A 279,464-nucleotide genomic window follows, 5' to 3' on the forward strand; every position below is an offset into this window, starting at 1 on the left:
GGCAGTGCGGGTCCGAGGCTCGCCTCCACCGCCCCTTCCGCGGCCCCTCCGTCCATCCCTGTCCCCGGTGTCCCTCGGCCGCAACTCTCACCGGCGTAGTCGGCGAAGGCTTCACAGAGGCGCGAGGCCTCCTCGGTCACCCACTGCTCCAGCGACTTCTTGCCCAGGCCGAAGTTGCGCAGGGTGGACAGGGAGAAGCGCCGCTGCTCCCGCCACTCGCGCCCGTAGCGCGCCAGGATAACCCCTGGGGGCGGGGCGGTGGGCGGAGCTATGGAGTGCCCGCCCCGCCCTTTCACGAGGCCGCTGCCCCGTTCACAGCCCCACCCCCTTGATACAGGCCCCGCCCCCTGCCCCCCTACACCCACACTTACTCCCCACCCCCACTAAGTCGCGCCCACTTTGACACCCACTTCCTGCTGGGACAGGTCGCTCTGCTCGCCAGCTGGGGGCAGGTGCTGGCCCCACTGTGCTCTGCCCACTTGACTCCCTCGCCCCCAGGGAAAGTCCTGGCCCGCCCCCTGCCTCGCCCACGCCGATTTTGTCCTCCTCATTGCCGCCCACTCTGACCTCGTGTTCCTGTTCCCCGGAGCCGGGGTTCCACGTGGCCTCGGTCAGGCCCCGCCATTATCCTCCCACGTCCCACCCAGGCACTTCGCACCAACTCCATCCTCCACCTGCCACCCCTCCAAATTTGCTGCCTCTTCCCCGCACTGGACGTCCACGACCCTGCCCCCGCGTGGGCCTGCCGGGGTTTGAGTCACTGCTGGCTCAGTCCCGGCCAGTCCCTGTCGGCCCGCCTCCTCCGCTTGCCTTGGGAGTGCGGCTTGAACCCCAGGTGCTCATAGATGGGCATCGGCGGACGGTCGGCTGTGTCCTCGCTGTGGTACACCAGGGCCTCGCGCACGGCGTCCAGGCCATTGAGCACGACCATGGGCGTCCAGGCCAGGTGCAAGGTGAACACGTTCCCGAAGCGCTGCCGCAGCTGCAGACCAAGGGTGGAGGGCGTTGGTCAAGCCGGATGGCCACAAGGCTGCCGGCCTCAGTCTCATGGTGCCCAGGCAAGCTCGGCCTGGTGACCAGTGGGGTCACATTCTCTCTGGAGGGGGGGCTGATGCTGGATCACACCTCTTAGCTATGACTTTGCAAAGGTGACCAATATTGTCACTAGGCTGTTAGGATCCCAACCCACAGGTGAAAAAACTCAAGTTCATAGAGGTGAGCACTGAGGCCCAAGTACCCGAAGACCCAGAGCTGAACCTGTCCCTCTCCTGATGTCAGCCTGTTTCCTGATTTAAATGGGGCTCATGTCCAGATTCCTTCCCCCTGATGTAATCAGAAGAGACCAGGTCACATAATTTAAGTGCTGTCCGGCTGGATCTCAAATCTACTGCCAAGACCACACTCCCCTCTAGGCCTTTGCTCTCTCTGACCTTTGTTTGGAAAATCCAAACTGTCCTTGAGGCACCAAGGCCCTCTCCAGGTCAGCCCTTCAAACCTGCCTCCTTTTCTCAGCCCATGCCCTTGTGCAGCCCGGGGCTTCACCCACCACCTGCTGTCTGCTGCTAGGTGGGGTCCCAGGATCTCTCCTCCCCAACCCCTGCCTTTGTTACCTGGTCGAAGTAGCAGAGTGTGTTCTGGAAGTCCATCTGCAGCAGGTTGCCCAGCAGGGGCAGCGGCATGGGGCCTGGCGGGTAGCGTGCAGCCCAGCATCTGTGTCTGTGAATCAGGTCCACCAGGAGCAGGAAGATGGCCACCGCCACGGCCAGGGGCCCCAGCATAACCCCACTCAGCAGCCCCATGGGTGCCTCAGTGCCCACTGGCCTCCTCTGGCACACGGGTGTCCCTTAGCACACCAGGGACCCAGGACCAGCCAGACAGGGCGCTCTCCCACACTGAGTGAGCTCATCCAGTCTGGCCCCGCTTTCTAAAGGGAGCCGAGACTGGCCTTTGCCCTCCGCCCTGAGTCAGCATGTCAGGGCGATTGCATTGCCAGAGGGTATGGGGAGGGGCCAGGGAAGGTCAGGTGCAGGAGTGACCACAGGAGTCCGGTCCCTCCTGGCCTCTCCGGGTGCTTCCCCAGGCTAGTGAGGTGGGGGTAGGGGAGAGATGATGAAGACCCCGCTTCAGACTGACTGCAGGAAAAACCAGGGGTCTCTGGACTTGATCCTGCCACCCAGCCATCAAATGAATCACACCCTGTAATATGGTTGCAGCCTTGTCCCCAGAACATGTCCTTGCCCTCACCTGCCTCCTCCCAACTGGTTTTCGCCTCCCAAGTTTGTTACTGGCCCTTGCCCAGTGCCGTAGGGAGGTCACAATGATCAGAGGGACCATGTGCGGGGGGGTGGGGGGGTTGGGGGGGCGGCATGGAAATGAAGTTCTCGGTTTCTCCTCACTTCACACCAGTTCACTCAACACGCACAGAACCACACAATCACCAACTGCTCACACATTCACAGACACTACCCACATGTTCACACACTGACACACAATCACAGGTATGCATTACACACCCACACACATGGAAAACCACACACATGGTACATACATGCACCACTCTCTCTCTCTCTCTCACACACACACACACACACACGCACCACACACTTGGACGCAGCACCAAGTTCCCTAGTTTCCAGTGGCTGTCTGGGCTGGACCCCAGCCTCCTGCCCCAAAGCCACCCGCAATGGTACTGAAGCCCCCCACCAGGTAGGCCGCTGGCCCAGCTTCCTCAGTTCTGGCCTGACCTTGGCCTAGTGAGTCCGCATCTGGGGCTGGGGAGGCAGCTGGGTTGACAAGAGCTCCCTTGTCACCCAGACCAGCCAGTTCAATGGCCGGGACACTATTCCCTAGGTTCATTACATATTGGTCCTGGGACCTCCTAGCATCACCCGTGATGCATCTTCTTGGGTCTGTCCACTTTCCTGACTTGGAGAAATGGGGCGGGGGATGCCCTTCTGGACGGAGCTGCTGCTGAGCTCAGGCTATGAGGGTCACTTAGAGAAGATGTGTCTCTGTCCTCTGAGGAGTGGGCCTGCTTCCTCATTTGTCCTTGAACATCAGCTGCTCAAATTCATTGTGGAAGATGAGGGGATGGAAATCAAACGGGCCACAATTTCTTTACGCCCTCGCAGGCATCCCCTGCTGAGGACCACAGGGAATGAATTCTCAGGTCCCCCTGCCTGCCCCGTGTCAGCTCCTCTCTCTCCCAGACCCCGTCCCCCTGGCTCCAGCCCCGTCCCTTCCAACCCCGACTGTGGGGTTGGACTCTGGAAAAGATGCGAACCTCTGTACCACCCGCACGGGTGTCTGCCGCCTCCAAGCTGGAGTCATGCCTACCATATCCTTCCTCTTGCCCAGACTCTCTGCCCCTCCTCTGGGCGATTGACCACATGGTTCCAGACCTCAGGCTCCTTCAACAATGAGAGGGCTGATTTGAGGCTGAGTTGTTAAATCGAGGCTGAAGGGAACTGAGGCCAAAACCCTTTCAAATGAGAAGGTCCAAGAACCCAGAGAGTGGGGAAGAGCATTTCCTGGGTAGGCGTCGGGTCCCCTCCCCCATCCCAGGGGTGTACGAGGCACTCCCGTTCTGGAAACAGTTGGATTACTCTCTCCCAGGCTGACGCAGGGCCTGGAGGAGGAGGCATTCCCCACTGCCCTCCCATATCCCCCACCCTGTTCTCTCTCCCTCCCCAGCGGTAGGAGGACCAGGATCTTCCTGGGGCGCCTCCTAATACTCCTGACTCCGAGATGCCGCTCAGGCATGGCAGCCCAGGGGTATGTGGCCTCTTGGCAATGGCTTTCCAAAGTCTGCAAGTCCTGCTTGATTTGTGAGCGCTGCTCCCTTCCCGAATGCCACATCCCTACTCTCCCGCCAGACCCAGGGCCACAAGGCCTAGCGTGCTGGGGCCCAGCCGGGCCTTCCGGGCACCTTGCCTTGGCCAAGCACTGGGTGGGCTTGAACTCCGTCACCCCCCCGACACCCCCGCCAGAGGTGCCCTGTGACGGGTGTTGGGCTAAGTATGGCAACGCAGGAGGAGACCACGGTGAGACTGCTCCAGCATCCAGGGCCCAGAGGAGGTGTGGCGAGTCAGAGAGCGGCAGTATGGGGACCGCTTGCAGGGTCATGGGGACACTGCCCCTGGGCTGGGACAGGACGTGCTGGCAACACTTCATGGAGATTTTGGCTGGCTTGAACCACAAGCCAAGGTGACCTGGCAGCGGGACCAAAGCCCCACAAGGCCCCGTGTGCGGTGGGTGTGGGGCAGAGTGACGGGGCCTTTGCAAGCCAGGCTGAGGACCTGACTGGGAAACCGGGGTCTCTGGGCTTCCGGGAGGCAGAGAGCCCACTTTGGAGGCCACTCAACAGACCAGGAGGGCGAGACCCAAGGGTACACTGGGGCCTCTCATCTGTCTCAGCTGACCGTCCCGGAGAGCAGCACAGTGGGCAGGACGGCCAAGGGCGTCGTCGCCTGCCGGCCCTGGATACGCCGCCTGTATCTGCCCATCCTCTTGGCGGCCTTCCCCAAGCGGTCACCCGAATACGTCATGAAGGGCGGTGGCCTCCCCGTCCTGGGGGCCTGCTGTCCAGGATGGGGAGGCCATGAGGGAACCTGCCATCCCGAGGCCTGTGGCCTTTTGCCATCACTGGGCAATTCAGCTTCGTGATCCCCAAGCACCGAGGAGACAATCTCAGGTCATGTCAGGAGCTCAGAATCCTAGAGCGGTATCAGCGGTCACGCCAAACGCACGCTCCGAGTTATGTATACAGTTTGGATGTGAACGTCTTCAGAGGCCAGCACATTACTGAGCTTTAGAAACACACCGGGCCCACCTCCGCGGGTGGTGAAACTGCTCTGGTGAAGCGGAGGGAAGGACTCCCGGGGCCACCCCTGGTCACAGTCATGGGTGTGTTCACCTGCACAGGGGTGAGTCCTCTGCTGGGGAGGGACACCAGCAACACGGTGGGCTGGGAAGCGCTCGCCCAGGGCCGCCCCCATGTGGCCCCAGGGCTCTAGAGAGTAGGTAGGAGCCGGGCACCCAGCAGGGGGCGCTGGGCACATGCGCGGCCTGCTGCTCGCCTTGCCCCCGCCTCCTCCCGAGGCACAGCAGCGCCCAGAGTAAGCCCCCCAATTCCCGCTCCTTCCTCGGGGCAGAAAGGAAAAGCAACCGGCCTCCAGCTTGCCAGGGGTGGTGGCGGTGCCCTGGCGTGTTTTTTTTTTTTTTTTAAAGATTTTATTTATTTATTTGACAGAGATCACAAGTAGGCAGAGAGGCAGGCAGAGAGAGAGGAGGAAGCAGGCTCCTTGCCAAGCAGAGAGCCCGATGCAGGGCTCGATCCCAGGACCCTGAGATCATGACCTGAGCCGAAGGCAGCGGCTTAACCCACTGAGCCACCCAGGTGTCCCCCCCGGCGTGTTTTAAGGGTGCAGGGCTTCTGCTGGGCGCATGAAAGGTTCTAGAGATCCCGTGCACGACCATGTGAATTTAATTAACACTAATAAACCGCGCGCTGGTTAAGACGGTAATGTTATGTTTTTAACCACAACTTAAAAAGTTATATATGAAAAGCACCATTGCATACCTATTAGAACAGTCAAAATCCAGAACACTGGCACCGCCAGAGCCTGGCAAGGCTGTGGAGCGAGCACCTTTCACACACTGCCTGGCGGGGACACAAGGAACAGCCGATGCGCAAGCCAGTTCCGCGGCCCCTCACACAACAAGAGCTTCTTACCACGAGATCCAGCAAGCTCCTTGGTATTGACCCCCCAGAGCTGTGAATCAATGTCTACACAGAAACCTGCACACGGGTCTTTATAGCAGCTTTATTTGTCATTGCCCAAACTCGGAAGCAACCAAGATAGGTGGGTAAGCAGTAGCACATCCGGACAATGGAACAATCTTCAGTACTACAAAGAAATGAGCTACCAAGCCCCGAACAGACGTGGAGGAACCTTAAATGCATTATCACTGAGCGAAGGAAGCCAGTGTGACAGGGCTGCATACGGTAGGATTCCAACCACAGCACATTCTGGAAAAGGCAAAACTACAGAGACAGTAAAAAGCGCAGGGGCTGGGAGGAGGGCGGGAGGACAGGCAGAACACAGAGGACTTCTAGGGCAGTGAGACTCCTCTGGGCGACACTGAACGGTGGATACACGTCACGACTGTTTGAACCCACAGAATGTGCCACACCAAGAAGGAACCCTAATGTTAACTGTGGGCTTCGCGGGACGAGGATATGTTGGCGCAGGAGGACCAGTGGCTGCCACAAATGTAGCGGTCTGCTGGGGAAGGCCGTGTCTGGGGTGCAGGGGGTACATGGGAACATTCTGTAACTTCTGCTCCATACTGCTATGAACTTGAACTTGCTCTAAAAAAGTCTATGGAAAAAAAAAATCCATAGAACTTAAAAGCAGCGGAAGCTGAAATGCACACGAGTCGAGGCTTCCTGCAGAAGGGGAAAGCTGGAGCCAGGAGGGGCGCGTGGAGCATGGCCATGCCCATCAACGGCCGTGTCACCAGCCAGTTTGGGGAAAGACCTAGAATCATCACAAGTGCCTTGCTCAAGGATCATCAGCAAGTCAAAAGGCGACAGAAGAAAAGCAAAATGACAAAGAATCATTTGCTGTTGGGAAAATAGTTTCCTCAAGATACGTATTTTAGCCCCTGACACCTGAAATCTATCAACTTCATTTGAACTGTGTTAATGCCCGGTCAAGACTGGACGGAAGGCCACCCAGCTACTTCTACGCAGGTCCTAGGGCCCGCGCAGCACACCCGCCCACACCTCCATTCTGGTGAGCGAGATGAGAAATGGGCCGCACTGCTTGATGGAGCCATTAAAACAGAATTAATCTGCCATTTCTGCAGCCCCAAATTGATGAGCACACAAGAACTCATTTATAATTGCTTATTTCTACTTCACAACATTCCTTCCAGTATTTCTGTTCTCGAAAAAAGTCCATTAACATCGCATTATTTTTTTATAACCTTTAAAATTAATGTTGATTGGAAATATGTCCTCATACCAACTTAAGTAAATCTGACCGTCCCCACACACTGGCTGAGTTCCACCTGCCCTGAGTGGAGCTGCAGGGAGGAGCCCCAGGGTTTTGACTGGTTCCAGGCCCTGCTGAGGGGAGGGGCGGGGGGGCGCGGGAGGCTGGGCTCCGCTGGACAGTCGCAGGGCGGCCTTCTCTGCGGTGGAGCGAAGCCACCTTGGGGGGCTGGAGCGGGAGGAAGAGGCGCGTTTGCTTTACAGTAAACAAAAAAGGAAACAAGGTTAAAATGAAGTTTATTATTTTTTGATTTTTTTGTTTTTTAAATAAAACTGTTTGTGAAACAGCTATTTTATCCCCACGGCAGAGTGACCCCTGAAAGATGCACTAACCCCTTCTTAAGGCCTTAACAAGATTTTTTTTTTGTACTTTTTTCTTCTTTTTTTAAAACTCAGATATTTAAAAATTATACAATTTACAAAACAAAACAAAACAATACAACATAAAGAACCATGTAGCGTGGGGCTGCTCACCTGACAGGCCCTCTTTTCCTTTATAAAAATGAAAGCAAAAGAAAAAAGGGTTAACTGGGTGTTTCCTGGTCAGCGTAACCCACACTGATCACACTGGACAGACACAGTCCCTCCCCTGTGTCAACTCCTATAGCTCAAGATTTCCTGTCCTGTCCTTCCGTCCTGGGGTGGGGGTGGGCAGGGCACAGCTGCCAGGAACGCGCCCTGTGGTGGGCCACCCCCGACCCTGCCTGCCATGCGCACTTAGTGGGGCGCTTGAGGTTCTCACTGGCCACAGTGATCCAGGACACAGCTGTGACCTCGGGACATCTGCCAATTTCACCCCTCAAAAAGATAAAAATTTTAAAAATAATAAATAAATAGTGTTTCTGGAAATGAAAAAATTTATTTTTGTGTTTAAACATCATTCCCCCACTCTTGAAAACACGGACCGTCCCCCATATCCCCCCCTCCCCCCGCCCCAAACCTTCCCACTTTTGAGACAACTTAATGACAAAGGATGGTTCTGGTGTGGTTTGTCTGCTCTTCCAGCCCTGGGTCTGCAGCTCTCTGAACCGGTGTGAGACGGGCTAAAGATCAAAGCCACGCCCCGCCTCTTATGAGACCAGCTTGTTCAATTTCACACTTAAATTTCACTGTTATTGGAACAAATTTGGAGTTCTTTAACTAGAGAATTTTTAAAATAGAATCAAAAGGGATAGCGCACCTTTCATTTAAACAAAGTCTTTCCAGACTAAAAATAGATTTATATATATATATTTTTATCCCACCCTTTGCACCCCCCTTCCCATCATCCCACCCCTCCCCCCTCCCCCCACATTGTCACTATGGAGATTGTGGCCATGGAAACAGCCATTCCAACTTCTTGGGTCTTTCTTTCCTGTGGTGTCACGGTTTGGGTGTGATGTAAGGACTTGGGGAGGAGGTGCTGGCGGGGCGGGCGGGGCAGGGCGGGGCCGCACAGCAGGACGGTTCCTTCCATCGTGAGTGTCCACCACCTCTCATCTCCACAGTCTCACCTGCAAGACAGAACCGACACTGGGTGCTGGGAATCCTGTGTGGCCCCGTGGCTGACAGCCCCTCCTCTGGGGGTCCAGCAGCTGCAGACCCCCGGGACCAGTGGTGGAGCCACCGTGTGGCCCAGACCACGTGGCCCTGGCGCACGGTGAAGGGCGGCAGCGACGTGGCCCGCGGTGCTGCGAATGGACCCCGGGCCCCTCGCGGCATGGCGGTCTCCCCAGTGCGTGGCAGGAACGGAGACCACGAAGGAGCTCCCCGACCTTCCAGCTCTCGGGGTGACCCACCGGGGGCCTCCCGTGGGGCTCAGCACTTTGGTGGCCTGGAGCGGTCCTCACAGAGGTGGCTGAGCACGCAGGTGGCCTGTGGGAAAACCAGCTCACGGGGCGCCTGGGTGGCTCAGTGGGTTAAGCCGCTGCCTTCGGCTCAGGTCATGATCTCAGAGTCCTGGGATCGAGCCCCGCATCGGGCTCTCTGCTCGAGCCTACTTCCTCCTCTCTCTCTGCCTGCCTCTCTGCCTGCTTGTGACCTCTCTGTCAAATAAATAAATAAAATCTTTAAAAAAAAAAAAAAAACCAGCTCAGGACCTGCCACAGCTGCTTGCGGTGGGTGACAAGAGTGCATCCTTCACACTCCACAAAGAACACTCTCCAGCCGGCTCCGACTGGATGGCAGGGCCCTCCTCCAGGGCTCCCCAGGCGTCCCCTGCACTCGCTCCTCTTCCAGCCCAGGCTCTGCGCTCAGGCGATCCCGATGACCCAGTGGGGCAGTGGGGTTGGACCACGGGCCTCCTCAGAGTCCGTCATGGCTCACCACGCATGCAGGGGTCTCCGAGGGACACGGAGGTTGGCAAGGATCGGGGCAGGACAATCAGAGCAGAAGCAGGGGCGGCGGCCTCCCCAGACCTGCTCCCTGCCAGTCAGAGCGCTCCCTCCTTCCTCAGACCCCTTCTGGTGCCCTCGGGAATAATCCTGGGGGAAAACCCAGGCAGCACCATCCCTTTCCTGGGTTCACACAACTTACTAACGGCAAAATCGTTCAGAAGGCTAGTCTGTGTGCAGGGGCTACGAACCTTCTATTTGAAAGCACCCACATAGGTATACCTGCCCGGACCAAAGAGGCGCATTAACTGCTCGGGGGAAAACACAACCACATGGGGAGACCTGCAGAGACAGCAGGACACTGTCCCCATGCTCAGGATGTCCATGGTGACAGCCTGGCTTCCCTGTTCCGAAGGTGGCTCTGGACCCTGGAAGTTGCCCCAGCCCTGCTGGCCCATGCTCTGGTCTGCCTCCAGCCCAGGGAGGCTTGCCCGTCCTGCCCTCTGGTTGTCCTAGGGTTAAGGCTGCTTGCCAGGAGAGGGGACAGAAGCGGCCTCCCCATGTTGCCCCAGCAACCAAAAGCCCTCGGGAGATGTGAGAATGAGGGCGGAGCCAACAGGAAGCCTCAAGCAACAACCCGGGGGGCAACATCTTGCTGGGGATGTGGGACCACGTGAACAGAGGACAGATGTCCAGGCGCACCTTGGAAGGCTGTGCTTGTGGAGTGGGCAACAGGGCAGGGTTTGCCCTCCCCCAGGCTTGCCAGTGTTGGGCCTGTACCCCGGGCCCGCTAACCACTCAGGAGAGCAGGCCCAACCTGGCCTCAACCTGGGAACAGAGCACACTTGGCACCCCGGGCCTGCCCGGCTGGGGGCGCTCTGTGGGCTGCCAACCTCGGGCCATGGGGCGCCCGGTAGCCTGGGCAGCTCCGGTCTTGACAGCCGCCCCCCGCTGTGGCTCTTCCAGCCTTCCTAAGGGGACCTTTCCCCAGGGTCTGACGTCATACACCTTCAAGGTCAGCGGACCCTAACTTCTCAGAGTTACTTCTCAAATACTGTTCCTTCAGCAGGGAGCTTAGGAAGGAAATCCGTGTGCCAGGCTCTATGCTAGGAGTTTCAAAGAAGTTCTCTCATGATGACACCGAGGCCTGACGCTGCCCTCCCCTGCCCCTGGTCTCAGAGAGGACAAAGCTGAAGCTGAGGGACCCAAAGCCCCGGGGCTGCTGAGCGGTGGGACTGGGGCTCCCACCCAGCAAGCCCTCTGCCCGGGCCCCCAGGACTCTGCCTTCGAGCCTCAGTCACGTGTGGTCCTGTTCGACTGCGTGGGACTCGGCTGACGGGCGCGGGCCAGCTGCAGCCGGCGACAGCGCCGCGAGCGGGCAGCCGCTCTGTGCCGCCGGCTTTTCCACACTCTCTTTAAAAGGCATCTCGATGTCCAGCTGCCGGTGAGGAGAGTTTCACCTGGGGCCACAGCCTTCTAGGACTCGCCCACCTTTGTCACGCTCCCACCGTCCTTGGCTTTCAGCGGCCCCTCCACGGCCTGAACGTGGCGGGGCCTCCTCCAGCCTTCTCCCAGCGCAGCAAGAATCCACCACGTCCTCCCCGCCCGGCCGGTTCCCTCCTGCAGGGATGGGGCTGTGCCGTGGGGGGGCCGTCGTCCGTACCTATCCAGCCACAGACAGGGTGACGAGCTCTGCGGGGCACGCCCTCTCCGGCGCACTTGGCCCGCCCCGCCACGTGTGCGCTCCAGGTTAGAGCAGAGAAGCCGGAGCCACACACGGTTCCTGTCTTCACTGCGTGCACAGGCTAGTGGAGACGCACATAAGCAAACGGATGAACGATTCCAAATTGGCACAGGAGAGCTGCGGCGTGCAAAGGAGCCCGACAGGGACCCAGAAGGGAAGGCCTCTGCAGCTGAGACCCAGAGAGGAGAGGGAGCCTGTCACAGAAGATGGGGGGCAGGGGACCCAGGCCCAGGGAATGGCATGTGCCAGAGCCCACAGGGAGAAGTCCCACCTCTGAGCAGCTCGCCAGACACGCCCACAGGCCCTGGCGGAGGCATCAGCAGTCAGCACAGGGAGAAGGTGGGCGCCCACAGGCCTCCCACTGCTTCCTCACGCCCAGAAACGGGCAAGTGGCAGCCTGCTGCGTGGATGGCGGCCCAAAGACTTTTCCTCTCTGGCACGGCTGGTCTGCTGAGGGCCAAGTGCAGGGACCTCAAATGCTGCTGGAGGCTGGGGGGGGATTCAATCTCCCATCTCCCAGCCCTCAGTTTTCCACCAGACAGGGCGGCAGCAGGGTCCAGCCCGCAGCCTTGACCCCTTCGGCTCCTGCAGCGCCCCAGGACCTGCACAAGGTGCACCCCACACTAGGCCACGCGGACACCTTGGAGACGTTTCTTAACTGAATCCTCACTAGGCTGGCCACCGCTGTTCCTCTCTTTACCGAAGAAAAAGAAGTAGAAACAGGAAGTGTCCCCGGTCACACAGCTCTTACTGTATGAGAAAACAGGGCCCCAAGAAGCAGGACACAGGTACTCATGTCCCCTCCCTGCCATGTCAGGGCACCCAATGACAGTAGCTCTCTGTCCCTAGAACAGAACCCAAAATGAAATGTTCTCCGTCCTAATCCCTGGGGCTCCCGTACAGTCTGCCGAGGGCCACCACTCACAATGGACAGCTGAACTGAGAAACAGGACAAGGGTCCCGCCCTGGGGATGGCACACGGAGAAAATTCTTTCAGGTGGACACGACTGGATGCAGCCTATGTCCACCCTTTCCCTCCAAGAGGTGCACGGTCGGACCTCAACAGATGAGAAACCACCCCACACCGATGGGTTGGCCGCGTGACCGCTCGGTGAGGCAGGGTCTCCTGTCCACGCGGGGACTCCTGCCCACACTGACTGAGATCTGAACGACGAAGCTCACTGCTCCGCTTGGGGGTTGAGGGCTGGCAGCTGGCAGCACCCAAGGCTGGGTGGAGAGGAAGGAGAGGATGAATGAAATTAAAATTCCCAGCCGGAGATCTGCCCACCAGGCCCATGGCTCAGTCTCCCCCCGCCAAACACGGGCTGGAATGCCAGGACGAAAACAACGGCACGTGACAACAAATGGTTCCTTCCCTTACTGGGTCACCAGGACACTGTCAGGAATGTTCCTTGCGGCCCCCACAGCACACGGCTCTACCCATCAGCCAGAGGAATTGACGGGAAGAAGGCAGAGCCCCGGCACGGAACAAAGGCCAAGAGAAACATGCTGGAGAACCGTCCAGACTGCTGTCGTGCGCTGAGGGCTGCTCGGGGGAAAGGCATGCAGGAGCCGGCGGGCCCCGGTGTGTTCCGGAAATCCAGTGGCCGCTGCTGCTGCAAGTTCGCTCATTTGACTCCTGGGACCCGACCACCTGCCCTTCCACTCCCAACCCCTGTCTTGGAAGAGGAAGAGAGAAAAGGCACGACCGCAGAGGCCTTACTCGACAGCCCCCCTTGAGAAAGCCGGACAGGCCTCTCTACAGCCCCGCGGCCTCACACAGCAGAGCACAGGGGGCTTCTCTGGAATTGGGCACTGGGGCCCTCCGAAGAAACCGAGGACTTCTCAAAGGAGAAAAAGTGCCACCGTCTGAGAGGAATTATTTTCTCCTCAAGTGACTGGTAGGGATTGCGGAGCAAGGTGGAACCTGCCGGTTGTCACGGGGAGGGAACGTGCCGTGGACTCTAGCACATCTGCGTGTGGCTCTCGGGCGCCTGGAGTAAACACAGAAGCCCTTCATTTGAAGAGAAATAATCCCTTAATGAACGTTTCTGAGACAACTGGTCCCCCCCTCCCCATCCCTGAGGACCAAGTGCTTCAAGTTACATCTTGGCTTTTCTTTTCCTTCTCTCTTTTTTTTCCTTCTCTTTATGGTCTATTTTCTTCACCCTCATGACTCTGTTGGGCGGGGGGGGGGGGGGGGGGGGGGGAGGTGAAGAGCAAGCAGGGAGCAGGGGAGGCGCGCTGCCTCTGGGGACGTCAGTCCACTAATCCCGCTTCCACAGACGCGCGCTGCCGCCGCCCTGACCAAAAGCCCAGACACACTCACAAAAAGCACAGCTCAATCTCTTGAGGGTTTTTAAGAGTAAAATTAAATCGGATGCTAAAGTCCCCTAAATCTTTGAGGGGATTTCCCTTCCCTTTGTACTTCTGTGCAAAGGAGTCCTTCATAGTACTTGGGGGAAAAGATTTCAAAGAACAAAACTGAGGAATATTTTGTTTTTCAAAGGAAAAGCCACCACAAGCTTTACAGATAGGGAGTAAATTGGAAAGGACGGCCCACTGGCTAGAAGCATTTCTGAGCCGGGGGCAGAGGGTGGGCTGCTGGCGGGCTCTGTCCCAGAGACTTCGAGAGCGCCACACACAAGTCTGACCTCCGCTTTTTAAAGTTTTAAAGCCTCAAACATGTCTCCACGGACGTTCCAGGGAGCTAAATGACAGTCGGAGAAACACTTAATCCACCTCGTTTCGGCAATTCACGCGCTTAAAGGCGGGTGGCGCAGCCTGGCCTGGGGCGAGCAGGAGGGCAGAGGCCAGGACACCCCCTGGGACTCTGGCAGGGATGCGGCCCCGACTCACCTGTGCTTGCTGTACTTTCCATTCCCACGAGCACACTGCCCCCCTCACCCCCGCTCCGACTGCTCTGTGCTGAGGCTGCCTTTCGCTGTCTTGTTCTGCAAGGGGGGGAGGGGGAACGGGAGGGGAGGCTGCCGCCGGCAAAGCCGAGGAGACAAGGCAGGAGGGAAAGAAGAACAGTGCGGGGGTCAGGGAGGGCAGAGGCGAGGAGAGGAATGGCACACAGAAAAGGAAAGAAAAAGCAGAGAGTCAGTATTGAATGACAAACAGGAGATATTCAGACAGGGTTTTCCAAGGCAAAATGTGACCATTAAAAAAGAGAAGTTTTAAAACTAAAAACATGTAAATTGAAGGAGAATACTAGAAGATCCTGTGGCCCATCTCTGAAAATAATTTTTAAAGAAAAGCACAAGCGAGCATCCTTCCGACGCGTTTGGGGGGCAGACCCGTCAGGAGGACCGCTTTTCAGGTTCATGTCTGGCCCCAGTCAGAGCCGGGAGTCCGCGAGCGACCCGTGACCACCAGGTGTCAGTGTGACCTCAGCCAGACGAGCGCAACCGCCACAGTAAACGCCAGGTGGCGCCAGACCAGCTGGGCGGCCCCCACCCCTGGCGGGGCTTCCTTCTCGGACCCTCCCTGCCCCACGTGCTAGGTCGGCGACAGCCCAGGCGCCACTTATCTTCCATCCTTTCATAAAAAGGGTCACACCAAAAGACCACCTCTTGAATTACTGGGGAAATCAGGCGGCAGCCCCCACCAGCTGCACCACCGGTCACTTCTGCTGAGGTCAAGCCTAGAAAAGACCGAGTTTCCCCCCCCAGAACCGTGGGGTCAATTCTTATTTCTTTTAGTCGGGGAAAATGCCTCTGATTATGTATCAAGGCCTACAGGCTTACCTCGTGCCAACCTGGGAACTGGGTCCACTAAACTAAAATGGAAATCAGCATGTATTGAGTTCGCTCTTTGAATTTCTCTTAACAATCCACAAATACCTTCTGCTCCCCCACAGTTCTCCCAGCCTCCCACCACCGCACGTGGGGGCCACCGTGGGGTGCAGGGCTCCCTCCAGCACCGGGCCTCTCCACTCCCTCAGGGCCAAGGGCAGGCGGCGGCCTCCTGTGTATGGTCTGTAGACCGTGAGGAACACCCCCGCCCCAGGCCTGCGGGGGCCACATGCACTGACTCACCTTGTGCTTGGGGCACCTCACCGAGAAGTTCTCCTCATGGAGCAAACAATCTACAAGACAGAAAGGCACAGTCAGACCGAGCCGGCGGGTGGTATGGCCCGGGGTGAGGGGGGCCACACTAGCCAGGACTGACAGTGTCAGACAGGGAGGTAAGAGGCCCCCATGCTGTGATTTCTGGAACATCAGAGACGCCCCCAAAGGAACTGTGGCACTGCAACATGATGGGTCAGTCCCTCAACATTTTAATGCTTCACAACAGTTAATGGTACGGGGAAACAGGACACAGAATGGCTTGAAAACCAGTTTACGTAAATATAGAAGTACAGTCCTAATTTTACCAAATTTGTGTTATGTACACGAAAAACAAGACAAAGGAAACTTACCCAGTGGTTCTCTTTGGCTAGCAAGACTATAGGTGACTTTATTATTATTAATTTTTAATGTATTTCCACAATTATACTAACAGTCAGAAACCATCTCCAATCAATGTTATTTTTAAAATCCCTGATTCTCGGCTAAGCCCATTCCAGCAGGCCCGAGTCAAAGCTTCCTCATGGCAACACCGCACACCTGGGGGCACCTCTCTCCTCCGTCCAGAGCCCGGCTGCCACCTTTGCCGGACGACCCATGGAGACATAGGAGAAGTTCCCGACACGAGCCACATAATCCACACTAAATGCTTCAGGGGAAAATGAAATCCCACGAGGGGGTTACTAATCCTTGAAGGAAAATGATTCATTCCAACTTTTAACGTGGTGACAGCATCTTCGCTGACAGCAAGGACACGCGTCCGCCTCCAGGTGTGCTGAGCTCCGTGGCACAAGGGTGGTGTGTGGAGCAGGGCGAGGAAATCTAATTAATGAATTCACTGCGCACACCGCAGCTCCCGGAGACCGACAGCCAGGTCACTGGTGCAAGGTGCGCTGGCAGAGTGTTAATAAATATTGATCACACGTTCTCAGAGAGCTCCCGGGCACCGTGGCGGGAAGCAGCCATGGTACTTAGCCTTGTTAAATGTACGATTTAACTCCGGTTTAAACTGAGGTCCGGATTAGCAGCCTGTGTATCCGCAGATTTCACAGGATAGAGGAATAAGCAAGGGAACACACAAACGGAAACTTCTGAGGTCCTTTGTATCTTAAACAAATGGAAAAAGACCCTTTCATAACTGGGCTGGGCCTGTCCCATCACGGCCTCCCTCTGGAGCCTCTGAATACCCAGCAGTGGGAAGTCGGCCTCCAGGCACAGGAGCCCAGCAAGGCCGGCTAACCCCCGAGCCCTCCTCCCGCAAGCAAACAGCATGGCAGTAAATGAAATGTGTTAATTTAAAACCCACAAGTACACGGCGTGACCAAGGCCCCTGCTGCTCCAATCTGCCGGAGAGCTTATGATCAGCAGGGGACAGGGGACCGGAGCGCAGGAAGCGCCCGCTCCTTACCTGGGCTTTGGCGGCACGGCTTGCTGGCAGTCTCTAGTCTGGGCCAGAGAAACCGCAGCGCCCCTGTGGGGCGCGGCCACCTTTATGCCACAGGGGTTCACAGAAATGAGAAGGGGGGACCGTATTAGCTGGAAAAGGTGCCATGGGAAAGGCAGCGGCGCTTCAGTTCCCCTCCCAGCCACGGAGGAGCGGCCCGCTGTGACAGACCATTAGTGAAACACGTCTGAAGTTAGGAGACATGCTCCAAGTTAAAAAGCAGAAAAGAAATAAGACAACGTAAGTGTGCACTGAAGGCAACTGGAGCTAACGTCAGGCACTTCTGGAAAGGGGAGTCTCCTAAACAAACCTGCCAGAGACCACGTCCACCTTGGACAAGGCCTCCAGCTGAAGGCTGCAGACCAGGGCTCCATCCGTCCTCGTCACGTCCGCAGGCCATCAGGAGCTGCAGTGCGCGCTCCGGCAGGGCGAGAATCATGGCCAGAGAGCTTAGCCGCCCGCGACGGCCCAGGGAGCCCTTCTTGGCTGCCCTGACCCAGGCCTTGCTTCGAGGAGCAGAAGAGCGGTGAGAGGCTCGGTGGGGCCCCGCCCGAGGCTGCTGAACAGGCGCCTGCCCTACATGGCCGGCCAGCCTGGCGCTTGCTTTTCCTCAAGCCTCTGGCCATACCCCACACTGGCCGGAGGGCTGGTCAGCACTTCCACACAGTGAAGTCAAGGAAACGGTGTGCTGGAGCATCACACATGCTGGAAAAGACTCACAGGGTTGTCTTGTCAACAAGATGGCTCCCAGACACAAACACAGCACCCAGTGGAGGATGCCGCTTTCCTCTCTGCACTTTGCTTAAATGCACAGTGGACCTCACCACTCTCCTCACAACAAGCGACTGAGAGCTACCTGCACCCACGTGCGGCCACATCTTCCCTGGGCCGGTGGCACTAAGCTCAAGGCGGGGGAGATGGGAGAGGGGAGGGCTGCTGGCGCTCGGACCTGCCAGTCCCCAGACGCCGTCTCCAGCTCGTCTACAAACTCTCCCAGAGTTACGGTTGGTGCTTAGATTGGCCTGATGACCTTGGGATTTAGGGACCTGCCAGCCACACCCACCTTGTCGAGGGGCTCCTGGGCCCGGCAAGGGGACTATCAGAGCCGGCGAGGGGACTATCAGAGCCGGGCAAGCAGAGCGGGGGCCTCTCCGGGGAAGGGCCGGACACCAGTCCTTTTATAACCCCAGGGGGCTTGAACCCACCTCGTCCAGATCAGTCTGCGGTGAGCAGCAAGGGTGGCTGCAGAGAGGGCGTCCCCGCTGGGCCTCCTCCTGAGGGTTAAGAGAAACCCCCTCCAGGCTGCATTCCTCGTGCACAGTACTTAGTGGCTACAGCTCTTTTTTCCTTTGGTCTTAATTGCTGTGGCTCGTTGCATCAATACATCACTTTTTAAAAACCAGGGCTCACGTTCCTGTCACTGCATTTCCCCAAGCCACACAGTCTGCCCCTGCGACCTGAGCACCACGGGGCGGCTGACCGTGACGTCACAAATGCAGGAACAGGCCGGGGGTCAGGGGGCTGCAGCAGCCACAGACCCTCAGCGGAAAACAATCCCGTTTCCATGGAGCTGCCCCAGCAGTTAGAGTTCCCCCTGAGACTTGAACAGCTCCGTGAGGTTTGGGCGGTTAGCAGCAAAGCAAAGATGGACGTTTAATCTGTTCCTTACTCCACACGGAGAGGAGGAGCTCTCAAACTCAGGGACTCATTTATTTATTTAGGATGTCAATCAATGAACGCCCTTCCTGGACACACGATCCATGGTATCGAGAAGAGAACTCCCGAGAAGACCCCAAACATAAGCATCCATCCCACAGAGCAGTTCAGGCTTATCCATCCCACAGAGCAGTTCAGGCTTCTGGGTCACTGGGACTCCGGGCATCAAAAAGATTGATAAATGCCCAGGACACGGGTCACCTTGGAGTACTACTTCCTTGGTCCTGTATTTCTAGATGGAGCAGCAGAGCAGGTGGCCGCTGGGGCAGCAAAGCCGGGGGGTCAAGGGCCTGCCTGAGCCCCCACCCCTCCGACCCAGGCAGCCTTCCTCTCACTAGATACTTGGCCACCAACTCCTGCCAAATACACAGGTGACCCACCACTTGGGCAGGCCACACAAGACAGGCGCAGACAGAGAGTGGCCAACATGGCTTACTTACTAACCCTCACTGGTAAGCGGCTGACTGAGCAAGCTCTCTCTGGAGGGGAGGCAGAGCCCCGTGCATTCCCCCGAGAACCCCATCCCCACGGCCTGAGCTTGACCAAGGTGGGGCTAAGCCCGTGCTTTCCAGCTCCTAGCCACACTTGGACAGATAATTAAGTTTAAATACAATGAAGTCAAACAAAAATTCAGTCCCTCGTTCCCAAAGAGCCACACTTGAAGCACTCAGTGGTGCACAAGGCTTGTGGCGACTGTGCTGGAGAGCGCAGACCCTGAACACTCCTGTCACAGCAGAGGCTCCTCCTGAGCAGCACTGCTGAATCCCTCAAGAAACTGCCAGGAGCCTGGTTCCTAAACTGGCTGGTGCCCCATTATGCAGACAGGGGTGCACTCACACGGGGGGTAGGGGGCAGCGGACGAGACGAGGTTACCTGCCTGCAGCTCACCGGATGTTTCTGAGCAAAGCCTCAGTGCAGACCACCTCTTATCAGGCGCTGACAGAGAGAGCCAAGCCTTGCATAAAATTATAAATAACTGCTACAAACTTAATACTTAAACATCTTCATTTAAAAATCATGAAGCTTAGGGGCCCCTGGGTGGCTCAGTGGGTTAAAGCCTCTGCCTTTGGCTCAGGTCATGATCCCAGAGTCCTCGGATCGAGCCCTGCGTCGGGCTCTCTGATCAGCAGGGAGCTTGCTTCCCCCCACCCTCTGCCTGCTTCCCTGCTTACTTGTGATCTCTGTCTATCAAGTAAATAAATAAAATCTTAAAAAAAAAATCATGAAGCTTAAACTAGAGAAAAGAATTCAGGGGCAATGCCATGAAAAAGAGAAATGGCAACGGCTGGCTGTTGAGAGTGAGGAAGAGAGCATGAGAGAGAGGACAGAGCGACTGTATGATGGAATGTGCCAGACCACGACTCACGGTGAATTACAGCTCAGACGCAGCACAGAAACATGTTGGGGAAGAAAGAGAACGGAAAGGGACAGACTAAAACCCAAACTCCCTGAACTGACATTTCAAGGCTCTCTTCTTACTCCCTCTGGCCATACAGCGCCCTGGCCACTGGCCACCCTTCAGCAAGTGCAAACACACACTTTTGTGAGAATCGAACTGTGGCGTAATAAGCGTTACCTTTCTGTATTTTTCTAGTTCTTCAGCTGTGCCTCCTATGGAAACTTGGAAAGACAAAAAGAAACGGAGGGAAAGGAGAAACAAGAAGGACCAGAGGCATGTAGCTCAAATAACTTCCCGGGAAGGAAGGGTGGTCCAGATGAACTCGGACTCCCCTCCCCACACCCGTCAGATCCGACTCTGAGCTTACGCCACTGTACCTTCTTCCCACACCTGGACGGCCAAGCCCTCGCCTCCTCCCTCTCAAGCACTTAGAGATAACCGGCACCTGCCACTGGCTGGACCCTCGCTGATGTTCCCTATCCTTCTCCCCCTCCTTTCTGAATGAAAGTACTAGGAGGGCCGGTGAGGGGAGACATGTGCTCAGAAAGTAACTGGTGAAAACGTCCACTGAAAGGGTAAGACTCTAGATGGAGAGAGAGGACTTTCTCAGGCTAAAGCTCAAAGTCAAAATTTAAGGGTTCCGCATCATTCATTCACTGGATGGAACTTCATGGACAAGAGTTTCCCCTTCTTTCAACAGTCATGATACTGCGAAACACTACTCTGATCATCTCAACAGACATGGAAAAGATGGTAAGATGCAAAAGCCGTGGTTGAGAGATAAAAACACTCAACAAACCAGGAAGACAGGGAACTTCCTCGGCTGCGTCAAGAACATCTGTGAGACCCCGCCCCCCGCTAGCATCACGCTTCTGGGTCAGAAACAAGGCAAGGACGTCAGCTCTCGACGCTGCCACCCAGCATTACGTTAGAAGTTCTAGCCAAGACAATTAGGCAAGAAAAAGAAATAAAAGGCATCTAACTGGAAAAGAAGAAGGGAAACTACCCATTTGCAGATGACATATCTCGTACATAGAAATCCATTAAAAAACTATTAGAACTAATCAATGAGCTGAGCAAAGCTGCAGGATACAAGATCAATACACGAAATCCATTGCTTTTCTATATGTTCACAACAAACCATCTGAAAACTAAATTAGGAAAACAACCGCATTTACAATCACACTAAAAATAATAAAATACTTCAGAATAAATTTAATGAACAGGTGCAAAACTTACACTCTGAAAACTACGAAACACTGTTGATCGAAATTCCAGAATGAGACAAAGGCAGAGACGCTGCCTGGCCATGGGCTGGAAGACTGTTGTTACGATGGTTAAGACTGCCCAGCCGCACCTGCAGATTCAGTGCAATCGCTGGAGTTTTAATGGCTGTTTTTGTTTTTTGTTTTTTTTTTTTAAATAGAAATAGACCAGCTGATCTTAAAATTCATATGAAGTAGCCAAGGACCCAGAACAGCCAAAATAATCCTGACAAAAGGAATATTCAGAATACTCATACTTTCCAATTTCAGAATCTACTACAGAGTTCCAGTAATCAAGACAGTGTGGGGCTGGACAAAGTTCAGAAATAAGCCCACACATCTCTGGTCCACTGGTTTTCGACAAAGGTGCCGAGATCATTCAATGAGGAAAAAGTAATCTTTTTGACAAATGGCGCTAAGACACTGGAATCCACGTACAAAAGAGTGAAGTGGGTGCCTGGGAGGCTCAGCGGGTTAAGTGTCTGCCTTCAGCTCAGGTCATGATCCCAGCATCCTGGGACTGCGTCCCACATCAGGCTCCCTGCTCAGCGGGAAGCCTGCTCCTCCCTTTGCCTCTGCCTGCTGCTTCCCCTTGCTTCCGCTCTCTCTGTCTCTGTCAAATAAAGTCTTAAAAAAAAAAAAAAAGAGTGAACTGGAGTCCTATTTCATACCATATATAAAAATTAACTCAAAGTGGATCAAAGACCCATGTAAGAGACAAATTTTGAGAGGAGAAAACAGAGGCATAAATCTTTGTGATTTTCTGGATTAGGCAACAACTTCTTAGATGTAAGAGAAAGGAACAGGTCATGAAAAACAAAAACAACAAAAGAAAAAAATGGATAAACTGAACTTCACGCAGACGCCAGCCATCATCAGCCACCAGGGAAATGCTCCCATCACAATGAGATGCTGGGATGGCCGGGACACAAGAGACAGGTAACGGCAAGCGTGGTGGGGATGTGGAGAGACCGAAGCCCTCCTACACTGCTGGAAGGACGGGAAAGGACTTAGCCACGTGGCGAAAGTCTGACCGTCCTGCCACAGAGTTACCATACGACCCAGTAATTCCACTCCCAGGTTTAAACCCAAAGGAAATGAAAACATTACATCTACAGAAAGACCTGTGAGTGTGCACTGCAGCATTACTCATAATAATCGAAAAGTGGAAAACAATCTCAACGTGCATGGACTGATGAGCGGTCCGTACCATATGGCGTGTCCGAGACACTGGTGGGCAATAAAAATGAAGCCTGATGTCTGCTGCAATGTGGTAAAGCGCGACGTGAAGCCACAGATGCCGGCGTCCTAAGGAACACCTACTGTGTGATCCCACTTACACGAAGTGCCCGGAACAGGCAAATCCATCAAGATATGAAGTAAGTCCGTGGTCGCCAGAGGCTAGGGTGGGTGGAGGGGGAGTGGCCACTAATGGGTAGGAATTTACGAGGTGACGAAAATGTCCTAAAATTGACTGTGATGACGGGTGCACGACTCTGAGTGTACTAACTCAAACCCACTGGACTGTACACCTAAAGAGTGAATCACGTGTGAATTACACAAATAAAACTGTTATTAGGACCCTGTTTCACTCCTTTTTTATTATCCTCTCTGCATTCCTGTAGAATCCACAAACAGAACAGGGTCAGAAGAGACACAAAAGAATGATAAGGAAAGAAGGCAGAGAGAGTCAAAGTGACGGTCCCAGCCTTCGGACGCTCTGGACAAGGGCCGTGGTCCCATCTTACCTGCGTCAATGGCACATGGGTAGTGGTATCGGAAGGAACAGCCTTTGTTGTAACAGCCCAAGGTGGCACCTGCCTCCTGGCAGTGGGAACATTTCTGAAAAGAAAGAAGTACGGCATGTCAGCTCCCAGAATTCACCCCTCTCCTCCAGGCCCTCCCTAAGCCCCGTCTGTCACACCCCAGCTCGTCTCTGTGGTTACAGGTCGGCGGTGGGAGGCTGGGCCGGTCAGATGCTAACCGCCACTCACTGACCTCACCATGGAAAGGATCCAGCAGAGACGTGCTAGGCCAGGCCTCGTAAATGGGCACAAATAGATCAAACAGAACAAGGCAATGGGGTGGGGTGGGGCACCCAGACTGGTCCCTGGTGCTCCTGTTGTCCGCCCGCCCACACACATGCTTGCCCGTCCTTTCCTCATTCCTCCTGCTTCTTAAAATGCCAGATCTTGCCTATTTATTTCTGCTGTGGAAGTCTGGGGTGGGAGGAGAGGGTAAGATAGTAGAGTTATATATAAACCTTTTAGAATTAAAAGTGGAATTTGGTTTCTAGTTCTTGTATTTGTAAGATTTTATTTTTATTCTACTTATCCCAAATGCCCAATACAAGTATATTTCTCTCTTCAGAAAAGATGGGCTCCTGTGTGCAAATGATATTTTTATACACAAATCCTATTTTAAATGCACTAGGAAACCTGCCACAAATTTCTGGCTAAGTGAGACATTATTCCGTAATTGAGATGTTCCTCCTTATATGGGCAGGTTTTCTTAAAGTGGGGCACATCTCTATCATCCCTGTGATCGCTCAGTCCTGTCGGCATATGAAATGTGACCTAGCAACAATGATCATTATTTGTTAAATTCAGCCAAATCGGCCCCACTGAGGGAGGCTGCAAATCCTTCTGGTGGCCAAGGCACACCCAGATGAGGCCACCTGAGTGATACAGACGCTTGCTCCTGATTCTAGGAAAAATAACACGAAAATGCTCCCTCAGCCGTCGTGCTTGTGGAGAATGCCTCCCCACAGGGGCCGGCACCCTCCCGGGGGCAATAAGCCCAAAGGGTGCCCTTCTCCCCCTTTTCTCATGCGAAGGCAGAGCCCAGCTGGGGGCCCAGGAGTCAGTGTGGCTCCAGTGGGAGTAAAGCTCACCCGGACCAAGTTTCCCTAACGCAGATCGACGCTAAACCCACACCAGTGCCAGCCACGGCACCGCCTCGGGGCCTCGCCATGCCAAGCGTGTCGCCGTGTGCCAGAGGCATAAACCCAGTCATTCAGTCCTGGAAGCTTCCCCCTTCCACAGATGAGGTGCCCGAGGCACCCGGAGCGGAATTTCTTGCTCCAGGTCAGAGCCGATCCAAAATGACCAGCCCGGGCATCCTCCAAAGATAAGGGGGCAGGAAGAGGGCCGTAAGCCATGTCCTCCACGAGCTCTGCCTTCCTCTCAGAAGACCAACGTCCTGGGTGCTGAGGATCCGGAAACGTTTACTTTGCCCGGAAACAAAAGATTACTCCGTGGCTGGAGTAAACCAAGGACTGCGGGCAGCATTCTGAACAGCCCTCGACTGTACCCGTCAGTTCCACAGAGGACATTCAGAAGCGAGGTCTCCCTGCTAACTGGAGGGGACGACTGTGGCTCATCCGTCAGCCACGCCCCCCGCAGCAGTTTCCGCCGGAGGCCCTTCTGACTGAAGAAGCCGGATCAGCTCCCCACACTTCTGCTCCAGGCCCTCCCCGCCCCAAGGGACAGGGGGTGAACTCTAGTCAGTGGCGGCCATTTACGAATGGGTGTAGCAAGCGTTCCTGGTAGGGAAGCCGCAGGTTAAGGAACTTCTGGGAAAGTTTCACCTCTCTTAAACCGGGACAAGAGGCAGGAAAAGGTTGCTCACTCCGCCGGTTAGTGGGATGAAGAGATCTGTTGAAATTCCGTTATCACCATGAAGGGAGAGCTCTTAAGACAAAAGCCCAAGCTGTTGAGGACAGCAGAGCGACAGGACAGAGGGAACCTGGACCCTCTGTGACGCTGCTGACCACTCTATTAACCAGGTCCAGAACCATCCCATCTCCAGACTGCTAAAGATGACACTTAAAAAAAAAAGTCACTTTTAAATTCTGTAACGTACAGTCATCACTGATACCGGAAGGGACTAATATCTGAAGCGCAGCCGCAGAAGGTCACGTGTGCAGGCTGTGGAACCTGAGCAACCCTCCGGCAAATGCTCCCACGGCCGCCTCTATGTGCTCCTGGCCGATTCCGAACCTCCGCTTCCTTAAACCGCAAACACGAACCTACCGAACGGTACTATCCACCCCACAGAGCTGGGAGGGTTAGCGCGTGCATCCAGGCTGAAGACAGCGTCTGGATCAAAAGCATCGGTCAATGTGGGTGGCCCAGAGCACGGGTGAGCAGCCTGCAGAGCCGGCCTGGTCACCGCCCGAGCCCGGGCAGGAGGGAGAAACCAAGCTCCGGGCTGAGCAAGGGCCATCCCCTTCCTACCTCAGCTCAGCACAGGTCTCTGTCCCCTGCAGGGCCTCTCACTGCTCCCGGCCCTGAACCAGCCCACAGACCACAGTGCCCATCGTTTGCAAAATGCAAGCAAACTCACCCTCACCAAGAAATCACATCCATAAAACGGCGCTCGCTCCTTGCAGGTAAAAAGCACAACTAACCCGCCACACCGCGTCCAGAGGACGACGACCCCGTCTGGTATACTCAGGCCTTGGGGAAAGGACATTAAAGAATTGGGTTCAGTGGCTACAGTGTAAGCCTTGGATCTGCAACATCAGCATCACCCTGGAACTTGTTAGAAATGGAAACTTTGGGATTCTGGGAAGATGGGGGAGTAGGCAGCACCAGGAATCTCTCTCCCCCTCCTGGACAACAACTGCATTGGCTGAATCTGTCTGATACAACTATTCTGGAACTCTGGAGTCTGTTGTAGGCGTGCAGCTTCCGGGGGAAGACTTGGGTGGTAAACGGCAGCTAATTTTGGTCAATGTCAACTCCTAGGAGCACAGCGGCAGCTATCCATCTCCCACTCCCGGCCAAGTGGCAGGCAGCTGTGCACACGATCTCGGAGCAGCTTGCACACAGCTTGTGGGAGCGGCAGGGGGAGGGTGGGCAGAGAGAACCCTGTCTTCCAGGTATCGGGAGGGAGCCCTGCTCTGACTGCTGATGATCGCTTCTGATCACGGAGGTGCAAACACAGGAGGGCAGCTACTGCTGCAAGCCCCTCCCCCTCAAGCTGAAACGACTTCCGGGGGATTGAAAAGACTGACACCCTCTCCCCATCGTTTTTTGCTTTCTTCCCTTTCGAGAGCTAGACATTAAAGAGTAGGATATATAAAGAAACAACCACATATATGGGTACAATTAGAAAGTGACCCATGGGGAAAAGCTCAGAAAAGACCCGAGACTGTAAGTTGACACCTTAGGCTGATCCTAGGCACAGAGATAGCATAAAAAGTAAAAACAAAAACAAATCCAAAAAACACACCACCACCAAACCCAAAACAAGTAACAACCTCCCAAAAAGAGATGCTTGGGGAAGGGAGAGCATCTAACTTTCAGAGTTATCACATTCTTTTATTTATTTATTCATTCATGAGAGCGAGTGCACAGGAACAGAGGGAGGGAGAGAATCTCAGACTTCACACTGAGCCTGACATGGGACTTGATCTCAGGACCCTGAGATCATGACTTGAGCCAGAACCAAGAGTCAGACACTTAACTGACTGAGCCACCCAAGGGGTCCCCAGAGTTATCACATTATTAAATTCAAATTTCCAGTGTTTAAGAAATACTCATAAGGCATACGCAGAGACAGGAAAGTATGGCCTATTCAAAGGAAATAAACAAATCAACAGAAACCTTCCCTGAAAAAGATGCAAGGGCAGGTACACTAGACAAATACTTGGAGAGAACTGTCTTAGAAATGCTCAAAGAATTAAAGAGAGATGGTGGGGCTCCTGGGTGGCTCAGTGGGTTAAACCTCTACCTTCGGCTCAGGTCATGATCTCAGGGTCCTGGGATCGAGCCCCGCATCGGGCTCTCTGCTCGGCAGGGAGCCTGCTTCCTCCTCTCTCTCTGCCTGCCTCTCTGCCTGCTTGTGATCTGTCAAATAAATAAATAAAATCTAAAAAAAAAAAAAAAAAACTTAAAGAGAGATGGAAATAGTCAAGAACACAATGTGTGAACAAATAAAAATACCAGAAAAGAAAACCTAAAGATACCAAAATAAATTCTTCTTAAAGTTGATAACTGTAATAACTGAAATTTAAAAATTCATTAAAGGGATTCAAAGGCAGACTGGATAAGGCTGGAAAAAGAATCAATGAACCAGAAGATAGGACAATGGAAATTACTGAGTCTGAGGAACAGGGGGAGGAAGAAAAAAGGGCCAAAGAAAAGTGAACAAAACCCAAGTGAAACCATTAAGCAGACCAACATATGTACTAGGGGAGTCCCAGAAAGAGAAGACAGAGGAAGGGGCAGAGACAATTTTGGAATGACTGCAAACTTCCTGAATTTGATGAAAGGTATGAATATAAACATCCAAGAAGTTCAATGAACTCAAAGAAAGATGAACACAGAGATTTGCAGTGAGACAAATTATACTCAAATTTTCAAAAGCCAAAGAGAGAACGTTGGGAGAAGTGAACTGTTACAATCCTCTCTATAAGATTATTTGCAGGTTTCTTACCAGAAACGTTGAAGACAGCAGTGGGCTGATGTATTCAAAGGGCTAAAAGAAAAAAAAACTATCAACCAAGAATCCTATACCCGACAAAGCCGTCCTTCAAGAATGAAGGAGAAATCGGGACATTGCCAAATAAACAAAAGCCGAGGGTGTTCACGACCGCTAGCCTTCCTCTGTAAGATGTGCTCAAGGGGGTCTGCAGGTGAAGCTGTACAGAGAAATAAAAATCTTAATAAAGGTGAACACATGGGCAATTAGAAAAGCCAAGTGCTACTGCAGCAAAGGCTCATAAATGCATTTTTTTCCTACATGATTTAAGAGAGTAAAACAGTCAAATAAAAAGAAATTATCAGTGTAAAAGCTAGTATTATTGTAACTTTGGTTTGTGACTACAAATCTTGTTTTCTACATAATTTAAGAGAACACTACATTTAAAACATTATTAGTTTATGTTTTGGGGTATACAACATATAAAGATGTAATTTTGTGACATCAACATCTGAAAAGATTAGAGCTGCAGAGGAGCAGAGTTTTTGTGTGTCATTGAAATTAAGTTGGTATAAATTCAAATTAAAGTGTTAATAAGTGTTAAGATGTTACATACAACCCCCATTGTGACCTTAAAGAAAATCACTATTAAATATATACAAAAAGGGGCCCCTGGCTGGCTCAGTGGGTTAAGCCTCTGCCTTCGGCTCAGGTCATGATCTCAGGGATCGAGCCCTGCATCTGGCTCTCTGGTCAGCAGGGGGCCTGCATTTCCCCCCACCCATGCCTGTCTACTTGTGATCCTTCTCTCTGTCAAATAAATAAATAAAAATCTTTAAAAAATATATATAGAAAAAGAAATGAGAAAGAAATTTAAACTTTTCACTATAAAAACTGAACACAGAAAAAGACAGTAATGCAGGAAATGAGGGACAGAAAACTACAAGACATCTAGAAACAAAATAGCGAAATGACAGAAGGTGCCTATTATCATAATTACTTTAAATGTAAATGGATTAAACTCTCCAATCAAAAAATGGAGACTGCCAGAATGGATACAAACTTATGATTCAGCTATACGTTATATAAAAGAGAGTTACATTAGATACAAATAGACAAAGTGAAAGGACAGAAAGAGATATTCTATGCAAACAGTAATCAGAAGGGAGGAGTGGCTACTTAATATCAGACAAAATAGACTTTACGGATTAAAAAAACAAGGAAATAGGGTGCCTGGGTGGCTCAGTGGGTTAAGCCTCTGCCTTTGGCTCAGGTCATGATCTCAGGGTCCTGGGATCGAGCCCCGCATCGGGCTCTCTGCTCAGCAGGGAGCCTGCTTCCCCCCTCTCTCTGCCTGCCTCTCTGTCTACTTATGATATGTCTGTCAAATAAATAAATAAAATCTTAAAAAAAAAAAACAAAACAGAAGGAAATAGAGCTTCACACTAATAAAGCAACTCGTCTAACAGACATATACAGAACATACCACCCAGTACCAGAGTACACATTCTTTCAAGTGTACATGGAACATCTTCCAGGATACAGCACATGTTAGGCCACAATTAAGTCCCAGATGATTTAAAAAGATATCCTACAGAGTATCTTCTTTGACCACAATGAGATAAAGTTAGAAATGAGTAACCAAAGGAAAATGGAAAATTCACAAAATTGTGAAAATTAAACATCTTAAAAGAAAAAAAGATTTATTTATTTGAGAGAGTGTGTGCATGAGTGTGGGGGAGGGACAGAGGGAGAGAGAGAATCCCAAGGAGACTCTCCACCCAGCAAACGGCTGAGTCACCCAGGTGCACCTAAAAAACATACTTCTTTTTTAAAAAGATTTATTTATTTATTCATTTTAGAGAGAAAGAGAGAGAGAGCATGCACACACGCACGCATGTGCACGCAGAGGGGAAGAGAGAGAGAGATTCAAGCAGACTCTGTGCTGAGCACGGAGCCAGATGCAGGGCTCAATCTCACAACCCTGAGATCATGACCTGAGCTGAAACCAAGAGTCAGACGCTTAGCTAACAGCGCCATGCAGTGCCATGTCCCTAAACAACATACTGTGAAACAAAAAATGGATCAAAGAAGAAATCACAAGGGAAATAAAAATATTCAGAGATGAATGGAAAGAATGGAAAGAAAACCACAACCATCCAAAACTTTTGGGATGCAATAAAATTTGTGCTAAGAGGGAAATTTATAGCTATAAATGCTTATATTAGAAATATAAGCATTAGAAATAAGAAGGATCTCAAAGCAACAACCTGACTTAAATACTTAGGTAACTACAGAAAGAAGAACAAACAAAACCCAAAGCTAGAGGAAAAAGGAATAAAAAGGATCTGAGTGGAGATAACTGAAACCGAGAATAGGCGCAGAGTAGAGAAAAATCAGTGAACCCCAAAGATGCTTCTTTGCAAAGTTAACAAAATAGACAACACTTTAGCTGGATGAAAAAAAAGAAAAAAAGGAAGGAGTCTCAAATTCCTAGAACAGAAATGAAAATGGTGCATTACTACTGATTCTACAGAATAAAAAAGACTGGGACTCCTGGGAGGCTCAGTTGGTTAAATGTCTGCCTCTGGCTCAGGTCATGATCTTAGGGTCCTGGGATTGAGCCCTGCCTTGGGCTCCCTGCTCATGGGGGGGTTTGCTTCTCTGTCTCCCTCTGCCCCTCCCCCTGCTCATGCACTCATTCTCTTACTCCCTCTCTCTCAAAAATATTTTTTTTTAAAAAAGATTTTATTTATTTACTTGAGAGAGCTAGAGGAAGAGAGAGAGGGGGCAAGCAGGAGAGGAACAGAGGTACCTCTCAAATAAATAAGATCTTTTTTAAAACAAGAAAAACAAAAGGGATTATAAGAGAGTACTATGAGAAACTGTACACCAACAAATTGAATGATCTAGAGGACATGGACCAATTTGCAGAAACACAAAAACCTACCAAGATTAAATCATGAAGAAATAAAATATCTGAATACACCTATAATTACTAAGGAATTTGAATCAGTAATAAAAAAATCTGGGGCGCCTGGGTGGCTCAGTGGTTTAAAGCCTCTGCCTTCAGCTCAGGTTATGATCCCAGGGTCCTGGGATCAAGCCCCACATTGGGCTCTCTGCTCATCGGGGAGCCTGCTTCCTCCTCTCTCAGCCTGCCTCTCTGCCTACTTGTGATCTCTGTCTGTCAAATAAATAAATTTTAAAAATCTTAAAAAAAAAAAAAAGATTTTATTTATTTATTTTACAGAGATCACAAGTAGACAGAGAGACAGGCAGAGAGAGAGAGAGAGAGGAGGAAGCAGGCTCCCCGTGGAGCAGAGAGCCTGATGCAGGGCTCGATCCCAGGACCCTGGGATCACGACCCGAGCCGAAGGCAGAGGCTTTAACCCACTGAGCCAGCCAGGCGCCCCTGGTCAAATGATTTTGACAAGGATGCCAAAACCATTCTTCAATGGGGAAAAGGACAGTCTCTTCAACAAACGCCGTCAGGATAGCCAGACATCCACACGCAAAAGAATGAAGTTGAATCCTTCCTAACACCGTATACAAAAATTAACTTAAAATGGATTGAGGACCTAAACATAAGACCAAAACAACAGAACTCTTAGAAGAAAACATGGGCTTCGCAACACTGGGTATGGCAGCAATTTTTGGGTTATGACACCCAAGGCCCACAAAACAAAAGAAAAAAGAGACAAACAGGACTTCATGAAAATTAAAATATTATATACATCAGAAGATACCATCGACAGAGTAGAAGGGTGATTTACGGAATGGGAGAAGATATTTGCAAATCTTACACAGAATAAGTAAATAAATAAAACTCAACAACAAAACAACAAAACAAGTCCTGAATAGGTATTTCTCACAACATACAAACGGCCAATGAGTGCGTGAAGCGGGAAGCTCAGCGTCACTCATGATCAGGGAAATGGAAATCAAGAAGACGGAGATACCACCTCATACCCAAAAGAACACCTACTACAAAAACAAACAAACAAACAAACAAACAAACAAACACAAAACAAAACAAAAACCCACCCAAAACAAGTGTGGTAAGGATGTGGAGAAACTGGAATCCTTGGGCACTGCTGGTGTGAATGTAAAATGGAAAGCCACCGCCGGCAACAGGATGGCAGCTCCTCAGAACGTTACAGATCCCCAGAAGTGAAAGCAGGTCTCGCCTGCATACCTGTGTTCACGGCAGCATTAGTCACAAAAGCTAAAATGTGGAAGCAACTCAGATGTCCGCTGACGGATGAAGAGATGAAACGCGGTACGTATGTACATCGGACTATCATTCGACCTTTCAAAGAAGGGGATTCTGCCAGCTACTATGAGCAGGGAACCTTTGGCGGAGGCCATTGTGCTAGTGAATGAAGCCAGTACGAAAAAGACATATACTGGATGAGCCACTTACATGAGATCCTTCAAACAGTTAAAACAGAGAAAGCGGAAGGGTGGCTGCCCTGGGGCGGGGTGTAGGAAATGGGGAGCGTCTCATGGGTACAGTCTCAGTTTTGCTAGATGAAAGAGTTCTGGAGAAGGACGGTGGCTGATGGCTGAAATGCAAGTCCTCAAGGCCCATCTCAGTCCGTGCTGGGGCAGGTGTCCAGGCAATTCTGACGCAGGACACAATTTGAGAAGCCACTGGTTCAATGTCAAGTCCCCAGCTTTTTCAGTGAGGAAAACAAAGACCCAGAGAGACATGACAACTGGATGAGTAAGGATTTCAGGTGTCCTGGGGGAGATTTACTGCTTGCTTCCTCATACTTCTGCCCCTACTGACCGATGCAAACCATGGGGCATGACAGGCAGAGCGGCCCCACGACATGTCCAAGATGTCCAAGCTCATCCCCAGGACCGGCCACCGCACACGGTAAAGGGAGTCTGCAGACACGACTACGTCGAGAACCCTGGGATGGAGAGAGTACGCCAGGTTATCCGGGGGGCTCCCATCTAGTCACACGGGCCCACGCAGGCAAAGAAGCCCCCCCGGAGGCAGTGAGAATTGAGGGCTTTAGGGTGATGGGGTGATGGGAGCAGGGTCAGAGATGCTGCTGGTTCTGAGGACGGAAGAAGGGGCCATGAACCAAGAATGGGGACGGCCTTCAAAAACTGGATGAGACAAGAAAACGAATTTCTTCCTTGGAGCCTCCAGAAAGGAACTCAGTCCCGCTGACACCTCAGCCTGAGCCTAGGGAGACCTGTGCCAGACCCGAGACCGACAGAACTGGAAGGCTGAGTTTGTAGTCGTGTGTTACAGCAGCGACAGGAGACTAGTCAGGGGGGGATTTCCTGTGAAAATCTCACATTTTCCTTTTACATTCTTCAATGTAAATTATATTCTTCAACGTAACACATTTCTCCCTCACGGAAATACCCACAATTTCACTCCCCATTTTATTGGGCAAGTCCTGGCACCATTAGTGACACCAGAACTAGAAGGGACACTGGGTCTGTCGTTAGTGCCCTTGTTTCTCATTCAAGAAACAGCCAGAAGCAACGTGGCCTGCTGGAGATCAGGTGACTAGAAGTACCCACAACTTCGACACACCCCAACCTTGACCTTCTCCGTACCGTACCACGCGGCCTGCTGGTCCCCCTCATTCACACAATTATCCAACAGTCGGAAAGTACTTTCTACATGCCAGGTGCCAAAGACAGGATAGAAAAACTTATCTCTATAGTGTCCTCTGTTTCTATTCTCCCCTTCCAACCCCCAAATCAGTACCCAGGCTAATACCATTTCTAATTGTTTTTTGTTTTGTTTTACCTTTTACCGGAAGAAACTACACTACCATTCTCTTTTAATGCAAATGATAGAATAAAGTCACTGTGCAGCTTAATGTCCTTTGTTTTTGATTGCGCTGCCGTTAGTGGCGGAGAAGTCCACATAATACTGCTCCCCCCACACACGAGACACAGTGGGGCTTCAATCTCGGTTTCTAAATCAAGGTATGTTCTTCAAACAAGCAACAGCCCGGTCTTCCAAATAGCAAAATTTTCATGTATTACTGAAAGGAATATAGTTATTTTTTAGAAATCTGACATTTGGGACACTGGGTGGCTCAGTCGTTAAGCATCTGTCTTTGGGGGGCGCCTGGGTGGCTCAGTGGGTTAAGCCGCTGCCTTCGGCTCAGGTCATGATCTCAGGGTCCTGGGATTGAGCCCCGCATCGGGCTCTCTGCTCAGCAGGGAGCCTGCTTCCTCCTCTCTCTCTGCCTGCCTCTCTGCCTGTCAAATAAATAAATAAAATCTTAAAAAAAAAAAAAAAAAAAAAAGCATCTGTCTTTGGCTCGGGTCATGATCCCGGGTTTCTGGGATCGAGTCCCGCATCGGGCTCCTTGCTCAGCGGGGAGCCTGCTTCTCCCTCTGCCTGCGGCTCCTCCTGCTTATGCTCTGACAAATAAATAAAACCTTTGATAAAATAAGAAAGAAATCTTGACATTTCTGACCCTGTTATCTTGGGAAATCGGCTATAAAATGTATTCTTAGTTTTGGGACACGTTTGAACAACAAAGAGTGGCCAAACACTCACCCTCATCCCTTCACCAGCCCTTGTCACTGTCGCAGGGGTAGGGCTACCTGACTGGAGGTGACCAGATGCTAAATCACCTAAGAGCAGTTTAATCCGCATCTGACAGGAGCTCTGAGGGAGAATTTTGCTTGCCTCTTCATTCACAGAAAAGCTCCTTCCTAGGAGATGTAACAGCGACCTGAATCTTCACTCTGTTTAATGAGCATCTCGAAGCAGCCTCAGAGCGCCAAAGCATCTAGGTCAGAGTGTCGTAAGAGCTGGCGATCGGTTCTGTTCAAGGTTTGACGATCCCGCGCCTTGCCCCCGCCAGGCCCGAGGTGGCTTTCACCTAGCACCACGCACACTTCTACTCATGGTCACATTATTTACTTATTCATGTTTGTCCGCCTCCCCTGAACCGGGAGACTCACTCTTGTGTCCCCAGGGCCCAGCACCGCATAGGGACTGTAAACGTGGCCCAATGGAGTGACTGCAACGTCTAACCAATCTGAGCGCCCGAGAAGACGAACAAGGCCACTCTTCAACAGGGAGTACACAGCCGACCCTCGCAGAGCCTGGAGAATGCGGAACAAGGTATGGGCTAATTTTTGGTCAGAGCTCCCCCCCTTTTAATTACACCTCCTATATCTAGGACAGAAGCCTCTGCCACCAGAGCAACCTACACTAGCTACGTGGCAGTGACAAGGTTCCCATACAAGGAGCTACCCTCTAAGGTCCTCCAAGCATCTTTCTTTGATGCAACTCTGCATCCTACCAATTTTCTTTCAAGAGCACTTCGAGGTGTCGGCCAAAGCAATCCATATAAAACCCTATATGTTTTGGGTACTTGCTTCCTCAGAGCTAGATAATCTCCTTATGTTCCCTCGAGAAAGCCCATGAGACCAGCCAGAGCATTCTGCTGTTGCCTGCCGTGCTCAGACTCCAGAGCCGGGCTTGACAACAGACTCTGGAACCCACACCACAGCCCAGGGCACCAAGGTTTCACAGCCAACCCTGAAGGGCCAGAAAGTTCTCTGGCACTATGGGGAGGTGTAGTGAATGGGTCTGAAAGGTGCATTTGTGTCCCGTAGCTTTTCTAGGAAACTCCTCGATTTCAGAAACTGAATCCATTAAATGCACCTCTTAATAAATTACGACACCAGGGCAAATGCCCGTCCGTCAGTGTTAAAAGGATGCGTGTACAAGAAAACAAAGTTTCAGGTTGGACGTGGCTTTTTGGAAGAAATGTGGATGGCCTCATCTCAGTACTGTCCAGGTCTGGAGCAGTGCAAGGGCCAGCGGAAGAGAACCTGAGGGTGTCAGCTCTTGTATGAAGGCCAAGAAAGTCAGCACATCAATTTTATCATCTGTAAAATGGGGACAACAGTATTTGCTTTGCCTTCCTCATGAGACTGTTGTGTGAAGTAACTGCCATGTCTTACAGAGTTATGTAATTATTAGGACTTATAAAAACATATAAAACATCTCTCCATCTATAATACGTCCTACTTTTGGCAGTTACTGATGTCAAAATTAGACCAAACATAAACCAAGTAGAATCTATTAAATTAGGACGAACTGGGTTAAACAATGATCTTTTGAAACTTTCCCCCTTGGAATCCTTCCTGAAACAAGCAGCCCCCAGGGGGGCCTGAACATCTGTCACACGGTCCCACTGCAACTTCCGAGGGTGTGTGTGCTCAGCTTTTGGCTATAAATAACGGCAATTATTCTTAGGGTTCGGGGAAGCACTTTTGCACGGGAAGGTACTAAATAAACAAGGAGAAATGAAACTACGCACCGTCAAGTCCTAATTAAACACTTGCAGGAGGTCAGAAGCATTGAAAACTGTCCCAAAAGCTCCCATGAGCACAGCTGGGAGGAGGACAAGTGCCCGGCAGGCTGGTCGGCTGCGCCAGCGGCTCCTTCCCTCTTTGGCCTGTCCTGTGGATGGCAGGCTCTGGCTGCCTGCACCAGTGTCACCTGCTCCTAGCCTGGGTTCTCCCAGCCTATCCCCACCCTTGTTATGCAACCCCACTCACCCCCATTAGAATGATCTAGAATGATTTATCCCGCTGCTTCTGGATCTCCTGCTGCCACAAGGGGCTGAGGCCTAGCAGGTGGTACTGCCCCTCCCTACACTTCTAGAGCCTAATAGTTCACCTCTGTCCCCTGGGACAGTCATCTGCTTCCCACCAAAACCAGAAGAAAAAACACACATGTCCAATCTTCCCTAACCTGATCATTATCTTTCAGATACATAAAGAATTAGAAGTATCCTTTTAGAACCCCCCACTTCCATCCCATCAAAAAGTCCCCGATCAAAAAGTGATTCTGTTGCTGACCCCGAAATTATCAGTTTCTTTGGGAAAGCTTTTCAAACCACACTAAAAACCTCCACTAAGTGTCTCTGTGGCTGAGTCAGGGTTGAGGGGAGGCCGGCCCTGGAGGTGGAACAAAGCGCAGGACAGCAGCACCAAGGTCAAAGTCAACGTGCAGTTATACCCTGATCCACGAGGAGAGCCTGTTCCCTGAATACCCTTCCTACTGCCTTTGTACCCGTAGATGGATTTACAGTAAAGTTATGATGCTTTGGATTAGGCCAGAGGGCTCGCGATTAAAGGACTCTTTTCATTAACAACGTCCTTCCCTGTCTTTCTGCACTTCATCTGCCAAACAGAGGAGGCCAGAATTTAGCTACAACCTTGAGCACACGGAAAATATACTTAGCGTACACATGCCTCTATACAATGGATTTGTTCATTCTCTCATACAGCAAATGAATAATGTAAAATTAGGTCTCATATGCAACTGGGCAAGGGTGTCTTTTCTCTGGAAGACTCTGGTATCGCATAGACCTTTTTTGTGGATGCTCTTTGGTAAATCCAGATTCCCCCAGGTCTGTGTGCTGGAAACAAGGTCCATCTGTTTCTCTCCATCAGCTGGAACGGTAACTAGGGGCGAGCAGGTGAGTCAGGCTGGTGCTTCTTTACAGAATCACAAAACGCGAGTTATTCTACTGAATATGAAGAAAGGATCTGATTTCCTGACAAGCTGTTCTTGGGACTTTAATTTGCCTCATTAGCATGTGGACTCTGAGTCTGTGGCACAAAACTGCCAAGTCCAGAAACTGGAAACGAGGGCTGGAGGAAAGTGAGGAACCGCCAGATCTGCTTGGTCTCTACGCGCTGTTTTCTCTGCTCCCTACCCTCCCTCAAACATAACCATACTCGTGTCTCTAAAGGCTGAAAGAGACCCTGTGATCCAGGGGCCTCTGATTCTCAGCGGACTTTGCTTGGTATCTCTGTTTTCTTAAATGGTATCGCCTTCAGAAATGTAAAGATTGTTCCTTTTCATTGCTCACTCAACACATTTTTATGGCATGCCTATGGGCAAGGCAAAGGGGCCCCAAACTGAGGACCCAAAGTCCAGGTAGTGTCTGTCCTCAGGGAACTTCCAGAACAGTCTGTGATGGGTTATATATGACATCAGCAGGATCCTAGAGGTTAGTGGTAGCATGTCAGCCTCTTTACGGTCAGGAAAACATTTTTTTTTTTTTTTAAAGATTTTATTTATTTATTTGACGGACAGAGATCACAAGTAGGTGAGAGGCAGGCAGAGAGAGAGAGCTGAGGAAGCAGGCTCCCTGCTGAGCAGAGAGCCCGACTCGGGGCTCGATCCCAGGACCCTGGGACCATGATCTGAGCCAAAGGCAGAGGCTTTAATTCACTGAGCCACCCAGGCGCCCCTAGGAAAGTACGCTTGAGGGTGTATTGTTGAGCAGTTGTGAAGGAGTAGGAACCACTTGGGCAAGGGGGCAGGGGAGTCTTCCAGAGCAGAGAACAAACTGCCTCATAGGAAAGAGGGCTCAGGGTGTCAAGGGCGCATGTGGGGGAGCTTGAGTCTGAAGGGAGGGGCAGGGCAGGGCAGAGCAGGAAGGTGGGGCCGACAACGTCACTGCCAGCTTAGGGATGCCCTGGAAGTGTGTGTAGGAGGATGTGGAAAGGCATACAAGAGGATGCACTTAGAGACACTTTAGAAAGAAAACAGGTAGGGTGTGGTGATGAGCTACAGACAGGGGGTCTGTGAGGCGTGTCTCGGTGTGTGGTGGTGAGCACCTCACTGGTGGGCACAGCGGAAGGGGGGACCCTTCGGGCATCAGTGCGCAGCAAGATTCTGAGGAGCAGAGGACACACATGGCCCCAGGTCTAAAACCTATTTACTCTTTAAAACGTTCCATTTACAGAATAGAATGTTTTGGACCTAGAGCAAAATCTCAACTAGAATGATCAGGAATGGGTTTAATTTCAAAAGACATTTTCTGGAACCCATCAGTCTACATGTTCTGAGTTAAACTGATTATTCTCTATTGCCACAGAGTGATGATTCCATGATTAGGAATATTCTTGGAAGACACTAGGTAAAGACTAGGCTTTATCAAAGTGACCCCAAGACAGAACTTAAAACCTGCTTTTAAAAATAAGTATCTTGGGGCGCCTGGGGGCTCAGTGGGTTAAGCCTCTGCCTTCAGCTCAGGTCATGATCTCAGGGTCCTGGAATCGAGCCCCACATGGGGCTCTCTGCTCAGCAGGGAGCCTGCTTCCCCTTCTCTCTCTGCCTGCCTCTCTGCCTACTTGTGATCTCTGTCAAATAAATAAATAAAATATTTTTTAAAAAAAGTATCTTGGGGTGCTTGGGTGGCTCAGTGGGTTAAGCTCCTGCTTTTGGCTCAGGTCATGATCTCAGGGTCCTAAGATCGAGCCCCACATTGGGCTCTCTGCTTGGCAGGGAGCCTGCTTCCTCCTCTCTCTCTGCCTGCCCCTCTGCCTAATTATGATCTCTGTCTGTCAAATAAATAAAGAAAAAAATTTAAAATAAATAAATATCTGTGGGACCCTGGGTGGCTCAGTCAATAAAGGGTCTGCCTTCAGCTCAGGTCATGATCCTAGGGTCCTGGGATCGAGCCCCACGCTGGACTCCCTGCTCAGCAGACAGCCTGCCTCTCCTTCTGCCTGCCACTCTCTCTGCTTGTGCTCACGCTATCAAATAAATTAAATCTTTACAAAATAGTAAAAAACAAAACAAAACAAAACAAATAAATAAATCTCTGCTGGCAAGCTTTTCTCATCATTTTCTTGTTTATTTTAAAGTGGAGATGAGAACAAAAACAATGCAGCTGAAGGCCTGCTCAGGTTGTTAGTGCACATCTCCTCAGTCTGCCCTCCCTGTACTCAGTGGGGAATGGCGGTTCCTGCCTCAAATACGGGCAAGTCTAAAAAGAAATGAAGATGGGACATGAGAAAAATGGAGAGAAAACCGGGCTGGAGAAAAGACCCTTGGAGTTCTTCACCACGGTGGGGGCTGCACAGGACGGGAGACCAACCCCTAGCCTGGACTCTCACCGGCCAAATGAGCTTGGCCTAGATCATTCATTTAAGCCTCAATTTCACAACAGTAAATTGAGGATAAAACCCCTCATGGGAAAAGCGGAAGGGGATGGAGAATCTTTTAAGAAAACTGATGGGGGGGTGGTCCCTAAACCAAACAAAACCCTGAATGTGTTTGACAATGAAGGAAAGAGTATTTTTTTTTTTTTAAGATTTTATTTATCTGACAGAGAGAGATCACAAGTGGGCAGACAGGCAAGCAGAGAGAGAGAGAGGAGGAAGCAGGCTCCCCGCAGAGCAGAGAGCCCGATGTGGGACTCGATCCCAGGACCCTGAGATCATGACCTGAGCTGAAGGCAGAGGCTTAACCACTGAGCCACCCAGGTGCCCCAGGAAAGAGTATTTTTGAAATGACATGTAGGGTACTCCTGAGACACCCTGTAGAAAAACAGAAGGAAAAAAGTCCCAGCAGAGATCCCACATGGAGTGGCTGGCCCCCTGAGCAACCAGAGTCTCCTGGGCTCCTGTGTGTGGGAAGCTGGAGGTGGGCAGCAGCACAGACATCCAGGAAGGGCCGGCTCCTAGAACGATCCACGCCACTAGCCGTTACACTTCAAAACAGCTAAGTTGCTACTCATGTGCACTTGCTCTGAACATTCATCTTTTTATTGGAACATTTTTAACAGGTCAGGCACAGTATTTACCCCCTCTTTATTCCCACCCTCAACTATACGTCTTAATAGAAACACTCTACTGATGATACTGTTCTCTAAACACGGACTGACACCAGTACAGCCGCTCGTGATTACTTCTACCAGAAGCGCACAAAGCTGAGACTGTTTATAATGACCACATGGGGCTATGGAACTCCACCTGTGGATGTGGCAGGCGCGGACACGGGCCACCTGCTGTGGGTTTTACATGCTCTATGGTTCCCTGTCTAATTATCCTGAGTCTACAGTCTTCAGCTCCAGTAATAATATACAGGCAAAACAAAGCAATTTCCCTAATAAAATGCATCCATTTGCCACCATTTAAGTTAAAACCAACCTTCATCCCCTCCCCTTTCTAGAATACCAAAGTGTTATGGAAGAAGGTTTTGTTTTTCTCTTACACAAAATGTGTATTAATATACATTCTTCATAATGCCACTTAACAAAAAGTCTGCACAGGTTTTGCTAAGGATGTTTCTTTGGGCTAACTAGACCTTGGTTTCCCCCACTTTGCAGTCTTATCCTACACACAGTCTGAATTTTATTTTACCTGCAAGTACATTAAAATAATTCTAATCAGAGGGTTTCTTTTATAGCCAAAGAAGAAGACAGTTGTGACTTTGATAAAACATTACATATTTTGTTGAGGGGAATTTTCAGACAAATCTTTCAAAAAGATAAGAGATTTGTGCCCTTTAAGAAATCAGAAAGGAGGGGCTTAGGTTAGGGGGAGGTTTTTAAAGCAGTAATTAGCAGGCTGGCTCCGAACAGCAGCTGAGAACCTGAAAAAAGGCTGCACCCAGCAGGAGCGAGAAGAAAGAGAATAGTCTTTTCTAGAAGTACAGAGATAAATGCTTATGGACAGAGTTGGAAACACTGAAATTAAAGTTGCACAAGACTACATACTAGCTTAATTTTATTTTCCCCTTTGCTCAAACACTGGATTAGAAGGAGAAATGATTACCTTTTGAGTGTAGAAAGGCATCTTTTTAAAGAAAGTGCCCGGCAGGAAAGCAATTCTCCATATAATCCTCCTCCCCTCCATGGTTCATCACAGGAGTTGGGTCTATGCTTCCAGAAAGCCAGTTAAGGGGAGCTGCTCGTTCACAAGATGCTCACATTTAACTGTTGGAGATTTCAGTGGCAGAGATGACAAATGTGCTATCACAACAGGCCCCCCTTAACAGGATCTCAAATCCGCGCGGCCCACGCGGGAACTTCCATATTGGCAGAAGTTCCGAACTCCTGGCCCTGGAGGTCGTCTTCCTGTTCTTACTGCCTCTCTTTCCTCTTGGTTTGTCTTCTCCTTTCCTGCCCAGATCTACCTCCACCTCGCCAGTCCTCACCCGTGTCTTCTCAACTGAACTAAGCAGTTATAAGTCACAGTCCTTTCCGCAAAGCCACCCTACTCCCGACACGGCAAGTTCTTCAAAGGCAGGGATAGGGAAGGGACTTTTACACAGGATCAGAGATCCAGCAACAAGGAACCTGAACAAGCCAGGATGTCACGGCGCATTTAAACTCCCTCCAGTGCAACTCTCCACAGGGCTGCTGGTCCCCACACCCCAACGCCAGCCGCCAGATCCCGACAACCATCTCTGGGGCCTTTATGGGGCCAGTTCAGGAGGTGATCATGAGTGAGACACCTCCCTTCAGGTCTCAACTCTCATGACTCTCTTCCCAGAAACCTTACACCGGAAGGAAAAAGTTGGTCCAAACCTAGTGTGGAAACTGCTACCAGAATTAACGGACTAGCTCTCGACCTAGCTCTAGTGGACCAGTTTAAAACTCAAGAGTTCTCAGAGTCGCTTTTAGTCCAGCACCCGAAGCATGTGCTAACAACGCAGACCACAGCCGTGACCCGGAAAGACTGAATGTGCAGCATCCCAGGTGTTTAGTATCCCCAGGGAAGTTTAAGTACTACTGACTAACCCAGCTTCATGGAGATGACATTTTCTTCTTTATTTTCTAGTTTAGAAGCTTAATCCCAGAGTTTAAGATACTTGGCAAAAGGCTAATCTTAACTTCAACAGAGGAAGACAATGGAAACTTGTAACGGACATGACCAAGATCAGAGATCTTGACTAAATTCAACAAATACCTCCTCCACCTCCAATGTTTTTAATATTTTATTAATTTATCTGACTGAGAGAGAGATCACAAGTAGGCAGAGAGAGGGGGGGAAGCAGGCTCCCTGCTGAGCAGAGAGCCCGACGTGGGGCTCGATCCTAGGATCCTGAGATCACGACCTGAGCTTCACCCACTGAGCCACCCAGGCGCCCCTCCACCTCCAATTTTTAAATGACAACTGACTGTGAAGACCGATCTCATTTTATCCCTTAAGACAACCTGAAAGAGTAGTCTAGTTATTATCTCCATTTTAAGGGTTAAAAAATTGGGCCACGAGAGGCTCAATGACTTGTCTACCATTACAATTTTCCAAGTAGCCAATGTTTATGAATAATTCAAGGATAAAATGAAACCTGCAAGAGCTGGTAATCATGACCCCTTTCAGAGACCTTCTCCTGGGTAAACTCAAGAGCCCCGCTTGCTCTCCCTGCGGTCCCTCTGCCCTGGGCAGCCCGGTCAGTGCGCGGTGGTTATGCAATCAAAGGGAGCTCCAGCCCGCGGGTTCTCCTCCTTCGTGACTAAGATTACAAAGGCAACACACACAGGATGGCGTTGGCAAAATTATTTAAACTGTCTGAAAATCTATCAATGACCATGGCATTTCAGAATTCCCGAGTCAAATTAAAGAGCTAAAGGCAACAACTGGTGTTTGCTAGTGGTCTCAGAGCCTTTGAGGAACCAGGTGTGTGCGTGCGTGTGTGATTTCCTGGCGTTCCCTAGAGTTAATCTGGAAATTAATTCTGAATGTAGAGTCTCCAAAAACTCACCCACAAAATCGTATTGGCACAGTCACTATAAATGGAGCTCTTGTTTCCAAAGGAGGGTGTGGGGTGCATTGGGTCCAGGAAAATGGAATTCCCTTGCTGGAGAGAGAAGACCCCTGGAAGCGAGTCACTCTCTCGAAGAAAGGGGCCTGCAGCACTGTAAAGCCTCATCCAGGAGGCGAAGTGGAAGCAACAGCTGCCCCACACCCACATGGCTGCCTTGCACAGTGCTCCTCCACCACTACTGTGCATGCTTGACACGCGACTTGGCCTGACCTCTCCCTACGGAGGAGAAAGTCTGCTCTTGGACAGTGCCTGGCCCACAGCGAGGGTGCTAAATCCTAATGACTGCTTGCGGCCACCTGAGAGGGATGAGGGGCACGAGCACGCGGAGAGCCAGAGGTGCTCAGAGCAGAGAATGAAGTGTGCACTCCCGGTGGACCTCGGGGTTCCAAGGGCACGAGGGAAGGTCCTGGGAAAGGAGGAAGGCGTGGATCTTGCCATGTGCCTGTTTCTCTCCCACTCACTCTTCAAACTCCCCAAGTCATCTGACCTCTTGGCAGGTCTGAGCGCACCCTGAGCCTTCCTGCCCCAAGTCAGGGGCGGCTTCCTGGTGCCTGCGTGGTCCCCGCACCCACAGCCTCACAGCACGTGATGCAAGTGCTGACCTAAGCAAAGCTCGGGCCGCTCTTAGCTGCAAGAAGCCGTCCTGAGACCTTAATTCTGAAATGGTCCTACTTCACTGGGATGTCTAAGAGGCACCTCAGACTTGACGGGAACAAAACACACCGGATTTCCCCCACCAAACCTGCTCCTCCTCCAGGCTTCCCAGTTTCAAGCAAGGGCACCCCAATCGTCCCTTGCTCTGCTGCCGCCCCTACTCACACAGGCCAGAGGAATTCGCTCCTGCTGACCTCTCCAACCTCATTACCCTCTCTCTGCATCCGGTACTGCCTCCCCACACTGCTTTTTCTGTTCCTCACATCCACCAAGCTCGGCTCCCCCGCTACAGCCCCTGGATGCTCTAAGATGCCCTCTGATCTCAAAGGCTGGCTGGACAGGCCACTCCCACCTCAACCCCTCAGGGCAATTTCCCTGGACCCCCAATCCAATGCAGCTCCCCAGGGGGCTGGGTGGCTTAGTGGGTGAAGCGTCTGACTCCTGATTTCGGCTCAGGTCATGATCTCAGGGTCGAGAGATTGAGTCCCATGTGGGGCTCCAGGCTGGGTGTGGAACCTGCTTAAGATTCTTTCTCTCTCCCTCCCTCTGCCCCTCCCCCTCCACGCACTCTTTCTCTCTCTAAAATAGCAATAATAACAATAATGACAAAGCAGCTACCCGTCACTGTCTCTCACACTGTCTTATTTTAATTATGTGCGTGGATTTGTTCCTGTCACATAACAGATGCCAACGTACACTGGCTGAATGGACAAGGGCAGGGTGTTAGTAAACTAGGACCGTAAGCTCGCACTGGCACGGCCCCACTTGGGTTTTAGAACTAGCATTTCAGAGCACAGGACAGACTAAAGGGGCTCAAAGCAAAGGGTAGCAGGACCAATCATGATGCTACTGTGATGAGAAAAGATAATGGTCTGGACTTGGGGGAGGGGGGTGGTGACAAGGAAGATATGAGAGAGATTTGAATTATTTATTTGGCTAATGAAAACAACAGGGTAGAGTGAGTGCCTGGACAGGAATAACAGGGGAGGGGAGGAGGAAAGAGGTGAGTCTAGGATGGCTCCAAGGTTTTGGTTTGGGGCAGAGGGTGGCACAGAACCACATAGGGGACATTGGTGTCTGAGTGTTCTGGTTTAGCGTGAGGACTCTGGCAGGTGCCTACACAGCTCTCAAACCTGAGTTCTAAGCGCCGTTAGGTGAGGTTCGCATTCAGAAACTGTTCTCCCTTCTGAGTCAAAGGGGAGGCTGTCCTTTAGACGGTCGGGCTGGATAATCAACACCAGTGGTAGGACCCTGAGGTGACTGCCCTCTGAGTGTGTTTGTCTCAAAAGGCGCACATGGAGACACAGGCACAACAGAACCTGGCACAGATGCCCTTAATGGGGGGCAGAGCCCGTGGCAATGGTTCCCAGCTCGCCGCACCCCACAAGGAACTCCTGGGGTAGGCAATTCAGAATGGTCGTCCATCTCTCGCCCATTCATGTTTTGCCGGAAATGAAGAAGTGGCAGATGGAAAAAAGCTGTCACTGTCTCATTACCAAAACACCCTTTCACTCCTCTCTTCAATTCTCTCAAGCAAAGATTAAAATCCTAACCAGTATTTTCCCGATTTTCACGTATATGTTTTCAAACAAGTACTTTAAGTGGTTTCCGAAGGCCCACCTCCTACCACGAAGCATCTGTTGCTCGTCACATGTGGCTTGAGTGAGCCTGCTGGTCCCAGGTTCACCCCACACGGCACCGAGCAGCCATGCGGCAGGCACTACGGTGGGCTCGGCGGGGAAAACTGTCACAATACATGGTGCTAAGTGGCACAACAGGTGTAGCGGGAGTGCTGGGCACCTGCTGTCTGGGGAACCAGGTGGCAGGTAAGCTAGTTTTTTCAAATGCGCTTTTCATGAACAGCAGTGTTTTAAAATGCCCAGGCCTGCCGGGAGGCGCAGAGCCGTGTTTTGGCAAACGAATACATTGTTTCTGAAGGGGCTGCCTTTTCAAAACATTAATCGCTTCTGATTTCTTCCAGAGGGAAGTCTACTTAGGAAACAAGCACGCAGAACCAACTGGCAACGCTCCTGTTGCTTCAGTCAATGAGCTATTATCCCACCAACTCAGCTTTAAGTAGTTTTTGGACAACAACGAAAGCAACTTGCAGGAGAAGCGAAGCCCTGTGCCTGACCTCCGTCTCCACCAAGATCTGAACTTCACAGGCACATGCCTCCAAGTCTAGAACCAGCCGGCGACGCCACAGAGCGAGTCACAAGGAGTACGCCTGTGAGTTAAATGAACACAGACTTTTACTAGAAACTCTTCCACCGGCCGCTTAGTGAAAACGCGTAAGAAATGAAACGCCTCCAAAGCTGATGTCACCGCAGCTGGGTCCCACTCCCATCCCGAAGTTTGTTCTTTCAGACGGAAACGTGTCACTGTGTTGACCTTGGTCCCTTGCATCTGCTTACGTGGCAGCTCGTGGGTTCTATTCTCACACGGCACATTCCTTGACAGCAGCGTGCTGCCAACATACTCAGATAAAGTGTCAGCCCCGAAGCACACACAGCCCAAATCAGTCCCCAGTACCTGGCTGACTGGGGCAGGGTCACGCTGGGCTGAGTTCTTTCTCCTCAACTTGATTTCCACCCAGTAAGCTTAATGACAGGGACGTGTCTCCACTAAAACCACACGTGAGGACACCTTCCAGAACTGACCCCAGCTCACAGCACGTACTTCCTTTAAAACCACCTCAGCTCAAAGCCTCTAGGAATCGTTTGGTGCCCAAGGAAGCTACCTGATCTCCGGTAAAGTTAATTTTGCCCCCAACAGTCCTCTGTCACCGTCCTATTTATAGATGAGAAAACTTTGTCTAAGAGCTCTCCAAAGGCCTCATTTCATGGCACTCCTGAAGAAAGGGCTCCCGTCCAGTTGCCAGAAAAGGGAGCTACTCAGACTCAGGAAATTATGCGCAGAGAAGTGACAGACTGAAGAGAAACTTTAAAATTCCAAATTAATGACCAATGGATGTAAAACATTAAAATTAATAGGGAACCGCAGCGATATCATCAATACAAGAAACAAAATTTAAAGGAAGAAATTAAAAATTTAAAAATACCCAGCGCTGAGGTTCTAGTGGGCTGGTGTCTAACTGTGAATGATCGCCGTGGCCGTGGCCATGGCTATGGCTCAGCATGACCCTTTTTGGTTAACCCACAATCAGAACCCATAAAATAGTCGCACTTTCTGACTTAGCAGTTTAACATCTGGGGATTTCCCCTCAACTATGACTCCATTAATAGAAATGTCTACTGCTACATCAGAAATAGTAAAGTAACCAAAGGCCTCAGTGTCCAACAGCGGAGTACCTAGCGAAGATACATTACGTACATATTAAAACAAAATACCGTAAGTTACTACATAAGTTAAAATTACAAAAGTAAGTGAAAAACGCAGTGCTGCCTCGTCTGTCTAGTTAATGGCAGAGACTCTCTGGATGTGGATCCTGGACTCCGTTTCGTCCAGGAGAAAGCCCACCTGAGAGGGTTGCTTTGAGGATTAAATGTGAGAATTCATGCACAGCGCACTTGGAAAGCCCTCAACCCGTGTCAGTTGTTAGTGCACTATTACTAAATCTAGTAAAACAAGCACACGGACAGAATCTAAAAAAGAGGCTAATTTACTGGGTTATCAGGATTGTGGCCTTCTTTTACCTACAGTTCTAGTAGTTTTACAGTCTGAATAACATTGTTAACATTTACTCTTATGTGAATACTATGGAATTCCCTCATAAAAAGTATTTTATTGGGGCATCTGGGTGGCTCAGTGGGTTAAAGCCTCCGCCTTCAGCTCAGAGCATGATCCCAGGGTCCTGGGATCAGGCCCAGCATCGGGCTCTCTGCTCAGCGGGGAGCCTGCTTCTCCCCTCTCTCTTTCTGCCTGCCTCTCTGCCTACTTGTGATCTGTCAAATAAATAAATAAAATCTTAAAAAAAAAAAAAAAGTATTTTATCTTTCCAGGCCTTGGGAGTTAAGTCTGAGCCTCAAGCCCACGGATGTACCCAGCGCCCCCTCTAAACCCTGTGGCCGGTCTGTTAAGTCTGCTCTTCTGTCCTTTCCTGGTTTCCTGTTGCTTCCTATGAGTGGAACTGTCCCAGACCCTCCAAAAATAAGTATCCGTGCATAATGACTATCTGAACCTCTGAACCCATGTGACCTCAAAGTGAAGTGCACCTTGTCTAGTCTCAGTTCAACACACAGAGGCCTGGGCTACATCCTAGGACTCTCAGAAAATGGGGAGCTACCGTGCACAACAGAGCTTTTTCCAGGCCCCCAAAAGTAATGTTTCTTATCAGCTCTTTCTCACCATAACTAAACGCTATTTGGCATTCCACTATGTTGTCAATAATGTCAATGTCTTGAAAAATTATTAGAAAACCAAAAATAGGGGCGGCTGGGTGGCTCAGAGGGTTAAGCCTCTGTCTTCAGCTCAGGTCATGGTCTCATGGTTCTGGGATCGAGCCCCGCATCAGGCTCTCTGCTCAGCGGGGAACCTGCTTCCCCCTCTCTCCCTGCCTGCCTCTCTGCCTACTTGTGATCTCTCTCTCTGTGTCAGATAAATAAATAAAATCTTAAAAAAAAAAAAAATAGCAAATGACTTCTTCTGTGACCCCTCCCATTCCCAACCATATTACAGGCAATAATTCAAATGGTAGCTTAATGTCTCCGATAGCTTTTCAGAGTTCTCTATATGGAATTAAAAAAAAAAAAAAAAAAAAGACAGATCTCATGATTTTCTATTTCTTCCCACTTTCTTGCAACGCGGATTAAACTTCCTGGTTTTACGTTTATGCAAAAAGCTAAATAAAAACCAGCCAGCGCTTATGAGAAGCACTGTACTAGAGACCCAGAGTGCTGACGACCTGAACATGCAGATTCGGCTGGGCATTCCACACCCAGTAGTCTCTTCTGCCCGCTACACACTAGCTACAAAACTAAAGTCTCCCTTCTCTTCCTCGATCCCCCCGCTTTGCTATTACTGGGGTCTTACCCAGGCCACTCCACCGGCCAACCTGCCTGCTAAAGGGGAAGCCTCGGGTTTATTCCTCACCTCCCTTTGCCTGCCACATCTAATCCGTTTCTGGATTCTATCGACTTTAAATTCCAAAACGATCCTACTATCTGTATGCTCCTTCCAATAAATCCCTCCTCTGCTCCTTCTTTAGCCCTTGTCCTCTCTAGGGAGATCAACGCCACAGCCTCTCACCACCGGGTCTGCTTCGTTCCTCTCGCCGTGTCTCTCCGGAGTTGCCTGTATAAGCCACAAACCTGATTGTGTGATATTACACACTCAGCACTGCTGGTGGTTTCCCACTGCCCATAAATCAAAGGCTCAATCCTCAGACTACAACAGAGCCCTCTCCAGTCCTCCTCTACGTATTAGCTATTTTGGGGGGAGTGGGGCGGGAGGTGGAGTGTGGTTGTTCTGAACCATTCTATGAATTCTTAATTATTTTGGATCTCCCTTATAGTGCTGACCCATCAAAAATGTTTATTTAAAAAATAACTGCATTACTACATACACTCTTTACTTTGGCCTTAGGTACTCATTATCAAAAAATGACCAACTCACAAGAACATTAATGCTTTTACTTAATGTGCTAGGTAGAGTTTATTCTCTTCTCCTGCCTCCTCTCCTCTGAACGCCCTAACTCCTGAGAATGTCTGTGCGGGCTGCCGCCAGCTCATAAGACACTAATTAACACTGCACCCTAAATACCACACACCCCGCTCCCCACGAACCTGAGTTTCCCACAAGAGTAAAAATGAAAAGACAATGGTGGTCTCCTGTGCGGGATAACTTCCCTTGCCGGGAAGAAGAGCTAGTTGTGCGGGTCTGGAAGGATCCGTGAGCCACGCCCGCTCAGCGAACCGGAACACACACCCGAACTAGGACACGCAAGGACACGACCCGAGGGCAGATGCTGGCCCACAGCACTTGCCCAACATTCCTCTACGAAGCTTCTGAAGAGTCCCTCATGTCACTAACGGCCTTCTTTACAGTGGGCACTAGCAGTTTCCATACTTTATAGATTAAGAAGGTGAAGCACACAGGGTCAGCGCCTTGAGCAAGTGACCAGCTAGGAAATGCTCATTTCACATGGAGCAGGGGGACTGCGGGACTCTCACCGATCCCCGCCTCCCCAGCTGGTGAGCGGAAGGGCCAAGCCAGAAAGCTGAGGCGGATCTCGGAGGGCACAATTAAGCTGAATGGATTTTCCCGTTGGACTTCTTCTCAAAAAAGGGAAGGTGGGAAGAAGCTGGCCTGCAGCTAGTGGCCTTCAGGGTCCTATAAAATTGGCCTTGGATTGGGGCAAGAGGTAAGGCCAGGGGCAGCGAGGGGGAAGCTCCATTTTTCTTAAGAGTCTGGAATAAAGGAAGCTGCGCATCCTGGAAAATTCAAGCTCTCATGCAGGAACTGTGTGGCAAGGTGTCACCCTCTGCATGAATCACATAAACCCTCCTGACAAGGTCCAGGAGCCCTGATGCCAAGTGCTGCTCCACACACGCCAGCCGTGGGACGGGGGGGCCGAGGCCTCCCAAACCGTGAAGGGAGCTAAGGGCCCTCAGAGCATTCTAACTTCAGATTTGCATCGGTTTCCTAGCAAGGACTCGGCTAGCTGCTGAACTGAAATGAACACCTACTTCTGCATGCTATCTGATCGTGTTAGCTCTTTCAACACATTAGCAGTAACTAGTGTAACATCTCAGAGATGAATTATTTGGTCTAGTATATACTATATAGTAACCTATCGACATTCTTCTTTATGGCCCTTTACCTGTAGCATTTTCAAACAGTCCACCCATTTTCAGTTTCATTTATTTATTTATTTATTTATTTGAGAGAGAGCATGGGGGAGGGGGAAGGAAGAGGTGGAGAGGGAGGGAGAGAGAATCTTAAGCAGGCTCCATCCAGCCCAGCATAAGATCATGAGACCTCAGACCCTGAGATCATGACCTGAGCCAAAACCGACTCGGACACTTAACCGACTCCACCACCCAGGCGATCCTGTAAGTTTTACTTTAAAATCAGGTGTAAAGCTTCTCTCATCATCCTTCCACCACTAAAAGAAATAAGGAAATAGACTATAGGAAAACTCTTTCAATTTGTCACAATTTATTCTGTAACATTATAGAAGCAAGAAAATTCCAAAACTGCAAATTTCATGATATTCCTTAGAATGCAGAAAAACCAAATCCTGAGAGAAAATGACCCTTTTCTCTGGAGGTTTAGTCTCAAGGTCATCGTGTAGTGATGTAAGAGCACACACGGGTAGTGTTAAGAAAAACAGGTAATAAGGTATCATACAATGTTGTGCTACTTGCCGAAAGTCACAGGAATGGAGGGATGAATGAGCCCCGGTACCTCAACGCGCTAACAGAGTCAGGCTGGGACAGCAGTGTGAGTTGCGACAGCACAGATAAAGGGGCAGCCTCCAGAGGGGGCTAGAGAGGAAAGGAAACATGTAAGGAAGCCAGGGGAGGGCGACAGTGAGGAAGGATGAGGAGAGGGTACAGGGGAGGGTCAGTCACTGTGGGGCACGTGTGGCTGGTGAGTCAAAAGCAGAGACCAGGAGTTTCCGTGGGAAGGCTTCAGCAGGACCTCAGCGGGGGCGGCCCACTACTAACTTAGGGAGCACATATGGAAATTCAGGGAGCATAAAGGATAATGCCTTTATTTCGCACATCACCAGAGAGGCTAACTGATCTGTTTTTGATGTTTTAACATGCGGTTACATTTTCATAATGTCATCAATCTATTAATATTTTACACTTGTCAAATCAGTTTTTTTGGGGGGGGAGGTCAAAGTATACAGTAAATTAGAAATGGAGAATGATCTATTTAAACTTGTATTAAAAATAAACTTCAGGGGCCCCTGGCTGGCTCAGTCAGAAACAGCATGCAACCCCTGATCTCAGGGTTGTGAGTTTGAGCCCCACATTGGGTGTAGGAATTAAATAAATAAAACTTGAAAAAAAAATAACCTTTAAATATAATCTTTAACATACTGATCCAAAGGAAATTAACCAGGGCACCTGGGTGGCTCAGTGGGTTAAAGCCTCTGCCTTCGGCTCAGGTCATGATCTCAGGGTCCTGGGATGGAGACCCACATTGGGCTCTCTGCTCAGCGGGGGGCCTGGTTTCCCCCCTCTCTCTCTCTGCCTGCCTCTCTGCCTACTTGTGATCTCTGTCTGTCAAATAAATAAATAAAATCTTAAAAAAAAAAAAAAAAGAAATTAACCCAGATCCAGTTAACATACACAAATTCCCATGGAGGTTGTTAAGAATCTGTTCAGAAGGGGAGCTGTCAGCCCAGGTGGTGGGGGAAGGAAGGGAAGGGATAAACACAGGTCAGTTCTCCTGGCAACACAACCCTGAACCTTGAAGGCCTTCACATTCCTAAATGTACCAAACATGACTTCTACATACCAAGTCCTATGTACGTCTGCTTAAGAGGCAAGTGCCTCTATCATGCCATCCACACCAGATCAGAGGTCACCGTGGGCTCACATATATAATCAGACCAAGATCAACGAGCAGAAGTCAAAGTCAGACAAAACCAAAGACAACTGTGCAGAAATGAATGAATTAAGTCCCACACTCAGAAAAGGAAGGACAGCAAAGGCCATCTGCTTGAACAGGAATGTTCTAGTTTTCCACAATTTTCACAGTATGACACCTATAGGGAGGGAGCTACTGTCTCTCGAGGACTTCATATTATTTTGTTATAATATCATGCTTGTCAAAACACCTGATAAATACATGGGCCAAAATGGATCTCTAATGAAATATATGTGGCCTTATCTCAACATGATAGGATTGGGCAGGCCTGTTAAGCGGACTGAAATTGAAAGCATCTGCTAAAACCTAAGATAAAACTAGACTCAGAGTGGCCTTGACAAATTGAAACAGCATCTATCAAATTAAATAAGAGAAGGCAAGTTAGTGTAATTTTAATTTGTTCTCAAGTACATCAGGAAAAGGAGAATATAAACCTAGGGCAAATAAAACAGAAAAAGATCTTGTAGTCATAGTGGAACATCAGTCAGCTCAAAAAGGCAAAGCAGCATTTTTTTTAAATCATTTTTTAAATCAATGCATCCCTGGGCTATATACCACCTGAGCGTGTGTCACTAAAGCCAAGTCATCCTTTATTGTGAGGGTAACGGGATGGTACTGTCTCTCTCTTCTCCCTTCCCATCTCACTGGGTGGCTTGTGGGAGTAAAACAGATGTGCGAGTGTACTGAGAAATTAAATTCAATATACAAAGCTAGCATTCTATTCTAAAACGGGGATGTTACATAAACAGAACAGAATCGAGGGAAGAAAAAGTTTAGTATTTTTAAAGGGCCTGGCATCATGTGAGTACAATATAAGGAAATAATCGTAAAGCTACAGTACAGAGATTTATCTAAGATTTGTCATGGAACAAATACAATGTTATATGTCAATTACATCTCAACTGAAAAGAAAAAAAGACTGGTCAACTGTTTGGGTTCTAAAACATGTTATTAAAAGAGGTGGCGGTGTGTGAGCCCTGGGGGAGCTACCAGAGAACCCAAAAATCTAGTTCAGAGCCTCTACTATATAGGAGCAGCCTAAAGCACAAAAACACCTGCTTTTTTTTTTTTTTTTTTTTGGACAGAGAGAGAGACCACAAGTAGGCAGAGAGGGAGGAGAAGCAGGCTCCCTGCCAAGCAGAGAGCCCGATGCGGGACTCGATCCCAGGACCCTGAGATCATGAGCTGAGCCCAAGGCAGAGGCTTAACCCCACTGAGCCACCCAGGCACCCAAAAATTACCTGCTTTTGTATCTTTAACCTTTAAATGAAGTGTCCCAACTTTTTATCCCTTAAAACATGTAATTTGAAGACTTTTGAAGTGGCAGAGGCTGGAATTAATATTTTAAAAAACAAAAAACACCTTCAATATTCTCTACCTAAATTGCTTCATGTCATCTTAACCACCCAGCTGACAATGCGGGGGGGGGGGGGGTGGTGGGCAAGAGAGAATGATTTATTCATATTCAGTATATCTGGTCTAATTATAACACGCCAGATTTTACTTTGGGATCAAAGCTGACAAGTAGTAAGCTGAACTGCCACTTTCTGAGGACACAGATTCCTGATGAGTAATTTTAAAAGGCAGGCCTGAGGGTCACCAACCTTTCTGGGACAGAGGGGCCACCTGTGGTTAGGATGGTCACAGCGTTCTCAGGTGCCCCTACTTTCTATCAACTAGACCTAGACTGAGACACAGGATTTAAGGATCTGGTGGGCAGGAGGAGTCAGCCTGCTGATCACCAGTTACCAATTATTGCTACAGAATGTTGAAGCGTTTACACACAGAAGTTACTCTGAGAGATATTAATAATATTCTCTGTTGAAATAAAGAAAACACTGGCAGATGGGCAGGGACACACACCTAAAATAACAAATAAACAAAACAAAACAAACCACTAAATATGGCAGTCAGGCCACCAACTAGGGCGAGACGATGACTGATGGATTAGGGAGTACCCAGAACTGACTATTTAAAGAATTCTGTACTTTAGGGTCTTAAATGTCATGTCCCTTTAAGACTTTTGCATTATGAAATGTCACCATGTCTAAGAAGCCAATCTACTTCAAACCTGGGGATTGGGAGTGACTATGCGGATGGAGAGGGAAGGAGGGAGAGAAAAAAACTCACGTGTTGGGGGAGGGTCTTGGAGAGAAAGCAAGCTCCTCATGTGACTGAATTAGAATGTTCTAATATAAAAAGTATATAAACCTCATATGAAATAACATTTTTTACTATAGTTTATAGCTTTGACTTCCCTTTTATCAGACATTGTGGTAAATTCTGGCAACAATGCAATGATAAAATAGAGTGCTTCTGGTGAAGTGTAGGGGGCGAGCAAAAGAATAGTATAAAGTACCCCAAAATACTATGGATCCTGGCTGATACGACCCTTCTTCACTATGACTGAAAATCATCAGTGTATTTGTCAAGTATGGTAAATTTTAAGTATGAATTAACACAAAAATCTCATGTCACTAAGCATCATAGACTGAACGTCCATTTCCACATCTTTTCCCTTCCCACAAAGATAAAGGGATGAACTTATACAGCAACTTCATGAGAACACCAGGAACGAGAAAGGGAACACACACGAGAGATGTCCCCATTTCCGGACGCTGGAAATCAGACAAGGAGGGCACGACCCAGCAGTCTGAAAGGCAGGGAGAGGAATGAGCAAGCACAGCGGAGGGGCCACTAGAACACCAGCCACTGAGGGGCACAGAGCCGGGGAAGCAGGCGTCTCAGAAAGTGGGGCCAGAAACCAGGTCGTTGGCTCAAAATTTTAAGAGGAGTTAGGTCCCTAACCCAGCCCAATTCAAGCAGGTCCCCGCGACAGAGATGTTCAGAGGAGAAAGATGTTTTGAGAGTATTAGAAACGAAGATAAATAAATAAAAAGTTTGATGGTACAGCTGGAGAGAGCGTGGAGAAATGAGAACAAAAAGGCAGAGAAAGAGAGAGAGAGAGAGAGAGAAACCAGGAGAGAAAAGGTAAAGCCAGAGGATCAATCCAGGAGGTACCTAAATCGCAGGATTCCAGAAAGAACCAAGAAAACAGATGGAAGGAAATTATCCAAGAAACAACACAGGACAAACTTCCCCAAGAGGGACACAGGAGTTTACAGATGGCAAGATCTCCCAGTGGGGGCAGCACAGAGAATGAAAAGACCCACCCCAAGGGAAACCGAGAAGATCCTCAAACGCTCCAGAGGAGAAAGGCAGTCCACATGCTCACACCAAGGACTGAAAACCACCAACGGCCCCCGTCCCCACGACTGCAGCACCAGAAGCTCAAGGCCAAGTCGGGAGCCAGGACTCTAAGACAGGGAGAGAAAATGATTTCAAATCTAGAATTCCATACCCAACTCTCAAGCAAACATGAGGATGGGACAGAGACATATTCTTACCCAAGACAAGTCTCCCAAGTATTTTTCCTCCCACGCAACCATCTCGGGAAACTCCCCAGGGACAATGCGCAGCATTAAACGAGGGCGCAGACTAAGAAAGGCAAAGACGGGCAAAGACTAAGAAAGGCATTCGCTGGAAGAAAGAAGGGAGTGACAATGACGATGAACACCCCAGGATAACGGTTACGAAACCGACCTAAAGAATGAACATCCTGTTGTCAAGTTTGGATTAGAGCGTTGTGGTCCAGGAGAAGCCTAAGGTGAATGAGTAATTCCAGAGAAGGGAAGAGTTTGAGAGGAAAGGAAAGAGAATCACAGCGTACTCTGTTAAGTATTACAGAGGCAGATGTTGAAAAATGGGAGAAAAGGACCAATAAATAAAACAACCAGCAGCAAAAGCTTATGGAGCAGAAACAGAAGGCAGCAGAGCACTGGGCGGGGGGGGGGGGGGGGGGGGGGGGGGGGGGGGGGGGGGGGGGGGAGGCGCTCACTTTGCCGCGCGCGCGGTGCTGCCCAGGCAGGACTCTGCCACCTAGGGTCCGCACTACCCAACCCATAAAAACAAAAGTTAAACAAATGTTCCAAATCACTTCATTTTCCGCCCCTCCTGTGGGCTTAGGGGCTCCAACCTGGGGGAACGACCCGCCGGATCGGCGGGGCCGGGGCGAGTGCAGGAGGGAAAGAGGGGAGCAGAAGGCAGGAAGAGGCAGGGCGAGCCCCCCGCCCCCCGGATTCAGGGGTGGGAGGGGAGGACACACTCACCATCTCTCTGGCTATTTCCAGCGCCTCCTGCAGGCCGTAGAGCCGGCCGCAGACCAGGTAGATTCCATTGGCCCAGAGAATACAACCCTCGTGGACCCAAATTCATTGCTGTCAAGAGGTAGTTCAGGAATTTGTAACTCCAGCTCGGGGCCCCCTTCCGAAGTGGTGGGCACGGAGGGCTTCGAGTCCAAAGCAGTCTTGTCGCTGCTGCCCTCGGCGGTGGCCTTCTTACAGGGGAGCCCCCGGGCCAGGGAGCGAGGGCCACCGCCGCCGCCGCCGCAGTCTTCCGAGCGGTGTCGCCGCTTGAACCTGGGGTGCGCGGCCAGGCTCCTCTGCTCCTTCTGCTGCTGCTCCTCCTCCTCCTCAGTGTCCGTCTTGGAGCCGTTTGAAGCGCTTTTGTGCCGCACTTTGACTCTGCTCTGCGTCTCCGCGGCCCGCTTCGGGGGCGGGTTCTTCGGGAGCGTGGCGGCATAATCTTGCGGGTAAAAGGGTCCAAAGAGGTCGCCCATGTTGCGGTAACTGGCCCACTTTCCACACAGACAGCACACCAGGTGCCCCACGACAGAAGACTCGGTCACCACGGGGCCCTGCAGCATGAAGGACGAGGCCGGCAGTGCCTTGCTCTCCGTGCTGCTGGGCGGCGGCGTCCGCGACCTCTGGCCCCTCCGGCCCCTCACCAGTTTGGTTTGCTCCTCCTCCTCGGCATTGATGATTGTACACACGGCCCCAAGGTCACGCTTACTCACTACATGGATGTAAGGGAAAAAAGACTTGTTCCTGGCATCGGTTTTATCCAGTGGCTGGGTGGCATACTTTAGTTTGATCTCGGGTTCCTGGGGCTCCACGATGGGAACCGCTTGTTTGGTTTTCCGCTTCCTTGGCTGCGCCCCAGGCTTCCTCCTCTCCCGCCTTTGCCTCTGCTTTTTTGGCTTTGGCTCTCCATCTGCAGAAGCTTCTGGTATCTGAGGGGGCTGCGGGGGCGGAGGTGGTGGCTGCTGTTTCTTTTGCTTGTTCACACTACCGATGGGTCTCCCCTTCTTCTTTCCTGATGGGAAGTACCCCTTCGGGGGGAAACCCTCTTGTTTGGGGGAAATCGTCACTGTATCGTTCTCTTTCTCCTCAGCCTTGGGGTTTGCCTCAGGGGCCGACACGCCCACTGGAGGTACATTCTTTGAGTCCGAGAAGATCAAGGGTGCAGTCCCACCAAGGGAACCATCTGGTCTCCCCTGGTTACCCCCAGGCTTCTGTGAGGTCACGGATGTCATGGCGCCAGGGGGGTCCTTTCCAGCAGTGACCGTCTCTGGGTGTGTCTCAGTCTTCACTTTGTCGTCCCCACCGCCACGCCACTCCTCTGAAGCCCTTGGCAGGGGCTTTTCGAGGTTCAGGTCCTGGCTCGTTGGACAGACCAGGTCAGACACCAGCTCACCTTTTCTCTTCTCCATCTCGGCATCCTGAACAGCAACGCTGCCACCTTCGGGAGGGCCACTCTTCAAAGACAGAATGTCATCGAGAGTGACCGTGTCTCCCCCGGCCTCCGTGCTGTTCGAGGACGCGCTCCTCCTGATGTTTGGGGACGTGATCTTCTGAACTATAGCTTCCAATTTCAAGCCCCGGCCTTTCCGAGGGGGCAGTATTTTGGTCTTAGCAGGACTTGTGAGGGTAACCGCAGGGCAATTTCTGCTATCTGGACTTGGAAGGTCCTTGGAAGATTCTCTCTTCGGGATGGATCTGACATCCTGGCTGTGAGAGAGATGCACATAGGAATTGAACGCTCGGTCGGCGCCTTCTTTCGGTGGGTGAAGGAGGCGCCCTTTATCTTCCGTGTTACTGTTTTTCACATCCTGTGACTGCCTCTTGCTGGGAATGGGAGAGATAAAGGAGCGCACCCGCCTCCGCATGATTAAGGGGTTTTGAGAAGAATGATCCTCTTGGCCCGGGAGCCTGAGCATAACATTACTGGGTTTGGACGACTGCGGCGTGTCGGCGAGCCCGTGTCCGTCGGCCTCGTGGGGTGGCCCGTACCTCTTCTGATTGGACATTCCTGGAGGACCGCTGCTTTTGGCTGGAGAAGTCTGCCGGGAAAGATCCCAACAAGATTCTTGTTGTAGCTTCTGGGAGCCATGCTTCAACTCGATGCCTTTGTTAGACAGACCATCGGCAGACATGAGGCAGCGCCCCCCTTCCTGACCGCTGGGGTCATGGTAAGTCCCCATCGGTGGGCCATACATCATACCATCTTTGTCGTTTTTCAGAGGGCTCCGCACTCTGTCAAGAAACTGCTGCTGCCTCGGGCTCTTCCGTGGTCCCTCCTGCCTGTGCTGCGCGGCAGCGATCACTCCCTGAGCAGAGCTGCTGCTCCAGTCTTTGTACTCGTCTTGCTGCTGTTGGTACATCTGTCTCTTATAATGGAGCTGAGAATTCAAACCTGCGTTGGGGTCCCCATAAGCATGAGCCCGAGTGTTGGCGTGGTAAGCAGAGGCCAGGCTTTCTGAGTTGGGAGAGAAGGGAGCGTGTAAAGAACTCCGGTTGGCCCGCTCCGAAAAGGTCATGTGTGGGTTCATGTGATGAGGGTCTCCCCCTGGGCCTCTGCTCCTCCCAGGAGACATCTTCAGCTTTTCTGAGAAGTCATGATACTGCGAAGGGGACCGACCCCTCATGCCCTCCCGGCCACCGACTCTGCCAGGAACCCGCCGCATCGGCGTGGGTCTGCTGTCTTGGGGGCCGTAGTCTGAGATGGAATCGTGAGCTGCTCCAGGACTGGCGTTGCCTCGGTAAGACTCGTGCTTGATGCTGGCAGGGTGGCAGTGGTCTCCGGATTTCTTGTTGTTGAAGCTAGCTTGAGATTTGGACTGTTCAAAGTCTTCCTCTTTTATCTGCCCGCTCTGGGATTTCAGCTTCGCTTCCATGGATACCAACCCACCGGGAAGAATGACCGACTGACTTAAACTTGGATTGAGCCGATCACTCCTCCCAAGTCTGGTGTCGGTACCCATGTGTCCCAGTGAGTGCGCCCCCGGGTCCCTGACAATCTGTCTTAGTGGAGAAATGTCGCAGATCACGGATCTTCTTTCAGAGAGGGAACCGCCGGGCTCATGGGCCGATGACTGCGGCTCTATTTCAAACTTTCTGGGAATCGGATAGTCAGCCAAATTGATCTGTTTCATTTCGGGAGCCGTGCCGCTTGACTTCCTCTCCCAAGGGCCCCAGTGCGGGTTTTCTAATAGGGACCCGATGCTCTTATTCAAGAGGCCCCTGCTAGCTAACTCATTGGTTTGACTGACTAAGACATTAGGCCTCGTGGCTGCTTCCAGGCCCCCCGCCATGCCCTGATGCTCCTGCGTGCTCCTGGAGTACCTCCTGTCCGGGTGGTGATGGTAGCCCTGAAGCACTTCCTGTAGCAGGCTGGGGAACTTCTCGTTCCTCCCCTTGCGCTCCCCGTGGCCAGCGAAGTCCACCTTATCTTGTCCTGTAGGGTACTGAGGAAAGCTACTGACGTTTCTCGGCGCGGCTGACCCGAAACCGTCTTTGTAACTATAGCGCAGGCTGCCAGGAGATTTGCCGGCCTCGCTCCTGCCTGTAAAACCGGGGCCCACCGCCGAGTGTCCGCCCTGGCCGTTTCCCTCTCCATTGTGGTTGGAGTTATTATCTACATTCTTGTTTCCTTTGCTTCCTCCCCCCGGGGGCTCTGGCTGTGGGACCGACGGGTGACTGGTCTCCTTTGGCCCTCCAGCGCTGGGTGGCCTCTGCGTGGCTGTGGGATCCTCCTCCTGGGAGCCTTTATCTTGTGCACCAGGTTTTTCGACCCGACCTGTCATGGCTTCCCGGGAGACAATCACCCCAACCGTCTTCTCGTTGACTTTGGGGTTGCCCTCGGACGACAGCGGTGTGTCCTTAGCACCAGGCGAGGCAGCCTCTTCTCTGGCCGCGGGACTGGCACTGAGTCTGGGGGCCTCGCTCTGAGCGCCCTGCGCCGGGGAAGAGCCCGCTTTCTCGGAGGCCCCGCCCTTGTAGGTGGTGTCGGAGCTGGTGCTCTGGCCACTGAGCTGCCTCACCCGCTCGCCTTGGTCCTCGGAGCTGCTCGAGCAGCCTCCGTCTAGCGACTCGGCCATGGGGGACTTGAGCTGTTCCTCAGGCTGGGAGGAGCCTTCGGAGTTTGTGCAGCTGTCCGCTTTCTTCGAAGAGGAGGAGGGCCTCTTGGAGGTCTTCTTCTGAGGTGTCAGGGCATCGGAAAGTAGCATGTGCTGAACGGTATTAGGAAGATTGGCCACTTGCGTACTCAGGGCGCTCAAACTACTCAGCCCGGGGTCTGTCAGTCGCTTTTCCGGCACTCCTTCTAGGCCAAACCCTTTGAAGCCTGCAGCATGCGAATTAGGACTGGGCATCATGGAGGGCGTCGGGCTCAGCTGGGGCATTAGCTGTAAAATTCGGTTTCTGGAACCCATGGGCATACTGCCTTGCCCACACTGGAGGTTCTCCCCGCTCTGCATCAGGGGGGACGGGGTGGAGCTGCAGCTCGGAGACTGCACCACAGAGGCCGCGGGGGAAGGGTTGGAGATGGGGCTGAAGTTCTGGTGGAACTGCATCGGGGACCGCACTGGAACCTCGGGCTGGCTGTACTGCCCCACCTGGGCCTGCAGGGGCAGCTTGGCGGCGGTGTTCGTGTACTGCATCACGTGCTGCGGCGGGGGCTGCGGCGGCTGCGCGGGCGCCTGCCCCTGCTGCGTCCCCTGTGGAATCTTGGCCGGCTCGAAGCCCTTCACAGACTGAGGCTGATAGCTGTAGTTGGACTGCGTGCCGTATGCCTGCGCGTTAGAACCCACGCCGTGTCCCTCGTACTGGGACCCCGCATTCACGCTGTAACTGCCGTCGTAGCTCTGGCCGGACTGGCTGAAACGCTGCGGCGAAGGGAAGGAGGAGGACGAGGAGGCGGCGGAGGACTGGTAGTGCTGGCCGAACTGACCGACCCGCAGCTGGTACCCAGAAGCGGACGACGGCAGCGCGGAGGGCCGCTGCATCGGCTGCAGATGGGACGATGCAGACGCCGGCTGGCCGGTGGCCTGTGGCAGAGGCTGGTGGGACTGGTAGAGCTGCTGTCTCAGCTGCTGCACCTGCTGCTGCTGCTGCTGCTGGCTGGAGGCTTGCTGCTGGTACTGAGCGCTCCCTGGAGAGAAAGGCCCCGTGTAATCCTGCTGATAGTGGGACACCCCACCGAGGGCCGAGTGCTGGGCTTGAAACTGGCCCACGTGCCCCTCGCTCCCATACTGATTGCCAAAGCTGCTCCCCTGGGGCGGTCCGTAGCTCTGCACGGGCCCCGAAGGCCTTCGCTGCGGCGGCTGCGGGGTTCCTGCTGTCACGGGGTCTTTGTTGCCTGCCATGTAGTAGAAGTCTCCAGCCTCTTTCCTGAAGCCCTGGTAGCCCTGGTGGCCAGAGGTTTCGCTAGCCATCGCTGCCGCAGCCGCCGAGCCTCGTCGCCCACCGCCGCCGCTGCTGCTGCCGCCGCCGCCACTGCCTGCACCCCCAAAATTCTGGAACATCTGGGCCTGACGCGGGCTGAACTCTTCTATCCGGGATGAGCTGTGTACCTCCTGCGGGTAGCTCTGCTGGTCTCCGTGGTAACTGCTCTGCTCCCGGAAGGACTGCATACTGTTCAGCAGCACGGCAGCAGGCCAACAGCCCTCCTGGAAATGGAAGAGGAGAGAGAAAAATATCAGACGCGCATCTCCTCCGCACAAAGGAAATCAAGTCTGGGTGATGGAGGGGATACAATAATTCAGATGCCCAGATGAAGGGGACCGGTTTGAATTTCCTTTCATTTCTTGTCCTGTCCATTTCTGAAAGTGCCAATAAGCAGAGAAATGGCCTCAATGGTGAGGCACAAGTCTATGGGAGTATGAAAAGAAACATTCTGAGTAAATACAAACTTGGTACAGAAAAAAAAACCCCACCCCACCTCATTATTAAATAAATGAGCCCCCAACATCCAACTGGGCTAAAATATGGGGCTGGACTATCACTGTTAATTAAAAAAAAACAAACAATTTTTAAGTCAATCTTCCAGTTATGCAGGGAAGGTTGGAAAAAAAAAACACTTTCATCTATTGGCTTTCCTGTATTAGCCTGATCGCTAGACTAAGGTCTCAAATAATGACAAGGCAATCCCTCCACTGGCTGTCCCCGCCCTCCCCGACTTTGAGAAACAGAACTCGCCCAGGGAACAGAAATCAGTCTCTCATGTCCAAATGCATGTTAGTGCAGATTTCCTGTAATTACCTACTACCCGTGAGGGCTGGCGACCCCAGGACACTCAAGTCTTCTCACTACCTGGATTGCTCGCGGCTGCAGCAATCCGCACAGACCTAGGGCTTAATCTCTTTCCTGACCCGTAACTGTGTGAAGGCAGTCCTCCCTTCAACCATCTATCCTGAACTCCCAGGGACATAGAACTACGCAGCATAAGCTAACGCAGCAGTGACCATTCTTCCAGATTTTTCTGGAGGGTGGAAGAAGTTCCGGCACCGGGCGCCTGGGTGGCTCAGTGGGTTAAGCCGCTGCCTTCGGCTCAGGTCACGATCCCTGGGTCCTGGGATCGAGCCCCGCATCGGGCTCTCTGCTCAGCAGGGAGCCTGCTTCTCCCTCTCTCTCTCTGCCGGCCTCTCTGCCTGCTTGTGATTTCTGTCTGTCAAATAAATAAATAAAATCTTAAAAAAAAAAAAAAAAGTTCCGGCACCTCCAACGCCCACATCGTGTTTTATCTGCCAACCTAGTATTCGCAGAGTTATTATTGGCCATTACCGTGAAAGACGGAATTGTAACGGTCGCTTTGGAGGATAGTACGAGATACGGAGTTAAAGAAAAATTCATCAAGCTAGGACCTAGACGCTTCCCAAAGCCATCTGATTGGGTCAACACTTTGCATTACCTTTGCTAACGTAATTAGCATATAATGTACCACTCCTCTTAGAAAACTAATCAAGAGATAATTTTATTTTGCCTTTTGCCTGGGCCTATTTCCTTCTTAGAGTCAGCTGAGTAGAACATGGCCAAACTGCTATAAAAGTCTTTAAAATCAATTATTTAAAAAAGAAGTGCCTATGTGGTTCAGTCAGTTAAGCGCTTGACCCTTCGCTTCGGTTCAGGTCATCATCTCAGGGCTGTGAGGTCGAGCCCCGTGTCGGGCTCCAGGCTGGGTATGGAGCCTGCTTAAGAGTCTCTCTCCCCCTCTCCCTCTGCCTCCCCCACCCCCCACCAAAAAAAAGGTGTGAAATACCTATGGGTTAGGGTAAGTTAGGACAGAGTTTTACTACAATGGCTTACTGAGCTAGCATAAACTTGCTGGCAGGAAAGTCAGTGACCCTTTGAAAAGGTAAGATGAATTCCTTATCTCCAACCCCACTGGGGGCTCCCCCTCTTCATTCAAGTGAAGCTGCTTTCGGGCGCCCTGTCTCCAGCCCATTACCTCTCTGACCTCCTGCCCTGCCACGCTCTGCTCTAGTCCTGCTGCGTCCTGCTCCTGGGAGCGCCAGGGGCATTTCTACAGGACTCCTGTTCCAGCCCGCGACGTGCTTCCTGGCAGCAGCACGGCTTGCCCCCTTCCTTCTCTCGTCGCTGGGCAAATGTCAACGGACTGGGAAGGGCTCCCCTGGCCACCCTATCCACAACAGCTCCCTCCACACGGCTCTCCCCATCTCCCTCCCCAGCACCGGGCCGACGGACACAGATGGGCTACTTGCATTCTATCCGTCTCCCCACCCCCACTAGAATGTCAGCTTCCTGGAGGCCGGAGACCTCGCGCCTTGCGGCAACCCTCGTGTCAGCGAACGGCGAAGAGCGCATGGCAGGTGCCCGGTGGGCCCGCAAACGGCGTAAGAACTGGGCTTGAGAGAACCAGGCTAGAACGTACCTACTCAGAGGTGGCGGTGCGGCGGGGAGATGAGAGAGCTGTGCAAGAGAAAATAGAACATGATCGATCTAAAAGCAGAGCTGGAGGATGCTAACACCCTGCCTGAAAAATCCTCCAGGCCCAGTTCCAAGGGAAAAAGCCCAACTCGAATCTACAGGAGAGCCCTAAAGAGGCTTTAGAGAGGAAACGTGGGTCATGGCCGAAGACAGTCCGTTAACTCCTAACTCAGAGCGCTGCCCCACTTCGTCCTGAAATACCTTCAGTCTAAAAGAGCTAGACCAGAGTCTACTACTTTGATATTAAGTTTGATTACATAATCACATGACCCCAAATCATCTTTCAACATTCCAGTACAAATAATCTCAGGAGCTAAAGGAAACCACTTCTCGTGTCCTCAGAATGGCTCCACAACAGACCTGACTGCTCTTCTCCATGCCCCAGTGACTGTGCGGGGCAAAGACGGCGGCTCACGGACAGCCTGCCCGGTTCGGCAGCCGCCCTTCACGCATGCCGTCACTGGCCCTCAGAGCACAGATGTCCTCGCTTTACAGATGATGAGACCAAAGCACGGAGCTCGCCAGGCTGTTGAGCAGCAGGCCCCTCGGATCCTGTTCCCAATGCTACACTACCCGGAGGATCCGGGATGCGGTTGGCACCAGAGGCCACCGGGCCCGTCAGAGGTCAGCCTTGAAAGTGGGCAGCCACCAACAGTGCTTCTCGGCGTGTCCCTTCTCTGCTCCCCCTTCACCAGGACCTTCCCCACTATTCCCAGCACTGCCAGAAACAGTGTGTCCGCACAGGTGTGTCCCCTGTTTGTGGTGTGCCTCTATTCTGGCTCTCGGGGCCGGTGGCCTCCTCTGCATGATGGAAAGCGGTTGAGATAGGTTATGGGGGACAAAAAGGCTAAATCTGGAAGTTTTAGTGAAACTAAAAGCTTTCTCAAGAGATAACCTCTCCACAAATAAATATTTTACATGTTAATTAAAGCCTTTTAAAGTAAATAAAATCAGGCTACTGAAAATCTGTGTGTATAAACAACGTCACTTGCTCCAAATTTTTCCTTAGCAGGAGCTTCTAAGAGCTGAAGAGCAGTTTTCCACCAGCCAGTCCCACCGCATGCCGCCTGGTCCCTGGGAAACCTGAGCAGCACACGGGAGACATTTGGGTACTATTTCTCAGAAGCCTGTGCTCAGCCCTTCTCTGGAGGTTCCCTGTCCTGCCGGATGCCCTTCTCCCTCTTATAGTTCTGGTTTATGGACCCGACGAAAAAGAAGAAATTCCCAGCCAAGTACCTCCCACAAGGTACAGGTCACGCTAAATATTCTTAGTATATAGGAAGGATCCGGTCGCAAGAAAGTGAACGCAAGTTCATCTGTTTGAGAAGTTCCACGTAAAGCAATCAGGAAAACCAAGTATACCAGTAACGGAAAATGTCAGCCCAGAGTATCTGTAATTTTAGTATTAGCATTATAAAATAAGCTACTAACAGAGATCATTCCAGTATACTAGCCTATCATTTTAAAAAAGTAAATATAGTTAGTTTTGAAGCATCGTGATTAATAATGACAAGCGCCTGAATTTCCTTGTTTGAAAGAATACAGACGTGGCTGAAGAAAGTTTGACGCTCCAAAGGAAGTCAGTCACCCATGAGGAATTTGTGTGCGCGCTCTGAAGGGAGCTTTCCCAATGCACCTCCCTCCCCAACTCTCCCTTTCCCTGACTTCCCCTTTTTCGATTTTCTTCTGTTTTCCTAGATTTCCGAATGGTTTCAGAGGGCTGTGGAGTTGACTAGCAAGGTCCCAAACTTACTGCCTTTATGTTCACAGCCTGGGTCCACACACCGACCTTGCGGCGACCACAGCGTCTGCCCGTGGCCTGCTCTCCACCCATCACAGGGCCCACGACCACGCCACCTTACAGAAGACAAGAGCGGCTCCCGTTGTCCTCTTTCCTTCACCTGCCCAACACCATCCCACTCCCCAGTCCACTCTTCTCTACAAGTTCTACAAACTGTCCTCAACACAGGTTCCCCTCCATGATCTTTTTAAGCACCTGTCTCCTCTTTCAGTTCATGCTTAACCACTGTTTTTCTGCTGCTTCTCCTTCCCCTCCTTGGAAAAATGCTTCACCTCCCAAGATAAAAACATGCTCTATGCTTCTAGTTACGGCCTCTGCCTGGTGGATTATTCTGTTTGCCCTCCAGCCTCCCTCCTCACCCATCTCCGCCCTGCTCTATGTCCCGGGAGGGGCCACAGTAAGGACCCTAAGAGGCTCCAGTGCCCCTGGCTTCTGTCCCAGCCTGGTTGGGAAGAGGGGGGGGGCAGGAAGAGAGTTGGGGGGTGGGGGGCGGTTTGTGCTGTCTGAGCTCCAACCCTGCAGTTGCTGCGGCTGGCCTGGCCGAGATGGTCCACCAATGGCCACGCCCCCTTTGGGCAAATCTAACAGCCACTTGCACCAGGAATTTCTTCCCGTTCCTAGGAACTGCTTCCTCCTCTTGCCTTTCAGGCAGGAGGTAGTAACAAGTGCTGCCGCTGACCCAGGAGGCCCTGCCTTCCCCACTGGGGCCTCCACCCCTGCTCACCCCTTTGTGAAAAGTCGCAATTCTGAACCCAATTCTGAACCGCTGTCAGCGTGGCGTCCTGATGACCCTCCTTCTAAGCCCCCCTCCGCAGATCAGAAGCTGGGAGGTACTTCCCATAAACTTCTTTCCCGCACAGATGCAGAGAGCACAAGAGAGATTTGAACAACAGAAGAAAAAGGAGAGACTGGTAGCCCCAGAGGGAGCTGCACCAGCAGATGCAGATGCTTGGCGGCTTCCCCACAAGCTCCTGAGAACCACTCACTGTGGTCCCGAAGCCTGCGCTGGTCGGGCACAGCTTCCCTGACCTTCTCAACCCCCTGTTCTTCTGACAGTGGGATAAACCCTTAATTCCTCTATCAAAACTCTTCATACCTGGAACAGAAAGCCTCCTTTCTCCTGAATGATACAATTAAATGCTCCTCAAATTACCCTGTTTGAGTGTGCCATCTGCTTCCTACAGGACCCTGACTAATATAGTTCTTCTCTTAGTCCTGGGATTTCAGAGTAGGATATTATCACTCAGAGTGAGAGACTTCTATTTCATGCAATATGGCATACCAGAGGAACTAAAAAACAAAACACCTAGAAATGTCAGAAAAAAACGTACAGCCAAGCTGCCAGTAAGAAATGCCCAGGGTTCAAAACTGGATGGGATACCAGAAACAGAGAGGCAAGCAGGTGCTGGGCTCTGGCCGCCAGGGATGGGGTGGGGGGGGGGGGGTCCGAGGCACTACCAACCACGTGGCTGTGGTTCTAGGGCCCGTGCGGAGCCAGAAGACAAGGCCTCCAGCCCTCTTTAGGTAGTAGTGGGGGGACAGAACAGTCACTTGTGGCTAGAATAATTTCTATAAAGATGACAAAATGTATTTATTCTTAGGCTGTCACCAACTCATTTTCAGTGACAAAAATGTTCTTTCCTCAACTGACCTAACTTCCCATCCTCCAGGAAAACCACAATCAGCTCTCAGCTGTCCCAAGCAAGAAGCTTTAGAATAATCCCAAACTCATCTCCTCCTGTAACCCTTTAAGATGTCACCTAACCCTGCTGCTTCTCCACATCCTGCATTGGCGCTTCACGGCCCCGGCCCTTGTCACCACAGCTTTCATCTTTCTGGGGAGTCACAGCTCCGCCAAGTTCACTTTCCTGGCACCAGTCACCTGGGACAGCTTTTCTTCACCCAAGTCTTGAGAGTGTTCCCCTCCCCACATGCCCTGAAGCCCTCTGGTGTCTTCCCAACCCAACTTCTGCTCCTCTCCACCGGCTCCCACAGACTGCTCAGTCCCCTCCAGGCCTCCTGCCGTTCTCACCACAAAGCCTTCTCTGAAGCATCCCCAGGTCCATAAATTCCCTCCCCTTTGTCAGTCACATGGCTCTCGGAACCTTAAGACCTCCGGAAACGTGATCTTCTCTACAACTCTTCCTTAAAAACAGAGAATTCTCTGGCTTTTCTCTGCTCAGTGAAAACAAACGTAGTAAAGTATATTTGCCTTTAATCACAGCCTAAGGTGCGTGCTACTATGTGATAACAGCTACCACTGATCCTACGTGTCACCTGCTGTGTGACTTTATGTATATTTCAACTTCTCACAGATGATAAATGACAGAATTTGCCGGAAGTCACTCTTCTGGAATAAACTGGAACGGACAGGCTACAACTCAGTTCTGAAGCCCACATTCTTTCTTTCACTGCAGCACAAATTCAGCAAGGAGCACCCAAATCCGGGTTTTTAAAAAACCTGACAAACACTTGTGCCGGATTCACGACACTGCGCGGCTCTGTCCTGCTCACCGCGGACCTGACACAAGGCCCGTGCGGGCCGCAGGCGCTGCGCACACACGTTTTGTTTTGTTTTTAGTAAAACTGATTCTCATTTACTTTTCAAAAAAGGTTTTATTTATTTATTTGACAGAGATCGAGATCACAAGTAGGCAGAGAGAGGAGGAGACGCAGGCTCCCTGCTGCGCAGATAGCCTGATGCGGGGGCCTGATCCCAGGACCCCGAGATCATGACCTGAGCCGAAGGCAGAGGCTTACTTAACCCACTGAGCCACCCAGGCGCCCCTGCACACACGTTAATGCAGTTCACCCTCGCCACGTGCTGAGAAGCATTACTGGTCCTTCCTGTAAACTGAGGCTCAGAGATGAGAACAAGCAACACATTCACCGTAAACGGAGAGGTGAGATATGGAATGCTCACCCCTAAAACCCCGTCTGTATTCTGGCAGAAGCCTGCCTTGACCCAGCAGCAAGACACTCACAAACTGGGAAGCATTTAAAAAGAAATCTTGAAATTTGCTCGGAGTTCACAGTTTGGATCTCTCCGTGCTGTTTTAGGTGACGTGCAAACGTGGGATCCTCCTAAGGAGACCAATCCGGCAGAAAGACTTGCCCAGTGACTGGATATTTCAAATTCTATGTCCTTTTTGCAGAGTTGCAGAGTCTGGATTTTTCTTGGTGGCCGACAGATCTCAGTACAATCAGGCCTTCAGAATAAGAGGAGGCGGCAGCCGTACTTGCTAACCGGCTCCCTGGCGGAGAAGCCCAGAGAGCAGCTTACGGAACCGACTCAGTCAGAATGTGCAAGGCAGTTATCCAGAGGAAAGGAAACCCACCAGAGTGCTACAGATCAAAAAAGTTTGCTCTCTGAGGGTCCAAACCTGTATTATAATAAGCACGTGAGATAAAAAATATTTACCTTCGACTGTGACCAAATGAATGCCAGCAAAAACTAGAGGCAAAAATTTATGTTTATCAATTTTCCCCCAAAAATTAAGAGATGATACCCCATCCGGTGAGATTAGGATGAAACTGGTACAGTCACAAAAGCAGTGTACGTTACTATAACTTTTTAAAAAAGCCATTTGGTTAATAGAAATATTGATATTTTTGACCTAAGTAATTCTGTTTACTAGATTTTTATCCTAGGGAAATCTCAAAACAAACAAGCAAAAACCAAAGTACCAACCTATTGACTCCAGTGATCTCTCTAAAAAGAAAAGAGGCAGCAGGAGAGTGAAGAGAAAAACCCCGCTCTCAGGGCTCCCACGCTGCGGCCACAGAGGCCGGCTGAGACGGCCCACCGGGGGCCACACTCCTTTGGACAACCTAAATTCTGGCAAGAACCGAATTCTTTATCATTTGAACATCACTAAAGCAAAGTATGGTAAATCCACTTAACAGAACAGCACACACTGGTTAGAAACAACTGTGCGGACGCGCGCACCGTCCACAGTCCAGGGCGGAAGAGCAGCGAGCACAGGCACACCTCGGAGATGCTGCGGTTTGGGTTCCGATAAAGCAAGTCCAGTGAATGTTTGACCCAGCGCGTGTGAAAGTGGTGGCCATACTCGACTGTAGTCTGAAGCGCGCAACAGCACTGTGTCTGAAGAAACAACGTCCAGGGGCACCTGGGCAGCACAGTCGGTCCGGCGTCCGACTCTTGGTTTCGGCTCAGGTCATGATCTTGGGGTTGTGAGATCAAGCCCTGTGTCGGGATCCGTGCTCAGTGTGGAGTGTGCTTCTCTCGTTTTCCCTCTCCCTCTCCCTCTGCCCCCCCGCCCCAGGGCTCTTGCCCGCTCTCAAATAAATAAATCTTTAAAAAATAGAAATAAAACAATGTATGTACCTTAATAAAAAATACTCTTAAAAAATGCTAACCAGGGGCGCCTGGGTGGCTCAGTGGGTTAGGCCTCTGCCTTCAGCTCAGGTCACAATCTCAGGGTCCTGGGATTGAGTCCCGAGTTGGGGGCTCTGCTTGGCAGGGAGCCTGCTTCCTCCTCTCTCTCTCTGCCTGCCTCTCTGCCTACTTGATCTGTCAAATAAATAAATAAAATCTTCTTTAAAAAATGCTAACCATCCTCTGAACTTTCAGCAAGTCATAATCTTGATCAAAGATCACCATAACAAACATAATAATAATACTGAAAATGTACAAAATATTGCAAGAATTACCAAAATGTGACAGAGACACATCCTAAAGCAAACACTGTTGGAAAAATAGCCCTGATTAACTGGCTTGGTGCAAGGTTGCCACGAACCTTCCATTTGTAAAAAAACAAAAACAAAAAGACAAAACCACCACGGTATCTGCCGCGAATCTGCGGAGGGCAGTAAAGGGGACTCGGTAAAACAAGGACGCCTGTAGGCGCGCACCTGTATTACAGTCACAGCGCTCTCAAAATCAGACATTCATCTGGTCCACAGCCAAAGAGAACGGTATGAAAATTAAAACCTTGTGACTATTCAGGGTGGCAGAACTGTGGTATGTATTTTCTTCTCTTCCATTTCTATTTACATTAATGTCTGTGTAGAAAATAATCACTTTAAAATTTAATTAACCTCATTTAAAAAATTTACCCCTCACCCTATTTCAAAAATACCCTTGCTCCATCTGTTCCTACTGACAGCAAAGCCCTATCCTGGCCACGGGGAGGAAAGGAAGGCACAGGAGAGCCCACAAGTCCAGAGCAGGTTGGAGGCAGAGGCACCTGCCAGGCAGCATCTCTGCTCCAGGAAGCCTGGCGCCAACGCCGCGGGAGCGCCGCAGAGCTGTGGGGCCCAAGCAAGTGTGCGCGCAGAAATAACCAGCTTGGAGCTATTTTTCAGAATCAGGCCTAAAAACAGCTGAATTCCACTCCACAGTGGGCAGGCCTATTTTTAGATACAATCTCAAACAGCCACGAGGTTGTAGCATCCTATCAACTGTACGCGTCTGTGACTGTACAGAAATGCCATCAATTTGCTCCTGGCTAGGCCAAAAGAGGCTGCGTACCTCCCCACCTGATGACTACCGTCATCTTCACAGGGGCGTCCCAAGATCAATTCAGATGATCACATCTGTGGCCAGGATGGCCAAGAGTTCTTGGAAAGGGGGCAGGAGCAGGGTGAGGGGCTAGCTGGGGTTCCCGGTGGATTTCTCCTAACTGCCCAGCTTGAGGGCTTTTGAAGATGTTACTGAATTTTCCCCCCATTTAAAGACTGTTTGAGTACATAATTTCTAAACCTTCCCAGACAAAAGGGTCACAAAAAGCAATCAGTGTTGCTACTCAGAGGCAAAAAGTGTCTCATTTTATAATAGCAACAAAATTAAAAAGATACCAGTGGGCTAATCCAAAGGAGAAATGGGCAAAAGCTAGATGATGAAAATAACAAACTTTACTGAAGGACCCCAAAAAAGGAGAGCTGGAAACACAATGAAATAGACAAACTAGAATGCACAATGTATCTAGACAAAAAGAGACCCATTTTACCAAGATCAAGTCTCCAGATTAGTTCATAAAACTAAGAGTTCCAGTCAAAATCTCAGTAATATATTAAAAAACAATTTTGAAATAATTTCAAGTGTACAGAAAAGTACAAGAACAGTACCATGTTCACACACTCCCTTCAGTAAGATTCCCCAACTCATGTTTTAGGTCATTGGCTCTAGTAACGACGCACACTCATTACCTATAATATATCCACCACCACCCCCGACACACACTTACCCACCCACACCCATCAGCTTTTTCCTGACCTTTCTGAGAGCAGGCTGAAGACATAAAGCCCTGTCAACCCTAAATATCCCAGTATGCATATTTTAAAAAACAAGGACACTCTTGCATGTAATCAGCACCTAACTCTCCATATCAGGAAATCAACACCACAAATCTAATCTGGTAAACTGTCCAAACAGTATTTCTTTTTTTCTTTCTGATCCAAGATCCCCTCCAGGAACACAAGTTGTCATGTCTCATTGTGTCCTGTTGACCTGGAGTGGTTTCTCAGTGTTTTCCTGACTTCCACGCCCCTCCCATCACATAGGATGGCCCTCCCCTTGCATGTCCAGACTCTGCTCTCACGCTCCCCGCAGCAAGACCGGAGAAACGGTGCTGCTCTGGCTATCGACCACAGCAGGAGACACACAAGGCGAGCCAACCACTGTCACCTGGTCAAAACCCATCTCTGCCAGGTTTCTCCACTGCAAAGCCACTACCGTACTCTTTGTAACCCATAAGTGTATAGTGAAAGAAATCCTGAGATTTTGCCAGTATTTTGTTCTTTGTCAAACCACCACCCTCGATGACTCCTATGTGAATCAACCCACCTCTCCGATGGGTGCCAGACGGTGATTCTCTATTCATCATTAGCGGGCATTTCCCTCCTCAGCCATTTATGCGTTCATCGTTTGATGCTCCAGCTGTCCCAGATTTGACCAGTGGAAACCTCCTCAGACTGGCCTCTGTTCCCTTTTGCCTCATTCCATTCTTTGAACGTTCCCTTACTTCCTGGCCAAGACGTCTTGGGCTCATCTTGTGTTTTCCCTGCCCAAGCCCTGCAACTAGCCATTTCTCCAAGGACACCAGATTCCTTTTGGAGGAGGAGAATAGTTAGAAACAAAGAACTGGGGGCTAGTATTGTGGTGAATAAACACATTGCTACTGGGATGTCATTGCTTTCAGCTAGAAAATATTATGTACATCAACACCCACACCTACAACTACTTCTGTTGACACGGTGAGAGGGTGAAGAACCAGGAGTTCATCTTCATGCCTCCAATTCCAATCCAACACCCTCAGAGTTCTTCCTAAGCTTCCACCTTTCCATGTGTGTAACTCCCTCCTCAGACAGAAACTTGGCTCCCATTGTCCTCAAGATACACTTACGTACCTGCTTAATCAATTTACGCTTCTGCAATGTAAGAAATGTAATCTCCCAAACTCTGCAACCCCGCCCTTCACACCCCTGCACCGGCATCTCCTCAGGAATGGGACCGCCCACTGCCTCTGCACAGCAGTGCCCGCACAGGTTTTGATAAATAAATTCTACAGCTTGGAAAAGGAAAATTTGCAAAGGTAGTCAAGAAAACGTGGAAAACTGAAAAGTCAGGAGATATTTGCTCTACTGTGTATCATAACTTTTTCTAAATTATAATTAAAATAAATTCAAGGCTATTGGGATAACATGCTACCTTTTTGGGAGAAAAGGAATTGTTAGACCTCATTTCACAATATTCATAAAAAACAAGCCCCAGGGGAATGAAAAAGCTAAATCTCTCTCTCTCTCTCTCTCTCTCTCTCTCTCTCACACACACACACACACACACACACACACAGGCATGGTTGTTTTTGGAAGAAAACACTAATAATCCTAAGGAACCAAGCTGACATTCAGTTTTGGGTTTCTAAATGTCATTCTTCACTAAATGAAACTAAGGCTTCTTGGGAAAATGGCTGATATTCCAAGGGGCAGGCCAAGTACGAGGTGTACGCCTACACTGCTTGAGTGTGCCAGAAAGCTGGGACATCCTTCCGGTCTAAAGGAGACATGTCAAAGAAGCCTGAGGGGGTAACTTGAGATTTTGTAGAACTGAGCTCTTTTTTCTTTTATTATATTAGATAAATTAACAATGGAATTTTTCCAAATTAGCTCCTACAACTGTGTGTGTGAATATCGATAAATTTTAGGTATTTTTTTCTAAAGATTTTATTTATTTATTCGACAGAGAGAGAGTGCACATAAGCAGGGGGAGCAGCAGGCAGAGGGAGAAGCAGGCTCCCTGTTGAGCAGGGAACCTGATGTGGGACTTGATCCCAGGACCCTAGGATCATGACCTGAGCTGAAGGAAGACACTTAAGCCACTGAAACACCCAGGCAGCCAATACTGATAAATTTTAGAAACAACAGTTGCGAAAAAGGCCTGGTGTTTGGGAGCATGGATCTAAGTGGGGGGAGGGCTGGGTGATGAGTACACAAGCACCATTATTAGTCTAGATGCTTTTCTATGTTTGACATATTTTGCAAGTAAAATTCTAGTTCCCATCTGACCAGTTTGAAAATGTACCACAGAGCTCATGATCCCTAAAGATCCTTTAGTGTTTCTGACACCAACAGGATTTCCAGCTTCATCTCTCGTGACCTCCCTTTGCACACTACTTCCAGGGCCACTGGACTTCTCTCCATTTCCCCATGTGTGCCTCAGACCCCCCAGGTCCTTGCCCAAGCGGTGACCCATGTGTGGAATGCTGGGACCCTGCCCACTTCCACTACCTGCCTACCCAGACTCCTGTGAAGACCAGCTCACATGTCCATTCTCCAGAAGCTGCCTTCTCCTGGCAGCTCAGACTCTGAACCGAGACAGGTCAGGTTCTAAACCTCGTTTTGTAGCTCACTGCTAGTGAGAGCTTGAGCAAAATACTCACTTCTTAAAGCCTCAGTTTCCTTAACTGTAGAAAAGAAACAGCCCAGGAGTTTGCCCTTTGTAAGGCAAACAATTCATTGCATTATTCTGCCAAGAGTTCTGGTACCGGAAGCAAGCTCCATCTTTTCTTTCATTACTGATAAATTTCAAAACAACAAGGGCAGGGGCGCCTGGGTGGCTCAGTGGGTTAAAACCTCTGCCTTCAGCTCACGTCGTGATCTCAGGGTCTTGGGATCGAGCCCTGCATCGGGCTCTCTGCTCAACAGGGAGCCTGCTTTCTCCTCTCTCTGCCTGCTTCTCTGCCTACTTGTGATCTCTGTCAAATAAATAAATAAAATCTAAAAAAAAACAAAACAAACACAAAACCAACAAGGGCAGAAAATAGCTGGAAAGGATACATACCAAAACATTAACTAAGGGAGGGACTTAAAAAAAAAAGAGAGAGCGACTATAGTCATGTGTCATTTAACACTGAAGCTGAAGCTCTGAGCGTGAAGGAAAGAGAACCAGAGCGAGGATTCAAGATAAAGACCTAAGAAGGGGGGATAGAGAAAGCGTAAGGACAGTCCCTGCCCTCAAAGAGCCCACGTCTAACATGGGAAACATTTACACATAGGAATGTCCATCATTCGATACACACCTGACCAAATACTACATCACAGGCATCGATTCTAGGTTCTAGGGATGCGGCTTTAAAGAAGACACAAAGTCCCAACCCTCTCTGAAAACTGCACTCAGAGACAAAACAAACAACAGACACATGTAAGCCAGGGACCAGGAGAAGCTAAGAGGGAAATAAGGGAGGCCGAAGGGACGGAGAGAAGGATGGAAAGGAAAGGACGGGAGGTGTGGCAGGGACCTGAACGAGCTCAGGGAGAGGCCGCACAAAGACCCCAAGGTGAGCGCAAGGCCAGAGGCAGAGCAAGCTGGGGAGAAGAACCAAGTGGCAAAAGCCAAGCTCAGGGGCGCCTGGGTGGCTCAGCTGGTTAAGCCTCTGCCTTCAGCTTAGATCATGATCCCGGAGTCCTGGGACTGAGCCCCGCATCAGGCTCCCTGATCCTCAGGAAGCCTGCTTCTCCCTCTGCCTCCACTTCTGCTCACTGCTCGCGCTGTCTCTGTCAAATAAATAAGTAAAATCTTAAAAAAAAAAAAAAAAAAGCCAAAGCTCAGAGGGAGAGGCAGCCAGAGAAAGGGGTCCGAGCACAGGCCTTGCTACATGGGGCCCACTGTGGAGGGGGTGTTCGCTGGAGAGGCAGAGGCTCAGGTCCTGAGGGCCGAGCCGGTCGGAATCTGCACGTAACGAGCTGCGCAGCAAGGCTCGTGCCCGCCACAGTCTGGAAAGTACTGACAAAGGGCCTCGCAAGCCGTGCAAGAACTTGGGATTTTATTAGGACATACTCTGGTTTCAATTCTCGAATGGCCACTCTGCTCTGTGGAAAACAGGCTCTGGGAGGGGCAAGGGCAGGCGCGGGGAGCTGGTTAAGAGGCTACTCGAGTCGTCTGGAGGAGGGACGCCGGCCGCCCAGATGCATGCGGCGCTGATGGAGATGCTGATATGTGGCCAAAGAAAGGGCAGGTTCTGAAGCTGGAGCCACAGGAAACTGCGAATGGACCAGAAGTGAGCGGGAGGGACACGACAATGACCACAAACAGCAGCAACCGACACCCCTGAGCAACGGCACGTGCCAGCGCGCCCCACGGCCTCCGCAGGTAGAACTTCAGTCCCACTGGGAGGGGACAGTCCCACTGGGAGGGGACAGCCGCTGTATTAAATTGAAGACCAGGAGGCAGACAGCACTTCCGGAACTGCCCAAGGCCTCCCAGCTTGTCCGACGGCCGCCTGGGTCTGAGCCCCAGCAGCGGGCCCGGAGCCTCTATTCCAGCACCGTCCTCGATGGAGCCACTGTGAACCCCGCGCCACGGCTGGAGCGGGACGCGACAGGGTGAATCAAGGGAATCAAGGGTGGCGGGAATCAAGGGTGCTCTGCTGGCCAGGTTCCTTGTGTGGTTCCTGGTGGACATCCAAGTGGGGATGTCAGGTAGACAGCTGGCACATCTAGACCTCAGGAAAGGTAGGGATGGAGATACGAATGGTAAGGTCCTCAGCGCGAAGACCGTATTTAAAGCCAAAGGAGTGGATGAGATCATCCAGAGCGGTTTTTCAAACCGAAGGTTGTGAAATCAATTTAGTGGGTCATGAACAGCACTTAAAATGGAAAATAACAGAGTCCATGGGCCAGAGTGAGATGAGGAACTGTTCTGAGAGACTCCTGTTTCAGCTGTGTCTGTGTGCACTGGCGAGGGCAGGGCGTGTATACCAGGCTGACATTTGGTTTCGTCAAAAAAAAGGTTTAAGCCACGTGTGGGTCCAGGGATTCTGTACAGGATTGATCTTTGAGTCACTCTAGCACTTAGAGGCTGTGAAAGAGGGAAAGAGCTACAGAAGGAGAGTTAAGGGAAAAAAGTAGCTAGTGGGGGCAAGAGAAAGGCAATGTGGGGCCCCCAGGGGTGAGTGAGTGTGACATGCTGGACGGGGGTGGGCTGGGGAGGGTCACGCAGCGTGACCCCAAACAGGTATCCAGAAGTAATTACGGGACAGGGAGGAAACACGCAGCGCTGTGGGAGCACGGGGAAGGTGACCTCTTGAAGGCCTGCTAGCTGGGAGCAGAGTGGAAGGGAGAGTGGAGACAAAGAAGATTAGGACTTTATTCTAGACCCTGAGTGTGAGGGGACAGCAGGCTATCCAGTGTGTCATTTCCACAAAGCGCAGATATCCACTTGTTCGAGTCTCCTTTAGTGTCTACTCTGTGCCGGGCTCCTCACCAGGCCTGGGAGTACAGGGATGACTAAGACTGCAGGAGAGGAGGAAGGCGACTGCAGGAGAGGAGGAAGGCGACTGCAGGACAGTGACATCAGGGTCGCGAGGCAGAGCGGGTCACTGCCATTTTCCTCTCCAACCACACTGCTCACTACTGGCCGGCCCACACCCACCACACTGGCCAGACTGCACACTCAGTACTCCTACCTCTTGACTTGTGCTTTGCTCCTCCCAAAAGTGTTCCCTAAATCTAAGTCACTCTCCTAGGCCTGGCTTGGGTCTGACCTCTTCACGGAAGCCTTCGAGCCATGCCCTACTCTGTGACCTTGCCCTTCCTGAAGAGCTACGGCATTTCTCATTCACACACCATCTCCAGTGCCTGGTCGCTGCCTTGTCCTTATTTCCCTCCCTCGTGTAAGCTCATTTCTGCAACTAGGACACACATGTTGAAGGCATGTAGCAAAGGTGTCTGACATGGACAAGGCGCTCTAACAGCCAAATACTTGCTTCCCCACCCTACAAGACTTCCATCCAACTTCCACCTCAGCACTGCTACTGAAATAGGTCCGACCGTGTCACTTCGGCCTCTAAAACCTTCACTGGCTCCTAATTACCAGCAAACTACACATACAGCCCTGTCCTGTCCTCTCAGACATGCCCTGCAGCCCTTCCTTTCCCTGCCTCCCAAACCCCCAACACCCTAAAGCTGGAACAGTGGCTATCAAAGCAAACACAGGTATACCTCATTTCATTGCACTTCCTGACACTGAATTTCAATTTTTCTTTTTTATACAGACTGAAGGTTTACGGTGAGCTGGTGTCAACCTGGCCATTTTTTCAGCAGCATTTGACACGTCAGGTCTGTGCCACATTTCAGCAATTCTCACAATATTTCCAATTTTTTCATCATTATTATATGTGTTATGGGGATCTGTGACCACTGATCTTTGACGTTACTACTGTAATTGTTCTGGGGAGCCACAAACCATGGCCATATATGGTGGCAAACTAAAACTTAAATCAATAAATGTGTGTCTTCTGCGTATTCCTCCTTCCTTCTCTTGCCCTTCTCCTCCTCTCCTCAGGCCTCCCTACTCCCTGAAACATAACCATATTGAAATTAGGCCAATTAATAACCCTACAATGGCCTTCGTGCTCAAGTGAAAGAAAGAGTCACACATCTGTCACTTCAAATCAAAAGCTAGAAATGATTAGGCTTAGTGAGGAAGGCATGTCAAAAGCCAAGACAGGCTGAAAGCTAGGCCTCTTGCGCCGAACAGCCAAGTTGTGCGTGCAAAGGAAACGTTCTTGAAGGAAATGAGAAGTGCTACTCCAGTGAACACATGAATGAGAAAGTGAAGGAGCCTTCCTGCTGACGGGGAGAAGTTTTAGTAGTCTGTGTAGAAGATCAAACCAGCCACAACATTCCCTTAAGCCAAAGCCTAATCTAGAGCAAAACTCTCCATTCTGGGCAGGCTGAGAGAGGGGAGGGAGCCACAGAAGTCTGAAGCCAGCACAGGTGGGTTCGTGCGATTTCGGGAAAGAAGCTGTCTTCGCAACAGCAGGGTGCAAGCAAGGTGAGGCAAGTGGGCATGCGGAAGCTGCAGAAAGTTCTCCAGGTGGCGGAGCTGAAGTAATGAGCGTGCCACAGCGAACAACAGGTTCTCAATGTGGACCAAACCGCCTTACTTTGGAAGAAGATGCCATCTAGGACGGCCACAGCTGGAGAGGGAAAGTCAATGCGTGGCTTCAAAGTTTCAAAGGGCAGGCCGACTCTCTTGTGAGGGGCTAATGCGGCTGGTGCCTTCAGGCTGAAGCCCAGGCTTATTCCCCAGTCTGAAAATCCTAGAACCCTTAAGAATTATGCTAGGTCTACTCTGCCTGGGCTTTCTAAATGGAACAACAAAGCCTGGACGTCACACACCTATTTACGACACGGTTTGCTGAATCTCGGAAGCTCACTGTCGAGAACTACTGCTCAGAGAAAAAGGATTCCGTTCAAGGTATTACTGCTCATTAACCGTGTACCTCTGGTCACCCAAGAGCTCTGATGCAGAGGTACCACGAGACGAATGTTGCTCACGATGCTGCTAGCACAGCATCCATGCCGAACCCCAGGGATCGAGAGTCATTTCAACTTTCGAGTCTTACTATTTAACAAACGCGTATTGTAAGGCTCTAGCTGCCATAGACAGTGATCCCTCTGATGGACCGAGGCAAAGTAAATGGAAAACCTTCTAGAAAGAATTCACTATTCTAGATGCCCTTAAGCACATTCATGATTCATGGGAAGAGGTCAAAATAGCGACATGAACAGGAGTTTGGAAGACGCGGATTCCAACCCACGATCACGGAGGGCTCTGAGTGGTTCACGACTTAGCGGAGAGATCATGCAGATGCGGCGGACGCCGCGAGAGAACTACAGTCCGAAGCGGGGCCTGAGGCTGGGACGGAACTGCTGCCGCGTCACCGTCAGACTAATGAGGAGCAAAGAACGTCGTTTCCTGAGACGGAAGGTCCTGGTGAAGCTGCTGTGAAGACTGCTGAGATGACGACAAAGGATTTAGAACAAGACACACATGCAGCTGCCCAAGCAGTGGCAGAGTCCGAGAGGACGGACTCCGATTCTGAAAAAGTTCTACAGTGAGTATAATGCTATCAAACAGCATCACACGCCACAAAGAAACCACCACAGCCACCCCACCTTCAGTCAGAAGCCACGTGCCCGGAGGCAAGACCCTCCACCAGCCAAAAGATGACGACTGGCTGAGCTCCGGTGCTGCTTATAGCGTTTTTTAGAAGCAAGTTTTTTTTTTTTTTAAAGATTTTATTTTATTTGATAGAAGACACAGCAAGAGCAGGAACACAAGCAAGGGGCGTGGGAGAGGGAGAAGCAGGCTTCCTGCCGAGCAGGGCGCCGGATGTGGGGTTCGATCCCAGGACCCTGGGATCACGATCTGAGCCGAAGGCAGACGCCCACCGACTGCGCCACCAGGCGCCCCCGGCTGCAAGTATTGTTTAAACTAAGCTGTGCACCTTGTTTATTTTTCCGACGTCCTGCTACTGTCCACTTAACACACTACAGCACAGCAGGAACGTGACCTTCATATGCACTGAGAAACCAAAGTGTGTGGCTCACTTTACCACGGTGGTCTGGAAGCAAACCCACCGTAACTCCGAGGGATGCGTGTACACGATGAAAAGGTGCACAGAGACTAAGGTAAGGAGACAGCCACCAAACTCTTGACAGTGGCTGTCCCTGGGGTGGGATTGTGGGGGACAGTCACCTTCTAGGAAGTGGTTTAATGTGCATATTAACTTTAAAACAAGAAATACCATTTAAATAGCAAAGAAATTTGACAATTGCAGTTACTTTTATTGAGGGCTTACACTACGTGCCAGGCCATATAGTACAGTTTTTTTTCTTTTTTTTTGAGAGAGAGAGAAGAGAGAGCGCGCGCGCACACACACACACACACACACACACACACACACACGCAGCGGGGAGGGGCAGAGGGAGAGAGGGAGAGAGAACCCTAAGCAGGTTCCACGCCCAGCTCAGAGCCTGATGCGGGGCTCCAACTCACAACCCTGGGGTTCATGACCGGAGCCAAAATCAAGAGCAGACATTTCCTACAGTCTCGTTTAATTTTAATAAGTCCATGACGTAGTCATTAGCCACTGTGCAGATGAGGAAAATGAGGCTCAGAAAGCTTAACTCTCACAGGGTTACGCAGCTTATTAGTGAAGAGGAAACGCTGCGATGTAAGCCCGGGTCTCATAAAGAACGTGCCCTTTACCTCTCCTGTTCTTAGTCATGTTCTGTGTTCTCCAGGCCCCACCCCACCCCGCATGCACCTTCTGCAGCCTTTCCTTCGCTCCAGCTGGTTCTTCTGCCTACGTAATACTAGTTTTGCTGACATACCACTGACCTTGAAAGTCTAATGCAAATCCCACGTTCCCCCAACTCCTCCCTGCGGCCGTGCCTCGGTCAGCATTATCTGAGAGCTCTTCACCCTCCCCTTGCCCCACAGCTTGGGACTTGGCTCTCCTACTGCCTCGCACATAGCAAGCATGCAAATGCCGGGTGAGTCAGGTTGACGATACAAATTCTCCTTCTGACAAAAGCTAAGATAACAGATGGAGACCGCAAGTTTTCACCTGTGAGGGAGGGTGATCCTGCGAACCATCTCTATAACTGCTCCCTCACTCCCGGCTTTGAGCCCCGCCTCTCGTTGACGCATGAGGAGAGGGAGGCTGATCTATACCTTTTCCACGAAGTGGCTGAACACAAGAGCTACCATTTCGGATAAATAAAACAACTTACTACTAAATAACATAAATCAAAAAGTTTTTAAAAAATGTTTTAAAGGGCTTTGAAAATTTGCTACCTTTTCCCAAAGGTTCTCACCTTTGAAAGAAAGCACTTAAAAAAAAAAAAAGATTTTATTTATTTATTTGAGAGAAAGAGCAAGAGCACAGGCAGGGAAGAGGGGCAGAGGGAGACGTAGGCTCCCCATTGATCAGGGAGCCTAATGGCGGGCTGGATCCCAGGGATCATGACCTGAGCTCAAGGTAGACACTTAGCCAACAAGAGCCACCCAGGTGCCAAAAGAAAGCACTTTTTAAGTTCAGCGCAAAGAAATGCAAAATTATTAAAAGATACTTCACATATACACAGAGACACATGAGCTAGTGAATCAGATGTGTCTAAAATGCAAAAAGGTCTTTCAACACCAACTGACCACATCTGAAATTATGAACAGTAGTTGAGTCCAATCAACATATTAGAAAACAAAAGTAATAGCCCAACAATCCTAGAAAGGAAATACAGGATGGGACAGATTTTCACGTGTCCTTGGCCTGCTTGGGCAAAGCAATGAGAAATGCACTCGACCAAAGCATAAAGACTTGATTTTATGGGAGGTACCAACACCATACAACCTGTCAAATGAAGCAAAAGGCCAGATTGAGTTCTATGTGGAGAGTCCACTCCAGATAAAAGCCAATGGACCTTTTTACAGTTTCTAGGGTCCTCTCTGTGTGGCTGGGGACGCAGGCACAGGAGGACCACCGTCTGGATGGTTCATTCCCGTGGAAGAGCACAAGAGGAGCTGAGCTGAGCTGACACACTCCACGACTCGCACTGCTGCCTCCTAACGGACCACAACTCCAAAATCCTGAGAAGCAGTGTGTTAGTTCTTGTTAAACGCATCTATAAATTAAGTATCCTTCTAAAGGTTATTAAGGTTTCTGCTTAAAAACAGAAAAACAGGGCCGCCTGGGTGGCTCAGTGGGTTGAGCCTCTCTGCCTTCGGCTCAGGTCATGGTCTCAGGGTCCTGGGGTCAAGCCCCACATCAGGCTCTCTGCTCGTCAGGGACCCTGCTTCCCCGTCTCTCTCTGCCTGCTTGTGATCTCCCTCTCTCTGTCAAATAAATAAATAAAATCTTAAAGAAAAAAAAACAAAACAGAAAAACAAACAAACAAAAAAAAACAAGAAAATTCCACACCTATAAATAGCTCAGAGGATTGTTTCAAACATGGTACAAACTTCAAAACTGCAACTCCCAAACTAAAGAGTCACCTCTAAGTATCCAAAGAAGTGGTTTAAGAGATTAGCAAATTAGGAGCACCTAGGTTGCTTGGATGGTTAAGCAACAGACTCTTGGTTTCCGCTCAATTCATGATCTCAGGGTCCTGAGACAGAGCCCCAAATCAGGCTCTGTGCTCAGTGAGAGATCTGCTTGAGACTCGCTCTCCCTCTCCTCCACCCCCCACATGCTCATACTCTCTAAGATAAATAAACCTTGGGGGATACTGGGTGGCTCAGGCAGTCAAGCATCTGCCTTTTGCTCAGGTCATAATCCTGGGGTCCTGGGATGGAGCCCTGCACTGGGCTCCCTGCTCAGTTTGGAATCTGCCTCTCCCTCTGCCCCCTGGTTGTGCACACTCTCTCCCTATCTCAAATAAATAAACAAAATCTTTTTCTTAATTATTTTTTAAAAGATTTTATTTATTTATTTGACAGAGAGAGCGAGCACAAGCCAGGGAGCGGCAGGCAGAGGGAGAGGGAGAAGCAGACTCCTCACTGAGCAAGGAGCCTGATGCAGGTCTCAATCCCAGGACTGTGGGATCATGACCTGAGCCAAAGGCAGCCACTTAGCCAACTGAGTCACCCCGGCGTCCCAATAAATAAAATATTTTTATTAATTAATTCTTAAAAAAAGAAATCAGCAAATTAATCTGGGGCTGGAGGATCTTTAAGAAATAAAAAGACATCATTTCAGTACCTTAAGATCTTTGCAAGTGGCTTTAGCTCTAGACTGTATTTCAGGTTTTCATTTCATTTCAAAATGCAGGGAGACTGGGGGGAGCGGGACATAACTGTAAAAAGGAGGGTGTCAAGTACACATGTAACAGGCGCTGAGAGACAAAAGAAACTGCTCCTACAAACTGTTTGCTCTTTCCCAAGAGATCTGAGAAGCAACAGCCATAAAACCTTCCTCAACTGGGGCCTCGTTCAATGGGTCATATCGGAGAGAGGAGCCAGAGGGTGTGCTCCAGCCAGTACACAACCATCCAGCCACCTCTCCCAACCACTTCCAGGACCACGAGAGCATCGAGCACTGCTCTCTCACTGACAGTCAAACTCAATGTCTGGAAGAAAGATACCAAGAAAAATTTGTTTCAAAAATCAACTGAAAATAGAATTTCACTTCACCAGGCAAAATGAGCAAAAACACAACTTTATTTTAGCAAGATACAATTGCTTTCCCTATCAAACTTGTTTTCAATAGTCTCCTGAGTGATGCATTGGAAAAATACTAGATTTAGAATCAGGAAGCTTATATTTAAATACTTATTGGTTTTTGCCACTTGTTCTGTGACTTGGGCAAGTTATTTAACCTGCCAGTCCCACTTTACTCATTTGCAAAAATGGCAGTTAACCCACCTTACTGCCACACAGGAATGTTCCACAACGAACGTGTAACTGTTAAGTACCACATAAATTAAAATGATCATTATTAGTCTCACCATCCTCTCTGACTCTCCCAGGTAAATGTCTGAACCAACGAAAAAACAGGCAAAAGAAAAGCGACAAGGGAAAAACCTGGAAGAGGCACTGGCTGTTAGTCAAGCAAATAAATGAAATACAACGAAACCCTACAAAAAGCCAAAAAACTGCTATGACTGATAGAAAACCACTCTATGACAGCTAATTCCTATGTCATTCTCTAATTAAGAAAGCTCCCACACCCTGGGATCTACAGCCCATTCATAAAAATCACAGCAGGGTTAAATCCTCACCAGCCCTCCTAATTCACAATCAAAATGCCAACAGGGCACATTCTTACTCCATAGGCAAGAGCCACAGCCACAGGACCAATTCCCACACCTACCTCCCCACTGAGGGACAGTGGCCTGACTGCTGGAGACCCACGGGGTCTCTGAAGTACAGGAGAGAGTGCCTCGCCCTCCCCCGACCCACTGGCATGAAATGAGCAAACACCAACTTCAGTGACTCTGAAATAAGGCAGCCGATGAGAAGGCATCATTGCCTGCGATCCCAAATTTTGACAATAAAAGCCAAATGACATGAACGTTTTCTGAAATATCAGATACTAACAAATTTTCTAGATAGTTAATAATAACAGGTAAAATTTATCTAGTGATTACTGTGAGACAGGCAATATCCTAAAAGTTTTCATGATTAACTACTTGAATCAGTACAACCACAGGGAAGTACAATTAATATTTCCATTTTTGGACAAGAAAACAAAGGCACAGAACAGTTACTTGATTAAGATCATACTGCTAAAAATTAAAAAAAAAAAGAGCATACCGCTAATGAGTGGTAGAGGTGGGATTCAAAAGTCATGCGGTTGGCTTACTCTCCAAGAACTTGCAGTTCTTGGAGAACCCTCCCACAAACCCTTTGTGGATTTCCCAATCAGTTCTGCCATCTCCTACTCACTCAGCATCACACTGAGGTGTAAACAAGACTACGGTGTCGTGTCTCTCACCTTATGGTCACTTGTTTCTAGGTGAATGTTAGGATAACACGAGCGCAAGAAAATAAGGTCTCATATTCTGCAACCAAAAATGATGGACTAAGTAATGTGACACAGAAACTGGATAACATACACATGTATCTTTTTAAAGTAACAAAAAAGTAACAGGGAGTGAGAAATTGCTGTAAAAGAACAGAGATCCAAAGATGTAAGACCCGGGGCAACTGCTGATCTGCCAGTGGTGGCCAAAGAGGTCCAGGGGCAGGTCTGGTCCTTCAGGGCCCTACATAGGGAGATACTCTGTCGGCCGCCCTGCACTGATCAGTGGACTGGGGCCCTAAAGGGCAGCATCCCAGGAGTAAGAGTGAAATGGAAGGAAGTCCGCCTCCCCATGGATTCAGCTTCAAATCACCTGGTTAGGCCAGAAAATCTAAAACTCTCCACTTGGACTAATGTGATCCCAGTTTGCTAGAACCCTTAAGCACCTGGAAAAGCAAATAAAAATCCTCCTTGGAAAAAGACATTGAAGGCCTCTAATTATTTCTATAAATAATGTTTCAAATACCACGTTGAACATACAAACATAAGAACAGACAAAACACCATGAGTAAGAACCATCAAAAACAGTCACAGACCCAAAGGAACTCCAGATAATGGAATTGAGAGATTATAGAACAACTATATTTCCTGTTTTTAAAAAAGCCAAGCTTGAGAAATTTAGCAGGGTACAAGACTCCATAAAAAAGCAACATAGCAGATTTGAAAAGAACCCAAACTAAAAAAGGTAATAAACCCATCCACTGAGTTCTTAATTTCAACTAAGCACAGATGGGTCAAAGAGTGACCTGGTTAAATGCAAGACAGGTCAAAATTAACTACCCAGAAAGAAAAACGGAGAGCGGCAAAAATACAGGAGACAGGGTAAGTGACGAAAAGGACACAAAGAGGAGGTCTGACACATCCATGTAATTGGAGCCTTGGAATGAGAAAAGAATGGGGGCAAAGCGACATGGAAAAGAACGGCTGGGAATTCTCTGGAACAGGGAAGAGACACCAGCCACAGACTCAAGAAATCTAGAATGTCTTCTAAAAATGGCACGGCCCACTCTCTAAGCGTAGTGCTGCAGCTCGTTAACCCAGATCCCACTGCAGTCCTACTAGGGGCTGTACACGGGGAATAGAAAGGCAGAGCGTGCCCAGCATGTGAGGAGTTCAAAGTCAAGTACCTAGAAGACAGCTGTTAAATCATCATAACCTAATGCACTCCACCTCACATGCTACCAAAAATAGGGGGAAGAAAGGGAAAAGGCAAGAAGAAAATGCTAGAAGTATTTAAAAGGAAAAACCAATGAACCTAAAAAGCAATGAAACGAAAAGGCACTGAAGGAGAAACAATACAGAGGATCCAACGTTCTCCAATGGTCCAGGCCTAGAAGCTATTTCCATTCTTTTTACAGTTCTGGTCAAGCGTCCCTCACAATCTGACTGAAAATCCTTGGCATGAGAAACTCAAAGAAGAATCTTCTCCTCATATTATCCCCTTAACCCTATACCTAATACGAGATTTTTAAAAATGATAAATCTGGGGGCGCCTGGGTGGCTCGGTGGGTTAAAGCCTCTGCCTTTGGCTCAGGGCATGATCTCAGGATCCTGGGATCGAGTCCCACATTGGGCTCTCTGCTCAGCGGGGAGCCTGCTTCCTCCTCTCTCTCTCTCTCTCTCCCTGCCTGCCTCTCTACTTGTGATCTCTGTCTGTCAAATAAATGAATAAAATCTTTAAGAAAAAAAAAAAAAGTCCAAGGATCTCTGCCTTCTATTAAGCTCAAAATGCTAAATGAACCCTCTCCTCCAAGAAGGTAAAAGAGACGGACACAGCTTCTAGAACACAGCACATGCCCACGTAGGGACTCAAGTAGGAGTGGAGCTGGCTGGAAGGTAAGTAGAAAACCCTGCGCCGAAGGTGGAAAGCTGACCTGCAAAGAAGCAGGCAATACATGTACCAACATGTTGACGAAACGAGAGGAATCCTTTCCGAAGCAAAGTTCTAGTGAAGTTTCTGGACAGGCTGTCTATCACTGGCAGTGCTCCCGTCATTCTGTGTTTAGAGTGTGACGGTCAATTAATATGACATGATTCAACACATACCCCTCAATGTCTCTGTCTTAGGAATAAAGTGGTTTGCAGTATTTTATGTATGCTGGGACCACTTTCCGAGCTTGGTTTCTTCACATCTCCTGGGTCTTGTGAGCTGTATAGGCTTCAAAGATATCGGCAAAAAAAATACAGTGAGTAAATAATAATACAGGCATCAAATTTCAAAATAATTCAACACTGCTATTTCTGGGATCCCACTATTGTTTGAACCTGCACACAGGCTTATTCATATCTAAGCCAATATATCTAAAGTAACTTATTCAAGTGATACTAGAAGAAAAGAACTCCAAATTCCCAGACAATGAAAACTGCCTATCTGATGTCCGATAAGGATCCAGTATCCAGAATATACAAAGAACTCTTACAACTCAACACTAACGAGACAACACCACTAAAAAATAAGCAAAGGACTTCCACAGATAATTCTCCCGAAATGATACTGAAATGATCAATAAGCGCATGAAAAGATGCTCAACATTATTAGGAAAACGCAAATCAAAACCACAGTGAGATCCCACGTCACACCCACTTCTAGGACTGTGATCAAGAGCCAGGAAATTACGAGTGTTACAGGATGTGGAGAAACTGGGATCCTCACACGTGCGACGTGAACGTAAAATGGTGCAGCCACTCTGGAAGCCAGTCTAGCAGTTCCTCAAATGTTTATACACAGAGTTACTACCCATATGACCCAGCAATTCCATTCCAGGTATGCACCCCGAAGAACTGAAAACAAAGATACAAAGATGCCTGAATGCCAATGTTTACCGCAGCATTATTCAAACCAGGCAAAAGGTAAAAACAATCCAAGTGCCCATCAGATGAATGCATGAGTCAAATGTGACATATACACAATGAAGTATTAGTCAACCATGAAAAGGAACGAAGCTCTGACAGCTGCTACAACATGGATGACCTCTGAAAACATTAAGCTTTGTGTCCAGACACAAAAGGACAAATACTGGATGATTCCACTTACACGAGATACCTAGAACAGACAAATTCAATAGAGACAGGTAGATTAGAGGTACCACAGCCTGCGGCCAGCGGGAGGAGGGAATGAGTAGTTATTGTACAACAGGTGCACAGTTTCTGTTTGGGGGATGAAAAGGTTTTGGAAACAGACGGTGGTGACAGTTTCACAACACTGTGAGTAATCAATGCTAGTGAAATATACACTCAAAATGGGTTAAAATTGCAACTTTTACTGCAACTAAAAAAAAAGTTAATAGTCATTTTGGAAGATCATTTGACAGTTTCTTACAAAGCTAAAATATTTTCATCAAGGGGGCGCCTGGGTGGCTCAGTTGTGAAGCATCTGCCTTCGGCTTGGGTCATGATCCCAGGGTCCTGGGATTGAGTTCCTCAGAGGGCTCCTGGGATGGAGCCCCGCATCGGGCTCCCTGCTCAGTGAGGAGTCTGCTTCTCCCTCTCTCACTCCCCCTGCTTGTGTTCCTTCTCTTGCTGTCTCTCTGTCAAATAAATAAAATCTTAAAAAAAAAAAAAAAATTCTTATCACACAATCCAGCACCTGTGCTCCTAGATGTTTACCCAAATGAGTTGAAATTTCTGTAAACACAAACACCTGCACATTAATGCTGACAGCAGCTTTGTTTATAATCGCCAAAACCCGTAAGCAATAGAATCGTCCTTCAAAAGGTAAATGGATATAAGCTGTGGTACACCCATACAATGGAATACTATTCAGTGATAAAAAACATGAGTTACCGAGACACAAAAAGACACAAACTAATCTAAATGCACATGGCTGAGTGAAAAACGGGTCTGAAGAGGCTACATAACTAGATGATTCCAACTACTTGACGTGCTGAAAAAGACAAAACCAGAGACGGTAGAAAGATTAGTGGTTGGGGGCGCCTGGACGGCTCAGTCCTTGGGTGTCTGCCTTTGGCTCAGGTCATGATCCTGGGGTCCTTGGATCGAGCCCCCCCATCGGGCTCCCTGTTCAGCAGGAAGCCTGTGTCTCCCTCTCTCACTCTCCCTGCTTATATTCCCTCTCTTGCTGTGTCTAATCTTAAAAAAAAAAATCAGGGCGCCTGGGTGGCTCAGTGGGTTAAGCCTCTGCTTCGGCTCAGGTCATGATCTCAGGGTCCTGGGATCGAGTCCCACATGGGGCTCTCTGCTCAGCAGGGAGCCTGCTTCCCCCTTCTCTCTCTGCCTGCCTCTCTGCCTACTTGTGATCTCTCTGTCAAATAAATAAATAAAATCCTTTAAAAAAAAAAAAAAAAGCAGTGGTTGTCAGGGGCCCAAGGGGAGGGAAGGGATGAACAGGTGGGTCAGAACAAACTTTTAAGACAGTGAGAGCATTCTGTATGATGATGTATACTGTAATGGTGGATATAGGACACTATGTCTTCATCAACATCCACAGAACATACAACAAAGAGTGAGCCTAAAAAGAGCCATGGATTTTAGTCAACAGTAAGATATCAATATCGGTTCATCAACTCTAGCAAATGCACCACACTAACTAGCAACGTGAGTAACAAGAAACATCTCACAGCAGTGGGATTAGTCGGGTACATTTAGTGTAACTGAACAGATACTGATACTTCATTAACGTACTATTAAGAACTGAAGCAGGTCCTCAGTCAGGGCATATGCTACAATGCGGATGAACTCAGAAACTCGCTGAGTCAAAGAAGCAGGGTAAAGAGTCACACGTCCTAGGATTCCGTTCACATGACGTCGTCACAGCAGGTCAACCCACGGACAGACAGCAGATTGCTAGTTGCCAGGCAGGGGCCGGGGATGGCGGGGAGGGCCTTAGCTGCTTACGGGGCGTGGAGTCTCCTTTGGGAGTCATAAAAATCTTTTGAAACCGAGATTGTACATGCACAAAGCTGTGAATGGACTACATGCCCCTGACCTGTTGAACTATTCACTTGAAAATGGTTAATTCTGGGGCGCCTGGGTGGCTCAGTCAGTTAAGCATGTGACTCTTGGTTTCAGCTCAGGTCATGATCTCAGGGTCGTGAGATCAAGCCCCGTGTCGGGCTCACATGCTGGGCATAGAGCCTGCTTGGGATTCTCTCTCCCTCTGCTCCTCCCCTCCCTCACTTGCTCCCTCCACACTTCTCAAAAATAAATAAATAAGTTAATTTTAAAAATAATAAAATGGTTGATTTTGGCCAAAGGGTATTGAATTCACAGTTGTAAGATGAAAATTCTTCTTCATGTACTTCATGAAACTTCATGTACAGCATGGTTACTACAGTTAATAATATATTAAAAATGGTTACTTTTGTGTTTTGTGAACTTCACATTAATTAAACAAAGATCTGGCTGGCTCAGTTGATGGAGTGTGTGACTCTTGATCTCAGGGTTGTAGGTTCAAGCCCCATGTTGGGTGTAGAAATTACTTAACAATAAAACCTTAAAATCTTAAACACACACACACACACACAAAACCAAACCCAAGGATGCATCTCTCAGTCTAAAAGAACCCAGGACACCCAAGAGTGAGCAATTTTATGACTTGGTCTCTCCTGCTCCTCGTCATGCATCCTGGCTCCCTCCCACGAATTTCAGTCTCCAGCCCTGCAGACCTTGGAAATACTGAACAAGCCGCTATGAAAGTTTCAAACACGGAATTCACTATTGTTTAATACCGACCTACTTCTCCTGTAAGATCTGAGCTCAAACACTAAAAGCTAACCTTTCACCATCATCGTCCTAAAATATCTCTGGATACCTTCTGTAACGCTCATTTAAGAGGGACAGAACAACTGTTTTGACCCGAAGGCTGCTTCCCGCTGCGCGATGCCAACCTTTCTGCCCATCACCTTGGGACCTTGATCTTGCTAAGGTCATTGGCTCTTACCCCAACCCCTTTTCCAGAATCACACGTTGTCTTCTAGGGTCTTCCCTTCTCCATGGCTAAATTTTCATAAGGTTCATACTGTTCTAACACGTCCGTTTCCCTCACTATACTGCTGACACCCTGAGGCAAGTCCTGGGACTCATCCCAGAACTCTGAAAATCAACTGCTCCTCCTCTAGTCATCTCTCCATCTGGCTGCCGGCCTCCTCCCGCAGAAGAGGAGACTCACCGGACTTCATGCTTTACTGACCCCCTCCCCACCCCTGCGCCCAAACTCAGCTTCTCTTCAGAAACATTCCTGACCACCAAAATAATCCTTGTCCTGTGCCAAAACTAAATGCCATTAATTCTGTCTTTCGTCTACCTTTGTTCTTCTCCACTTCAAGAACGATTCACAGTCCGCTCACATAGTCAGTGCACCACAGAGGATGTAAGGATGTTGACACTACAGTCTTTGCCTTCCGAGAGGACTGGGGAAGGAGGGTGAGAACACGTTCAGAAGAGTATAATACAAAGCAAAGATTAAATATACATAAGAAAATTACAAAATTCCATGAGAGAAACACCCAGTTGAGGGGATGTTAGGTTTCATGGAAGAAGGAGCAAATTAAAAAAAGGCCTTGAAAGCCCACGATCTCCAGAGATGGAGCACAGGCAGGGGGCACGGGCACGGGACTGAGGACACCGAAGCCACAGGAGAGCACGCGTGTAGGGAAACCAGGAGATGGGCCGGGAAAGGCAGGGATGGGCAGGGGAGTGGCCTCCTCTGGAGCCCTGAGCAAGGGAAGGCCTCCACATTTAAGCCAGCACACAACTGAGAGGGACATGACAAGAGCTGTGCTTCAGACGCTATCCTGCAGTGGTTAGAAGCTGGACTGGGGAATGGGGAAGAGTCACCCTTCGGGACACACGACAGCAGCGCAGGCAGGTCTCCCACTCCCTCACTCGAACCACTTCCCAGCTCTCCTCTCCACAGCAGCCTCGTCTCCTGCTCAGCTGCTCCTCAGCATCTCCTCTAGGGACACGTCTTTGAACTCCTTTGCTTAAATCACTAACTAAAAAGGAAAATAACTTAAGAGTCAGTCCTACAAAAGTGATTCGAGGCACATCGTACGGACTGATAGGACCTATGGCACAGACTCTCCACACCAAATATGTGAGCCCCTACTGGGTCCCATGTACAGTGCTAGGCAACAGGGATGCACAGGGGAAGGGGCCCGGGTCTACCCCATGAAGCTTACACTTAAGTGGAAGAAAGAGATAAAAGACAACATGTCAGATAAATGCTGTGAAGGGAGAGAGTGAGGCAGAGAGCAAGTGCGAACACAGGGGCTGTCTGAGCTCAGGTGGGTGAGGAAGGAAGCAGCCGGACAGTATGCATTTCTAGAAGGTGCACATTTTACATTACAAGGGAGGAGGAGGTTTTGGAGCCACAAAGAGCTGGGTTCAAGACTGGATTCTATCAATGGCTGAGTGACCTCTTGCAAATGACTTAATCTCTCCTGAATCTCTTTACCTCCATTTTACAGGTAAAGTACTGACCTTACAGAATATAAATACTGGGGACGCCTGGGTGGCTCAGTTGGTTAAGCAGCTGCCTTCCGCTCAGGTCATGATCCCGGCGTCCTGGGATCGAGTCCCACATCGGGCTCCTTGCTCATCAGGGAGCCTGCTTCTCCCTCTGCCTCTGCCTGCCATTCTGTCTGCCTGTGCTTGCTCTCTCTCCCTCTCTCTCTCTGACAAATAAATAAATAAAATCTTAAAAAAAAAAAAAGAATATAAATACTGTGCACTTAATAAAAGATATATAAATGTTAGCCGTTAGATCAGTGGCTTAATACACGTAAATTATCTTGCTGCTATATTTGCCATAAACTGTCTAAAACAAGTGAGTTTTTGGGAGATGAACCAACTATAACAGAAACCTGGGAACTGGGGTGCCTGGGCGGTTCAGCAGGTTGAGCGGCCAACTCTGGATTTTGGCTCAGGTCATGATCTCAGAGTCCAGGGATTGGCCCAAGTTGGGGTCCATGCTCAGTGCTGCTCAGTGCTGCATCTGCTTGTCACCTCTCCCTCTGGTCCTCCTGCCCCCCTCAAGGTCTCTCTCTCTCAAAATAAATATATGGACAAAATCTTAAAACAACAACAACAAAACACACCTGGCAATATTTCATTAAAGAGTATTAAGAACCACCTTCATCTACACATAAAAATGCAGTTCTAGGGGCACCTGGGTGGCTCAGTCGTTAAGCGGCTGCCTTTGGCTCAGGTCATGATCCCAGGTTCCTGGGATCGAGTCCCGCATCAGGCTCACTGCTCAATGGGAAGCCTGCTTCTCCCTCTCTCACTCCCCCTGCTTGTGTTCCCTCTCTCACTATCTCTCTCTCTGCCAAATAAATAATAAAATCTTAAAAAAAAAAAAGACTTATTTAAAAAAAATGCAGTTCTATTATTCAGTGACAAAAAATGAGCTACCAAATCACAAAAAGACACAAAAGAAACTTAAATGCATATAACTGAGTCAAAAAAACCAACTGACAACAATACATACTGTATGATTCCAACTCTATGACATTCTGAAAAAGGCAAAACCATAAGACAGTAAAAAGATGAGTGGCTGAGAAGGGTGATGGGGGGATGAGCAGGTGGAACACAGACAGCCTTGGGGCAGTGACACTACTCTTTGTAATACTGTAACGGGTACACGTCATTCTCCAATTCTCTAAAACCACAGAACGACACAGCATCCAGAGTAAACTGTAATATAAACTATGGGCTTTGGGTGACAACGATGTGTCAGTGCAGGGTTATCAGCTGTGACAATGCACCTCGATGGTGGGTGATACTGACAGTCGGGAGGCTGCACGTGTGTTGAGGCAGGAGGTGTGTGGGACATCTCCGTACCTTTGCTCTCAATTTTGCTGAAACCTAAAACCACTCTAAAAAATAAAGGTGGGGTGCCTGGGTGGCTCGATTGGATTAGCGTCTGACCAGCTCTGGTGTTGGATGTCCCGGTTCTGGGACTGAGTCACTGAGCCAGTGTAGGGAAGCCTCGCTCAGCAGGGAGTCTGTGTCTCCTTCTCCCTCTGTCCCCTACCCTGCCATTGTGCCCGTGCTCTCTAATAAATACAGAAAATCTTTAAAAAGTAAAAAAATTTAAAAATAAAGGCAATCTTTTTTAAAGTGCAGAAAAATATGTACTGAACTGTAAAAAGTTATCTCTGGAGAATGGTATTATACACCTTTGTACTGTTTTATACAGTGAGCACATACTAATTTCATAATAAAAAGACACATGTCAATAAAAGACAGTTATAAAAGTTAAACTAAAACACAATGCTAACTTTCTTGACTTGTTTTTCTCTAACATACATAATTCTCTGTGTAACTACTTCAACAAAAATAACTATTTTCAGGCGCCTGGGTGGCTTAGTTGGTTGGGCCATTGCCTTCGGCTTGAGTCATGATGCCAGAGTCCCGAGATCGAGTCGCGCATTGGGCTCCCAGCTCCACAGGGAGTCTGCTTCTCCCTCTGACCTTCTCCCCTCTCATGCTCTCTCTCTCTCAAATTAAAAAGAAAAACAAAAAACTATTTTCGTATGACCATTTCATCTCTAAGAGTGGTAGGATTTTTTCAAATTTCTAATTGGTAAGACTCAAAAACCTTATTCTTAAGAGAAAATAAAATATTATGAGGTATATATTTTCATAGAATGTTAAGCTGAATCAGGTCAGCAAAAGAAATAATATATTGGCTTACAGACCTAAGTCTGAATATTTATAGATGAATGGAGACAAAATTTCCTATTCTCCTATTCTCAAATGATTTAATTTAGAATGAACTAAAACAGAGAGAAAACATTAGTCTGCTCCTCCTTAGGAGCCTATATGACCTAGTAATTTGCTAATGAAATCAGATATATGCCTTCTACAGGGCTGATGCTGTGGCTTTCCATTAGCGGAGACAGCTCTCGAGCTGTGCCACCACTGGGCGCCTGGAAGAGATTTCCTAACCACTCACTCACTGAGGAAGCTTCTGCAGCAGATGCATGTGGACTGGTATCAAATATTAAGAATACTGGCAAAAAAAGGTAAGTAGAGATGATGCTTGGTCTGTTGAGAAGGATTCCATAAATATGTAATCCCAGCTACAATCGTTGGAAGTCACTTCCAATTCTCCCTCTTTCTAGGTAAGTAGGGTTTTTTTTTTTTTTTTTGGTTGGTTTTTAAGTTATTTTATTTTTTTAAAAGATTTTATTCATTCGACAGAGAGAGAGACGGGGGGAACACGAGTGGGAGGAGAGGGAGAAGCAGGCTCTGTTCTCTGCTGAGCAGGGAGCCCCATGAGGGGGCTTGATCCCAGGACCCTAGGATCACGACCTGAGCCAAAGGCAGATGCTCCATGGACTGAGACACCCAGGGGTCCCTAAAAGTTTTTATTTTAATTCCAGTTAGTTAACACAGCGTCATATTAGTTTCACGTGTACAATACATCCAATTCTCCTTAGTAACATTTTTAAGGTTTACGTCTTCAACACGGGCATACGAAAAGCCAAAAAAGCACCAACAAAAGAAATCATATTTACATTAAAAGACTGCTGAAATCTTAAAACCTAATATTTTGATTCTGAAAATAAGTCGCTGGGTTTTTTTTTTAAATCACTAAACCAGCAGACTGAGCTGGCATCCTTTGAAAGCCCAGCAAGGTAAGTTCAATGAGAACAAGCAAGAGATAAACTCACAGGACTCATTAATTCAGAAAGGGATCATGAACAGAGTCCAAGGGAAAAAAGGAACTGAGGCTTCCACGGCATGTTCTCTTGAGAACTGGCAGCAAAATTCATTTATTAAACACACAAAAACTATTTGCTGAGCACTAACTATGTGCCACGCACTCTTCTAGGCACTGGGGAGATGATGAGGAACAGAAAGTCCCTGCCCTCACACAAATGGTGTTCTAACGAGTAGGTCCGGGCAATTCCTGTGCTCCACTCTGCTCCTACAATCCAAACCAAAACTCCTTCCCTTCAGACAGGTCACAGACTTACTCTGCAAGAGTTATCACCCGGTTCATTTAAATTAAACCCAGAACTGCACTGTGTACAGATTAAGGGCACAGGGTCAGTAGTCAGGATGCCTGATACCAAATCCTGGCTCTGCTGCTTTTTAGATGAGACCTTGGGTAAGTTGCTCAACCTCTCTGTTACAGTGTCTTCTTCTAAACAAATGGAGGAAATAGGGGTGCCTGGGGGTCTCAGAAGGTTAAGCATCTGCCTTCAGTTCAGGTTGTGATCTCTAGGTCCTGGCATCTAGCACCACGGTGGGCTCCCAGCTCAGCAGAGAGTCTGCTTTTCCCTCTGCCTCTCCTCTCCGCTCATGCTTTCTCCCCTTTCTCTCCCCCTCCACCCCTCTCAAATGAATAAATAAAATCTTAAAAAATAATAAAATAAAAATGGAGATAATAGTACTACCTCATAGGATTTTTTAAGAATTAAGAAAGTTACTTTTCTTCAAGTGTTTGGAACAATATCTGGCACTTAGAATTATTATTTATATAATTTTATTACCTATTATTTAGTACTATTTATTCCAGTTTTTGATAAATAAAAGATCCTCGCCTGTTTTAGAATCAAGTGGGTTGATGCCAAAATTTCCTATAAATCCATTTATTTCAACCAGCTGCTAAATTTTACAGATCTTTCTCGTGCAGACTGGAGTCTTGATGAGGAAGAGGCACAGATGATCATTTCACCAGCCCCCCCCACTCCCCCCCCACTCCCCCGCAACTAGTCTCTCAATCACACCTCTCTTCCCCAAAATCTAGTTCCATTTATGAGAATCCAGTGCTCTGGCCCAGATCCAAGGCTCACTCTTCACCCACAGCCCCTTCTGACATCCCTTCCCTGTCATTTCCAGGCCCCCTGAATAGCCTGAGCTTTTCCCTTTAATATGCCACATAGTTGCAGGCCTTGGTTCTTGAAGGACCTTCCCTTGGAGTGCTCCTCCCCGACTCAGCCACTTAGCTGTCTCTCCCAGCCATCCTCCCAGGTGGTGCTCGCATGTCTGTCCCTCCCTCTACGGTGTTCTCCAATACTCTTCCCACACTTAAGCAGAAGTAAAGCCCCCGCCCCCCAATTCTCTCCTGGAACTCAGGCTACCCCTATTTTAGCCTTACAGATCCCACAGAGAGTTTATAAATGTGAATCTTCCCTGTCCGACTCTTCTACAACACCGCACTCCAGGGAAAGGGAAGGGGTCTTACTTATTCTGCATTTCTGGTTCCTAGCACGACATGAAGTTAGAACCTCAGCTGAGGTGAAATGGGAATTTTCATTTTCTCTGATACTTCATTCCTATAGGCCTCCTTTAGCCTTGTGTCCCTTATCTTTAGAGACAGTCCCTTGCTAGCCAATGTAAAAATATTTGCATTTTTTATAAAAAAACAAACACTAAATAAATGCCGCAGGCTGCAAGACCCTTCCATGCTGCAGGTTCACCAACACGGCCCGGGGGCGCTGTGCTTGTCGCTGTCGTTTGGCGGGAATCCCGAGGGCAGTTTCTTTAGGCCTCTGCCATCCAGTAGGGATTACTGAACACAAGCGAGTCCGTTCCAGGGTCTACAACTCCCCAGGAGAAACTGCTGGCCATCCTCACGCAGCAGGCGGTTACTGGGTTTGTTCCCCTAAGCCACTACCACCCCACTCGTCTGCTGCTGTTTTCCTTCTCGGGGTTGAGAAAGAGCTGGCCGTCACTCTCCAACACATGCTAAGACCCTTGGTAACTTACTGTGTAGAATACTTCATCAGGTTAAATTAACTCAGTTCTTTGGCTGATATTTTCTCTGAAATTTTTCCCCATTCTTAAACCATTTTCATTATCCTTAGGAACACTCTGCACGTTTTTGTTTTGTTTTGTTTTAACAACAAATCCAAATTTAACATTACTCTTTTTTAAAAGACTTATCTACTTATTTGAGAAAGAGAGCCCGGGTAGATACGTGCATGCTTGGGAGAGGTACTGAGGGTGAGGGAGAGAAATCTGGAGCCGCGGAGCCCTGACACGGGGCTCGATTTCACGACCTGAGCCGAAATCAAGAGTCTCGCTTAACTGACTAAGCCACCCAAGCGTCCCAAATCTGACATTGCTTTTAATACCTACCACGTGAAAGAGATCAAGAATTAAGATTAACAAGACATGGAGGCCACCTAAAAATACACAATTCTGTGGTGAGAAAGACACATGCTCTATCAACCGCAATGTACGACATACGTAACTGTAACATATGGGTAAAGACAGAGGAGGAAGATGGGCGTTCCAGAGCACAGCCTCACAGGCAAAGCCGGCATTTACTCGCAGTGCACTGACAGGCAAAATGCCAGATGCCAGGGCCATAAAATAAAACAAAACACAGCCTTGACTGCAAGGATCTTACCACCTAGTACAGTGGTGTTCGAAAACATTTTGCCATTTTTCCAGCAAAAATTTTACACATATACCCAAAAGCTAAGAAAGAGATGACAGGGGGTGCCTGGGTGGTTCAGTGGGTTAAAGCCTCTGCCTTTAGCTTAGGTCATGATCCCAGGGTCCTGGGATCAAGCCCCACATCGGGCTCTCTGCTCAGCGGGGAGCCTGCTTCCTCCTCTCTCTCTCTCTCTCTCTCTCTCTCTCTCTGCCTGCCTCTCTGCCTACTTGTGATCTCTGTCTGTGGGGGAAAAAAAAAAAAAGTCACTCCTTCTGATCAATGGGAACAGCAGAGGCATCTGGAGAAGGAGTGGATTCGCCAGACTTAAGGCAGGAAAAGCTGAGTCCAAATCACTGGAATCTAGACACTAGACAAAGAACTGTAAAGGTCTGATCAGTTTCTTGAAAAACCCCAGAGCTGGAAAGCTCATCCTAACCACTTTCTACCCCCCTCCATAATTCCTGTTTCCTTAGCAGCTCTACCTGCTTGCCACAGCAGTCTCCTCGGATCTTTCTTGCGTTCTTCAAGCCTCCAACTCCCCACCTCACTCTTGTCCCTCAGCAGGATCTTCACAGAACACACAGAAAAGTACTGCTTACCTGCCAGCCCTCAGGCCTATGCTTTCCACCCACACACCTGCTTTCCTCCCAGAGGAGTTTTCTCAACCATGTGAACCAACGCCCCTGGCCCTGCGGTCTTGCGGAAGGCCTCCCTGTCCAGCACGCTCTCCTGCAACTTCAACACGGTCCTGTACTGCTCCTTCCCACTTCCCTTTACACATGTTCAAGGTTCTCACACATTTTAAAAAATGTCTTCTCGGGGTGCCTGGGTGGCTCAGTCGGTTAAGCATCTGCCTTTGGTTCAGGTCATGATCTCAGGGTCCTGGGATCGAGCCCTGTGCCGGGCCCCCTACACAGCAATGAGTCTGCTTCTCCCTCTCCTTCTGTGATCTCTCTTGCAAACACATAAAATAAAAATCTTTTTTAAAAAAAATAAAGAAAAAAAAATAGTCTTCTCTTGATCCCAGATTTTCCCTGCAGCTATTTTTTACTCTCCTTTAACAGCCAAACTTTGGGCAGACTTGACCCCAACTTACTGTCTCCACCTCACTTTCTCATGAACATACCACAAGTCGGCTTCACCTATCCCCTCCCCTCCCCTCCCCTCCCCACGGACACTTGGACACTTGGCCATGGCCTCTGACTTGGAACACTTTCTGTCCTCGTCCCATGCACTCTGGGTTTTCCTCCAAACCCGTTGGGCTGCACCCCCTGCTCCTGAAACACTGCCCTGCTCCCTCAAATGTTCGTATTCCTCGGTCTTGTCCTCCCCTCCGAGTCACTGTCATTATCAGCAACAATAACGAGGGGAGGATTTAAAACTACAAAACCTCCCCAGTAAGGGCTGAACTCTGAAGCCGTCAATGCTGGTGGGAGGCGCTCAGCACTCAGGCAGGGAAAAAGCAACCGCTTCTCTCCCTCTCCATAGGCACATCCTTGTCCACTCCTGAGAAAAACCTCATCTATTTCTAGGCCGGACCACATGTGCTAACCTCCGAGTCTGAGTCTACAGCCCAGTTCCTTCTCCTAAGTGTCACATCTGTGCCTCAAACCCTTGATGCCTTCCCCAAACTTTAGTCCAAAATGAAATTCATCACTTTATACCCCAGCCCAATCACTTTTCCCCACCACTTTCTATTTCAATGAATGGCACCACCGTGACCTAGTTCCCAAGCCCGAAGTCCTTACTCTCCTTGGCCCCTTCTGCCTCACAGGGGGACCTCCTGAGCAGGCTCCTCAGGTCGCCACCATGCCCGACGCCTTCACTCAGTCAAGTATGGTCCCGTATGGGCCAAATGCTACTGCAGACACTAGGAATACAGCAATGAACAAGTCAAGCTCAATCCGAGAGGGAGGAGGGGCGCCTGGGGGGCTCAGTCATTAACTGTCTGCCTTCAGCTCAGGTTATGATCTCAGGTCCTGTGATCAAGCCCCGCATCAGGCTCCCTGCTCAGCGGGAGGCCTGCTTCTCTCTCTCTCTCACTCCCCCTGCTTGTGTTTCCTCTCTCGCTATCAAATAAATAAAATCTTAAAAAAGAAAAAATCTGAGAGGTAGGAGACAGGCAAACAAAGAAAAGACCAAGACAATTTCAGATTTGATCAAAGTTATGAATAAAATAAAGCTGGGTGATGTGATGGGGCATTACTTTAGACAGAGGGTCAGAGAGAACCTCCCAGAAAACTAAACATTTAAAACTGAACCTGAACCACAAACAAGTCTCACACAGATCCGGGAAGTGGAGTGCCCCTGGGAGCGGGAGGAGCCAAGTGTAAAGGTCCTAAGGCAGAAATCAACTTCAGGTATTCAAAGAACAGGGGGACAGTCAACAAGGCTGAAAAGTGTGCGGAATGAGGAGGAGGCCGGGGCAGATGGGCTCAGAGGAAAACAGGGCAGGCGGGCTCTAGCTGGCCACCATGAAAGCAATGGAAAGCTACTCGAGGACTGTGGGAAGACAACTGACATAACCCAATCTGAATTTTTAAAGGTCACTTTAGCCGATAAGTGGAAGAAATGGTTTGGGAGGAGACCAAAAATAGGGGGTTGGAACACCAGTCAGGAGGATACAGTACAGTCCGGATAAGAGGGGACGGTGCCTGAGACGGGAGAAACAAATTCAGGATAGGTTATGGACATCAAGTGAAGTTGCTGGGAGATTAAAAGTTGAAAGTGAGGGAGGAAAAAGAGGAATCTAGGACAATTCCTAGGTCATTTGAACGTACAGACAGTAAAATTACATGTAGTCTATGATTCAATCAGATTTGATGACTGCCTATCAAGACAGAGTATTTTCTCATTCTAGAAAGTTCTCTCATGTCCCCGCCCTGTCAATCCCCTTCCACCCCAGAAGCAACCACTGATTCACTTTCTGGTATCATAGACCACTTTTGCCTACTCCAGCTCTTGTAAGTGGGATCATCCATTATGTACTTTCTTGTGTCTGGTTTTTCATCCGGCATTAATACCTGGGAGAGTCAATCTCACTACGTGTATCAGTAAGTTCGCTCCTTTGTATTGCTGAGTGGTCTTCCGCAGCATGAATGCATCTGTTTATCCATTCTCTCACTGATGGACATCTAGACTATTTAGAGTTTCTGGCTACCATGAATGAAGCTGCTACAAACATTCTTGTATAAGGCTTATTTGTGAACGTGTATTTTCATTCCTCTTGGACAGATACCTAGAAACAGAACTGCTGGGTCACAGGGTAGACAGACATTCAGCTTTTTTTTTTTTTTTTTTAAGATTTATTTGTTTGAGAGAGAGGGAGAGAAGGAGGGTGGGAGAGCGAGACAGAATCCAAGCAGACTCCACGCTCAGTGTGGAGCCTGACAGAGGGCTCAATCCCATGACCCTGAGACCGTGGCCTAAGCCGAAACCAACAGTCACACCCCTAACCAACTGCACCACCCAGGCACCCCATTCATTCAGCTCTTGAAGAAACTTCCAGTTTTCCAAAGTGGTAGCATCATTTTACACTTTACATCATTTGCATCTTTGTAGATGGACTCTACTGACACTTTCCCTCCTTACCCCATCATCTCCTTTGCTGCCTGTCTCATGCTACTCATTCATTCAACAAATATCCTGAAGGATAAGAAAAAGGCTGGGCTGACCAGAGTGCTTGAGGCTGAGGAAGTAGCATATGAAGAAATCCCTGAGGTGGGAAAGAGCTGGGTGCCTTCAGAAGACTTTCGAGAAAGGGAATGTGGCTGGAGGACGGTAAGCAAAGGAAGCAGGGAGGGCAGTCAGAGAGGCGGGCAGGGCCCAGGGTCCTGAGGGCCTGAGAAACAACTGTCTTCCAAGCACTATGAGAAACCATAAAAAGATTTTAAGTGGAGAAGAGACAGGCAACTCTTGGCCACTCCGGGCGAAGTAGAGGAGAGACAGACAGGAGGAGAAATGGAGAGGCCATGCTGAGAGGCAAGCACCGTGTGCCAGGTATGAGATGATGGTGGCGCAGAGGGCAGTGGCAGAAGAATGGGCAGACTCCAGTCACAGGACAGAAACGGCACTGACAATGACTTGGTGATGGATGACATGTAGAGGGAGGGGACAGAGAGGGAGGATGCTAATCTGGGAAGCTTCCTGGCTAGTAAAGCCACTCACGGAGAAGGGGACAGATGAAGGAGAAAGAACTTTCAAGGAGTATCTATTCAGTTTTGGACTCACGAAGCTCAAGCTACTGGTGATGGATGCACGCGGTGGTGTCACGCAGGAGCCGGGGGAGCCGGAGAGATCTGGCTGAAGTTATCAGTGTGGGGCTCGTCAGCTCACAGATAGTCACGAAAGCCTGGGGATATCCGAGAGCACCGGGGAGAGAGTACACGACAATACGAGGGTCCAGGCAACACCTATGGTCCAGCAGGAGTGGAGTGAGCTGCAGAGGTGGGAAGGGAGAGCTGAGGGACAAGCGGGTCGAAGAGGAAGTAAATGATCCTCCTCTGAGAAGACACTTGTGACCTGCCTTTTTCTTTTAAGATTTTAAAAATTTATTATTAGAGAGAGAGGGTGACTGAGCATGAGTCGGGGGAGGGGCAGAGGGAGAGAGAGACTCTCAAGCAGACTCCCCGCCAAGTGCAGAGCCCAAAGTGGGGCTCCAGCTCACCACCCTGAGATCATGACCTGAGCTGAAATCAAGAGTCAGACGCTGAACTGACTGGGCCACCTGGGTACCCCATGTGACCTTTCCAGTTAGGGTTCCACATCGTGGTAGAGCACCTTGTACTCCTTCATCAGAGCACTTCTGACACCCTGTTTATGTGCCCTTCTCTACTGGGCAGGTACGTGAGACCCCCGAGTGTACTCTAAAACCAACACCCTTGGCAGGAACCCACCCCGGTCTAGTCCAGGGTCGTGGTACAGAGCACACAGTGTTGAACGCTAATGTCCTGGACAAGTACCATTTTTTGAGTGTCCCCTAGAGGTAATGCACCCCACTGTATACTTTTCCTGTGTTAGTTCCTCTTCCGAACGGCCCCAAGGAAAGTGCGCTTCCATTTTACAGATGAGGAAACTGTGGCTCAGGCAAAATGTCACTGCCAAAGTGACGGAGCCAGACTGTGGCCAGACATCCTCCTTCACACACGCTCTGCTGCCTCCATGAAGTGCCCGTCATGTGGCTTCTTCACATCAGGACTGTCCTCTCACAGTCCTGCCAAAGACATACGAAAGCTGTCCCCAGGTCAGTGGCCCACCAGAGCTCTAAGTCAGGGAAATGCCCCGGGACGCAGCTCTGCTCGCCAGGACTCCTTGCTCTTGCCACAGTGAACTGTCTCCAGACTCCCCAAGTGACGTTTCGTACTTAGGCTGCTTCAGAAGGCAGAAGAGAAATCTTCCACAACCCAAGGTCTGGAGGTGAAAACACGGGACTCTTATGGCTTAACTCTTGAATTTTAGAACTCAGCCCCATTTCAAAAATTTCCCCCTGTACCTAAAGGGCCTTACTCTAACTTCACAACTAATGCTGAATGTGGCATGTGTTCCAGACCAAGACATGATCAGGACATGATCAGTCTCCATGGGGCCTGAGAAACCAACACTACAGATCTGTGTGAAAAGTAACAATGGTGTAATATTATTTTCCATACTCTGATTTTCAGATTAACGTGCTGCCTCTGCTCTACTACTACTACTTCTTCTTCTTCTTTTTTTTTTTTTTTTTTTTGAGAAAGCAAGGAGAGAGAATGTGAGGTGGGGGAGGGGGGGAATCTCAAGCAGGCCCCACACCCAGCGTGGAGCCGGACACAGGGCTCAATCTCACAACCCTGAGATCATGACCTGAGCTGAAACCACGAGTCAGACGCTCAGCCAGCTGAGCCACCCAGATGCCCATGCCCTGACTTCTTCAGACTCGAAATACATGGGCTTTTTCAAACTGAGTGGGTACATTAGTACTCAGAGACTTCCTTTCGTTTTCCACTCAAGAGCAACTATTAATTGTCAATCTTCTGGTGACAGCATGGGCTACGGTGGAAAGAAAACCTGCCTCGCGGGCAAAGAGCGGAGTCCTGGCCTTGACTGCGTCAGCATAAAGCTGCCTGAATCTGGAAGTCACCACTTTCCTCAGCATCTCTCCTGAGTTGTAAAGCCAAAGGGCTAGCTACACTAGCTGATTTCTAAGATTTCTTTCAGCTCTCTACAGAACTCTATAACCAGAGAGCACGGACACGGTGAGTAAAGGGATGCGGGATCCAGGTGGATGGCTGGAAAGGGCAGGGAGGATGAACGCTCCGGGCTATGATTAAACTACCCATCTGACCTGCACCGTTTCTCTCCCTACCAGAGCCCCCTGACTCCGAGCTATCCTTGCTTCCCGCAGCAGCCCCCACAGTTCCACTCAGTCACTCGGGATCCTCTGTTTGACGCAATGCCTAGCAGAGCGCCCTGCACACAGATGTTACTAATATTTGTTGGTTTCACCTGAAGATTTAACCAAGTACGATGATTACAACAAAGACACACAAACACAACTGAAGAATGTTTCTAATAACGCCCAGCACTCACCAATATTATAACACATCTCTACTTTTTTTTTTTTTAAATCAGAACTACCCTTTACAAGGGGGTAATCGTTTTTTCCTCTTACCCTCTCAGCTCCTTTGAGCCAGGTCCCCAATCACAAAGCATGAAGATATAAACAGAGGAAAGGCTTCAACCAACCCACTTCTATTCTTTGGATTAACTTCCCAAGATGCTCAGGGCTAAAGCAAATTACTTACTTTGTTTAATGCCATTTTCATCCATCCCACAGACCAAGTCTGACTGCCCTGCTGGCAGCAAAGGCATCAGAAGACGGAAAATCTACTCTCACAAAGCATCCCAAGTCACTACCATATTGTTTCTATTCTCATCTCATAGTCATCACTACCTGATATTCTTATTTACTTACTGTTTACAGCCCATCTCCAGGGCAGGTTCCTTTTCTCCCTTGCCCACCACTGCATCACCCATGCTTAGAAAACTGTCTATAAACACCTGTTAATGAAAACCAGAACACGCACAGAGGGCCTCCGTCCACATTCAGAGATGTGATGTGCAAACAGGGAAACCACCTTCCCATCAGGCGCTGTGGCACTCAAGTGTTCCAAAGAACTTCCACCCTTCCCTACAGAACAGCTTACATGTGCACACTACAATAAGGATATTTCCCCCTACAGCTAATGTTTTCTCTTTCTTAACTTCCCCACAATGAAGCATCAGATAACAAGCCACAGATACACCAATAAGTCACTTTCTAGTTCATCTTCCTGCTGGGTTGTGCGCATTACCTACAAAGCAAACACAGCTCTAACGCGAAAAGTACTGATTGTGTTTGTCACCATGAGAACCTTTTCACCCACACTGCATACATCATAGGTATTAAGAGGACTTTTAAGCAGCCTAACTAGTAATAAAAAAGCTATCCAGTCTAAGTGCAATGTGCCCAAATTACGCCCTATGAAAGCCAAGACTTCATTATATTTCAAATGTGTAACTTTGATGTACAGTTATACTCCAACGTGAACAGGGTTTTACGGTTTTGCTTCATTTTGTTACTTTTACCTCCACAAAAAGAAAATGAAGGTAGCAGAGTCAGAAACCCCAGACAGATCTAATGAGCACTAAGATGCCTTGAACACAAGCAACCTTGAGGAAGAGAACTTAAGCCACACAGGGACTGTCTTCTGGAAATGTATCTTTTCAGTCCCATCTGGTCAAACACAGACCGTGCAGTGCAAACCTGTGTGGCAGCACAGACCGGAAGAGAGACAGCCCCTCATATGATACCATTCTCTGAGCTGATACAAGAAGTTTCTGGCTCAAAGACAGAATGGCATAATTGGGAATGAAGGAGAAATTTTTTAGATTACATCTCAGGTACACTAGCAAAACTGGCTAGTTATAGGGAAAGTGAAAGTGTATAGAGGTCCCAGGGGTCACTAAACCAGAGTCTGGTTTGGTGACATAGCTGCAGAAACCATGCTTTCCAGTATTTTGCCCAAGTCCAGATTTCCATTTCACTATAACTTAAGAAAAAAAAAAAAAATAGGGCACAGCAGGAAGTACAGACTCCAAGGCCAATCTACCACCCGATGATCTGTGCGGTGCGCAGGCAATGAGCTATAACAGATCTAGTCAGGCTTTGCAGCCACGGTAAGGATGGCCAATCTCTGACCCTCACTAGCTCTTTGACCTCTCAGGAAAAGGAGAGATCACTTACACCTCTCAGGTCTCTGGGTAGATTCTATAAGACAAATTAAACAACTGGGACAGAACCTAGCATAATGGATTTAAAAAAACAACCATAAAAAGCCAGCACAAATATTAGCATTCTTTCCTCCATATGAAGAAAAAGCTGGACTCACCAGACGTCCAACTTTAATTTCTTGGTCTAAATGGATGTGATTTAAACTACACTCCATTCCATTTTATGAAATTAAAGAAAAAAGTATACCACTAAGAGATTAGGGAACCTAAAACCCATGTCTCCTAACATCTTACTACCTTAGCAACCTTCTCTCACGTGCACACACGAATCACCTCTAAGTTTTATAATTTTTCCTCGTTATGTTGTAACACAAATACAAACATATGTGAGTGTGAGAACGACTTACGACTTAAATAACCAGGATTTTTAAAATCCCACACCAAACACTAGGTCATAATTCGAATACCGACACAGAATAAATTACTTATTTTGAGAAACTCCCAATTATTACTCTGTGTAGCCATATTAAAGTGTCTGCCTATGTGACAGGCCCCATGTTAACATATGAGAAAAATTACACCAATTCATCTCCAAAGTCAACACTATGAGCACACATCCCCTTGCTGAGACCCTTTCTGAAACTGTACAGGCTGAATAAAAAAAGTGGCAGAAGACACATTACACCACATTAGGCACACGCCCTCAAAGCATCAACAGTACCAGAAATTTAAGACAGACAACACCAGAGCTGAGGCTGGTCTAGAAGGGCTAACCAGTCAATAGCATGGCCTAAGGCTCTCTCACACCATAAAATCAGTGAAACTAATTGGGGTTCTGCAGCATCTGAGAGGAAGCATTGGCCACCATTATGGAATAAATTGGGGATGCAAACAATTAGTGCACCCTGAGGTGACAGTTAATTCCACCAGCATACCATTTCACAGGAGATATTATGGAATTCCACTTTATCCCTACTCTTAAGAATACTGAAGTTGGAAATTTCAAAAATTAGCCAAATGCCAAATATCCCTTCAACGAATTTTAAATAAGGTCCCTCCACAATTCCCTGCATAAAAAGACCTTGGAATTCTTTGCAGCCAACCAACATACACAGACCCCAATACACTTACATTATCCACACTTCCAAACAGTCAAATGTTCTCTGAAATCTTTCTCCCGGTAACTTTTTTGTACAAAGACAAAAAAAATAAGACATACTCAACACAGACTATAATACAGTACACTTTCTGCGAAGCACAGAACAGTATCTGGGATTTGAGGAAAAACTATGCTAACCAAGTTCAATGCTCTGTTGAAGAAGGAAAAGGCTGGATACTAAAAAGTGGGACAGGATCTAAAAGCCAGCGGAGAAACATCCTGCATTTCTCAAGAAACCTGCCTCTGTACAAAAGCACAAGGTAGTAGACCAAAAACAAACAAACATTAAAAAACCAAAACAAACGAGAAAACCTACCCACAAGCCCTGCAGTGTTTGACCTAGAAGGGAGTCCTCATTTAATAGAGAAGGAAACTGGGAGGCTTGAGAGGGTAGATAACTTGGCAGGGGTTACAGTTTATTTGGGGGCAAACCTGGAAGTAGATTCCTGGTCTCCCAGGTTGGACTTCACAGCAGTTTCTCACTCTACCCACGTAAGATCTACCGCTGCCACCCCATGTAAAATATTTCATAAAAGTCTTCACTGAAGCTGTTAACATAAGGGTCCAATTATCATTCAGAGATCTGCCTGTTAGATAATAGCTTGAAAATTCCATCTATTTTACAGCAGTTACCAGAGTCATCTAATCTCGGGGGGGGGGGGGGGGAGCAAAGAGAAAAGGAGGAAAAAGTCCTAATTTTTATCTGTCCCCTAAGGGCAAACGAAAGGGATGCCTACAGACCGGCAGACAGCTCTAGCATCCACAACCACAAAAACAGACAATAACCCCCCACCCACAGGCCCAGGAAGGAGACCGCTCTGCGCTCCCCCCCAAAACACACCGAATTCCACTCCCATCGCAGCGCACGGGAGGCATTCCACCTCCAGCCGCTTCCGAGCGAGCTGGCCCAGAGGGGCCGCTCTCCTTCAACCACTACCCCCGCCCCGAAGGAGACAGGAGCTTCAACCTCAGGCCCCTAAACCGGCGCTCGCTCGCACCCGGGACCACCGGATCCAACACCCGCCCCGCTCACCGCGGCGGGGGAGGAGGAGAAAACCGCACGCAGGAAGTGTGTCCCGCGCACCGCTCCCGGCCCCCCCCGCGTCAGGACCTTGCGCCCCGCCAGTCGGTACCTGTCCTCCGCCCCCAACAGGCGAGAAGCTGCCGCGTCCACATGGCTTCAGGTGTTCACACGGCAATAAACGGGCCCCCTTCCCTCCCGCGGCAGGGCGCGCTCCGACTCCGGGCTGCCAGCGCCGCTCCAGCCCCAAGCCCAGCCTTCGCCCGCCGGCCTCGCCCCCAGCCGCCACCAAGAGGCGAGCGCCGCGGGACGCCGGGGGCTGCCCGGGGTCCCGGGGTGGGCGGCGCTGACCCCGCGGACCCCTGGGCGCCGCCCGCTCACACCCGCCGCCTTTGCACCCGAGGCCGCGACAAGCAGGTACCTTCCGCCGACACCCTAAGGCTAGGACTGGTGCCAAAGCCCTACCGGACTCCCAGGCCAGACCCCTCAGACCCCTCAGCGCCCTAACGCCAGGCCGGGCCCCTTCCCCTCCGCACCCCCAGGCCAGGCCGCTCCTCTCTGCACTCCTGGGTCGGGCCAGGCAGGGACCTTCCCCTCAGCACCCGGTACCCTGGCCTCGGAGTCCAGGGGGCTCAGCACTTCAGGTCGGCCGGGCTAGGACCTCTGCCCCCGGCCCCCGAAGCCGAACACCCCAGCCCGGCCCCAGCCGCTTAGCTCTGACCCCTGCCCCTCCCCCTCAGGCCCGGGCGGCGGTTACCTGCAGGGGCCCCCCACCCGGTCCCTCGGCCTCGGCCGGGGGCGGGAGGGGAGGGAGCGGCGGCGGCGGCAGCGGCGGGCGGCGCGGCGCGAGGTGGGGGTGGGGGAGCCTCTGCCGCCTCCAGCTCCGGCGCCCCGGCCGGCGGCGGGGCGGGCCGGGGCCGTGGCCCCTCGAGCCTCGCTCCGGCCCGCGCGCTCGCTCCCCGGTCAGGCGCGCCTCAGAGCGGGCTCCCCCGGCGGAGGCCGCGGCCGCCTCGCAGGGGCCGAAAGCGGCTCGGCTCGGGGTTTTTTCTCTCCATTCTCCCAACACACAGGAAATAACAGAGCGTCAGGTGACGGCGCGCGGCCAATGGGGAGGCTCCGGGCCGCGGCGCGCGGGCGGGCGGGAGGGCGCGCGGCGGGGCGGTGCGCGCGGCGGGGGCGGGGCGGCAGGGGGCGGGGCCGGCGGGGGCGCGCGTGCCCACCCGCGTGCGGCGCCGAGGCCTGCGCGCGGCGGGGCCGAGGCGGCGGAGACCCTCCGTCCCGCGGCCGGGGTCGCGCGGGGCTCCCCTAGGCAGCTGCCCGGCGACGCGCGTGCGGCTGGCCGCCCGCACAGTGCCATTTTGGCCGGCGGCTCCGGGCCGTCCTGGGAGTGGCCGCGAGCCAACTTTCTGGGGAGTTGGTGGCCCGGAATCTCTCCCTGGGATTTCTGGAGTTCCCTGGAGCCTCCAACGCCAGAATCGCGCCTCTGGCATCCTGGGGAACCCGCGGGCTAGGGCCTGGCCTCCCCCGGGGAGCCTGCTGAGTGGGGCCGGGCGTGGGGGCAGCTCCTGACCGCCAAGCGCCCTCCGTCCGGCGCAGAGGGCCTGGTTCCCTTCCCTCCTCTGCCCCTTGGAGCCGCGTGTCCTTGGATGAATGACTTAGGCTCTCTAGATAACAGATAACTTCCTCAGTTTCCTCCGCAATAAAAGCGAGGAGCTGGGAGGCCCACCAACCTCGCATGTAAAATAGATACTCACCGAAAGCCAGTTGCCTTGGCCCGCAGCGGCATTAAAACGCTGCAGCGCCTGGCTGACTGGACCCAGGGTCCAGAATTAATTTGGAGATAAGGTGGAGGATTTGCAGTGCCAAGGCCTCGGGCCGTTCCCAGCCTTCTTTTGCAAACCTCATGTATGTTTTATGGAGCAAAGGAATGGCTTTTTTTGGGGGGGGGGGGGGGAGAAAATCTCAGTTGTAGAACCACCACTGGGATGTTTGTTCCCTGTGACCCACTACTATCAAAAGGGAGAAGGCCCGTGGGGGTGGGATATGTTGGGAGTGTTTGTGATCCTACTTCTGGCTCACATAGGGATCTGGCCAAATTCTCTCACCAGTCTGGGCCTCAGTTTCCGACTGGTATATAATGAGGGGAGTTTGAACTATGTGCTCCTAATGTTGGCTAACATTGCTGATTCTAAATTAGGCCCCCATCTGCCCTAGATGTTAGGGGAGTATGTGGCTTCCTTTCCTGAAGCAACCCAACTTGAAAGTCATTTGGAACTGGAAGAGTGCTTTGGGCAGCAGGTGGAAGTTGACAGGAGCCAGGTGTGGCCTGGGACCGATTTCAGTCCATTTGAGGTACAAAGCTCCCCTGGGCCTGGGTCTACCCTTTCACCTCTAGCCTCACCTAGCCAGAGACAGAAATGCTTTACCTTGCCTCAGCCCACCCAAGGAGGGTCCTGGCCAGGCAACACCTCCCCCGAGTTAAGGAATCCAAGGCAGGGCCTCAGTTGGTCCTGGCACTCAGGAGGATGTGGTTGAGGAAGGCAGTGATTTCTCCTGGCTCCTGTCCAATTTCACAAAGTGGGGGCTGGCTCCAATGTGGGTCAGGGCTATTCTTGGAGACTTGATTCCCCAACACCTCCTGCATGCCAAACGGGGTGCCGGGCTCTTCCGGGGCAGAGCTGAAGAGGCTGCTAGGCCCTGCCCTCTGACTGTTCCATTGTTCTGTGAGTTTCATTTTCAAATTCTTTGGCACTAAGACTTTTAAAAGACCAGTGCTGGTTTCTGCTTGGGTCAGGGCTGCAGAGCGAAAGGATGGGGGTACTCTCAGCACACATGCATGTTTTCTGGACAAACTTAGAAGGATGCAGGGGAGCTTTCTAAGCACAGAGTGGTTGGGGGCACCCTCAATTTCTTGAGAGAACTCATGAAAGGAAGCCCTTTTCCTTAGTCTCCTGCCCCATCCTTCCTTCCTTTCCCCTCTTCCTCAGTTCACTCAAGTCTCAGACGGAGGGATTGAAACATGAAAGGAATGGTCACAAACTGTGCAGAGAGCCTCATTCAAAAGGAAAGAATGCAGATAGAGAACTTGAGTCCAGGATCTCATCTGCTCCTGCCTCCGGTCCTGGGACCGATTCTATAGCCCCCTCTCTCCGAACCCCTTTGGACCCTGCTAGGACATTGCCCAGCCAACCTCTACCTGGAAACTTCCCCAGTCCCAGGGCCAGGCCAACCTGGATCTCTTCACCCCTGGTGGCCTGGAGTCACTTTTCCTTTCAGTACCACTTAGAAAAAGAATGTGTGGGCATTATGGCCAACAGACAGATCTGGGTTACTCTTGGGCTGTGTGGCCGGACAAATCACTTCACCTCTCTGAGCTCTGGTTTCCTGAGCAGTAAAAGGGGATAATAAGGTATCATGGGAGCCTAAAGAGATCTGCATAAAGAATTCAGTATAATACCAGGCACATATTAACAACAGCTACCGTTCCACGAGATGGCCACAACAGGACACACGAGCCGACGGAGGCTCGAAGAGGGCAAGTTACCGCCCAAGATTCCACAGTGGCTGGAGCTCAACTGGGGAAGTCCTCTTTGATCACATTAGAGTTCCTCCATTGTTCTCTTGTCTCATCTGCGAGAATCTTGTTTTTCCTACCACTTTAAGGAAGGGACAGTAGATCTGTTTTTTGTTTTTTGTTTTTTTTTCCTCTCCTAACCTAGTCTACTGAAAAAATACTTATTGAACTGAATCAGTGGTTTCAATTCCAGAAGCAAAATTAATCCTTTCCCTCCTCCTCCGGCGCAGAGATGGCTTTTGGAAACCCTGTGTCACTCCCTTTATTACAAACTCCTCTGCCCTCCTCCAGGCGCCTGGGCCACTCCAGGATTACAAATGGAGCCTTCTGCCTCTAGGTCACTGATTCCGCTACCATCTGTCAGCACGGATTGATTGAGGAGCCTGGCCTGCTCGGCAGATCAGTGACTTGTGCGAAGTGAGCCGGGGTGTCAGTGCCTTCAGCGGCAGGCGGATGGCCTTTCTCTCCCTCTCTGGCTCTCAGAAGCACGTGCACAGCCCTCACCTTTATCCTTCACCGGGTCCCAGCTCCCCTTCCTCTCTGGAGTTGCCTCCTGCTAACTCTAACACACCAAGAGGGGGGCCTGGAATGCCTGCTCGCCGTCCTCCAGGAGACCACTTACAAAAGCCTCTGGTTAACAGAGTGAGGAACCCGCACCACAGCCTCCTGTGAGGCCTGTCCCAGGCCAGGCACAAACAGCAGGGGTGGCCAGATCCTTTGTGGACATGCCTTCCTTCCACACAGAGCACTTAGCTGTGTGCTAGGCCGTGAGTCCTGATGGAGGGAGCACAGGGGCTCACAATAAGTCCTTCTTGGGCAACAGCAGGGCAGGCTCTAAGGTTAAGGGAATAGGGAAGGCTCTAGAGGGAGTCAGGGATATCAACACTCATGTGTGCATGCAGCTGCCTGCTGTTCTCAGGAAGGCTGTGCCCAGCACACACACACACGGGATGGAGAGCTGAGGTTGCAGAGGGGGGCGGGGTGGGATGCTACATTGACATGCTTCTTCACATGAATTTGTTTCACAGGGTCTCACAGGGACCGCTGCTTAGGAGGCCAACCCTGCCCTCCACCCCACCCCTCCAGGATTAAAACTGTGGCTTCCCTCCTCAGCTCCCAATGGTGACACAGGGCTGTGTGGGACTGTATCCACCTCTCCCGCAGGGCTGTGAGTATCCGCAGGGCAGAGACATCCTGAGCAGGGCAGGGCATCCTATCCATAAAAATGATAACATTAGGAATCCCAATACAGCCCCGAGGGATCCAAGCTTACTGGGAATGGGCACTGTGGGTTTGTGGCAACCTGATGAGGTTGGCTGAGACTGTTAACCACCCCCGCCATTACAAAGAGGCACCAAGAATTTAACTTGTCCCAAGTCACATGGCTTGGAAGAGGCCATGCTGGGACTGGATCCCGGGTCTTTACGGGCTGCACTCTTAACCACAACGCTTCCCAGCACTCAGTAAACACTGGAAGGATGGATGGATGCAGACAGTTGGCAGGTCACAAAGTCTGCAGGCAGATCAGGCATGAGATAGGAGAGGGTCTGCGGGGTCAGCACCAGCCCTTCCCCACTAGGGACATGTCCAAGCCCCGGAGACTGGGCAGCTTGCAGGCGATGGGCTCTCAGACCCTGCCCCCAGAAGACTGTGGCCTGCCCAAGTGGCAGCTGCTGTTGTGGTGGCTCACTCTTCCCACAGGCCAGCAGAGAGAAAACACTAGAGGAGACACTGAGCAGCTGGAGGCCCCCCATAGCCTGGCTGCAGGGCAGATCACCCCTCAGCACACTTGGCACTCCTGTCCCTAGTGGCTTGACTCTCAGGCCCTGGCATGATGGCCTAGCGCAGGTCACTAAACTAAGGGCCCAGCCTGCTCTCAGCCACGTATGTCCTCCAATGGCTCTAGTCTCTGTCTCCATCGGGGTGGCAGGAAGGGCTGAGTAGTCTGCCTGCCTCCAGGGAGTTGGGCCTCTTCCCTGGGCAACCCCATTCACTCCTCCAAACAACCTTACGAGGCAGGGACTGTCACCTCCATCGTACAGAGCAGGAAATGGATGCACAGAGGTGCTAAGAGATTTGTCTGAGGTCACACAGCTAGAAAATAGCAGAGCTGGAATCTGAACCCAGGTTTTGGGCTCCGGGGCCCCACTGAGTCCCTGCCAGCACTACAAAGAGTTCGAGATGAAACGGTCTAGCAACAGCAGTGACACACGCACGTTCTAAGCACTTCACCCACATTAACTCGCCTAATCCTTACAACAGCCCTCCCGTGTGGATGCAATTACCTTGTTTTGCAGATAAGGAAACTGAGGCACAGAGCAGCCAGGAAGGGGCAGAGTTGGAATTGACACAGGCAGGTCAGATCACAGAGCCCCATTGTTACATGGTAACAATGGGGAGGTTCTGTTCCATTGGGATTATTTCTGCTTGAAAGCCCGAGACTTTTAGCCCCATCACTGCTGGGCTCCCCAGGAAGGCAGTGCCGCATGCCGAGGCGCGCTGGGAAAGGACTTTGTTCCATCCTCTTTTGTTGATATGCTCTTCGTTTTAAGCCCGAAACCCAAGCCTGCTGCAAAGAATTGAAAAGGAGAAACACCATAGCCGAGATGCAGCCGCTACTGCCTGAGCCTCCGGGGTTCGCTGTGCTTGGGGCTCTGAGTGTGTCCTCACATTTAACCTTCACAACCCCAGCAGCCCCCGCTTCACGGCCGCAGAAACCCAAGCCCAGAGTTGTTAATAAGAGGCCCGAAGGCACACAGCCGCTAAGTGGTAGATCGGGGACGTGAGAATCCTGGCGCTTCTGACCACGGGAGCTGTGCCCCCATGGGGGCCAGGAGGTGCATCTTGTTGGCTGGGCTCGGACAGAAATGCTTCTGCTCATCTTCTGACATGGGCTGGTAACTCCAAGTCATAATCCCTCGGCCACGGGGAAGGCGCCCAGACAGAGCTGTGGGGGTGCATAACTAGATGCTGCCTCCTGGGTTGGAGAAGCCAAGAAAAGTGGACATCAATGCACCACCCACCCCTTCCCACCCTGACTCCATCTATCGCTCCGGTGATTTGGGAGGGGCTGCCCGGCCGCCGAAGTGATGGTCTTCTGGAAGTGGTCACGGTGGGTGAGGTTCCTGGTCTCTGCCCTGCCTCTCCCTGCTGGCTCGTGAGGATAACGGACAAGGCACATGTGTGATTCCGGCGGAAAAAGCAAGCAGCACGGCCGATGGATTCTCCAGCTGCCACCAGGTCCTTTTGGCTGCAGCCTCCATTCCCAGCCCACCCCATCCCTGCAGCAGACTTCATCACGGCGACCCACAGCCAGCTTTGACCCTCCTGCCCCTGGCGCGGAAGTCTTCAAAGGGTCCCAAGTGGCTTCAGAATTCAAGTCGATTCCCATTCAGCGGGCACAAAAAGCCCCTGGCTGGCCCCAGCTCAGTTCTCCAACCTCTCACACGTCCGGTTCTGCCTCTTTGCCAGACCAAGCGAGTTGTGTTCCTGCCATATGCTTGGCTGCTCCCGGAGGCAGGCAGTCCCTCCCTCCTCCCTGGAGACCGAAATTACAACTTCTTTCAAGACTCAAGTGCCACCACCTCCACGAAGCCTTACCTTAGTACTCCTCATAAATTCATTCCAGACATTCATTGAGCCCTTACCATATGCCAGGCCCCAAGTCCAAAGGCCCCTGTTGTCAGGGGGCCATTAGAGAGAATGAGTCAACACATACGATCATTTGGTAAAATTGGGGTACACACTAATAAGAAAGCATGCCGGGGGCAGAGAGGGTGTATAATGGGACACTGGGTACCGGGGGGTCCAAGACATTTGAGTTGAAACTTGGAAGATAGGAAGGGGTCACATGAGGGGGTTGGATGCGAGCCCCAGGCGGTGGGCACAGCATGGGCAAAAGTCTTGAGGCAGGAGGAAGCGAGTCGTGTTACAGGAAGGGAAAGGAGGCCAATGCAATTTAAGTGAAATGAGAAAGTTGGAGAGGCGGCTGGAATCAGACGGTGTAGGCCACAGAAGGCATGGGGACTTTATCCCCAGGCAAAAAGGGGGAGCCATTGAAAGATTCTGAACAGTCAATATTCATTTGTAAATGACCCGGCCACCTGCCCACATGCCTGAGCACCTTCTCAAAACCCAGACTTTGCATCCAGCCACCCCTGAACCTCAGGACCTCTGGTGAATCGGGTTTGGAGTCTTCAAAGCCTTCCTCCTAGACCAAGCTATCAAGGGTAGGGCTGACTTCTGGTTCTCCCACCTCACCCCAGCACACACAAGCGCTCCAAAAACGTGTGGAACAAACTAACAGAGAGGACAAGACACTTACCAGCGTTTCCCCTGGAAGGGGCCAGGCTGCCTGAGGGGCCTTCCACGTTCTCTGGAAATCACAAAATTCAAGGGTTTTAGCAAGGCCACTACTCCGGGAGCCCTTGAGAGCAGAGCCGGCATCCCCCCCGACGGCAGCCAGCATCCAGCATGACACGGCACAGGTACCTGCCCATGGCCATCTCATGAATGGCCAGAAACAGAACCCAAAGGTCTCAACAGCCAGAAAGTGCTCCTGACCTCACAAACTCCGTTTTGCACGAGCTGTCTCACCCAGGGTCCACCCGCGCAGGTGAGAATGGTTCCTGCCCCCTTTCACAGATGAGGAGACGGAGGCCCAGGAAAGGAGGGGTCCCTGGCAAGGCGTGTCAAAGCCAAGACCAAAACCTGACAGTGGTCAGGCTCCTTATGGCCCCATGGGGTTAAGAAAGCTCTCCAGAAATTTCTTTGGAAAATGTTTTAAAATGACATATTTCATCAGGATGTCTATCACGCCAGCAGTGGGAGCCAACACACCAATTCTCGAAGGCTGTTCCCGGTACACGTCAGACCCACACGCTCAGCCCCAGGCCCTGAGGCTGGCAGCTTCGCCCAGAGCACGGGAGGGGCCTGACTGACGAATCCTTGGCTCCCTGGCCTTGGGGCTGGCACACAGCAGGTGCTCAGGAAACCGACTGTTTGAGGGGAATCCGAACGGATTTGAGGGGATGACTGGTGAGAACATTCCTACAGCTCTCGTGTGGGCACCGTGCTGAGGAACTAAACCTGCATTAAGTCAGGTCCTCCTCACACAAGCCTAGGGCCAAGTCTGACAATATCCCCATTGACCGGTGTAGAAACTGAGATTCAGAGCAATAAATCATTAGCCTGCGATCACATAGCCAGTGAGCGACAGAGCCAGGATCTGAACCCACACAGAGCCCTTAGGTAACCCCACACCCTGACTCAGCCAAGGTGAGCAGAGAGGTCCCAGGTAGGGGGGAGAACTACCATACATCCTTCAAGGGCTGGGACCCTGGTGGAGGGGGAGCATGTGCTCCTCCCCCACACCTGTCATGACCACTATTCCCATCCCGCTAGAGCCTGCGTGGGCCAGCAGTGACAGCAGGTAAGCACCTTGTCACAGGTTTCTCGTCTCCCCAGCTTCTCTCCCCTAGTGGTCTCTGGGCTCCCTTCATCTGTCCTACCTCATATGGACTCCCAGCATTATAGTCTGCCCCAGCTCCCTTTCGGTAGTAGGTGTGATATGAAAAAGAAAGGGGAAGCGGAAGATGATGCAACGATGGCTAAGCTCCCTAAGCTCTCGGAGCCTCAGCGTTCCCACCTGCAGAACAGGGACACCACCACCTGCCACGGAACGCTGTCCACGCAGGTGTTTCATCAGTGACCTTGCACCTAAGGGCGGTTTCCAACACTCTGGCCTTGGGTACCCCACGAGGTGGACTCGCTCGTCCGGGGAGCAAGCCAGGCTCAGGGAAGTGAGGTGCCCCCAAGCACCTGGCAGAGGATACACTGGAACAAGGGGTGAGCAGTCTGTCCAGCTCCAGGAGAGGATGCAAATGAACCCCTTGGGTCTTCCCTGGTGACTCAGCTGCACACAGTCAGGTGTGGGCCAGATGTGGTTCCCTAGCCCTGTGTGCTCACATTCCCAGGGCACTCCCCCAACAAGCTCGTGCAGCATGGTGTTGGGGCCCCTACCAGGCCAGATGGATGCCCTCGGCCCCCGACTCCAGGCCAGGTGAGGTGTGTGGGTGGGGGCAGAAGGCTAGGCACTACGGCTGACTGCGGAATAGAAGGGAAGCTAGCACCCTTTCTGGAAAAATCGATGGGCAGATAATGCTTTCAAAGTCCCAAGCTGCATGGAAGCCACACAAGAAAGTCAGGGACGAGAGAATCAAAGGCCCTTCGAGTGGGTGGGGCCCTGAGAGGTGAATGTGCCCAAGTCCCCATCATATAGATGGGGAAACTGAGGCCCAGGGTGGGGCCGTGACCTCAAGGGCCCCTAGTGTGTTGGTGGCTCTCCCATACATGAAGGGGTCCCGCGGCTGGTGGCTCATTCAGCGTGGAGGGTGGGCCCTTTGCTGGTCTTCATGCCTCCCACCCCAGCCAGCCGGTCCTCTCTGGTCTTGCCCACACTACTAAGGGGGCCGGTTTAGCCTCACCCAGGAAACACCAAATCTCAAGTTTTTCCCCGTAGGTTTCCGCTTCTGGTGATGTCCTACTCCCCATCCCCACACTCCCCTCACCTGGTAGGTAGAGCTGGAGACACCGTAATCAATAAGCAACTACATAGTTCTAGAATTAGAGCCCACCCAACGGTAGGTGCTCATCGATGTTAGCTACTATCACTAGGCACGATTATCACCACATTACAGCTAGGGAAACTGAGGCTCGGAGGGACTGACTGGCCCACAGGTATGAAGCGGGAGCTAGAGGCTTCACTCTCCTGGGCTTTTTCTTTAAGCTAACAGTTTCTGAGTGCCTTTGGCAGCCAGGCTCTGGGCCGACTACACATTCCTCACCATGGCCCTGTGGTTTAGGAACTATGATCACCCCCAAGAAACTGAGGCTCAGAGAGGGCAGGTGATTTGCCTGAAGCCACACAGCTGGTCCACAGCAGAGCCCCAGGTGATGTCAGGCAGCCAGGCCCCCATCTGCACTGCCCTCTCACTCAAGGAGTAAACACCCTGCCTCTTGCGGGCGGAGCTCTCACCCAAATCAGACTCCAGGCGTCCATTCTGTTTCCCCAGCAATGACTCACAGTGGGGCCTGACCCCCAGGGGTCCTGAAACTTCAGATTAAAAGAAGACCCAGGCTGGCGCTTCAATTCAAAGATGGGGCTGTCTGGGAAGCCCACCACCACAAGACCAGCCTGAGAGGCCTGACTTGGGAAGGGCTAAAACCAACAAGCCTGCTTTCCAGGATCGGAGAGAACAGTGCGATGTTCTAAGACACAGGCTTGCTGTGATCAAGATGTGTGTGTAAAGCCTGGCCACCCAGGTCATCAAGTCAGGGTCCTACCCTCTTCCAGAACCGGCTCCCACGGCCAACGGCCCTCTCTCCCCTAAGCCGTCCCGCAGCTTCGGCTCCATGAGGCGACGACCCTCTTATACCTCAAAGCTGTGCCCTTGTTCTCCCCCTGATGGCAGCCCCTCCCCTGCCATAGCCTAGGCAAATTCCTACTCATTCTTCAAGGCCTTCAAACGCCACCTCCTCCTTGAAGCCCCTCTCAATTGCTCCGTAAGAATTCACAAGAGTACCCCAGGGAGAATATTTCACTGGGCCTCTGGGTTGCTGGGACAGCCAAGCTTCCTCAGAACTACAGCTGCCACTAATCGAACACCTGCTGGGGGCAGGCACCGCACCTGCAGTCTCTTCAAGCATGAAGGCAGAGGTGACCGTCCCCAGGGCCCTGCCTTTTAAAACTGCAGCTCTGAGAGTTGCCCAAGGTCATGCAGACAGGAAGTGGCCAGGAAAGACTGCCTCTCCAAACCATCTCACTCCAGAGCTCCTGGGATGCATCCCATTGAGGGCATCCAGAGAGAGCGGGCCTGCCTGCCAAGGGGGTGCCTGCTCCAAGTGGGCAGGCTCTGTGAAGTTGGGCTGGGTGAAGTGAGCCGACTGGCCAGCCGGCCCCGCCTGGGGCCCTCTGCACCTCGGGCCACACGGTTCTCGAGCCCGGGGCCTGGAACGGACTCAGCATCTTGGCCTTGGGGAGAGCCTCTCCACTCTTCCTTCCTTTTCCATCTGGCAAAGGGAGCTCCATAGGAAGGCCAGGCGGGCAGCTGCAACTCACAGTCTCTGAAGTGCTTTCTGGCTCCCCTACGGGGGTTGGCTTGTGGGCCCAGGACCTGAAGCAAATGCCAGGGCGGATAAACAAGCCCACCGCCAGTTCCAGAAGGGACGCTGTGTAGCCACAGAAGGCTCTGCAGCTCGGGGCAGACTTCCCCCTCGCAGGCATAGCTTGTTTTGCCCTCACCTGTCAGGCTCCATGGGGAAAAATTCTCTTTGGGTGGGTCTACCCGAAGGAAATGAGTCTAAACCCTTCCTAGGGGGCTTGGCAGGGTGACTATTCCTGGTGGCCCGCTGTCCTGGGGAATCTGTGGGTCTGAGTCTTCTCCCCTGGCCTCCAGGTGATAACCTCCTCTGTGCTTAGCTCTGGGCAGGTGCTGGGAACCCTATGAGGATGGCCTAAAAGTCCCTGTACCCAAGGGCCTCTCAGTGACCACAGTATGATCAGCGTTGTGAGGGGGCGGATGGAGTAGGCATGGCCCAGGCCCTCAGCCCATCTAAGTGGAGGGAAGCCTCCCCCTTCCTGGAGGAGGTAAACTGAGTCCAGAAGGACTCGACAGGGCAAAAGAGGAGGGAGGGAGGAACCAGCTTCCAGGGAAAGAGGACAAGTACAAGGGCCACAGCCTGAGGGCTGGTGTGTGACAGGCTAGACCCAGCCAGCCACAGCCTTCCCCTGCATCTCCATCTGAGAAGCGCTCTTGCCTCCACTTCTCAGCTCTGAACTCTCCACCCCTGCTGGGGCCTGAGCTGGGGCCTGGCCCTGGTAAGACCCTACCCTGTGCGTTCTCTGGAGACCTGCTCCAAGGACTGACCATCTGGGCCTGGCACCGCGCCTGCTTGTGCCCTCTGGGAGCCCAGAACCTTGGGCTCTGGTCACTCTCCGGGCCAGGTCAGGCTCAAGCTCCAGCTCCCTGCCCTCCCAGGCCCGTCAGAGGAGTCACGGTTCTGGGACACTTGGCCAACACCGGCCTGGCCACAGAAACCCCTGGCCAGCCTGGCTTTGTATCTCCGAAGCCCCATCTGGGCCTCGGTCCCAGGCTCTCAGCCTCCAGTCACCCTTGGGGAGCAGCTGTGGGCAGAATTAGCCTTCCGAGACCTCAGGCCGCCTGGACTAAGAGAATGATGGGACTGTGACCCTGGCTGGGGACAGAGACCTAGCAGGGAGGCAGCCAAGACAGGGCAAGGGCTGGGGGTCAGAAGAGCAGCCTGGGCATCCCGCAGAGGGAGGAGGGGGCTGCCGTGCCGGGGAGGAGGGAGGACCAGCTCCTCCCCGCCATGCTGGCCTGTCTGTCTCCAGTACTTCACTGTAAAAATAAATGGAAGAAGCACACGCCAGACAGAAAAAAGGGAAGGGAAAAAAACCACCCCCAACCGCCCCACATGGGCTCCCTCGGCGGGTCTGGGCCAAGGCCTTGGCCTGGGTTACTTGCTGCTGCTTTTCCCGGGAAGCTGTTGGGGCCAAATTTGCATTTACCACAAACAGAGACAACACAATGTCATAATCCTTCTCCTGTCATTCTCCCCTCTCTTCCTCCTCCCACCTCAGACACACACACGCTAACACAAAATGACGGCTCCCTCGACAGCCTGAATGAGCAAAGCCCTCGATCTGCCTCTTAATTGCTGGCGTTTCTCTCTGGCCCGCGCTCCGAGCTCTCCGTGCCCATCGCCCAACTTACAGCAGACCACCCACTGCCCCCTCCTTTGTCCCGAATCGCCGCTGACAAATGGCCTGCTGGAGGTAGAAGAATATGCCTGGAAATAATGGGGGGGGCAGTGGGGGTGGGAAAGCCAGCCCCTGCGCCCCGCCGCCTCGGGCACCCTCGCTGCCAGGGTCCTGGCCGCGGAAGCTGGCTGGACTCCAGGGGACAAGGGGCAAGGGAGGGTGACTCGGCCCCTGGGACTCTGACCCGGGGGCCCTGCCCTTCACGCCCCTGCTGCTGCCCCGGGGCCACGGGGCCACGGCGCTGCCTGAGCAGCTCCCCTCCCGCCCCTCCTCTCCCGGCCACCCTCCCGGGCACTGCTCTGAACATCCCCCGCGCTCCCCTCCCTCTCTCGCTCTTTATGGCAGTTTCAAAGCTGCAGCCGCCACTCGAGCAGCTGCGGCCTTTGATGGGGACAAGGCAGCGAAGGCGGCCCGGGCGGCCCCTGCCCGCCCTGCCCTGGCCCTGCCCGGCCCTGCTCGCCCCCGCCCCCCGCCCGCACCCCCCCCCCCCCCGGGAGCCTCGGGCCGGGCTGCGCGGCACAGTGGAGCGCCCAGCGGGCACGCCTCGCGCACCAGAGCAAACTTTCACGACCAGAGGGAGAGCACCGCGCACGCCCGTTACCTTTGCAGCACCATCCTTCCCGGCACTTGCCCCAACCCCTCCGACAGACCGGCTGGGAGGAGAGCACGTCCCAAGCCCCAAGCCGAGGCTGGGGAGGAGGGGAGAAGGAAAAAGGAGAAGGAAGAGGAAAGGGGGGCAGTTTCTCGTCTTTCAGCCTCCTCGCGGCTCCTCCTGCCCAAGCCGGCAAGTGAAGTCACAGGGCTGGGGCGGTGACATCAGCTGAGCCTCTGACATCACGGCCCCTGCCGGATCTCACCTCTGCAGGGTGGAGATGGAAGAGCAGCGGGGAGGAGGGGGATGGATGGAGGAGGGAGGGGAGCACCGATCCTTCCTTCACCCTCAACTGCGGAGAGCCTGTGCCAGCATGGGGGGGGTGGGGAGAAGAGGGGAAGGGAGGGGGGGTGGCTCGTCTCTGAAGAATATGTTTTATCTCTACAGATAGGGGCGATTATGTGTCTATTTATAATTGGCCCCAGAGTGAATGGCTTAAAAGGGGAGACCGCCCACCAGAGGCGCGAATCGCAGCTCTCTGCTTTTCTTGGAGCCACAGGGTCAAGGCCAGCGTGACGGCTCACAGGTCAGGGACTCATACCCAACACTTTGTGCAGTGGGCACGAAGTCCTGGCGAGGCTCAGAGAGGGAAGAGCCTCCCTGAGGCCACACAGCAGGAAAATGAGCTGATATTGGACGGGCGGAGGCACAGGGAGGTGGGAAAGGGCTGGTTGGGGCCAGGAAAGGAGCCCAGACAGAGCCTAAAGGGCATCTTTAGGGCTTTCTGAAGCCCTGGCCGGCTGCAGGAATGAGGCTCTGGATCTGAACATTCAGCCCAGGCCATCCCTCCACAAAGGTGGGCTTCTGAAGGGGGAGGGGGGAGGCAGGGAGGGGTAGTCCACGTCACCCCAAGTCCCATCCAGGTCCGCCCCTCGGGTATGACATGCTAATTCCAACAGGCTGAGCACCAGGCACCCCAACTCCTCTTTCATCCTGTCGCAGTGTCTGAGAAGTAGATACCAAAACCCCAGGACAAGGTGGAGAAACTGAGGCCCAAGAGGTGGTGGGCCAAAACAGGTGCCCAGGTGTCCAGTGCCCGGACTCCAGATCTTGGCCAGACCCTTGGCCCTGCAATGCCCTTGGCCTGAGCCTCTTACTCTATAGCTGCTTGGGCCAAACCCAGCCTGGCAGGGTCCCCCTGGTCCTATGCCCGCCTCCTTGGAGAAAACCACAGTTGCTCCAGCCTCTGCCCTCAGATGAGAGGCTACATAGCCCACTCTGCTCTGCCCCCTTCAGCCTGAGACCCCAGCCCAGCCCAGGGCCCTTCTAGGCCCCAGTGTGCCAAACCCTGAGAGCACCCTCTTCCTGGCCCCTCAGGGGACCTAGGCTGCTGACCACTGACTGCCCCGAACTCGGCACACACCATCTGAGCTTCCCAGCCTGATGTTTGGGGACGGCCCGGTAAGCACCAGGCTCTATCTACCTTCTCATTTCGTCCTTTCCACAGGCAGGATGTCAGGGTTCCGAGGTTTCAGGCCAGGACACAGGGCTGCTCCCACTGTCCGGAAAGTATTTCCATTTCTCTCAGGCTTTCACCAAAGCCCAGAGCTAATGTTCCCAGCTCAGTTCTCAGGACTCCTGCCATGCTTTGCACTGGTCCTTCCCCCCCAACCAAGACCAGACACGGAGCAGAATCCACACAAGACACTCAGGAAGCCCTTGGAGGCAAAGGACTCTTCTCACAAAAGATGAGCGTGCAGCTCCGAACACCAACCAGGAAGCCCGGAACGAACACTTTCCTTCTGTCCCCTAAAGCAACCATGCTGTCTCGGGCCTCCAGGCCTTTGCCGGTGCTGTCGCCTCTGCCTGGAACACCTTCTCAGCCCAGCCCTACCCCTTTCCTGACAGCAGGAGGGTCTCAACTGAGACATCACTTCCTCTGAGAAGCACTTCCTGACCCTCAAGTCCAAGTTCAATGCTGCTTTTCATTCTCTCCCCCAACACCAATCCTACTCACAGTGTCCTGAGAGGCCAGCAAGGAGTGATGGAAAGGGATGGGGATTCTGAGGCAGACTGCCAGGTTCCCAGCCCAGCTGTCTGACTGCTCAGTGTGTGACCTTGGACAAGTGACTTGACCCCTCTCGCCCCTCTCGATCGGCTTCCTCCTCTGTGAAATGGGGGGAGTAACAGCAGTCCAGGCCCTCACCAGACCCCAGCAGAACAGCTCCTGCTCTTTCTCCTGTCTGCCTCCCCAGCTGAGCTGCCAGATCGGCCAAGGACATGGGTCTGTCTTGTCAACTGACCCCTGGCACAGTGCCCACACACAGAAACGTGCGCTGAGGAACCTAGGCAAGGTTGGTTGAAACGGTGGACTGGAGATTTTTAATTCCGTTCGGCAAGCACCTACATCGGGCCATCTGGTTTTTAAATCTTGGTTCCACCACTTCCTTCCTGTGTGATCTTGGGCAAGTTACTTAACTTCTCTGAGCCCTGTATGCCCCACCTGTAAAATGGGGTAAGAATAGACTCTGCCTTATAAGGCTGTTGTAAGATTACGCGAGAAAAGTGAAGTGCTTAGAGCAGGGCAGAAGCTCAGCGGGAGCCAGCCCCGTGTGAGCGGCCATCATTATTTCTTGATCTGACCAGGGCCTGCAAGGTACCACAAAGGACAGAGAAAAGTTAGAGATACGGTGGGACAGTGGGAAGGAAGTGGGCTTTAGAGGAACAGAGACTGGGCTCCAACTTCATCTCACTGAGCCTTAGTTTCACACTCTTGAAGCAGGGAAACACCCCTTCTCTGAGTTTTTGAGCGAGTGACTGCAAACAAGGAGTATAAAAGTGCCTGGCACAGGGTCAGGCACTAAAGAGATAAGCAGTACATGTGGGTTCCCTTCGGTTTCCCCAAACCACGGTTATTCAGTAACTTCCGTGACCATCCTGACATGGGTGTGGTGCGATCACAAGCCAGGAGCAAAAGATGCAGAGGAAAAGCTTAGAAGGAAGGACAGTTGGGAGGAGACAACAGGAAGGGCTTCCTGGAGGAGGAGGGATGTAAGTAGGGTCAGGAATCCTCCCCAGGAAGGGAAGAGGGAGTAAATGCAGAAGCACATTGCTGAGGCAGCAAATTGCAAGCATACTTGGGGGAGGGGGCCCTGTCCCCTCTGCCTGGAAGCAGAGGTTTTTGACAGCATGAGGGCTGAGCCGGAGGGCTCAGTGAGCACCAGACCTCTGTGCTGGGCATGCTGTTGTCAGGAATAAAGGCCCCTCACTTGGAGACCACACAAGCTGGGAGGGATGCTGGGATTATCTGGCCCCACCATTCTATACACAAGGAAACTGAGGTCCAGAGAGACAAAGGGATTTGTTCAAGGTGACATGGAAGATCAGTGGCAGAGCCAGGGCCTATGCTTAGTGTGGTAACCCCTGGGCCAGAATTCTTTTCACAGTAAGAGTGATAACAACAATTAATCATACGTATGTAGGGCTTCCCGAGCGCACCCCTGTCTTGGCTTGTTAGGAGGATGAACTAACTGAGCCCCACAACTACTCTTTGGTGAGGGACTACCATTACGCCCATTTTAAAGATGAGCAAACTGAGGCCCAGAGAATTGAACAGTTGTCCCAAGTTATACCGCCAATAGAGAACATACCCAGGATAAAATGCCAGGCTCTCTAGCCCCAGAGTCTGGGCTTTTAACCACTATACCCTCCTGCTTCCCATCATTACATGCATCCATCCCATTGTGCACACATGCACCCATCCCCCCAACCAAGCATGCAAGCATTCACTCAAGGAGCGCTGATTTGAACTCCTGCTGTTCCAGGCACTGACAAGTTAGCAGTGAGTGCATGGCTGACCCCCTGGAGCTCCACCCCCCTGTCTGTGGCCCCTGTCACCCCATATTGTGCTGAGCTTCTTCAGGGTAAAAACTGTCCTCCTGAAAAGCCCGGCTTGGAATTTAGCTGCTCACTCTACTATTGGGAAACCACAAACCAGTCCCCTTTCAAAGATTGCTATATCGCCTGCTTTCACACGGAGGAGTGATGAATGAACGAACCAGTATCAATTTCAGGGCACACTGGTGAGTTGCATGGAGGTCTGAGGCCTCCCTAGCAAAATACACAAACACAGACACACAGACACACAGATCCTGCAGATCAGATCTGAAAATGCTTGGTCCATGACGCTTGAAGCAAGTGAGCCAAAAAGTGCATTGGTTGAGTTCTGCTACCTACAAGAGCTTTCCACAAGCCCAGCCCTCTGGGCAGAGAGGCAGCGGCTCAGTCACATGGGCTGGGCAACCTTTCAGACAGCCTTCTGGTCTCCCAGAAGACCTAGACCTTTCCCTGCTCACACCAGAGCACCTGCTCTGTTCCAGGCCCACGACACTGTTCTACCCCCAAAGGCTGGCATGACTGTGCCATTCCACAGAGGAGGAGACTGAGGCTCAGAGAAAGAAAGACGAGCCCAAGGTCAGCATGGACCCGGCTGGTTCTAAAGCCTGTGATCCCCTTTCGAAAATGCAACTTCAGGGCCACCCTGGGCAGGCTCATTCCTCCTCTGATCCTCCGTTTTCTCCTCCTTGAAGTGGAGAAGGAGCCCCCTTCCAACCCTGGCACCCCAGTGCTCCCATCTGACAAGGCTGCAAGCCTGGGGCTGAGGACAGGAAGGAAGGCCAGGCAGATGCCTCCCAGCCCGAACCACCACCACCTTCATCTCCCCTCCACCAGTAACCTTGGCTATGCTATAAACAGCCCTAGAATAACAGATCTTAAAATAGGCCTCGACTTCAGGGAGATGAGGTTCTTTTTATGCCCATTCTACAGATGGAGCCACGGATTCTGATCTCGAGGATCAGTGCTCTCTCCCTGCTCCTGCACCTCCAACACACTCTGGGAGGTTCCAAACATTGCCCGCTGTCAAAGAGCAGAGACAAACCCAGAGGAACCAGATCGCTGCTGAGATCAGGGTATCAGGATTATTAATAATCATACCCCAAATCTGTAGAGCACAGTACCACTTCCTGGCTCACAGCCTGCTCCCTCCTCCATAAAACAGGGGTTAATACTCATTATTGTTCCCTGAGATGGCAGGACAGGGATCACGCTTCCTGTTTTACAGATGAGGAAACTGAGGCAGAGAGAGGCGGCGGGAAGTGCAGTGAGGCCACACTTGGAAGCTGGGTCTGAACAGAGGAGGCTGAAGGGAGGAGGAAGGCCTGGGGTGGGCTGGGACGCTGAACACACTCTCATCCACTGGCAGGCTGCCGATGGCCACGAATGAGGGGTGATCTGCCCGCCCGCGGGGGGGGCCATCAGGGGCCCGCAGCCTGTCCTGGGCACAGCTGCCGCCCTGGCAGACCCCCAAAGAGCCCCCTGAAGAACCACAGCACTCGCGAGCTTTTTTCCCATTCCAAACATGCCAGAGCCCCGCGGACCCCGGAGGCTGCTACTTAGCGCCAGATTAATCACACCGAATTCTCCATCCAGATATTGCGTGCAGGCCGAACTCCCACCGCTAATCGCCGTAATATTCTCCTCGGCGTGTGCAGGCGGCCGGGGCGATGTTCCAGGAATATTAATTCTCCACAGCCGGCTCACTCCCGCCGCACGCATGCGCCCCCTGCACCGCCGGCTGCTGCTCGGGGATTGGGGGGCCAGGCCGGGGGACCGGGCAGGGGGGGCCGCTAGCAGGAGGCACAGCGTGGGCCAAAACCCTCCCCGGGGGCCGGGACCTCCCCGGCCCCAAGCAGCGGCCCCGAGGCCCGGCTAACCTTTCACCATGAGCTCCCGCGGGGCTAGAGGTGCCCACGGTGAGGGTCCCCTGCTCACCCCATCTCTCCTCCCAGTCCTGACCCTGAGCCCCCTGCCCCGGGACCTGCGGGAGGTTCAGGGCCCCCAGGAAGCCATACAGCATGGGCCCTCTGCTGCCTTCTCAGCACAACAGAGCTTTGAGGAAACGGGCAACTAGGGACCATCGAATCCCAGCCAAAAAAAAGAAAGAAAGAAAAAGAAAAAGAAAGAAAGGAAAGAAAAAACACACAAAAAGGAATGAAAATATTTTATGTGCTCCAAATATAAAACCGTGGGTGTTGGAGGGGACTCAGGTAAGGGGAGGTTGGGCTCTGCTGTGGGCCTGGCTGGGGCACTGAGGGGGCAGGTCTCGGCGGCCCGCTACTCCTAACCCTGTTAGCCCAAGTCAAGGAGCGTGTTCCTACAGCGAGAGCATTAGTAAAGGGAACCCAGGGAGCACCGGGGCATGATGGCTTCTGGTTTCTGGAGGGTCGTGGAGGAGAGAAAGCACCCCTCTGTTGCAAGCCCAAAGGTTCTGGCTGAAGCACAGGCTGCTGGGCCTGGGAATGAGACACCGGCCAGTCCTCGGGGAGCCCCCAGGGAGCCCCCAACTCAACACAGTGGCCAGCATCCCTGAGCACAGGCCCCAGATGCGAAACTCCTGCTCACTCAGACCCTGAGATCCCCAGAACAGTGCTGGGAAGAGGCACATTTTCAAGGGCTTTGCCAAGCACCCCCTCTTGCTTTGGCTCAGCACAGCCACAGGAGGCAGCTTTAACACGCTGTTTACAAATAAGGAAACTGAGGCACAGAGAAGCAAAGTAAAGGGCCCAGCAGCTGAGTCCCCAGACTGTCAGAACTCGAAGGCAGTACCCTCCCCTCTCCACCGCACAGCCTGACTCCATGCCCCGTCCCTCCTCTCTCTGGGGCTCCATCTCTTCTCCGAAATGACCTTCAAGGTACTTCTTGCTCCCACATCTTGTCCAGCGAGCAAAAGCATTTATTAAACAACTACTATATGCCAGGCCCAGGGTTCCAGAAATGCACAAGGTTGCTCAAGGAGCTCACAGTCTTGGCGGGGTCGGGGGGAGAAATAAACCAATGACCACAGCCCAGTCTGAGCCCCAGGGCAAGGGGCCTTCCTCCATGGCCCTGGGAGATAGGGAGGGCTTTCCTGGGAAGTGGAGAGGTGTGGCGATCTTCACACTGGAGTCTGGACTAGGGTGGACAGATGGGGCCAAGGGCAGTTTTTGTGCGTGGTGCGGCGGAGGCAGCTTCCGTTGGAAGGGCGTGACTGACAGTGGGATGGTATTCTGGGTGGGACAGGGCTGAGTGTGGATCCAGGTAGGCTGGGCGGTCTGGGCCAAACCAGGCAAAGGCAGGGCCCTCCAGCCAGGGGACACTGAAGAGGGGGACCTCTTGAACCCAGGTCTCCTGACTTCTGGTCCAGTGGTCTGAGAAGCAGAAACTAAGAACACCCCAAAAAAGAGGGTCCAACCTAACAGAGCAAGCACGAGGGGGCCACATGAGGGTGTGGGGCTCAACCCAATTACTTTCTGGCACAGAGAGATTGAGAATCAAGGTTTAAATCACAGAAGTGAGGGATGAAGTCCAAGCCGCTGGTTGGCAAGGGCAGCCAACACTGGTCCAGCCTAAGGGACACCGGTCACCCCCTCCTCCCAATGCGCCACGGAGCTGAGGTGCGTGAGCCGGGAAGCTGCCAGGCCCCTCTCAGACACTACCCCGCACATAAGTCTCGCAGCGCTAAAACACCAAGGGGTCCCTCACCCATTTCTCAGATAAGGGGACTGAGACTTGGAGATAAAAAGCACAGGCAGAAACCAACCCACGGGACTCCTGCATGTTGGGTTCCTGCCCATGATCTCAAGAGGGCGGGCGGGGGGGGCATTATAAGTCCCAGAGGCGGAAGGAGGCAGCACTTTCAGGCTCCTGGGCCTGGGTCTGGGCCTGGGCCTCGGTGTTCAGCGTCCTGCCCCCCTCCCACCCCAGGCTCCACTCCCGCTCCTGCTGAGGGCATGCCTACGGTAAAAAGGAGTAAATGTAGTGAAAAGGAGCCCTTCTTGCCCTCCCAAGTCCTCAAGCACCAGTTCCATGCCTTAAACTCCCTTCACGGGTGAGAAATGCTGACCAGAGCTGGGACTCAGCCGGGAGCCAGCAGATAGTCTGGGAAGCTGGGGGACAAGCCAGGGGCCGATCCTTCCCTCAGGAGGTAATGCCCCAGCATGTCAGCTGACCAAGGTGGGCCTTGAGACCCCAACGGAGTGGGCATCAGGTCAGCCTGGGAAAGTCCCAGAAGGCTTCCTGGAAGAGAGAGTGTTTGGTAGTGACCTAGAGAGTAAGAAGGCCTGCATGAGCTGTAAAGCACCACGCACCTGAGACAGAGGGCCCCATGACTTTCTGGCAGACAGAGCCCTGACTCTCTGCCACCCCCTCCCCATGGCAACCAGTCCCATTCCAGGCCAGTCCGATGCCTGTGGCCAGTCCCAGTGCCGGCCCGATCCCAGGAAATTCCTCCTAAGTGACTGGTCTGACCACGGTGGTCCAGAGGTGCCCTGAGGCTCCACATCCCACACCCACACATCCCCTTCCACTGAGCACCGCCTGCCCCGGAGTGACAGGGCCTGGGCCTCAGCTGCTATTGGAGACAGGGAGTCAGGCTCCTGGGCTTTTCCTAGACTTGCCTCTGGAGCAAGGTGAGGGGACAGACAGGGCACGAAGCATGGATGACCCATGGGCCTGCTCCCTCACAAGAAGCCTCCTGGTCATGCCCAAGTCCCTGGAGGGGGCTGACAAGTGTCCTTCCTGGGCACCTCCCCCTGAGAGATTCAGTAGTTTCTGCTGCTGCCTCCAACAGGGTAAAGATCGGGGTCTGGGCCCAGCCTCCCAACTCCTCGCTGAAACCCTGAGCAGACCACCTCCATGCCCCCAAACCCTCAGTTTGCTCAACTGGAAGTGGGGCTGGCCACACCCTTCTTGCCAGATTATTGCGAAGAATCTGAGTACTAAGTCGTCTCACGGTGAATGCCAAACAGAAAAAGTAAATGCTGGCCCCTTCCCTAGGGCTCGGCATTTGGGGGTGGCGGGTGGGGAGGGAGAGCTAGGCATTTAAAAAGCCCCAGGGATATAAAAGCAAGTCTTCTCCAGAACAAGGGAATCCACATTCACCTCCTTTACTGCTCAGGACAGCCTGGAGAGGGAAGGACTCAATTCTAATTTCACAGGTGAGTATCTGGGAGCAGGTGGACGAGGGGTCTTGCCCAAGGTCACAGAGCTCCAAGTCCTGAGTGTGCCTTGCCTAACTGGTAAGTGAGTGCTTTCAGGCTATGGGAAGGGGTGGGCAGGGAGAAGGCCCGGGCCCACTAGCCAAACCCAGCCCTGGAGCTCAGCCTGGCCGCAGACCCCAGCTCGAGAAGAAGCAAGCCCCCATTCCCTACCTCCCTGAGGCTGCAGCCATCTTGGGCTCTGGCAGGGGCTTGTTTTGCAAGCCGGGAGCCCATCAGCCCTAGGACAGAAGCCAGGAAGGGGCTGAAAAGCGGGAGCATCCCGCAGGATGAGCCTCCTGGTAGGGAATCACCCCCCTGCCAGCGTCCTGCCAGCCTCCTGCAGCGCCGAGGATCAGCAGAGCACCAAGGCTGTGCACGCGCCCCGGCAGGCACCTGCCAATCTCAGCCCACGGCCCCCGCCCCAGCCCCCACTCTCCCGGAGGACAGATAATTCTCTCGCTCTCCCAGCCTGACAAAATAACTAATGCTAACTCAATAAAGTCCCCCTTGAAGGTTTTTAATTACCAGACTGTGCCAAAGACTAAAGACTCTGGGAGCAGGAGCGAGGCCAGGGGAGGCTGATGGAGGTCAGCAGGGCTGAGGCAGGGCAGTGGGCGGGCGTCCCTCCCGACTGAGGACGAGGGCACGGCCAGGCCGCTGCTGTCCAGGGTGCTGGGCCAGGCGGTTGCAGGGATTTAGGATTCACATTTGCAACAGCGGCCACTGATGGAGGAGGCCAGGCTCGGCTCCCAGCAGGAACCTGACGGCAAGCCGCGTGGCCAGTCACAGGCAGAAACCGACACCCCACTGTACAGATGAGGACAATGAGGCTCAGAGGGGGGCTGTGGCTTGCTGTGGTCATACAGCTGAGCCTGGATTGTCCGGTTACACTTGGCATCAGGTGGAGCGCCTGGCTGACTGCAGCCGGAGATACACAGAGGGAAGTGTGGTTGAGTGGAGAGTCTGAGGGCACAGGGATGGATCCCCCCGCAAAGGGTCTAATGCTGGGTGGTGGCTTCTGTGCAGTGAGATGTGCTGCACTGGGGAGGGAGACCCACACGGCGAGGAGCTGGCCAGACGGAGGCTGCCCAGGGAGACCTGAGAACCTAAAGGCAGGAGCAGCCTGGCTGGATCCTGCCTGAACTACCACCAGTCATGGGGCAAACGGGCTCAGAGACCTTCCCCTCCACAAGCCCCGACTGCCACTAAGGGAAATGACGAGAGGAGGGGAAGTCACTGCAGGAGAAAGGGTGACACCGTCTAGTGACCTAGCCAAGCCGCCTAAGCCTGACCCAAGCACTTCTTCTCTGCCTGAAGGGAAAGTCAGGAATGCCTGGAGGGCTCCACATGCTGCCTCTGCCCCAGAACAAACCCCAAACTCCTCCCCACCCTCTGTGTGCTGGCCCGGCCTTCGTTGGGGCCAGCCACTCCACACTCCCATCTGGAGGCCTGACTTCTGCTCCTTGCAGCTCGCCCCATCTCTTCCTGCCTCAGGACCTTTGTCTTGGCTGTCCCCTCTCCCAGGGATGCTCTTGCACAGCTGGTGCATGTCGTTCAGGTCAGAGCCCACATGGCACCTCCTCAGAGAAGCCTTCCTTGAACTGCCTGCTTACCGTGGCCTTCTCCATCCAAGGCTGAGTGCCCCCCAGCAGAAATGCCATGTGGCCTCAGTCCCAACACATGCATCCATCCCCTCCTCTGGGAAGCTTCCCCATGCCCCAGGCAGAGTGACCTGCTCCCTCAGTGGCACAAATTGCCCTCAGCACTTGGACCCTAGGCATCACGGAGGTGTGGCCCCTCCTGGGGTTCAAATCCTGCCTCCGACACTAGCTGTTTCAGCTCCTGTGGTTGTCAGTTTCTTCATCTATAACATGGCGGGGGGAGGTGGGGCACACAGGGCAGTGCCTGGCGAGTGCTTGGTCACCCCGCACAAGCCCCGGCCATGGGGATACTCTGGGAGCTCACCATGCTGGCTCTACAGCTGACCCTACACAGCTGGCTGGGGAGGTGGACCGGCTCCATTTCCTAGGTGAGGCCACGGAGGCTGCGGGAGGCTCAGCCTTCTGTGGTCCTGCGGCCCCGGCTGTGTTCTTTTCGCTGCTGCTTCTGTGAATCTGCTCTTCCCAGCTCTGCAGAGGCGCCAACGTGGGGGGGCGGTGGCGAGCGCCAGCACAGCTGTGCCTGGCTCCCGAGGGCCGTGTGGGGCGGCTGGAGGCCCCAACACCCAACCCTGCCTGGAGCCTGCTGGCTGGGATCACAGCCCTGCGGTGCTCGAGCTGCTGCCCACCAGCCAGCCCCCTGGCATCGGGCCCGGGATGCCAGCCAGCCGGGAGAGGAGGCAGCTTGGCTGTCAGCCAGCTCACGGTGCCTGAGCTGTCAACCGGGAGGCAGGCCAGAGACCCCCGCCCCCCGAATGGGGCCCCGGCCAGGCCACCGGGACAGGGCCGAGCCGCTCATTGCCACAGCTATCGGGGCCCTACGGGTGCTGGCCCCAAACAGGGCTCAGGGACATAATCTCACTGGGTGGGGACCCAGGACGCCTTGTCCCCATTTATTCCGCACAGCTTTCACTATAGTGGAAGCAGCACGTGGAGCAGGGGAATTTTCAAGTCAAATAATAATAAAAACAGCTACAACCACAGCTGACATTTAGCAAGGACTTTGTGCCGGGTGGTTCACGCGCCGCTGCTCTGGCTCCATCCACCCTCTCTGGACTGGTGGCTGAGCTGCTCAGAGAGGTGCAGGAAGTCACTCAGAACCACACAGCGTGCTGCAGGAGGACTTCAATTTTGAGCTCAGGTTCCAGACCCTATGTTCCGACCTCTGGCTCAGGCCGGCCTACGTGCTCACGCTGGCTAGCCCAGCTGGGTGGCCTTGAGCCAGGAAGTCACCCGTCTGTAAAATGGGCGCAGAAAGGATATCACCTCAGAGTTGAACCAGGGGCTAAAGACAGAGAAGCAGGCCTGAGCAAGGACATGCTCCCTAAACATGGCTAGTCATCGGTCATAGTCGCTGAGCTTCAGGAATGATAAGAACAAAAAGGCCCATCACATCAGAGGCCCTGCCAGCCGGCTGCATCCCCCCACAGTGTCCTGGGCGCCCTCCATGGGCACGGCTGGGCTGGCAGGGGTTGGCCCTGGGGAGGGGTAGTTCCTAGGGCTAACTGGAAGCCCACCGTGCATGGCCTTGAGACTCAGACCCAGGAGCTGTCCCTTCACACTACCTCTCCCCACTCCTAGACAAGGTAAACTCAAGAAAAACTGGCCAGAAAATCGTGGGCCTAGGCCAGACCTATGCGTGCAGATCCGTCTCTGGTGTGGCGCTCTCTTGCCCCTCAGTCCACGGAAAGGCTTGGGCTCTACATTCCCTGGCCGGGTGGGGCCCGCTATTTCTGGTTCAAGGTCTCACAAAAAAGACTGGGGTCGGGGTGCCCAGGTGGGGCGGTCAGTGAAGGTCCAACTCGGTTTTGGCTCGAGTCATGCTATCAGAGTCATGATATCGAGCCCCATGTGGGGCTCTGAACTCAGCGGGGGAATCTGCTTAAGATTCTTTCTCTCTCTCTCCCTCTGCCCCTCTCACTTGTGCTCTCTCAAATAAATCTTAAAAAAAAAAAAAAAAAAAAGACAAGACTGGGGTCATTGGAGAGCATGTGCGAAGACAACCAGTCAGCCCACTTGTTTTTACCATCCGTCTTCTCATTTAATTCGAAACAAACCCAATGGGAGAGAGGGTTTTGCCACTATCCCCATTTCCCATATGCCCAGACAGGGACACTGACTTACCCAAGGTTACACCAGGTCATCGGGGTGCAGCCTGGGCTCCTGAGGCCCCCCAGCACTCCTATTACCAGATTTCCTTATCTGGGGGAGGGTGAAGCCCTCAGGTTCAGAGCCAGTGCCAGCTCCCAGAACAGCCGAGCAGAGGAGGGAAGGATGGAGGGCAAACAGGTCTGGGTGGGTAGAGGTCTTCCGGAGAGAGAGTGGATGCGGGCCAGCACACTGGCCCTCACCCTGACGGCCTCCCACGGCCAAGGGCACCCAGTGGGCATAGCACGTGAGCACAGATGCTGCGAAGACACCCCGTGAGACAGGAGCCCATCTGAGCATCACTGACTAGGGTTTCGAGGAGGGAGACTGGCCAGATGCCAGGAGTGGGTGCTCCTGGCATTCCACAATGGGAAGGCTGGCAAGAAACTGGGAACCACCCCCCACCCCCGGCATTACTGAAGCCTGTCTGTGCCCTCCTGCCCAGACACCTGGGCAGCAGACAGTGCCTAGAGCAGAGTGGGGTGGGGATGGTAGAGGAGCCCGGCTGTGTGACCCTATGAGTTGTGGCCCCTCTCCGAGCCTGAACAACTCCTCTGTGCAGTGATGGAGCGGGACAGAGGACACTGTCACTGCCCTGGTGGGCACACAGTAGGACTCCCAGCTCGCTGGCATAGTTACAGCTCTGCCCTAATTGCTTCTGTCTCTGTGCACACACGCCTTTCATGGACTCTCCTGCCAGGTTTTTTTAACCACAGAAAGTAGAGCAGGGAGAGGCCCGAGCCTGGGGGCCAGGCAGGAGTGGGGGACCCTCCCCCAAAGTACAGATCAACCCCCTCAGGGAGTTCTGGAAGCAGCTAGAAGAAGGGTCCCACACCTTGCATTCCATCCCTGTGGCCGGCAGAGGTGTGTCCTCAGCCTCAGGGCTCGCAGATGGGTGCGCTGCGCGTGGGTAACACGGGGCAGGGATGGCAGACATCAAGACCTCCCAGACCCACGGCCTGCCTTCTGTGGGTGGGGAGGAAGATGGGGGCTCGCCAGATAGATAAGTCTGACACAAGCCTTGGAGATTCACCATCAGAAAGCTTGACAGGGACAGGAGGGGATGGTGGGCAGGTGGCAAGGGCCCCCAGGGCCACCAACTAGGGATCCCAGGGAATATTTACAGGGCAGGCTTCAAGCAGCAGGTGAGGGAGGGTCCCACTGGCCATGGGGACCGAGGGCCCTGCTCACATGCCTCACACACCAGCCACCCACTGGCGCTACCCCCTCCTACGTTCCTTACCTTACCCTCCCTCCCCCACTCCCTCCTGCCAATGGGCCTCCAGTGCCCCAGGCCTCAGTTTCCCCCCAGGACAAAAGGGCTACAGCCTTGAAACAGGCAGCCTTGGCATGAAGACCTGAATAAAACATGCCAGCAGTGGCAGGTCACCCAGGATCATCAGAGAACGGGGGCAGGGGGTGCAGGGCTGTCCCTCCTCCACAGTGGACACAGCCCCAGTGGTGGGTTACTCTTCCTTCCACTCCGCAGTCAGCCACTCACCAACCCCCATCCCTCTCTCTGCACAGCGGCCCTGTCCCCCAGAATTCAACCACCCAGGGTGACCTGGCCCGCAAGTCACCAGGCCAGGTGTGTAATGCTAGTAGAGGGCTAGTAACCTGGAGGAGGGGTAGGGGGGACAGAATAGCGAAGGAAAGGAAGTGGAAGGGAAGGAGGAGGAGAGAGGAGAGGAGAAGAAAAGGGGGGAGGAGGAAAGTGTAGGGGAGGAGGGAGGGGAGAAGAGAGAAAGGGGTAGGAGGGAAAAGTGGAGGGGAGAGGGGGAGAGGAAGCGGAAGGGAAGGAGGGGAGGGGGAGAAGATGGAAGCGAGGGGGAAGAGATGGGAGGGGACCGAGGGGGAGGGGCAGAGGGGCGGTCGGAAATCTCCCGCAACATCAAAGCCTTCCCCGCCGCAGAGCACAGTCACGTGCGTGTGGCCTCGTCGCTCATTCCTTCGTTGGGAGAAGCTGCTGGGCCTGGGGCTGCTGAAGGAATTTTAAAATGAGGCAGATTGCCTGGAATATTGGGGGGGTGGGGGGGTGCGGCCAGAAAGCTTTATCTCCAGGCAGGTTTGAAACCTTTCCCTCCAAAGAGAGTGTCAGGGCAGAAGGGGCCTCTGGGGTCAGCCGCTGGGCAGGTGGCCAAGAGCGACGGCCACCCAGCTACTTGGGGCCCACTGGTGAGAGGCTTGGGCAGGGCCATCCCAGTTCAACAGAAGCTGGAAATCTGGATTTTATGTGAAAGCTTCCCCTTTTCAATACTGGCTCAAGTTTAAAAAAAAAAAAAAAAAGGAAAAAAGGAAAGGCAAAAACCACCACATGGGCCAAATAGAGCATGTCCTGATTTGGGCCTAGGACCTCGGTCTGACGCTTCTGATGGACTCCAACCCACTTGTACTGCAAGTGGGGAAACTGAGGCCCAGAGAGAGAATGGGGCTCACTCAAGGTCACATGGTGGGCACTTGGCAAGGGGGGTGGGTTAGAACATGGGGATCTTGGGACTCCCAGGCTGGAACCTCAGGGTCAGGCGGACAGATGGCCCGCAGGTCTGGAGCCCAAGAGCCGGGTGAGCTATTGACTAGTGGGGAAAGGGTTAGGGGCAGGGGAGGGTCTCCAAATGCCACCTCTGCTGTCCTGACCCAAATGCCCAGTCCTCCCATGATGCATTGGTTCATCACACTGGCCACGCCCACCAGGCCCTGGTGACTCTCTCTCTCTCTCTCACACACACACACACACACACACACACACACACACACACACACGGCCAGGACTGGTGCCAGACCAAGGTGGGGACAGAGAAACGGGAGCACCAAGGAGGCAGCCTGTGGGGTGCTGACAGGGGCTTCCCCAAAGGAAAGTCCCGGGGCGGGGCACGGAGGATTCTAGGCAAAATCCCTGGCATCTGTGCTTGCCAGGGTGGAGTAAATGGGTGCTGGTGACTACGGCTGACCATGGGGAGCCCTGCAAACTCAGAAGCTTGGGCCATTTATCTTAAGGGCACCCAGGAGGCCCTGGAGGTGTCTGCGCAGGAGAGGTGGGCTCCGATCTCCACTCTGGGGTCGCGGGTGAGGCCAGATAGGCTGCCCTGGACGTCACTCACTCATTCCTTCCTGTGTTCATTTAACAGGGATCTACTGAGCACTTACTCTGTGCCAGGCCCCAGGCAGACAGACAGGCGGATGGCCTACTGGCTCCCATGGGGGGCAGGGGTGCCGGTGTGAACTGTGAGCACCACTGCGGGCTGAGGGGTGAGAGGGCTCTCATGAGCCTAAGCCTGCGGACCCTTCAAGCAGGGGCCTGCCTGCGAGGGGAGGGAGCAGTACGTGCACAAGCTCAGGGCAGGGCAATGACGAGTAAAAGTGCTTCGGCAGGCCAAGGCATGGGCAGGAAGGGGACACAGCTTCTTCCCTTTATGCCAAGGGCCAGGGGGAGTGAGGCAGGGGGGACAAGGGAGTTGAGGGTTGGGCCTGGCACACGCCTTCGCTCTCTGAAGGCTGTCGTTGGGGAAGGGAGACCTCTCTTTTCATCAGCAGACCGAGCAGGATGGCTGGGCAGCTGTTCCTGTGAGCAGACTTCAGTTCAAGGCAAGGAAGAACTTTCCAGTGCACAGAGCCCCTTCACTGGGTGGCCCCATGGGCTGGTGTTGGCAAGGCCCAAAGCCCAGGCCCAGGCCGCCACCTGCAGCTGGATGACCTCAGGCAAGTCCCTCAGACTGAGCCCACGGAGGAAGTGCCCTGGAGAGAGCTGCCAGGGTGCTTCGAGAGGAGCCCTGAGTGATCTAGCTGCTGCTGACCCTGACCCTGACCCTGGAGCGGCATCGCAGGGGCAGCTGAGGGTATGGCAGGAAAGGGGCCATGCGTGGGGGAGTTGGGAGGTGCCCTTCACTGAGCAGGAGCCTTGGTGCCAACAATAACAACAACAGTAACAGGTGATGAGCCCTGTTCTCCAAATGGGGAAACTGAGGCTGGGGTTCCCAAGGCAGAGTCCGGACTGGAGCTGAGACCTGCAGAGACCACAGTCAGGGTCTTCAGAAGGGGCAAAGGCAGGGGCAGAGGGGAGGGAGCTCTGGGACCAAGCTGAAGGTCTCTGGGGAGAGGGCCGGGAAAGGGGGCAGCCTTCTCTGTCAATCCTGGCCACGGGCAGGGTGGGGTGGGGGGCAGAGGAGACACTAGCCTCGTGGCCCAGCATCATCACTTGCACCTCCGTGTGGGGCAGGATTTGAGGCGGGGTGGGTGGTCTCAAGATCCTCAAAGAGCTGCCACTCTCCCACCAGCCAGTAATGGTGACAGAAACCAAGGCCAGAAGAAGATGCCCCGCCAAGGTCACCAGCCAGTGAGAGGTAGAGCCAGGCAGGCCCTCTGTTTCCAGACTAGCAGAATTCCTGACGGTCTCACAGAAGTTGGGGGGGCAGGGAAGGCAGGTGAACAAGGAAAGGAAAAAAGAAGGAAGGGAACTGGCATTGCCTAAGGCCTGCCCCAAGGCTCATCCAGGACACCGCCCCTCCCCCCTGCAACTCTGGAACGACTGCTTTAAGGGGCGCCCCGTTCACCTGGGCGCTCTTCCCCCCATCGCTCAGCCCTAGTCTCAAGCCCTGCACACAGGAGGGGCCTAGCAAACACTGGAAGCCACGTGGCCAAGTCCTGTAACAGGATCCGGGATCCATCTCATCCGCACCATCCCCCCACCGACCTGGGGGCGATTCACACTGATTCACACTGTTGGACAGAGGAGGGCACGGAGGCCCAGAGAGGTACAGCCACTCACTCTGGGTCACAGAAACAGCGTGTGCTGGGGACGGGCACAAATCCAAGCACTCTGCGGCATTAACTCCCTTAACCTTCTCGTCAACCCCTACTTAGGCAGCTATGCCCCCCCCCCACCCTATTTTCTGGAGGGAGGAGGGCTTGGGTGCACAGAAAATTCAGGTAACTTGCCTGATACGCTCGAGAGCTGGGATTCAATCCTGGGGTAGGTGGCCCGAGTCCACACCTTGAGTCACCTTCTCCCCACAATCAGCTTTGTGGTCTCTGTGGCCGTTTCCACACATCCACAGAGGGGACCCTCAGGGAGGCTGGGGGCTGGGGTGGGGGTTGTGTGTTGTGGATGGGAAGTATGCAGAGCCTGTAAGTGGCTCCAGCGGGGGGTGGGGGTGGGGGGGGCGGAGGAGGAGGAAGAGGAGGGGAATGGGGAGGGGGAAGGGAGGGAGGGAAACATGGAAGGAAGGGGAAGAGAGGGGGAGGGAAGGGAGGAGGGGCTCCTCTCCCCCAGGGACCTGGCAGGCCACATTCCAGGAAAGATCTGTGCCAGGGAAGATCTGCCCATCGGGTCCCCCTGCCTTAAGCACATCAAAGCTGGTTCCCAGCCAACCCCAAGGTAGAGTCCTTTGAGGTCTGGCAGAGATGGGGCCATATTTCAGGTTGATACAAAGCAGGCTGCACCCCAGCCCCTCCTGCCCAAGATCCCCATCTGGGCTGTCTACTTAATACCCCATTACAGAAGAAAATATACAGCCAGCTCCCGCCCGGCCTCAGCTGCCCAGTCCTCCCTCCGAAAAGATCAAAGCTGCACTAGATTCTTGCCTAGATACTCTGCAACCAGAATGCAGACTGGGAGAGGCAGGTAGAGCCCAACGAAGTGGTGAGGTGGGGAGGTGGGGTGGGTGCAGGGGGGACCCGGCTTTCAGAGACGTGCCGGGGAGGCTGCGTCAGGAGCCTGGCAGGAGGGAGCTCAGAGCCCTGGGCCAAGGGAGGGGAGTCATACATCTCGCCCTGGTCCCTGTGCGCCTACCTGTCCCATCCACCACTGCCCCACCCAGCAGAGCCCTCCCCACTCACCACCCCCTTGGCTCACAAAGCCTGTTGCGTTGTCTGTCTGTCCGCACCCCCGGGATGAGTGCTAGCAGAGGACCAACCCCTAGCTACTGTCACCAGCACACCACAGCCGCATGCCAGGTGGGCCCTCCAGTGAACTCTGAAGTCACGGCGACCCTGTGAGGTAGGCAGCGTCATCTCATCCTCCAGCTGGGGACATAGGCACGGGAGTTAAGAGGCAGGAGCAGCAGCAGGTTTGGGCTGCCAGGGGTACACTTCTCCCTGTCCAGGCGCTCGACTTCCATCGAGGAACTCCCCTACCTCGGGGTGGTCTTGGTGGGATATGAACCAGGTGTCAGTCGCCGCCCCCCAACAAAGTGGACAGCCACATCCTCTCCAGCAGGGCAGGCCCTGAGCCCTCTTAGAGGCTGAGGAATGGGAGTCCCCAGCTGACCTGCTCCCAGGTTCCAGCAGCAGCCCCGAGCCCTGGGGTCTGCTTGGCTCCAGGGCTTGAGCTCTTTCCAAACCAGGAAGTAGGAACAGAGAAGCTCACAGCAGCCCCTCTCCCTGGTCACTCAGCGGGGGGTGGGGTGGGGGGGAGCAGGATCTGAACTGCACACCTTCTGAGTCCCCCCTACCAAGGCAGTCGCACAAACACAGGGACACACACAAAGCAAATGTCAGCCCTGCTCCTCCAGAGCCATCTCCTAGACCCTAAGGTTGTAAGTGAAAGTTGGTAGTTAATGAGCTGGCCCGATTCCCTAATTCATACTAGGGGGTGATTGCCTCCTTCCTCTTGATGAGGACCCTATCCCTCTTCTCCCACCAGAACACCTGCTCCTCTTCCTGTGTCTCCTTGCCTCCTTCCCAAGAAACTACTGTCACCTACCTGGGCCCGGCAACCTGGGGCCATCCCGCCCACTCAACCTCCAGCATTCTTCCCCGTCCTCCTAGGCCCCCTCTCGAACACTTTCCACACTGGCTATCCCCTTGGCCTCTCTAAACCAAACCAAGTCCCCCCCAGGCTCCAGGGGACACCTGGCTCACCCTGTGGTTCCATGTAATCTGCCCACCACCACTTCTGCGGGCTGAATGAAGTCTCGGTTTCTTGGCCCAGGCTGTCCCAGAATCAGAGGATGTTTCTCCCCTTCTCCCACCCCCGCATCTATCCTTCCAGACCCTGGTCTCCCCAGGCTGCCATCTTCAGGTCTCCATACCCTCTGGCCTGTCCAACAGTGACCCTTGGCCAGGTGTCCTCGCTGCTGTGCCGTCTCTGTGTTCCCATGGCAGGGAGCTCCCCGAAGCCCAGATGGTGTCTGCCCCTCATCTACTTCATCACGCTCGTTCCTGAGTGGGGTCTTCAAACCTGAACTCTGCAGGGCAAGAAAAGGCCCTCGGGACGGATGCTCAAGGCCCCGACAGCCCCACGCTCATCCCCTCAGGAATCAGATGCAGAGAAGGGGGGTGTCCCTGGGGGCTCAGACACTTCTGCCCCCTTCACTGCCCCCTGAAGGCCGACCCCCCACCGGGGACGGAGCCGCAAGCACAGGGCGAACCAAGCAATTTTCCAGACTTGGTGTGCCTCGGCAAGCCAATCCCAGCACGGAGGAAACCTCTGGCCTCTGCGAGGGGCGCGGCCAAGTGTAAGCACAGCGGCTGCTGCGGCCCCCGCCGCCCCCCACCTTGAGCGGAGAGAGCGCGGCTGCCAATTCCCCGGCTCAGCAGAAAGCCTCCATTTTGCAGGGAGAAATTAATGAAAGGGAGAAGCCCGGGAAATTACGAGTCGCCACCTGCAATCTCTCCTTCCAGGGAAGTGGCGGGCTGGCTGATGAAGGCAGAGGCCGCCCTGCCAGGCTGGGCCAGCAGCTGAGGACCTTGTCCGCCCGCTGGGAGGCAGGTGGGAAGCCATGGTGGCGGGGAGGGGATGGCGAGGGGACCTGTAGGCTCCCGCAGCCCCTCCAGGGTACCACCCAACTGGGGAAACCTCCAGCTGAGAGAAATTGCCGCTCCCTTGCCCGCAGTGAGCGGGCCTGCTGAAACTCGGGCGGCCCCACGGATTCAAGAGCACGAGGCATCACCCAGGCCCGGTGCTGGGTTCCCCACGGGCTGGTGGGAGAAGCCCAGGGATGGCACTGATGAGGCTTCCCCACATGCATGCCTGGGGCTGTGCTGGGTGCCTCGTGACTCTTCACTGCCCCTGGGATGGGATCACTGTAGCCACAGACCGGGCCCGGAGGGCTCAGGGAGCAGCGCTTGTCCAAGGCTGCTGATGAGGGCGGCAAAGGGCTGGGGCTCTGGTGACAGCACGGGGGTGCTCCTGAGACGAGCTGAGGCAAGACGGTCACATGAGACACCCACTCCAGTAGCTAGGATTTGCATCTGACCAGTGGTATGGTCATTCCCTCCTGGACTATGAAGAAAGAACACTGACTGGTCACCACCCCAAGCCTCTCTTTCTGAAATCAAGCCAAGTTCCCCGACTCCCAGACTCTTGTCTAGACTCAGGGATAGAACAGTAGATAGCTGGGACAGGTCACTTTGGAGTCACTGCTTGACCTGATCTGACAGGAGCTAGAGCATTTCCGCCTTCCAATAGCCCACAGATCTCTAGCTCCCTCAGATCTCAGCCTTCACCAGGAAGTGAATTCAGACTAAGGTGTGAATGGTTGCTACGAGCTTCCTCTCTCTTCCTCTTGGGGTTTATATATTCCGAGGCATTGAACGTGACATTGCAACTGTGCAGCTGGTCATTCACAGGAGTGAGGCGCTGAGTGAAGAGCCCTGTGGGATGAGAATCTGGAAGCTGGTCCTGGCACCAAACATCAAAGACAGAGGAATGCGATCACCCCAGAAGAAGGCTAGACCTCTCATGTCAGCTCATCCTCCATTAGCTGCGCATCTTGGAGTAAGCCCCATGGCCTCTCTGAGCCCCAGTGTCCTCTCTCTGCTTTCCAACTGAATGACCCCAGGTATGTCCCTTATCCTTCCTGGGCTCTAGCACGGAGAGTCAGGAGGCAGCCTGCCATGGTATCCTCTGGAAGGCAAACTTTGAGGCACTGCTATCTCCCGCTCCACGGCCCTGGCCGTATATTATTATAATGGCCTTGGCCAATAGGGGCGCAGGCTATTAGAATGAGTTAAGACCAGATTAATCTGCTTAAAAAAATATGCCTGGTTTTTATGCTGTGCATTCCCGCCTAACAACTCAGGCTCCTTCCAGGCCATTATCTCGTTTTATCGTTAATTCAATTCCATAAACATGTATTAAGTGTCTATTATGTGCAGAGCCCTGGTCCGGTAGCTGGGGTGGGGTGAGGGGGCAATGGGGGGAGCAGCCCCAGCCCCCCAAGTTGCCTAATGCTGGGCAAGGGACCCACCTGACCCTCAGACTTCACCGCTGGGACACGGAGTAAGGGAGCCGGAGCTCAGAGGAGGGAGATGCTCACCAGCCTGGAGGATCTGGGGAGGCTTCCTGGAGGAGGGGGCTCATGAAAACCGGGATTGGACACAATAACACGTGATGTGAACAGAGGGCCTACTATGTGCCAGGTACCATTCCCAGCACTTTACACTCAGGGACTCAATCCTACCAATAATCCAGGGGGCAGGCCCTAAATAACACTCCCCCCCCAATTTTACAGATAAAGAAACAGAGGTTCAGAGAGCTAATTTTTTAGAGGTCGCAAAGCTGGTGAAAGGGTGAAGCCATGAAATCCAACTCCAGAGCACGGACCCAGTGTAGGGTGACCAGTGGCTAGAAGGGTGGCTGAGGTAAAGGGTGGGTACAAAGTATCTGGAAAGTAGGGAAGGGAGGGGGAGAGGACTAAGCCTCTTCCACGAGCCAGAACAGTCTGATCCTTCCAAGTGGGGCCTTGAAGTTGGATTTTGGTGAGCAGGAATGAGGCGAGGACTGGGGGAGCGGGATACCCCAGGCAGGACCACTATTGTGGGATAAGACTGTGGAGTCAGCCAGACCTGGTCCAAACCCTGGCTCTGCCCTCCTGGCTGGGAGGCCACATGCTGCTGTATAAACTCTCTGAGACTCAGTTTCCCTCCCTGCGAAAATGTGAAACTGGGGGAGCTGGCTGACCGGGACCACTGGCCTGTGAGGCCACTTGAAAAACATAGACTGTGGGCCTCAGAGAAGTGACCCGAGATAGAGAAGTGACCCGAGACTGCCCCTTCTGAAAATGAGAAGACAGGAAACAGAGGGACGCGGCCAAGCCTGTGGGACAGTCACCAGACTCATTCTCACGTTCTTCCCTAAGGACATAGAGACAACAAACACTCCCTGGGCACCGCCCACACACACACCCCTTGTCGGCAGGGACGGAACAGAGCGGAGACCCGACAAGCAAAAGCCACAAACAGGGACAAGCAGGACTACAGAGCCTGGAAGCTGCCACAAGCCAGAGCCCACAGTGGCCACACGCCAGGAGCCTCCATCCATCACCCAGGGCCCCAGCGGCACCCTGGTCCTGGGCCTCCTCGCGCTGGCCTGGCCCACCTCCCTGGCTTCCTCAGGACCACTCCTCTTCTTCCCACCCATCCTGGGCATCCCCCAGGGTTCCAGGGCCTCCCCGCCCCTCCACACCTACATGCCCCCACCTACATGCTCCCCCAGCCCTCGGCCTGTTCGGTTCTCCACGCCAGCAGTGCCCTCCTGGTTCCCTCTCTGCCTGGAAAAATGGGTATGCTTCCTTCCTGCGTCAGCTCAGACATCTTCCACCTCCTGTGAGGTGGAGGCTGTGACCTCCGCCTCCTGCCCCCCAGACACGGCAGTGGGGGGCTCGTCCGTATTCTTACAGCCCTCTGCATGCCCCTCGATGGGTGCAGAGCCGCATGGGACACAGAATGCAGCTGGAGTTCAAGTCCAGCTTCCATGACCCAGCCCCAAGTGACGTCACCTGAACCCCGCCGCCCTCATCCATAAAGCAGGGTGGCACCACCCCTCACAGTGTGGGGGTGAGGATAAAATTAAAAAAACGTAACCCACTTGCCAGGAATACTGCTTAGCTCTTGTCACCATGAGCACTATCAGGCCGCTCTGAACTTGCTGTCTGCCAAGCTAACTCTGCATTGCTCCCACGCCCCACCCCTCCCTGTCCTGTCTTCCCAGTGCCCTGCACAGAGCCTCGTACCCAGCCACTGCTGAATCAGAGGGCAGAACCCCACCTGTGGGGGGCAGCCAGAAAGGCTTCCTAGAAAAGGTGGTACTCACTGAGGTTTTGAAGGATGCCTAGGAGTTGACCAAGCAAAGACAACAGACAAGGAAGCAACTCCAGGCAGAGGAAGTTGAGTTAGACCCTGCGGCCTCAAAAGCCATCGTGAAGCATGAGGACTTCATCCATGGCTGGGTTTTGGTGAGCAGAGATGATGCGAGGACGGGCAGAAGGGGGGATACCCTGAGAGACTGAAAACTTTCAATTAGGGCAAGGGTAGTCACGAGGTATTTACTCATCGAACGTGTCCTGAGGGCCTACTATGCACCAGGGTTGGGGACATAGTGGGAAACAACATGGAAGTGGTTCCTGGGGCCACAAAGCCAATGTTCCAGGGAGGGAGACACACAGTAACAGAAAATCTCATAAATAATTCATCAATTCCAGCTCCCTGGAAGGTACGGCAGGAGAGGTAAGTGGTGCTGAGACCATCAACAAGAACAGGAATCCAGCCCGGTGTGTGTCTGAGCTCGGAAGTGGTGTTTCTGTCAGACCTTAGCAACAGGAGGGGACAGAGCCTGAGCAGAATATTCCAGGCAGAGTGAACGGCACGGGCAAAGCCCTGAGGTGGGGAGGAGGGTGGCCTGTGGGAAGAAGTGGCAGCCTTTGCGGCTAGAAGGGGAGGGGGGAGTGGCATGGCAAAATGGCCTGGAGAGGCAGGGTCTGTGGGCTGAGGTGAGCAGTCTGGGTTTATCCTCTCGGCAATGGGCAGCCAGTTAGGAGCCCCAGAAGGTTGCCAGGTCCTGGTCACCCTGCAAATTCCTGGACAGAGAGCAATGCATCAGCCCCAGTGGGGAGATTTGTGGTCACAGAAGACCACACTGACAGCCCGGGGAGGCCAGGACTCCTGCACGGCCCAGCCCACAAGCCCGCCCTCCTCCCCAGCCGAGTGGCCACCGGCAGATTGATGAGGTGGAGACCCGATCCGTCTTGAGTTCAGCTCAGATTCCGGGTGCGTCCCGGGAGACAGTGGCTCATCAGTACCTGAGAAAATACAGCCTGGAGGGCAGACAATTAGGGGCTGCCCAGCTGGCCGGGTTAGTGGCTTGCTCTTCTCTGGAAGAGGGACACAGGAGCATGGCGGGGGCAGGGGGGCGGGGGGGGGCAGGTGGGCGGTGAGGCCACACCCCTGTCCCCAGGACCCGCCCACTGGAGGGCCCCACCAGGGAGGGTGCAACCAGACGGGTGATCAGAGAGGGAGAAGGGAGAAGAGGGCTGCCTGAGCACTTCATCTCCGGGCACCAAGACCAGACCTGAGACCCTCACTCCACGTGCTGGGGGCGGACGGAAGCCCTGGGTGGTGCTGCTCTGGCTCAAACCCGTTCTCCCTGGGAGGTCGTGGAGGAGGCCTCTTGTGCCTCAGTTTCCTCATCGGAGACATGAGGGCATTTCTGCCTCGGAGGGTCACTGTGAGGCTCAAACCAGATTCTGGAACGACCACCTTTCACCACGTGCAAACGGCTGAGCACTGAGCCCCCCTTCAGCGGCTATAAGCCCAGAGGAGCTGCCCAGGGTTCCCTGTGGGGGCCACGCTGGGGCCACAGAACCACATCTTGGGCAGAAGTGAGGTGTAGTCAAAGGGCATGGGTGGGAACCACACAGACCCCACTCTGGGCCCCATCCCCTCCCAGCTAGGAGACAGGCTGAGGCCTCTGTCCCCTTCCTGGCAAAACAGAACTAAGAGCACCTTCAGCACAGGGCTGTGTTGGAAAGCGCGAGAATACTGTAGTCCCCAGCACCCTGTAGGCATGCAGAGCCTGCAGCGTCCCCTCCTGACTCTGCCTGTTTTTCCAGGTTTCTCCCACAAACCCTGATGCCAAAGCCCCATCCAGTCAAGACAGTCTTAGCTTCCTTGGCACACGGGTCACCCAGAAGGGGAGACTTTTTGCAGACGGCGTGAGATTCTAGGGGTTTGTGTTTTAAAAGAGGAACCTGGACAGGGCAATAGTTATGCCAAAGAAATGAATCACTAAGGGTAAAATTCCTGCCAACAGGCAAGGAAGGAAAACGTTACGGGTAGAAGACAGTCCCTCCTAGAATGCTGAAATCACCTTGCAGAGATGTGGAGTATTTGTCGGGTAGGGGTCATGAGGCTAGCATCGTACAGGCCCAGGCGTCGCGGAGAAAACCAAAAATCTCCAGTTGCCCCGGAGGTGCCCATCATGAAGGAACGAATGAGCAAGCAAGTGGGGCTTAGAGCCGCACAGCCTCTACCATGGGCTGTTCCCTGACAGTCAGCAGGCCACCTGTCAGGCACCAGGACAGCCCTAGGACAGCAGCTGGGATACACCCCTAGCCCTGCCTGGGGCAGCCCAAAGTCTCCTGGGAATGGGATCTCCATGGGCACAGTGGACAGAGCTGGGTTCCCTGGGTGGCCTTGGCCTCATTAATGGGGGTATGACAAAGCCAGGCCAGGTGGGACCCCAGGCCTAGAAGAATCCATGAAGGGATCAGTGAAACAGGTTTAATTCTGGAATTTACACTCCTTATCCTAACAAAGCAATTGTCAGGACCAAAGCCCAAGGTGAGGGCCCTAGTTCATAGCCACCACCAACCTGTTCATTCCCCAGTGTATGGTGGGCCCTGGGGGGACAAACCCATAGGCAACGGCTGCCCTGGCCCAGCCCCCCCCATTGCTGTGAGGCCCATCACCTTCCACCCCTGCTCTGCACCATGGGCTCCCCAGATGGAAGAAGTGAATGGTCCTCTTTGCCATGAACCAGGAGGGGACGGGTCCCCGGAAGCTCCTGGAGCATGTCCTCCCCTCCCCAGTGTCTGAGCACCGGGTGAGGGTGTGGGGGCCTCAGCCCCCCACCTCCAACCTCCCCACGCCCCTGCCCTGCATGCCCATGCCTGGGCCTCAAGCCCACACCTCCAGAGCTCAAGGGAAGGGTGGTCGGAGGACGGCAGCCGCATTTCCGGGCTGCTGGCTTGCTGTGCCAGGGGTGGTTCATCATTCTCCAACCAGGAGAGTTCAGGACAACCAGGTTCTTTGCAAGCTTCCCCATTCAGTCTCCCCTGCCTGCCTCACACCCCCACAGTGGACCCTTAGGCAAGCCTCGCGACTTTTCTGGGCCTCAGCTTCCCCACCTGGAAGTACAGGGGACACTGCCCGCCTGTGAGCAGCGTCCTGTAACTTACACCCAGGGTCTCTTCAGTGCCTGGCACTCCGCAGGCGGCTGCTGGCAGGTGGGTCTCTGCCTGGCACATGGCAGGACTTCAGCGCCAAAGCTGCTGACCCCATGGAGCCTGTGGTGTGCTGCCAACCAGGTGAGGGTGGCCAAGGCCTCTGAGAGCCTGAGGTGGCCTGGAATCACCCAGCGTCCCCTTTCCATGATGGGGAGGACCCTGCAGCTGCCAGCAGAGCCCTGAGCAGGACGCCCTCATCTCACCCCTGCAGGCCTCCTGGAAGGCCCCTCTCCGTATCTAATGCCACCGGGCAAAATGGTGTTCCCCTTCATGGCTTACACCCACCAATTCCTCCGGGGGTTTCCTTGGTCCTCTGCCAGAATTCGTCGGATGCCTCCAGAGCTGTCAGGACCCCGGGCTCTGATCCTGGATTACTCCCAGTTACCCAGGATTGACTGCAGCCTCAACAGAATTCTGTTCTGTAAGCACACCAAGCTTAGTCTCACCTCAGGACCTTTGCATGGGCTGTTCCCTCTGCCTAGAATGCTTTTCCTACACGAGGCAGTCTCCTTCTTGTCTTTTACCTCCCCGCTAAAATGCCCCGCCTCTCAGGGCAACAGCAAGGGCAAGAGCGGGGGCTCCATCGGCTGTGTTTAATGCTGCAGGCTCGGTACCTAGAACGAGACGGCCACAGGGTGGGGGGGGGCAACCAGAATCCCCTTCCCTGAGAGCTCCTAGGCTTGTCCGGGCCACCCCCACCCAGGGCCCCGTGTGGCCACCCCAGTACGGGGAGGAGACACCTCCACTAAGCTAAGGACCCAAAGATGAACTTGGAGGTGATGCGGTGCGTATCTGGAACTGGCTAGAACCCATCCCTTTGGGACAAATGCTCTGGGGCAGATGCCTAATGCGAATCGTCTCTGTCATCAGGACATGGAGGGGCCTGACATGGACCAGCTGCCGCCGCCGAGGGACAGGCTGCCGGAGCATCGATGGGCTCTCAGCAAAATTGATGGCCACTGTCAGAAAATGATTTCCCCACGGCCTGACGCCAGCCCTCGGAGGAGCTCAAATCCCAGGCAGCGATGCCTCCTGGGGCGGTCAGGCAGGCAGCCAGGCGGCCGGCCGCACCTGGCCCAGCTGCTTCCCCAGAGCCGCGGGCCTGCAATTCCCAGGAGGGTCGGGGAGCCGGCGAGGCCCATGCCCAGGAGGCCCACACTGAGCGCCTGTGGGACAAGAGGGAGCCGTCCCCCCAGGTAAGAGTGGGGGCCCCTGCTTGTCCCCTTTAACTCACTTCTGTACCTCCGAGCCCAGCGCTGAGCCTGGCACAGTGCAAGAACCCAGTGAACGTTGAATAAATGAGCAAATAAATAACAATTCTCGAAACTTGGACAACACCAGGCCAGCATCTGGAAAAGGAGTTCCCCAAATAGACAAGGGGAGCAGAGGGCACAGGACTCTGGCTGCCCAGTGCCTGCCTATCCACACAGCTACACAGTGGGGGAAGGAGCATATGGGGCGGGGGGACATGGCCCAACAGCCCTCCTTGCCCGAAGTCTTCAGGTCATACCTCAGCAGAGTACTTGTTTTGAAATTGGCCGTGCCTTCTTTTTTAAAGATGACAGGAAACTGATGACGCAAAGCTGTTTCTGTAGTTTTTTAGAAACACCCAGAATTGGGGAGTGGCCTGAGGAGACCTGGGGACGGAGGGGCCGCGTTAGCCATCTGCAGAGACTCCCACAGGACCTAGTCCTGCCCGGGAGGAAAGGTTCTGGAAAGGATCAGTTCATCGTTGATCCCGGGCCACCCAACAGGAGGGCCTGAGGCACTGGAAGGCAGGAGAAGCCAGTGGGGGCCTTGAGGGGCTGGCGCCACGCTGGAGGCCCACAGGGATAGCCCCCCATCCTGGGGGGCTCTGTGCAGCCCTCGTGGAAGGTGCACTGAGGCAAGCACAAGCTTAGGGAAGGACTCCCAGGGGCAGGCATCCCGCAGGAAGGGCATCCTGCCTGGGTATGAAGAATGAGGGAGGCGATGGCAGCCAGGCGGGTGGAGTGGGTTGGACACAGGCAGGAAGAAACAGAGCCACTCACTCATTCACTCAACAAACGTTCGCTGACTCCACCTCTGGGCCAGGTGCTCAGCTGGCCAGGGGACCAACAATGAGTGACACTCCCTCCGTCCTCGAAGGCCCCTCAGTGGGCTGGAGGCAGGCTCTTCTGCGGTGCCCCGGTCCAGGCAAGTCACGCCTACTCTCACCTCAGGGCCTTTGCTGCTGCTGGGCCCTCCGGCCGCAATGCCATCTCTTCCTGTCTGGTCAACTCTTCCCTCAAAACTCAGCCCAAATGTCCCTTCCTCCAGCAAGCCTCCCTTAACCGCACGGCTGGGAACCAAGAGGAAACCAAAGTTTGTGGAGAGGGAAAGAAAAGATGAGAACAGGGACTCTCGCTCGTCGCCAGGAGCCTCAGGGGCAGCCCAGGCAGAATTCCTTCCCACCAACTACACAAAGCCACACGTGTGCCAAGGCCAGAACACAGCCAGCGAAACCCCCACCACAGTAGGAAATCAGCATCCCTGCCCAACGCTGCTGTCCCCTCCTTCCAGAACACACGAGGCCGTAGCTCTTCCCTCCCACTGCTCCCCATTGATCCTGAAACCCAGGAGAACAAATGCTTACATCTGTCGGCTAATACAGATCCCACATCCTACTGTTATAATTGCTCCATTTCACAGATGCGGAAACTGAAGCCCAAGGACAGAAGGTCTTTCCTGATCCTTTGTCCATGGAAAGAGCAACTTCTGGCTCCAGGGCCTCCCTGGAGGGACTGGGGCTGGCATTCCTGTCCTTAATACCACCCATGACTACATGCCTCCACTGGGCTGCCTCATGCCCAGCCCTCTCCGGCCCACCTTTTCTTCCTGAAACCAGGATTTGATCGTATCAGGTGCCACCGATGGCTCCCACTGCCTCCTGGACCATGTCCAAACTCCTTGGCTTGGCAATCCCCTTGGGCTGGCACCTGTGGAACTTTCTGGTGCCATCTCTGTCACTTCACTCCAGGCACAGCTAAATAGTGCCCCTCCCCCAAAGGCTGGGTGTCCTCCAAGTCTGGGTGCCCACCTGCCTCTCCCCCTGGAACACCATTCCCAGCCAAGTGGACTCCAACTCGGCCTAAAGGGGTCGCTCTAAGATCACACGCCCCCCCGAGAACCTTCCCAGACAGGCAGCACTGGCCCCACTACCTGTCCCGCTTCCTGTGGCAGCGGACAGAGCGCTCCGGGTGCCTGGCCCCCGTCTGACTCATCCCCCACCTTCCCCACCCGCCCTCGCGGCACACCCTCAAATTTGCTGAAATGAATAAATTATCTCATTTAGCCACAGAGCACGCCCAGCTCGACTGTTGGCAGTTCAGCCAAGAGCCCCCGTGTGGAAATCACCACAATGAAGATGGCAATATTTCACCTCGCCCAGAAATTTACTGCGAGTTCTCTAGTCTCACGAGTGTGTTTGTGTGTGAGTGTGTGAGATGTTGCGGGGGGGGGCAGTGCTAGGTGACAGAGCTTCGATTTAAGCAGAGATGACAAAGAATCTCCTCCTTCTCCAAATGTGTCTCTGGCCCATCGAGTTCACCCAAGCCCTTCCCCGGTGCCACCTCACTATCCTGCAAGGTAGGTGGCCAGGGACAAAATACCTCCCCCTCATTAAGGTGGAAACTGAGGCTCCCAGGCCAGGTGACCGGTGGGCAGTGTCAAGCCACAGATGAAGGGCTCTGTTCTCTCCTGTCAGGTGTGGGCAGGAAGGGGGATATGGGACCCAACAGTGAAGCAGCTGGCAGAGGGTCACCTATGGGCCTTTCCCATGACCTGGAGGTGAAGGAGGGACGCCAAGATGGGTGCAAGGTGACCACTCCCTTGCAGACCTAGAGAGAAATACGGCAGCCAGCCAGCAAGGCCCAATTAGGAAGCTGGCTTCAAAGGCCTCTATGTGCCAAGAGGAGCCAGATCCCACTGGAGCCCGGGCAGGAAACCATCTTTGCCGTGCCTCGTGTGCGCCTGCCCGTCCCCTGGCAGCCCCATTGGCCATGCTCCCAGAGCCCCACGGGGCAGGCAAGCCCCAGCAGCCTGAGCTCCACACTGGAGGCCCCTACCAGCCCCAGTGGGGGAGCACGGGCCAGGGGAGGCCTGGGCCTTGACCCCACCACCCTCCCTGGCCCACTTACCTGCCAGAGGCCCTGGCTGCGGCCATGTGCCCAGCTGGGGCGTCCCAGGCCCCATCAGGCTCACCAGGCCTGATTTGCATATGCTAATGAGCCACACATCCCTTGCTCCCCTTGCCAGCTTGTTTGGGGAACGGCTGGATCCGGCTATACCTGTATCGTGCTGATGTCACGCCGAGCTATTTCCAGCCTGGTTGCCATGGAAACCACAAGGCCTCAGCTCCAGTTAGGAGTTCAATATATAATTTACTTACTCCCCCATCCCCCCAGCCCCACCCCAAAGAGACTGGGGCGTATGGGGAACAATCGACTAAAATATACAATACCCTCCCTTCCCTCCGTGGCCTGTACAGAGGGGGAGGAGGCGACGGGGGTGGGGAGCATGGTGCAGCGGAATGGTGAGCCCATTTGGGAAGAAGGGGGAACAGTGGGGAGGAGAGAAGAGCTTTCCTCATTAAGAAGAAGAACAGAGGCTGGTATTTGGAGAGGATTCCAGGGATGGGGCTCAGGCCTGGCGAGGGGGGCAGGATGGGGCCCTCTGCTCAGTGACCCCCAGCCCTGGCAGACCAAGCCTTCATCAGGGACCTCAAGTGAGAAAGGACTCCAGGCCAAGTCACTGAGCTGTGGGTGACCAGCTTTACTCTAAAACACTCTGCGGCTACTGTCTCGCTGGCACCAGGGTCTGCCATTCAGAAGCCGTCCCGAGAATGGGGCATTGGCCACCTCCAGACCTCAGTGTGCAGGATACCCCCCCACCCTGGGCTACCCTGAGGTCCTTCTGGCTCTTTCTACACGCACTCACTGACGGCAGCTCCATACCATAGTGGGAGGAGTGCAGGAGAGCTGGGGCACAGTTCCACGTGTGGGGAGCCCCCAGGCTGGGCTGGGGAGGACAGAGGGTTGAGGAGAACCAGGTGAGGTCCACAGTGAGAGTGACATGAGCACAGGGCTACAGGCCCACCAAGCTGGTGTGTGATGTCTGGGGGCAAAGTCAGAAGTGGCTTCCTGGAGGAGGTGCTGCCCTCAGCTGAGACTTGCAGGGTGAGGACTGGGCTAGAGCGGGAGGGCGTTCCAGGCATCAAACACAGCAGGAGCAAAGACTGGCATGGAAGCCAGAGGGCTGGGCCCATCTGCCAGGGCTCCAAGCTTGAGCTTTCCCAGCCCCACTCCTGCCTGGGCAGCCGTGGAAGGTTGTGGGGGGGCAGGGCCCTCCTCCCACGTCTCTCTCCCGACGTACAACACTAGGACTCAGAGGGGCTTTGGGCAAGTCATTTCCCTTCCTGACTTTCATTCCCTTCCACGCCCAGAGAGGCAAAGGAGAAAGCAAGTGATCGAGGAGCAGAGCTTCAACCTTCTGCCAGTGCCAGAACGTTACAACTATTATATCTAATTCTCACGAGCATCAGGGCCCGTTTCCTGGATGAAGAAACAGAGGCAAGGAGTGAACAACTAAATAAAGTGTCAGGGCTGAGCTCCAAGCCCCTCTTCACACCGTGCAGAGGCCTAGACAAATATCCCACGGGGGCAGGCGAGGATGCCAGCAGAGAATTCCCAGTTTTCTGATCCTCTGAGCAGGACCCCCAGAGGAACTGTGCCTCCCGCCCAGCCTCTGGGCTCTCCCAGGAGCTCCCCTTTCACTCATCTTGCCCCACAGGGGCCCCAAGATCCTGCTCTGCCACACAGTTCTGTCCGCCCCTGCCAACCAGCCTGCCACCGCTGTGTTGGTCCCAGCAACAACAGGACAAGGGAGCACAGTGGGCCCCCAGTTCCTCGATACAGCCCTCAGATTGAGCCCTTCAGCTTCTCCACCTCCGTCTTCCGTTCTCACCCCTGCTCTCTCTGCCCCGGCCACAATGGCTTTCCAGCAGCTCCTTAATCTCGCCAACCACATTCTGGCCTCTGGGCCTTTGCACATCCTGTTCCACCCATTCGAAATGCCTTTTTCCCAGAGAGCTGAAGAAAACACTGAGAACTCGGCTAATGAAGCCAGACAGCCCGGGTTTGGTGCCAGCTTCGCCATTTGGTGGCTGTTGACTCTGTGTATCATCTGTAAAATGGGCATGAGCCCCCCCCCACATGGCCTTGTTGTATGGGTTAGATAAGCTAACATGCGCAGAGCAGGGCCCTCGTCACTCAGTCAGTTGCTCTTACTACGACCACCTCAGAGCCACGAAGCCGGCTCCCTCCCTCCTTCAAGTCTCTGCCCCAGTGTGTGCCCTTCTCCCCGGCCCCCCCCCACTGCCTTCTCCACTTTCTTCCCAAGGCTCTCGTGGCCCCTGACACCATCAGTCTCACAGGCTAATGTCTGTCACCCCCCAGCACACCACCTGGGGAAGACAGGAAGGTCAGGCATGTTCGCGGTCTGCCGGCTGGGTGCGCAGTAGGCTCAGCGTGTGTCTGGGGATAGACAAAGGGACGGGCGCACCAGGACACGAATGAATGAAGGACATGTGATCCACAGGCCTCCCCCGGGCTCCAGAGCCCTCCCCAGTCGGGATTCTGAGTTCACAGGCCACACGGTGGGGCCCACAAATTCGGGGGGCCTCGGGCACTAGAATACCTGGCTGGCAGGCAGTGCCTCTCCTGGGGGCGCACTGGAGGTGGGGGCCCCCAGTCAGCCCCCAGGGCGGGACACGTTCGCAGCTGTGTTTGTCCGTGTGCCTGGCCGTTCCCACTCCCCCACTGCCCCAGTAATGTACACATGGCCTCCCAGGAAACTGCAAAAAATGAGTTAATATAACATTATGGCTGAGAATTTAAATACACAGGAGTCAGGCAACGCAGACTTACAGTTCCCCAAGCAACTGTAAAAAGCACACAAGCAATTCAGGAGCCAGGGCTGGGAATGGATTTAAGGCCTTCTCGCACCAAGGCGGACCCAGGGGCTGCTGTGGCGCGGCCTGTCCGTGACGGACAGAAGCTTCAGAGAGGTGGCCTTGGAGGGCACAGGGGAGCACCAGAGACGTGCATCTTGGGCCACGTGGCTGCCTAGACATGGCCTGTTGGGGGAGACAAAAGACGCTCCAGTAGGGACCCCCAGCTTCCCCCAGCTCGGGCCACACCCCCGCCCCCAACTTGGCCTCCTGTGACCAGCCCCCTCTAACGGCTCAGGGACCCACAGACAGCTGGCACTCCTGTCCACTCCATCTGCAGAGGCATGACCCATGGGATAGCAGCCCAGGTCCTTCTGTCCCCTCTCCAGCAAAAGAGAATCCGGTCTACACTTCCTGATTCAAGAACATAGGCTCTGGGGGCACCGCCAGGGTTCATCCAACTCTACCACTTCCGAGCCCCGTGACCTTGGGCCAGCCGTTAGCTCACCCTATTTCTTCATATAAAACGGGGCGGCTATACCCGCCTAACAGGACTGAGGCAACTGGATGAATTTGTATGTGCAAGATATCTAGAACAATGCCTAGCCCATAGCAAGTGTTTGATAAATACGAGCAATTATTAGGGTGCCTGGTGGCTCAGTCCGTTGAGCATCTGACTCTTGGTTTCAGCTCAGGTCACGATCTTGGGGTCCTGAGATCAAGCCCCACTTCTGGGCTCTGCGCTCAGCGGGGATTCTGCTGGTCCCTCTCCCTCCCGCTCCCCACCACTCGCTCACACACATGTGTGCGCTCTGTCATTCTCTAAAATAAAACCTTTTAAAAAATATGAGCAATTATTATTGCTATCATTACTGTTTTTCCCTTCTCGTCCAAAAAGAATCCGAGGAAGCCACAGGACACACAGTGGCCACTTAAGCAACTAGAGTAAAAAGAATTTCCTTCTTTTCTTCCCTCAGTAGACTTCTCGAGGGTTGACGGTGTCAAGCCCTATCCCAAGCACCAAGCCAGGGACTGCTGTGAACACTCAGAAGGGGGAATGGGGTCCCAACACCCATGGTAAGGTCCTTCAGAAGCTGGCGACAAGTGTGTCTTGGGGCACACGGCGGCCTTCACACCCAGACGCAGAGAGAGGGTGGGCTCGAAGACAGCAGAGCGATGACCAGCCGTCTTCTTGATCACAACGCGAAATGTCAGTGGGGGGAGGTCCAGGGTCTCCCTGGAGCTTGTCAGGAGGGACTTCTGTGCAAGACACAGGGCCTGACATGGGCCAGGAAGGGCTGGAGAGGGAGGGATCGCCGTTCAGGCCCTCCCAGAAGCACTCTCTGGGGGGGGTGGGGAGGGGAGCAAAGGAACGTGTGTTCCCCGAGTCCAGGTCCGGGTCACCCACCTGGCTCGGTTTTCTCTGGTGGCTAGTTCAGAGGCTGAAGTGCCCACTGGAAAACCTGACCAGAGACACCGGAGGCTCAGGATGCAAGGAGAAGGCTGGGTGGCCGGAGAGAACTGGGCAACACGTGGGAGCCATGAGACAAGAGTGGCTGGGCTCTGAAGGCACTGGAGCCGGAAGGCCCTCGGCTATCACCTGCCTCAAGTGACAGGCACTGCAGGGAGGAGCTGTGTGTTCAGGGGAGGGGACAGCATGATGCTGAGAGAGGCAGGGGTGAGCTCTTGGTCAGTCAAGGGTGACCTCCCTGAGGAGGCAACAGCTGAACTGAGCCCTGCTTGGCTGTGGGTTGAGAACTCTCCAGGCAGGGGATCCCACGAGTGCAAAGGCCCTGGGGCAGGAAGGAGCCCAACATGATGGAGGAACAGGAGAGAGAGGCAGGGAAGGTAAGCACAAAACAAGACCAGCACCAGATCCCCTGAGTCCAGCCAACCGGCTGAGTGTGGTCACATTTTCCTTGCTGAGGCAGACACAAGGAAAGCCGAGAAGCGGGGGTCACAGGGATTCAGAGCGCAGACCCCAGAACAGGGGCCCGGGTTTGAAGCCAGCTCTGAGCCTTGGCTGCCTCATCTATAAAATGGGGGTGACAGCTCTATCTACTGCAGGAGGCTGTGCTGCGGGTGATCGAGGCAGGGTGCCCCAAGCATGTTATTATTACTATTACTAATGCGGGAAGCCGCAGGGGCGGAGGGAAACCAGGCCAGGGGAGCGAGGAGGAGCAAAGTGGCCAGCCTCCGTGACAAGCAAACAGCAATCAGTCTTCCTGGGCCTGAGGAGGGATGCATTCCTGGGAGGGATGCAAACTGGGAGACAAACAGAAGCAGTGATATCGGAAAATAATCTATAACTTGAGAACTGATCTGCACTGCTAGTTGTAAATCATGCACTTTGCCAATGGGCTTTTATAGCCATTGTGATCTCCTGGCCATTTGGAGACTATCATTACCCCCATTTTACAGGCAAGGACACTGAGGCTGAGAGAGGCGAGGCGGCTGGCCCGAGGTCACCAGCTTATCTGTGGATGGGGTAAGACAGGAGGATCCCAGCCTTGGGTGCCAAATACAGGACTCGGGCGGCCACGGCCCAGAACCTGGTTCTCTCCCGGTCCCGGGTCTGGTCCCTCTTGGGCCCGTGTCCTGTGCAGAGCTGGGGCTCAGGAAACCACAGCTGGGTGAGCGAATGAATGAACGATTGAAGGAAGGAAGGAACGAATGTCAAGTACACGTTAATACAGGCTACAAGCCAGCAGCCCAGACCAGACACTTCTCCAGCTTCCGGGCCCCTTGGGGTCTGAGAAGCAAATGCCCTGACCGGACATTTGCTTCTCTGGGCCTCCTCCCGGCTGGGCACACAGATGCTCCATGGAGCCACTGAGAGATGCTGGGCACAGCAGCCATCTCTGTTGGGCTCTCCCCCACCCCCCACCCCAGCTGTCCTGGGGCCAGGGCCAGGCAAGGGGATGTTCCTCCCCCAAGAGCCTAGGAGAGGAAAACCTCCAGAAAAAGTCCCCTGAGATGTCCCCTCTGCCCACTGGCCCTCCATCAGCCTCTTCCCTCTCCTCTCGCCAGGCAGAGTTCCTGGGGCCAGGCACACCTGAGGGGCCCAGCAACACCGCTGTCTCCCCAGCAGAGCCCGACTTCCTCCCCATGAGTGTCACCAAGAAGCGGGGGCTGGCACCAGCCCAAACAGCACGCCCGGCTGCGAGTCACACCAGTGGGTGGAAGGGAGGCCCTGAAAATGTAATTCAGTCCTGCCAACGTCTGTGCAGTGCCATGGGCCTGGGCATCACACCAGGAGGCGGACGTGGCAGGGGACGAAGGAGGGGCCACAGCCTTGGCTCCCAGGAGCGCAGAGTCCTGACCGGTGTCAAAGCCAGGCACATGTCACGCCAACGAGGGCCTGCACCAGAGGACAAGGCCCGCACCAGAGGACAAGGCCCCTGAGGACAGGACAGAGAAAGCAAAGGTGTGGTGGAGCCAGATGGCCTCGGACAGAGAAGGAAGGGACCGCTCCAGTGGAAAGCGTGCAGGAGCAAAGGCCCAGAGTCTCCAAGTTCATGGTGTGCTGGGAGGAGGTGGCTATTGGGTGCAGCGGCCCATGTCCAGGGCTCCCCTTCTGCCTCCTGCTCACCCTGAGGCCCACGGGCCTGTGCACCTCCACAGGCGTCATTTTCTCAGGCTGAGTGGTCCCACCTCAAAGGGTGGCTGGGGGGGGCCGTTTCAGAGGCTCATGAAGGCCAGGGGCTTCTGGGCCAAGGCAAGGGTTCCCCCAGCTGCCACAGGGCTGGGTTCCCAGGGTGCCCAGCTGTGTCCCTCAGCAGGAGGGACCTGCCCCCTCCCTGGGGACGCTGCCCCAGCGGTCAGTCAACGCAGAGTACAACGGCCTCGAGCTGGGGCGCTTGGCAGGACCACCTCAGCTCTGGAATCCCAACGGGGTCCTGAGGCCTCTGGTGCGACTACCTCGCAGCCCAGCCTCGCCATCCGACCCCTACAGGTGTGGTCTCAAGAGCGCTCCCCAAGAAACCCTCCATAGGGACACCTGGGAATCCGTTCCTATTGTAGCCCACCTGTGATGACGGCCCCTCCTTTCTGGGTCACGGCGCAAGGCCCCGCGGTCAATCCCCAGCAGACATGGCCCGCGGCTCTGTCACAGACTGCTCTCGGTCCAACCTCGTGGAGTGCATCAGACAGCCCGTTCCAGCTGGGGCCGGTATGCCAGTGCCCAGCGGGCCGATGCCAGCTTCAGAGCAAGGATGGGGGACATCCCCCCAGAGCACACCCAGCACAGTGAAGGGCAACGGACCCCGAGCCTCATGGACCAGGGCAGCAGCCCCAGCTCGGTGGCCCCAGACCAGCTCTTTACCCCTCTGGGGCTCAGTTTCCTCATCTGTAAAACCACAACCTCCGTCCAGAGTGTTTGTAAACTGGCAAAGAGTCACCACGTCCACTCCCTTGGGGGGTGAGGGAGGGTAGGCTGCCTCCGCCTCACTCACCTTCGAAAGAGGAACCCAGAGAGGGCGATGCCCCGCCCAGCATCACACAGCCCGTCCGGAGCTAGAGCTCTGGGCACAGTCGGCCTGGCTCCACCAGTGGCCCCTCAGCCACTCAGTCTTTTAAACGAGCCCTTAGTAAGGAAAGTGAGATCTTTCTCCAAGTCCTGAAACGAATCCCCGTGGCTTTGGCTCAAGAAGGGGAAGGGGACTAATATGTATTAGGTGACTAATGCGTGCCAGGTGCGTCCCCAAGGGACGCTGCCTTCGTGGCAGCCGTGTGGAGTGAGGGGAACTATCCCAGCTTAGAGGAGGGGCCGAGGCACCGAGGGGTCACGACCAGCCTCCCAGGCCTCACCACGGAGTAGCTCTGTGGGAGGACAGCGCCTCTGTCCCTCTCTAGCTGCTCCATCCAGATGTGCCCTCCGGCAAAGCTGGACACACCCCCTGCAGAGTCCAGCTCTCCAGAACATTTTTCTCAGCAAATGACCAGGGTGTCCTGGGAAGGCAGGGGGGCCTGGGGTCCCAGCCTCCCTGACAGGTGTCCTGGAGGACCTCCCTGAGGCAGGACAGTCTGTGTGCCTTCCGAATCCTGGTGTCTGATGGCTCTGACGCCCAGTCCTCACTGAGGATGTGTGTGGAGGCCGCTCAGCCCCAAGATCCCAATAGCACTCAACAGACCGGACTCGGGCCCCTTCTCAAGCACAGCTCCCATGCCACGGCCCACCCTGAGCCTGGTGAAGCCCCTTTCCCATCCCCGCTTTCTTGGTTAGAAGCCCAGTCCTTAGCTTCAGACTGCCCAGGATCAAATTCCAGTTCATCCACTCCCTGGCTCTGTGACCCAGGGCAAGTCACTTAGTCTCCCTGGGCCTCAGTTTCCTCATCTGTAAAATGGGGAGAGGGACTAGTCTACCTCACAAGGTCGTGGTGGAGTCAAGCGGATGACATATGTGAAATGCTTAACATGAGCCCAGCGCACAGCAAGGGCCTGACACTCTTTCAGGAGCACCATTGTTTACTCTCCCTGAAGTCATCATTGTTTACTCTCCCTGAAGTCATTTGCCCTGGCCTGTTCCAGGCCCCAGAGGAACTCCTTAGTGCAGGTCTTGGCCAGAGAATGGCATTTCAGCGGGAGAAAGAACCCAAGCACAGGACAGGGTCGGGGCCCCAGAAGCACACTGGGGGGCTCTCTTGCCGCCCTCACCGAGGCTGGAGTCCAGCCCATGCCCCTCCCCCACCCACCATTCAAGAGGCCAGAGGCCTCTGTACCACTCGACCGTGGGCCTGCTCTGCCACACCCGTGTCCCACCAGCCTCCTCCCTGGCTCATTCCAGCTCTCCCCATCCATCTCTGGTCCAGCACGGAGACCTGCTGGGGTCTCCCAGGGCCAAGGCAGGCGAATCTGATCAATCAGTTCTCTTCGGGAGCCCCCACTTCCCCAGGCAACAGCAGCAGTCACACCATGAGCGGCAATAAGGAGGGAGCAGAGCGGTGGGAATTTCTCCCTTCCTGCGGTGAGGCCATAAACCTGTCCTTCATCCCAGCTCCCAGGCTGCAGGGGCTGCTCCCGTCTGCCCAGCAGCAGTGGGGAGCGCCTGTCGAGCCCGGCACCCAGCCTGGGCACACCTGTTTCGGAAGCGGCCGCAGGACAGATGGCAGGGCAAGGCCCAGGAACCCACAATCCCCTCTCCAGGAGGAAGAGGGAGGGCGGGGAGGGGGCAAAGCAAGGCGAGGCATGGGGATGAGGCTGGGAAGCCAGGAGTGATGGGCCAGAACGCAGGCTCTGTGCTGGAGTGGCAGGGAGCCTCAGACCGTATGGCAAGAGGCAGTGACGAGACCAAAAGGGTAGTGGGGACAGGATGGCCACAGCAGATACATGCTGGAAAGCCAGCGAGAAGACTGCTGCAGGCATGAAGAAGGGTACAGATGGGGCCCAGCTTCAGAGGTGGCACAGAAAACCGGGAAGCAGCCAAGGGTTGGCCCCTGGGGAGGCCAGTGCCCTCCCAGACTCACCCTCCCCTGTCCCCTTCCTCCCCCTACCCCTCACCCCATCCAAGCCAAGCCCTAGGAAAAGGACAGCCTCAAACTGCTTAGAAATGGCTCAGTAGGCGGTGGAGGGAGTGTGGGCTCAGGAGCGACTAGGCTCAAATCCGAGTCCTGGCCCAGAGGAACAGGAGACCCTCTCACTGTCTGCCGGAGGCCCCAGGCTGCCTGTTGGCCTCTTTCCCAGCTCTCCTCCACTGGGCAAGGGCTTAAGCCCTGGACTCGCTCCAGGGTCCCAGCTCAGCCCCCTTCTCATCTGAGTGTCCGCATGGACTCTAACCGAATCTGAGCCAACAGCCGCTGGTCAAGGGCCTCTCGGGAGCCTGAGTCTCGGTTTCCCCATCTGCAGCACGGAACAGTGATCCTCCCCGGGGCCGGCAGAAACATTAAATGAAAGATCACATGGTGTCCTTGTGCAGTGCAGGGCATGAAATAAGTTCCTTCCCTGGGAAGCCCTGACACCTTCGGTATGTCACCAGATGACTCACATGCCTACCTACCACCACACTCCCTCCTTCCTACCTCAGGACATTTGCACATGCCATTCCTCCTGCCTGGAACACTGTTCCTTATTGTTCTGGGCTCAGTTGCCACCTCCTCCAGGTCCCTTCCGTGACAACACAAGGCCATCAGGGAGTGATGGGGCCTTGAGGGCCGCGGATGCCTACAGGCCTCTGACCAAGCCTACATGGTCCAAGAAGGATCCCCAGAGGAGGTAACACCTTGGCCTGAAATCCGAGACTTAGAGCTACAAGGTCCCCACCACCCACTTTACAGATGGGGAGACCGAGGTCTACACTGTGAATGTCCTGAAAAAGCTACCCTGTTCCACCATTCAAGGCTCTGCCAAGTGCCCCCCACCCCCGGACAGCCCATCCCAGTCCCAGGGGCTGGCCGCTGCATACTCAGGACCACCACCTCCTCCCTGGGTCACCCCGGCCGTGGGGCCGCTCCAGGCTCGGGCAGCGCCGGGTGCGCGGCTGCGTGGCTGCGTCGGGCAGCTGGCAGCAGCGCGGCTCCGAACCAGCTGTTTGGATGACAAACTGCGTTCAAGCTTCATTAGGGTAATCACGGGCTCCCCTCCCGGCGGCGCGGCGGAGCGCGACTGTCAACCTGAACTAATCAAACCCGGCCCCAGGACACCCGCCCGCCTGGCTGACAAGCTGCTAAGCCGCGGAGCCACCTTGCGCTGCGCATCTCCCGGCCCGGGCTGGTCCAGCTGGGCCCTGTGGAGGGCGGCTGGCCTCCCCAAGACCCCGGCACACTCCCCCAGAGCCTGGGACCATCCAGACTGTCAGGCCCATTTTTTTTTTTAACAGCCGGGGAAACTGAGCTCATGGTGGGAGTGAGCAGGCCAAGGCCACCCAGCTATAAGGTGGGGGAAGCCAAGCTAGGGCCCAAGTCTGTGGTGGGGGGTGGGGGGGTGGCACCACTCTTGCCCCAACTGCTTCCCACACCCAGGCAACCCTATTTTTTTTCCTCCCAGGGCCCAGCAGGCCAAGCCAAGATATCAGAGGTGGAGAGAGTTGTGTGGCCTTGGTGAGCCCCTCAACAGACCTCAGCCTTGAGCCACGCACCCTAGCAGGCGACACAGGTGGGGAGAGCGCTCTGATGGGCACCGGAGCCGATGCTGGAACAGGCACTGCCGTCTGGGGTAGCATCTGCCCCGAGACTTGGAGTCAGCCTACCCCCCGCACCCCCGGTCCACTGGCTGCCCCCAGGCCCATGCCCATCTGTCCCACATTCTCAGAATCACAACCTGGCCAGACGGTCCATGTCTGGCTCCTTTCTTCAACAACTGGGGAAACTGAGGCCCAGAGAGGTAGTATCAGAGACAGTGGAATAGAGGGGGAGGAGTCTGGCTGTGAGAGGCAGACAGATAGTCACTCCTCCATTCACCCGTCCATCCACTCACTCCACAGATCCTAGCAGAGAGGCCCCAGCGTGCTAGGCTCTCCGTGTTTGCTGAATGAACAGATGACGGGAAGGATGGGTGAATGAATCAATGCATGGTGCCGGGGATGCAGCCGTAAACTGAACAGACACCATCCCTGCCTCCCGGAGTTTACTGTCTAGTGGGGGAGGCAGATGCTTAATAGACAACTAATTACAAATGACACAAGCAGTGGAGAAAAACATATGACCTAGCCTGATGACATCCACCAGGAGGGCGCAGCACTTGTGTGGAGGTCCAGACCGGCCAGCCGGAGGAGGTGGCACGCCAACTGGGCCATGGAAGAAAGCGGAAGGCAGACGGGGGGAGGAACTGCATGTGCAAAGGTCCTGAGGCAGGAAGGGGCTTAATGCTTCTGAGGATAAAAGATCCATTCAGCTTTTATGTGGCTGGAGGGCAGTAACGGGAGCAGACATGGACAAGGCCGGGGGAGGATCTGGATCTTGTATCCAAGGGCAGTGGGAGCCTCTGGGGAGGTGTGAGCAGGAGTGATCTCTGATGCCACGGGGAGAGTTAGCAGGAGGGTTCCAATGTCAGCTCTGCCAACTTCCACTAGAGCAACAGCACAGACAACTCACACAGACATCCTGCTGAGTGAAAGCAGCAGATGCAAAAGGAGACACACTGTGTGACCCCAGGTATGTGAGATGCGCAGACGACGAGGCCAGCTTCCATGGTCCGATGCTAGTAGCGGCAGATGGGTGGTGACCAGATGGGGTGGAGGGAGCTTCCCGGGGCACTGCATATGTCGAGGTCTGGACCTGGAGTAGGACTACACATACTTGTGTACATGAAAACCTATCCAGCTATACACAGGATCTGTGCACTTTTCTGTATTTAAGTATACCTCCAAAAAAAAAAAAAGTAAGAACAAAATCCTGGCTCCATCACCCTGTCCTCTCAGTCTGCTGGCTCCTGCATCTGCAAAACGGGGCAGTGACAGGACCTGCCTCACTGCACAGAGGGTGCCAGAGGGTGGTGTGTGCCCAGGCTGTGCATAAACCCGTCCAGTGACCACAACACCGGGAAGGTAGGGCTCACCAACACGTCAGTGCATCTGGCTTCCCTCTCATCTTGGCCCTCTCTGGGCCTCGGTTTCCCCGGTTGCAAGAGGCCGGTGGTCTCCACCTGCTTCAGGGACAGCAAAGAAAAAGGGGTAAAACCCCTCATCCAACCTGCAGTGAGCCGACCTGCTCCCGGCCATAAACCCGAGAAGAATCCAGAGTTTGGGACCCACGCATGCTTCTCTCTCCTGGCTCTGCACATGATGGGTGTGGAATCAGGCCTCAGGGGCCCATTTCTAAGCTGGACCCTTCCTGCACACCTACTGTGTCCCAGCCTGGTGGACCCCCACCGGGAGCAGTGCCAGCCCACCACAGTGGTTCCTCCAGGGGCCCGCTGGGATATGGGATCACAGGGGCAGTGGGAAAGGGGCCAAGGGGCCCAGGCTAGAGCTTAGAGCAAGGTTCCTGTGAGACTGGGCTCCACGAGGCCCTGGACGAGCTGCTGGACAAAGCTAATTCAAGGTACCATGTCACTGGAAGGGTCACACGGACAGGTGCCTGTCGGGCCGCAGGCCACTGGAAGAAGGGAGAAGCCTGGTTCCCTGGATGGAGCCTAAGCGTCACAGTGGCCTCTTGGAGACCTTGGACAGACAGCCTTGGGAAACCAGTGTCACCACTAACATTCCAGCAGGCTCAGTTCTCAGGAGGGTCCCATTACTATCATCTTCTCCTGAGTCTGCCAGTGACCTGGGGACGGGTCCGGGTGGGGGCAGGGGGTGTCAGGCTCACCCTCAGCTCCATTTCACTGAGGAGGAAACTGAGGCTTGGAGAGGACATAGGCAGTGAAGAAAAAACATGACCCAGCCTGTTGACCCCTACCAGGAGGACCCAGCACGTGTGCAGAGATCCAGACAGGCCAGCCGGAGGAGGTGGCTGGGATCCCCCCGGTCAATCCCCCAGGCACAATACCTGCGCCTGGAGGGTAACGCCCAAGTGCTCTGTGCCCTGTCCTCCCCACCACCTAGGGGTCACTCGTTCACACCCCCGTTCACTCAGGGGTCAATCAACAAACATCGACAGAGCGCCCCCCCACCCGTGCCACACCGTGTGTGGCAGGCACTGTTCTAGGAGCTGGCACAGTGAAGGAGCGCGCGGGGATGTAGACTCCAAATTAACACCAGCCCCGCCTGCAATGCCCTCAGCAAATGCCAAGAATAACCACAGGGGAGAGGACAACACACCCAGTCAACGTCCTGAGCCAGGCACTGTACCTTTAGCTTCTTCCATCTTCCCACCAGCCTCCTGGGGGAGGCAGAGCTGTGCCCATTTTACAGATCAAAGAGGCCCCAATTCAGTAATTTGCTGGAGGTTGGCCTCCCCGCCTCTAGTGGGGACCGGATCTAACCCCCAGCATGCAGGTCACTCCATCCGGTCTGCCTGCTGAAGGGGGGTAACCCTTCCCGTGGAGTCTGTCCTAGGACTCAGTGCGAGCCCAAGCCTCAGGCCTAGGCCCCGGCTAAGTGCAGTGCCCACAGCAGCGCACCAGCTGGCCCCGTAATCCAGCCTGGCTTTGGCCTCTGCCTACACTCCTGGGGTCTGGGGTCTGTGGGGTCACCACAGACCATCCCTGCCCCTGGGGACCCTACCCGAATCATCTTAGCTCCAGCGGAGACCCTAGCTCTGTGCTGGTCCCCAGGAGGCACAGGGAGTAAGGGAGACAGACAAGAAAGTAGACATCCCTACCTGGGATGCTCTCCCCACTACACCTCTCATAACTGGTACCTTGTCTTCCGTCAGGTCTCAGATGAAAGGCTCCCTGACCACTCTGCCCTCATCAGCGCCCCCCAGGCCCACCCACGGCCCAGCACCCCTCAGCTTTCCGACACAGCTGTGCCTACAATCCTGTACTAGACGTGTATTTGCACGTTTCCCAGCGGACTGTCTTTCCTGCTATATTGTGAAGGCTGGGACCTGGTCTGCTTTACTCACAGATATCTCCCTCTCGACCTCGCCCCCTAGCACAGGACCTGGTGCACAGTAGGGCTTCAGTCTTGTTAAGTGAAAACATTTGCTGACTGAATGCTGACTGGTAGAAGGAAAAGCCCAGGGGCTGTGGGAACTCGGTGGGGGCATCTGCTCTCCCCTGAGCTGAGCAGGGGAAAGGGAATGAGGAAGCGTCTCAGAAGGCATAGCAGGGCCAAGCGCCCAGTGGCAAGAAAGACCTGGGCTCTGGGGACCTCCAAGTGTAGTAGCTGGACATGGGAGGTGCCCAGGGGGTGACCCTGGGAGGCCAGCAGGTTCTGGAGGGGGGCAGGGCTCCAGGTGTGAGGTAGGGGTCCCCAGCATTCAGTTCACCTCCCAGACTAGCTTGGCCCCAGCTCACCTCTCCCTCCAGGCCCACCCAGAGTGAGTAACCACGGTCTGCGGGTCAGCCTTCACCCACCTGCCACCCACAGGCACTAGGAGCACGGTCCCAGGCACCCGTCCACAGGTCAAGGATCCAGCCCACCACCCGTTGCAGTCTGCAGCCTGTGACCTTGGCCCTGTTAGCATGGCCTTCCCCAGCCAAGCAAACCAGCTGGCACCAAGAGACCAAGCAGCCTAGGTGGGCTTTCTCGCCGCAGAGGGTGGCACGGCTGCAGGTGGCAGATGCGTCACTTACGTGCCCCAGCCAGGCCAGCGACGAGGGATGGCCAGGGCGAGAATCGGCTCTCATACACATGCTGGCCCCACCTGACACACCCCGGGGTAGCTGGGCCAGATGTCCTCCCCTTCTCCAGGCCATGGCTCCCAACTCCCCTCCCCTTGGACAACCTCAGCTTTAATCACAGCCCTAGCTGTCCCTGGCCCTCCACCCAGATGTCACCCAGCTTAAGCCTGTTCCAGGTATCCCTTCTCCCTACATGGCACCTCTACCCCCGCCAGATGCTCACTCCAGAAACTGGGGCTTTATCCAGGCTTCCTCTCTCCCCTCAACTCCCCAGGCCACATGGACCCTCCCAGCTCCAGCCCTACTGCCATCTTCCTCATTCCTGTCTGTATCTCCAGACTTGCTGCTGAGACCCTCTAAAGACTCCCCATCACAGGGAGAAAACCCAAGTGCCTTCCAAGAATGATCTGGCCCCCTGGCCCCTACCATACCTCATGGCCACACTGGCCTCCTTTCTGCCCCTCAACAGGCCAAACTTAGATCCACCACAGGGCCTTTGTACCTGTCTCTGCATGGGATGCTCTTCCTCCTGATCTCCCCATGGCCAGCCTTCTTCATCCTTCAGCTCTCAGCTCCTATGTCTCTTCTTGGAGAGGCCTCCCCAGAGCACCCTGGCCAGTGGTGGCCCCATGCCCACCCACCCCAGTCACCATCAGATGACACTGGGTCACATTCCCTTTTTCCTTGCTCATTGTCTGTCCCCGCAACAGCACGGGACCAGCAGGAAGCAGCGCTTGTGTCTCAGCGGTAACTGGTGGAGCCTCAGGGTCCGGCGCATAGTAGGTGCTCCATCAGTCTGTTCCGTGAATGAGTCAATGACCTGCTAGTTTCCATGGCTAATTGGATCTGAGCACATCAGGGGCTCACTCTTAGGACCCTCTGGATGCTGCTGCTTCAGCCCCTGTGGTCTGGACTTGAACTGCTTCTCCAGGCTCGACCCTGGAGTTTCTCCTCTCACTCTGATTCCCAGACCCATACTCTTCCGGGATGCCCTTCCTGCCCCTTCTCTGCCAGCAAACCTTACTCACCCCTGAAGACCCAACTTGAAAGATCACCTCTTTTCTAAAATCCTGGCTGCTGCTTCTCACCGGTCAGGACTCTACTGGTTACAAGAAGAGATCTAGCTCGAGGTGGCTTGAGCAAAGAGGGGAACGTGACTGTTATGTAACTGACAATTCCAGGGGTGGTTTCAGGCATGGCTGGAACCAGAGGCTCCGAGGAAGTAACGTATCCTTCCATCTCAGCTCTGCCTCCCTCCCCGTGCTGACTGAGATTCCCTACCCTGGATACGGCTGATGGGAGAGTGGCTGGCGGTCCCACATCCACATGCTCGGGTTCAGGAACCACAGCCAAGACCCTAAGTCCAAGATCCAGGGCAGCCAGTGATGGGCTCAGACGGGCCAGGTGCCCATTTCTCAGCCAGTCACCATGGCCAAGAGGAAGGGGTATTTGGGCCACCTGCGTCTCACAATCACTGTGCGTCCCAGGACCTCTAGGTGCCAGGAAGACAACGCACTCACACCTCAGTCCCACGCCCCGGTCCCACGCCCCGCACCTTTACCCCTCGGTCCCCACCCGTGCCCCGCGTGGGAGGCAGGTGCCGGGTACCCAGCCAGTGCCCTGGCTGCTCACGGCTTCGTGGCACAAGGAATCCCCTCTCCCTTGCCGCTGGGTCCCTGGTGCCCACCCCATGACAGCCCCAGAGGAAGGCCCGAGAAACTTTTCGCCTGATTGAAGGGAGGCGGGCTGGAGGAGCCTCCCATGTGCTGGGTGTGTAATAAGGGGTTAACCGTCACCCCTGGCAGGCAGCAGATCTGCATTTTCACGGAGGCCTCAGGGGGACACAAAGCTTAAATGGCAACGCAGGGGGGAGGCGGGAGAGAGGGGGTGCCTGGGGGTGGGGGGGCCCTCGGCGGAGCCCCGGTCCCAGCAGCCCAGCCTGCGGGGGCCACTCGGCCAATAACGAAGAGCTCGCTAAGGGGCCGCGAGTGGAAGGGCTGGGAAATAATTACCGAGGAGGCCCGGGAGGGAGGCGAGGAGGCTGGCGAGAGGCTTAATGAAACTGCTAACGCGTTAGTGATTCCTGCCTGCTCGGGAGGGGCGGAGGCAGACAGCCATGTTGCCAGCTCCTGCGAGTCTGCCAGGCGGGACCGGCTGGGCACGGCGCGAGGCGGCAACAATAGGCACCTCGCTGTCACCCGCCTCCCCGCACGTGACTTCCAAAGGGCAACCTCCGTACATTCCAGTCCGGGCCACGGTGTGTTCCGACACGGCTCCCATCAAATGGGGCTGCAGCCCGTGCAGATGCATTCGAAACAGAATGGCTCACATTCTGATTGCACGCAGACTCACAGAGATCTGGGCGCCAGGGCGAGGGGGGGGGCGGCGGGGGTCGGGGGGAGGTCTGGTCCCATTTTCCAGCTGGGAAGCTGGGACCCCGGGGAGGTCATCCACCTCTCCAGGGCCAGGGTGGTTCCAAGAAAGCATCCAGCCCTGGGATGGCGCCCCTGAGCAGCCCCTCTCCCCGTCTCCGCGTGTCTTTTCATCCTCCGAAGAGCTCTGTGGGATGGGTGGGTGCCACGGCCCCCTTTAAGAAATGTGCCCAAAGTCACACTGCACCGCCAAGGGGGCAGGAATTCCCCCCCACCGCCCAGGGCATGAGCTCTTGTTCCCCTGCTCCAGCCTCCACGCGAGGGTCACCCATCGATGCCAACCTGCTCTGTGGCTGTCAGTGTATGACATCTCATTTCAGCTCCCGAGGAGACAGCAGAGGCACAGAAAGGTTAGGTGCTGTGCCCAATGCCACACAGCCGGTTGGCTACAGGGCAAAAACTCAGAGCTGGGTTTTCTGACTCCAGAACCGTGTGCTTTTTGTTCAAACATTCCACCATGCACATGCACAATGGGTGCCCAGGACCCCCTAGTAGATTGACAGAGAGATTTGGAGCCACAGAGAAGCCCAGGGTTCTCCGGGCAGCAAGCAGCCATCGGGGCAGCTGCCCGAGGGAGGCAGAAGTGACCACAACATAGTGCTCGCTTGCTCTGTGCTGCCACAGGTGTGCGCCAGGCAGTTCGCACAGTGCCATCCCGTTGTGCAGACAAGGACACTGAGGCCTGGAGAACCCAAGAGCCACACGCCCATAGTGACCCAGCTAGTAAGTGGCACAGCCCCGATCATTTGACCATCCCATGGGGTGGTCCCGGCCCAGCTGCTGCCTACTCCCAGCCTTCAGCAGGCACTAGGCCAACCAGGTGCTTCTAGAACCCAATCTGAGGCATGAACTGGAGGACAGCAGTACCAGGTACCGAGTCCCCCCATCCCAGCACCCCTGGATGCACAGGAAAACTGGGAGTCAGAAGAGTGGGTGCGGAGAAGGATCTCAGCCCCCAGACATTCAGCAGAGCCTCCCCTGCTCACACCTCAGACAGCCTGGTCTGAGGAACTCAAGGGGCCAGGAACTTGGTGACGAGCTGGGTCCCTCCACATCAGAGTCTGGCGCAGACAAGACCTGCAAGGAAAGACTACAGCATGTCCACCTCATGGGTGTCCCTCTGGAGCCTTCCAGATATCCCTGGCCTTGGGAAGACTGCTTTCTAGGGATCCCAGCAGCCCATGCAGTCCTGTCCCCATCTGTTCCCAGAACTGTCTCCCCACGGAGACCACCAACGGACAAGGCTCCCTCTGAACCCCTCTGTGGGCACAAGACCCCAGTAGAGGAGGCAGGTGCTGGATGAATGAATGAGCAGGTGAATGAATGATGGAGATGGAACACGCCAATAGCACAGCCCGCAGCAGCCCGCACTCAGCAAGGAGGCTCTGTTTCTGTCTTCCAAAAGGGATTCCCAGCCCACAAGAGCAGCCCCAGCCCCTAATCATTGCCAGACAAGGCAACTGAGGCTCAGAGGGCCCAGGGCCTCATGAGGGGCGGGGGGCAGCAACGGGATTTGAACCCGAGTAGCTGGGCTTGAGTCTGGTCTGCTTTGCCCTGGTTTCCAAAGATGAATCCATCCATACACACTCCCTTATCCGATCCCCCACTCACTCCGGGGGTGGGGGGGCATGACCATGCCCTGTCCCATGGACCCGGGACACCCAAATGCAGAGCAGCGGAGGCCCCAACCCAAGGTCACATGTTCGACAGAAAGCAGAAGGTCTTAAACCTCTCCCATCTTCCCATGCTCATCACCCCTTCCACACACCAAAGCTGCCTCCTTCCCCATCATCAACGCGATAAAGAGAAGGGAGAGGGGGAGGGGGAAGGCAAGGAGGAAAGCCTCCCCCCAGCCCACAGCAGGCTCCTTTCTGGTCAGGGGAAAGGCCTCTAATGAAGGCTGGCGGTGTCAGCCCGGGAGCCCTGCGGAGCTGCAGGGCGCGCATCTCTGCTCCCAATTAGCACACAGGTCCTCCATCAAAGCACAGGCCCGCTGCCAGGAGCAGAGGCCAGAGGGACGGCCCTTCTAACAGTCGGCAGAGGCCACGGCTCTCTGGCAGGCCCCGGGCCCTACCCCTTGCTTTTCTGGGGGGAGTGCAACCCCCCTCAATCCCCTCACTCACTCACACCCTCTCCAATCAGCCAGCTCAGGGCAGCCGCCGTCACCCTGGGGGACGCGCTAATGAAGATGGCCGACATTAATCTCTTCCCTCTCCCGACAGGTCAATTTATAGTTCCATGGGGAGCCCTGGCGCTCGGCCAGAGGGCCTGACATAACTCTCCCCTGTTCCCTGGGAGGACGTCGGGGGTGGGCTCCATGGGGCCGAGGGGGCTGAGGGACTCAGGGGACAGGGCAGGGAGGGTCCTTCCATCTGAGTGCCCACTGTCACTTCACCGACAAACCCACGTGGGACCTTGGCCCCTGACGGCCATGGCTGAGGGTCAAGGCCTGCAGGTACCTGGGAGCAAACCTGGGTCCTCATCTTCTCAATCGAGGGCAACTTGCTCACCAGTAGAAGACCCCCAAGGAGGCAGGAGGCTTATGACTTTCCACTCCCACTGACTCCCGGGGGTTTTGAAAGAGCCCCTCTAAGGAGCTTAGGTCCATCTGCTTTTGCCAGACTCCCCAGTGCTCCTTCCTCAAGGATCGCCGAGCTGGCCGTTCCGGGTCTGGCCTTGGGCATGTGTCAGCCCCGGCCCCTTCTCTCCCAGAGCTCCCAGTCTGGTGGGGGAGGCTGACACAGAAACGTGTTTGGCCATGCTGCACTATGTGAGACCCATAATGGAGGGACTTGCCAAGAGCAGGGGTGCCCATGGGGAAGGCACAGGGACTCCACCCGCCTGAGAGAGCTGGGGGTCTAGGAGGAAAGCCCAGCCGGGCCCTGAGGATGAACAGTTCAACAGGCCAGAAGACACAAGGGAAGGGATTTGGGGGAAGAGATCATCTCAGATGGGGGAGACCCAGTGTTCAGGGGCTCTGTGTCCAGGGGACAGCCTGCTTAACAGTGGTGAGGCTGCAGAAGTGGGCAGGGAAGACCACAAGGAAGCTCAGCCTCAAGGGGCAGTTCAGAAGTTTGGCCTAGTTTAGACCCGTGGACAGCTGAGCAGTTCAGAGCTCAGAGCTGCCTTTAGAAAGCCAGCTTGAGCTATGGTGTCCCAGACTGATGGCTGAGGCAGGGGAGGTGAGGTGGAAATGTCCAGCCCAGAGGGTTAAAAGCACAGACAGATATTTGAGGAGCAGGACCAAAGGATCCCTGTGGTTGACTAGAGAGATGGGCAGGTAGAGGTGTCTGGGAGGCCACAGGCCTGGGATCTCCAGTTTGGTGGAGGTGATGCCTTTGGCCCGGGGTAAGCTAAGGAATTGGACCTCATGCTTAACTTGTGAGGCCAGAAGGTCCCAGTAGAGCCCCAAACGCAGGCCGGAGCTTAGGAGAAGCCAGCCCCCAAATGTTGACCTCGAGTGCCAAATTCTGAGCAGTGTCAGACACCACCTCCTGGAGCCAATGCATTTCTTAGAGGAGGTGAAGCGGCCGGGGGGGGGGGGGGGGGGGGGGGGGGGGGGGGGGGGGGACACTGCCCCGGGGCCCAGACACTCCAGGAGGAAACAGGAGCCTGGCAAAGGCAGGGTGTGAAGAGAGGCAGCACCAGCGTGCTGGACAGAGCCCTCCCGCTTGAAAGCCTGTGGGCCAGGCTGCCCCCACCCCCACCAGCCCCCAGGGCCCAGGGCAGCTTCTGCACTTCCTAGGCTCTCCCAGAATCTCTGCTGAACCCCTGCCCCAGGCCCTGGCCCCTCCCTGTGTCCTCCTGTTCCTTCAAGGCTACCCACCAGGTCTCATCTAATCCCCTCAGTAGCCCTGGGAGTGTCCCCATTTTCCTAGGTTGGAGACCCAGGCCCAGAGAGCTAAGGGACTTGCTCAAAGCCTCTCTCAGCTTCTTGGTGCTACAGCCAGGATGGAACCAGGGTCCAAATGACCCCCAAGCACAGACTCTTAAAGAAAGAGGAAAAAGAACAAGGCCGAAATAAAGAGCCTCGATGCTCACAGTGGCTGCATTATGGTGGTGGGACAATGGCTGATTTTTTTTTTCTTCTTTTCTACAATGAAATATTCATACCCTCACTCCATGGCTGTGTGTGCCCTAGTGGGGAGAGCTCTGGCTTTGGCGTCAAGCAGCCCAGGGCTCAAATCCTGGCTTGGCCACTTCCTAGCTGGGGACCCTGAGCAAGCTATTTGCCCTTTCTTAGCCTCTGTTTTCTCATCTGTACAATGGGGACAAACCCCCCCACTCCAGCCGAGCGGATCACACCGGGCGCACAGTAGGCACGCAGTAAGTGCTAGCCTCAGAGCATCACACCCCCGCGTTCTCGCCACCTGTCCGGCCTCCAGAGGGAACTTGAGACGCCCCCACGTGCCAGACGCTGGTGCTGGGCGGGCACCGGGTCCCCGGGGCGGGCGCCCACCCAACCTCCCGCCTCGCCCCGCCGCGCCCGCGCTGCCCCCTTACCCTGGCGGCCGGAGGGCCGGCATCGGTCCCGCAGGAGAGCCCGGGCAGCGGGGCCGGGCTCCGGAGCGCGGGGCGCGGGCGCGGGCAGGGCGCGCGGGGGCGCGGGCCGCGCGCTCCGGGCCGTGCGCCCCGCGGCCGCCGCGTCCTCGCCTCCAGCGCGGGCCCCGCGCGCCCCGGCCGGCCCGGGGGCAGGCCCTGCGCAGCGCCGCGCCGGGTGGGGGGCGGGCCCTCGCGGGCCCTGGAGAGGCGCCCGGGCGGCGCGGGCTCCCGGCGGGCGCGGGCGGCGCCGCTGCGGTGGCCCCGCTGCTGAGTGGTGGGACGCGATTTACTGGCTGCAATTCCCGGCGCCCCTCGATGGCACTTAAGAGAGACCGGGAGGGAGCCGGGGAGAGCGGGCGGAGGGCGGGCGGGCGGAGGAGGGGCGGCGGGAGCCGTGCGCGCCGGCGGGGGAGGGGCGCGGGCGGGGGCGGGCGGGCGGGAGGTGGGGAGAGGCCCGGATGGAGGCGGCGGGCGGCCGCGGCGCGCGGGGCTGGGTGGGGGGGGGGCCCTGCCTCCAGCCCCCGCCCACCCGCGCCCAACCCCCCCCTCCACGCACTGGCTCCGCTGGTGGGGGTTAGGCCAGCCCCCCACCCAACCGGCCCACACCACCCCTTTAGAAAACCCCCTCCTCCCAACTGGCCCCCCACCCCACCTCCCCTTTCACAAAACCCCCATCCTCCTACCGGCCCACCCTGCCCAGCCTCCTCCCCCTGCCCAGCCCCCCCCCATTCTAATCAGCCTGCTTCACCTCCCCGCCTCCTCCCCATCACCTCTGTCACTGGAGATCAGAAACTTGGCCCACAGGCCCAACCCAGCCAAAGCCCGCTTGCTTTGACCCCATAGTATTTTTTTGTTCCTAATTAAAAATAATTCCCAACATGCAGAAATCGGGAATTTTCACATAAAAATCCACATTTCCAGCTTATTTGGAAAAGAGGAAGCTCAGGCAGAAGCCTCCCCCCACCTCGCGGCAGCCACCCGCCCTCCCTGGCGGCAATCTTGCTAGAACGCTAGCCTGCAGTTCTCCCCAGTCCCCACCAGGCCCACCTGCCTGGCCCCAGAGGCATGTGCTTTCTCTTACTTGGAGCCTTTCATACCTCAGTGCCTTTGCAGGTCCCTCTCCATGGGAAGCCCACCCCCACCCCTTCAGACCCTTCTTTTGGGAGACCTCCTGGCACTGACCTGGCCCCCTGGGGCCACCCACCCCCCCTCGCTGCTCCCACAGCCCCCCAGGAGGTAGTGGCGCCTGCCCCGCCCTGTCTGATTCCTTGCTGGCTGGCACCAGGGCCTCTGCGGCTGCACTCTAGCCACAGGGCTGCTGCTCTCTGGCTGAATTCTCCCTCCCATCCTGGCTCTGGGCCTGGCCCACAGTAGGCGCTCAGTAAGTGTTGGCTGAGTGGCAACCAAAGAAGAAGGGCCGGGATTGGGATTTCGCTAGGCGGCCTGGGCCATGGTGGGCACAGGGCACCAGTCCCTGCAGCTGATGTTCATTTTAAAAGCCTCAAATGTTCGTTCAGGGTGGCTCTTGCCAACCAAGGAAGCTAATGATTTCCACGCTTCATTTTTCTCCACCTTAATCCCACTGCTAAGGCTCCAGGGCCTCTGCTGCCACTGCCCTCAGACTGGCATCAGATCTCTCCAGGAAGGTGCAGTCCACCTGGGGAATGTCCAGGAAACTCAGGGAGGGTCCAGCTGTGCCTCCATGACACCTGTGAGGTCACATGAAGTTTCGGGACCACAGGGTGGAGGACAGCATCTGGCCAGGGTCCATGCGAGGGACAGAGTAGCCCAGAGAGCCCTCGGTGGCCAAGACAGCTGTGATGATTCCCCAGGGCAGGTTCCTCCAGTTTTCCTTCATCCTGCTAGGTTCCTGAGCAAAGAACGGGGCGGGGGGTGGTGGGCAGGCAAGAGCCACACCTTTGCAGCCACCAAACACACCACAGTTTCATTAAAAACATGTGTCACAAATCCAAGCAGACATCAAGATCCCATTTTACAGAGAAGGAGCAAGCTCAGATAAGATGACCTTGCCAAGGTCACAGGTTGGAAGGATGCTAAACCAGGAGCCTTCATGGCCCTCCAGAGGGCCCTGCCCTGCTGGGAAGTGAGACCCCCTCAGGGCTGATTCCAGAGCTAAGGACTGGTCTGTAATGGAGGGGATGCTGGTGCCTGGATCCCAGAGCTGGCTCTGAGCAGTCCTCCCTCCCAGAACCTTGCACACCTGGGCAAATGCCCAAGACCCTGTCTGCCCCACCCCACCCCCAACCATCTCCTGGCCACAGTGGCCCAGCCAAGGGCCTTCTCATTGAAAGGCCCAGAAGGCAAGCCTAACTCAACAGCCAGCCACGACAGACAAGTCAATCACAAAACACTTTTCTGAGCCTCAGTGTGCCCATCTGCAATATGGGAGAACAGCTGAGCCTCTGCGGGTTTTCAGGGGGCTAAAACAAGAAAGCAGATGAGACAAAGAGGGCAGAGAGCCAAAAGGTTATGTGTTTGGGTTCTGGGGTGAGGTGGCCTGAGTTCCAATCCTGACTTGCCAGCTTCCCAACTGTGACTCCCCTGCTCGGGGCCTCAGTTCCCTTCTCTGTAAAAAATGTAGGGCAGATCATAGGAAGACCAATCAACTCAGGAGACCATAATGAGCCTGATGTGGGCTGATGCGTGCAGAACCACTCAGCAGAGCCTGGCAATCATAAGGCCCAAGGCCTGTGACCTTTATGAGGGAGACAGAAGGGAACGGTTAGAAACATGGGCCCTGAGGGGTTTGCATCCGAGCTCCACTCTACCAGCTGTATGGCTCTGGGTAACCTCGCTGGGCCTCAGTTTCCCTGTCTGTAAAATGAGAATATTGATGACAGTTGCCACAGTGTTGAGTTGCACTGGGGATTGACTTAGCTCAGATCCGGCATTCAACATCGCCTGGCCCTGTTAAGCCTCAAACAGCATTAGCTCACTTCTCATTACTCTGGAGATAAGTAAAGGCTACTAGTCCCAAGTTCAAGGAGACTTCCTTGCTTGTCCTTATGAGATGAGGGGCATGATTTTCAGTTTAGTTTGTTTTGGAAAACAAGTAGACTGAAGTTCAAATTCTACCCGTACCAGCTAGGGATCCCTCGGTTTCCTCATCTGGAGAATGGGGGCAGACAGAGCGGCACCTGCCGTGGCCAACTCTTCCAGCTGTGCCTGGGTCCTCGGGCTGCGCCCACCCACGGCTTCTCACTGGCTCTGGGATGAAATGTACACAGCCCAGCTGGGGATGCTGGCAGCCCCCCACATTGGCCAGATGGGGAACACATGAGCTCTGTTGGCCCCTTGACCACAGGCCTGAGAGGCAGCCGAGGAATGTGCGTGCCTTGGTCTGGTGATTGGCAAGTCCCTGGAGGACCATCTGAGCCCCTCAGGGCTTAGGATTTTCCCAGAGGCCATGGAGAGGGGTCCATCTGGAGAAAGGGCAGAGGGACCCTCAGGAAGGACTTTTCTGCCTCCCTCCCCAACTTTAGCAGTTCCCAATCCCCCCATTTCACTGTCTCTGTAGTAACAACCAGTATTTAAAGGTATGTATTGTCTGTCTTCACCTTCCCCTTCACACCCTGGTGTGAGGACAGGGATTCTAATTTGTCTGGATCCAGCATCTGGATGTACCCCCAGCATCTACAGCATTGCCAAGCTCATAGTAGGTGCTCAATAAACATTTGGCACCGGAGAAACATTCTCAGATGGTAACATTTAGCTAGAAGGACAGGAGGGCAGGGCCCCTCTGCTTGTGGGCAGCTCCCCTTCCCAGAAGAGCACCAGTGCAGCCGCTGTGCAGCTCCCCTATATGAGCTCCCCTCACTGTGGCATTAGGAGGCCTGAGTTCTCCCCCACCGCAGCCAGGAAGCGTGTGACTGTCACTGCAGTGCAACTGGGCCTCTTGGGTGAGGGAGCAACCGGAGCAATTTTCTGGCTCATAGCTCATTCCAGGGCTGCCTGGTGACACAGACAGGTCCCCAGGCCCAGGAAGGTCCTGTTTCAGCAGATGCAGGCTGGGACTCCTGCCCTGCCCTCCAGCAGGACTTCTCCACCCCCAGGACTGAAGGGGCTTCCCAGCTAAGCCTCAGGATGTGATCTGGGGGCTGGGCTCCCGCCCCCTCCCCATCCCCAACCCCTCACATGTGCATGGCACTCCCCCGTTACAGTTTACAGAGTGAGTTCACAGACATTATCACATCGGCTCCTAAACGCCCCCTAAAAACCACAATAAATCTCTTGCTCTGGCTCTCAAGCCCACCGGCTGCTGTGTAATCAGTGAGCAGAGGGGCCTCAGGGCCCAGAGCCTGCCAAAGCCGAAGCCAGCGGGACCAGAGGGGGGGGTCCATGTGGGCGGGTGGCAGGTGGCTGGTGGCAGGCCCAGCTCGGGCGCCACGCCATGGGAGTGAGGAGCAAGTCCTCAGGCCAGATCCTGCAGAGAGAAGAGCTGTGTGGGAGAGCCAGCCAGCGGGGCTCGAGGGGACAGGTTTGCAGGACCGAGAGGTGGGGCAAAGGTGAGGGAGGGGACCAGAGGCTGCCTTAGCACTTAGGAAACTCATCAGGGAGGTGGGCTGGCGGCCCACCAAGGGGCCAGGGGACAAGCACAAGGGGTCCAGGGACAATCAGCCCGGCTTCTGACCTGCTTCCCTTTACCCCTTAGATAACAGTTCCTCACCCAGATCCCCTGTGTGCCAGACCCCCATGCATATGCTGTCCTCAGTCTGAATGCCTTTTCTGTCTCTTTGAAATTCTAACCCCCCTTGAAGGACAGTTCAGAAGCCCCCATTTGTCGTCCCTCCCCAGCTTCCGGAGGCTATGCCTCAGGCCCCCCAGCTACACCTGGTCTTCCTTTCCCAGAATTGTCAGGCCCCTTCCCCTCTTTGTACCTCTTGTGTCCCTGAGGGCCGTGGCTGAGGCCCCATCCCAACCCCTCACACCCTGCACAGAGTCACGACCAATGGCGTGAGGCGGGGGGTGGGGGGGGTCACTGCCTTGGCAAACATCCTAGCCCAGAGGTTTATAGGGGGTAGTGAGGTAGTGAGACCCCCATACGACCGGCCCAGCGAGCCCTGCCCCTGTGTTTTCCTCCTAGCGCCCAGCCCTGGGCAGCCACAGAGAAAGAACCCCCTAAATGTCCAAGCTAAATCAGCCAGCAAACACGGTTGGGTTTTGTTTTTTTACCATTTCCCTTGATTCTCAAAGTTATAGGAGCTCAACTTACAAACTGTGGAAAGTTCAGGAAAGTTTAAATAAGCAGGGTGAGGGAGGGCCTGGCCCGAGGGGGCTGCGGCTGCCTTGGCAGGCATCCCTCCCACAGCACAGTGCAGGGGAGGGGGGAGGGGGGCGGGGGTGACAGGGTGCCATGTTCCCCCCTCTTCTGCTGCCTGTCCATTGGGCGGATGTCCTGGTAAGCTGCGAGCTCGACCTCCGGGCCGTGGAGGCAGCAGGCCTGTTGCAGCTGGGGTCGCAGCCATGTCACAGCGGGTGTGGAACAGGGTGTTGGCTTCTCTGCGGTCACCTCTGCGAGGATCGGCCTTTTCCCTTTCCCTTGTTATAAAAAACTGCTGCTGGTCTGGGGCCCTGAGGGGTGGAGCCACCATGGTCCCTGGGAAGCATTTGCCATGTGGTGTCTGAAGTGGGTCAAGGGAGCTGGTGGGAGACGGTGACTCACGGGCAGACGCCCACGGGGCAGTCGCCCACCCTCCCAGGGGATAAAGGAGCCGCTCAGTGAGGCCCAGGGTACAGACCTTGGGACTAGGAGTGTGGGGCTCAGGAAAGCCCCAGGGCCTAGCTCCTCAGCCTGGAGTTCCTGACAAGGGGCTTGGATCCAGAAATGTAAAGAAATCTTACAGTGCAACAATAAAAGGACAAGTATCCTAGTTTTTAAATGGGTAGGGAGTGTGAATAGACGTTTCTCCAAAGAAGGTATACGAATGGCCAATAAGCCCAGGAAAAAGTGCCCAACTCATCAGCCATCAGTCAAAACCACACAGAGGGGGTGCCTGGGGTGCACAGTCTGTTAAGCATCTGAGTCTTGGTTTCGGCACAGGCCCTGATCTCAGGTTCGTGAGATCGAGCCCCACGTTGGGCTTCATGCTAAGCAAGGGGCCTGCTTGAGACTCTCTCTCCCTCTTTCTCTGTTCCTCCGCCATGCTCTCATTCTCTCTCTCTCTCAAATAAATAAATAAATCTTAAACACACACACAATGAGAAACCAGTTCTCACCTACTAGACTGACTATAATGAAAAGCCAGGCACGAACACGTGTTGGCAAGGATGCAGAGACTCGGAACCCCCGTACGCTGCTGGTGGGAATGTCAAAATGGGGAAAGCCACTTTGGCAAAAGGTCTAGCCATTCATCAAAGGTTAAAAAGAGAGTTACGGGGGGGCACCTGGATGGCTCAGTGGGTTGAAACCTCTGCCTTCGGCTGGGCCCATGATCTCAGGGTCCTGGGATCGAGCCCCGCACCAGGCTCTCTGCTTGGCAGGGAGCGTGCTTCCCCCTCTTTCTCTACCTGCCTCTCTGCCTACTTGTGATCTCTCTCTATCAAATAAATAAAATCTTAAAAAAAAAAGAGAGAGAGAGAGAGTTACGGTACCACCCAGCGATTCCACTTCTAGGTCTAGACCCCAGAGAAATGAAATACACATCCACACAAGAACTCGTGCACGAACGTTTATAGTCACATTATTCGTGGTAGCCCAAAGTGGGAACAACCCACATGCTCCCACTTGATAAGAAAAATGCAGGCAAGGTAGCCATGGAATATATTTGGCCATAGGAAGGAAGGACTGACTTGTGCTGTAACATGAATAAGTGAATCTTTTTTTTTTTAAAGATTTTATTTATTCATTGACAGACAGAGATCACAAGTAGGCAGAGAAGCAGCAGAGAGAGAGGGGGAAGCAGGCTCCCTGCCGAGCAGAGAGCCGATGTGGGGCTCGATCCCAGGGACCCTGGGACCATGACCTGAGCCGAAGGCAGAGGCTTTACCCACTGAGCCCACCCAGGCCACCCATGAATAAGTGAATCTTAAAAACACATCATATGAGGGGTGCCTGGGTGGCTCAGTGGGTTTAAAGCCTCTGCCTTCGGCTCAGGTCATGATCTCAGGGTCACTGGGATCGAGCCCCGCATCGGGTTCCTCTGCTCGGCGGGGATCCTTCTTCCCCCTCCCTCTCTATGGCTGCCTCTCTGCCTACTTGTGATCTCTGTTCTGTCAAATAAATGAATAAATCTTAAAAAAACAAAAAAAAAAGACAGTCCTGTGAAAGGGACACTATTAAAAACAAAAACAAAACCAAAAACAAAAACACATCATACACTCTGTGAAAGGAAGCCAGACACAGAAGGTCACATATGTCTGATTCCATAATGTGAAATGTCCAGAACTGGCAGTCCACAGAGACAGAAAGCAAGGTGAGTGGTTTCCAAGGGAGGGGGGAGCGAAGGGCCACGAGTGGGCTCAGAGTTTCTTTGGGGATGATAAAGTGTTCTGGAATTGGATAGCGGTGATGGTGTACAGCCCTGTAAAATATACGAAAAATTGTGGATTGTACACTTTAAAAGGTAAATTTTATGGTATGTGAATTATATCTTGAATAAAGCTGTTTTGTTTGGTTTTTTTAAGTGGTAAGGTCCCTACAGAGCAGTCTACCCCATAGGCCCCCAGGAGTTGGCCTACCCAGTCGTGGCCCTGCCCCTTCCAAGTTGCCTTCCTGGGTGGATGGTGGGGTGCTGGGCAGTGGCTACTCTGACAGGGTGGGCGCTGCTTCCTGCTGTGGGTCCAGCCCATGCTTTTTGCTCTGGAGTTTGCTTCTTCCTGAAACACTCTTTCTCCCAGTCCTGCTCATCCTCAGGATCTCAGCTGGGAGGGTGGGCTGTACTGGGTGGGCTTTCCTCAGGGCAGTGGGAAACCGTGAGGATGAGGAGGACGGCATGCCAGACTTGGGTTCTAGAAGGATCCCTTTGGCTCTTTGTGCAAGGGATGAAGGAGCAGTACAAGGCTGGAGGCATGAGGCCAGGAGGAGGCCATGGAGAGGCCTGGGGTGTAGGCCTGGAGAGGCAGGGCCCAGCCTGAAGCAGAGGCTGCGCAGGACAGAGAAGGAACACGCTGGGGAGGAATCTGAGAGCCGGAATTAAAGCGACTTAGAAGTAGCACCGATGTAGAGGACCGGGAGGCTGGGATGGCGCCGGATTCCAGCAGTGCAGAGGGCTGGGTGGGAATGGGGCCAGTTCCAAGGTGGGGAGCACTGTAGAAGGAGCACATCTGGTATAAGGTTTTCTGAGGTGGCCGACTGTGGAACCCCAGCAGGTCACATTAGCCCCATGTCCAGATGCAACCAGTCAGTCCTGTGACACTTCCCATATTCAACCCCCTTGATACTCCTGTTTTCTGGGTTAGGTCTCTGTACCCTGCACTGGCCAAGGCCACAGTCTTCTCTCTGGTCCCCAGCTCAGAAAACATCGGTGGTTCCCCACTGCCCTCAGAACAAAGACCAGGTGCTCCCGGGGACCCACCTGGCTTTGCAGCCTTCCCCACATCCCACATTCGCTCAGTCCTGCTCCACACCCCCACCCCCCACCCCTGCCTTTGGGTGAGCCATGCTTCTGCCTCCTTGGGAGCTCTTCCTCCCTGAGCCTTGGCAGCCTGGGGCCCTCGGCTCTGCCAGTCTTTTCTGGAACACAAACCAGGAGGCATGACCTGACCAGGGTTTCCGGTGATCATGACTTTATTTGAAATGACTTAGAAAATGTATTACAATGAAATCACATGTAGTCACACACTTGTTGCATGACCTTAAATCGGAAAGAATTAAGAGGATCCATGGGTCTTAGCCTGTCCCGTGAAGTTGCTTCGAGCCCAGACACACTGCATGTCAGGTCCGTGAGAGCAGGGACCCCATCTGCCGAGGTCTTGGGTGCAGCCCCAGTGCCTCGGGCATTGCCTGGCTGTTGGGGTGCTAAGGAGGAGCTGGGCGGGGTGGTGGGGGAGGGACAGTAGAAGGATAGGAAAGAGAGAGGGAGGGACAGGGAGACCAGGTAGCCGTGTGGGTGAATGGGTGGGTAGGAGGCTCAGGCTCAGGGGTCTTACTATGGGCCAGAGACCACTTTCATCCCAGCCCCAAGACCCGCATCCAGAGTGAACGGCTCTTCCCGGGGCTGAGCCGGGATCCACGGAGCACAGAAAGAACGCCTCATCCCAGCCCACTGCCTGGTCTCCAGCCTCCTCCACTGAGCCTCTCGGCCGGGCTGCCTCTCCAGCAAAGTGACCGGAACTCTCTGGAGCCAAACTTGACCCCCATGCTTGTACTTGCACGCACAACCCTCCCCTTCTTCTCTCTCTTCTCTCTTTCTTCTTCTCTCCTCTTCTCTCCCTCTCTCTCTCCCACATCCAATCCATCAGCAATCCTGTTACATTATCTCAACAGCCTCCTATCTGGCTCCTGGGCTCGCCCTTGCCCCTCCCCCAGCCTACTCCCAGCTCAGCAGCCAGAGGGATCCTTGTAAATGGTGAGTCTGGGAGGCCTCACCATCTGGCCCCCATTTCCTCACTGGGGGCCTCAGCTACCGCCTCCCTCCTCCCTCGCTTGCTCCAGCCACACCGGATCCAGCCTTCTTGCGACTCCTGGACCGCTGGCACGCTCCCTGCTGCGCACCTCTGCCCTGGCTGTTCCCTCTGCCTGGAAGTCCGTCCCTCCCAAGAGCCGTGGACTCACCTCCTCACCTCCTTGCCGTCTTTGCTCAAATGTCACCTTCTCTATCAGACCTTCCTGGACACCTTATCATAAATAAAAATAAAAATCTACCTGTTTCCTTTTCCTGTTTTATTTTTCTTCTTAGCGTTATCACTCCTGGAGCAAAATATTTTTTTACGCCCTAGTATGTTGTTTGTCTCTGTTCCTCCACTAGAATGTGATCTCCATGAGGGCAGGGGTCTTGTCCATTGCCATGTCCCCAGCCCTGAGCACAGGGGTCTGCAAGTCACAAGTGAGGAGCTCAATGAACATTTGCAGAATGAATGAATGAATCTAGGGGTTCAGGCTTGCTCTTACTGGGCTGGCTTGCCTGGGCCCAATGCCCATGCAGGTCCTCGATGCCCCATCACTGCCTTTCCCCTTGGCCCTGGCTGATTTAGCCACCCAGGGGTTTAAAGGATCCCGAAGTCCCTTGGGGCGCTCTCCAAGCCCCATCAGACCCCAGGAGTGTCATGCCCACCCACTTGAGCTCCAATGACAGCTTGGGGACTGCGGCCAACTGATAGATGAGCGGTGACAGTTTGACCTGCAGCGTTTCACAGGGACCTCACACGGCTTTGCCGTCATAGATCCTTGACTCTGGAGACTCGGGAAACTTGTTGCCTGTGGAGGTTGCGTGTATACGTGTGCACATGTGTGTATGTGTGCATTTGAGTGTGTGTGCATGTGTACGTGTGCAAGTATTACAGGCCCCCGGGCTCATGAACAGGCAGATTGCCATGGGCCCCCAAATCCATGTCCCCTCACCCCAGTGACTCCAAGAAGGTGGCCTAGAGATGAAGTAGGGCACCCAGGAAGGGGAGAAGGTCTCTGGACGATTCAGCCGGGGCCATAACAGGACAGCATCCTAACCAACACACGGCACAGCGAAGTCAGCCAGACCCAGAGGCAAAACCCGATTCAGCTACCCGTCCCCGGTTCTCTAAGCCTCAACTCCATTGTCTGCAAAATGGGTCTACTAATTCGCGCGTCGCAAGGTGGTCGAGATTGAACAAGATAATGTAGGTATTCAAAACACGATGACTATTTAGGTTACTGGTAGTTTTATTAGAGCTCACACTGGAGAAGGAGAATAGGCTGCCCATTTGTTCCAGAAGCTAACCCAGAGCCCCCTTTGCTGTGAACAGGGCAGGGACACAAGGCCTTGCCTTCAGGGAACCTGTAAATAATAATGATGTTCGCAAACCCATGGGTCCCAGCTGGCTGGCTTTAGGAGGCGGTGTGGTTTCCTGCTTTATGAACACAACCTCACTTAATCCCCTAGAGAACCCTGTGAGTTGGGAGCCGCTAGTGCCATCCTGCAGATGAGAAAACAGAGAGGTGAAGTACCTGGTCCATGGTCACCCAGCAGAACAAGGACAGCACCAGGATGTGGGTGGAGGGTCTTACCACCACACTTCGGTAGGACAAAAAGCTACACACTCCCTCTGGGTCATTGCTCAAATCGAGAAAGCACCCGAGGCTGTGAGAGCACTGGGAGGGAGGGTGCTGAACGGGATGGCTCAGGAAGAGACTGACCCATGAGCAGGGACCTAAGGGTACGAAGGCTGCGACAGGAGAAGGGGAAGCGGCCAGGCAGAGAGGGCAGTCTGAGCCAAGGCCAGAGTGAGGGAAGAGCAGCCAACCCTCCCCGGCCAGATCCTGGCTCTGCCCTCCTAGCTGATGCAGCCCGCTCACACTCGCTTGCCTTTGTCTCTGCAGCCCCCAATGTGCATGTCTCTCCCCTCTGCTTCCCTCCGGGTCCAGCGGTAGCACGGCAGGATTTGAAAACCGACCTATGCATCTCCTGCCGCCCTGCTCTGCCTCATAGAGGGAGAGACTTGAGTCCAAAGAGGCTCAGGGGAGGACGGAGTCTGCCTGGAAGTGCGTGGTGAGCAGGGGGAACAGAATGTGCAAAGATATGAGGGCATAGTCTGGGTTGTGCCTGTCTGCACTGCTCAGAGTCCCCCCATCACATCCCAGGGCTCTGAAGCCAGTGCTGCTTCTACCGTCCTGCCCGAGGGGTGGTAAGGCATAGACAGGGCAGGGCATAAACCGGGCACACTTATACACTGGGATAGAATTCCGGCTCTTGTACCGCTCAGCCCAGTTTTTTTTTTTTTAAAGATTTTGTTTATTTATTTGTCAGAGAGAGAGAGAGAGAGCAAGCACAGGCAGACAGAGTGGCAGGCAGAGGCAGAGGGAGAAGCAGGCTCCCTGCCGAGCAAGGAGCCCGATGCGGGGCTCGATCCCAGGACGCTGGGATCATGACCTGAGCCGAAGGCAGCTGCTTAACCAACTGAGCCACCCAGGCGTCCCAACCCAGTTTTTTCCTCTCCCTGAAATACAGCCTTCTGTCCTGTGACATGAGATTGTAGGTCCCACCTCAAGAATTGTTCAAGCAGAGGTGAGGAAGGTCCCCAGCCCAGAGTAGGTGCTCAACAAACAGCAGTTGCCTGGGGCATCATGACAGAGCCCATCTGGGTGACAGTCCCCCAGCTCTCTGGCTCCTGGTATGGAGCCACTTCTGAGCCAGGAACCAGGAAGCCCTGGAGGGGAGGGAGGCTCGGAGTTGAGCCTGGGTGGGTCTGTAATTAGAGCAGTGAGGTTCTCACAGAGACAAAAAAAAAAGGTAAACCCGGCCCCTCCTGGAGGCTGGAAAGTCTGTGGTAGCAAGAGGTCCCCTCTGCCCTCAAGGCCATGTTTTCCAAGGTCATTGTGGGGACCCCATCCCCACAGATGGCCCAGCCCATCTGACAGATGAGATGGGAGACAGATGCCTAGGACAGTTCAAGCCCTGCACAGACCCCTCAGTTCCCCAGACAGAGACGGGGCTGGTGAAGTGGCCCCTTTCGCACTCTGACCTCAGAGCTTGGCCATCGTAGAAGTCTGGGAGTCCCAGGAGGGAACAGTGGCACTTACTGGGTACCTTCTGTGGGTGCTTTACGGTGTTCCCAGACTACTACTTCAGACAGCTAGGTATTAATATTCCCAATGTACAGCTCGGAAAACTGAGGCTTGGAGAGGTCAAAAAAATTTGAACTGCTCAGTCCAAAAGCCCCTCTGACGTTATTCTTCCCTCCTACTAAATGCAGAGGTTGTTGGAACTCGTGATGATGGAGACCTCACTCCTGCAAAGATCCATCTTGGGCATCCCCAAAAGAACATTCTTCTCAGTGTGGGCTGAAACGGGCGACCTGAAGCTCCCAACAGAGCCCCCAGTGATCTGCTGCACAGGGCGCCAGGCCCCCATGCCTGGGCAGCCTTGGGAAATTGAATATAGCAGGACACCCCCAATTAAGCAGCATGCCTCCCTTGGACAGGGCTCCTCTCTGAGCCTCACTTTCCCAAGCTGTACAATGGGGATAACAACAGCCCCTGTGTGAGGGGTGGTTGTGAGGCTTCAGGGAGCCAACAGCCTGGGAATTTTCCAGGAGCGTCCAGAGTCTTCAGAGAAGCTCCAGCCAAGAAAAGAGGCTCAGGGGGCTTTCCAGAGGCCTGACTCACCTTCTCCAAAGGAGGGAGTGGCCTTGATCAGAGCAACCTCATGGTTGTGGCGGGGAAGGGACGAAAATTTGAAGTCTGTCATGAATGGGGATTTCACTGTACAATTCTGCTTTTTTTTAAAAGAGGTTTTTGTAATCCCAACTTTTTCTCTCTTTTTTTAGATTTTATTTATTTATCTGACACAGAGAGAGACAGAGCCCAAGCAGGCGGAGTGGAAGGCAGAGGGGGAGGGGGAAGCAGTCTCCCTGCTGAGCAGCGAGCCTGACAGGGGGCTCCATCCCAGGACCCTGGGATCAGGACCTGAGCTGAAGGCAGACGCTTAACCGACAGAGCTCCCCAGGCGTCCCTTCCCCTCCTTCCCCTCCTCCCACCCCCTCCCCCACCTCCTTCTTCTTCTTCTTTAAAGAAAGCTCTACACCCAATGTGGGGCTTGAACTCACAGTCCCGAGATCAAGAGTTACGTGCTCTACTGACTGAACCAAGCAGACGCCCCTCAACGGTGCAATTCTGGCTCTCCCAGTCCTGGAGTGAGCTCACCTGCCCCACCCAAAGAATGCAGCTCAGTTTTGTTGAAGGACAGCAGGGCAAGGGTTCAAGGCCTTCGTCTGCCGTTTCCCAGCTACCGGCAGGTCACCTCTCTGCTCTGAGCCCTGGCTTCTCCAGCTCCAGGGAAAGGCCTATCTCTCAGGGCTGCAGCACTCAGGAGAGTATGAGGTTAGAGCCGGCCAGGCCCTTGAGTGCAGAGACGGGGGCGCCTTCGGCCTCCACTGGGGACAGCCAGGCCACCCCCATCATTGTCTTCCCTGCCTCTCTGTTCGCTGAGGGAGGGACTGAAGAAACGCAGCCCGGAGGAGGGCCCCATGTCTTTGCACATTCTGTTTCCCCTGCCTACCATGCTCTTCCAGGCAGACCTCTCTCTACCCTGGGTCTCTCCAGGCTTAATTAAGTCTCTCCCTCTCTGTAAAGTAGGACAGTGCTGCAGGAAAGGCTGTGCTCAGGAGTCTACCGATGGGAAGCTGAGCCCAACGGAGGAGAAGCTCCGCATCCAGGATCACAGAGGTGCAGAGGGACAGCGGAGATTCCAACGCAGCCTCCACGGGTCCTCCTAACACCTCTCCAGGTGGCACTTAAGACCTTCCCCAATCTGTCCCCTGCCAGCCAAGCTGTGCACATACATGCCGGGTACATTTCCCCCTCGGGGAACCCCAACCTGGAAAACCTGCCCTTCTCTCCACCCACCAGGTTCCTGTTGACCTCGAAGGCCCCACTTACTCTCCTGTGCCCACCCAGCCCCGTCCTCAGCCCCCGGAGTGCACTCCCACTTGTCCGCCCAACCCCTCTTCCTCCAATTCCTCTTCCCCCTCTGGCCACCTCCTGAGCCACCACCTTCAGGAAATAACCTCTCTGAAACAAAGGAGAAAGTGATATAAACATCCAAGGAAAGCACATACCCGGAGAGGGGACAGCAAGTGCAAAGGTCCTGAGGTAGGAATATACATGAGATGTTGGAAGAAATGCAAGGAGGTCAACGAGCGGTGTGAGGGCGATGGGAACTGAGAGAGATCAAGCAGGGGACAGACACAAGACTCTGCTTTGACCCTGACCGAGCCATTGCAGGGTTCTGGGCTGAGGAGTACAGAATTTGATCTAAGTTCTAACAGGATCACTCTGGCTGCTGCACCGAGAATGGAAGCGAGGGGCCCCAGGGAGAAGCAGGAGACCCACGAGGAGGCAGCTACACGCATACAGTGGCAGTGGACATGGTCAAATTGCTGATATATTTTGAAAGCAGAGCCAGTGATATTTGCTGATGGATTGAATAAGGGAGGAGCCCAGGGGAGAGAGAGAGGAGAGAAAGGCGGGGAGGCATTAGTAGTGTTTGCAGGGCTGGGGGGCCTGAGCAAGTGCATGGAAAGTGGAGGTGCTCTTACCTGAGATGGGGAAGATGTGGTGGTGGGGCAGGTTTCTGGGAGTGACCTCTGAGGGAGAGGGCCCAGTGGCCGTCCACATGGGGATGTGGCAGAGGGCATCAGCGGCATGGGTCTGTAGTTCAGGAGAGAAGTCCAAGCTGGGTATGGGCACCAACCGTATGAGTCCCCATGTTTTGCACATAGTAGGTCCTTAGTAAATGGCTGTTGACCTGGCCCACAGGGCCTTGTGGGGGACACAAAATTGGCCACAGTCCCACTCCTAGCCTCTAGGGGAGGTAGACAAGGGCCCTGGGGCCCAGCGCAGAGCCACACCCTGAGAGGGGCCAAAGATGACACGGCGGGAGGGTAATCTAGGAAGGCCCTTGGATGGGGTAGTGGAAGAGTCTTGGCAGGGACAGGGCAGCCACTGGAAGGCAGTGCTCCAGCTTCCGGGATGAGCTGGAACAGGTGGAGGAAGGCTCGACAGAGCCAGGGGAGCCGGAATGAGGTGGGCAGGTGCAGGAGCCCACCCCCTGGCTCCAACCTGGGCTCCGTGACCTTGGGCAAAGATGCTTAATGTCTTTGTTTTTGCTTCTAAAATAGGAATCATGGACATAGGGGACCCATGGAAAGTTCTGTGCAGAGCGATGAAGAATGTTCCATTCGGCCCTTGGTTATCCTCCTCCTGTGCTCAGCTTGACACGTCCCCTTGCATCCCAGGCCCAACGGTCCTACCGGGCAACCTGCCTGCAGGGCTCAGGGGCCCATCTTGTAAAAACAGCTAAGGCCTGGTGATGGCTCACTATGTCAGTCCTCACGATGGCCCCATGTGTGGGGTTGGCCCTATTATTATGACGCAGATAGCAGCTGGCAGAACCAGGATGTAAAGACTAGAATCTATACCGGCTTCGCTTGGCTCCAAGGCTGTCCCCGGAGCCCTACTAAGTGGCCGAGCACCCGGGGACTGTCCAGCCTTACGGATTCTCCCAGCGCGCACGGTGGGGCCCTTGTGCCAGGGCGTTGGGGGGGTGGGCACGGACTACAAGATGACGTGACTTGCCCAGGGCCCCACAGCTTGTCCAAGTGGGAGTGGACACTCCAATGCAGATCTGACAGACTCTAAATGCCAATGCCAGAGGCGTGGTAGGCATAGCACCCCCAAACCTGAGCTTCCTGTAACCTGGGCCAGCATCAGCGGGGAGCTCCCTCCGTCTGGAGCTATTTCTGAGCTCTGAGGTCCTCTTTGGAGGGGGCAGGGAAGACAGTGGGTTCCCCCATGCCCACGCTTCCCCTTTACTGTCTGCTCCCCTCCTGACTTTGTCCTTTCAAATAGGTTTGTCATCCCCAAAACCGCCCTGTTCCCAGCTCCCTGTTCCTGGCTCTGCCCTGCCGAGAGGACACTGAAAAGCAGGCTTAACTGCACCGTCTTTACAGTTTCCCAGCCAGAAAAACCAGCAGAGGCAAATACAATGTTTGCAGACCAGGTCAGGTCCAAGGTGACTCTATAAAAATGGATTCCTGGAAAAACATAAACCAGCAATTTGCCCGGTGAATTTTACTGGCCTCAAACCAAACCAAACCAAACCAAAACAAAACAAAAAAACACACCCAAACAAACAAAAAAACTACCCCATTTGAATAACGAAGGGACAGAAACCATTCCCAGTTCTTCCTTTATTAGTGAATAAGGACATACAAAAACTCAACCGAAAGCGAACACATTGCATTAGGTCTGATTTATTAGACGCTTTCATTTCATAAAAACCAGCATTTCTATTAAAATAGGATGATATCCAAAAGGTCCTTTTGCTTTAAAAAAAAAAAAAAAGACTGTATTTAATACAGGACAAGGCTTAGTTTTATTTTTTTGTTTTTTAAACAAAGCTCACATTCTCCTGACTTCACTCCCATTACTACAGCCAGAGGGAAACTGATTTCAGAATCCATCTGATATGTCGGATTTCTTTGTGGCATCCACTCATCGCTCAGCAGCCAGCCATGATGTCATAAGCCCATCAGATTTCCGGTAGGGGGGAAACGCTGGGGAATTAGAAAGAATGGATGTTTCTTGCCCGTCAGGAAAGGGGGGCTTGGGGGGGGAAGGGGCTGGGTGTGTTAGGAAGGTGGGGGACGGGAGGCAGGCTCAATGTTTGTGATATGTAATGTCAGGCAGAAATCTGAAAAATCCAGCCACCCAGATGTTTTCTAAATATCCAGATGTCTGGCACCGAGCAGACCCCACTACCTCCCATCCCAAGAGGCGCCCGGCATTTAGGCTTTGACCTCGAGTCTGTGGCGAGTGCACGCTGCCAGGAGCCGTGCATCCTCAAGGCTGCCCACCCTCGGGTTGGGAATTTTTTCCTAAATCTTTACACATGGATGACAGGGGTAACTAGGTCCAGATTTTTAGAAGCTGTTGAAGCAGTGATTTGAAAAGTTCAGTCCCTGGAATTAGCTTCCACGGAATACGCTATAGAAGCCAGAAAGGAAGAAAGCAATCCCATAGCCAACACTCACACAGACATCCGTGACTCTTAAGCCACAGGACTTAAAAACCCAAAACAAAACCAGCGAGTCTGAGAACCGAGGACTCCAGACTGACACTGAGAAGCGATGAGCCCTCCCCCAGGAGCACGCTTCCCCCAAATCAGAAAAACACCAAACAGCTTTGTTCTTCCTGACAAAGCCCCTCGCTTCCAAGGAACAGACAGTGCCAACAAAAGCACAGGGTAGAACTAATTTACACTGAGGCTCGGGGCTTCAAGGAGTCATAAAGTACAGAAATGGCTTTGCCGGGGAAGCTGCCTCCCTTCAGCCAGCAGTGGGGACCCCCTGGCCTGGGGGAGACCCACAGGCCACAGACGGAGAGGCGTTTGGGCTTCCAGGCACACACACCCACTGAGACCACCACCGCGGCCTGTGACCTCATGGCTAATTGCTCCTGAAAAAGAACCGCAGGACCCTGGGGCCCAAACCTTGTGGCTTCTGCTTCGCAGGGAGCCAGGAGGAGAGGCAGCTGGGGAGGTGGGCCATCTCCAATTAGAACCCAGTGCCTAGATAATGCAAAAGAGGGTGGCCAAAGGGAGGGTGTCTGGCAGAGGGGTGGAGGAGGTACATGGTGTGGTGGGGCTCGGGGATGGAGTTGGGGGTGCGCTCTGTGGCCTCATCTCCTAGAACAACCCCTATGCTTTCGAGATGGGGAAATTGAGGGCCAGGAGTGGCTGAGTGGCCCGCGCAAGGTCACCAGGCTAATTAGCGGGACAGCCTGTACCGGGGAACAGAAAACACAGGCCTGGCATTGCACAGCCCTTCCCTGAACGTTATCTAATTTAATCCTCCCAACACCCTGTGAGGGAAGGATTATCATTAACCTCAGTTACCAGAGGAGCCAATGGAGGCGCAGAGAGGTTAAGTAATTTGCCCAAGGTCACACAGCTTGTCATTAGCAGAACTTGGCCTGAACCTCTGAGTTGTGCCAACTCCAAATCCAGGGCTCTTTCTGCTGGGGGAGTGGGGGGGAGATGCTTCAGGTTTAACTGGGAGCAGTGAATCTGATTTAAATACATATTTAAAATGCTGGTGATCCCCACAGAACAGAAGGACGTAAATCATTGCAAATTAATTTTTTAAAGCAATTCCAGTCAGGAGGGCTGGCTGGCTGGCTGGGTGGGGAGGCCGCTTCTGTTTGGTCCCCACCAGAGCCTGAGTAAAGCTTGCAGACATTCTAGCGGAGCATGGAGGCAGCTCCCTGAGGTGGACGGGCGGGATGGGAGGGGGGAGCTGAAAGCTTTGTTGGGCATCTGTGAGAGCGTAATCTGCCACCGGAAAAGTGCCAGGCCCACAGGTCTGACAGAGCCAGGGGAGGGAGAAATTCACCAAGTGTGGAAACTATGAAAATTAAGGAGAGTTGGTCTTTCAAAGCCTGAGTCCTACTTTCCTGCCAGGAGTTTCAGGGAAGGGTGGGGAACCTCCATGTTCCTCACAGCTATCTGTGGCCCAGAGGCCTGACTCTGGGGCAGGCAGGTGCCACAGACAGCCTGTCGGCTCCAGATTGGGGGAGAGGCAGGAGAGACCAGGCAGCTCCAATGGCCCTCGACCCTGGCCATCTGGGGACCCTGCTGGCCACCACCTTCTCCAGAGAAGCATTTGAAGGAAATCAAGCCTCCCAGAGCTGGGACGGAGGTTGAACTGAGGACTAGATTGGTCTGAGCTCAGAGAACAGGACAGGCACATGTCCTCTGGCCTCCCCCTCTGCAGTCCCTTCCCTTCCAGTGGAACAGCCCTGGAGCTTCAGTGGGCCATCTGGGCCAGGCCTCTCCCTGCTCACTTCCTCACCAGGCCTGCTGTTCCTTTTACTTTGCTTCTGTGAACTGCAAATGGGGTGTGGAGCCCAGGACTCAGTCCAGGGAAGGAGAGAGAAGTTTCTGCCATCTGGATGCTCGACCTGGCTGAGCAGCTTGCGTTTTTCTGGGGGAAATTCTACCCATCCTTTATTCGATTTGTGTACTGTCTACCCAAAAGAAATTTGGGTCCTGCCTTCGTTACACTCCCATTTGATGAAGGGAAACAAATATTAACCCAATAATGACATAAAAATGTCCACGGAAGGAGTGGTTTCCAGGCTATGACAGCCTGTCAACAGGGGAAGTGTCAGGTCAGTGAGGTCAAGGAAGGCTTCCTGGAGGAGATGACTGGAGTCCAAAGGTTGAGGAGGCAGAATCCCTCACTGTCACCTCTCCCGGGAAGCCTTTCCTCATGACCATGCAAGGTTGCCTCGCATTCCCGTGCCCCATTCCCTTCTGGATTATTATTCATCATCTGTGTCCCTGCACTGGTCTGGAAGTCCCAGACTAGGTCTGCCTTGTTCACCACTGAGTCACCTGTGCCTGGGATTTTCGATGAGTACTTGTTGATCAAAAAAACACACAACATGTGCAAAGGACCTGTGGTGCAGGAATCAGAGAGAAGGGGGAGTGTAGGAGTAAGAATGGGGGCAAAAGTCACAGGGAGTAGTGGGAAATGGGACTGGGCCACCCCAAGAGCCACCCTGGTATCTCTTCCCTCCTCTGGGCTGCCTTCTGCCTTCCTCCTGTGGCAGAAACTGGGTTTCTGGGTCTTCCTTACCCTACAGGAGACTGTCACACAGGTACTCTGTCCCACTCCATCCGCCCCAGGCACAGCATCAGGAAGGCGGGGACTAGCATCACCTGCCCAATAGGCTTCCTCCCCAACCCTGCCTTCCCTCCTCCATTCACTCCCTCTCCAGTGCTCAAGGGCCCCCCAGATCCAAGGAGAGGCAGCGGGAGGCCGATCCAGGAGTCCCGATCCTCCCCTTCACCCGACCCCCAAGTCCCATCTGCACCCGCCCCCCCCCCCCCCCCCCCCACACCTTTCTCCTCACTGAGGCGAAGTGGAAGGAGAGAAGGAGCTGGGCTGCGGGCTCGGACCAGACCGGGTTTGAGGCCCCGCAGCGAGTGTCGTGTCGGTAAGCGCGCCTCTGCCCCTCAGATTCCTCCAGCTGGAGAGACCCCCGGGCTCCAGCGGGCACAGCGCGGGCGCTTCGGGAACCTGTCTGAAAGGCTCGAAGTCAATCTCCTCCGGTTTCCCGCCCGCGCTCAGTTCAGCTGCTCCCTCCGCCCGCCCCCCTTCCACCCCGCGACGGCAGCTGGGCCGGGGCGCGGGGGTCCCCCAGGCTCCGGCGGCGGGGAGCAGCGGACACTCTCCCGCCGCGCGCGCCCCGGGCCCCGCGCCGCTTCGCTCTGCGCTCAGCCCCCCGGCGCGCCCGCCCCGCGCGCTCCGGCAAACTTTCCGCTGCCGCCCCCGCGCGCGTCTACACCGCCCCGCGGCTCTGCGGCGCTCCCCCGGTCCCTCCGGGGCGCTGCGGCGTGCCTCGGTCAGTGTCCGCGTCTCCACCGTCTCACTCCCGCGAGTTACGCTGACCGCCTGGACTACCTCGGGATTTCGGAGGCGCCTCCGCGGGACCGCCTGCGCGCGTCTACACCGCCACGGCAGTCCCCCGGGTCACTGAAGACTCCTCGGCTGAGAAGCCGCGTCCACGCCGCCTCCGACATACCCCAGCTCCCGGAACGCGTCTACACCGCTCAAGGCTCACGAGGCTCAGAGGGCGACCCAGGACGCAGACCCCGCGACAGCCGCTCAGTGAGCGGGGTGGTGCCGCGTTTTCCCCCGGTGCCCCCGCGCCCCGCGAAGCCGGCCGGGGGCTGCTTACCTTGCCCGCGCCCTCACGCTCCGGTCCCGGCGGTGCAGTCAGTCCCTTTCATACATTTTGCAATATTGTCGACAGCGAAAGACAATATTATAAATCCTCTCCCAGTCACGTGGCTGCCCCCAGTCTCCCCGCTTTCCTCTCTTTTCGGCCTTTGAGACAATACTCGGCCCCAGCGGCGGGCCGCTGGCCGGGGGGCTCCAGGCGGGCGCTCCTGGCCGCGGCGGGGCGGGGCCTGGGCCGACAGGGGGCGGGGAGGGGGCGGGGAAGGGGCGGGGCCGGGCGGGGCGCGAGGGCTCCAGCGGCCCTTCCGCGGGAAGCCGGGGCCCTGCTGCCAGCGCTCCTGTTCCAGCGCTGATTGGTCGGCCGGCCGGCGACGCTGAGGCCTGACTGGCTGAGATGAAGAAGGGGCTCCGGCAATGGGGTGGGGTGGGGGGTGCGGGTTTCATTCTTTGCCTTTTCTTTCCTGCGGCCACCGCTGCTCTTTTGGGCCCTCCTGAGCTCCGCAGCCTTTTCATCGCTGCTTCCGTGCACTCCATCGTAACACTTAACCACCCGAGTGTAACTGCATTGCTTTGCCTTTGGCGACCAAAGAGGTAGCACCTTGAGGTCGGGACCCTGGGTACGCGGTGCTCACCGCTGTACCCCCAGGGCCTGGCATGCAGGATGTACTCACAATGTGTTTGTTGATTGAATTAACGGAAAATGTGCATACAGCTTTTTAGAGCTCTCTTTATGGCTGGTAACATCCCTAGAGAATGGTATTATCATTCTCCTTCAAGAATGGAGAGACAGACCTGCCCAGGAATGCTGTCGCCTGGGAGTGATGGCTGAGCTGATACTGGGACACGCTTACACCACTGGACCTCAGATCTCTACACAGCGATGCGCTGTGGACCGTCAGGGCCTCAGTTTCACACCTGTCCAAAGATCAGATTAATTGCGGAAGGTGGTTTGGAAGTTGTTTCAGTGAATATGCTGTAGGCAGGCCTGTGCTTGTCGGTGTTAAATTCTGGGTTCCTCTCCTTTTCTGGCACCCCTCCCCCACAAATCACAGAGGACGTTAAAAGCACTCTGGTCAAACCAGACTACCTTACCCACCTCTGAGGGTTTGGGGACATGTGGGAGGATTTTTCTGGGGGGAACCCAGGGAAACTGACTTGACCAGACATGCTATTGCGGGGGGGAGGGAATCCTTGGGAAACCCCACTGCATCCCAAACTGGTCCTTTTTTTTTTTTTTTCTTTTTCTTTTTTAAAGTAGGCTCCCTGCCCAGCGTGGAACCCAACTGTGGGGCTTGAAATCACAACCCTGATATCAAGACCTGAACTGAGATCAAAAGTCAGGCATTTAACTGACTGAGTCACTCAGATTTCCCCCCCAGACTGGTCCTTCTGACTGAAGGTCGGTCTCTGAGATGGGATAGAGGAGAAGGTTTCCTCCCATAAAAGAGGGTGTAGGAGCTGCTTCTGGAGTTGGGTGAGAGCATTAATTGACCAGAAACATGGGCTCCTGGGTGGCTCAGTGGGCTAAGCCTCTGCCTTAGGCTCAGGTTATGATCCCAGGGTCCCGGGATGGAGCCCAAGTCCAGCTGTCTGCTCAGCAGGGAGCCAGCTTCCCCCCCACCCCCGCCTCTTTCTGCCTGCCTCTCTGCCTACTTGTGATCTCTTTCTCTCTCCATCAAATAAATAAATAAAATCTTTTTTTTTTAAGATTTTATTTATTTATTTGACAGACAGAGATCACAAGTAGGCAGAGAGGCAGGCGGAGAGAGAGAGGGAAGCAGGCTATCCGCCAAGCAGAGAGCCCGATGGGTCCCAGAGGACCCTGGGATCATGACCTGAGCCGAAGGCAGAGGCTTTAACCCACTGAGCCACCCAGGCGCCCCAATAAATAAAATCTTTAAAAAATAAAATAAAAAACAAATTTTAAAAAATTGACAGAGACACGCTGCCTAAGATCCTTGGACGGCCAGATTCAGGCATGCAGAGGAGCAGGCTTGATGGCACAGGGAGTTCTCCCTGTGTCTCTGTTTTCCTAGGATCCTTTATAAGGACAACGATCATTGCATTAGGGCCCACCTAACCCTGTATGGCCTCATCTCAACTTCACTACATCTGCAAAGGTCCTATTTCCAAATCAGTTACATTCACAGGTCGGGGTTTCAACATCTCTTTTTGGAATTCCGCCTGCAACAAGGCTCATTGAAGAAAGAACATTCTGGTCGGAGGGGGACAGCAAGAGCAGGTGATCCTTCTAGTGCCCACTGCCTTCTGGGGTCTTATCTTCGGCTCCTCTCAGTTCCTGTTACCTGACAGCTGCGGAGCCAGGAGTGAGCTGATGCTCTGATATGAGGCTTTCTCAAGCCTCTCTCTCCAGCAGACTCTGCCCAGCCTGCCTGTCCCTCCTTTTCCCGCCTGCATGGTCCTCACCCCCATCCACATCCCACATATGACATGGACAAGGACAATAAAAGCTGTTTCACAAGCAGGTGGTGATTAATCGCCAAGTTAATTAAAGAGGCAGTAATGACAGTCAGATTTCAGAGGAAGGAGCGATGTCTTGGGCAGGGATGGGTGGTCAGCCTTGGTCTCCCCGGAGAGCGGGGGCTGGAAGACAGAAGGGATTTGAAAAGACAGGAAGAAAAGGCAAGGAACATTTTTAACAAGTGGGTACTTCAACCGTAGCTGTAATGTTTTATTTGACAGAGTTAGGTGGTGGGCTCAGACGTTAAGCTCGTCTCTACTTTTCCGTGTCTTTGAAATATTTCATTAACAATAACAACAACAAAAAATGGCGGGGGGGGGGTTAAGTTTGGGACTTATAAATGACCTCAAATACCAGTGTGCCCCACTTTACACAACGGAGAGGGTCTTAACATTATGTCTAAATCGAATCCCTTTTGCCCACCCAGTACATTTTAACATCAGCAATGCTCAATCTTCATTTCTGATTGATTTTCCCTGGCAGAGGCGCAGAATTCTTTGCTTTAAGTGTCAGGCTCTCTCTGTCAAGTAGTTAATGACCTATAAAGCACTTAAAATGTACTGGAGGAAATGCTATTTGGAGGCACCCCGTGGTGTACCCTCTTCTATTGTCGGTAATCACCCCTCATTTATTTGCTCTTATTGGTTTAGAATTTCCTATCAGCTTTCCCTAAAGTGAAGCCCATCAGGAAAAGTCCAATTCCATATGGGCCCAGGTGGGTGCTGGGGTTGGTACCCTGAGGCACCAGCAGCAGAGGAGGGAAAGGGTCTTTCCTTAAGAGTCCTTGACCTTGGGTGCCCTGGTCACCTCTTGCCACACCTTCCCTGACTACCTCATTCCCCCTGCAGCTATGCCCACCACAGCCTTCCCAGTTTCTGCTCATCATGTGTCTGCTATCGCAACCTGTCCCCTGAGTCCTGAACCATTCTCTTAACTGCCTTTAGGACACCTCCTCCTGGTTGTTGCCCAGATTTCTCCCTACATTGGTGCTCCACTCCTGCATTTCTGGTTGTGTTTACTGAAATCAGCCTCTGTCCCCTGGATGAGGCATGGACACTTGAGGCCAGTAGATCACCAGGTCTTATTGTCCCCTCTCCTCCGGAGTGGCTCTAGAGTCTTGTCCCCTGCCCCAGGCTATATCTCTTTGGCTTCAGTCCCAGTCCCAAAGCTTTCGCTGGTGTCAGCAGCCTCCAAATGAAACAAACCAGCCTCCCCTGAGCCATTTACTTCTGTTGCCTCCTAAAGGACAGTGTAGGGGATTTTGCTCTCCTGCTCCCCAACTTCTGTGTGCTCTTCAGGCCTCAGTCTGATACCCAAGGCCCTTCATGATCTAGGCCTGGTGCCATCTCCCCAGGCTCCCTCAGACACCTCACGTGTTCTGCCATCCCTCCTTTCATCTTCTGACCTTAGCTCATGATATTCTCAATCTGGAATGCCTTCATCCTTCAAGGTCCCCTCTTCCAGGAAGCCTTCCTTGGTTAGTTCAGGCTTGCTTTACTCTCCTTGTGGCTCCCATAGCCCTTCCGACAATATATTTTCTTTGGGTTTCAGTGTCTGCTTGCCTTTCAGGGAAATTTACTGTCACTCATTCAGGAGTACTTATCAAGGGTCACTCAGGGACCCTCATTCAGTGTCCACTGGGAGAGGAGTTGTTAGGAGCACCAGCTCTAGAACCAGCCAGGTCCAAAGTTCAAACCTGGCCTTGCCCCTTGCTAGCTGAGTGAACTTGGGCTTTCACTGTCCCTCTCTGAGCCTCAGTTTCTTCCTCTGCTATGCCCCAGAGCCGGTGCCTACTCTTGGACAACTGGAGGATGACACCAGCCTGGAAATGTCAGTGGTGGGAGCAAGAGAAGAGGGCCAAGGTTGGGGCAAATGCAGAGCAGCAGCAGAACCTCCAGGGTCAGAGGTTCAGTGACCGCAGGGAGCACAGAGCAGGGAGGAGCCACACACCAGGCCTGGGAGGCCCTTCTAGAAGGGAAAGCATAGTAGACTTCTACAGCTGCTGTAAGCAGGTACCACAAACTCAGTGGCTTAAAATAGTGCACATTTGTTCTCTGACAGTTCTGGAAGCCAGAAATTCAAAATCAGTTTCACCAGGCTGAAACCAAGGGCTTGGCAGGGCCATGATCCTTCCAGATTTTGAGATAATCTGCCTCATCCCCCATTCCAGCTCTAGAGCTGCATTCCTTGGCTCATGGCCCCTCCCTCCATCCTCCTCCAAAGTCGACAATGTAGCAACTTTGAATCTCTCTACTTCCATATAGCTTTCTGCCTTCCGATAATCCCTCTTATAAGAACACTTGTGAATTGTAATAACCAGGATAATCTCATTTTAAAATCCTTAATCACACCTGCAGGGTCTTTGCCATATAAGGTGGCATTTGTGGGTTCCAGGAATTAGGATGTGGACCTCTCAGGGAGGCCCACTATTCAGCCTATGGCAGAGGGCCACTGAGCAAAGAGGTTCAGATCACGGACTCTGAAGTCACCGCTGGGCCTGAATCTATCTCGGTCTTACCCCTTGCCCCCCCCCCCATGTGGACCTGGGCAAGAGGCTACATCTCTCTGATACTCTGTTTTCTCATCTATAAAATGGGAACAATGCCTCGCTCTGGATAAGAATGTAGCAGGCATGTAATTACACAGTAGGCAGAGAGAAATAGAACTCCCATGTGTCAGAGTCTGGAAAGACCCTTGTGTAAGAGGGAGGGAGGAAGGGCAGGACATGGAGGGGGCAGGCTGGGGTGGAGAGCTGGAGGGTGGTGGACTTGGGTGCCTTCCCGGGGAAGTGTGTGTGTGTGTGTGTGTGTGCGCGCACATGCATGTGTGATGTGTGCTCAGTCCTCTGTCCTGGGGGTCATGAACAGGGGACACAGAAAGTGGTGACATAGGGCAGTGTCTGGCTTTGTTTTGTCTTATTAAGATATAATTCACATATCATAAAATTCACCATTTTAAAGGGTACGATTCAGTGGCTTTTAGCATATTCACAAGGTTTTGGAACCATTACCATTATCCTATGCTGGAACATTTTCATCACCCCAGAAAGAAACCCCATATCCTTTAGCAGCCATTCCTCCTCCTCCAAGGCAAGGGCAAGGGTTTTTTTTGTTGTTGGGTTTGTTTGTTTGTTTTTTGTTTTTTGTTTTTTGGAGCATCTTAAAGCTCTCTGTGATCTCCCTCTCCAGGCTTGAACCAGGGGAGACAACAGCGGTACCTTGTAGCGCTGAGCTGCGGGCTGGGAGTAACAGCCGCGGGACCAGGCCAGTCTGGGGTTGACTCTCCTCAGCCTCTCTCGGCTTCCTTACTATATCCCAGGAGGCAGGATGGTTAACCCACTGTACAAGGCTGAGGAGGCCCGAGGTGTGGGAGCTCAGGGCTCACTTTGTATCAACACAGACAGCATTTTTTTTTTCCTGGACCTAGTCACTCAGTTCCAGAGTCTCCCTCCCGCCAGGACTAACCTGGCCAGACTTTTCCTAATGGGTCAAGGGGCAGCTGTCCTGGCTTCACCCGCAATATACAGCACTTCAGCCTCCCTGCCCGCAAGAGGCAGTGGGCCATGAGGCCATTGGAGGCAGGTGGGGGGCATCTGAGGCTGAGTTCAGAGAGATCAGAGTAGAGGACTTTTTATAAACCCTGAGTCTCCTCTACCCATCCAGACATTGTCTGGGTGGCTCTGAACTGGCCAAGGGGCTTCTTTGGGCTCCCACCCTGCTCCCCGCCGTGGGATCAGTGCTGCTGGCTGCTTGGAGGATCCCAGATCCCACATGGTCAGGGCTCGAGGCAGCTGAGGCGGGAGGAACGGCCATCTGGTGAGGTGAGGAACGGCGGTCAGAACATTGCTGAGCCGGCTAAAGCATCCCCTGGCAGTGACAAGGGGCTTCTGGGATCAATTAACAGAACCACCCGAACAGGGCTCTCGGCCTCCAAAGCAAGTTCCACAGACACGTGTCATCGATCCGAGCCTCTGACAGCTTTGGGAGCAGGGAGGTGAAGCCCGGGGCCGCTGCTCGCTCTCGTTCTCTATCACCTTTCTCTTCCTCATGTGCCTGGGCCTCCAACCAGTCTGCACAGAGCCTGCCCCCTCCTGTCTGGAGGGCTGGTTCCAGCTTTCCAGACCCTGCACGTGCCTGGCCTCCCCTCTCCCCGAGCGGCCGGAGCACCATGTCTGTTTCAGTTCTCGCCGATGTGAAATGGATCACGTCCTAGAGATCACTTTCTGGAAACTGGAAAATAAAATCATTCTTCCTCTTTCAGCAAGAACGGGCACTAAAATCGCCAGCAAAGGTAAAAGTTCATTTATTCTTTAAACAATTGGATCTTGAGCCCCTCCCATGAGTTGAGGAGATACACGTGGCCTCTTCTTCGCGCTCTGGAAGTTCAGAGCCTGCTGCGGGGGACGGGTGTGTGTGACCCGGTTCAACTCAAGGAGGTCAGAGCAGTGAGAAATGCAGGAACTGCTCCGTGGAGGCGGGGGTTGAAGGAAGGCTTCATGGAGGAAGTGGCTTTTGAGCAGGAATACCTCAGGCAAAGAATGGAGTGAAGGGCCTTGGGACAGAGAAAATGGGAGAACAATTCAGAGCTTTGCAGCTCCGTGAACTGCAGCTGTGTCCGGGCCTGCGGGAGCGGGTCAGAAATGAGGCTGATGGACAACATGAGGACAAAAGCATACGTCTCTCTCTCTCTCTCTTTTTTTAAGATTTTATTTATTTATTCAACTGAGAAAGACACAGCGACAGAGGGAGCATAAGCAGCGGGAGAGGGAGAGGGAGAAGCAGGCTTCCCTCAGAGCAGGGAGCCTGATGCGGGACTCGATCCTAGGACCCTGGGATCATGACCTGAGCTGAGGGCAGATGCCTAACGACTGAGCCACCCAGGCGCCCCAGAAGCATCTGTCTCTTATCCTACTCTCAGCACAGGGCTGAAGAGTCAAGGCTCCAACCCGTGGATGGTGGAAGCCACTGTGTGGTTCTGTACAGGGTGTGAGGTAGGGGTCTGGCTTCATCCTTTTGCATGGGAACGTCCGTATCTCCCAGCATTACCTGTTGAAAGCCTGTTTTTGCCCCTATTGCGTTATCGTGGCCCCTTTGTTGCAATGAATAAATGTAAGGTACTACATACAGGGTTTTGAGAGGGGAGAGGCATGGTCAGATCTGTGCTTTCGAAAGATCAGTTTGGTGGGGCACCTGGGTGGCTCAGTGGTTAAGCATCTGCCTTCAGCTCAGGTAATGATCCCAGGATCCTGGGATCAAGCCCTGCATCGGGCTCCCTGCTTGGCAGGAAGCCTGCTTCTCCTCTCCCACTCCCCGGCTTGTATTCACTCTCTCACTGTCTCTCTCTCTCTCTCTGTCAAATAAATAAATAAAATCTTTAAAAGGAAAAAAAAGAAAGAAAGAAAGATCAGTTTGGTGGCAGAGACTGGGAAGGGCCAGCAGGAGAGGGGGTTGAAGGGAGACGAGATGAGTGGGCTGGACCCAGGAAGGAGGGAGAATTGGGGAGAAACACGACCCCCTAATCAACCTGGGGCTCCCATGGGGAGCCAGGTACAGGGCTGTGCCCTGAAGCAAGGCCATGAGCTCAGCCAGCCTGGGGCCCCCGGGCCTGCCTGCGGCACTCACTGGGGGATCGGAATGGGGTGGGCGAAGGGGCACAGAGAAAACGTCTGTTCTCCTCTGCCCCTCAAGGTCCACAAAGTGGTAAACTTAAACCCTCTCCAGATACAGCCATCACGAGGAGATTTTCAGGTAACGAGAGGGTTGTAAATGCAAACCACTGTCAATTACAGCAGCATTATCCCGGATTAGAAAGCTTCCAAGAGGCAGCTCACACCTCCAGGCGTGTTGTGCCCAGAAATTTTCAGGGGAGTCTAGGGATCCAAATGTCTAGGCTGCCTGAAGCCAGGCCCCACAGTGCGTGCTGTCTGCTGGGCGGGCCCAGGTCTACCAACCTCTACAGACCCGCCTTCCTTTCCTCAAGAAGATAGACCAACGGCAGGGAAGGAGGACCCCTCCCCACCCCCCAACAATCCTGCACTTTGTGCAACCCCCTCCCCTCCCCCTCCCTGATCTGACCCATGGAGCCCGAAAACCACACACAAGGAGCCAGCCCAGGGCTGCCCCTTCTGGGCTACAGGACCTTCAGCCTCTCTCTCTTATAGTTTCTGCTTTGGTAAGATGGGGAGACAAACCCCCCACCCCCCACTTCGCAGGGGGTTTTCAGGATTAAATGAGATAGTGCAGATAGAAGCCTTAAAGAATGGAAACCCGCCCGTACAAACCTTCTGAGTGCCTACTTGACAGCATCTGCTAAAATAGTAAATGTCCACACCTGGGGCCCCAGCGAGTCCTTTCTGTCATTTCCCACAGAGAAAGTTCTGCAGATTATGTCCAAGACTGTTCCCTGCAGCACCTTCTGTGAGGCTGGAAATTGTAAACAACTGAAAAGGCCATTTATAGGGCTCTGGGTAAATTAGGGTCCTTGGGTGCTGAGGAATCCTTTGCTGTAATTAAGGAGTCTGGCAGCTTCGGTGCGCTGTCACGGGCAGATCCCCACCACGTGGGGCTGTATGAACAAAGCCAGCACAGACACCACCTACAGAACGATCCCATTTAAGCTTTCAGAACCCCCCGCAATCACTGTAGAGTTTATATGTCCATATTTATGCATATTTGTTTGTGGACACAATGAAAACAGCCTGAAAAAAAAAACACACCCCAATGACCCTGGGGTGGCCTCTGGAGGGGCCTGGGATGGAGGCGGCGACTGGCAGGAGAGGAAATTTGACCTCCGGGGGCGTCTGGGTGGCTCAGTGGGTTAAAGCCTCTGCTTTTGGCTTAGGTCATGGTCTCAGGGTCCTGGGATAGAGGCCTGCATCGGGATCTCTCCCCTGCAGGGAGCCTGTTTCCTCCTCTGTCCGCCTGTCTCTCTGCCTACTTGTGATCTCTGCCTGTCAAATTAATAAAATCTTAAAAAAAAAAAAAAAAAGAAAAGAAATTTGACCTCCTGAGTGATGCCCGTTATATCTGCGGCACCTGCTTAGATAAACACACGCAAAATACTGAGTGCAGATAGGGACCCAACCTGCGCTCTGTCAAGGCTCGCAGGTGGTAAATTAGGACGGCAGGTCAAGGAAGCAGCCTGGTGAGGAAGGTGGTCCAGCGCCTCCTGCTGGTGCCCCCGACACGTGGAGCCTGAATCTGGGTGGGAGGAAGCGCCTCAGGTGGTAAGGGTTGTCCCCTGGCATGGAGAGGAACAGAGAGACGCTGCCTTGTCAGCCTAGCTGGGCTGGGGCCACAGCCCACCTCTTCCGGCTGAGCAGTCTGCCAAGAAAACTATTGAGCTACATAAAAATCCATCCTGGAAATCCCAAAGGCATCCTTAGAATGGAGTGCGCCTTTAAATTAGAATGTAAAAAAGAAAAGAAAAGAAAAGAAAAAGGCAGATTTGCCAGTAGCTTGATTTCAGGTTGGTGAGGGTGGGGGGCCGCGACCGTGGCAGTGCAGGGCCGAAGCCCCCGGGGCCCTGGTCCTGCACTTTGGGCTGTGAGGGGGAACCCCAGCTCCGCCGAGGTTCTGTGTGGAAGTGCACGTGTTCCCATGGAAACTCTGCTCCACAGAATCCTCTGGAAATTGTTGTTGAGGAGGGGCCACTGCTCCCACACCTATTTTGTGTTTCCTGGGCTTGGTTTTCAGGGATGATTTTCTCCAGCAAGCGCTGAGCGGAGCAGGAGCAGGAGGGGGGCTGCTGGCTGAAGCTGGAGGGAAGGGGCAGTGCAGGCCACGTCTGAGGGGCTGCCCCAGAGAGGCCCTTGGAGGTGGAGGGTGTCGGAAGCAGCTGACAGGTTCCAGGCGCCCGAGGCTCTGCGGACGGTGACCCGGGAGGGCAGGCAGGCCCTGCTGAGAGCCGGGAGGAAATCCTGGCCAGGCCTGACTGCCCCTCCGAGGGGACGAGGGGGGGTACCTTGGGGCAGGGTCGGGGTGGGAAGGAGTGGTGCCCAGGGCCTGGCCCTCCGGGACCGCAGGGGACTTCTATCGGCCCTAGGCCTGGGACCCACCGTTGGGGATGCTGCCATCCAGCCTTCGGGTCTAAGGCTCCCCTCACCAGGGCCTGTCCTGTTCCTCTTCAGATCTTCCTCCCCGTTGGGGCGACAGATCCCGGGGCCCCTTGTTTAGTGAACCCCCTCCGCACTGTTCTGCCATCGCCTGTTTTTCCTGGAGGAGAAGCCGAGAGGAAAATGCACACCCGCTGAGCAGAGAGTTCCCCATCTGTCTTCTCTGAGCCGCTCTGAGAGGTCTCGATTATCCCCGCAACCAGGGTTCAGGAGGGCACGGCTGCTGGGAGGCAGAGCTGGGGTTCCAGAAAGCTCAGCAGCCCCCAGCCCTACAGGGCTCCCAAGTTCCGTCCTTCCCTCCTTCGCCTGCTCAGAGTCCAGAGTCCACATAGGCCTGCCCTCAAGGAGCTCAGTTCGAAGCCCTCTCCTCCCTACTGTCCCCTGCTCCCCCTGCGGGAATCTGCCACACCCCTGCCCCCCACCCCTGCACCAGCTCGTGGGGCTCTCAGCCCTGGAGGTGAAGGGACAGGTGCTCCATCATCCTCGCTCCACACTGGGAGTCCCGGGATATCTCTTACCCCACCCCTCCAGCTTGACCCTCCTCTCTCTTCTCCCTGCCTCTCTGCCTGCCCCTTGGACACCTCAGCACCCTCCCCGTCTTGCCCCCGGCCAGACTCGGCCACTATGGGGGCAGTGGCTACGTGTGCAGAAGGGTGGCAGGTTGGTCCTGAAGGGCCTCACAGGCCTCGGGAAGGGGTTAGGATTTCGTTCCCAGTGAGGTGGGGAACTGGGGACGGTGGGAACAGCGGAGCACGAGGAGGGACGTGATCCCATGCAGGTTTTTATTTATTTATTTTAAAGATTGATTGATTGATTTGAGACAGCGAGCGCATGGGGGAGGGGCAGAGGGAGACCGAGAGAGAAACTTCAGCAGACTCCACAATGAGCAAGGAGCCCGACGCGGGGCTTGATCCCACGACCCTGAGATCACGACCTGAGCCGAAACCAAGAGTCAGAGGCTTAACCTCTTAACCAACTGTGCCCCCCAGGCACCTGCATCCTGTAGATGTTTTATCTGGATGCCCACAGTTGGGTGACCCAGTACTGCTCGGGGGCCAGGGTCAGGGCCTGTGCCTTGGGCCCCTCATGGACCTCTGTACATGCTTGTGGGCAAGGGCCCCTCAAGGACTTCTGGGGCAGCCTGGGGGTGGGAGGGAGGGTTTTACAAATGAAAGAGTAGAAGGCAGTGGCAGAGGGGCGGCGGTGGGGGAGAGCAGGGGAGGGAAGGAGCCGAACCCCGCAGCCTGGGTGACTCCCCACCCCTCAGCCCTGTCTGCCTATGAAACGGGTTCCAGCAGGGCTGCTGAAAGGGAGGAACGAGCACTGGGGGCTGCAGAATGGCTCCGTGCCCCAAGGGGCCCCTGTCTGGACAGGGCCTGAGCTCTGGCACCACCAAGCAGCTGTCCACCTTCTGGAGGAGCCCCAGACACCAAGTCCTGCAGCTAGATCATGGGAGAAGGGCTCCTCAGAGGCCTGGGCCAGGGGAAGGAGGCAGACCAGAGAGGAGTGGGGTGGGGTCCAGGTACGCCAGATGGGATCTCTGGGGAAGGAGGAGCAGCTGAGGCCTGGACGGGGTGACCAAGCATGGAGTGCAGATGGCTAGGCTGATGGGAAACCACCTCAGGGTCCTTGCTGGGGGAAGGGAGCGCTTCAGGCAGTTCAGCCCCTTTGGCCAGCATCTCCCGTCCCCTGTCCCAAGAATGTCAGATCTCCTTCCTCGCCCTCTGGCTCCAGGCCCCCAGCCTGATGACCTCCACTCAGCCGCCTCCCTGGCCTGTCCCTGAGCCCAGCCCAGCCTCTGCGCAGCTCCCTTCTTGCCCACCCCCCCACGCCCCCGCCCCAGCCCCCTGCCCCGCCTTGCACGGCTGCCTTGTGCCTTCAACCCAGCTGGGCAGGGGCATTTGTGTAATTGGTCCTTTAGGTGTCCCCACTGATGCTCGTGCTCACAGCAGGGACAAGGGTCCCTTGCCCATGGCTGGCCTTAGAGTCTGCATGCAGGGCAGGCTGGCGGTGAGCGAGCCTGTGGATCCTGAGAAAGTGCGGAGGGCTTGGGGATGGGGAGGTCCCAGAGGGCCCATGGTGATGGAGGGAGGGCTGGCGGACAGAGGGAAGAGCCCGGGCAAAGGCCAGATGTGAGATGCTCAGTGGGTATGGCTGGGCCACAGAATGGGGGGGTAGGGGGCAGACCGAGGCTTGAAGTGGCTCGAATGTGGGGACGAGGTGATGGGGCACCCCTGGGACCTTGCTCCTGGTGTGGGGCCAATCCTGTGGAGGGAGGGGCTGCATGGGGCCCCGGATCCAGGCCCAGACCAATAGGCCAGTGGTTCCTGTTCTAGAGGTTTTCATAGACCATGTTAAATTCACTGTCATCCGTAAATCTTTGCGGTTTCTCCTGGGAGAAGAAAGAAAGAAAGAAAAAACAATAGGAAGAGAACAAAGTTGCACTAATTCAGTTTTAGTCAGAAGTTAACACATAGCTTCCTGCGTGGCTTTGACAGGAAGGGCTGTCCTTGTCCCTACGGCCACCCCACCAACCTCTTCTACCCCCATGCCACCCACACTTGCTCCCTGCCCTCCAGCCCTTCAGGCCTCTTCACAAGCTCTCCCCGCTATCTGGGGGGCTCCCCCACCCCAGCTGCTCCCCCACTACCTCCTACTCACCTTGCAAGTTTGGCTCAGCAGCCCTGAGTGCCCCCTCCCCCAGCCCCAGCTTCCCCGCAGCCCACCCCTCACAGGGGGCTGCCAACGTCTCTGTTTGTCAGGTCAACGTTCTCTTCCTGCAGACCTGAGGCTCCCAGAGGACAGGGCCACGTCCAACTGTCCGGGCCAGACCCTCAGGGCCCGGCACAGGGCGGACAGTGACTAGGATGGCCGAGACATCCTTGGGGGTCTCAGCCTGGGGAAGCCCTGCTTCCAGTCAGGGCCAAGTTCAGGGCTGAGTATAGAAAGGGCTTTGAGAAGAGGAGAGTCAACAAACAATGCCAGCCTGGGCCCCCTGAGCTGGGGAAGGCCAAGTACTGGCCCCTCACTTCCTGACACCTCTTTCAAGGTGTCCATGGTCCCACCCACCACCCGTGGGCTCCTGTAGTGTCGTAGATTATTTAACCCAGAATTCATTTAAATTCAGCGCAGCTGGTTTTGCAGAAAAATGTTACTCATCCACTTTACAGATGAACAAACTGAGGTTTAAGAGGGAATCATGATCAGGTGCTACGACTTGGCCCCCATCATGATGACAACAGAGCCCTGACCAGGCCAGCCCAGGCTGGCACCAGCCCAGACCCTAGCTTCACACTTTAGCCGGTGTCAGCCTGGGGACAGCTAGAAGCCTAGCAATACGCCCTGCCTGGTTGGCCAGTGTAGACACTGCTCACACTGCCCAAGGGGCTACTGGTCCCAGGACGACATTTAACCTTCCTGGCAGATCTTGGGGCAGAGGGGCTGTGAGGTTCCTCGGTTTACGGAGGAGGCGCTCAGGCTCAGAGGGAGCCCATCGGCCAGCGCTGCACCGCTAGGAAGGGATGGAGCAGGGCTTCCAACCCTCCAGTCCCCCTAACCACCAGGTCGCCTGCCTAGGGGGAGAGGGCTGGGATTCAGCTGCAGGTGGCTCCCTCCTGTGGGCCTGTTTGCCTCACAGACCAGGAGAGGGGCCCAGACATACCTGCGAGAGGAGGCTCTGGGTGGGCGGCAGCCTGCTGGCCTCGTTCTGGATGCAGGAGTAGACTTCAGTGTCTCCGCACTGTAGGGCCTGCAGGAGAGGGCGAGGGTCAGAGGAAAGTGGACTGAAGGGCAGGGACGGTGGCCCAGCAGCCAGGCCTCCCTGTGGATCGCCCCTGCCTGCGGGAGCCCAGGGAACATTCAGAGTCCTCTGGGCCAGAGCCTGTGAGGGGGCGGCCACCCGCCCAGCCACACCGCTGCACCTTTGCACCTGCTCTCCTCTCTCGAGGAGACTCCTTGCCCTGTCCCCGCCTGCTCAAAGCGACCCTTTCTGGGCCCCCTGTCGCCTGCCTCATACCATCTTGAGGCTCTATTAGAGCCTTGTGCTCAGCCCAGGTGGGCCCTCTCCATGCTTCTACTGGGGAGCTAAAGGAGGAGCCCAGGTCCGCTCCCACAGTCCCTGCCTGTCCTTAGACCCTCAGGAACGTGGCTGCCAGCAGCCCCCAGCCATGACACTGTGGCTGTGGCTCCAATAGGATGGCCCCCTGGGATCTGTCCTCATTCCCCTGGGACCAAAGCTCCTTCCCCTGTGAAAGTCCTGGCCACCCCTCCTCCCCTCTAGGACTCCTTTGACACCCCACCTTGGCCTGTGCCCGCGGATGACTTAGGCACCCACTGGGGTCACATACGTCTCTCATCAGGCTGTACCTGGTTCACCTCTGGGTCACTGAATGGACAGTTTGCTTGGCGTATGTGGACAATGGCCCCATACGAACTATGAGATCCTTGCTCATGGGGTTGCCTGTCTTGTGGCCATGTTCACTCTTGGCCCCCCTATGAGTAGCCTGATCAGAGGCCTCAGGATGGTAGAAAGAACAAGGCTTTGAAATCAGACAAGACTAAGTTCAGCTCTCAGCTCTGACACATCCCAGCCCAGGGCAACCCTGAACCTCTCTCCGTCTCCTGATCTGCAAAATGGGAATAATCATGTTGATCTTGCAGGTTCGAAGCCTCATTAAATGAGATATTGCATGTGAAGGGCCCAGCACAGGGCTTCGTAAATAGTAGGCGCTTAATAATTGCTGAATGATCATCAGTTGAATGATTGTCAAGGAGGGGTCCTGATGCCTCCCTCCCCTCTCTGTGGCCCCAGCCTGGACCCTCCTTCAGACTCTGTCGGGCACCTGGGTCGCGGGCGACAAGCAAATGCTGCTCCTTGGAGTCGTCAGAGCAGAGCCACCAACAGCCTAAGCGAGAGGCAGGAACCTTCCCTTCCCGCGTGTACGTGTCATATGGATGCCGGCTGGTTGCCAAGGAGGTGGTTTCCCTGGTAACAGGCAAGCAGGGGTTGCCGAGGCAGGCTGGAGAGACAGGTGGTGCTCTGAGGCAAGGGGAGGGGGTGGGGAGGGGAGGAGGGAGGCGCAGAGAGGTAGCAGTGCGTGAAAACCCGCTGGGGAGACCCTCACTTCAAGGGCATCGCACACAGAGATGGCTCCGCAGCCTTGGGGACCAGTTCAAGGGGCCCTCAGTCGGAAAGAGGGTGGGTCTTGGGGAGGGGGGCTTCCGATCTCCCTCCAGGCAGGGAAGCGGGCAGGACTGCCCGAAGGAGAAGCCCCATCCTCAGTAGAAGGCCATGTCCAGGGTCTGCTCTGGCCTATGGGGTCTTAACGCCTGCCCAGAGCGCCAGCCACGGCCAGCAAGCCTGGCACACAGACCAGGCATCTGTCACTCGACAGCCCTGCACCCCCACCCCTGCCCGCCTGGACCCGGAGCTCCACGGAGCTGGCACCCCTCCTAGCTGTAGATGGGTCTGCTCATGTGTCTGGCCAGTGAAGGGAAAGGTCTCCTTGCTGACCCCTTGGTTGGGGAGCCATTCTGGGGCCCCACAGGTGGTTCCCTTCTGCCTTGTGTCTGGCTTACACAGGCTGCCTGTCCCACATTAGCCTAGAGAGGCTCCAAGTTGTCCCAGGTCACACAGCGTCTTGGAGGTGGGGCCGGGATTGAGACTTGGGCCTCCCGCCCCAGCTCTGCGTGCTCCCACTGGGCTGGGCCTCTCTGGGCCCCGGGGACCCCATGGGCCTCTGACCCACGCTGGCGGTTAGCCAGGCTGAGGGCGGGAGCAGCTGTGGGGCCAAGAGCAGGGGGGCTGCAGGGGCTGCGGGCCGATTAGCAGCTGCGGAGTGAAGCCTTGGACAAGGTCTGACCTGCCGGGCTGTGACTGCGTTCAGGGTGTGACCCACATCTCTGGGCTGTGACGTGCCGCTGCCTTGTCAACAGGACACCCTCTTGAGGCCCTGTGCTGGACCCTCCTAGCCTTCCTTGGTGGTGATGGGAACTGCCTCCCTCAGGGTGCGCTTGCTGCCAGAGGACTGCCTGGGGCTCTGAGTGGGCTGCGGGGGGCTGTGTTGTACCAGGCTGGGCTGGGGCTGGGCTGGGCTGGGCTGTGCTGTGTTGTGCTGGGCTAGTCTGTGCTTTGCTGGGCTCTGCTGGGCTGGGGCTGGGCTGGGCTGGGCTGGGCTGTGTTGGGCTAGGGCGATTTGCCTGGGACACGATTTGCCCTCCAAGACTGTTGGCTCCTGCCGCTCCGTGGGCGACAGTGCTGACCCAAACGGTTGTCAGCCCTGGCAGACGTGTGAAGTCAGCGGCAAAGCTTCCCTCTAGCCCCGCTGAAGCCAAAGCCGAAGTCAGCTGCCACAGGCCACCACTCTGAGGGTTCTAGACCTTGGTGCCCTTGTAAGACCTGCCACTCCCCCGACCGAGGAAACACAAGAGGGGCACTCTCGTGGGCTCCTGCACAGATACTTGTACAAGGCACTGCGGGGGCCGACGGGTGCGATCTGGGGGAGCTGTTCGGAAAGGAGCGCCCCTCGGGGCAGAAGAAGGGTAGTGTCCTGGCACGTCTGAAGGGAGCAGCCTGGACTGGGGAGGGACTGGAGTCTGGGGAGGTCGGGCCAGGGTAGCTGTCCCTGCTCGGGCCAGGGCAGAAGGCTGGCAGCAGGGAGCCCCTGGAGGCTGCCCGGTGGGAAGAGAAGGCATCGGTGGTGTGTCAGCGGGGCCCGCCTGCGGCAGCGAGCAAGAACAAAGCAACAGGACGGCCAAGGCCGGAGCAGAGCTGAGGGGAGGAGTCCAAGTGCCCCTGAGGGAGAGCGACACCACGAAGCTGATGTCCCACGTGTGCCCCGGAGTGCCTACTCTGTGCCCAGCACGGAGACCCCGCAGAAACCCTGGCATCTGGAAGGGAGGAAGGGCCCTCCATGGCCCTGAATGCTGAGCACCTGCTCTGTGTGGGACAAACACAATCACAGAAGTAAGGGGGGACATTAGGGCTGCGGAGAACATGAGAAGGAAGACAGGGCGGTTCGGGTCCTGAGGGGGTGGGAAGCTCGCCCTTTTATTTATTTATTTATTTATTTATTTATTTATTTATTTTAAGATTTTATTTATTTGTCAGAGAGAGAGCACAAGCAGGCAGAGAGGCAGGCAGAGGCAGAGAGAGAAGCAGGCTCCCTGCTGGACAAGGAGCCTGATGTGGGGCTCCATCCCAGGACCCTGGGATCATGACCTGAGCTGAAGGCAGTGGCTTAACCCGCTGAGCCTCCCGAAGCTCTCCCTTTTAAAGGGGAGCTCAGGAAAGACCTCCCTGCAACGGCGCCTTCGGAGCGGAGCATCAAGGAGTGAGCAGGCAGCCCCACCGACCACTGTGGACAGGTTGGTGCCAAGCAGAGGGCGAGGCTGACACCAAGGCCCCACGGTGAGGACACGCCTGGTGCTCCTGGAACAGTGAGGAAGCCAGGGTGACGGGCACCAGCAGATAACAGGGGGAAATGGGGGTGGGGTGCGGGGAGCCCTGGGAGCTCTGTTGGGGCTCTGATGTGGACTCTGAGTGAGGCGGGGACCTTCAGAGGCCTGAGCTGTTGTGAGAATGCGCTTCCCAGAGCTCCAGCGGCAGGAACCAGGACGGACCAGAGGTCCCAGCTGCCGGGCTCTGGAACCCATCATCATGGGTGCCTGGAGGCCAGAAGCCCTGTGCACAGTGGGCATGGCAGCGCGGCCCCCTCCCCGGGGGACAGAAGACTCTGCCGTGGGCACTCCCCGGCCTTGCTGAGCCTTTCCTGCACAGTGTGGCCCTCGGGGCCGTCCTTCCCACTTTCCTCACTCAGGACCAGCTCTGTTTTGGTCTGACAGCTCACCTAGCCTTCCCCGTTTCCTCTCCTGAGTGGTTTCCCTTATTAGACCATGTCAGGCTCACCCCAGCTTGGTGGCTGCTTCTCGGAGGACCAGGACTCAGCAAGTGCTCTGAGCGGACTGAACATAGTCTGTGGTCGAGCAAAGTCACTCTGGCTGCTGCCCAAGGGCAAGGGTAATAATAAGCCAGCGAAGAGGGGGGGCGGGGGCGGCGAGGCGCAGTCAGTTAAGCATCTGACTCGGTTTCGGCTCAGGTCCGGATCGCAGGGTTGTGAGATCAAGCCCTTCATCCAGCTCCATGTTCAGCACAGAGTCTGCTAAAGTTTCTCTCTCTCCCTCTGCCCCTCCCCGTACTTGCTCTCTTGCTCTCTCTGTCTCTCAAATAAGTAAATCTTTTTTTTTTTTTAAGATTTTATTTATTTATTTATTTGACAGAGAGAGAGATCACAAGTAGGCAGAGAGACAGAGAGGGGAGGGGAAGCAGGCTCCCTGCTGAGCAGAGAGCCCGATGTGGGACTCGATCCCAGGACTCTGTGATCATGACCTGAGCTGAAGGCAGAGGCTTAACCCAGGTGCCCAGTAAGTAAATCTTCAAAAAAAAAAATAGGCCAGGGGTGCCTGGGTGGCTCAGTCAGTTAAGTGACTGCTTTCAGCTCAGGTCATGATCTTAGAGTCCTGGGATGGAGCCCCATGTTGGGCTCCCTGATCAGTGGGGAGTCTGCTTCTCTCTCTGCCCCTGCTCATGCTCTTTCTCTCTCTCAAATAAATAAATAAAATCTTAAAAAAAAAAAAAAAGGAGGCCAGCTGATCAGAAATAAATTGCAGGACTCCAGGCAAGAAACGTCTGGGGTGGCTCCCACCAGTGTTAGGGCTGGAAGGGTGGGGAGGGGTGGGAAGGGATATGTTTGGAAAAAAAAAAAAAAAAAGGTGTACTGGCAGATCAGATGTGAGTAGCGATAGAGGGAAGGAAAGGACCACTTCAGATGCTTGGCCTGAGCAACTAGAAGGATGGAGCAGTCAGTCCCTTACAATGGGGACTATGAGTAGAGGCCCCTTGGTGGGTAAAGAATTGGAGGCAGGTCTGAGAGTGAAGCCAGTGACTCGAATGGAATGACTCTGGTGTTCAGAGGATGTGTCTGGCTGGAGACAGAAATGTGGGAGTTGTCAAAATATTGATGGTCTCAAACCTTGAGGTTGAATGAGATCCCCAGGGAAGGGATGGAGGTCAAAGAGGAAGGGTCCCAGGACTGGACTCCAGTGTTTGGAGGTCAGAGTTCCATTGGTTCCTAGAACCAGTTGAAGGAAGCTAAGGAGGCCTGGTGGTGAATCGGGCGCAGGGGCATCAGGAGGGTGTGGAATATTCCAGAAACAAGTAAAGAAAGTGCATCAAGGAGGAGAGAGAGGTTGATAGTGTCAGATGCTGCTGATCCATCAAAGAAGATGAGGGCCAGGAACTGACTGTTGGATTTAACAATGTGGAGGTCGAAGGTGACCTTGAGAGAGCAGATTTTGATGAATACATGGACAGAAAGCCCAACTGAATGGGTCAGAAAGGAGAGAGAAAAGCTGAAGACAGCGAGTTATGACATTTCTCTTATGAGTCGTGGAGAAAGGTCAGGGTCACTGGAGAGGGATGTGGGCTCGAGAAATACAGGATGGAAGAAATTGTAGCATGTTTGCAAGTTGTGAATGCAATATTCTATTGTTAAGCCCTATTTTACATATTATGGAGCCAAGACTCAGAAATTTAAGTAACAGAATCTGTGAGCAACAGAACGAGGCTTTGAACCCCAGTCTGTTTGACCCACCACAAATCCATGCTCCTTAATAGATCACGTTTAAAAAAACAATTAGAGTGACACAACTTTTTTCATGTCACAATATGTCATGAGCATTTTCCCATATGAATAAAAAGTAAAATCTGACACAACTAAAAGGAGAAATAAACAAATCTGTAATCATATGGACAGACTTAACTCACTTCTCTTAATACCTGATTGATCAAAAAAAAATCAGTAAGGGAATGAAATATTTTAAACAACATGATCAACAAACTTGACCTAGTTGACTGGCACCTGGTAGCTCAGTCAGTTAAGCATCTGCCTTTGGCTCAGGTCATGATCTCAGCATCCTGGGTCCTGGGGTCAAGGCTCCCTGCTCAGCGGAGTCTGCTTCCCCCTCTTACTCTGCCCCCTTCCCTCTGCTCATGCTCTCTCCTTCTCTCTCTCAAATCAATATATAAAATCTTAAAAAAAAAAAACCTTGACCTAATTGATATACATAGAACATTTAGTCAGCCATGCCCAGTGCAAGCTTTTTGCAAGCGTGCACAAAATACACACTGAGCCACAAAGCAAGTTTCAAGACTTCGAAGGGTTAAAATCATACTGAATATATTTTCTGATCATAGTGGAATTAGCAAGAAATAAAAGCAGAACAATGACTAAAAAGTAATTAACATTTGAAAATGAAGCAAAACACTTTTAAACAACCCACGGGGGCAAGGAGGAACTCTCAACAGAAAATTTAAACTGAAAGTTGGTGAAAAGAGGATGTACCAAAACTTGTGGGGTACAGCTAAAGCTGTAGTTAAAGGGAAGTTCATAGCCTTTGATGCACAGATTCAAAAAGAAGAAAGATAGAAAAATCAATGATCCAAGGATCCTTCCAAAGAAAGTAGAGGTAGAAGATACAAAAACCCTTTTCTGGAAGCTGGGAACAAGACAAGGATGCTGTCACCCTTCCTACTCATCATCAGACTGGAGGTCTGAGGCAGTGAGAGAAAGGAAGAGAAAAGAAATAAAAGCATGAGGATTGGAAAAGAAGAAATGAGACTTCCCTTATTCATGGATCATGTGAATAGACTGGGTTCATAGAAATTCCAAAGGGATTTGCAGAGACCTATTAGGATTAATGAGTGAATTCAACAAGGTCACTCCACATAAAGTCAATATACAAAAACCAGTCATATGCCTACATACCAGCAATAGACAACCAGAAAATAAACTTGAACTGGGGATGATAGTTGTATCCTCAATCCCTAATATGAGTATCAATGAGGTAACAGGTGTAGACTCCTACCGCAGTGCCTGGCACGTCGCAGGAACTCGACAAAGCCTCCTGATGCCATCATCCCTGTCATTAATGTCATTCTTAACTGTTCCCTTTGTGCCTCCTTTCTTGTCTCGGGATCTCTTAAAGCTGCCCTTTAACTCTGCAGGGAAGTCAAGCCTTTTCCCCACATTCCACAGGAGTCTGCCCGAGCCTCAGAGAAGTCTAAACACAAGCAGGAAAGATGTTCCAAGCAGAAGTGAGTCTCTTCCATTAAAATACGCTCTTGTAGGGGTGCCTGGGTGGCTCAGTCGTTAGGCAACTGCCTTTAGCTCGGGTCATGATCCCAGCGTCCTGGAATCGAGCCCTACATCAGGCTCCCTGCTCAGTGGGAAGCTTGCTTCTCACTCTCCACTCCCCCAGCCTGTGTTCCCTCTCTCACTATCTCTCTCTGTCAAATAAATAAAATCTTTAAAAAAATATATGCTCTTGTAGGGGCACCTGGGTGGCTCAGTGGGTTAAGCCTCTGCCTTCAGCTCACGTCATGATCTCAGGGTCCTGGGCTCAATCCCAGGACCCTGAGATCATGACGTGAGCTGAAGGCAGAGGGAGCCTGCTTCCTCCTCCCCCTCTACCTGCCTCTCAGCCTACTTGTGATATCTCTCTCTCTCTCCATCAAATAAATAAATAAAATCTTTAAAAAAAAGTGCTCTTGTGGAAGGGTATTTATTCATGTAGAAAGATGCTCGTGAGATATTATAACATGAACAAAAATAGCTGTACTACTCCAAAAAGAAAAAAAAGGTGCGTGTGAGTGTGTGTATGGGTCTTTTTGTGCGTATTTATAGAAAAAAGACTGGAAGGTATAGAAGTCAATGTTACTAGTATTTATCCTGGAAGAAGATAGGCTTAGGATGATGGTTATTTTCTTTATATATATGCATATGTATATGTGTGTATATATATATAATATGTGATATAGATAGATCGATCTATCTATATATCTATAGTTCTACAGATATATCTGTCTATATCCCATATTATATATATGTGTGTGTGTATATATATATATATAGAGAGAGAGAGAGAGAGAGAGATCTCACGTGTGTGCCCGTGTGTGTTTGTGGAGAGAGAGAGAGAGAGAAATGTTTTTATTCAACAGCTGACACCAGAAGTCCTCACATGAAAAATACATGAGTTGCTGGGAGGGAAGAGGGAATATGGGGAAGTCTGAGGCCACGTGGGAAGCAGTGGCTGGTGGAAATTCCCAGGGACGGAGGGGAAGGTTGTCTGAGGGCTGGCCGCGTTATGTTCTGTTTGGAGTTGGTGTTATAGCGACAGTCCCTTTGCCTCCTCCCCATCCGTCCCCACCCTCAGTAAACACCCATACCCCATATGCCCCGTGTGTGGACTCAAGTTTCATGTATGTCTGGGTGGTGAGGACAGGAACAGTGACAGCATAGACAGGCAGAACCCTCATGCAGGGGGAGCCCTCGAATGCGCCCCTGGGGAACCCACACATCCCCAGCAAGACTTGGCACCTGCCAGGTGAAGAGCCCAGTTCCTAACCTGTTGATTCTAGATCTCACGGAGTTAAGACCCCAGCTGACAAGGGGTGGCATTCATTCTTCACCTTCTCTACAGTGAGTGCATGCTCCTTGCAGAACTAAAATAGAACTGGAAAAGAATGTTTGTCCCCCTCGCAGCCGCTGGGCCAAGGGGCCGTGTCCCGGCCAGTGGGCGGGCTCACACCCAGCACACCAGGCTGAGCCTCCCCCAGGTAAACACCAAGACAGGTGCAGCAACAGGAAATGCTTATGACCTGGCATCCCAGGCCCCTGTCTCTGCTTGAGTTTAAGGATAGAAAACAAGGGGGCACCTGGGTGGCTCAGTGGGTTAAGCCTCTGCCTTCAGCTCAGGTCATGATCTCAGGGTCCTGGGATCGAGCCCCGCATCGGGCTCTCTGCTCAGCGGGGAGCCTGCTTCTCCCTCTCTCTCTGCCTGTCTCTCTGCCTACTTGTGATCTCTGTCAAATAAATAAGTAAAATATTAAAAAAAAAAGGATAGAAAACAAGGTCTGCGTGTGGGGGGAGGGAGGTGTGAAGAATTGAGAAGCATCGAGTGTGTTAGGGCTCGTGATGGTGCCTGACCTTTTCCTCTTTCTGTGATGTTTTGTTGTTGCTGTGATGTTGCTTGTGTAATCAAAACAGGAAGGGGCTGGTGAGCTGCTCAACATCATTAGGTCGGATGGAGAAACTTCCGTCATCCCTCGCCGCCCAGAAGTGGAGGGGCGAGCCAGGGAAGGGGGCCCGGGGGCACTTGCGTGCCTGCAGGGGCCAGGGGCCACACACGTGTTCATCTTCATAGAAATTCCACCAGGTGGGATGCTTGTCCCCAGTTTACAGACAAGAAACGGGAGGCTCGGAGTTTCACACCGCTGGGGACCTGACCCAGCAGGGAGCCCAGCCCTGAGACTCACCGTGTAGACAGACTCGTCCAGAGGCTGCTGCTGGCTGCGGGCGCCTGGGTCCGAGTCCTTCTGGGCGGGCTGCTTCTGAGGAGTCTGCCTCCGTTTCTGTGAGGAAAGGAGTCAGGGCGGTAAGAGCCGGGAATGGGCAGCTCCCACCCCACAGACGCCCCAGGGCAGAGAATGGCCGGTTGGCAGGGGGCCACTCAGCACTGCGTCCCCACCGTCCCCAAGGACGCGCGGCAAATGCCTCTGAGACCCACATCATGCCACTCATCTGTCTGCACAGACCGGAGGTGGGATTGCCCATGGTGGGTCACGGTCACGGTGACACGGGGCCAGGGTGACAGGGTCCCTGGCAGCAGAGCTGACCATTAGGGGTGGTCCTGAGCAAGTGCCAGCCAGACCAGATGTCCAGTCCCCCTCTGCCCCTTCCCCTTTCTGGGCCTCACTTTCTTCAGCCAGAACCTTCCTTCGTGAGGTTGTCGCAAGGATTCAGGGAGGGGAGGAAAGGGTAAGTACTTGGTGCTCAGGTGGCATGAGGTGGCCCTTGGCCGACCAACACACCCTTGTCAGCCGCCTCTGGCTAGCCAGGTGCTGTGAGGAGGTGGACACCGGCCCTGCCTTCCTGGGACTGAGGACCTAATGGGGAGATGGACGATGAACCCCATTTGACTAAAGTCTGGTCCATGTGCTGACTGAGAGGACAGAGCCCCTGGCACACTCTGGGGGACAAATGCCTCACCTGGCAGAAAGAGGTGTTTATTTATTTATTTATATTTTTTAAAGATTTTATTTATTTATCTGACAGACAGAGATCACAAGTAGGCAGAGAGGCAGGCAGAGAAAGAGGAGGAAGCAGGCTCCCCGCTGAGCAGAGAGCCCGACATGGGGCTCGATCCCAGGAACCTGGGATCATGACCTGAGCCGAAGGCAGAGGTTTTAACCCACTGAGCCACCCAGGCGCCCCTTTATTTATTTATTTGAGAGAGAGAGAGAGCAGGAGCTTGAGTGGGCAGAGGGAGAGGGAGGAACAGACTCCCTGCTGAGCAGGGAGCCCGACGCAGGACTCGATCCCAGAACCCCGGAATCGTGACCTGAGCCGAAGGCAGTCGCTTAATTGACTGAGCCACCCAGGCGCCCCAGAAAGGGGTGTTTAAAACTTAAAGGCTGGGGCGCCTGGGTGGCTCAGTGGGTTAAAGCCTCTGCCTTCCGCTCGGGTCGTGATCTCGGGGTCCTGGGATCGAGTCCCGCATCGGGCTCTCTGCTCAGGGGGGATCCTGCTTCCTCCTCTCTCTCTCTCTCTGCCTGCCTCTCTGCCTGTGTCATCTCTGTCTGTCAAATAAATAAATAAAATCTTAAAAAAAAAAAAAAAACTTAAAGGCTGAGAAACTCCTTTGGCAAGAGAGGGAGGGTAGGGAGGAGAGGAAAAAGAGTGTGCCAAGACCTAAAGGAGTGGAGGAACCTAAAGAGGGTCAGCTGGGGGGGGGACCTAAACGTTGACCTAAAGAGGGTCAACGAGGGGAGGTGGGGGGACCTCCCCAGACAGGGGGACCCAGCTGACAGCGTGGATGGCAGAAAGCAGCCGAGCTTCACGCAGGAGAGGCCAGGAGAGGCAAGTGTCAGGAAGCTCACACTGGCCACAGAGGTAGGGGTGCTGGGCCCGTGGGGAGGCATCGGGCTCCGGGAGACAGGCAGCTCCTTCCGAGGCAGAGGGAGGCCACCCAGACATGCCCCTCCTCGCAGGCACCACTCTGCCAACCGCAGAGCCATGACAGCCTCATGGTGGGGCCGGGGCTAATTAAAACTCCTGGCCGCACTGCCCGTCCCCTGCCTGTGCTCGCAGGATTAGCTCTCCGAGCTACTTCACCGTCAGGCAGAAACCAGAACCACCCGGGTCACAGCCTGATCGGGGCCCAGGAGAGGGGGCCTCTCCGGATGCCAGCCAGGGCTCTCTCCAAACCCTCTCATGCACTTCTCCACAAACCTGCAAGGCAAGTCTTCACACCATCTCTGGTCTACACTTGAGGACGAGAAGGCTCAGAAAGGGCAAGAGACTTGCCTGAGGCCACAGAGCCCGTTAGATAGGTGCTGGCCTCCACGTGGCACTTTACCGTGTACAAAAAACCCATGAGACACGTTCTTAGTCTCATTTAATTCTCTTCATAGCCTGAGGAAGTAGACTTTACAGAGGGGTAAACTGAGGCCTGACCAGCTAGTCGGAGGGCTGCCTTTGGATGGAACCCAGCTGTCTTCTTCCAAATCTAGTGTCCCTCCCCTGCACCACCTGCTTCTGGAGGCGTCTGTCACAGTCAGAGGCTGTGGCTCACCTCAAGATGGCTGGGGGGCTGGTGCTTCTCCCCCGCACTGAGCCTGGTGGCCCGGACACTGTCAAGGCTGGTGGGTGTGAGCTCATGGGCAGGGGCTCCTCTGGACCCCGTGGTGAGTAAGACCCAGGCCCCGCCTCGTGGTGCTCCTACTGACACTGGTGGGGTTGCCGGGAGGTAAGTGTCACTGTGGGGCTGTGGGAAGGAACCCCACGACTGCCACAGGTCTGGGGCAGTCTTCTGAGCGCTTGCCCTATTTCCCAAAAACAGAAGAGTCTGAGAAAGTATCACAGGCCACAGGCCATGGGGACAAGACACCAGATCATATGGGGGCAGGAATGTCACATGTCAGGGACATCCTCAAGGATGGACCATCACATAGAAAGCCACCGATGGGAGTAAAAGGTGACAGCAGCCGAGCCGGGAGGCTGGCAAGGAGGGCACTGCCACAGAAGGCGTGATCCACCGTGTCCTCCCTCGGAGGGCAGGGAAGCCATCAGATTTAGCAAGACCTGCATTTGTCTGCGAGCTGGGAGGGGCGGCAAGAGGAGGAGGCAGATCTCCAGGGGTGGTGCAGTGGCAGGGAGAGGAGGCCCGGGCTGTGGCCCACAGGGGGTGACCCTCTCAAAAAATCAGATGAGTGCCTTTTGTTGCAGGGGCGAGACGCTCGGCCCCTTGGAACCACCCTTGCCCTCCCCATGTGCCTTGTTCCCTGCCACTCGAATTTGCCCTTCCAACTGTGATCTGCAAACGAACAAACCAATCCATGTGGCCACCTGCAGCTCTGGAAACCTGTAGAGCCTCAGTTTCCCCCTCTGTACTATGGGAGTCCACCTCACAGCCTGGCCAGCTGCGACTCATCTTCCAAGTCTCAGCGCTCTCTTAACTAAGCCATCCCTCCCACGAGCACTGGATGTGTGTCAGGCTACCCAGCCCCCAACAAGCAGGGAGACTAAGTCCCTGCCTTCTGGGGCTTATGTTATGGTGGAGGAAACAGTGACAAAGACATAAGCACAGGTATGGAGAGCAGAGCTGGAGGGGACATGAGTGGGACAGGGAGACCTGTATTCGGGTAAGGAGTGAGTGAGGGAAGCCCTGGGCTGGGGGCTGAGGCACGCGAGAAGGGGCCGGATCCTACACAGACTGTGGGCAGGGCTTGCTGTGGAGGACGAGGGAGGAGCCACACCCAGCTCGGAGGCTTCTGGCCCGAGCGTCTGGGGGCACGGTGCCATCTGCCTAGGCAGGACAGGCTTGGGAGCTACAGAGTGGTGTCAGGAGCCATGGGTGCGGATGCCATGGGGCTCACACTGTGGACGGGCTCTGGGGCTCAGGGAGGGTCCCGGGCAGCATCCGTGTAGACATAGCGGGGAGTGCTCCGAGGAAGGGGCCAGAGACTTGCCCTGTGTAGAGGCCGCAAAGCCCAAGTGATCCGCACAGGGCTGCCCTGGGGGTCCAGGAAGCAAGGGAAGATGTATGCAGTGGAGGAGGGTACCCTTAGGGGATGAGGACAGATAGGCCATCAAAGTCAGAGGCTGCCTGCCCTGGGAAGCCAGCCTTGATCCATCCCCAGGCTGGGGGTGGGGAGCCCTCTTGTTGCTCTCATAGCAGGAATCATCTGCCTTTTCTGGGCCAGGAGCTCCGGCTTCGATTCATTTATCTGCAGCCACCTGGGCTCCTAGGGTCCTCCGTGCCTCCCCTCCTGCCTGGCCTTCTCCTCTTGGCCCCCATGGCTGACTGCCTGGCCTGGCCACTGGCTGGGGTCCCCCGCCTCCCCGGCCCCCCCATGCTCTTTCACTCAGTTCAAACACGCTTGCCTGTGAGGGGCAGGGCTACGGGGTCGGCCACGCTGGAATGGCAGCCACAGACCCTGCACCTCAAATTTGGATCCAGTTCCAGGGAGCTCTGGGGACATCTCTGGCCTCTGGCCTTCTAATTTCTCTCTCCTTCAAGGCCAGGCTCCTGCACCAGCCCTTCCTCCCCCACGTGCAGGGAGGGAGGCCAGGAAGCATCTCCACAGCGCCTTCCCACAGTGGGTCAGGCAACCCAGCTGGTGTCTCCAAAATGCTCTCTTCCACCCTTCCCAGGTGAGGCGGGATCCATCCTCATCCCCGCTGCTGGAGGAGGAGAGCAAGGTTCGGAGAGGGCTGCAGCTTGGTGAGAGGCAGGGACTGCCTCTGTCTTGCTTTCCACTGTGTCTGGCACTCAGCCCGGTGCCTGGCACGTTCTAGATACTCGGGAGCTATTCCTGGAAGGAGAGAGAGGCTAGGAGTGGTTGAAGCCTCGCAGGAGGGGGAGGGGCTGGGCTCAGAAGTGGGGCCGGGCTGAGTCTTACCCCCAACTCCCCTCTTCCCCGGACTTTACTGACCACCGACTCTGCTCCGGGTGCCTCCCTGACCTGGCAGGACCCCGAGCTCCACCCATTACAATCCAGTTTTTGCAGAGCAGCGGCTGGAGTGGAGGCTCAGGGTCAAGGTCTCTCCCTGACTCGGTTCTGACCCTCACCTGCTGGGCTTCCTGCCTGCAGAAGGCACCCGTGCAGTCTCTCATACAAGCTGGCGTGGGGGTCCACAGCCCGAGTGGGGGTCCTTCATCGCCCCTGCCCGACACACAGCCTCTGTGTCCACACCCACGTCCCACTAGTTGCTCAGCTGATGTTCGCTGAGTGACAAGTCCAGAGCCGTCCTACCTGCTGCCATCATGGGAAGAGCAGCGAGGGTGGGGGAAGGAATATACTGGGGATAAGAGCCGAGCTGGGCACAGAGTAGGGGCTCAGCACATGTTGGTTGAATGAGGGAAAGGGCCTAGTGGTGGGTGGGCCTCTCTCCTAAATGCAGGATTCATGGGAGGCCCAGAGAAGCATTTCCCATCGTCTTCCATCTTCCCTGCTCAGTTGTCCCTGTGACCAGGCCAGAGGGAGGGGGCCAAGGGCCCTCGGAGGGGTCCTCGCCTCCCCAGGGACCTCATAACAGAGCCTGCTCCTGGGTGGAACGGAGTGGACTCCTTCTGTGGCTTGTCGGCCGGATGAGCCAGATTAGGAACTGGTCACGCCAGGGTCATGCCCCACACCTGCGGATCACAGGACAGCAGAGGAACTAGAACGGTGGCTGAAGTTGTCACCAGGCTCCGGCTCCCAGATGGCAGGAAAGGCAACCTCCAGAGTTTTAGGGACGGCCAAGTGGCCATGTTCACCTTCTTTTATCACCTTGGAGCCTTTTCTGGAGAGTGACCATGTCTCCAGCCCGAGGCAAAGTGGGAAACTGGGGCCGGGGTCCAAGCCTCCAAACTGCCTCGCTCGCCACTTCCCCAGAAGCCACCCTCGTCCCACCTCAGTCGCCTCTGCCTGGACTGCTGCATTAGCTCCTCACCGAGTCTCCCCTCCCCCACTTCTCACAGCTGCCGGAGGGTCCATCGGGGTCAGTCTGATCCTGCCCCACGTCTCCTGACGTCCTGTGGGGCCTCCCAGTTCACTTAGAGTAAACCCAGTCAATGTGCCTTGCCTGACCTACATGGCCTCCATCCTCCCCCACTCTGCCCCTGAACTCAGGCGGCCCGGCCCACCCCGGGGCCTCCCTGTAGCTCCTGCCTCAGAGCACCCCATACCTGCGGTTCCCCTGTTGCACACACTCTTCCTGACGTCTGCCCGCCCCTCTTCCTTCCGGGTGCGGTGAGGGGAGGCCCTCCCCAGCTCCTTACTGAAAACCACAATCTCCCTCCTTCCCACACTCACTACTCTCTGTTTTGCTGTGTTCTCCCCCAACACTCATCACATCCGTTAGGCTATTTATTTCTCTGTTTGTTTAGGGTCTGCCTCCCCTCAGCTGGAATGCAAATCTGACGCAGGCAGGAATTTCTTGGGGACCATTTTAGTCATTGCTATGGCCCTGGGGCCTCCACGGGGCCTGGAATCGAGTAGGTCCTCATGTGGGTTGAATGAGCGAATGCATGAAATCCCATCTCAGGGGGTCCTTCCCTGGGTGTGGATGGGGACCGGCAGGGTGCAGGGGCTGAGCCTCTCTTGACCCGAGAATCCCCCATGGTGGTGCAGAACCCTCTTACCACACTCAGGGCCTTCGCTGATGGGGCTGCTCCCCAGACTTGCCCCCAAAGGCAGGCAAGGAATCGGGGAGTTCCTGGTCCGGAGAGGGCAGAGCACAGGCCCGAGCTGTTCTGATGCAGGCCTTCAAGGAGCCAGGACAGAGGGTCCAAATTGCAAGCTGGGGCCCTGACCACCATCTTTGCCCCCCCTCGCCCTGCCCTGAGCGGGGCAGAACCTGGCACCCACTGGGAAGGCATTCTACCGCCCAAGAAACATCTATTGAGCATGCGAGGGCCTACACAGAGCCACGGAGACAAACTCACTGCAGCCTCTGTCCTCAGGGCACTTACAGAACCAGCCCCCCAGGACTGGGTGACAAGGAGAGTGACAAGAGCCCACGGGGGAGACAACCCTCCCTGTGTTGGTGCCACCACAGCCCGAACAGGAGTCATCCGGGCGCAGACCTGGACCAAACACCCCATCCACCTGCCACTCCAGCCCCCGCCCCTGCCACAGGCTTGCCGGGAGACCTCGGGCGAGCCACCACCTCTCTGAGCCTCGCTTTCCAGAGTTGTAAAATGGGAAGAAACGTCCCTCGCAGAGCTACGGTGGGACGCAGAGGGGAGGGCAAGGGTGCCTGGTAGACAGCGACTGTTAGGAAACGCTTCCTCTTCCCTTCCGGGGTGCTAGGGATCCGGAAAAACCAGGACAGTGTTTCCGACTCAAAAGAGCCAGAAATGGGGCCTGAGCCTTGCACCGAAACACCCGGGAGGACCTGTGACCTAGAAAAGGCGGGTGGACCCTGGTTTTGTGCGAGATCCAAGGGGACCTGGAGTTGGCAAGAGGGCACCCTGGGCCCAACTGTGGAGGTGAGCGAGGAGGGGTCCGGGTGCAGGGAGGCCACGAGGAAGACTCTGGCTGGCAGCCCTCACCAGGGCCCCTGGGACGCCGTGCGGGGCGGGGGGGCGGCCCCTCCGCTCCTCGGGAAGCTCCCGGAGCCACAGCGAAGGGCCCGGACGGGCAGCGCTGCCGTGTGTGCGGATCCCCTACCTTCTCCCAGAGCAACAGGGCTGTGACCAAGACACTCAGCGCAGGTCAGGAGGCCCGTGAGGCTGGAGAGCAGGAGCAGCGGGGAGTCCTGCGCGGGGGCTCGGTACCCTGCGTCTGGGAGGAGGGCAGGGAAGCAGAGGGTTAGTCCCCCGAGAGAGGCAGGGGTACACCCCACCCCCCCAACCCCCAGGCTCCCCACTCCTATGTTCTCCTTTACCCAGGACGCCACTGTCAGCACCCCCCCACCATGAGCCCCCCGGACCCCCGCGGCCAGCAAGCTTCTCATTCCCACGCTGGCTTTGGCCACGCCCCTTTCTCGGTTGGCGGCCTTGATTCTCGTCAAGGGCAAGGAACCCGGCTTTTGCTTCTTGTGTCGCCTGCCTCGGGGTGAGTCGGTTCCCCCAGAGCTGCCTGTGGGACCCTGGGCGAGTTGCACCATCTCTCGAGGCCTTCTGTGCTCCGCAGGAGGAACGGTGGCCACGGGGACAGGTGTGATGGGGTGGTGGGGGTGGCCTGGGCCTAGCAGGCGACCGGCCTTCACCAGGGGCAGGTGAAGGGCCCAGCCCGGCCCCTTCCCTTGGGCCATCCCTCCTTTTATGCCTCCCTCCCTTCCTCCCTCCCTCCCTCCCACCATCTGCCGGCAGAAAGGGCCGGGCGCCAACCACGTGCCAGGTGCGTCCGTGTCTGTTATTAATCAAACATTTCCTAGTAGCAGACACCAGCCCTTGCACGCAGGATCCCGTTCATCCTCATAAAAGCCCTCGATGGGCAGGGTGTTGCCACAAAGCCCGGGCCCAGAGCCACAGCCGGGCCAGCCAGCTCCCCGAACCCCCGCCGCTCCTGGTGGGAAGCACGGACGCAGGTCAGAGCCTCACGGCTTTGCTGATGATAATTTTCAGTCATCACTCCTTCGGGGATGTGATGAAACTAGGAACCTTTCCCAGAAATACCTACTTGAGCCAAGTGCTGCCACAGACACACACATGCATGAGCCCAATCGTGTACTCAGCCTCCGACACCCTCCTACTCCCCCATACACACTTGGTGCCACAGCGATGCTGAGACCAGCACGCCAGGGACTTCTCTTGGGCACCTGCCAGAGGTGGCCGGAGGCACAGCCACAACCCAGGCTTCTGTCCTTCCCAAATCAAGGTAGACATCGGCACACCTGCGTGGTCAGGGGCTCCCTGAGGACACGGTTGCCTTTTACCCAAGCTGATCAATGAGACAGATAATCCCCTTGATCAATGAGACAGCTTTATTTATTTATTTGTTGGTTTATTTCTTGTTGATTTTTTTTTTGTAGTAATCTCCATGTTTCTTTCTCTTTTTAAAATTTTTTTTCAGTGTTCCAAAATTCATTGTTTGTGCACCACACCCAGTGCTCCATGCAATACGTGCCCTCCTGAATACCCACCACCAGGCTCACCCCAGCCCCCACACCCCCAAAACCCTCAGTTTGTTTCTCAGAGTCCACAGTCTCTCATGGTTCGTCTCCCCTTCTGATTTCCCCCAACTCCCTTCTCTTCATCTCCCAATGTCTTTTGTGTAAGATTTTATTTATTTATTTGACAGAGAGAGACACAGCGAGAGAAGGAACACAAGCAGGGGAACCCTCTGGACCCTGCAGGAAGCCTCACCTCTAACCAGGATGAAGACGCCTTGGCTGATTATTTTCAAGTCCTGCCAGTCCACGGAGCAGTAGTAGGTACCAGTGGCCGACGCATTGGGCAGCGTGAGGGTGACCCGGCATTGCAGGGTGTGCGTCTGGTTCTCTTTGGCCAGGTTGGGTGAGCATTTCATGGGCTCCTTGAGGCTCTCCCGTTTCTGGAGGTCCACGTGAAAGTACCAGGTTGTGAAGTCCCTGAATTGGGGGCTGTCCGGGTACGTGATTCTGCAGTCGAAGGAAATGGCCTTGTTGGCCAGAGAGACCAAAATGGGGGCACCAGTTTGGTTCGCGGACTGCCCTCCTGCAGGGGAAGAGAAAGGAAAGAGTGGGAGCTTATCCTCTGGGTCGCTTCAGTCCTTTCTACCTCCTCCCAAGGACCTCAGCTCATGCTCACACTCACACTGTTCATGCAGGCGCTGTGTGCGGGCCTTGTGCCAAGTGTCTCACACATAGAACTCTCCATCTCCCGACACACCCAAGGCGAAGTGTGTAAGAGCTCCACTTCACAGAGAGGAAGAGTCCGAGGGTCAGGCAGGTCAAACTGCTAGCTTTCACTCTCTCAGCAGGGATGGCGTGGAGCTACAACCCTGCCCAAGGCAGGCAGACTCCAGACCCCACAGCCCTAACTGCTCTCCTGATCAAAGGCCAAGAAGCCACATTGGATAAAAGTACCAGCCTGAGAAGACCCAGAGCTGCTGGAGAATGAGAAGTAAAGAGGAGGGAGGCAGGAGACAAGACAAAGAAATGCTCCCTGGCAGGAAGAAGAGCTTCCCGGCAGTGGACCCCCGGAGGGGAGCCAGGGTTCTCCCCAGCCCGTAGGAGGAGCCATGCCAGCCATCAGGAGAAAAGAGCCTTGCCCTGAATCAGAGCTCGGAGAAGCATTTGTCAAGTTTCTATAGACAGTAACAAAAAATGCCCCGAGAGCAACTTTCCAGCAGCACAGAGGGAGCCATTTGGGCCACGACCAGGATGTCTGATGACCGTTACAAAGGCAGGTGTCTGTGCGAGCCTCCTTCCTGGACACCTGGACACCCCTCCTCATCACAGGCTCCGAGGAAAACACTGGCACCTGCCGGGCTGGGCCTCCCACCCTCCCGCAGGCTCTGGGCCCGAGCAGCAGGGGTCCCCTCCCACCCCCAGACGTCAGCACACAAGCCCCCGCCGCTTCAGCTTGCCTCGTCCCCTAGCCCCTTCCTTCTCCAGCAGCTGAACGGACAGTTCTAAACTGAGGTCGGCAGGAAGCAGCCAAGAACACGCCGGCCGGGCTGTTCATCGGGAGAAGATCACACATTGGAGTGACTCAGAGGGCTCAGAGGGCCGGCCAGGTGTACTTTGCGGGGGCAGGGCAAGGCGTGGGCCCCCGGGGCACCGGGGTGTGGGGCTGGCATGAGGCCAGACTGGACTAGTCTCTCGGCTCTTCCGCTGAGCCCAGCGCTGGGTCCCCAGGGGAGGTGAGGCCAGGGCCTCTGGAAGACTTGGGGACAGGACAGAGGGGGTCCTCTCAACCAGCCAGTCCCTCGGAGCTCCCACCGCGTGGTTATTTTGAGCTTCGTGCTGAGTCACTGAAGAGTTCTCCCCTCCACCAAAGAGCGAAAGGCAGTGACAGTTCCAGGGACCGGGCTGGATGTCCAGGGGACTGGGGGGACCGGCTTTGCTGTCCTGCATGACTATGACAGTGGTCGCACCTGGAGAAGCCCCTGGGCTGGGACCCAGGGTTCTCCTCCACTGAGCGGGGCGGGAAGGATTTCACGGGTCCTTGGTGTCACCCGGCGCGCCAGTGGGGTTGCCGTTGTGGTTTAATGACAACGCTCTGTACTGTCGTGAGAAGGAGGAGCTCTGATTCAGGCCCGAAGTTCCCCTGACACATGGCAGCCAGGGCAGAGGCGCGGCGGGTGGAGGAAGGGGTCATGGCATCATCCCAGGTAAGGACAAGGGGCCAGAGGGTTGAGACAGACCTGGTTTGCCCGCCCAGCAAGGCCATGCTGCGTGCAGGCCGTGGCCATGCTGCGTGCAGGCCGTGGCCATGCTCCCCACCGCCCCCAAAGGGCCACTTCCCACGCTGCAGCTACCTCTGCACGTCCCTCCGGCTGGGACTCCTACCCAGACCTCCAGACTCAGCTCAGGACCCCTCTGACTTCTAGCTGCATTCTCCCGTTTGGCTCTGCAGGCGGCCAGTCCTCCCTGCTGGGGGTCGGGAGGTGGGAACCTGGCCAAAACCACCAGGAAAGTGGCCACACCAGGGCTGGCAAGGAGGGCTCTCCCCTCCCCCCACTTCAGACACCTGCTTCTCACCCCAGACCCAGAGGGGCTCTGGTGGGACCCTCGCAAACCTTGCAGGTTGCCCCCCGAGTGCACAGGGCTGGTGCAGTGGCTGGTGTCCATCTTGCACCTGGTGGCGGCTGTATGATTTGTCCCTTGTTCAGGTCAAGGGCGCCTATACCCTGTGGAACAAGGTGGGCCGGAGCAGAGTGAGCTGGCCTGGGGATCTTCTTAGATTCTGCCCATGGGCCTCGAAGAGGAGCACATGGCCCAGAGAGGAGGACTGAGGAGGGGGGGTGGGCGGCGACTCGGATTCCTGGGGCGGGGGGGGGGGCTTGGGAGGCCGGCTGGCACACCCCAGTGACCTACGAGCGTGTCTGAGGGGGTCCACTGCAAACCCTGCAAGGCCCCAGAGACAGGGCCAGCTGTCCACCTCTTCCCACTCCCTCCCTCTCCCGTCTCCACCCAGCTGATATGTGGGAAAGGACCACTATGGGGTCTCGGGGGAGAGGGGAAGAGGGCCCTGACCCTTTATTCTCGTACAGGTCCCAGACCCCGCCTCCGGCCTGTACCACATCCAGCCTTCCACTCTGGCAGGCGCTATGAAGAACCAGGAGTTGGTTCTGACTGTGAGTGACCATAATGCACAGGGGCTGGGAGAGCCCAGCCTGGCTTGGCTTTCTCTCCAGGTGCCAGCGGACATGTCCCCAAGACAAAAGACCCAAAAGGACTACAGAAGCAACAGGAACTTGCTCTTCGGATAATTCTCCGGGAGGCGGGTGAGTCCTTGGCACAGCCTAGGCCAGGACAGGCACAGGGAGGAAAGCATTGCCAGGAGCCTGGCTTGTTTTCTGTGGGGAAATGAATTCGTTCAACTTGCAGATCCCCCTGCCCGAGAGGGCGAAGGGCCTGGAGGTGGCCGTGTGGAGGGCGGGCAGAGATGGGGCGGCCCTGAGGAGGGGCGGGGAGTGGAGAGACAGGATCTCCCACCTGCCCCAGCACTTGCTCTTTCCAGCACGGGAAGGAGAGGGAGAGAAGGGAGCAGGAGGAGCTGGGAGAACGCAAAGGGCAGTTCCAGGGAGGGGCCAGGCTGCCTTTCCCCAGTGACAAAAAAGGGGCAAGGAAGTTAGAGGAGTCCCAAGTCCTCGCTGAATCTAGAAAAGCAAACGCCAGACTGGCCCTTCTGCCTAGAAAGTACCAGGCCCACAGGGCAGGGCACACGCGGCCTGGGGTGGCCTCCACAGGACAGCCTGTCTACCTTGGCCCTGGGCCGGACACGGGGGAATGGGGGACTCCCTGGGGTGCAGACCCAAGCCTGGGGCTCCAGGCTTCCCTGCGGGGTGGCCAGCGTAGCAAGCAGAGAGAACCCTCCCCCCAGCAGCGGCCTCCTCCTGCTCTCCCTGCTTACTCCTTATCTGTTGCCCTTGTTGGGAAAGATTTTGTCTACTGCCCACTTTTTGAATCTGTGGCCACTTGCACTGCAGTCTTGAGAGCTACCCCAGTCCTACCCTGGCCCAGGGACCCCATGCCAAGTCCCTGGGGGGAGGGATTCACAATCAAAGAACTTGGCTGGGTGTAGAAAGGATGCCCCCCATCTGCCCTCCTCACCCCCTATACAGGGCACCCCGCACTGCAGCCTTGCTCTGGAATCTGGACTCCCCTCCCAGCACCCCGCCCCGTACCCCCACCCCAGGCAGAGAGCTGCCTGGAGCTGCTCCCCAGGGAACCACAGACCACCTTGCTGACTGACCCTGCTGCGGTGTCCCCCACCCCAGAGGAGACCCAGGAAGGAGTCTGAAATCAATTTACATGGTGAGGACAAGCAATTTAAAAAAATAGAACCTTGCAGCATTTTGTGCGTAATGACGGCGCTTTTCGTGAACTTTTGGTTTCAGTTACAGTCGCACAACTGGGTTCAGACAGGGTCATGCTCTAACATGCATCCCTTTGCTTTGGGTCACCTTAAAAAAAAATTGCAAGTTCTTGGGCTGGAGGATCCAGTCCACGATTCCGGGCCCTACACAGCCCAGCTGAGCTGTCCTCCATTCACTCCCCCGCGGACGCCAGGCCTGCCGGGCCGTTCCACTTGCTCAGAATGCCGTCCTGTTCCCTTCCTCTCCCAGAATTGGGGTTCACCCTCTCCGTCTGCGGGACTCCCTCTGCCCCACACAGACTCTTGGGCGGGCGTCGCTGTGAAGCTGTGTGATGACAACGCGTTACTGCGGGGCAGGGGGCGGGGGGCACACTCCCCTTCTGCAGAGGACAAACCCGAGGCTCTGAGAGAGGAAGAGGTTTGCCCAGAAGCACAGCTAGTCAGAGGCGGGATGGGATTGTAAACGGAGTCCCTTTGGGTCCTTAACTCCAAACTCTTCATCACTGCCCTATGCCACAGTTTTAAAATCTGGGAGCAAGACAAAGAAAACATCTCTCAAATGAAAGGATTGCACCCCTTTATTTTTTTAAGATTTCATTTATTTATTAGACCGAGAGAGACAGAGAGCACAAGCAGGGGAGCCACAGGGAGAGGGAGAGGGAGAAGCAGGCAGGGGGCTGAGCAGGGAGACCGATGCGGGGCTGGATCCCAGGATCCTGGGATCATGACCTGAGCCAAAGGCAGACGCTTAACGACTGAGCCCCCCAGGTACCCCGAGCTGCACCCCTTTAAAGGGAGCTACAAATTCAGAGGCCATTTTTCTAGATTTGGGTCATCTAATAGACATGTCGTCTGGCAGGATATGGGGACAAAGGTCCTCACCAGAACAGCCCCTGACGCTCTAGAGGGACAGCTACTGTCATCCAGCTCAAGATCTGCGGCTCCCAGAGCAGAAGCATGTGGTCCCACAAACCGTGTACAGACGGTCCTGTATCAGCGCCAACCGAGTGCCCAAAGGGCCAGCCAGCGTCCCTCCTTCACTGCAGCAATGACATCCCCCCAGCCCCGGCATCGGGCCCTCCCTCCCCACTCTCCCCAGCTGCCCTGGCCTCCTCGCAGCCCCTCTGACCCACCTGGCCCAGACCTTGCCCCAGCTGTCCACTCTGCCTGGAACTCGATCCCTTCTGTGGCCCCCAGCCTCGGCAGCCAAGGGGGTGAGAGTCCAGACGTGCTGATCAAAGGTATCCATCCCCACTTCGGTCGATTTTAAAGGAAAGTACTTTGATTCTCCAGCTACAGAAGAAAGCAGTTCCCACGGTCTTTATTTTAGGCATGGAGTTTCACCCTCTAATTTAATTCTGGCGTCTCTCAGAGCCATGCCATTTTTTTTTTCCTTTAAGGCCCATGTGAAGGGCTGCTGGGAAGCCACAGACGTGGGGCTGCTGGCTTTATCACAGGGCTCCGGCCATTTGCCTGAGCACGAATCCCAGGACACCACCGAAAAACGGGGGGAGTCCTTCAGGACCCGCGCATCAAACAACGGCGCGTGGCCAAGTGGCTGATTAGGGAGAAGTGTGTAGCAGGCCTTGGAAGGCAACCTTTGAACAGAGAGTGTGTACTCTGAAGCTTTTAGCGCTGGTGCCCTCGGAACACTGCCATCAGACCGGCTGTCACATCTTTCAACACCTCCGAATTACAAAGATACAGACGGACATGGCTGGCCTCGGGGGCCATTTCCTCCGCCCTGCCTGCGTTCTGTTCTAAAGCCTCCAGACTCTAGACCCCGGGAGCACCGTGGCCACGCAGGGACACAAACTGAGTGCAGAAGGTCGACTGTCTGGTCCCAGAAACGCAGAGGCTTTGTGGGTACTCACCGGCATTTGTATAACAATCACCTCTCCTTCAGGTTGAAAAAGGCAAGTTTCTCCAACTTTGAGGGTGCTGCCTAGGACAGCTGGAGACTCAGTTTCTCCCTTCATACCCTCCTCTGCCCTCAAAGAAGGACATTGGGTTGGGGTGGAGATGGCGATAGGACCAAAGAGGGAGAATGGGGGTTCTGGTTCTTGTCCCTGGATGGGTGTAGGACAAAATGGAGCGAGGGGGGAGACCTCACCAGGACACCCCCTTGCAGGGGGCACCCACCCAAAGTCCTGCCAGAGCGGGCTGGGCCCTGCCACTGGGCAGAGCTCGCTGATGAAGCTGGAACGTGGGGAGATAAAGGGAAGTCCCAGAGCCTGCAGAAACCCAGAGCAGGGGACCCAGCCCTGCTGGGAGTAGACGAATCCAGGAGGGGCAACTCTGGGACTGGGTCTTTGTTTTTTTAAATTATAATTCTTCAGCCCCTCCCCCCCTTACAAAAAGGAAACGTGTGCACTATAGGAGTTCTAGACACCACAGCGAAGGATCAAGAACATTGAACTTGCCCACAGTTCTGACACACCCTGTCACGGCTGTGGACATCCGATCACGTTGCCAGGCTGGGCTTTGAAGGAGGAATGGGAGGCAGCCAGGTTGGGGAGGGGAGCAGAGAGGGGCGGGTTAAGCACAAAAAGCTCTTGGATGAAGCTTCTAGAAGTCATCATTGGTAGCTGGGGGACTCAAAAGGAGTTGTGGAGGCATAAGTGTTGTGGGGGGCACTCAGGGAGGTGGGAGGGAGACAGTGCAGGGCAAGTGTTGTCCTGGAAACCCAGGGGGAGCTTCTGAGGGCTTCTAGATCGGGGATTGACAGGATCCCATTCTGTGCTAGAAAGACAACAAGAGAGGGGCGTCTGGGTGGCTCAGCCGGTTAAGGGTCCAACTCTTGATTTCGGCTCTGGTCATGATCTCAGGGCTGTGAGATTAAGCCCCGTGTCGGGCTCCTCGTGGGGCATGGAGCCTGCTTAAGATTCTCTCCCTCTCCCTCTGTCCCTCCCCGATCTAAAAAAAGAAAGAAAGAAAGATAACAAGAGAAACACTACAGAGTTGCCATCTTCTCCAGCTGCCTAAAACCCTCACATTAGTGATTCATTGTGACGGCTTGGGACCCCTCCCCCTCCAGCCTCCTTCTAAAATATAAATGCTTCTGGCTGTCAACACGCTAACTCCTTCCTATAGACGCCTTCGCCAGATCACTTTTATCCTGACTTCTCTTAAATCTCTATCTCCCCAAAGATCTGGTGCCCTCTGGGCGCGAAATCACTCACTGTCCTCCATCCTCCCCGGCCTCTCCTTCCTCAGCCTCTGCCCTGCCCTGTCCCGGCCTCCCGTCAGCCTCCTCCCCTCCCATGGCAAGCAGAGGTCAGCCAAGATCTTAGAGCCAAGGCTGTGGCTCCCACTGCTTCTGGCCTTGACCCTCACTTGCAAATGTCTTCCTCTTTGACCTTTCCTCCTCCCACCAGAGCTCCCCAGCCAGCACCCTCTCTCCTGGCCCTTTCTCTGGCTTTTTGCACAGAGCCCACCTCTGAAGGTTGGGGACCTGTTCCCTGGTGCTGTCGGGACTCCCGGCTGCCCAGGGGAGCTCTGTCGTGCCCTTCATTCCTCTGAGTTCCTGAGCAGAACCACAGGGGAACATCTTGGTGGGGCAGGGCTGGCCATTGGGTTTGTGGGGGGCATGGGAGAGTGGACCAGAGTGGGCACCACAGAGAAGGTCGCCAAGTTTGACCTTGAGCAACAGGTTGGAGTCACCAGGTAGGCAAGTGCAAAGACCCCTTCCAGGAAAAGGGGGCATCGGGAGCAAAGGCTCCAGGGCAAGCAGTCATCCAGCAGGGCTGGAAGGTGGGTTTGGGAGGCAGGAGCCAAGAGCCAAGGGTAGCTCAGGGCCAGGGGTTGGGGGAGGGCCTTGTCTAAACCCACTGCGGTGAGGGGACAGCTGGTGGCCCTGGGGGTCTGCGGCTGTGCTCCACGGACCCTTGAGGGATCGGGCTTGTATATAAAGGTTGTCTGGTCTCGAAAAGGGGAGTTAGTGGTTCAAAGGAGATGTACCCAGGGGGCACCGGGTGGCTCAGGTGGTTCAGCATCCGACTCTTGATTTTGGCTCAGGTCACGATCTCAGGATGGTGACAGCGAGCCCCCAGGTTGGGGAGTCTGCTTGAGATTCTCTCTCTCCCTCTCTCTCCCTGCCTCTTCCTGTGCTGGAGGGTGCTCGCTCTCTCTCTCTCTCTCTCTCTCAGAAATACATAAATCTTCAAATGGTGGGGATCCTTTTAAATTTTTAATTTTTGCTATAGGTCGCCAAGTGGCCTTCAGAAATATGGCCTGTGCTGCTGGGAGGGCCTCTGCTGACTGAGAAGCCGGCTTGCCTTGCCTGGGGTTGTGCTCGTGCGGCCCCCCTCCCCCAGCCCACCGCCAGCGAGCACGGATCTGGCTTCTGACCTCACCTTCTTCCCCCATAGTCCATGCAGTCCTGGGGGGAGGTGGGGGGAGGCGGAAACAAACAGGCTTCACCGCACCTTCCCTTACAGGCACCCCAACCCCATGGTTGAGGCCCTCCCTGAGGGGTCCCACGGGCCAGGTCCCAGGGCCACTGGTGGTCCTGGATGTGCCTTCTTGTTCCCGTTGGCAAGGGGCCTGCATCAGAGGGTGCCAGGACCCCGACAGGGAAGTGGGGGTGGAGTGCTGGGGTGACTCGGCCACGTCTCCCGAAGCTCATCCCAGGCCGGCCACACTGTCCTCCCCAGGGGACCAGGAGCTCCTCCTGCCAACTTCACACCCAATCTCTTCCCCTCCCCCTCTCCAGCCTCAGGTCCCCCCCCTTCCCTTCCTCGGTTTCCAGACCCCACCCCAGTGCCCTAGGCCAGTCCTCTGACCACGGCCCCCAGATCCACAACAAGGGTCCGCTCTCCTGTGTCAGGGCCCATGGGGACACGGCATTCCCATATCCATACTCTTGTCCCCAAGACATGAGGGTCTCGCTGCTCTGCCTGTGCCGAGAAGATCCCGAGGCCAGGCCCCCACCCTACCAGGCGGACCCACCTCGTAGGCCTGGACCCTCGTGCCTCTCCCTGCGGCGTCACATCTCCACCCCGCCCTCCTGGAACTCCTCCTGGGCTGAGGAGCTCAATCCTGGCCACTATCTTGGGAGTCTGTCGGGCGTCCTTTGGGTGCCAGGCTCTGTGCTAGGTGTTGAGGATTCAAACCAAGAAAGTGCACGCGTTTCCCGCCCCCTGAAGCTCACAGTTCCCCTAAGGGAGGCAGACAGCTGGGGAAGCAGCAGCCTCCACGGAAACACGCGCTCCCAGAGGCCCCGAACACCCGTGGGCCTGGAGGCCACACCGGAGTGCTCACGGCCACCGAGGGCAAGGCCTGAAACGTCCATCACAGAGAAAGAAATTGCAATATATTCCTTCAGTGGGACACTCCGCAGCGGGACTTGACCAACACGCTCTGTGAAGGGCCAGAGGGTGAATATTTTCTGCTTTGGGGGCCATGGGGTCTCTGTCCCAACGTTCAGCTCTGCCGATGGAGGGTGACAGCCTCCTAGATCGCCCACGAATGAATGAGCGTGGCCGTGTTCCAATAAAACTTTATTTGTGGGCGCTGAGATGTGAATGTTGTATCATTGTCATGTGCCGTGAAATATTCTCTTGATTTTCTTCCAACCATTAAAAACACGGGAGAAAAACCACTCCTACCTCGCAGGCCTTACCGAAAGGCAGCGGGGCTGGATTGAGCCTTCCCCCCACTCCGACACCCCTGCCCTGGGGCCGCTGTTTACGACCCCTGCTCTTTAGCGACGAAAACGCAGACTGTAGCCACACTGGCAACTGGACAGATCTTGCAGAACACAACAGAGTGAAAGGAGCAGGTCGTGAGAGAATACATAGCCTCACTGTGATTATACAAAGTTCAAGGACAGGGAACATGAATCCGTATCATTCAGGGACACACACTGAGAATTAAAACTATAAAGAGATGCTGGGAAGCAATTGCCCCGAGAGTCAGGATGGGAGAGAGGGGTGTCTAGGTGGTGGCCAGGGGGGACCAGGGGCTGCAGAAGCTGGCCCCACGGGACTTTGTTTTATGATGTTTATTGTGCTGCTCTGCACAGGTATTAGAGCTCACAACTTAAAAAGAGAAAGCAATGATAATAGGGCCAACTAGAAGAGCATCTGACCCCCGACCTGAGAGGCGTTTACAGTCTACCTGGAACACAGCCCAGTGGGATTCCTATCCCACTGCTCCACCGAGAGACCCCCCTCTCCAGTCAGACTGAACCTCTCCCCATCCCCGCCCCTGGCTCTGCCTTCTGGCCTCCCAGTCTTTATTCCCGCTGTGCGTGCCACCCACCCACCTGCTCGGCCTCCTCCCCCTCTCGGCTCCCTTGCCCCCGCCAACATTCCCCCTGCCCCACCTCCAGCGGCGAGGTGCTTCTCTCTGCCTGCCTCCGGAGTTCTGTATTGGGATTAGACAAAGATGAAAAGCAGAGGCCAATCCTGACAGAGGCTCGGAGCTGCGGGAAAGAAGGCGGGAGGCTCCTGAACATCTTTTGGACAACAAAGGAGCAGTGACACCTGAGTCCAGAGCAAGGGGGGAGGGGAGAAACCTGCATCGTCTACTCTCTCCTTGGGTCGTGTTCTGTCATGTTCTCTGGGCAAGCCTCAGCGTTTCCATCAGGCTGACAGTAGGGATGGTTCACCTCTAGTCCCCCCCAACCAGCCAGTGCCCAGAATGGGTCCCCCTCATGGGCGCTGGAGAAATAAATACAGCCCAGAGTTCTGAAAAGGCCGAGAAGAGAGAGGGGACTGACATTTGTTGGGAGCACAGAGGCTCAGAAAGGTTAAGTAACTTCTCCAAGGTCACGCAGCAGTCCGCGGAAGAAGGTAGGACTTGAACCTGGGCTCTGCCTGGCCCCAGAGCCCTTGCAGGGCTGGGACACAAACTGAGACTGAAGGTGACTGAAGGCTGCTGGAAGTGGGGAGCGGATGTGCAGCTGTTCCCAGGAGAGCCGAATCTCAGGTTCGCATGACTCAGCCCCGGGGGAGAGCAGCTGTCCATGAGCCCACAAGTGGCTGCCAGACCCTTTGAGAAAAGTAGAATTTGCAGAGAGCTCAAAAGACTGGAGGAGGGTAGGACTCAGGCTCGAGTCCCAGCTCACGACAGGAGGAGGAGGGCTGGGAGCAAGGGAGGTCCTGAGACACCAACACATAATGAGCCAGAGGCCACCAGCAAGGTCAGAGAGAGCCGAAGGAGCCCGTGGGCTCGCTAAGATACCCAACTGGCCAAGTGACTCTTGGATTTCCATTGGTTCTGCTAGACCGGCAAGTGGCTGACGTTCTCTGAGCCCCAACCACTCCGTCTCGGGGCCTAACGCCAGGCAGGAACTGCTCTTGTACCCATTTAACAGATGAGGCAATAGAGGCATAGAGACATTAGGAACCTGCCCAGGGACTTGGGGTGAATCACAGAGCTCAGATGGAAAGTCAGCCTGAACGCCCTGGTGTATGTCCTCAATCCTGCACCACCCCGCGGCTCAGGGAAGGGGCCCGCTGTCCCTAGGCTTAGGGGATAGATGGAGAGAGTGAGCCAGGCACCCGCAGGGCAGGACAAGGAGTGACGTTGCTGTCTGCTGCTCTGAGATGTTCTAGGGGACCACAAGGCTTTGTCACCTCTTGTGAAAGAGCAGAGTTTCTCTTTTGTACAAACTTTGCTGCAATCCTGAGAAAAAAAATCTGCTGTCTGTTTACAGTTCAGACAGTTACAAAAGTGCTTCTCACCGTGGCATCCCGCAAAGTGTCACCCACTGTTACCCAGGTGTGCTGGGTGCCTTCTGGGGAGGAGGCCCGCACAAGGAGAAATGGTGGGAATTCGAGGGAAATTCAGTTAGACATGACCAAGTGGACGCATTGTCACCAACAAGCTGCATTTCCTCGGGGCCATCTCTGAACCAGCCACCTGGAGGGGGTGGGGGAGGGTGCAGGAGGGACTGCAAGGTGTGCGAGGAGAAAGGACATGATGTCACAAGGGGCCCAGCCCAGGAAGCCCGCTGTAGGTACCCTCCTGGGGGGAGGACAGTGACATTTTTCTATGAGGAATGTTCTTTACAGAGAGAGCTAAGAAGTGGGGGCCTGGGTGGCTCAGTGGGTTAAGCCTCTGCCTTCAGCTCAGGTCATGATCTCTGGGTCCTGGGATCGAGTCCTGCCTCTGCCTCCCTGCTCAGCGGGGAGCCTGCTTCTCCCTCTGCCCCTCCCCCACTCATGCGTGCACTTGCTGTCTCTCTCTCAAAAATAAATAAAATCTTATAAGAAAGAAGAAAGGCTGAGAGGAGACCCAAGGGTCTGGGCTTAGGGATCAGGCTGACTTGGGTCTAAACCTGACCTCCTCTCACCCTCTAGGTCTTGGGCAAGCCACCTGGCCTCCCTGGGGCTCCGTTTCCCCGTCCTTAAGTGGTGCCGGCCGTGACAGTACCCCAAGGGTGGCTGGAGGGGGGCTGACCGTGAGAGTAAAACCCAGAGCAAGTGCTCAAAGCGGCTAATTCGTGACAGTAAGAAGAGCTGTTGTCGTTTATGGCATAAATGAAAGGCAGAGCATGAAGCAGAAGTTGGAGGCAGCTCCCGGAAGCCTCATAAAAGTCTGGGTGAATATAGGAAACCAAGCACCCAGGCTGCACAGTGGGGTGGGGGGACCCTGGGAATCCAAGAGTTTGCTGGGGCTGCCCTGGGAGAGACTGAGCCGGAGGGACCCCAGCGAGGGCAGCCCCGGAGAGACAGTCCTCGTCTGGATAAAGGTGCTCCAAGGCCACGCACCCCGGGGCCTGGCTTGGATCCAGGCCGCCCCCTTTCTGAGGGGACCTGGGACCAGGAAAGGGGGCACGGCTTTGGCCCCGGGAATGGCATCAGCTCATGTTGCGAAAGAACACGAGGCGGCCCCTGGCTGTAGGTCAGGAAGTGGGGGGTGCTCCCCTTTCTGGCATGAGTGACCATTTGGCGTCCCCAGGCACAGTGTTCCTGGTCTCCCGGGATAACACAGGGAGCGAGGCCGAGGCTGGCCCTGCCACTTGGCAGATTAAGATTCCATGGGGGAAAGCTGTCCCTCCCCACCGACCCCACACCTGCGCTGACACCCTTGGCCGCAGCAACGCCCACCCACCCTGTCTGAGGGCCAGGGTCAGGCTGTGGGAGGAAGGCTGCTCACTCGGCGGGGAGGGGGGCACTGCCCGCACCCCTTTAAAAGCCACCTTGGTGAGGCATTAGCGAACCATCTCCCGGATCCCCGAAGGCTTTCCCTGTGAAGTCTACAACGTTCAAACGCAACCAGCAAATCTCCCGAGACAAGTCCCCAGGAATTAGCCGCTCGGGCAGATGAAAGTGGCTGTGATGTGCCGGCCAGAGGGCTCGTGGGAAGGAGGCAGGCAGCGTACCTGTGAGCCGCAGGGTCCAGGAAAACAGGAGCAAGGCCAGGAGCCAGGGGCCCGAGAGCAGGTCCGGCGGGGCCCGCCACCACGGAGGCCGGCGCTCCATCAGGGCCTCCTGCTCAGTCTTCCTCTTTCGTCTCAAGTTCACGGAGGGGATGGCCTGCTGGCCCCACAGTTCCCCTTTGAGTCCCCACAAAGCTCCTCCTTAGCCAAGCTTCTGCTTCCTCGGGGCCTCACTGGGTTGGATCCCCTTCATAACTTGGACTTTCCGAGCAAGGAGTGGGCACGGCTCTGGGGCGAGGAATCTGGTGCATGCGCCCCTCTGCCTTGGGGAGCTGCTCCCCTCCTCGGTCCCCTTCGAGCCGGTGGCCCATCGGTAGACACTTGGCGACAGAGGGGACGCAGGACTGCCACGAGGAACTCTGGGGCTTGGTTTAGCTGCTCACAGCTGAAACTTTTAAAATTGTGTTCACAGATTTCCTGCCAGAAATTGTCCAGGGGCTTGTGGATTCATGTGCTCATCCCAGCGCAGGGTTTCGGGGGAGCGGTGGGAGTTGGGGTATCGGCTGGGGGCGTGATGGAGAAGGGGCAGGCAGCTAGGGTGAGGGCAGGAGCCCATGTTCACAGCCCTGACTGGTGCCAGGAGGCCAGCTGACGGTCATCAGCGCGGTGAGGGCCACCACAGACACAGCGCAGAGGCCCAGTGGTGGCCTCCTCTCTGACTCCCCGGCAATGTCCCCTCCTCCCCGCCCCCCCCCCCCCCCCCCCCCCCCCCCCCCCCCGCCCCGGCAAGCTTCCCTCGGCCTGAGCTCACCCCTCCCCCATCAGCAGGCATCTTAATTATTGGCTGCCTGATGCCCCCTTCCCCAGCAGCCTCCAGTTTTGCCCTTGGCCTTTTGGATCCCAGCCCTGGGCCTGAGCCAGGGGAGGTAGGGGGTCGATGTTTGCCTGCAGGCTCTGGGAGGCAGAAGGCAGGGGTTCTGGGGCTGGAGGGGAGGACCCAGCGCGAGGCAGTGGAGGCTGGGAGAAATTCGGTCGAGCTTCTGCACACATGAGCACTTCTCCTTTCCCCATGAGTGCCCCTTAACCCTCAAGACAAACGTGATTCTTCCAATTTTACAGAAGAGAAAACGATGCCTCCTAGAGGCAGAGCACCTCGCTGGAGATCAGGGCAGTTCCGTGGGGCCAGAATTCAAAGCCCAGCTGTGCGAAGCCTGCCCCAGGCCATCCCCAGTGGGGACGCGGCAGGGTCCAGCTTTGGTTCTCCTTCCAAAAGCTTTGCACATGCACCATGAAAGCCAGAGATGTTTCCCTGACCCCAGCAGCCCTAGGAGGGTGGCAAGGAGGAGGAGGGCTGCCCACCAGGTGAGGAAGACCCATGGAGGCCAGCCCGGTCCCGCTGGCTGGGGGGCCACAGGGACCCCGGCACTACTGACTGTTGATCCGTCAGTGATACACGATCGCATATGTCACACTGAGACACAGATAATCTGCTTCACGCTGTTTCCGACCTCCGGGGGGATCGGGTTGTCTAAGCACCTCGATGCCATGGTGATAGACGTCACGTTAATGCCTCTGTGTGCGGAGGGAGCGTTCTGAAGGCATCGGTCTGTGCCTCTAAGAGTCTCTTTGTGGCTTGGCACTGAGGCTGAGCACCAAGACTCCTCGGAACTCGGACACGGGCTCTGTCCCCGCTCCTGGCCGCGCAGGTGCCACTCTTCCCCCTCCACACACAAAGCCCTCAGCCCCTAAAGAGGGCAGCCCATGATATGCACTCCAGGGTAGCCCACGATATGCTCCCCAGGGCAGCCCAGATCTGCACCCCAGGGCAGCCCACGATCTGCACTCTGGAGCCCTGGATGCTGTGCAGCTTCAGGGGCTGGGTCTGGCGTATGATCTCTGGCCCGTCTGGGGCCACCTCTGTTCCCTTTGCCTCTGACACCCCTGGGACTCGGCCCAGTGCAGGTACCTAGTATGTACTCAGTAAATATCGGTGTATGAATGGCTGGCTGGCTGGCTGGATGAGCAGAAGGTGAGGTCAAGTGCCTTACTCCCAGGCTTGCTGTAAAGGTGGTGCCTACTGAGGAGCCTGGCACAGGGCAGGATCCCAACAGGCTACCGTGGGATGACTGTCCCCAGCGAGAGGCAGGGATGCGCCTTGGGCAGGGAGCCGAGGGTGGGGGGGTGCCGGGCTTGCCTGTCAGGCCTTCAAGAGCCAAGTGATGGAAATGAAACCACAGCACATGGAGAAACCTCATTTTCATGAACACTTTCCACCTGTTCTTCCCGCCGTGGTCCCCGAGCAGAGAAGCTGCTGGACTTGGATGTGATGGCTTTTCCTCCCCTGCGCTCCTGGTGGGGCTTTCGGGTAAGCAGGGATGGGAGGGGCAGAGGACGTGGGTTCTGGGGGCACCCCCAGCGGGTAGCTGTGGGCCAGGTCTCCACAGCTGAGTTTGCGGGTAAGGACCCTAAGGGACAGCACACTTCAGTGCTCCTGCTTGTCCAGGCACCGGTCTGAGCGTCCATCCATCTGTCCCCTCACATTTGGCTGAGCGCCTCCCGCCGTGGGCATTGGCATCAGCGGGAGGATGCAGAAGTCAGAGACCCAAGCTTCGAGGGCCCCACATGTGTGTGAGGAGTAACCATCCCAGCACAACCAGGCAGTAACATAGTTCTGAGCGGTTACTAAACGCCAAGACACTCTGAATCTACAAATCAGTTTTTTTTTTTAAATCTATTTATTTGAAAGAGACAGAGATCACAAGTAGGCAGAGAGGCAGGCAGAGAGAGAGGAGGAAGCAGGCTCCCTGCTGAGCAGAGAGCCCGATGCGGGGCTCGATCTCAGGACCCTGAGATCATGACCTGGGCCGAAGGCAGAGGCTTAAGCCACTGAGCCACCCAGGCGCCCCTACAAATCAGTTTAATCCTCACTGCAATCCCATAGGTAGGTACAAAACCAATTCCATTTTACAGATGAGGACACTGAGGCACAGGAAGGTTAAAATAAGATTTGCATGGGACACCTGGGTGGTGCAGTCAGTTAAGCTTCCGACTCTTGGTTTCAGCTCAGGTCATGATCTCAGGGTTGTGAGATCAAGCCCCGTGTCAAGCTCCGTGCTGGGCACCGAGCCGACTGAAGACTCTCTCTCTCTCCCCCTGTCCCTCCCACGTATGCTCTCTCTCTCTCTCTTTCAAATAAATAAGCTTTTTAAAAATAAAAAATAAATAAAAAAAATAAATTTTGCCTATAGTCACAAAGCTAAGAAGTGTGTCCAGAGGAAGTGACTGAGGATAACCACAGGCTCTGGGGTCCCATCCACTCTTCCAGCCTGCCTTAATAGCAGCAGTGTGGACAGAGTCAAGAGTGGAGCACAGAGGGGCGCCTGGGTGGCTCAGTGGGTTAAAGCCTCTGCCTTCGGCTCGGGTCATGATCCCAGGGTCTTGGGATCGAGCCCCGAATCGAGCTCTCTGCTCAGCAGGGAACCTGCCCCCACCCCTGCCTGCCTCTCTGCCTACTTGTGATCTATCTGTCAAATAAATAAATAAAATCTTAAAAAAAAAAAAAAGAGGAGCACAGGAAGAAGGCATTTACTCAGGGTGAAGGGAGGAGGGAGTGCCAAGGAGGGCTTCATGGAGGAGGGGGCAACCCTGAAGGAGGAGGAAATGGGAGAGCTCAGACCTCCCTGGCAGTCCAGAGGTGCCTTACCCACACGAAGACTACAGCTTTCCAAAGTGGACCCAGATGACTGGTCTCTGTTCTCAGTTTAGTTCCTATGTGCACTTATTAAGCGCCTACCATGTACCAGGTAATGGAAGCACAGAACATAAATCAGGTTGCTCCCCATCTAGAGAAGAAAACAGAACCCCCAGACAGGATTTCCGGCTTCCCTGAGTGAGCAAAAGTGAGCAAGCAGGCGACGATGAGGCCCCTGGCGTGGTGGCTTTGGTTCCCATGCTCGGGAGCTGCGTGTCTTCCCTGTGTTCCCCTCCCCAGCTGCAGGACGTCATTTCCTTTCTGCCCACAGGCTCCAGAACCAGGGGAACCCCACCAGTTGGAGGGCCCCCTGCAAAACAACCCTCTGCTCTGGCCTGGTGTTCAAGATGGAGAGCGTCAACTCTATCGAGCCCCCCCCACCACACTGGAGAAGGCTGCTGGGGAGGGCAGCCTCCCTCCCCTCCTAGCACCACCCATGGGAGCAGTGAGCCTACTCCCGGGGGGAGCGTATGGGGGGACCTGACCACTAAGTCAGGGGCACTACCCAGCCTGAGAACCAGCTAGCACTCAGTTGAAGGGGACCCTTCTAATCATGAGCTGGGCTGGCGCATAGTAGACCGGGCTCCTTTCTCTGGGAAAATGAGCTCGCTGTCACTGGAGGTGAGCAAACCCACCTGGAGGCCCTTCTCCAGGCTGCCCACGTCCAGACTGTCGTCCCTGTTCAAGCCAGTATTTTTGCCTGTTTTGTTTGTATTTGTTTCGTGCCAGACATGGTTCTAACAGCTTTTCATGTATTGACTACTTCAGGCCTCACGGAAACCTCATGTAGATACTATTATTATTGCCCCTGCTTTACAGATGAAGAAACTGAAGATCAGAGAGTGCAAGCCACTTGCCCAAGGCCACACAGCAAGTAGGCAGTGGCACAAGGGCGTGAGTTCCCATGACTGCGCTTTTAATCATTATGTTTTCTTGCAAAATTCACTTGATCCTCCCGGCAGGGCTGGTATTATAACCCTCATCGTCCAGAATTAGTGAAAGAGGAAAAATCGGGCAAATGATCTGCTCAGGGTCACAGAAGGGATGAGGGGCATACCTGGGGGCAGAGACCAGGGTTTTCCTGATGGACACATGCCCAGAGTGAGACAAGACTCTCCCAGCTAGTTCTGTTGGGGGAAGGCGGCAAGGACACAGAGCTTCCTCCTCAGCCCCTGCCACGCGGAAAATAATCCTTAAGATCTGGGAGAAGAAAAAAATAACAAAGATGGCATCATTTTTCAGTATTTATCCATGTTTGCCATGTGCCAAGGCCCTGTTAGGATCAGCATCCTGGTACAACCGTGTCCCTGGGAGAGATAAGCACTGAGCAGGTGGCTCGGGGGAGGGACTCACTGGAGTTCCTCTGGTGGACAGAAGGCCTTGGTCTTGAACTAATGGTACCACCCCGGTCCACACTGGCCACACGGGACAGCCCCGGGTTGTCCTGTGCCAATGGCGCCACCTGGTGGCAAATAGGGGAAGGATCACCCGAAGTGTCTCTCCCTGTCCCTTCTTTTCCCTCTGCCAGAGGCTGACACCCAGCAAGCTCAGTGGGGGGCTCGAGAAGCAGCACGATGGAGTGGCCGGAGCAGGGTGTGGGAAGGGGGGTTTTCGGGGCAAGCGGGGCCGGGGGCGGGGTGCAGGGAGCCTGTGGGAACGGAGTGCTGGGCGTGCTGGCTCTCTCTGCAATGCCCTTCCCAGGGACCAGAGCGTCCTTTAGAACTTGCCCCCCTGGGTTCTAACAAGCTGCTTTGCTGGAAACACTTTATGAAATCTGTTTGGGGGAAGCCATCGGAGCCAGTCATTGGCCACCAGGCAAACCAGTCCCACAGTTTTGCAGTTACAACCGGAGACTTTCTGAGCAGGGCTCCCACAGTGAGTTCAGCCAATTAAGGAAACAATTAGCCTCCCCTGAGGCTAATTCATGCATTGTCACCCCACACAGTTCTGTGGTCTTATGAGCCAGAGGGCCTCAGTGTCCTGTGGGCAGAGGGCTGTGTGTGGCCGCTGGTAATTATGCGGATTTCTGGCCCCACCCCAGAGATCCAGCTCTGAGAGCCCGGGGCATCTGAATTTTAACATCCCGTAGTTCTCACACTGGAGAAACTGCCCGAAGCACTTTCAAGTCACATTCCCAAGGGGCTGTGGGCAGGACGGTGGCCGCCTTCCAGGAGGCCTGCTTGGAAGGGGCCAGGAGGAGCCCTTCAAAGAGATTTGATCCTCCCTTCTTCCCTCTGCCCCTTCCCCCTCCCTTGGAAGGCCAGCAGGTGTCCTGGGAATAGAGAACAAGCACCTCACCATGCTCCCCCACCTTACCTTCTAAGCCAATGGGGGCCATTTCTTCAGCCACCATGGATTTGATGAAAAGTGGTTGGGAGTGACAGGAGGGAAAGAGTTTGCAAAGAATAGATGTGGGTTGAAAGTAGCTGTTCTGGGGTGCCTGGGTGGCTCAGTGGGTTAAGCCTCTGCCTTTGGCTCAGGTCATGATCCCAGGGTTCTGGGATCAAGCCCCGCATCAGGCTCTCTGCTTGGCAAGGAGCCTGCTTCCTCCTCTCTCTCTCTCTCTCTCTCTGCCTGCCTCTCTGCCTACTTGTGATCTCTGTTCAATAAATAAATAAAATCTTTTTTTAAAAAAAGAAAAGAAAAGAAAATAGCTATTCTGCCTTCAACTCTTACTGAGCCTCTTTCTTGTGCTGCTCTCTGTGTGGGGCTTGGGGGATGGGTAGAGAGCAACATGGGTCCAGCGAGGGGCCATGGGACGGTTCCGGACACCCAGGGTATGTGGTTAGCCATGAGGATCTGTGGAGGGTGACAGGTCTGGGAGGGCAGCAGGAGACACTTGGGAAGGGTGGGGAGTGGGAACAGGAGGAGGGATAGGAAAGGATGTCCCCAGTGGACTTTTGTCCAGGAGATGACCCTTGTTAAGGCTTCAGAGTTGGGGACAGGGGGCTGGGCAGGGGCAGGGAAATCGCCGGGATTCCCCCATCAGCTTGGCTTGATTCCTTAGGAGAGCTTCTCGTCTCTCCTGCTCTCCCTTTCCTCTCTGCCCAGGAGGTTCTTTTCCTCCCGCTTCCCTTCAGTGTACTAAGCTAGGTCATTTTTTTCCTAAATACCCCATGCCTGGGGAGACCTGGGTCACAGGCAGAAGGCCCTGGTTCCAGAGACAGCAAAGAACCCAGGCCAGCACCTCTAATTCTTAGAAGAGTCTAGAAGTACCTCCAATGACCCACCAGAAATATTGAATCCCTCTATCATTCATTCAACAAACCTCTTGGGGGGCGTTGCCCTCCATCTAGGGCGGAACCTGACTCCCACACACCTGAGTCACAAACCCGTAGGAACCCAGTGTGAGGAGGACACAAGCCGAGACCAGGCTGAGCCTGCCACGGACGCCAAGGCCAGGACATTCACAAAGCCTCAGTGAGAAGCTTCTAGGAGTAGAAGAGAATGACCCAGCCAGAGGGACTGGGGCATTAGGTCCCAAGCAGTGGGGGTGGGAGGGGGGACCAGTGGAGCAGGACCTGGAAGGCCTCCCTCCTCCCCATCCTTTCCTAAAACTACCTTTGCTGTCCGGTGACAATGGTCAGATAAATAAGACCATTTATTTTTCTGTTAAAAAATTACTGGTAGTACCACCAGTATTGATTTCTACTGTTTTCATTTCGCGTGTACAGATTTTCAGCCACGACTGAGTTGAGCCGTTTTCCGGCTCTGGTTCACGGAAGCCCTGGAATCATTTATGATAGGGTTTCTGAGTGGAAAGATTTTTCTCTGGAACACGGCTCGTTCAGAAGTGGAGACCCTCCCTGAAGTCACTGGGGTGAAAATCCCGTTCTACAAAACGCCTGGCAGCCCCCAAGAGATGCTGCCTGTCTTTCTAGGACCAGAAGTCTCCAGAGGACGTATGGATCGACAGTAACCAGAGGCTGTTCTGGGTCCAGATAGAAGGAGGAAGAGAAAGCAGCAGCCTTGGGCTTCCGGTCCCGTGACATTGGAGCCTCCCCCCGCGCCCCCACCACACCCCCAGAAAGTCCCCTACCCCCACCCAGGGCCAAAAGAAAGTATTTTCAGGCTTTTGCCTGAAAGTCTTCCTTAGGCAGCAGCCCTGCCCGGTGGAGACCTCTCTGTGTCAGCACCTTCCAGAGACGCCCAGGGAACAGGGGATGGGGGTGTCCCTGAGCTCCCAGGGGAAGGGGCTGTGCCTCTTGCTCCATGATGCTGACCGAAGGGGACCCAGGAGGCCCTTTGTCACCTGCACCCACATCAGGGTCCCCTCTCTCCTCACCCACAGATTTCTGTGACACCACCACCCATGGGGCATCCAGCCAGCAGCAGCTGGGCCTGGCCAGTGTCTGGAGGCAAGGGGAAGGGGAAGGGGGGGGAGAGGGGAGGAAGGGTGGGGTGGGAGGTGCATCCCCAGGAGGAACTGGGAAGTCATCTTCGCCAGATGCTGGCCTTGCTCGCAGCCACCCCACCGGGTCAGCTCTATTGTAGCTCCCTCTTACAGATGAGGAAACTGAGGCCCAGAGACACGAGGTCACTTTTCTAAGACCACACAGCCCGTGAGGGCAGAGCTGGGGTCTGGCTCCAGTTTGCCAGCTGGGGCTGCCTTGGGACAACCTTCGGGGTGTCCGCACTCCCTGGGTGGATTGTGAGCTCCCTGCGGCCTCCCCCGAGCCCCCCACCTGCTCCTCCTGTGGCAGCCCTCCCCGGCCAGGCCACGGCGCCGGTGGGTACCTCCCAAGTGCAAGAATGAGAAATGGAGAAGGGTCCCCTGGGAGGCCCTTTCTCTAGCGCAGAGGTGAAACGGGCCCCACGGGGACTTCTAATCACGTTCTTAATCAATAAATAACTTTGGTCATGACTTGTGGAAAGTGCGCATCAGAGTCTGGGAGCAGAATCTGGGCTTGCGTAGGCAAGAACTCGCTGACCTGTGGGAATCTGGAGTAACAGGAGAACCGGCCTCCCTGGGGAGCTCGTCCCTCAGTCCCATTCTGTGCCTGCTTGAGGGTTGCCAGGGGTCCTGAGCTCGGTGCTGAGAACACAGGAAAACTCAGATCCCCACCTCCCCCCGCCCTTCCCTCCTGCCACAAACACCAGCCTCGGGGACACAGTGCGGAAGCTGAGGGGGAGGGAGGGCACTAACCAACAGTGTGGGAGGCTGGGGCAGGCAAGGGGACAAGGGGGAAGGGCAGGGTCAGGAGGCCTCGTCTGGTTGGGGAACATGGTGGAGGGAACTTGGGGAGAGTAGTGGACAGGCTCAGTGGGCCTCCTGGCATCCTGGCCTGGGGCTCCTGCCACCTCCCCTCCCTCTCCCTTGGCCCTCTCTTGGCCCTCCCCCACGGCTCCTTTCTGCTCCTGTCCCCAGTGCCTGGAGGCTCTCCGCTCACCAAGAAGCCCCTCCCGAGATGAACAGTCTCCCCGGCCCTTCTCCCTTCCATTGCCACAGCTGAGGACAGGGAAGTGTGGTCCCCAGCCTCCCCTTCTGCAGGCCAAGACATCCCTAGTCCTGTTCACTCCCCTGAGCTGGCTTCCAGACCCTTCCCCACAGAAGTCTCCTCCAGCCAGCACATCCGTGATACCCAGGTGGGGTCTGGCCAAGGCAGCGGTCAGGGGGACCCTGTCCCTCCCTCATTCTTGAGAAGCCTCCTCAAAGCGCCTAGCTCCTTTTAGGTCCCCCATTTCCTCAAGTTGCTGGCTGACTGCCTGCTGTACTCCCCCTAGGCCCCAGGAAGCCTTTCCTGCCCCAGGAATATGGGAACCCCCAGATGTGGGTCCTCTTTCCTGGTAACGCACAGTGCTAACGTCGGCTTCCCCCATGGCAAGGCCCTGCCCTTTCTGGAAGAAGCCCACGAGGAGAGCCTGGCTGGGGAGAGACTTCTTTGGAAGATGGTCCTCCCCTCCCTCTTCCTCCTCTCTTAGCCCAATGCCTTGCCTCCATGGCTGAGATTGTCCACGGTGATTTTGATTCAGAGAAAGGCTTTCTCAGGGACAGCTTGGTGGCTCAGTCAGTTAAGTGTCTGCCTTTGGCTCAGGTCATGGTATCATGGGTCCTGGGATGGAGCCCTGGGTACTCCCCACCATAGGGCACCTGCTCAGGGAGAGTCTGCTTCTCCCTCTCCCTCTGCCCCTCCCCCTCCTGCTCATTTTCTCTCTCTCTCTCTCTCTCTCAAATAAATAAATAAAATCTTAAAAAAAAATGTTTCTCAGACTCTGGGAAGCTCAGTTTATAGGCAAGGTCGACACCCCCACACTCAGCATGCCCCACGGGAGGAACCGAAACCGTCTTCGTGGAACAGCAGGGAAACATCTGGGGAAGGGGACCAAGAACTGGCATCCGTCCGCTGCGGATTCAGGAGGACTACGGGCACTTTTCACATGTGACCTCATGGCCATGAGGGGCATGACTCACTGTTGGGCAGGGTAGGGAGGGAACTCAAGCGGAGAAAAACAAGGCAGCCAGAGTCAGGGAGGGAGTGGCAGGACCAAGCCCCCTTCAAACCACCTGTTTTGAGCAGAGAAAGTTGGGGTCTGAGGCTTATGCAGCTTTGAGCGGTCCTCATTGCAACAACAAAAGATCCATAACTACGAAGCCCACATCAGGTGTAACTGAATATTAATTTCCTCCTCTAATGAGGACAGAACTCACAGGTTACAAATTCTAGAAGATGGACAAACACCATCAACGATCCAGCCACTCGGGAAAACGGGATCCTTTTTATTACCCTCTCACGGCCTCTGTAATATGTTCCCTGCGATTTCGTTCCCTCTGATCGCCTCTTTGTCGGACGAGGATTCTGTAAGGCCCCCCTTCTGGAGAGAGAACACAAACTTTGGCCGAGTTTCCTTCGTACGTGAGCAGGAAGAATTCAGGGCACGTCCAGTTTTCTCCTGCAGGGACTGACCTCGAAGGCTCCTTGGATGGACAGCGCGGGCGCCCAGCGCGGCTCCGACGCCCTCTTTGCAGGCGCCTCGAATGACTTTTGTATAGTCTTTGATCCAGGGTACGATTTCCTGTCAAGCAGGAAATGTAAATCTTTTTCTATTGGGTTCACTGGATTCCCTCTTCTTTATTCATTGGTGCGAATATTCCTGGAAGTCCTCCGCACCCTCCACTGCCCAGTAACCGAACCATGGAGGCAAGTGAACCATGAAAAATGGCCCAGCAGCCCGAGCCAAACGCATTCCCCCATCACCCTGCCCCCCCAAACCCCATGGCCTCCCACAGCACCCACCTGGATGGGAGGTGGGAAGGAAGGGAGTCAGGTGGAAAGAGGTGTCCCTGAGGTTTAAAGGGCTCAGCGTTTGGACACCTGTGGGGCTCCGTCGTTAAGCGTCCGCCCTCAGCTCAGCTCATGATCCCGAGGTCCTGGGATCGAGCCCCACATGGCACTCCCTGCTCAGCAGGGAGTCTGCTTCTCCCTCTCCCTCTGCACCCACCCCTCACTCATGCTCTCTCTCGAATAAATAAATAAAGTCTTCCAAAAAAAAAAAAAGCCCAACATTTGCAAACTTTACTGAAAAGTACAACCACGTGAACAATTACATATTGCAAGTCAGTGACCAAAAAAAAAAAAAAAAAAGAAAGAAAAGAAAAAGGATTTGTTTTTAACCAAATGGCACTAAGCCGGAGCATCCCTGGCTGTTCCAGAAAGAAGTGTCCAAAAGAGGCCGCAGCCAAACCCCTGCTAGTCTTCGCTCTCCCTCATAAGACCCAACCTTCGAACAAGCAGGCAGGTGGGGTGGCCTCTGCCTTATGGGAGCCCGAGCTTGGACGTGCAGGCAGGGGATCTGGGTTCAAGGCCCAGGCCTGCCATTCCCTACCTGAGGGGTCTTGGGCAAGTCACCAGGGCCCTCTGAGCCCCTCCTTCCTCCTAGCCAGGCACTCCCGAGAGCAGGCCATGTGGCACCGCTGGGCCAGGAGGAAGAGAAGAGGAAGGGCCATAAGGAGCAGCAAAGTAGGCCTGTGGGCTGTAAGAGAGCATGGGTATGTAGGGGGCTGTCCTCCCCAGCGATCAGAGGCTCCTGCCTGGGGAATACTGCCCTGCAGGGCTCTGCTGGGTGCAAGCCCGGGAGCTCAGCTACCTCCCCAGGTGTGGAAAAGGGATGATATTTCTGAATCAGGATTCTGAGCCAAATTCCAAGCTGGACTACGGTTTACCAGCAAGCCGGGCCCAGAACCCCCATCACCCTGGCCTGAGACTGCCTTTGCCTGCACTGCGTGCTCTGCCCAGCCGGCCTACGCCATGCTAGCCGCCAGGCTCCAAGAAGACACAGAGAGCCCCCGTTTCATTCTCCCCTTCAGGCTTGACAGATGAAGGGAGACTCCTCCTCCCGCTGAGGAGAACTCCAGCCCACACTTTGCCTCCAACTCAATCACGAAGGACTCGGCCCTTCATCCTGGCATCAAAGTCTGTTTGATCAGCTTTTCATCCATTTTCCGAAAATGGAGGATTTAGGGATGTTCTGAATCTTGCAGGACTAGAAGTGTGGCAGCCTGATAATATATTGGGGTATTGGGTACCCCCAACCTGCCATGGGGGAACACCCTGCTCTGTGCCAGCCCTTCCCCCCCACCCCACCCCCCAGCCCCCCCACACACTACCAGAGCCTTTGGGAGGGAGCCCGAGCTGGGAGAAGCAGGGGACCTGCCCTTACTGGGTGGAGATCTAATGCCCCCTGGAGGTCAGTGAGGATGGGGTAGGAGTAGGGGGTTGGGTGACACGGGATAAAGCCTTCTCTCCCTGTCCTGACATCTTGGATGCAGAGCAGCCCTCCTCAGCCTTCCTGACAGTAAAAGGGAGAGTGCGGGTTAAGGGCTCTGCCTCCGGCATCTTTAATAAGAAGTTTTCTCCTTTGCTGACAAATCCCAGTTTTACTGAGCATTTTTTTCAACCATTTTCTCTCTTGAGCAAGAATCGGGTTGGGCGGCATTTCCCTCTGTTCTCAGAGAAGAGAGCGGGGATCTGAGAAACTGCCAAGTTCATGAGTCACAGGGGTCCGTTGGTCTGGTCGAGGGATGGGAAAGACCAGGGGTACCTGGGGGGCATGCTGGCCTCAGGGCCAGAGAACCAGGGGTCCTGGAAGGCAGGGCTGTTGGTGGCAGGGCTCCGGACCAGGATGAGGGAGGAGGCAGAGCAGAGCAGGGAGGACACCAAGGGCCCAGCATGGGTTGCTACGAGGCAGAATGACATCAGAGCTGGGAAGTGCAATACACGAAGGCCTATAGAGGAAAGCGGATCACCCCCACGCTCCCACCCCCTAGTCCCTCTCCCCAAAAGTGTCTACAGTCTCCAGCTCACCTGCCGTGGGTCTCCTGACTCTGCGCACGTACAAGGCCACAGCTGGCTATCAGGGCCCTTTTGTTTCTACTGCGAGCCGGTGGTCCTTCTCTTTACTGGAATGCATCTTGCTTGGGGCTGCGCCTGGCAGGTCCCGAACTCAGATGGGGACGGCCAGGTGAGGATCTGCTCCACTTGGCAGTGGAGAAGGACAGGAGGGGGCAGAGGGTTAGGAGCTGAGGGTGGGGGCCCGGCCTCCCTGCTGAGTGAACTTGGGAGGACAGAAGCCCCCACCATAACATCGAGGCTGTTCCTGGGGGTGCGGGAGGATGCCGGGCGGGCAAACACTGGCAGAACCCCCCCACTCAGAAAAGGATGTTTAGTCGGGCACATTTTTAGTCCGGAATGCCTCCCCCGACGCCGCCCCTCGTTTCTCTGGGTCAGTTTGTGTTAAGCTGGGATCGAGTCCCACATCGGGCTCCTTGCTCAGCGGGGAGACTGCTTCTCCCTCTGCCTCTGCCTGCCATTCTGTCTGCCTGCACTCGCTCTCTCCCTCTCTCTCTGACAAATAAATAAAATCTTTAAAAAAAAATGTAATCTTGCCATTTGCAACGACGTGGATGGAAGTAGAGGGCATCATGCTAAGTGAAATAAGTCAATTGGAGAAAGAGAATTATCACATGATCTCACTGATACATGGAATTTAAGAAACAAAACAGAGGATCCTAGGGGAAGAGAGGAAAAAATAAAGCAAGATGAAACCAGAGAGGGAGACAAACCATAAGGGACTCTTCATCATAGGAAACAAACTGAGGGTTACTGGAGGGGAGGGGGTGGGGGAGGGGGTAATTGGGGGATGGGCATGGAGGAGGCGGGGGATGGGCATGGAGGAGGCACGTGATGGAATGAGCGCTGGGTGTTACAGAAGACTGGTGAACCACATGCCTGTACCTCTGAAAGTAATAATACATTATATGTTAATTGAATTTAAATTAAAAAAATATATAGGGGCGCCTGGGTGGCTCAGTGGGTTAAAGCCTCTGCCTTCAGCTCGGGTCATGATCCCAGGGTCCTAGGATCGAGCCCCGTATCGGGCTCTCTGATCAGCAGGGAGCCTGATTCCCTTCCTCTCTCTGCCTGCCTCTCTGCCTACTTGTGATCTCTGTCAAATAAATAAATAAATCTTTAAAAAAAATAAAGGAAGAGAGGGACACAGAGAGCCAGGAAAGATGGCACCGTGAAGATGTGGCAGAGGCTGGGGGAGGCAGCCTCAGCAAAGGAGCACCTGCGGGCGAGGAAGGACTCTTCCCCAGAACCTTCAGTGGGATGGTGACCCTGCCGACGCCTTGAGCCTAGACTCCTGGCCCCCAGAACTGTAAGGGGAAAGGTTGGCTGCTTGCAATCATCCAGTGTGGGGAGCTTTGTCATGGTGGCCTTGGGAAACTAATTGGCTGAATCAAGAAACCAGGCAAGTTGGGCGCCTGGGCGGCTCCGTCAGTTAAGCATCTGCCTCCGGCTCGGGTCATGATCCCAGGACCCTGGGATCAAGCCCCGCATCGGGCTCCCTGCTTCTCCCTCTCCTCCCTGCTTGTGCTCTCCCTTGCTATCTGTGTCACTATCTGTCTCTTTCTCTCAAATAAATAAATAAAATCTTAAAAAAAAAAAAAAAAAAGGAAAGAAACCAGCCAAGCACCAGCAGAAAAAACAGTGACTCTCCAGGAGAGGAGGCCATAGGCAATTTTAACTATTTCCGAGGCCACAACAGGAGCAGCTCTTTTACAAGCAATGGGTTGTTGGAGGGAAATAAGTAACTTTTTATTTAAAGCCCACATGAGGGGCGCCTGGGTGGCTCAGTGAGTTAAGACTCTGCCTTCAGCTCAGGGTCCTGGGATGGAGCCCCGCATTGGGCTCTCTGCTCTGTGAGGAGCCTGCTTCCCCCCCTCTCTCTCTGCCTGCCTCTCTGCCTACTTGTGATCTCTGTCTGTCAAATAAATAAATAAAATCTTTTTAAAAATTTGTTAAATTCCCAGGCAGTAAAACGCACTCTCTTCTTCAGTGTCCTTCTCAGGGTTTTGACAGATGCATAAACACAACCACCGACCACCGTCCATATAAAGAACACTCCAGCGCACCCCCTTCCCGCCAAATTCCCTTCTCTGTCCCTTCTCTGTCCGCTGGCCGCCACGGATCTGTTCTCCTTCTGCATTTTTCCAGAGTGTCAGAGAAGTGGAATCACATGGCACGTGGCCTTTCGAGTCTGGATGCTTCTGAGGTCCACCAAAGCTGTTGCATGGATTCCTTCTTATTCTAGATGATTCCATCACATCGCTGAAGTGACTGTGCGGCCCGCCACGGTTGGCTTGTCCCTCCGCCCAGCGAAGGATGGGGGCTGTCCTCGGATTGTGGCGATGATGAGCAAAGCTGCTATACACATCCGTGTCTGGGTTTCTGTGCGAACAGACGTTTTCATTTCTCCCGTGTGAATACCTGGGGCCCAGTCAGGTTGTGACTGTCACCACCCGTCAGGCTGTGCATGACCTCCACGTCAGCCTCACTAAAAGGTGTGGCGGGGGAGAACACCACCTCATCGGCTCCAGGTCCCTGCCAGCAGTGCTGGGGCGACCAAGGTCAATCCCTGAGAAGCGGACGAATGTTCGCGGTCACTTCAGCCTCCTGCTGTTCCGGGCCTTTTCCTTCCAAATGTCAAATCATTGTTTTGGTTTCATTTCCTTTTATTTCCACGGACGTGAAGAAGTGCCCAAGAACAGTGAGAGGACCAGGAGTGGCTCCAAACAGCCCAGGAAAGGGTTCACGGTCCCCAAGCAGGATGGCCCAATCTCGAGGAATTGGTAAATCAACCTTAAAAGCCAAAAAAAATAACAGTCTTAAAAAAAAAAAAAACCTGATTTTTTTCTTTATCACAAAACATTATATGTATTTCCAACTTGCCCTGAACGTGACAGCAGGGAGGCTATCTAACGGCGACGAGGCTGTGCCCCCCATCAGAGGACAGCAGCAGGCCTGGGCTGGGCCCACTCTGCGAGGGGCTCCAGGACCAGGACCCTCGGTCTGCAGTTCCAGAACTGCAGCTGGGAAGCCACAGCTGTCTATGCCATTGCCCTGAGCCCCGAGCCCCAATTCTGCCCAAACATGACCCAGCCTGGCTCAAAGCGGGGGCACCTGGCCTCCCTGACTTGTCGGTCTCCCCAGCTCTGGGCAACTTCTTGTTAAAAGAGTCATGGGAGCCGTATTCATCTGGATTCTCCAGAAAAACAGAACAGATAGGGTGTGTGTGCGTGCGTGTGTGTGTGTAAGGAGATGTATTACAAACACTGTCCCACAGGACCGCGGAGGCTGAGAAGTCCTAAGACAGACCCGCAGCCAGCAAGCGGGGGGCCCAGGAGAGCTGACGGTGTACGTGCCAGCCTGGATCTTAGTCCAAAGCCGGGAGAAAACCAATGTCCCAACTTGAAGACAGCCAGAGAGAGCACATCCCCTCTCATCCCCCTCGCCTTTTCCTTCTGTTCAGGCCTTCGATAGATTGGAGGAGGCCCACCCATGTCAAGGAGGGCCATCTGCTTGCCTCAGGTCTCCCGATTCCCATGGGAGTCATCCCGAGAAACACCCCCCAGGCACACCCAGAACCATGTTTGACCAAATATCTGAGCGCCCCGCCCCCCACCCCATGGCTCAGTCAAGTCACATGTGAAATGGACAATCACAGAAACCGGGGGACCCCTCCCTGCCCGGTTGGCTCATCGATGGCACCACCCCCTCTCTGGCCCCGGGCAGCAGGTAACCGGGTGCTGCTTCCTCAGGCCTGGCTGCCGGCACGGGGCCCGGGTCTGGCCCGGGGACAGCAGACCGAGGTGGGGACAAGGGGAGCAGTCAGCCAGTGACCAGCGCTCCTTGGCAGAAACTCTGTAGCCAGCGCTGGCCACTTGGGGATACACACCAGCTTCGCTGGGTTAGTCATCAGTGTTCCCCAGAGACCTTCTCGGGAACCCCTACCTCCTCCTAGTCTTGGTGCGCCCGGGCCCGGGAACGGAGTCTGTGCCTTCTTTGTCCTTGATGCCGCTTCTGGACTATTCTCCACCCTCCCCACAAAGCAGACCTCTGGACCTCCTGTTGTCAGATCTTCCTCCCTGCCACCTCTCCGTGCCTCGGCCACCCACAGACCTCCAGGCCACCTGCTCTCCATCCCGGCAGGTCCTGGTGCTGGGTCTCCTGACCCTTTGCACCTGCTTACTTCCTGGGGTTCCAGCACCCACGCAGGCTTTTGACCTCAGCCCTTTACCTCCTCTCCTCCAACGGCTCCTCCTCACGGCTCAACAGCTGGTTCCTGAAGGCACATACTGGGCCGGGCGAGTGCACCCAGATCCTTCGGGCCCCCAATTTCCAGCCCTTTCAGTCCACCACCTCCTACCATCCATTTCTTGCTTCTAGATTCCCGCCTCCCAACTGTCCTTGGCCATCTCAGCACTCACAAACCATGGTCCTCTGGCGCTCTTCCCCGATCCTCCCTCCAGGACTCCTTTCCCGCCCTCATCTCACTGCCCCAGGGTGGCGGGGGGTCCCCTCGCCTCTGCTCAGACCCTGCCCTCTGCCCTGCACTCCTGAAAGTGGCTGAGGACATGCACGTTCCCACTGACCAGTCTCATTCACAGTCAAAAGTGCTCTGCTGGATGGGGCCCCGGGCCTCCTTCCTGTAACCCACGGCCACCTGACCCAGTCCCTGCCCTGCTCCCCGGGGGTTACTCCCACCTGCCCAGGCTGCTTCCATCTCACTGAAGGAATGGGGGCCCGCCAGCCAAGAGCTCCCTCAGGCTCTCCTGGCTACGCTTTTCTGATTGTTCGGGTGAGCCCTGGGCCCATCTCTCATACCCACAGTCGCCTCTACCTGCGAAATGTCACCAGGATAGAGGCCCCTCTGGCCTCTGCCTCCCGCCTCCTGCGAGGCTCCCAGTCACTGCCTCTGTGTCCTTCCCCAGCCTGGGCTCAACCCAGTAGCCAGAGAGATGGAGTTAAACACAAAAGCCAGATGGGATCACACCACATCCACAAACACCTGCGACGGCTTCTCTTCTCTTCTCTTCTCTCTCTCTCTCTCTCTCTGGGTCGAAGCTCCCTGGGGCTTAGCCAATGCCCGGCCAATGCCTGGACCAGGTTACCTTCTGCCCAGTCTCCGCCCCTTCTCTCTTGGTCTCACCCACCTGCCAGCCTCCTTCCTGGCTGACCAGTCACCTGCTCCCATTGGAGCCTTGCTGTGCCCCTGCCTGGAGCCCTGCCCCACCCTCACACCCAGGACTGTCCCTCCTGTCCTTGTTTGCCCTGCTTGTAATAAATGTTACTCTCCTAGCCAGGCCTTTCCGGGCCACCCCACCTAAGATGCATCCCTCCCCAAACCCAGCATCTCCCTCCCTGCCCTGGGTTCCTCCCGGTGCTTAGTGCCCTGTCTTTTGTTAAATCTTTCTTTACCAGGTTTTGCGTCCACCTCTCCCTATGGTATTGGAAGCTCCGTGGGGGCCGGTAGTTCTGTTATTTGCTGCTGACACCCCCCCAACCCCCCATCCTCCTCTTCCCCACCCCACCTCCCCCACCACCCCCATCTACAACAGTGGTGCTAGTTCATGCTAGGAACTCAGTAAGACTCTGTGGTCCTTCCGTGTCTGCCCCCACCTGGCACCCCAACTTGGGTCCAGATCCGAGCCCTTCTTGGTGACCCCTGCTTCAGCAGACCCCCACCCCTGCACCATTTCCCCCTCACTACCCACTCCTTCCCAGCAGTGTGCAAACATGCAAACACACTGTCATTTCTCCCTTCTTACAAAACCATCACAGACCCCACAAAAGCCTCTCTTGGCCCAGTATCACTTTCCAAGAAGCGTGCCAGTCCTCTGATCTAAAAGATTCCTTCAAAGAATGTCTGCATTGTCTGTGTCCCTCCCCCTCCTCCCACTCCCTCCAGATCTCTCTCGGATAGGCTGACGTCCCCTCCTCTCTCTGAGTGGCCCTTGTCGAGGTCCAATGATCTTGGGCTGTAATCCCAGGCCACACTCCCTTGGTTCTGGGATCCGCCCCGCCTGGTGTCCCCTCTCCTGCTGGCTGCTCCTCCTCAACACCCCAACCTCAAATGGGGGCAAGTCCAAGGTTGTCTTCAAACCTCCTCCCTGCTCACACTCACTGGAGTGATAAGTCACTGGAGGGCTTGGACTCTCAGCTTTAGCCCTCTGGCCAACCCCTTAACCCTGACTCCAGACTCGAATGCCCAGCGTCCTCCTCAAAGCCTCCACTTGGGGTCCAGTGGGCTCCTCTGACCTTCCACAGCCAAGCCCATTGTCAAGCCCCTCCCCCACCAACCTGCTCCTCCCCACCATCACCCCTCCCCAGCAAAGGACGAGGTCTTCCTCCCCGTGCCGCCCCCCAAACTCTGGGGCCTCCGCCTCACACTTTCCTCCACACCTTCCAGCCACACCACCGTCCTCACTGGGTTGGAACGCACCAGACATTGCCTTGCACTGGCTGTTCCCCATTTCTGGAATGTTCTCCCCACGACCCCCACCTATCTCTGCACGGTTTGTTCCTACCCCCTCCTGGATATATTTCCTCCTTGGCAGGCTGTCACTATCTCTCACACTATACATGTGATTGGCTGATCGGTTGAGTGAGTGACGGTCTCCCCGCCACTAGAAAGTGCCAGAATGCCATCTCCTTTGTTCACTAGCAGAGCAGTATCTAGTACATGGCAAGTTCTCACAAAGATGTCCTGGATGAGAAAAAATGACTACGATTGTACTTGAGGATTTAATGTAAATGATTAAAAAGTTTAAATGCCAGGCGTCTCTGCAGGGCATGTGGAAAGAGCAGAGTTTTGTCTTTTCAGATTAACTCGGACATTAGTGTTCGCCAGAAAACACCATCGAGCTGCAACTCTCCACAGCCTTGCTGGGGATGGTGGGGACTGATGGTTCCGATGGAAATCTAGAACCGAACAAAAATCACAGAAAAATCAAGACTTGCATGGGAGCTCCGCTGAGTCAGATACTCTGAGATACGTGATCTGGGTCGAAATTCCAAGATGCTTTTATTCCAGTGGCCGGTTCACACCGTAGAACCAGTGCGGGGACCACCTGCGGGATCCTTGCAGACACGCCCCCTGGAGCCAGGCTGCCTTTCAGACCCAGCCCCTCCCCCTCCTGGCTCTGGGACACTGCGTGGATTGCCTACACTGTCCCTGCCTCGTTTTTCTCATCTATAAAGCGGGGACGGTAATACTTCCTTCACAAGCCTGTTGTGAGAGTTAAACGGGTAAAGCCTGGGGCAGGCTAAGAGGCAGCTTCTAAAAGGCACTCCATCCCCACCCCCCACATTTCCCCCATGCACAGCCGCGTGTAACCCCTTCCCTCCTGTAGAGTTGGACTTAACTGCTGGGCTGTTGCAGCTGAGATCAGGCTCTAAACCACAGCGACTTGCTGACCCTCCCTCCTTCTCCCCTCCTCTCCCTTGCCCTCCTATGCTCACTTGCTCTCTGATTCTGTATCATGAGCTGATTCTATGTCATGATTCTATATCATGAGCTGCTCTATGGGGAGACCCACACAGCAAGAAACGGAGGACAGCCACAAGCCACCCATCTGCCAGGAAATCCCGCCAACAACCCCATGAGTGAGCTTGGCCACTGGTCCTTCCCCGGCCAAGCCTGGAGATGACCACAGCCTTGGCGACACTTCGATGGCAGCCTCATGGGACACTTGGGAGTCAGAAGACCCAGACTACTGGGCCCAGACTGGGCTGGGCCAGAAACTGTGCCCAGATGACTGACCTGCAGAAACTATGAGATAAAATGTCTGTTGCTTTAAGCTAAGATCTTTGTTTTTTTGTTACACAGCAAGAGCTAACTCATACAGCCTAGAAAACGCTCAGCATGGGACACCAGGCTGGCTCAGTCGGAAGAGCGTGTGACTTTTGATTTTGGGGTTGTGAGTTTGAGCCCCATATTGGGTGTAGAGGTTACATAAAAAAAAAATCTTGGGGCACCTGGCCAGGTCAGTCAGTTAAGCATCTGACTCTTGATCTCAGTTCAGGTCTTGATCTCAGGGCTGTGAGTTCAAGCCCCATGTTGGGCTTCACACTGGGCATGGAGCCTACTTAAAAAAATACATAAATAAAAAGTAAAATCTTTTTTAAAAAATAAAAAAGAGATAAAATGCCTAGTACAATGGCTGGCTCAGGGCATACATTCAATAAATGATGAGTAATGACCATGCTGTGTATACAAGGGGAATTCAAAATACATAGAATATAAACCTAGTCATCAGGCCATTGGTATGGCCTTCGAACAAGGAACCCATGTCCTTTGCCACTTTATAAAGCCATCAAATGGGGTGCCTGGGTGGCTCGGTTGTTAAGCATCTGCCTTTGGCTCAGGTCATGATCCCAGGATCCTGGGATCAAGCCCCACCTTGGGCTCCTTGCTCTATAGGAAGCCTGCTTCCGCCTCTCCCACTCCCCCTGCTTGTGTTCCCTCTTTCACTGTGTCTCTCTCTGTCAAATAATAAATAAAATCTTTATTAAAAAATCTTTTTTAAATCCATCAAACAGGTGCACTGAGTCCAGAGGAGAAAAATGTATATTGTATCCTACTTTTTAAGAAGGAGAAGTGGCCCAAGCATATAAAAGTATTTGTTTATATTAAACAAAGAAAGGAAAACCTAAAAGCCAATATCAGATAGATGGGGTGAGAGGGAACAGTGTAGAGAGAAGATAGGTAGAGCTAGACTTCTCCAAAGACACTGTTTTGTACTTTTGACTCTGGAACCATGGAAATGCTTTATCCGATTATAAACCCTAATTAAACTGAAATGGAAATAATCCCCTAAAAAATAGAAGCAAAATGAAACAAATAGATGTAACTGTAAGTAAAGTTGGTGGCTCACCCACCCAGAGGAACTATTTCAAGAGTAAGTAATTTTACCATGGGGTGCCTGGGTGGCTCAGTGGGTTAAAGCCTCTGCCTTCGGCTCAGGTCATGATCTCAGGGTCCTGGGATCGAGCCCCACACTGGGCTCTCTGCTCAGCAGGGAGCCTGCTTCCTCCTCCTCTCTCTCTCTCTGCCTGCCTCTCTACCTACTTGTGGTGTCTCTCTGTCAAATAAATAAATAATATCCTAACAACAAAAAAAGGTTGTTTAATAAAAAAAAGAGTAAGTAATTTTACCATACATTCCAGAATGAGATGCCCTAAATCCCTAAATATTTTTTTTAAAAAGGAGCAAATAATTGGGGGTGCCTGGTTGGCTGTTGGAAGAGCATGAGACTCTTGATCTCAGATTGTGAGTTCAAGCCACAATGGGTGTAGAGATTACTAATACTAAATAAATAAACTTAAAAATAAATTAAATAAATAAAATTTTAAAATAAAAGGAGCAGGGCCACATGGGTGCCTCAGTTGGTTAAGCATCTGCCTTTGGCTCAGGTCATGATCCTAAGTCCCACATCAGGTTCCTTGCTCAGCGGGGAGCCTGCTTCTCCCTCTGCCTACTGCCCCCCATGCTTGTGCTCTCTCTCTCTCTTTCTCTCTCTCTGACAAATAAATAAATAAAATCAAAAAATTAAATAAATAGGGGCACCTGGGCAGCTCAGGTCGTGATCTCAGGGTCCTGGGATCGAGCCCCACGTCGGGCTCCCTGCTCAGCAGGGAGCCTGCTCCCCACCCCCTGCCTGCTGCTCTGCCAACTTGTGATCTCTGTCTGTCAAATAAATGAATAAAATCTTAAAAAAAAAATATATATATATATATATATAAATTAAATAAATAAATAAAGAGAGCAAATAAATCTTTTAGTAATTATATTGTTAGCAACACTCTTGGTATTTTCTGAAAATACATAATATAATTTAATATACACTATATTAGGTTTATAACAATATAATTATGCATAGGGATAAAACAAATAAGTAATATGTTAATGTTCTTAGGAACCAAGATTTTCAGCAGAAGAGAAAAAAGAAAAGAAAAAAAGAAACAAATCAAAGAAGTTAAGTAAAAACCCTATAATTCTAAATTTAAGCTGGCAATATGAACATAAACCCATGGTGCATCTCCTATTTATTTATTTAATTTAAAAATATTTTATTTCTTTTTAAAAATTAAATTTAATTAATTAACATATAGTATATTATTAGTTTCAGAGGTAGAATTTCGTAACTCATCAGTTGCGTATAATACCCAGAGCTCACTACAAGTACCCACCTTAATGCCCATCACCCAACTACCCCATCCCTCCACTTACCTCCCAAATATATTTTATTTTTAACTAATGTCTACACCCAACGTGGGGCTCAAACTCACAACCCTGAGATCAGGAATTCCACACTCTACTGATTGAGCCAGCCAGGCACTCCACATTTTCTCTTTAAAATGAAAGGTATTTCCCAGCTCTATCCACTAAAGACACTTAAAAACTAATAATCAAGCAGTGACAAAACACTTGACTCCAAGATTGTGGTCTTTAAACACCATTTTCCACTAAAAGGAGCTAGGAATTCTTGGCTGATTCCAAGTCCAGGCAAAAAGGACAGGATGAGCCTGGAAAATCTGGTCAGGCAAGCAAGAAAGGTCTGATAGACTACTGTAGCTCTTCCTCTTTTCGTCTCTGCTTTAGAAAATACTCACTGGTTTTTCCCCTTTTTTGTAGGCTGTTAAGACCTGGTAGACCCCTAACGAGTTTGGGGGGGCATTCAAGTCACACACTCAGGTGAATGGCAGTCCGCAAGGTCTGGAGATAAATGTCAAACAGAGGAATTGAAATAATGGAAGCCAATTTCTATCTGTCAGAGAAGGGAGATACAAATATGGGAAGGGGGAAATCTAGAATAGATTTAGTACTCCTGGAATTGTCAGTAATGCTGAGACTCAAGGTTTTTTAATAGATAGGAGGGGAGAAATGTAGGAACTATTATAAGGTTTTTATAGTTTCCACCAAGCAGTATATTATCACTTAAAGGTAGATTGTGATTTCTTTCTTGTTTATTTATATTTTTTAGTAACCTTTACACCAATCATGGGGCTCAAACTCATGACCCCAAGACCAAGAGTCACATACTCCTCTGACTAATCCTCCCAGGTGCCCCAAGATAGACTGATTAATTGAAGTTGTATTATAAACCCTAAAGCAACCATTACAATAATAAAAGTTATAATAAGCCAACAAATGAGATACAATAGAAACTTTAAAATATTCAATTAGGCCAAAAGAAGAAAGAAAAGGAAAAAACCAATAAGACAAATAGAAAATTAATAGCAAAATGTTAGATTTAAACCTTTATAACAATGGCCATATTAAATATAAATGGCTTAAATATTCAAATTTAAAGGCAGTGAGTGTCAGACTGAATAAAAAAGCAAGACTCAGCTGCATGCTGTCTACAAGAAACACACTTCAGGGGCACCTTGATGGTTCAGATGGTTAAATGTCTGCCTTTGGCTCAGGTCATGATCCCTAGTTCCTGAGATTGAGTCCCACATCGGGCTCTCAGCTCAGCAAGGAGTCTGCTTCTCCCTCTGTCTCTCCCTCTGCTCCTGCTCTTTCTCTCTCTCAAATAAATAAATAAACAAATGTAAAAAAAGAAAGAAAGGAAGGAAGAGCTCTTAAAAAAAAAAAGCATCTGACTCTTGATTTTGACTCAAGTCATGATCTCGGGGTTGTGAGACTGAGCCCCAAGTTGGGTTCTATGCTGGGTGTGGAGTCTACTTAAGATTCTCTCTCTCCCACTCTTAATCTCACAAAACAAACTGAGGGTTGCTGGGGGGAGGTGGGGAGGGATAGGGTGGTTGGATTATGGACATTGGGGAGGGTATGGGATATGGTGAGTGCTGTGAAATGTGTAAGCCTGATGATTCACAGACCTGTACCCCTTGGGGCAAATAATACATTATATATTAATAAAAATAATTTTTAAAAAAGGATTCTTTCTCTTCCTCTCCCTTCCCCCCCAACTCTGCTTGCACATGCATGCACACCCTGTAACACACACTTCAAAATAAAAACACAAATAGATTAAAAGTAGAAGATTGGAAAAAGATGGTGCTATCATTAATCAAAACAAAAAGCTGGAGTGACTATATTAATATCAGACCTAGTAGATTTTATAATAAAATATATTACAATGATAAAAAGGGTATATAATAATGACAAAGGGGCCAATTCATCAAGAGGACATAACAGGGGGCACCTGGGTAGCTCAATCAGTTTAAGCACCTGCCTTCAGCTCAGGTCCTGATCTTGGGATCTTGGGATCAAGCCCCACATCAGGCTCCCTGCTCAGCAGGAAGTCTGCTTCTGCTTCTTCCTCTTCCTCTGCCCCTAGCCCCCACTCATGTACTCCCACTCTCTTTCTCAAATAATAAGTAAAATATTTTAAAAAGAGAGGACATAACAATTCTAAATGGTTAAGCACATAATAACAGCTTCAAAATGCTTAAAGCAAAACCTGATCTGCAAAAAGAAATACACAAATTGACAATTATAGTAGAAGATTTCAATATCCTTCCTTCAATAATTGATAAAACAAGTGGACAGAAAACCAGTAAGTTGGGAGCACCTGAGTGGCTCAGTGGGTTAAAGCCTCTGCCTTCACCTCAGGTCATGATCCCAGGATCCTGGGATCGAGCCCCACATCAGGCTCTCTGCTCTGCAGGGAGCCTGCTTCCTCCTCTCTCTTGCCTGCCTCTGCCTACTTGTGATCTCTGTCAAATAAATAAATAAATAAATAAATATTTTTTAAAAAAAGAAAGAAAGAAAGAAAGAACCAGTAAGTTGGGGCGCCTGGGTGGCTCAGTGGGTTGAGCCTCTGCCTTTGGCTCAGGTCATGGTCTCAGAGTCCTGGGATCGAGCCCCACATCGGGCTCCCAGGTCAGCAGGAAGCCTGTTTCTCCTTCTCCCATACCCCTTGCTTGTGTTCTCTCTCTCTCTCTCTCTGTGTCTGTCAAATAAATAAATAAAATCTTTTTTAAAAAAGTCTGAAAATTAAATAGCACACTTCTAGATAACCCAAGGATCAAAAAGAAAGTCAAAGGGAAATTTGAAAATATTGTGAATTGACTGAAAAGGAAAACGTGACATATCAAAATTTGTGGGAGTATTAGCTATCGATTTTTTTTAATTTTATTGATTTATTTGACAGACAGAGATCACAAGTAGACAGAGGGGCAGGTGGCGGGATGGGGAAGCAGGCTCCCCACTGAGTGGAGAGCACAATGCGAGACTCAATTCCAGGACCCTGGGATCATGACCAGAGCTGAAGGCAGAGGCCTTAACGCACTGAGCCACCCAGGCACCCCTAGCTATTGATTTTTTGCAGATGCTTTTTATCAAATCATTCCTCCTATTCTCAGGTTGCTGAAAGTTTTGGGGTTATTTTAAACCATGAATGGGTGTTAGATTTTGTAAAAAATTCTTTTTCTGTATCAAGTGATAGGATCATATCCTTTTTCTTCTTTAGCCTGTTGATCTGGTGAGTTACATTAATCGATTTTTGAATATTGACACAGCCTCACACATGTAGACTGTGACCCACCTGGTTCTGTATGGTATGTAATTCTTTTTTATGTGCTGCTGAATTTGATTTGTCAGAATTTCATTGAGGATCTTTCCAAGTTCATGAGAACTATCAGTCTATGGTTTTCTTCACGCTGTCTTTTCTGATTTTGATATTAGGGTAATACTGGCTTCATAAAATAAGTTGAGAAGTATCCTTCTCTCTCATTTTTGGGAAGAGATTGTGTAATATAGGTGCCAATTTTTCCCTAAATGTTTGGTATAATTCTCTTTGAACCCACCCTGGACATAGACTTTTTTTTTTTTTTTTTTAAGATTTTATTTATTTATTTGACAGAGGTCACAAGTAGGCAGAGAGGCAGGCAGAGAGAGAGAGAAGCAGACTCCCTGCTGAGCAGAGAGCCCAATTCGGGGTTCGATCCCAGGACCCTGGGATCAATGACCTGAGCTGAAGGCAGAGGCTTTAACCCACTGAGCCACCCAGGCGCCCCTGACATAGACTTTAAAAAAAAAGATTTTATTTAGATATTTGAGAGAGAAAGAAAGAGAACACGAACACGGGGAGGGGCAGAGGGAGAAGCAGACTCCCCACTGAGCAGGCAGCCCGAAGTGGGGCTCACCCCAAGGTCCTGGGACCATGACCTGAGCCAAAGGCAGACACTTAATTGACTGAGCCACCCAGGTGCCCCTAAAGGCATTTTTTAAAGTTTATTATTTTTTTAGTTATCTCTACAACCTATATGGTGCTCGAACTCATGACCTCAGATCAAGAATCATATGTTCTGGGGCGCCTGGGTGGCTCAGTGGGTTAAGCCTCTGCCTTCAGCTCGGGTCATGATCTCAGGGTCCTGGGATCGAGCCCCGCATCGGGTTCTCTGCTCAGCGGGGAGCCTGCTTCCCCCCTCTCTCTGCCTGCCTCTCTGCCTCCTTGTGATCTTTTTTTCTCTCTCTCTCTCTCTGTGTGTGTCAAATAAATAAATAAAATCTTTAAAAAAAAAAAAAGAATCATATGTTCTTCCAACTGAGCCAGCCCGGTGACTCTGTGGACATTTTTTAATGGGAGATCTAAAATTATTAATTCAATTTCCATAGTAGTTATAGGACTTTTCAGATTATGTATCTCATCATGATTGAGTTTTGGTGGTCTGTGACTTTAAGGAGTTGGTTCATTCCATTTAAATGATCAAGTCAGTAGTGTAAAGTTGTTCATAGCATTCTTTTATTATCCTTTTAATGGCTGTAGAATCTGTAGTGATACTCCATGTTTCTTTTTCTTTTTTTTTTTTGTTCCTTTTTGAGAGAGCGAGAAGGTGAGTGAGAGGGCACGAGCAAGGCTGGGGCAGAGGGAGAGGCAGAGACTTTTGATCCCAGGGCCCTAGGATCATGACCTGAGCCAAAGGCAGACACTTGACTAACTGAGCCACCCAGGCACCCCGATACTCCTTACTTCATTCCTGATATTGGTGATTTATGTTTTCTCTCTTTTCACATTGTGGTCATTTTGGAGTTTTATCAAATTTTTTTTTTTCAAAGAACCAGTTTTTGTTTAATTGATTTTGTCTGTTTTCCTGTTTTCAATTTCATTGATTTGTACTCTTTATCTTTCCATCCTACTGCTTGCCTTGGATTTATTTTATTCTTTTTTTTTTTTTTTTTTTTTTTAGTCTAGTTTCGTGCAGTGGGAATTCGGGTTATTGATTTGAGACTTTCCTCTTTTCAAAAATAAACACTTGGTGCTCTGTATTTCCCTTCCAGCTCTACTTTACCTGCATCCCACAAATGGCTCTATATTTTCATTTTCAGTACTAAGTAGCAGGTGATTTGGGGAGGTGGTACCGAGAGATGTCTAAAGAAGACAAAGACAGCTATCTACCAAAAGTCACACTCCAACCCTCAACGGAAGTGGCTGTCCAGCCATGTTTCCACGTTGTCCTTGCCCTTGGTGAGGCAAGATGAACAGTCCTTGCCAATGGAGTGTGAGATGCACTGCGTGTTTCTTCCAAGCCAATGCAGTTAAATAAATATTCTTGGGGCGCCCGGGTGGCTCAGTGGGTTAAGCCTCTACCTTTGGCACAGGTCATGATCTCACGGTCCTGGGATTGAGCCCTTCATCGGGCTCTCAGCTCGGCGGGGAGCCTGCTTCCCCCTCTCTCTCTGCCTGCCTCTCTGCCCACTTGTGATCGATCTCTCTTTCTCTGTGTCAAATAAATAAACAAAATTGAAAAAAAAAAAGAAGAAGAAAGAAATATTCTTTGTCCATACTCTCCCTTTCCACTGACAGAGGCAAGCAATGATGACAAATCCTTCAGGGGTGGAGCCAAAAGATGGACAGAATATAGTTTCCCTGAATTACTGTGTCTTGGAGAAAAGCCTCACACCAACCACAATCACTCATATTAGTCTGTTAAATGGGCAAGACACATGCCTTTTGAATTAAGCCATTAATAGTTTGGAATGCATGTGGTAACAGCAGCTGGTATATCTTTGCCATCAACCTCAAAAATCAGCCAGTGCACCTTTAGAGATGCCTGGTAATCACACGTATCAATGAACATACTTGAACTTGCTGATTTTATACAGAAGCCATTCTTGGGTATTAAAGGCTCTAAGTTTATTGCCTTGTTATACCTACTACACTGAGAACACTTTTATTTTTTTTTTAAGATTTTATTTATTTATTTGACAAACAGAGATCACAAGCAGGCAGAGAGGCAGGCAGAGAGAGAGGAGAAAGAAGGCTCCCCGCTGAGCAGAAAGCCCCATGTGGGGCTCGATCCCAGGACTCTGGGATCATGATCTGAGCCAAAGGCAGAGGCTTTAAACCACTGAGCCACCCAGGCGCCCCCTGAGAACACTTTTAAAAAGAAGGAGGAGAAGAACATTTTGGACACGAGGGCTGATCAGAACTCCCAGTTCTTGCGCTGGGGAGTGACGCGGACAAGCACACTTCAGCGCTCCCGTCTCTGACGGTTCCTGCCTGGACCTTGGCTCTCTCCCCACTGACATCTGCTGAAGGCAAACACCTGGAGGACGGAGAATCCCTGAACGGTCTCCCCAGACTGTCCCTGCTTCCTACCTTCCCATAATGGGCACGTGGATGCCCTGGGAAGGAGCTCATGCTCCATGGCCAGGAGTCTCATTCTCTGGTCTTTATGCTTCATTTTTGTATATCAGGGAGGACCGGGTCCAGAGCCATACACAAAACACAACCCCAAACGTTCTGCTCTGTCCAGCTCGCAATTAAAACTACCTGCTCTCATCTTAGATCTCCTTTGTATCACTGTATCTGTATCTGTTCCATTGGCCTCCTCTTTTCTAGCCCAATGCATTATATCCCAAATAAGAAGTTGAAATGGTTGTATCTTTCAATGAGAAATATCTTCCCTCCCAGACCAAATGAGGGTGCTTTTCCCCATATTTCCTCTCTGCACTTCCTGTCCCATGAAAGCTACTGAATTTGAGTCCTATTAACTCCTCTCTGGTTTATAAGCTCTGATTTATAGGACAAATTACCAGTGTAATGCTCGAGAAGGAACTTGTCTGTCGGCTACCACCGGGGCTGGATCCCACCGCCCTGCCCCCACGCCCGTTTATTCATTCATGGCATGGAGAGATCGAGAGGGCCGGAGCAATTTCATCAGCCCTTGGAATTCACTGACTGCCAGCCTCCTCTCCCCGGACCACACCGCTACCATAAATAGACATCACGTGGCTTCCTTTTATGATAAGGTCAGAGGAAACGAGTGCACAGGGAGAAGGCGTTAGGAGAGCCAGAGCTTGGAGTTTCCCTATAAAACCTGAACAGTGCTCGTCTTCTTGCCTGGGGGCTGGATCAGAGATGGGGGGCAAGGAGCACCCGGTTCACCTCCCAAGGCAGCTCCCCTGGACGCCCAAACCCTTCCCTGACCCACCGTAGTAGTCTCTGCCCTCAGCCATCCTTACCGGGGGAGCTAGGCCCACCGCCGTCTCCCCTCCCCGCCTGCCTCGCCGGGGTCTGCGGCTCCCCTGGCTCATTTTCTGATAGAGCTGTCAGTTTTTATTGCTGATAGGAGAAATCATTTCCTCTCTTAGCTGAATGTTAATTGGCCTTTCCCCTCTCTCATTCAGTTACTCCACACCATCCCCTAGTCCCTACCTCAAGCAGAGGAGCTTTCCAGAAAGAGGAGGAAGGTGGTTTTTTTCAAACTGCTAAAGCAGAGGTTTAGGGGAAGCTAAACAGGAAGGCGCAGAGGGAGTTTTACCCCCGTCCTCAGTAGCTGTCCAAGAGCTCTGCCCATCACCCGCTGCGCAGAGGACTCGGATTTCATGGGCAGACCCGTGAGGCCTGCTGCATCTAGCTGAAGCCTCCACGGAGCACGTTTGAGGGGCCAGGCTCCAAGACGGGACTCCGAGAGGCGGACTCATAGACTGGAGGCATCGGTTCGATGTGACCAGAGCTGTGGCAGAGGTGAGCTGGGGTACCAGGGACTCAGAGGGTCAGAGAGCTGCGCTGGAGAAGGCGAGCCACAGGCCCACTGCACAGATTAACTAGGGTGGGAGGGGTGGCCCCCATGGAGGGGACAGTCTGTGCAAAGTCACGGGTGCATGGAACAGCAGGGTGCACGAGAGGAATGGTGGGAGCTTGGTTGGTCTGAAGGTTAAGGTCATGTGGAGGACCCGCCACAGCAGGGCTCGGGTGCCCAAGCAGGGTTATCCCCCTCATATAATTTCAGGCACTTAAAAAATAAATAGCCTTGGGGCGCCTGGGTGTCTCAGTGGGTTGAGCCTCTGCCTTCGGCTCAGGTCATGATCTAAGTGTCCTGGGATGGAGCCCCACATGGGGCTCTTTGCTCAGCAGGGAGCCTGCTTCCCAGCCCCCTGCTGCCGCCTGCCTCTCTGCTTACTTGTCATCTCTGTCTGTCAAATAAATAAATAAAATCTTTAAATAAATAAATAAATAAATAAATAGCCTTATTGAGATTTAACTTCTATACCATTAAGTTCACCAGCTAGGGGAGGCCCTGGGTGCTTTGGTTGGTTAAGCATCTGCCTTCAGCTCAGGTCATGATCTCAGCGTCCTGGGATCGAGCCCTGCATTGAGCCCAGAATTGGGCTCTCTACTCAGCAGGGAGTCTGCTTTTCCCTCTCCCTTTACCCCTCTCCCTGCTCATGTTCTATCAAATAAATAAATAAATAAATAAAATCTTCAAAAAAAAAAAAAAAAGGAAGTTCACCAGCTTAAATTGTACAACTCAATGAGTTTTAGTATATTTACAGAATTGGGCACCTATCTCTATAATCTAATTTTACAACATTTGTCATCAGCCCCAAAAAGAAATCTTCTGAGCAGGGTTTTTGACAGGGACCCAGCCCAGCCCAATTATGCCTCCCATCAGCTTGGTGGCAGCCCAGCGAGGGGTTCAAAGGAGCAAGCCTGGCCCCGTGCGTGGAGCCTAAGACATAAGGGATGAGCCCAGCCACAAGGGTTCAAGATTTGTGGCAGCCACGACAGCGGGGGGTGGTGGGGTGGCAGGGGCGAGTTTAGTCTATCTCCTAGATTCTTATTCCTTGACAGGAAGAGAACTGGGTTATGAACACTCAGGCCATTTCTCGCTGGCTGGCTATTTAGTGGCAATGATACAAATCAGTATTAGAGATAAATGTCGCCTATTTACAAAGAAAAATGGATAGAGAGGCCATATCGCAGCCAAATCCAGAATTCTGAAGTTTCTGCTATGCGGGAGCAACACGGAGCCCTGTCCATATAGTTCATGTAGCAAACCTCACAGCTGGTCTGTACCAATGAAAGGGCAGGGGCTCAGTTCTCAAAGGCCCTGGAGGGTGACCAAAATGCAGTCATTGTGAACCAGGTCAGTGACCAGTAGCACAGCTCTCCCATTCAAACCCAAAGTCCTTAGCAAGGCAAAGACCAGAGAGAACGGGGGCCCTGTGCTGGGGCTCTGGGGGCAGTGGGTCTGATCTGAGCATCATGCTATGGTAACTGTATCTTTTAAAAAATATATTTATTTATTTATTTATTTGAGAGAGAGTGTGAGGAGTGGGAGGTGTGGGGGTGGGGAGGGACAGAGGGGGATAGAGAATCTCAAGCAGACTCCCCACGGAATAGGGAGCCTGAAGGGGGCTCGGGTCCTCAACCCTGAGATCAGGACCTGAGCTGAAATCAAGAGTCAGACACTCAACCGTCTGGGCCACCCAGGGACCCCTATTATTATTATTATTATTATTATTTTAAGATTTTATTTATTTATTTGACAAACAGAGATCACAAATAGGCAGAGAAGCAGGCAGAGAGAGAGGAGGAAGCAGGCTCCCTGCCGAGCAGAGAGCTGGATGTGGGGCTCGATCCCAGGACCCTGGGATCATGACCTGAGCCAAAGGCAGAGGCTTTAACCCACTGAGCCACACAGGCACCCCTATTTTTAATTCCAAGTAAGAAACAAAAACAAAAGGAAATGAAACTAGTTTTCACAATAAAGGGGACTCAGTTCTGAGAAAATCTTGCCTAGGATCATGTAAAAAAACTCTCCCTACCAAAACAGAAATGTGTGATAAGGTATAACCACACACACAGATTGTAAGTGTGTGGGGTGTGATTTGACCCCACAGCTGAATCCAGGAGGGATGCCAGAAAGGGGTGGGAGGATATCAGAGCTGATAACCCAGGGCCCTCGGCTTTGGCCACGTCGAGATGAACATGGAGATTGAAAGTAAGATCGCCAGCTGACAGCACATAGAGAGTTGAAACTGTGACTCTTTGGGAAGTCGGGCTCCTTAGAGATCCTCCAAGGGCTGATCACTCAGCGAAAGGCCAGGCTAGGAAAACCCCATCACCAGACACAAGGAAACTTGTCTGCCACAGCACAGGCAAGAGCAGTGGGGTCTTCAAAAAGCGTCCTCTGGAAACTGAAAACTGCCTGTCTGAGCTCTGAGTGGGTTGGAGGTCTAAATTTATATTGCATGCATGGTCTGGGATTCATACATCAAGAGAAAAAAATTGATCCTGAGCTGGTGATAATCCCAGACCACCTGGTAAAGCAGATGCAAAACGGCTGTAGAGAGACACTCTTTCAACTCAGGTGGCAGTCTCCAAATCCCACAGAAGAAACACGCTCCTCCAAAGATGAGCTCACAATGTCAAATCCCAGGATGTGTGAAGAAAGAGATCATCTTGAACACGGTAGCAGGAGCCACAAACATGAGGATGGCGTGCTCAGACCGAGAGGACAGAAGAGCCTGCACAGTAGAGCATACATGCAGAATGTTTCTCATGATCGAAGGCCGAAATGAAAGAGTTAGATGCTTAAGGAGACAACAACACATCACAGAGGCGAAAACGAACAGATCTGGACAACATTTACGGAGGGAATGACATGGTGTCTGAGAGTTGGGGAGCAGTATGTGTACAATAGGAATGGCTGTGGGTTGATACCTGTTGAGGGTGAAGAATAAGAAGTGTCTCAGGGCCTTTTGTCCTATTGTCTCTAATTTCACATACATTTGAACATATCCATTTGGAAGATCAAAAAACAAACAGATCTCCAGACAGAACTTCTAGAAAGGAACCATAGACATAATGAGATGTAAATGTCAGGACAGACAGGTCTGATGGCAGATGGTACATGGATGAAGAGAGAACTGATGAACTAGAAGGTGTAAAAAAATATCCAAAGCAAAGTAGAGGGATAAATAGATGAGAACCTTCCAGAGAGATTAAAAGACACAGAGGAGAGACCAGCCAGTTAGAGAGTAGTTTGACATCATGTAGTGACATGCTAGGACCCTCTTGTTTTACTTCTAGGCAAGTATCCTAAGGAAACGTACACAGGAGCACTATGCCACGTGTGAGAATGTTCACAGCAGCACTATGTGTAATCGAGAAAAGATGGGGATGAGCTAAATGCCCTTCAGTGGCAGAGAAGATCCACTGATTGCATTTTATTCATATAACCCACGACTATAGAGCAGTAA

At 53.7% G+C, this 279,464-nt stretch overlaps 4 protein-coding genes and 1 long non-coding RNA gene across 5 annotated transcripts in view; 1 reads left to right on the top strand and 4 right to left on the bottom strand.

The window, feature by feature from the left end:
- LOC125106071 (cytochrome P450 2D15) overlaps positions 1-1,920 on the bottom strand; it is a 4,357-nt gene extending 2,437 nt beyond the window's left edge. Inside the window, exons 1-3 of the mRNA XM_047739593.1 lie at positions 1,611-1,920; positions 811-982; positions 92-244 (exon numbers count right to left, since the gene is read on the bottom strand). Coding sequence (XP_047595549.1) covers positions 92-244; positions 811-982; positions 1,611-1,799 — 514 coding nt within the window. The 5' untranslated portion in view covers positions 1,800-1,920. The remainder of the gene's footprint in view (positions 1-91; positions 245-810; positions 983-1,610) is intronic.
- A 5,360-nt stretch (positions 1,921-7,280) lies between these two features.
- On the bottom strand, positions 7,281-110,850 carry TCF20 (transcription factor 20). The gene is given in 7 exon segments (XM_047739592.1): positions 7,281-8,553; positions 13,976-14,103; positions 15,160-15,209; positions 22,762-22,855; positions 56,417-56,517; positions 56,520-62,094; positions 110,553-110,850. Coding segments are annotated over 5 exon segments (5,868 nt in total). The 5' UTR covers positions 62,059-62,094; positions 110,553-110,850; the 3' UTR covers positions 7,281-8,553; positions 13,976-14,019.
- On the top strand, positions 80,206-113,721 carry LOC125107013 (translation initiation factor IF-2-like). Its single transcript, XM_047741566.1, is given in 4 exon segments — positions 80,206-80,418; positions 109,637-110,109; positions 110,111-110,212; positions 113,661-113,721. Coding segments are annotated over 4 exon segments (834 nt in total). The 3' UTR covers positions 113,707-113,721.
- Positions 113,722-193,902: 80,181 nt separating this feature from the next.
- On the bottom strand, positions 193,903-198,618 carry LOC125107133 (uncharacterized). Its single transcript, XR_007129466.1, has 3 exons — positions 198,405-198,618; positions 197,577-197,747; positions 193,903-194,215 (listed from the first exon to the last, which is right to left on the bottom strand). It is a non-coding gene; the product is annotated as an uncharacterized LOC125107133 (long non-coding RNA).
- An 11,262-nt stretch (positions 198,619-209,880) lies between these two features.
- On the bottom strand, positions 209,881-245,061 carry NFAM1 (NFAT activating protein with ITAM motif 1). Its single transcript, XM_047743180.1, is given in 7 exon segments — positions 209,881-211,393; positions 212,663-212,749; positions 222,374-222,469; positions 229,775-229,816; positions 229,818-229,888; positions 231,415-231,744; positions 244,910-245,061. Coding segments are annotated over 7 exon segments (786 nt in total). The 5' UTR covers positions 245,010-245,061; the 3' UTR covers positions 209,881-211,333.
- Positions 245,062-279,464: the final 34,403 nt, after the last annotated feature.

Source organism: Lutra lutra, chromosome 8 (assembly GCF_902655055.1).
Source record: "Lutra lutra chromosome 8, mLutLut1.2, whole genome shotgun sequence".
NCBI classification, from domain to species: Eukaryota; Metazoa; Chordata; class Mammalia; order Carnivora; family Mustelidae; genus Lutra; species Lutra lutra.